Below are 242,812 nucleotides of genomic sequence, written 5' to 3' on the forward strand. Positions count from 1 at the left end.
AGTGTCCAGTCCCCTGATTTCACAAGTGAAGAAAATTAAGCTCAAAGATAGTAGGCCCCCTCAAAGAAATGGGGACTTCCATAGATACCCTTTGGGAGAAAAAAATAGGATTCCCTCCACACCCATGTATCGTTTCACACAAACCCTGGGCGGTCCCACAGGAGAGAAACAGGAGCTTGTGATAATCCTGCAGAGCAGGCTCACAGGTGATCTCAGTCAAACCTTTCCTCACCGCTCCTCCTCCGCACAGCAGTTACTCATTGCTCCACATAATAGGGTAATATTGGCATGTCTGTGTCCCCTTCAGAATGTCAGCACTGGGTACTAAGCGCTTGACGTTCACATCTCATTTTCACCCAAACACTCGCACTTCCCCTTCCTGGACAAACTTCAGGTTATGGGCGGGAAAGAACGAATTTGTCAGTCACCTTTAATTTAGCGCAATCAGAGGCAATCATGGCAAGTTTGGTAATACAGCAACAAGTAATCTCGCTTATTCCTGAGAAATGTATATAGAGAGACCATTTTAAAAAGAAGAACGAAACTCAAGAGAAGTCAGAGCTTTGCCCAAGACACAGACACCATTAGTAAAAAAGCTGAGGTTCGAGGCCACACCCGGAAGGCTCAAAAACCCCGCAGGCTCGCCTAACTCAGATTCCCACTGCCTAAGTCCCCACGGTTCTCCGTGGGCTCGAACAGTGCAAATGCAGTGACCAACGCGTTTCCTAGCCCCGCAGTCCGCGGACCCCGGCCCACAGCGCGGCTGCCACCGCCTCCCCAGGAGAGCAACCTGGCGGGGGTCGCGGGCTCTAAGCACAGACGGTCCGTTCCGCCCCGCCCCGAAGCGCGCGTGGGAACCCGGCGTTCTCCCAGGAGCTGCCCACGACGACCGCCTGCGCGCACCTGGGAGGCTTTACAGCACCCCCGGCCCGTCCTCCTCACTCTCATCGCCACCTCCCCGCCCCGTCTCCGTCTCCCCGCCACCTTGCGCTCGCAGGAACCGGCGCCCGGGGAGTGCGCCGTGATGTTTCTCTTTTTCGCCCGGCACCGCCGCAGCCACCTCACATCCGGGCTCGCGGCGGCGAAGGCGGTGCCGGGGCCGGGGTGCGTGGAGGGAGTTATTAAGGAGGAGGGGGCTGGGGAGGAGGGACGGAGGGTTGGGCCGCAGTTACGGCGGCTGAAGAGAGACAGCCCAAACGGGTGGGGGGGCGAGAGCGAAGGCCTTGTCGAGAAGCCCTTAGACCAGCGCGGGCCGCGGAGAGGGGAGCCGCGGCCGAGGTGAAGGGCCGCCGAGCGGCGGAGGCACCGAGTAAGAGTCCGGCGGCGGGGGAGCTACGGCCGCCGCGCTCCAGGGCCCGCAGAGAAGGGGCGCGGGTGCGCTGCTCCCGGGGTCGCGTGTGTTAGCGCGAACGCCGGGGCGCGCGCGAGAGGCGGGCAGGGACGCGAAGCAAGTGGGGCGGCCGGCGGGCGGGCTGGCGGGGCCCGAGCCGCCCGGCCGGAAGGCGGCGGGCCTGTGCCGGCTCCAGCTCGGAGCGCCCGGGCCGGGGGATTCGATCTCTCCGTTCCCTCCGGCCCGCCAACCCTCGTGAGTACTGTCCCGCCCTTCCTCCGAAGGAGGCCGCTGGGCCGGGGCCTGCGCGAGAGGCCGGGGGTTGGGGTCGCGGCCGAGGGAAGCCGAGTTTCGGAGCTGAAGTCAGTGCTTGCCTCTTTACCTCGGGCGCCCCTGACATGGCCACAGGTGCGGCTGGCTGGGCGAGGGGCGCTCGGGCTCCGTCTCCAGTCCCTGGTCCCCGGATAACAAGGGGCAGCTGGCGCCGTCCATTGGCAAGTGACAGGCACTTTACTACAGCCCGACTTCCCGTATCTCCGTCCCCAACCATTCTCCTACCTGCCCCCACTCCGGGAAACTAACCCACTAAGGGGAGTCCCTGACGGGTCTCCCCGGGTAGCAGCCACTTATATTGGTTTCTTTTTGTAGTAAAGATGCTTACAGGCTGTACCCTGATTTGGGCACCTTCCATTTCTACTTTCCTTACCCCGTTTGATGTTTAGAGCACTTTATTTACTAGAAGAGATAACTAAGTAGTAGTTATATTTCCAACTGGGTTCTGGTTTATAGAATAATTGTTGAGCGAAGGTTTGTGTTTTTGTTTTGTTTTTTTCAATAGTAGTCATTTTAAGAGAAAAGTATCAGTTTCTTAAACAGTCAAGACTTCTAAAGATTTATTGTTCTCGGTGACAGTTTTGTGCTGATTTATCTTCCAGGTGCAACGAATTGTAGACCACGGAGCCATGGATAGGAGAAGTGTGGGTGACATAGAAAATGGAGATGCTTTCCTTGACTTGAAGAAGCAACTGGCCTCCAAATCCCCCCATCGCTATACAAAAGTAGGCTTTGTTACTAATGAAATAGTGTTTCTTTGTAAAGGTGGGGGAGGTTGGTAACATTGTGTAGGTATTTCATTAGTATTATCTAAAGAGGTAGTCTCATTTTGATTCACTATAGGACTAAATGTAAAGCGTTGCTTTGAACCTTTTTTTCTGAAAGTGTGAATACCTAGAGTTTAAACTAGAATTTGCTTCTAAGTAGCCTTCAGGTGAAGATTAGCTCAGACCCCATATGAATTTATGGATCAGTTTATATTGGCACACATATTCTGTAACAGCTGGTACATTGTTAACTTACATGCTATAGAGTAAGAATTCCAGCTCTGAGATGCCTCACAAAATCAGCCTCCTGTGTTTTAATATTTCCTTAAGAGGTGAACACCCCAAAGGAATGCTCTTGGGTGCATTCTAGGTGCTTGGGTAGGATAACCAGATTTTAATTGTTTTTTATTTCTTGTTACAAATTGGATATGGACTCACAAAAGTAAGACTTAAATTATGTTTCCCCTGGCTGAAAATTTGTGATTTTAAACTGCTCACCTAGGTATCTGCTAGGTATCTGTTCACCACCTCAGTGTCATATTTATTGAAGCTATTGCTTCAGTCAGTGTCTTGTTGGCTACTGAATGTTTCTGAAGAGGTTGATAGGATTCAGTGAGCTATGAATTTATTTCTGGTTCCCTAAATTGTATTGGGCTGGAGTACGTAAAATATGCTTGGGACTATTGACAGGAAGGGTTATGTCCTAGTTGGGTCCATATCTATATTTTTATAATGGACCCAGTCAAGGACTCTGAGGTGGTTATTGTCCCTGGCTTCCCAGGATAATGATTGGTTAATATTTTAACATCAGGCCTTGTTTGTGTACTGGTGCCATTACTCTTACCTACTTGAGAAAGTATCTAATGCTGTCAGAGTAATACTCATTTTTAACATTAGAAACAAACCCTCTCTAGAGCAGGGAAAAAGTGTTTCCAGGTGTAAGAGAATTCTTGGTTAATTGTCTTAACAGTCTGTTTTGGCATTACAGTGTGAGTTGATAGAAAGTATTTTACTTCATTAAGGTTTGGTCTTCTCTAATGTATAGTTCCTCTCAAACCTGAGATTGTTTGAGTAGTGTTTCACAACTTAAATTCATTACCTAAAATGTTGACAGGTGAATTCTGAGTGGAGAAAGGCTTATTAAATGAGGGGAAACTGATTCAAACTACTTTTATAAGCTTATGTGATTTCAACTCTTGCCAGAACTTTTTGAATAAAGTTAAGCCATTTTTAGAAAGTTAGTAATAGTCTCTGTTAGGGTAAAACGTATGTATGTCTGCAGTAAAGATTAAGAAGCTCAATATTGCCCATTTTTAATAGTCCTACCTCAGAATTCTGTCATACTTAAATGTACCTAAAATGGTTAAGAAAAGGATTTTTAGGTTAATGACAGTGAAGCTTAGATTGGTCTTCTCTACCAAATTTAGTTGGAAATAAGTTTACTTTCCACTCCATTCGAGAGGATTTGGTTAATGGTAGTTTTGGGGTTGTGTTTAGACAAAGTTAGGATGGTGCTTTCATATATATGTGTTACTCAACACTAGTAATTTTATGAGACTTGAGGCAAACTAAACCATTCTTCTTTAGAAGAAAGCTTGAAACAATCCTGAGTAGTATAGTAGATGGTCTGTTAATTCCACAATTAGAATAATATTTGAGCTGGCCTATTCTTTATCTACATACTGAGATCAAACTATTGGAATAAGTAAAGCATTTAGTAATATTTCTGCCACTTCAAGTATATGGGCTAGAAAGTTTAGAAGCAGGAGAAGGAAACTGTCCTCAGTCATTTTCATAAGTGATATATTTTGTGAAAACTTGTAAATGTGGGAAAAAAACACACCACACATTTGGCCAAATTAGAGGCTTCTTAACCTTTGAGCCTTCTAGTTTAGCATTCACTTGTTTTTGGGGATAATATTAATAGTCTGTTCAGAATTCTAGGGTTTTTCTCCATGAAGGTGGAGGAATCCAGATGTTTGGCTAAGTGCTTTTAAGGGTAACATACCAGAGTTTCCCTGTTCATTAGGACATCTTTGAGTCCAGCTTGCTTTTCTTTTTTTTTTTTTTTTTAATAACATTTTTATTGATTTTTAGAGAGAGACAGAAACATCAATTGGCTACCTCCTGCACATCCTCTATGGGGGATGGAGGCAACCTGGGCATGTGCCCTGACAAGGAATACAACCCACAACCTCTTGGTGCATGAGAGGATACTCAACCAACTAAGCCATACCAGGCAGGCAGTCCAACTTTTCAAATATTTATGTGTCTGGGGATCACCTGTGAACCTTGGCAGAGTGTGAATTCTGATTGTTAGGTCAGGGGTGGGCTTGAAAATTCAGTTTTTTAACCAGCTCCCAGTTGATGTCCATACTGCTGGTCCACTAACCATACTTTAAGTAGCTAGGTTTTAGTATACCTTGAACAATCTGATAACATGGTGTTGATGTTGTCAGGCAACTCAGACACATAGTTACTCCTCCTGGTTCAATTGGTGTCCATTGTGTTTCCATGAATACCTCAGGAACTCAAGTTACACTCACACTGGGTACTTTCAGGCCTACCCCTAAGTCTCAGTGATGTTTAATGGGGATGGTTATAAGTGGATTTATCAAATGTACCTGTTATCCAGAGGGGTTTGAGCCCTTAATTAAAAAACCCCTGGAGGTCCATTTTGCCAATCAGATTCCTAAGATCAAAAGCTGCACTTTGGTAGTATTTAAATTGCACTTATAAAGTGATTGGATTATGTTGAGGGACTTTTGGAAATTATAGAGTGGGTCTCACCTCAAAGTCATGGACTAAAAGTGGTTTAGACAGTAGTTCTCACAGTCTGGTCTTTGAACCAGCATTTAGCATCATCTGCTAACTTGTTAGAAATACAAAATCTCAAGCCCAGAGGTATTGAATCAGACTCTAGGGATGGGGCCTAGTCATCTGCATTTAACAAATCTTCCGGGGAATTCTGACTCTGATTCAAGTTTGAGAACCATTGGTTTAGGAAATAGAGGAGGTAGTGATGCATATTAGTGAAAAACGTTGGGACTCATTCAACTTTTTTTACCTTCATTAGAGGTCCTATTTACAAGATCTTGAGGTGTAGGTAGTACTTGCCATTCTATTAGTGATACTGTCTTCTGCTTGAAATACAAAATAGAAATGCTTGGGACTGTCCCATTATTCAGATCCATGTGTTTTTTTCTTCAAATGAACAGACTGATCTTAGATCATAGACTACACATACTTTAGTGCTGCTCTTTCTTTGCTCCTGTATCGTACCACTGACTCATTAAATGTTGCCACCTGCCAGTGGAACAGGAAATAAAAACAGGACACTCAAACCATTCACCTTGATACTGACCAGTGTCAATCATGCATCTTAAATCTAAAAGTAGGTGTTGGATTATCTGAGCTTAATTTCATGTGTGATCTTCATTGTTTCGACTTGTTATGAATTGGTACTATTTTAGCCTTCAGTGTGTGTAGGGATCTTTAAATGAGGCCCTAATCCGTGGCTGATGGGCAATTGGTCACAGTGGTGCAGCCATATTTATGTCTTTGCTTTAAAACTATTAAGAAAATAGACCAACAACTGAAGTTGACTGATTTGAGTAATCCTCCTAGCTTTCTTGGAGAAAAATCAGTTGTGAGACTTGAAGTCAAACAAGGTTCTGAGAAGAAAAGAGTAACTATGATTTAAATCCTTGGCTGAAATCAGTAGTCAGATGGTCAGTTTTTCCTGTACAAAGGTCTCATTTGATAACTTTATAGGTTTCTCTCGTAAACTGAGTTCAGTAGTAACCTCTAACAGGTAGTATTTCAGTGACACACTTAGCTATAAACTTCTTAAGCTAATATAAAAATAGGTACCTGTTTATATTAGAGAAGGCAGAATTATGGTATGAAAGGCCATTACAGCCCTGGCAGGGTAGCTCAGTTGGTTAGAGTATTGTCCTGATATACCAAGGTTGTGGGTTCATTCCCCAGTCAAGACACATATAGGAATCAACCAATGAATCCATAGGTGGGTGAAACAGCAAATTGATGTTTCTTTCTTCTCCCCCTCTCCCTCTCCCCCTCCCTCCCTTCTTTCCCTCTCTAAAATAAATAAGTAAATAGTAAGAAAGAAAAATTATTAGACAATCTTAACGTTTCAACTGTCCAGAAAACCTAGCTGACTGGAAGTTCTGAGAAGGGGCTGGCTTGCAACAGTATAGATGCTGTCTTCTAACTGTTCTTTCCTCCCTGTTCCACTTCTAAGTCATCTTGAAAGTTTAAGATTCAGGGCCCTTGCCCCCATGAGTATCCTCTCCTATTCACTCATAATGGGAACTTCTCAATAGATAGATAGTCATTTCACAACTGGAACCTTTTTTTAAAAAAAACTAATTTTAGAGGAAGGGAGAGAGAAAGAAACATTCATTGGTTGCCACCTACACACTCCTCAACCAGGGATCAAACCAGAAACCAAGGTATGTGCCCTGACCGGGGAATTGAACCTGCCACCTCTAGGTGTACGGGGCTGACGCTCCAACCAACTGAGCCACACCAGCCAGGGCCACAATTGGAACCCTTAACATAGAAATTTAGGAACATAGCTTTTGATTCAGGAAAGGGTGCTAGAAGAGAAGACCCAGTTAGGGGAAGCCTGCCCATCAAGGTGGCAGTTTTACTTAGAGTTCCCAGTGGTCTCACTAGACTAGGACAAACATAACACTGAGTGACAGAGCTGTTGGGAGGGGTTGTGCGCCTTCCCTTGTCCTCTCAAGAGAGGCAGTGGAGAGGAGAGGATTAGGAGCCTTACTGCCTGGTTTAGAATCCCTCACTCTGCCACTTACTTGACCTGTGTGGCCTTCTGCTGTATACTCAGCTCCTCTGAATCTCATCCTTTTTTCTTTAAAATGCAGGTGGAATAGTAGCTAGTTCCTAGGATTTTTGTGGGGGATAAATGAGAAAATGCATGTCCAGTGCTTAGAAAAGTGTTTGGTACACAATAAGTGCTGAAAACTGCTTATGGCCTAAAAGGATGGGGGCAGGGTACTAAAAGATACCTCCTTTAGATACCAATTTTAGGTCAAGATGCTTTTTTTTTTTAATCCTCACCTGAGGACATTTTTGCATTTATCTCCAGATAGAGCAAGAGAGAAGGGGAGGAAGAGAGAGAAACCTCGACGTGAGAGAGAGACATCGAGTGGTTGCCACCCACGTGACCCCAACTGGGGCTGGGGACAAACTGCAACTGAGGTACGTCCCCTTAGTGGGAACTGAACTGGGGACTCTCTGGTCCGTGGGCCTACACTCTAACTGCTGAGCCAAACCTGCCAGGTCAAGATGCTTATTTTTTAAATGTCACAGTGACCATCTCCATTTTAATATGAAATCAGAAAGTCCTATTGAAGATATAATGCCACCACCCTAAAAATAAATTTAAGTTTCCTTCTAATATTTATCTAGCTGCTTACTTAACATTTTACATTGCTTTGGTTTGTGTTTATTGCGTTGGCCAGATCAACAGGGAAAAAAAATAGACTCCTTTCTTTTTTCCATTCCCTTCTTAGATTCAAATAACTTCTTTCAATAGAAGAAAGTCTTTGCATTAAATCAGCCACCATTAGATGCTTGGGTGAGTCCAAGAGCTAAGTCCTGCATATCAACTGCAGGATCCAGTTTGACTCCTGACTTACCTATTAAAACTGTTCTACAGGGTTCCCCTTTAGCAACAACCCTTATGAATGAGGGATGGTGGACTGTATCCCATGTACCCCCTGTGTTGATAGTTCACCATTGCCCTGGGTGTCATCTATAGATGTCATTACCCCATTGTGGTCTATTCTTAAAAACCTGCTAATTCTTTCAGTAAAGTTATGTAACTTGGTAGAATGAAACATCAGGTCAGTCAGCAGTCATCTGAGAGCCTGATGGGCCAAGCCCAATGCTGCTGGGTGTGTGGAGGATAGGGACTGGGAGAGGAGGTCAAAGGCAAGCCCAACCCAAATGCTGCTCCAGGGACATTTGCCTTCTTTAGGAAGGGCCAGCCCTACACACAGGTGAGGTACTAGGGGGTAACTTCTAGAATGTTTTGACCATTAACAAGGAAATAAAACTTATCTATGTTAATTATTAAAAATTGAGCTTTCTTCTCTTGTGAATTGAAGTCAGATCATAGAGATAAAGAATATTTCCCCTTTTATATCCTATAAGTGACTTGTGGGAAATTCTATGTTACGTCGTCAGAATGCATAGCTGCTTCTCATGGAATTTCTGCAGAAGAAAGAAACTAGATGAGGATTTTAACCACTGTTATTGGGGTTTATACTCATTCATTTGCTTTCTGCTTTAGTACTGATCACTAAAAGTGAGTGTCCATATTAGTAATTCCCAAATATGAAAATTGTTTTGGGAGGCTTGACATTTTCTTTAAGGCTGCTAAAACTAAGAAAATGTGTTTATACTTAGGTGTATGGCTCTAGGGCAATTAGCAGCTTGTTCTTGCCTGGTCAGATTTTACTAACCTGTGCAAAAAATTATGTATCAGATATTAACTCTTCTCTTGTCCGCATGATAATTTTAGTGAATTTGTTCATGATCAGTAAGTTCCTGTGGTTTCGTGGGTCTCTTCAAAAGGGTAATCTTATATTCCCTCCTGAAATACTCTTAGGGAGAGAGCACTCTGAGTTCATAGTGAGCACTTTCCAAGTATTTTTTCTTTAGCTAAAGTTTCAGGTTTTCTTTGAAAATATCCCAGAGGGGTTCCTTTCCAGGAATAATTGTTGTTCAGGGCTCTTGATGAAATGGCAAGTTCAAAAACACTTCTCTTGAGAGACTTGAGTGCCTTGGGGCCAGGGACAAGAGTCATCTGCCTATGGTAGACATTAAGCCTGACACACAGGAAATGTTCAATGGACATTTATGAAAAAAAGCAAACTTTGTATTGACTTAGCCTGTGGTTTCTCTCCTCCCCACTTAAGTGAGGGATCCTCTCAGGGTGGAATATCATCTTATGCAACTTAAGACTTTGCTAACAGATTCAGCTCTCTAAAGCCCTGTGAAGAGGATCTCTCTCATTTTTTCCCTAAATGCTCAGGTGGACCTTGGGTCACATTTTGAGAAACATGATCAGTTTCAAGTACTATTTCTTAACCTCTGTGAGATCTTTTGAAGGTATGAACATTCACTTCAGAAATGCATACTTTTGTATATGGTTTCCTTGAAGCCATGAAACTCATTTAAGAAGCCCTGCTCTCAAGAACCATAAATATAGTTTTACCTAGATGTTTAAAGTTATTCCCAGCAGCCTTTACAATCCAAGAATTGTTTTGTTTTCCCAGTTCTCAAGTCTGTTATTGAAGAAAGTGATTCTTCCTCTTTTATAGACAGCTGTGTTTTAGCCATTCCACTTAGAGGTATACCCTATCACAAAAGGTACTGCTGGCATAATTAATGCTGGTGTACAACTGGCTCACTGCTCTATCTTGTATAGTCAGTTGTTTGAGTATTTAGTCACACCTGGTATATGCCAAGTATATAAAGTCAACAGAAAACTGGAATAATACAGGAGGGGAAGTTAAAACATTTTTACCAACCTGAGTGACTCTCGTATCTGAGAATAGTTGGCATTTATCAGTCTGTGTTAGAGCAGTAAGTCTGTAAGAAAATAAATTAAACAAAACATTATCCTCTGGTAATTGAACCTCTCAGTTTTATTTACTTAAAAATGTTTTTTATTGGTGTCTGGTGTGACTCAATGGTTGAGCATCGACCCATACACCAGGAGGTTGCTGGTTCAATTCCCAGTCAGGATACATGCCTGAGTTGCAGGCTCGATTCCCAGTAGGGGGCGTGCAAGAGGTAGCTGATTGATGTTTCTCTCTCATCAATGTTTCTATCTCCTTTCCTCTCTCTGAAATCAATAAAAATATATTTTTTAATGTATTTTTTTATTGAGATATAATTCAAAAATAAAATTCACTCCTTTTAAGGTACACCATTCAGTGGTTTTTAGTGAATTCACACCTCAGAAAGTGAAAATAAATAAAGGGAGACTACCATATATGATTTGTAAATATTTTTTCACTTTGAGTTATTGTTTTAATATGTTTTTATTGATTTTAAGAGAGAGAGATAGAAACATTGATGTGAGAAAGAAACATCAATTGTCTACCTCCTGCGTACCCTCTACTGGGGTTCAAGCCCAAAATCCAGGCATATGCCCTGACTAGGAATCAAACCAGGACCTCTCAGTCCATGGGACAACGCTCAACCCCCCGAGCCAACTGGCCAGTCTTGAGTTAATTTTTGTATGTGGTGTGAAGTAGACATAAACTTCATTTTTTAGAACAGTTTTAGATTTACAGAAAACATGGGAACATAGTAAGAGTTCATAAACTCCTCACCCATTTTTTCCTATTAATACCTTACATTGGTATGATACAATTGTTATAATTAACAATGTTGATGCATTGTTATTAACTAAAGTCCATACTTTGTTCACATTTCCTTACTTTTAAACTAATGTCCCTTTTCTGTTCCAAGATTCCATCCACAATACCATACTACATTTAATTGTCATCTCTCCTCAATCTTAGTAGTAACAGAACACCTATCACCTGTGCTGCCTATTATCTTTTGGAGCTAAAAGTTTCAAACAAAGCCTCATTATTTAGATTATTTTGTATACTGAGAATACACATACTTAAGTATGAAATGTATTGCCCTTGGTTTAATATTATATTAGGGTTCTTAGTTTAATACTTGGATTTGAGGGTAGTGGAGTAAGGGAATAGATAACAATTTTGGGGTTGCTTCTAATAGAGAATTGCTTTATAATCTTTTTTCTGTAGTGTATGTATAAGTATTTCCTATATTGCAAGGTTCTTCCTGTTTCTAGTGGCAAATGTTTTAAGCCTTCCTGTCCTTAGGATTTCTGTATTGTAATATCTACTATCATCATCCATCTGCCCCACCCTTGCTTCCTCCACCACCAAATTTGTATCACCCCTGCAACTCTGACATCATGTTTGCCCTGAAGATTTCACTGGACTCCAATCTTTACTGGCAATTTGCAAGTGGTACATCAGCGCTTGAACATTTTTTTCAGAATTTTGAATAGTATTTAGATATTTTCTTATATTTGGAATTCAGTTTCTCTCAGACTTCCCAAATTTTCAAAGTATTTCCATCGAAAAAATAAGACATAATTCATAAATAAATACAAATGTCTGATATTCAGGTTTTAAAGCTAAAATGGCATCTGGTCTTAGTGCATTTTGCTATCATAGAGAAAACATTTAGATGCTTCAAGTGTCTGAAGACACTGGGTGAATTCATGGTATGCTTATGTGCGATGATTACTGTAGACAGAGAGTAAATCTATATCCCTCCATATTTACCTCAGGATATGGAAAGTGGTGTTAAAAGAAGCAGTGGGGCCTGTGATGGGGGTATGGCAGAGGGTCACAGCACAGTGGTATATGCTTTTTTGCAAGGCAGTTATAGCATTTTACTGGTAACTGAGAGTTTGGGAATTGATTTTACTTTTTTATGAAAGTGTTTAAATATATAAAAAGGCAGTGGTTTTTGTGTATATGCATGTATATGAGCAGATGTGTGTATATTAATGTATATATATTGTCCATATATAAGTGTACATATTTCTGCTGAAAAGGCCAAGAAGCAAACGAGGATACCCAGTTTCAAGACCTTGGTTTCTTACACATTCCCCACTTAAAGGAACTAGGAGTTCTTAGAAAAATGGCTGACTCTAAGGCTCAGACAGGATGGGTACAAGATAAAACAGAAAGTAGGGAAATGTGTTGGTTTTTTTTTTTTTTTAATAATGGAGCATGTCAAAAACGCACAGGAGCCAGCTTGAAGAAGCTCCCAGTTTGAGTACCAAAATAATTAAGGACATAAATTATAGACTGTTGGAAAAACTAGGAATCTGTGAGCCCATGCCAATAAATAGGTATATAAAGAAGGGAGAAGATTGGGTTTGTGTTTAGAGTGGAATGCCACACATTGGCTGGTAAATGGGGAGAGAGGCCAGGAGTTGGAAAATTAAGATTGATTTGGGCAAGGATCATCAATAGATGCTAAATTTGGAGGGAAATTTTTATGAAGACCAGGATAATGGGATGATTTTAAAGTGCCTCCCCATAGATTGCATACTAATTGCAAGGGGGAAAATAGTAATTGAACAGTAGAGAAACTGCTTGACCAAGTGGTCAAAATTAATGTCACTGGTGGGCCGGTGGACACCATGGGCATCCAGAGGTGATGTGTGTTTTTTGGTTGGTTGGTTTTGTCTTGAAATAGAGTGGGAGGGAGAGAGAGAAACATTGACGTGAGAGGGACACATCTACTTGCTGTCTCCCACACAACCCAACCAGGGCCGGGGACGAAGATACATGGCCTTGACTGGAATCGAACCTGCAACTCTGGCCCATGGGCCAACGCTCTACTGCTGAGCCAAACCGGCCGGGGCCAAAGATGATGCTTTAAGATGGACACAACATCTCTTGGGTTAATATTCTGCTCCAGGGATGCTCAGTTTCAATCTGATTGTGAGGAAACATTAGACAAACTCATAATTAATAATGTTCTCTTTAAAGAAGACAAAAAGTAGGCTTCCATAAAAGACAAAGGCATTTGCAGAACCATTCCAGAGTAGAGACCAGAGACATGACAACCAATATCTGATTCTAGGATCCTGTGTTGGAGGCTGAAAAAAGTAATATAAAGGACATTATTGGGTCAGTTGACAAAATTGGGATCCAGAAGGGGTAGATTAAATAAAAATATTATTGATCACTGGTTATATAAAACTGACAGCTCTTCTCAACCAGGTTCTGCAGAAATAAGCCCTAATGCCCTAAGGCATCCATTGTATGTAACAGATTTTTCTCTCCTATGCATCTGAAATGATACTGACCAGAGTGTTGTTATCTTTGGGAGAATGGAAAAGTAGTCACAGAGTCCAAATGCTAAAGCAAATAGGAAAAAAATGTTAACAGGCAAATCAGATAAAAATGTTATATGAGTGGGTTTTTTTTTTTGGTGTTTTTTTTCCCTTGCAACTTTAGTATACACTAAAATATCTCCTTATAAATTGACATCTAATGCATTTAAGAGTAGGCACATCAGCTTCCATGCATGCCTTGATGAGTATTGTGGAATATTGGACAGCAATTTGTAAGAGAATGTGTCTTAGCAAGAAACTGATCACTATTAAGTTATTTGCCAGTTTTGCTTGAGCTTTTTGTAAGCCCTTTCAGGAATAAGTCAGGTATAAATAAATAGGAACTGTATGAAATGCTTAAGATAGACACCCAATTTGAAAACAAAAATAAGTCAAAAGTGTGTGAAATATTATTCAAAATCACCATTTAATTTCTCTTTGTAGGAGGAGCTCTTGGATATAAAAGAATGCCCTCATTCCAAACAAAGACCTTCATGCCTCTCTGAAAAATACAACAGGTATTGCATGGGGAGGAGGGGTTGCTTCTTCTAGTCAATTCCTTGTTATATCAAACTTGGTAAATTAAGAATTACATTGTTTTGGAGCTTTTTGGAAGAATTATGAGTGGGGAGATATCAGGTTTTACCATTTGGCCTTAGCACAAATATATTACAGATAAACTATGAACATGACTAGCATTTCACTGCATTGTCTTCATCAGTTTCATTATTAATTATCTTTGAACTATTAATTCAAAGAATTGAGCTGCAAGGGACTCTAAGGACTAAACCAGTTCTGTGTGTGTTTTTAATTCTCACCCAAGGATATTTTTTCCATTGATAGAGAGAATGGAAGGGGGAGTGCTGTCTTCATGGAACATTGGTCTGTGGAATGATACAATCAAATACTCATAAGAGTTTGTCATCACCACCATTACAGGCTGTGAAGGACAAGTGCAGAGAACAGAACTAGTGTGTACTGCAACCTGGTCGGATCTGGGGTTGGGGGAGTCCTTTCTACAGAAGAGTAAAGGGCATAGCTCAGAAACTTGTCGAAGATGTCCCTGGTGATGATGGCAGAGCTAGAATTTGGTCCCAGATCACTGGGCTCCAAAGCTGCTCTGCACACTGTATCACCTGCCACCCCATCATTAGGGAGTAACAAAACCCAAACCACACATTTTAGGCCCTTAAAAGTTTGTGGGAAAAACTAAGACTTATGTATAGAAATTCTAGAAAAATACCACCAAGCATTCTAGGAGCTACTTTTAGTGAGAGAATTAAGGGGTATTTCCTCCCTTATAAACTAAGTAATCATATTTATGGAGCTATGTTCTTTGGGTAGGACAGACAGAGCTACTGTAGTCTATACACCCCAAGGTGTGTGGTCTGAATGTTTCATTTATGCACAGATCCCTGGTTTTCTTTTTTTCTCTTTATTGATTTTAGACAGAGGAAGAAAGAGGGGGGGAGGGAGAGAGAGAAACATTGATGAGAGAGAACATCGATTGGCTCCCTCCTGCATGACCCCCACTGGGGACTTGGCCCACAACTTGGGCATGTGCCATGACCAGGAATTAAATTGGTGACCTCTTGGTGAACACTTGGTCAGTGTTCAACCACTGAGTCACACCAGCTGGGCTGGAACCCTGGTTTTCAAGTGACTGCTGGTGTTGATGTGAATAACAATAAAGTATTACTGAATGTTTTTGTTTCCATCTTAAAACAGATAACCATTCTTACCATGATTTATATTGGAAAGGGATTTCCACAACTTATTACTTGAGGAAGTTCAGAAACTAGACTACATATGTAGTTCATAGGTTTAAGTGCTAATTGTTGGTATACTTTGACTTGTAGTGATGGCGTCTGGGACCCTGAGAAGTGGCATGCCTCTCTTTACCCAGCTTCAGGGAGGAACTCACCAGTGGAAAGTGTGAAAAAAGAGTTGGATACAGACCGGCCTTCCCTGGTGCGCAGGATAGTAGGTGAGCACACAGTCACTCAGAAGTGGGGTAAGCAATTTTGGAGACAGTGCTCTTTGCTACCAGCTTCATTCTTAGCTGTGATAGTTTTGTGCATTGAGGGAAAGTGTCATTATCAGGAAACTGATTTACCAATTGAAATTTTCCTGATGAACAGAGTTAAATCATACCCTTCCTGTATAGCAGTGGCAAGCAGACATATTAGGCTATGTCTGAGGAAGGGAGGGAGAGAGAAACATCAATGTGAAAGGAATACATCGAGTGGTTGCCACCCACATGACCCAACCAGGGCCGGGGACTAACTGCAACTGAGGTACGTGCCCTTAACGGGAACCAAACCCAGGTCTCCGGACTGCAGGCGATGCTCAAACCGGCCAGGGCTATGTGCTTTTGTTTTGTTTTTGGTTGTTTTTTTTTTTTATCTTCATCCAAGGATATTTTTCCGTTGATTTTCAAATAGAGTGGAAGGGAGGGAGAGAGAGAGAGACATCGATTGGCTGCCTCCTGCACAACCCCAACCAGGATCAGGGACTGAACCACAACTGATGTACCTGCCCTTGACCGCATTGAACCTGTGACTCTTTGGTCCTCAGGCTGACACTCACTAACTGCTGAGCCAAACTGGCCAGGGTGGCTATGTGCTTTTGAATAAAAGTGCTGATGTCTTTCATTGACAGGGATAACTGAGGTAGGTGTGGTAGGGAGCACAAAGCTGTGCTGGCAATCTGGTTATGCTTAGTCTCATATATGAGACTTAAGTCTTCAGATATAAATCAGTTCTGGCAATTCTTTTTTTTAAGTTTTTTTGGGGGGCGGGATTCTTTATTGATTTTAGAGAGAGAGGAAGGGAAAGGGAAAGATAGAAACATCAATGAACGAGAACATCAATTGGCCGCTTCTTGCATAACCCCATTAGGGGTTTGGCCCACAACCTGGGCATGTGCCCTGACCAGGAATCAAACCAGCGACCTCTTGGTGCATGGGTGGACATTCAACCACTGAGCCACACCAGCCGAGCAATTCTAGCAGTTCTTAATTCATAATGGATTATGATCTGAATATAAGGTTTAGATATGGTTTGAGACTAAAGTTCAGTCCGCCGTATCTTTACCCCTTTATTTTATATTTTTTGTTAATCCTCACCTGAGGATATTTTCTCATTAGTTTCTAGATGAAGTGGAAAGAGTGAGGGAGAGAGAGAGAAACATCAATGTGAGAGAGACATTGATTGGTTGCCTCTTGCACGGCCCCAACCAGAGCTTGGATTCGAACTCGCCACCCTTCCGTCCATGGGCCAACACTCTAACCACTGAGCAAAATCTGCCAGGGCCATACCTATACCTGTTTAAACTAGAAAAGATACTGAAGAGTGAAATGGAAACCTGGCACTATAAATCTAATCAAGAAACTTGTAAGAGAAACTCCTTTTGAGATGAGAAGATTCAATCATAAAACAAATTTGGAACTGAGCAAAGAGAACAGGTGACTCAACTCTAGTTTTAGCTATAAGACCCTTATACACAGAATCTTATTAGTATACATAGTGAAGTAATGTTCCTCAACCAAAGAATTTATTCTAACAGTTATTAAAGATGTGCGACAGACTTGATTAAAATGATAAAAACTTGAAGCAGCCTAAATATTTGTCCAACAGTAGAAATAGGTTGAATATGTGTGAATATTATATTGTTTAGCTGTTAAAAACATGTTGGAGATGTGTTTACCAAGCTATATAAAACTGTCCATATTATATAATTTTTTTCTTCTTGTTTTTAATATGACACGAATTTGCATGTCATCTTTGTGCAGGGGCCGTGCTAATCTCTTTATCATTCCAGTTTTAATATATATGCTGCTGAAGCAAGCACTGCCCATATTATATTTTGTGTTGGAAAAAATGGAGACACTGCAAGAAAGTTTTGGAAAAGTTCTCAAAAAAGTATGTTTCTGCCCTGGCCGTTTTGGCTCACCAGTTAGAGCTTTGACCTGCGGACCAGAGAGTCCCAGGTTCGGTTCCCGCTAAGGGCACTTACCTCCACTGTGGTTTGTTCCTGGGCCTGGTTGAGGTTGTGTGGATGGCAGTCAGTCCATGTGTCTCTTTCACGTCAGTGTTTCTCTCTCTCTTTTCCTCCCTCTCTCCCGTTCTATCTGAAGATATATGCAAAAATGTCTTCGGGTGAGGATTAAAAAAAACAAAGTACATGTTTTAGGAACTGTTTTTGGTGAGAGAATTAAAAGAAGTTTTTCTGTCGTGGCTGTTCTGGCTTAGCAGTTGGAGCATCAGTCCTTGGACCAAAGACACGGATTCAGTTCTGGTCAAGGGGCACATACCTCAGTTGCGTTTCGATCCCTGGCCCTGGTTGGGGTCATGCGGGAGGCAGCTAATCGATGTGTCTCTCTCACAGTGATATTTCTCTCTCTCCCTCCCACTCTATCTGAAGATAAATGGAAAAATTTTCTGTCTTGGACTTATCTTCAGTTTTCTAGGAAGAATTTGCGTGTGTGTTGACATGTTTATTTTTTTTACACCTTTACTGAGATAATTGACATATAATAGACTGCACATAAAGCATACCATTTGATGTTTTAACATATATACACCTATGAAACCATTACAATTAAAGTAGTAAGCATTTCCATCACCCCAAAAGTTTTCTAGTACTCCTGTCAGTCCCTTCCTTACAAGTACCCCCATTCAAGACCCATCTGCTTTCTGTCACTATATGTAGTTTACATTTCCTGTAATTTAATATAAATGGAATTATACATCATGCACTATTTGGGTAGCTTGTTTTATTCAGAATAGTTGTTTTAAGATTAATTCATGTTGTTGGGTGTATAAATAATTCCTTCCTCTTTTTGCCTACTTGTATTTCATTGTATGAATTTGCCACAGTTCATTTGTCTATTGATGGACTTTGGGGTTGTTTCCAGTGTTTGAATATTAATCAGAACTATGAGTCTTCATATACAAGTCTCTATGGAAACATAGCTTTCTTTTTTTTAAAATTATTTTTATTTATTTTTGTTACAGATGTTTCTCCTTTTTCCCCCATTGACACCTTCTTCCCTGTCCCCCTTCCCCCAACCCCGTAAAACATATGCTTTCTTATCTCTTGGGTAAATGGCTTAAAGTAGAATGGCTGGGTCCTATAATAGATGTATTTAATGTTTTGAGAAACCGCCAAGCTCTTTTTAGAAGTGGTTATACCATTTTACAGCACTGTATGAGAATTTCACTTGCTCCATCCTTGTCAGCACTTGGCATGGTCAGTCTTTTTTTTTTTCCCCCTCTTCAAATTATAAGAGAAAGTTTATTTAGAATGTTACAGAAGTAGAAGTGAGCCAGCTGGGCTGCATAGGCTCAGGAAACAAGTTACAGAGGCAGAAGAAGGGCTCTTGGAGCTTAGGAAAGAGAAAAGCAAAGGTAATGCACCTGAGGGGAAGAAGAGGGGAAAGGGAAAGGCACTGGGGTGTGTTCCCAGGAGAGAGAGTGGCCATCCTTTTTTCTTTTTCTTTTTTTCTTTTTTTTTGAGTTTAACCATTCGAATAGATGCGTAGTGGTATCACATTATGGTTTAATTTGCACTTCCCTAATGGCTAATGATGTTGAATATCTTTTCATATTCATATTTGCCATTCATGTATCTTCTTTGGTGAAGTGTTCCTTCAAACCATTTGTCCTTTTTTTTCTTTAATCCTCACCCAAGGATATTTTTCTATTTATCTTCAGCTAGAGTGGGAGGGAGAGAGAGACATCGATGTGACAGGGACACATCAATTGGTTGCCTCCTGGACGACCCCGACCAGGGCCGGGGACGAACCTCAACCGAGGTAAATGCCCTTGGCCGGAATCGAACCTGTGACTCATTTGTCCGCGGGCCGACGCTCTACTACTGAGCCAAACTGGCTAGGGCACTGTTTGTCCTTTTTTTTTTTTTTTTTTTTTTTATCCTCACCCAAGGGCATTTTTCCATTTTTTGTTCAGGTAGAGTGGGAGGGAGAGAGAAACATCGATGTGAAAGGAACACATCGAGTGGCTGCCACCCGCACAACCGACCAGGGCCGGGGACAAACTGCAACCGAGGTACGTGCCCCTAGCGGGAACCGAACCCGGGTCTCTCAGGACCGCAGGCCGACGCTCTAACCGCTGAGCCAAACCGGCCAGGGCCGTTTGTCCATTTTTAATTGGATTGTTTTTGAGTGTTTTAGGGTTTTTATATGTACTGGATACAGGTCTTTTATCCATATATATACTTTGAAATATTTTCTTCCAATCCGTGGCTTCTTTTTGCATTCTTTGACTAGTATGCCAGGTTCTCAGATAACATTATTTGTTTAGTGTCATTTCATTTTAACATTGATGAAATGCCATAGGAACTTAACTCTTGTTTATATCAATTAGCCTGTGGTAAAATTGGTTTCATTGTATGTTGTTTCACTTAAAGTTGGAGAGCCTACCATTGGACCTTAAGAGAGGAATTTACTATTATTTGTCAAAGAGTAGTTTTACATTTTGATCAAGCCCAGTTTATCATTTTTTTTAAAAGGGATTGTGCTCTTAGTGTCATGCCTAAGGAAACTGTTTAACCCAATGTCACAAAGATTTCCTCCTATATTTTCTTCTAGAAGTTTTATAATTTAAGGTTTTATATTTAGATCTATGATCTATTTTGAATAAATTTTTGTATATGAGACCAGGTATGGATTCAAGTTAATTTGTTTGTGTATGGATACCTATTTAATACCATTTGTTGAAGAGACACTTTTAACTTTTTAAGTAGTTTTTTTTTTTTTTTTTTTTTCCAAATACTGACATCTATAGTTTATTAGTTGACAAAACATTTGGTAATATATAGATAAGGACATAGTCAAAGGGATTATGGAAAGTAATTTATTATGAAGTACATTTATTGCTACAAAGATAAAAAAGCAAAAGGCTCAGTCTTATTTAAATATTTAATGTACATGTTACTCTGTAGCTGTTTTAGTGGTGACTCTTTTCCAGTAACCACACCACCACCAGTCATGGACATACCATCCAGAGAGGAAAAATGCCCTTGCTAGTTTGCTTAACTTTCTATTTTTGGCATCTTTCCAGATCCCCGAGAGCGCCTGAAAGAAGATGACTTGGATGTTATTCTCAGCCCACAGAGACGAAGCTTTGGAGGGGGCTGCCATGTGACAGCTGCTGTTAGTTCCCGGCGCTCAGGAAGTCCTTTAGAGAAAGACAATGATGGGCTTCGCCTGATTGGAGGACGAAGAATTGGCAGTGGGAGGATAATCTCTGCTAGGACCTTTGAGAAGGATCACCGTCTTAGCGATAAGGACCTTCGGGACTTGAGAGACAGAGACCGAGAGAGGGATTACAAGGACAAGCGTTTCAGGGTTTGTCTTCTAGGTTTTTTGGCACCTGGTGTACTTAGGGACTCAATAGTCACTTCATTTGTACCGGGTTACTTTAAGATCCTGGATGAACGCAGACCATTCTTAAGCCAGATAGGGAAGAATAGAGAGAGCTGGATGGGGGCGGAGAGGGGCTTCAAGTCTACAGCATAGTATCTTCATTGCACTATTGAGCATTACTTAATTCATCAAGGCCTTGAATGAGGTAGAAATGCCTTAACTAGAGTCTTATTTTTTATCTGCATTATGTACTTTTCCAGAGGGAGTTTGGGGATAGTAAGCGTGTCTTTGGTGAGCGTAGAAGAAACGATTCCTACACAGAAGAAGAACCAGAATGGTTCTCAGCTGGACCCACAAGTCAGTCTGAAACCATTGAGCTGACTGGCTTTGATGATAAGATACTGGAGGAAGATCACAAGGGGAGAAAAAGAACAAGGCGACGGACAGCCTCTGTGAAGGAAGGTCAGTAGAACTTTGGGAGGGAAGCTCACTGTTTTAAAATGAGATGTGTTATAATTGGCTTAATCATACACTTAGGAATGGGCAACATTTATTAGGAAGTAGCAAGTTCTTAAAGTTGCAGTCTGATTTTGAAAATGCTTCCTATACTATCTCCTCAATTTGCTCTGCCTGCAATGATAAACAGAAAGGTCTCACATTACCCAGTTAAGAGTACTATGTACACAAAAGGATTCCCCAGAGATAAACATGTGGTAGATATAATGAGGGGTCTCATGATTGAGCACACTTTATGTACTAGACAGAGTGGTAAGCGGCTTGTCTATATAATCCTACTTCTAACAATCCTGTGAGGTAGGTGCTTTTATGTCCATCTTATGGATGAGCAATTGAAGGCACAGGGCTTAAGTGACTTGCCTGTGGACACTAAGAAAGTAAATAGAAGTTGGGAGATAGACAAGATGTTTTTATGCTTCAGAGCCCACATTTTTCACCATGGTGTTATACCTTCCTAGGTCTGTGACTTGGCTTTTCCCAAACTGTTTTCTCAGCTGTGAGATAAGGTTAGGTGTTTCCTTTGTTAAACAGGATAGGAAAGCTAATACATGAGGAGTGCCTGCTGCAGAGTAGGGACCCCATTAATAGTTTTCAGGGCAGTAACCTGGTTCTGAGGTGGCTAGCCCTCGGCTGATGGTGTTGGGAAGAGGCAGTGAAGAGCCAGGTGTTAACCTGGGTTTTGAGTTCTGGAGTTACAACTTAGGAAAATTATACTCTTTGATAAAACTCTTAACAGGTGGGGCTGTTTCTCTGTATGGTGAAGACAGTGCCTACTTAATAAATTTAAGGGTTACTTTTAGCATTGAAGATCAAATGTACATATCAGAGCTCAGCCTCTTGGGGACACTTATTTAGTAAATTCTAGTTCCTTCCAGGTGTAGTTAGGGGAAAAACTTTTGGCAGATACTAGGCAACAAAAAGGGAAAGTTATTTTAATACATGAGTGTTTAATTGGTGCCACCTTAAAATTATGAGATTAAAACATATTTCAGCAGAAATAGGCTAATGGGATTTATTTAGGAGAAAGAAAGTAGAGAAATCATTTCTCTCCTTTTTTTGCCCAATCTTTAAAATACAATAGAAATTATCATTATCTTATGCTGTTGCACTTTCCTCCATAGGGTGATGCAGGAAATTGCTGGGTAACTTGGGAAACTTTGCTATTAAATTGCCTTTGAGATATGCCTTTCTCTTATTTTCAGTTAAACTAAAGCTGCAGCAGCAAATGTAGACTTTTCTCCTAATGATAAAGATCAGGCTTCTGGTGAGAAAAGCACATTTTTCCTCACTGAGATTAAATCTGAATTTTCAACCATTCTTGTATCAACAAGTGGAGGAGCTAGGTGGAACAAGATATATCAGTGGTATCACTTCCTTACCTTACACATGTAAAGAGAGACAGGCCTGGAAAAGGGGACAACCTAAGACCCTGTCACAGGTTTTGTAGGAGAGCCTCAAGTAGAATACAGTGGTCCTGGCTCACTAACCCCATCAGTTAATTCCAGAAGGTCCCTAGGCTATTCTAGTAGCTACTGTATTTAAAATAAACTAGCACTTTGTAGTTTCATTTTGGCTGCAAGAATGAAAGGAGGAAGAGGGATAATAAGTGCCTTTTAGTCCATTTTTCTGTTTGCATTTCAGATTTCCACTGAACTTATGTAGCACTTCTCTGCAGGCATATACTATTGTCAAGTATGTAGCAGGTAACAAGACAAACATATTACTTGCCTGCGTGATTTTATTTTATAATTTTTTTCTGTATTGGTTTTTAAGAGAGATAGAAAGATCGATAAGAGAGAACATCGATTGGCTTCCTGATGCCCCCCACTGAGGATTTGGCCCACAACCTGGGCATGTGCCCTGACTGGGAATCAAACCAGTGACCTCTTGGGTGCATGGGTCGATACTCAACCACTGAGCCACACCAGCCGGGCTGAGCACCTACTTTATACAGGGCCCACTGCTAAGTGGTATATATATATGATAATGAAACAATTTGGATATGCATGACACTTATAACCAGAAAAAAATTATGTACACGGGTGAAATTATTAAAACCCTCCATTGATAGAAAAGAAAAAAAAATTTGTGTGTGTGTATGTGAATATTTACTGAAGGATATTTTTTTCCACTGATTTTTAGAGAGGGAGAGGGGGAGAGAGAGAGAAAAAGAGAAACATCAATGTGAGACACTGATTGGTTGCCTCCCACACATGTCCCAACCAGGGCTGGGGATCCAACCTGCAACTCAGGTATATGCCCTTGACTGGGAATCAAACCTGTGACCCTTCAGGGCATGGGCCAATACTCTAACCGCTGAACCACACCAGCCAGGGCAGAAAAGAAAATTTTGTTTTATATTCTTTCTAATGAAAGTATGTGCCCATTCTGATATGTGATAAAACTTGGTCTTAGTTACTTTTCCTGGGTCTCTGGTTTTTGAGTCTATCATAATAAATGGCCAGTTGTGTTTGTCTGCTAGTGCATATTCCTACTCATACCCACTCTCAGTTGTCAGGCCCAGTCTGCTTTTTAGAGAGCTTAAAGCTGCATACAGCTCTGGCTGATGTGGCTAAGTGGCTAGAGCATCAGCCTGCACACCAAAGGATGACAGGTTTGAGTCCCGGTCAAGGGCAAATATCTGGGTTGCAGGTTCAATTCCCAGCCCTGGTCCAGGCACTTGCAGGAGGCAGCCAATCAATGTCTGTCTCTGTCTCTCTCTCTCCCTCCCACTCCCTCCCACTCTGTCTGAAGATAAATGTAAAAATATCCTCAGATGAGGATTAAAAAAGAATAATAAAAAAAAATTCAATGGAAAAATAATTCTCAGGTGAGGATGGAAAAAAAAGCTGCATACAGTTGCATATGGGGCACTCTTGCTGCTTGCAAGTCATTCATCTCATAAGATATGCCCCCATCTTAACACAGAATTAAAGTCAATAGGAAAAATATTCAGGTTTCTTTTGTAAATGCATAAGCCATGTATAGACTCTTCTGGCTCCCATCCTTAAGTTGGGAGCAGAACTGTAGCAAAATGTATGTTGCTTGTTAGTCCTGAAGTAGACAGGCAGGTTATGCTCGGCAAAATGGGCCAAGGAGAAGCACTGCTGTAGTAGAAAGGATACAAATTTGGCTTTGGTTAAGCTATTGAGTTGTTTACTCAAGGACTCTGTTTCTTTGTTTTCAAGGACTCTGTTTCTTTGTAAAGTAAGGATAATACCTCCACTCAAGCAGCCATTTTAGTTTAAATGTCAGTCTTTAAGGAATACCATTTGCCTCTTGTGGTTGGCAGTAAACATGTGCTGATCACTGGAGAGACTTTCATTGCCATGTCTATGGCTCACAAAAGACCTTCTTACTGGTTGCCTTAGGCCCTCAGAAGGCTCAGGGTTCTTAGGTGGCAGTTATCCTTGCGGTGTGGAAGAGCACTGATGAATGTCCTAGGGTTGAAGTTTTTGCCACTTGCCAATACTGTATTGAGACCTTGGTTAAGCAAGGCACTTAACTTTTCAGTTGCTACAGTCCCCTGCTTTGCTTTCTGAAGCATTGTTGGAATGATAGCACAGATGACAGCATTTATTGTCTCTTGGTCTAGAATATCCTGCCTGATTAATCTCAACACTGTGGTAATTGTTGGGGACTTCTGAAAAGGGATGGGTCCAGACTTTGGTACTTTTTTTTTTTAGGACTTCATGTTTGTTGTGATCTTGAAATTACAAGTAGCTCTTATACAGATACTTTTGCAGGGTGGGGCTTTGGGAATTCTGTTCTTCAAATGGAAAAGTTGAATGCCTAGTGTCCCTCAGTGTACTTATTTAAAAAGAAAAAATATATATATATATATATTTTTTTTATCCTAAGGATTTTGCTTTTTGCCCATGCTCTAGCTAAAACTAAGATGTTAGATTCCTTAAAAATTAGTTCTTGGTAGCTTCACTTAGACCTTACCTTGCCATCCTAACAACCAAACATTACTAAACTTTAAATGTGCCAGGCGCTACAAAGTAAGATAAAGTTGATTAGAGCAGGTTACCTGCCCCTCAGAGAGCTGTCTCACCAGACAGTTACTATAATACAGTGTGATAAGTACTTTGAGAAATAACATAATGATTATAGAGAAGGCAGTGATCGATTTTGCTGGGTAGGAATAAAAATGGGTAGGCTGAGCAGGCTTCCCAGAAGAGGTAGTAATTGAGCTTTGCCTTGAAAGATGAACTACAACCAATGTGTGGGCATGTGAAAATTGCCCTCATGCTAGGTTTCACATAATACCTTAGGTTGCTGAACCCTGACATAAACTAGTGGTGCAGAGGCGTGTGTAAATTAATTTGGTTCCATTTTTAAGCAATAAGATACTTGCAAAGACCATTGCTTTAAAAAATCCCATTATTAAAACAATCCACTATGCCCTGGCCAATTTTGGTCAGTGGTTAAAGTGTCAGCCTGTGGATCCAAGAGTCATAAGTATGATTCTGGTCAAGGGCACGTACTTAGGTTGCAGGTTCAATCCCTGACCTTGGTTGGGGTAGTGCAGGAGGCAACCAATCGATGTGTCTGTCTGACATTAATGTCTGTGTCTCCCTCCCTCTCTCCTTCTCTCCCCTCCTCTCTCCCTCCCTCCCTCTCCCCTTCCCTCCCTCCCTCCCTCCCTCTCCCCTTCCCTCCCTCCCTCCCTCCCTCTCCCCTTCCCTCCCTCCCTCTCCTCTTCCCTCCCTCCCTCTCCTCTTCCCTCCCTCCCTCTCCTCTTCCCTCCCTCCCTCCCTTTCTCTCTCTCTCCTCTCCCTCTCCCCCTTTCCCCCTCTCTCCCTCTCTCTCTCCTTCCCTCTATCTCTCAAAATCAGTGGAAAAATATCCTTGGGTGAGGATTTACAAAAAATAAAATTTAAAAATCTACACCAGTGATTTTCAACCTTTTTCATCTCATGTCACATATAAACTAATTACTAAAACACTGTGGCACACCAAAAAGTATATTTTTAACCCATCTGACAAAAAAAAAAAAAAAAAGTGAAATTTTGAATGATTTACAAATAATAATATTGATAGTAATTATGTACCCTTTTTGCTCCAAAGTGACTTTAAAAAAAAATCAAGTGCCTATACTTACAAGGATTTCTGGGACCAAGAATTAACCAAGCAGATTCAACCTTATTATGTGTCATGACCAATAAGATGCAACTCTGTTATATGACCTATATATTTATGGTTCAAGACAAGATATTCACACTGGTGGGCTATTATTGTGTTGGCTGTTGTCTTTTTTTTTTTTTTTCTGACAGTCTAAGAGAAAAGAGGTCAGTGCTCCTGACTAAGTAGTCAGGTATTGCAGGTTTTAAAAATGCTTGCAGCACACCAGTATGCTGTGGAACACTGTTTAAAATCGCTGTACTAAACTGTAGAAAACTTAAAGAATGGGTGGAGGAGAGACCACAATCCTCCTAAGCGAACTGTTTTTCTATTGAAAATGCTGTATTGGCACAAGAAGTCTGCTTTTAAAGTCATCTGTGATGGCTGAAGCCACAGAACAAGTCTGTAGCAATTAGCTTGATCAGACTGTTTTGTTCTGGTTTTGCTTTCAGGCATAGTCGAATGCAATGGAGGAGTGGCCGAAGAGGATGAGGTGGAGGTCATCCTTGCTCAGGAGCCTGCTGCTGATCAGGAAGTGCCAAGGGAGGCCGTCTTGCCTGAGCAGTCCCCAGGAGAATTTGACTTTAATGAATTCTTTAACCTTGATAAGGTGCCATGCTTGGCTTCGGTGAGTGTAGCAGCACACTTATAAAATAGATGGAGCAAATATGGTTAAATTTGACCTGAGTCTTTAACATTTGTCTTTTTGAAGTATGTTTTTGCTAGAATGCTTTGGGGATTTTGGGCCTTTATTTTTTATCCTTACCAAAAGATATCTTTATTGATTTTAGAGAGGGTGTCAGGAGGGAAGGAGAGAGAGAGAGACAAAGACATCGATGTGAGAGAGAAACATCATTTGGTTGCTTCCTGTATTCATCCCAATCAGGGATTGAACTCAAAATCTTTTGGTGTATGGGATGATGCTCCAACCAATTGAGCACCTTGCTTGCCTTTTATTAACTTTTAAGAAAAACTTTTATATGACTTTTTTTTTATTCAAAACTCCTTTGAATTTTTGTTGGCTTTGTTTTGAGAGGCTTAGTAGAAATGACTAAGTGAGAATTCTGTACTAGTTAACTTTTTCTAGGCTGGTAGCATTGGTCTAAGAATTCTTCAGATGTTTAAGAGCGTTATCTGCTTTTATATTTATTTATTTATTTATTTATTTATTTAATTTATTGATTTTTCCCCCCCTCACCCGAGGACATTTTTCCATTTTTTGTTCAGACAGAGTGGGAGGGAGAGAGAGGAAGAGAGAGAGAAACATCGATGTGAAAGGGACACATCAAGTGGCTGCCACCCACACGACCAACCAGGGCCAGGGACAAACTGCAACCAAGGTACATGCCCCTAGCGGGAACCAAACCCAGGTCTCTCTGGACCGCAGGCTGAAGCTCTAACCGCTGAGCCAAACTGGCCAGGGCACTCTTTATTGATTTTTAGAGAGAATGTAAGGAAGTGGGAGAGAGAGAGAAACATCGATGAGAGAACATCAATTGGCTGCCTCCTATATGCCCCCCACTAGGGATTGGGGCCACAACCTGGGCATGTGTCCTGACCAGGAATCGAACCAGCAACCTCTTGGTGCATGGGTCGATGCCCAACCACTGAGCCACACTGGCTGGGCCAAATCCCTTCACCTTTTTCACCCATTCCCCACTACCCCCCAACCCCTCTCACATCTGGAAACCATCAAAATGTTCTCTGGCCGGCATTGCTCAGTGGTTAGAGCGTCAGCTCATAGACTGAAAGGTCAGGGATTCAGTTCCTGGTCAAGGGCATGTACCTGGGTTGCAGGTTCGGTCCCCAGCCCCGGTCAAGGTACATGTGGGAGGCAACCAATCGATGTGTCTCTCTCACATAGATATTTCTCTCTCCCTCTCTTTCCCTCCCTCTCTTCCTCTATTCTCTCTGAAAATCAATGGAAAAAATATCCTTGGCTGAGGGGTGGGGTAGTTATCTGTACCTATGAGTCTGTTTCTATTCTGATCATTTATTTTGATTTTTAGATTCAGTTGTTGATAGATAATGTATTTATTGCCATTTTATTCATATTTTTATCTTTTTTTCTTCTTCTTTATAAAGAAGACCCTTTAACATTTTATGCAATACTGGTTTGGTAGTGAACTCCTTTAGCTTTTTCTTGTCTGGGAAGTTCTTTATCTGACCTTCAATTCTAAATGACAGCTTTGCTGGGTCGAGTAATCTTGCTGTAGGTCCTTGCTTTTTATCACTTTGAATATTTCTTGCCATTCCCTTCTGGTCTGCAAAGTTTCTGCTGAGAAATCAGCTAAATAGTCTTTTGGGAGCTCCCTTGTAGGTAACTGTTTTTCTCTTGCTGTTTTTAAGATTCTCTCTTTGTCTTTAACCATTTTAAGTAAGTATTTTGGTGTGGGTCTCTTTGGATTCATCTTGTTTGGGACTTTCTATACTTCCTGGACTTTTATGTCTATTATTTTCACCAGGTAAGGAATTTTTCTATCACTATTTTTTCAATTTCTTCCTCTTTTCTCTTTCTGCCACCCCCATAATGCAAATGTTGGAATGCTTGAAGTTATCCCAGAGGCTCCGTACACTATCTTCATATTTTTTTCTTTCTTCTTTTTGCTGTTCTGATTAGGTGTTTTATGCTTCATAATATTCCAGATCTCTGATTTGATTCTCTGCATCCTCTACTGTTGATTCCCTGTAAATTATTCTTCATTTCAGTTAGTGTATCCTTCATTTCTGACTGGTCCCTATGTCTTTTTTCATGCTGTTGAAGTTCTAAGTTCCTTGAGCATCCTTATAACCACAGTTTTGAACTCTGTATCTGGTAGTTTGCTTGCTTTCATTTCATTTAGTTCTTTTTCTGGAGATTTCTCCTGTTCTTTCATTTGCATTGTTTCTTTGTCTCCTCATTTTGTCTACTTCCCTGTTTGTTTCTATGTATTAGGTGAAGCTGCTATATCTCCAAGAATTGGTAGAGGGGCCTCATGTAGTAGGTCTCCTGTTGGGCCTAGTGGCACAGCCTCCACAATCATCTGGGCTAGGCACTGCAGGTGTGCCCGTTTGGCCTGTGTGCACTGTGCTGTTTCAGTTGAGCCTTGATTGCTGTTGGCATCACTGGGGAGGAATGATCTCCAGGACAGTCGGCTGTGAGGACCAGCTGCTACTATAGCCAAAGATCTGCTCTGTAGGAGATGATCCTAGGGAGCAGGACTTGCTTCACTGGGGCTTTGGTGTTCACCAAGTCCACCCCATTGAGTATGTCACTCATGGAGGTGTTAAGGTTATAATCCAGTGTGGTCTGAAGCTCTCCACTGGGTGTACTGGCTCTGGGGCCTCCTAGTAGGTGCAAATTCAGTGACTGCCTGGGGCCACCCAGCATGAGCTAAAGAGCAATCTACAGCTGACTACTACTTGCATTGGGCTTAGAGGTGCCCAGGAGAGGCCAAGGTGGGCTGCTGCTAGTGCCAGGCCTGGGGCCACTTAACAAGAGGTACAGGGCACACTGAGGCCAGTTGCTGCTTATTTGAGAGATTTTAGGAATGTCCGAAGCATGAGGCAAGAGAGGCCAGAGGCCACTAGAAACAGCTTGGATGAATTTGCAAGTTGGGTGGGGTAGGGTCCCAGGGAATCACCAGGTAGGGGCTAACAGCCTTACTTAGGTTGATGGAGACAGATTTGGTGCCCATCTGGGGGGGGGGGGGCTCAGCAAAAGAACAATGGCCTCTGCCAGCACTTTTTTCTGGCAGAAAGCTGCCCGCCCCCCAATTCTTGCCCTGATGCCACACAATTTAGTCCCTCCCTATACGTCCCTTATTTCTTTCAAGCTATTGCTCCAGTGCTGGAGCTCAGAGGAAGTAAGTCTGAGTAAGTCCATGCACAGGCCCTTTAAGAGGAACTGCCTGGGACTCTAGACGTCTCATCTCCCATCTCCTTCAGCCTCAATCCCCACTGGTTTTTACAACCAGAAGTTATGGGGACTTCTCTTTCCTGCACTGGAACCCTGGGCTGAGGGGTCTGATGGGGGCAGTGACCTCCAAACCGAGATACTCCTCCACCCTTCCTACCAATCTCAATGTGGCTTCTTTAATTCCCTACTTGTAGGACTTTCATTCAGCTAGATTTCAGGCCTTTTTTTTTGCATTTAAGTTCAGATAGAGCAGGCGAGAGAGAGGGAAGAAGAGAGAAATATCAATGTGAGAGAGACACATCGATTGGTTGCCACCTGCACAACCTCAACTGGGGCCGGGGACAAACTGCAATCGAGATACGTACCCCTAGTGGGAATCAAACCCGGGACTCCCCAGTCCGCGGGCCAACGCTCTAACTGCTGAGCCAAACCGGCCAGGGCAATATCAGGCAATTCTTAATGATGGTTGTTCTGAAGATTAGTTGTATTTTGAGGTGGTTGTGGGAGGATTTGAGTACCACATTTTTATTTACACTGCCATCTTGACCACAGGTCCCTACAGTAAGTCCTGTCTGCTTTTATTTTTAAATAGTTCAGTATTTGTTGTAAAGACTTATTGTGAAGGTGGATTTTTGTAAGTGGTAAGATTAATATCACACTGATCTGCATTCCTTGGGTAAGGCTGGCTATTTAATTAGTACCTTTGTGATGTGATGGTTCTGAAAAGCTTTAGTGAAAAAGAATTTGGGATGCTATCATTGTTTCTGTTAAACAGTTAAGGTCTAGTATTTCTTGACTTTTAAAGTAGAAACAGACATCCCAAATCTTCATCTTATATCTAACCTTGCTCCTATCCCTTCAGCCATTTAAGGATTAGTATAGCCTCATCAAATTTTTTAAGAAAATATATAACTATGGGCTACATACACAGAAATGAGTTTTTCTGTGGTTGCTAAAATAGCGTCTAGAACTCTGGTAAAATAGAATTTAAAAATCATTTGACCAAAAGCATCTGTGCATTCTAAATGTCCATTTGCAACACCAAATATAGCAAATACAGTCTTTTAGAATTGATGGTTCATGGAATTTAACTTAAATGACTCTATTGCTTAATTATTATAACTGCTCCTTGTTTGATTAGTGTATTAGCAGACAAAACTGGGCACAACAGAGTTGCCAACATTGGTTTTTGTCTTTGTCTGCTCCACCCAATCCCCCAAACCCCAAAAGATGGCCTTCCAGAATAGGTTAACAGACATTGCATAGCCTGTTAGGTATAGGGCTACAGATGAGTTCTAGGGCAGTACTTCTTAAATTTTCTGGTTTTATTTCCAGTCCGTTGAGAGCCAGTACTTTAATACAAAGTACAAATGTCACCGCAATGACAAACTGCTATAAAAGCTTCTAAGCATTTACTCTCATTCTCCAAACTTATCTGTATGTGGACCAGTATAGTCCAAGACCACACTTATCTATAGCACTGTTCAGGACCATGAGGAGCGTAGCTCCACATCAACTGGTAACTATGTGGTTTTATTCTTAAGTTATAGCAGCAATTTTAATGATAAGTTTCCTAGCCAGATACCTTACTAGGTAGCCAATAGTCCTTTGGCTCATTATAGCAGAAGCGTTGCATCCAGATGTGAGCTTAATGTGACTTGTTTTTTGTTTTGTTGTTTTCATTCTTTAAGATGACATGAAAATGTTATTGTAAAAAGTTTCATAGCAAAAGGTCAAGATTTAGAGGCCTGTACTTGGCTCCAAATGTGAGCATCTATAAAACTTATCTGTGTGCTAAGGCAGAAGAAGAATTCAAAACTAAACCTTTAATAATAGGTAAATAATGTACATAGTGCTGTTTCAGGCTTTACATACAGTGAGTTATTTAATCCTCACAAAACCATTATAAATTAGCTTACTACTGTTTCCATTGTATAGATGTGGAAACAGGCACAGAGAAGTTTAGATATCTTGCCCAGTCACAGAAGTGGTGTAAATGGAATTCTAAATTATGCAGTTTCAGTTATAGTCTTTGCTTTAAATTCCTCATAATTATACTGTCTCTAAAGCATGAAAGGGAGGAATAAGAACTCAGCACCATCTTATCTGTTGGCCCTCACCCTGAACCAAAACTGCTAATTCTGAACAGTAGGGTAGGTACTCCATGTTTTCCATGGAGGTACTGCTCATTAAGGTATGTAGACTATAAAAGATTCATTTAAAAGTAAAACTGGGATCAGTAAAAACTAAGGTTCTGACTGTGCTATATAACCCAGCTGGACTCTGATAGAGTGCTCAGAAAATGACTAGTCATTTGGGAAAAATAAGTAAGAAGGGTTATACAGGAATTGAATATCATTTAACAAATGTTACATAAAGTACATGAAATAGTACCTGGCACTTAGTAAGCTCCATAGATGTTGAGTATTAATAAGTATAAACAGAATTATATCTGTATTTGTAGGCTATATTTACTGGCATTGCAATACATTAGAAATTGACAGCCATAAACAAACACAAACTGAACGTTTGGATCACGTGCAAATAATTCTAGTTAAATAATTTAAAATAAGTTTATTTTAGATATGATGCAACTCTTACCACAATGCCTAACACATAATGGGTGCTTACGTATGTTAACTGAAGAAAAAAGGAAATCAAAACAATAATCCTACACTATTTAGAATGATGAACAGGAACATGACATAGAAAACTCTTGGTGGTATATTCAAAAGTATGCTGAGAAGAAAATGTATAGCTTTAAATGCATTCATTAGAAATCCCCCCAAAAATCAGACTACCGTGAAACAAATACAAAAATGTAGAAATTTCTGTACACGTGTAAAGTAAGAAAAGCATTGGTCAATAAAACCTAATAATGTCGAAGAGCAAAAATATTTCACAAAATCTGTTTGATAATCAAAATAATATGAATTTTAGGATATGACTTATCTAAGTGACATTTGTTTGAGGAACCAGAATAATAAGTTACCTTAAAGATGTTATTAAAAATCTAGTCCAGCCCAGCCAGTGTAGCTCAGTGATTGAGCGTCAATGCATGCACCAAGAGGTCGCCAGTTCAATTCCCAGTTAGGGCACGTGCCCAGGTTGTGGGCCCAATCCCCAGTGGGGAGCATGCAGGAGGCAGCCAATTGATGTTTCTTTTTCTTTCTCTCTCTCTCTCCCCGCCCCTTCCTCTTTTTCTAAAATCAATAAAGAAAAAAATTGTGATCTAGTCTAGAAAGAGCAGCTGAAACATCAAAATACAGTTCAGTCTTCTCAACCAGTTCATGGCTGACAATATAGCAGAAGATGTCTGCAACAAATTCAGAGTTATCGGTCCAGGTCTCCATTCCCTGTGCCAGGGTGCTGTGGAGGAGGCACTACTGTTAAGCATCCCATCTTGCTCTGTGATAAAAATGACTGACTAGGTAAACTCTTAAGGATTCTTCTCAGGTTTAAAATGCTTCCGTTTCGGCCCAGCTGGTGTGGCTCAGTGGTTGAGCATTGACCTATACACCAAGAGGCCCCTGGATCAATACCCAGTCAGGGCACATGCCTGGGTTGTGGGCTTAATCCCCAATATGGGGCATGCAAGAGGCAGCCAATTGATGTTTCTCTCTCTCCTTCTCCCTCTCTCAAAAAAAAAGTCAATAAAATTTAAAAGAAAAAATTGCTTTAGATTCTTGTAATTGGCATTTCCAGTAAATGTGTATGAAAGTAACTTTGTTTCTACTTATGTTTTGGATATAATAAAATTTAGCTTCTCTAAGCAAAACAAAGTTGGTAGCTGATCAAAATACGGAAATGCTCTCAACACTTAACTGTCGTATCTTTAGAAAATGTCCAGACACTTTATATTCAAGTCCTTTTCTTTTTTACGTTCCTTCTGTGTATCTTCTTTTTCCCTATACAGGGAAATACAAGGATTGAAATGCAAAGCCACTTTTGCTATTTGTAAAATGTCAAACTCTTTTCAACATTAAAATATTTTTAATAGCTGCAGCTTTTAGTTTTAAAATAATTCCTATGTTTCATTAAGGTGATTGTATCTTGGGTACAATTCCTAATTTTTTACAGTGCCACATCACTCAGAATGCTGCTTTTATACTGTAATTATTGTAAGTGCACTTAAAAATCAGCATTATTGCCCTAGCCAGTTTGTCTCAGCGGTTGGAGCGTCGGCCTATGGACCAGAGAGTCCCAGGTTCGGTTCCCACTAGGGGCATGTACCAAAAAAAAAAAAAAATCAGCATTATTTAAGGGATGAGAGTCTACAAGTGGAATGTGATTCAAACCATCTGAACAATTCCTCAGAAAATAGAAGTACCACAAATAATGATCAAATTAGTGTCTTAAAGTCCCTTTTCTTATGTGAAAGAAGTGTTTTGTGGCTTAGTTTGGGTATATGTTATGAGAAAGTGCTTCCAGATAAAAGTAAAGGAATAAATCCTACCTTCCACTGCCAAACTTTGGCAACTGTGGGCTTTAAACTTCAGATAAAATAGTCACAAACTCTGCCATCCATGTACCAGTTTTGGGGGGAAATGTGTTTTCTGTTTATTATTGGTATAGAAGTAAAGGTTTATGCCTTATTTTCAAGGATGTGCCTTATTTTTGGATTGACATTTGCTTTATCTTTTCTAAATATTGATAAGAATATTATACTGCATAAAAATCAATTTGGATATTTAACTTGATTTATGGTAGAGCAGAATTGAAAATTTTATTTTAAAAAAATGCTTAAATCTAGTTTATAAGAAGGATTAGTAGTAGAAATTACTATTATGAAATAGTGTTAAAGATATTATTTGTGATCATAGTGCATCATCATTTAGTTGGCCTCATTATTAAGCCAAAAACCATGGAAGTTGGATACCTGAAAACTCCTCATTAAGTTCAAACATATTAGATCTCAGTTAAAAGTTCATCTTTCACATTCTGATACTTTCTAAACTTTGACTTGGAATTGTGATATATGAGCTCTACTTTTTTAGCTTCTGGCTTCTGAAATTATCAGCACTGAATTTTATGATGTTCATTACAACCATGAGAATGTTTGAAGCAAGGCTTTTCTTACAAGAAGTCCATACCTTATATTTAGTTGAAAGCCACTCATCAGCTTGGCAATGGAATGCTTTACTCCTGGTGCTGATTTTGATTTTGAAACTGTGTGTCCTCCAAGAACATTCAGTAGTCTGGATTTTCTAACAAGGCAAAGGATAGAGAACCAGAACACTTTCTGTGGCACAGAAATTTTGTTTTATATGCTTAGAAAATACATGGTTGGTTATGCTCAAGTTTGGGTTACTCAGAAATGACCCAGGAGGGGAAGAAAAAAGAATGATGTTCAAAATCCTAAGTTCTGAAAGTGTTTACCTTCAGGTCAGCCGCTTCAAAGGAAGTATCAAAGTAAGTGACCCTTTCTTAAAATTGGAAACTTCTTATCCCTTTCATCTAGAAACTATTGTCTTAGTTCCTTTTACCTTTCCTTTTAGATGATAGAAGATGTTTTGGGAGAAGGGTCAGTCTCTGCCAGCAGATTCAGTAGGTGGTTCTCTAACCCAAGCCGATCAGGAAGCAGATCCAGCAGTCTTGGGTCAACACCACATGAAGAACTGGAGAGACTTGCAGGTAAAATGGTTTCCGATTCTGGCCTTGGACATAGACTTGAGCTTTCTCTGACATTGTTCATTATCTTCATTAGTCGGGTCCATTAGAGTTAAAGGGTCCCTGGATACTGAAAAAAAACCTTCAATTTGTGTCCTGTTAATACTATTAAAGATATGTTTCTGTGCTTTATTGGGACCAGTTAATCGTGACTATATTTACTTGCAATATTAGGTCTGGAGCAAGCCATCCTCTCTCCTGGACAGAATTCTGGGAATTATTTTGCTCCTATACCATTGGAAGACCATGCTGAAAATAAAGTGGATATTTTAGAAATGCTACAGAAAGCTAAAGTGGATTTAAAACCTCTTCTTTCCAGTCTTTCTGCAAATAAAGAAAAACTTAAAGAGAGCTGTAAGTGTTTTTTAGTCTGCTTTAGGTATCTGAAAAAGCTTAAATGCTCAGTCTTCAAGCAGCTAATTCTAACATACTGCTTGCTATTTCATCAAAAGTCAAATATATGGTGGGTTTTCCTTAACATTCTTCAAAAAAATTTTTATCAAATAGTACCACCTCTTTGCGAACCTGTTAGTACATGGGTCCTGGGCCCTATAATAACTCTTCCACCAAGTCTTCCTTACGTGGAGCCCATTTATAACACTCTCATAAATGTTGTCCTCCAGAGCTCAGTTTGACAGCTCCTCACATCTTTGCCCCAATCTGTCATTTCCTTGCTTAGGTTATAAGCCTTCAACATAAAACCTTAGCAATATAATAACCATAGTGCTGGTAGCAATCTTGCTAATGGGCTATCTGGGATTCCTGTCCCTAGTAACAAGTCTCCAGAAGACTCATCATAGAGGCCCTCCTACAGAATGCACAACAGGATCTTGTATAGTCTTAAAACCTAAGCACCCCATGGTTATAGTCCCCCAGTTTCTAGCACTAAAGCATTTTAGGTTTAGTTTATATTATCTCTTACTAAGTACTCAATTATAGCCTTATTTCCACTGAGCAACAATGATTTTAAGTGTCTTCAATCTGTTTTTGGTGTCAGCCTCTTTTATTTTCACCTTAACCATCATGGTAGCCAAAGAGAATTCCTACCACATATTCCTTTGCTTGGCTTAACCTGAACTTTCTCAACTTTTCAGCACATTCAGGGGTTGTGCTTTCAGTGGAAGAGGTAGAAGCAGGGCTCAAGGGCTTGAAGGTGGATCAGCAACTGAAGAATTCAACTCCCTTCATGGCAGAACACTTAGAAGAGACCCTGAGTGCTGTAACCAGCAATCGACAGCTCAAAAAAGATGGAGATATGACTGCATTCAACAAGCTAGTGAACACCATGAAGGCAAGTGGGACTTTGCCTTCTCAGCCCAAAGTCAGCGTAAGTATTTGACCCAAACCCCAGCCTTTTCTCCTTTTCCCTCTTTCTATTCCACTTCCTACAATAAATGGATTTTCAAAAAGGTATTCTGAGTAAGTTGGAAATTTTTTAGTAGTCATTTGATCCTTGATGCTTTTGTGTGTTCTTTAATTATTGCTATGCTATTTATTACTAGAAAAGGGTTTGTTATTAATCTGTAGGTATTATGGGCGACAATACAAAGATTGAAAGAGACATAACTAACTTTGTCATTGCTAAAAAAAAAAAAAAAAAAGTGGATAAGCTCCAAAGAAAGTTTTGTGTTTATTCAGCTACTTGTTAAAACAACTTACTGTGTGTGTGTGTGTGTGTGTGTGTGTGTGTATCTTTCCACACCTTCTAATTACAAATACCTGGGATTACCTGCTTTCTTGATTAGGCAGTTGGCAGTTATAAGAAACATTTGTAAAGTAGGATGGATTTTTTTTTTTTCCAAGACAATTGTATTTCGTTAATTTACTAATAGAAAAAGCTGTGACTCCAAACTTGTAAAACACGTTTAGGCATGAAGTTGAGTTACAAGGTGACTGCATATCAGTAAATGCAGGTGTGTAGCACATACTGGTCTTTGTCATAACATATTAGGAGTGGTTCTCAGCCTTGGCCTGTATGTCATTATTGCTGTCCCTTGATGATACACGGTGATAAAGGAAGCAGGGTGAATCTGAAGAATAAAAACAAACAGATATTCCATTTGCTGTGTTACAGCAAATTTATCAAATTGGGTGTTGCCTCTTATTTTCTCCTTGTACCTTCTCATTTGGGAAATACAAGTTAGCTGTGGCAGCCAGTGCTCTTTGATTCATTGTGCCTTGACCATGGGAAGGGAACTGATTTTTGGTGTTTTTCATATGACCAGCAGTTAGCGATAGAGATTCCAACAGAAGTATCATTGTTCCTGGCCTTACTGCTAGGACTGTCCACCCCTGAAAGGTAGCATCTCAGGTAGGTAGATTTATTCCTATGTATCTGACCATACCATGCCAGTTTAGGGAACTATTTCTTGTAAACTGCTTTAGAGTTGTTTCCATACAAAGAATTATTAGATACAAATTCTTTAAATGAGGACCAGATTAAAAGATTGCAAACTATTCTGTTCTCCTTTCTTATTACCTTTGTCTCTTGGTGACTAGGTCAAATCTTGTAAATAACTTTTTCAGTTTAAGTAAAGAAATGAGAGCAGGAAAATTCAATAGTTAACCTGATACTTTTGAACATTTTGTTTCAGATATGGAGATAATTGTAGGGTTTGATAACACAGTGGACCCTGATTTGTGAGAATAACTATTTCAATGTTTGTGTTTCAGTGCTCTGAAATATGTTTGATTTCAGCCAAGGGAATGAGCCCCAAACACCTACGTAAAGGGATGGATGATATAATTCAAGTTGCTAGGCAAAGAGTAACACAAACTCAACATAACCTAGAAAAGAAAGCAACAAGAAAAATAATGTAATAAGCACACCGAGCATTATCCCAAAATATTGTTTGATCTGCACGTTGTTGAGTTGCAATCTACATCTAAAATCAAGTTTTAATTACTATGGCTGTGTTTGTTATGTATACTATTTCTGATCTACCTACATGTGTTTAGGTTTAATCATATTGTTTCATCCCCCAAACATGTTGGTTCAAGCTAAACTCCATTTCAAATTGAATTATAGACTCTGTATAGTAAACCATGTGGTATGAAGTTACCTATTTGTTTTTTGTTAGAAAGAATTAAGGGACTCTTGAAGGTATCTCTTATTAAAATCATCTGTAGTCAGTCACAATTTCAAAACCAGCAGCAAAACGTGGATGTCTTTGGGCTATTTGTCATGCCTGAGGATACTGCTGTGGACCTTGGCATCTCCACCTAGTGGAAGGGAAACTATACCAGAGAAAGCGCTTAGGCATAAAGGAAGTACTGAAGTATAGGAGGTAATGCAAGTTGGATGCAAAAAGTAACTGCTGCACCTGGGCCAGTTTGGCTCAGCAGTTAGAGCATCAGCCCGCGGACCAGAGTCCGGGTTCGGTTCCCACTAAGGGCGCGTACCTCGGTTGCAGTTTGTCCCTGGCCCCGGCTGGGGTCATGTGGGTGGCAACCACTGGATGTGTCTCTCTCACGTTGATGTTTCTCTCTCTCTCCCTGCCGCTCTAACTGAAGGTAAATGCAAAAGTGTCCTCGGGTGAAGATAAAAAAAAAAGTAACTGCTGCTACATTAAAAACAAAACGTGGAGGATTTGAACTTCTCTATCTGAGACCCATTTGAAACAGCTTCCTTATACATAATAAAGTTTAAATTTCCTGAAATATCAAACTCTGAAATATACCAATTCTGGCCAAACCCTCTTGTTTACTAGATTTTTAGTATTGCCTGGTCTAGAAATCTTGTTCAAGATAAAAGATAGCAAAGGTTGCCTCAAAAACTTAAATCTATAAATTATCAAAATTTCCTGCCTGTGGCTTCTTACTAAGTAAGTACTCCCCTATTCCACCATTTTCTTTTTCCCTTCTTGTGGTCAGTGTTAGAAACAGTTAAATGGACTAGGGTTACTACAGCGAGGAAAAGACCTGGTCTGAGGATCTCTGAGTGGGCTCTACATGTACATGTGAAGATTTTTCTGGTCCCAGATCTTTGGGACCTATGTGTTAAGACAGTGGAGCAGGTTGATTTAAGTTAGTTTTCTGTGACTTTGACATTATTCTGCTGTTAAATGTTGATTCCCTGAAGAATTTTTAATGCTCTCTTGTGGTCCCCAATTAAATGTGTAAGAAGGTTAAAACCAGTTCTCCTTTTACTTTTTTAGCGAAACCTTGAAAGCCATTTGATGTCCCCTGCTGAGATTCCAGGCCAGCCTGTCCCTAAGAACATCCTGCAGGTACTGCACATTAGACCAAGGCCTAGGAGTCTTGAACAGGAGTCCTCTGAACTGGTTTTTTGTAGTGGTCCAGCTTTGGGCCTTAGAGTATGATCCATGTTGCCTGGCAGTTGAGGCTATGTCACTGCCTGACATAGTTCTGTGTCACTGTTTATTTCAGTGTAAGATTTGGGAAGGTAGCTAAAAAGAAAGATGACAAAGTAAGCCCTTGATTTCCAGTTTTCACATTTGCAATTTCTATGAAAATTGAAGTATCTAACCCATATTTATAGCGCTAACTCACAGTGTTGCTAACTGAACATTTACAGAGAAATGTGTTACATGTACATATGACAAGTCCTTTAGTAGAACATGAAGAAGATTCATCATTGGCTTCCAAAAGTTAATCCGTAATCCATACCTGACTAGGAGGAGAACTAGGTTTGTTCACAAGGATTTGACTTTTTTGCCTTCAGGAACTTTTGGGTCCGCCAGTTCAGAGACCTGCTTCTTCCAACCTTCTGAGTGGCCTTATGGGGAGCTTGGAGCCTACAACATCTTTACTGGGCCAAAGAGCACCATCTCCTCCCTTGTCACAGGTGTTTCAAACACGAGCAGCCTCAGCAGACTACCTTCGTCCTAGAATACCATCACCAATTGGTAAATATTCATGTGTAGATGTCCATCCATCTGTCCCCATTATTCCACACATATTCGCCCCCCCACCAACCCCACTCCACACTCCCATGACAAAAGTTATACTTGTCCCTAGAACTGGCAAAGTCTTTTCATGGGCATCCTTGAAGACTTTAAAAAGAAATGTGTGGATTTATTTATTCTAATTTTTACAGGGGTGGTGGGGACACAAATGTGGAACATAGTTTATTATTCAACTGTCCCTCTAGATAAACATGTACGTTTTAATTTTGTTTTTTTCTATTGAGATTGATTTAAATTGGATCCAGCTCTTTAGTCTTTTTCCTTATTTGGGGAATTCAGTACAAAAAAGTGAATTGACTTCCTAGGTTTTTCTTGATACAGAGTGTGTCAGAATAGTGGCTCTTTACTAACCTATTGAAGTCATTACACAATCAACTGTGAGGTCTTGTGGCTAATTCAGAATATAAATGGAAGCACTTCCAGAAAGCTATCTTAGCAAAGCATTGTGTAGAATTTCATAGAGTTCCTTCCACCCTGGACTATAGGTTGCTGGCCACCCTGGCTCCTGCCAATCATATCTACTGTGGAAGTTTTTTTTTGTTTATTTGTTTATTTGTTTGTTTGTTTTTATCCTCACCCGAGGATATTTTTCCATTTTTTGTACAGATAGAGTGGGAGGGAGGGAGAGAGAGAAACATCGACGTGAAGGGACACATCGAGTGGCTGCCACCCGCACGACCAACCAGGGCCGGGGACAAACTGCAACCGAAGTACGTGCCCTTAGCGGGAACTGAACCCAGGTCTCTCCGGACCGCAGGCCGACGCTCTAACCGCTGAGCCAAACTGGCCAGGGCTACTGTGGAAGTTTTGTTTTTGTTTTTCTTAAATCTTCCCTCCACAATTAAGGAGATAGACTGAAAAGCATGTGAGTCTCACAGCATGGTCTCTGCTTTGGTATCAACTGGCTTGGTGATAATGGGCCATATCACTGGCTAGAAAAGCTCTTCTCTCACAGATAGAAGAGGTCTCAGTTCTGAAAGGGACAAAGCTGACAGCTTAGTGGGAAGGATGGATACAGCAGCAATTCAGGTCATTAAGTGCAGAGATCCACATAGCCCATCGTGAGGGACATCATCAGCCCAAGAAGTCAGTACTTCTTGAAAAAGATGTTCAGGAACAGCATGTATTGGTGATAATGCCTCTCTGATAGATGTGCTATCTTGATACCGTTAACTATTTCAACAGGTTTCACACCAGGACCACAGCAGCTACTCGGAGATCCATTCCAAGGCATGCGCAAGCCCATGAGCCCTGTCACGGCCCAGGTCCAGCTGAGCTCTTTCTCAAACGCAATCTATTGCTTGCTTTTCACCTTTATTTTATTTATGGGGTGGAGAATTAGATTGCTACAATCCTTGAAAGTGGTTTTGAACTGTAATTCAGGCTCAACTATAATTCAAGTGAAGACTAGAAAATTGGTGAACAATTAAAAGTCATATTTAGCTCTGGTTGGTTTGGCTCAGAGGTTGGACCGTCAGCCTGCAGACCAGAGACCCGGGTTCGGTTCCCACTAGGGGCATGTACAAAAAATAAGTCATATTTAAGTAGTTAAAATCCTGTTCAGTGGATAGCATGATTTAGTCAGGTTGCACCATCGAATTTCTCTCGGCTGGTGTTTAAAGAGAGTGAAAAGAGACCTTTGTATCAAGTTCATTGCCTGTCCTCATTCTTCTGATCCTCTGTCCCTTCTGTTCAGCAGATGAGCCAGCTAGAATTGCAACAGGCAGCAGCTTTGGAGGGGTTGGCCCTGCCACATGACCTTGCAGTGCAAGCAGCAAACTTTTATCAGCCTGGTTTTGGCAAACCACAGGTGGACAGAACCAGAGATGGATTTAGAAACAGGTAAGTTACTAATTCTACCCTTGTGGGGATTTGCAAATTAATTTTCCTCAGATAAGCAAATTAGTTGTAAATACTGATGTTGTACAACATATGGTGAGAATTCCATCTCATTCCAGATACTCAAAGGAAATAATGATTGAACTCTATCACATGGGCTTAGGTTTTTGATCCTGTATAATTTTATTATATTCTTGATTTAAAGAATTCATTTTTACAAATGTAGCTAGCATCGCTTCTTATTTGCAGTTATGCTGTGAGATGATGAAAAGTAAAACTCTACCTAGCTTCCTCCCCCGTAGCTTCCTTGTCGAGTTATCAAACTATACCTTGATGATGTAGGTTTGTTGATCAAAGTCATTAATAAATGATTACTGACATCACTCTGCTCCTGTTCTTTCTGCTAGTTGCAACAAGTAGTAAAATGAAATAAAATGAATCATAAATTGGGGGGGGCAATATTATTTTTTATTGTAAAATAAAAAACTGCAATAAACAAATGTATAAGGCAAACTCCTTTGATAGCTACCCAGAAGTCCTCTGTGTGCCCTGTCCCAGTAACCCCTTTTATACTCCCAGAAGTGACCAGTGTGTAGCCTTGAAGGATAGTTTAGTCCTGCCCATACAGTACTTGGTAATGTTTTATTGTTGTTAATCCTCACCTGAGGGTATTTTTTCCATTGATTTTTAGAGAGAGTGGGAGGGGAGGGAGGAGGAGAGAGAGAGAAACTTCCATGTAAAAGAGACACATCTATTGGTTGCCTCCTGCAGGCACCCCAACCAGGGCCAGGGAATCAAACCTGCGCCTCTTCAGTGTGCAGGCCAGTGCTCTAACCACTGGGCTACACCGATAAGGGCAAGAAGTATTTGTTTTGCCGTGATTCTTAAAATTTGCCATATTGTCTGTGTCTTGTTTCAGCTGGTTTTATGATACCCTGCATAAATGCATTCTATGTTTACTAACCTTCAGCCTAAACAGAGAGCTCAGGACTAGTCGGCTGAGCTCCCATCACTGGATTTCTCTCTACAATATAATGTAGTTATTTAATATTCATGGACATGGTTTATTGACTTTCACACACTCTTGCCATCCAGAATTTTATTTGCTCTTGGCAACAATCCTGAGATAGTTGGGATGAATAACTGCATTTTACAGATATAGAAACTTAAGATTTTTAAAGTATAACTTACCCTTGAAACTAGTAAGTGAACCCGAGTTAGTGTCAGTGGAGCCTTTATGTTTTGGATCAAATGTCAGCCTCTCAGGTCTTTCCTGAATACTCTATATACAGTTGTGTCCCACAACAGACATGACTTTCTCCTTGCTTTATTTATTGTACTTACCACCTTCTAGCTTCTATTATTTTGTCTGTGTCCCTGCCCACCGTAACCCCTCTCTACTCTGCAACCACAAGAATATAATAAGGCTGGGGGGGGGGGGTTGGGGTTTTTGGTCTCTTTTGTTTACTTCTGTATCCCCAGCACCTAGAACAGTATCTAGCATATAGTAGGTGCTCAAGTATGTTTACCAGAAGGAATAAATTTTAAGTTATATGGAACACCTAATATGGGGTTTATGTCTTAATGACTCACAATACTATTCATCTGTCTCTCCCCTCGTTGTCATGTTCAGAGTTTCAGTATGGCAGTAGTGGGGCTTACCTGGTATAGACTGGAAAGAGGCCGTGAGTTTAGGATTCCCATTTGCTTATGATTCATAGAACTTCAGAATCATTGACTGTACTTGGGCTTTGGTTTTTGTGGTACAAGGTCTGATATGGCTGAAATGCAGGGAAGCTTATATTAGGCAATGAGCTCACATAATGCACTCTTCTCTCAGCCTATTTATATCTTTATTAACTGTTTCCTGTTTTCTTCCAAGTTGAAGTAGAATGTCTCAGGAGAGAACGAAAGTCTGTTCTTTTAAACTTTTCTTGGGAGGCCTTGGATCAGCCCTTTTTGTAGACCAGGAATGCTGGGGAATGCTGCGGAATGCTGCATGTAATTAGGTCTTAAAATAGCTGAAATTTTTGGTGCTGTATTTAATTTGAGCCAGTGTCTCACAGAGCATGTTTTATGCCAGGCACTGTACTAAGTCATTGTTGCTCCATACCCTCTGAAGCACAGCCTGGACCATAAAATGAAAGCCTTCCCTGCCCTACCTCACTGGTGGTATAGTCTTCAAATAAACTATACACAAGCCCTGGATAACTCTACATTCCCAAGGCTTCTCAAGTTCCTGTACCTGTTCCTTCTACTTAAATCATTTTTCTCCATCTTATAGCTTCTTATTGCTCACACCCAATTTAATGTAGCTCCTTACCATTGAATCTTTTCCAGAGTCCCTTCAATAGTAGTAGCTTATCATTCCTTCTACTATTCATTTTTCCATTATACCTTGTTGGTTACCTAATATCTGAATGCCTTGATATGTCCTAAGTTAGTGTCTCCCCCACTAGACAAGAATTCTTGCAAGGCCCAGGACCATGTTTCAGTAAGCTTTTGTCTTCCCTCAGAACTTAACATGTGGTTTTGCATATCTAAACACTTAGTAAATGCTTGGGAAGTTGAATTGGGTAAGTGAAACGAGATGTTAAAGTTCTAGGCTGATCTTAAGTTATTTTGTGGTTTTAGGACTTATTTGAGCAGCTTGGGGCTTACATTGATTCTTGGTTTGTTCACAGGCAACAGCGAGTGACCAAGTCACCAGCACCCGTGCACAGAGGGAATTCCTCTTCCCCTGCCCCTGCTGCCTCCATCACAAGCATGGTCAGTGACCTTTGCCTTTGTGAATGACTTCTAGGGTTCTAGGTTTTTCTTTGTTAGGTTGTGCCTATGTTGTATCATTGTGACCCAAATGTCTTTAAGTGCTTCCACAGGAATAACTGATTAATAGCCTTTCATGCCTTTCTATTAGGTTTTCCCCTTTCAGTCTGTTAGGGTTCTAGTTAAAGGCCCTACATTGGGAAAAGTGTGTTCCAGCAGATTGACAAGTATGGGCTAGAGCACTTAGGTGATAACATAATATGTTCAAACAAAGGAACAACTGGAGTGGAGAGGACAGGGCGAAAGACAGGTGAGAATGGAGTGACCCCTGACGATCATGGGGAGTCCAGGGAAACAGTGAGTTCACAAACTCAGATTTAAATGTCTGTTATGAATTAAGGCTGGGACAGAGGGGTCTGCTTATTTGTGGAAACAAGTTTAGTTTTTTACAACTGACTCATGTACCCTTTTTTTTTTTTTAAAGTTTCCTTCCCCACAGATTTTTATCACCTAAAGCTAACAGACATGTGGGAAGAAACTATTCCTCTTTGTTCAGGACCCCAAGTAGGTCTTTGCACTAAGCACCTTGAAGGCAGGGTCCAGAAGGAGCTTTTCTGTTCCCATAAGTCATGCCCTGTCTCCTGCCACCAAGGGTTTGGGTTAGTTGCATACATAATAAAATCACCAAAGTAAAAATCAGCAGTGAAGAGGTAGGAACAAATGACCCCAAATGGTGAGTCCTAATGACTGAGAATACAAAGATAATTTTGAATTTTCTCATTAGGTTATAGCAAGTCCTCAAATTACATTTTGTTTAGTGTTGTTTGGTTATAACATTGATGAGATGCTATAGATATAACTCATTTATATCAATTAACCTATGGTAAAATTGGTTTCATTGTATGTCTTTTAGCTCAAAGTCACAGAACCTGTCAATAATATTAAGAGGACTTGCTATATAGAGAAATTTAGGCCCTGAAATATCCTTTCCTAGCTAGAAGTGTTATTGCTTCAGGGTATATTTCTAGCCATGTTCTTCCCCTCTTCCCATCCTGATGCCCTCTCTGGGAAAGTGGCAGCTGCATAGGCAAGTCCCTATCACCACAGATATAGGCAGGTAGATTGAAGTTCTGTAACTTATGTTACAACTAAGTCTAGGTTTTGTTGCAAGTGAGGTATGAGCAAGGGATGATGGACTGGGACACCGTCTACTTGGCCCATCCTGTTTCTTTACCTCTAGTAGTTAGAGACCAGAACACTGGCATTGACCTCTATCACAATAGCCAATAAGGGGATCCCCCCCACTTTTTGTTTTAATTTTTTTAAATTGATTTTATAGAGGAGAGAGAGAGAGAAACATCAATGAGAGAGAACATCAGTTGGCCGCCTCCTGGATGTCCCCCACTGGGGATTGGCCCAAAACATGGGCGTGTGCCATGCCCTAATTGGGAATCAAACTGTCAACCTCTTGGTGCATGAGTCGACGCTCAATCACTGAGCCACACCGGCCAGGCAACGGGACTCTAACTTGCTGAGTAGTTTGGCCTGTTAATCATGGCTTGATTAAGGAAAGGCGTTTTGAGAATATGCTCATTATAATCATTGTTCTCTGCAGCTTTCTCCTTCCTTCACCCCTACCTCAGTGATTCGTAAGATGTATGAGAGCAAAGAGAAAAGCAAGGAGGAGCCAGCATCTGGAAAAGCAGCTCTTGGTGACAGTAAAGAGGACACTCAGAAGGCCAGTGAAGGTACTGCAGAGCTGTTAAGGATGTGCTGCCCAAGACAGTATGTGAGAGGAAGCATGGGTTTGAGTGCTGACCAGCCTGTGTTTGACAGTGAGAAGGGTTGGAAAATTCAGACCAATCTAATACTGGTATGAGTGCTAGTGTTAGACAGGAAGGAATGAGCTTTAAGTTTTAGGTTCTTATTTAGGCTTCAAAGTTGAGTTATTAGTACGTTTATTTGGCAAATAGAGTTCAACCAGTTTACTTCTAAAAAGTTCTCTCCAATCTATGGAGACTAAGTGTCCAACAAAATCTGTGCAGTCGATGAAGCATACAGGAAGTATGCAAAGCCTTTTAGAAGTACACAGAAAATGTTAAGCTTTTAGAAGTTGCACAGTTGAGACCATTAAGGACATGGTGAAACACTCTGTTAAGTTAGGTTTCTACAGGTCGAGAGTGTTGGTGTTAAGAGCTTTTTACTTGTGAGGAAGCTTGTGTATGGGTGTGTGTGTGGGGGGGGATCCTATCAGCCCTACTTAAAAAGGCAGTTAAGATTACTTCACCAGACTGTAATTGCTATTTAAACTCTGTTATGATGGATTTGCATAGTCTTACTCTTACTTGATTTTCACCTTAGGCTTTTATTTTTTTTATCCTCACTTGAGGATATGTTTGCATTTATCTTCAGATAAAGTGGGAAAGAGAGAGGGAAGAAGAGAGAGAGACACATCAATGTGAGAGAGACACATTGACCGGTTGCCACCCACATGATCCCAGCCGTGGCCAGGGACAAACTGCAACCGAGGTACATGCGGGAACCAAACCCGGGTCTCTCTGGTCTGCGGGCGGATACTCTAACCGCTGAGCCAAACCGGCCAGGGCTCACCTTAGGCATTTAAAAAGCAAGGCAATCCCAAGCAGCTATGACAGGACTAGCTCCCACACAGATCCAGACCACAGCCATATGGGCAGATCAAGGTGCCCAGCTGTTAGACTACCAGGCCTGATAATGGCAGGCTGACTTGCCCAATAGCTGAGAGGATTTTAAGAATAAAAATGGGGGCTTACAAGTTATGTCATTTTTGAACTTCAGAGGTTTGGGGTTTGTTTGGTTTTTGTTTGTTTTTCTTTATTGATTTTAGAGAGAGAGGAAGGGACAGGGAGAGATAGAAACATCGACAAGAGAGAACATCATTCGGACACCTCCTGTATGCCCCCCACTGGGGATTTGGCTCACAACCTGGGCATTTGCCCAGACCAGGAATTGAACCAGTGACCTCTTGGTGCATGGGTCGATGCTCAACCACTGAGCCATACCGGCTGAGCGGTTTGGGGTTTTTAGAGCAAAGATAAATTCTGTTCCAACAAAGTGTTGAAGACCGGAAAACTTGGGGTCTACTCCCAACTCTGTCCCTGACTACACTTATGACCTTGACTAGGCCTGTTCATAAGGCAAACTGATGTTCCCTATTGCAATTTTCTAAATTACTAAGGGGAATCAAATTGTGAGCTTTCTAAGAAATAAGATTTACTGGATCATTGGGAGGACAAAATGTTTGAAAGAAGTTTGTCAACACTGAAACTATTCTGTCTGGATCCTTACAGAGAGCCTCTTGTCATCCAACTCTGTGCCCAGTGCTGATCGAGACTATTCTCCCACAACAAATCCCAAACTGTCAACGTTGCAGCGGTCTTCATGTTCCACCCCACTGTCCCAGACCAACCGTTACACCAAAGAACAAGATTATAGACCTAAAGGAACTGGGAGAAAAACACCCACCTTGGCATCCCCAGTTGCAGGAACACCTTTTCTCCGTCCTGTCCACCAAGTTCCCCTTGTCCCCCATGTCCCAATCGTTCGGCCTGCTCACCAGCTTCACCCAGGGTTGGTCCAAAGGATGCTGGCCCAGGGAGTACATCCACAGCATCTTCCAAGTTTGCTCCAAGCTGGTGAGTTTTTGACCTGGTATGACAACAGTTGCTAGAACTGACAAAGTGCTATGCTGTGGGAGGTTTTCATTCCTTGAAAGATGTTACTAGATTTTTCCATTTAACTGGTGGACAATCTAATCCACCCCTCGGTCCATTAAAAGATTAGGAATCTAGCTTGAGTATTTTTCACTTTTAATAAACTTTCAGATCCGCAATACTGTCCAAATTTGAAAATTTCCAGGTAGATTAAGATTACTCCTCACCAGTTTCTTCTTTCTGTTCAACAGGTGTGCTTCCTCCTGGGATGGATCTGACTCATTTACAGGGAATATCTGGCCCAATCCTGGGTCAACCCTTTTATCCTTTACCTGCCGCTAGTCACCCTCTCCTAAACCCTCGTCCTGGGACACCTCTGCATCTGGCAATGATGCAACAGCAGCTACAGCGTTCAGGTAGGTTCAGGAATGGGCAGGTGAGCTGGGTGGGCTTAAAGCTTTGGACCAGTTTCCAGTGAGGAGGGTGAATTGACACTGACAATTAACTTATCCTTCAAGACTGGGATAAGGGTGTAACCAGAGACTAGGATGATGTAAATCAACCTCTACAAGAATTGGAATTCCTGTTCCCATAAAACAGTGCAAGAGCCAAGTGTGCTCTGGCGATTTTGATCCTTTGCCTCTTAGGAGAGGAGGCTGAAAATCCTTCCAACAGAGGTTCAACACAGGGACTGCCCAAAATACATGCCCTCTCACCAGCTAATGTCCCATGATGTGGCTGTTTGCTGTGGGAAATAGTGGTCATGTCATCTAGGATGGGTTCTCAATGTGAGACTTCTGAATAACGACTTTTCCAAGGACTATCTTCTGGCATTTTGCAAAGGATTTCCTAGATAAATCATCTGGTCAAGAATTCTGTTTGCAGTTTTATGGTTAGGGTTGAGTGAAGCAGGGCCTGATATACTTTCCTCGTCCTGCTCTAACCCTTCCTTCTTATCCCTACAGTTCTTCATCCTCCAGGCTCTGGGTCCCAGGCAGCAGCTGTCAGTGTTCAGACAACCCCACAGAATGTGCCCAGCCGGTCAGGCTTGCCCCACATGCACTCGCAGCTGGAGCACCGCCCCAGCCAGAGGAGCAGCTCCCCAGTGGGCCTTGCCAAATGGTTTGGCTCTGATGTGCTACAGCAGCCCCTGCCCTCCATGCCCACCAAAGTCATCAGTGTAGATGAATTAGAATATCGACAGTGAGCAAGGCAGGCAGGCTCACCTAACCCTGGAACTATGGTGGTACCTTGGTCAGCACTCTGCAAAGCTGTTTAGGAGGCCTAGGCATTCTGGTGTGGTCTGCATGACGGAAGGACCTTAACCAGTTGATGGAAACCAACACGGTCTGAATACAGGATGCACAGTGTTGTCAACCCCAGAAATAGTCTTTTTTGTAAGATATGTGAATGAAGTGTTGGTGTCTTCACCAAGAGGTGGCACCTAAGGGTTCTGAGGAAATAAATGTATAGACCCTTATGTACAGACCTGTGTATAAACAATTTTTGTATATACTTATAGGATAGCTTTTTGGAACTTATACAGCTGTATATAAAAGTAGCTGATATTAGTTAAGTCTGAGTCAACAGTTTGATTTTTTTTTCAATTGTACATTTGGGGCTTTCTCTTTTGGTTGATTAAAGTTGCATATGCTATGTGTGAATGAAGTGAATGGCATTATTGTGTTTATTTCTTCCTGAATCTCTTCCTTGTTTCCAACCAGCTGACCCATGATACTCAATAGGTTCTCTTGAGAGAAATAATCTGAAGTTTTAATTTTTCTTTAAAACTCATGGCAATGGCCTAGCTGGTATGGTTCAGTGGATTGAGTGTCGTCCCATGGCCTGAGAGGTCCCAGTTCGATTCCTGGCCAGGGCACGTGCATAGATTGCAGGTTCAATCCCCAGTAAGGAACATGCAGGAGGCATAGACTGATTCTCTCACATCAATGTTTCTCTCTCTCTTTACAAAAAAAAAAAAATCATGGCAATGAACTTTAGCTAATTTAGGAAGAAAATTTATCGTCTTCCTTCTTGAGCCTTGAGAACCCAATGGGTAAATTTGGGCTGGGCTTAAGCCTACGGGTAGCCTTGTGGCTAATACCAGATTATAGTGAGCAATTTCTAAGATTAAACCCACCTAGTAAAAACAATTTGTTTCTTGGGTAGTCACGTATATGGTATTTTCTCTGACAAATCCATGTTTACTGGCACAAAAGTAGAGTCTGTTGACATCCTGTTCAGCTCAAAGACCCCTATAGGGAAAAACAGGGCCTCAGGTCTGATTCAATCCATTCAAGTCTAATTTTTTTCCATATAAAACTTCCCTTGAGACTCTGATGCTTGTGTTAACTGATTCTTTGTTTTGCATCTCATTCCTTGGCTCATTTATTTTCATTATTCACCTTAATTATATGTACAGCATTGAAAAGGATTCTATCAGGCCCTGGTGGGCAGTTTGGCTCAGCGGTTAGAGCATCGGCCTGCGGTCCAGAGAGACCCGGGTTCGGTTCCCACTAAGGGCATGTACCTGGATTGCAGTTTATCCCCAGCCCTGGCTGGGTTGTGTGGGTGGCAACTACTCGATGTGTCTCTTTCATGTCGATGTCTCTCTCTCCCTCCCTCCCACTCTATCTGAACAAAAAATGGAAAAATGTCCTTGAGTGAGGATAAAAAAAAAAAAGGATTCTATCAAAATACTATAGCTATGGTCTGGAATCCCCTTTTCAGTCCTACTGATCTGAGGTGACAATACTTAGTTCTAAAGCTCTTCAAATGAAATTTCTTGAGTTCTCAATACTTGCCCACTCAGAGCCATCAAAGCTACCTTGACTTTATGCTAGAGGGTCAAATAATGAGGCCATTTTGTGATTTACAGGTGAAGGGCAAGGTAGTTGGATTTTGACAGCAAGACTGAAAAAACCTGAGTTTTTGTTTTGTTAATCCTCACCCGAGGACATTTTTGCATTCATCTTCAGATAGAGCGGGAGGGAGAGAGAGGGGAAGAGAGAAACACCAATATGAGAGAGATACATTGACTAGTTGCCACCCCCACAACCCCAACCGGGGCCAGGGACAAACTGCAACCGAGGCACGTGCCCTTAGCGGGAAACGAACCTGGGTCTCTCTGGTCCCCGGGATAACGCTCTAACCACTGGGAAAACCAGCCTGGGCACAACTTGAGTCTTGAGTGTGAGAGGTATTACCTATAAACCTGTAGCTGCCCACCCTGCCTACTCTTCCAGGAACATAAGAAAGCAGATTTGTACCCGGCCAGTGTGGCTCAGTGGTTGAGTGTCGACTCATCCACCAAGAGGTCGGTTCGATTCCCAGTCAGTGCACATGGCCAGGTCATGAGCCAAATCCCTGGTGAGGGCGTGCAGGAAGCAGCCAATCAGTGTTCTTTCTCATCGATGTTTCTATGTCTCTCTTCCTCTCCCTCTCTCAAATCAAAAGTTTTTTTTTTAAAAAGCACCAAGAAAGCAGGTCACCTTTTAACAAATATGAGGTGTCTCTTCCTGGTACTTCAATTTCATCATCTTCCCACCTCAGTATAATTTTCTCTCAATGTAATTCCTTAGCTTCAGAAAAAAGACCCTATGTTTAGAATTCTTGCAAATGTTTTGTTTCCACAGATAGAAGCTAGAAAGCAGTTTCACATAACAATGGCAGGACAGATGCCTGAATCCAATTCCACCTTTCCTTTTGCTTCTTCCTCCTTCATGTTGAACCAACACTTGGAGTGTAGGGTGGGAAGGATTGGGTTGGAGCTTCCAGTAAGGGTTTCCCTTTCAAGTTAGAAGCTGGCAGGACAGAAATGAATAGATGTAGGAACCAAATAAAGGGCAAAGCTATTAGCCAGTGTTGGTGAAATGGAGCCAGAAGGAAATAAGAATAGCACAGTGGATCCCACTATATGGGAGACCATAATCGCCAATGATGCATCAGATAAGGGGTTAATTTCCAAAATATACAGAGTGCTCATACAACTCAACAAAGGGAAGACAAAAAACCCAATTAAAAAATGGGCAGAGGACCTAAACAGACACCTCTCCAAAAAGGACATACAAACAGCCAAGAGACATATGAAGAAATGCTCAACATCACTAATCATCAGAGAGATGCAAATTAAAACAACTATGAGGTATTACCTCATACCTGTCAGAATGGCCGCCATCAACAAATCATCAAACAAGTGTTGGAGGGGGTGTGGAGAAAATGGGACTCTAGTACATTGCTGGTGAAAATGCAAACTGGTGCAGCCACTGTGGAAAACACTATGGTATTACCTCAAAAGTTAAAAATTGAACTGCCATTTGACCCAGTGATCCCACTTCTAGGAATATACCCTAAGAAACCTGAAACACCAATCACAAAGAATATATGTACCCCTATGTTCTTAGCAGCACTATTTACAATAGATAAGATCTGGAAACAACACAAGTGTCCATCAGTAGATTAAAAAGCTGTGGTATGCCCCAGCTGGTTTGGCTCAGCGGTTAGAGCGTCGCCCTGTGGTCCCCAGAGACCCTGATTCGGTTTCCACTAAGGGCACGTACCTCAGTTGCAGTTTGTCCCCGGCCCTGGTTGGGTTGTGCAGGTGGCAACTATTCAATGTGTCCCTTTCACGTCGATGTTTCTCTCTCTCTCTCTCTCCCTCCCACTCTATCTGAACAAAATAACAAAAAATGTCCTTGGGTGAGGATAAAATAAATAAATAAATAAATAAAAAGCTGTGGTACATGTACACAATGGAATACTATGCAGCTGTAAGAAAGATCTCTTATCCTTTGAGATGGCATGGAAGGACCTGGAGAGTATTATGCTAAGCGAAACAAGCCAAGCAGAGAAAGACAAATATCACATGATCTCACTTATTTGTGGAATATAATGAACTAAACAAACTGCTGAACAAAATTAACCCAGAGACATGGAGGTGGGGTACAGACTGGCAAGCCTCAGAGGAGGGGAAGTTCGTGGGGGAAGAGATAAACCACAGAACTTACATGCATATATGCATGACCAATGAACATAAACAACAAAGCTGGGGATGGGGTGGGGGGCGGGGAAGAGGGTGTTAATGGGGGGAAACATCTGTAACAAAAACAAATTAATAAAAAAATTTTTTTTAAATAGCACAGAAGCTAGATGTACAGATTTTAACAAAACTATTTTGGTATTTAGGAGGGAGAGGCTGGAAGAGGAAGCTAATGCAATCTTCCAGGAGCTAAGAGCCTGATACAGGGTAAGAGATGTCCTACATGGAGCAACTCTGGGAAGTTACTAGGCATAAAACAAGTTTAGAAGCAATCAGGGCTGGAAGAATGCAAAATAAAGGTTAAGAGAAGCTAAGGCTGTGGAAGGCCTCCTCAAAGTAATACAGCAGAAGGCCATAGAGAACCTCATGGAAGACCTACCTTTAAGGGATAGGAGAGGAAAGAATAGTACTCCCAGCCCTGGCCAGTTTGGCTCAGCGGTTAGAGCATCAGTCCACGGACCACAGAGTCCCGAGTTTGGTTCCCGCTAAGGGCACGTACCTTGCCCCGGCTGGGATCGTGTGGAAGGCAACTACTTGATGTGTCTCTCTCACATAGATGTTTCTCTCTCCCTCTTCCTCCCTCTCCCTTCCTGCTCTATCTGAAGATAAATGCAAAAATGTCCTCAGGTGAGGATTAAAAAAAAGAATAGTACCTCCCAAAGGAAGCAGTTGAGCAGTCGGAACTTGGGAAGTCAATGGTAATCAATGAAGGGGGGTTCGGCAGGGTGGAGATGGAGAATACAGCCAGGCCTTCAGTCAGAAGATAGCTATTCCTTTATAAGCCAGGCTCTACTAAGATGGAAAGGAAGTCAGGTCCACTGGCCCTTCTTTGTAAATGAAAGAGACAAGCACAATCCAAGAACGATAACTTATAGGACTCTTCAGTAATTCTATTCCCTTTACCCACAACTGATTCAAGAATGAGCATGTGAACAATTTAGGCCATGAGACACAAGGATAACATGGCTGGGCAGCTTCTGGGAAATGGCTTCCCAAAAAGATAAGACACAGCCCTCCTTATTATCCTCTGGCTGCTGATGTAAAGCCTGGGACTGAAGCAGACATTCTGTGACTGTGAGGGGAACCAGTTGCCCAGCAAAGCCAACAGACTATAGTGAACACAGTAGTTAGACAGAAAGAATTTGGATCCTCAATGACATAACAGCTGCCATGAGCTGATCTGAGCTCCAGACAACTTATATGAGAGATCAAATTTCCTTCCATTTCAGTTGGTTAAGTTAGTGTTTGTTGTTAAAATACAGCTAAAAACATTCTGCCCTGGCCAGTTTGGCTCAGCGGTTAGAGCGTCGGCCTGCGGTCCGGAGAGACCCGGGTTCGGTTCCCGCTAAGGGCACGTACTTCGGTTGCAGTTTGTCCCCGGCCCTGGTTGGACGTGCGGTGGCAGCCACTCGATGTGTCCCTTCACGTTGATGTTTCTCTCTCTCTCTCTCCCTCCCACTCTATCTGTACAAAAAAAAAAATGGAAAAATATCCTCGGGTGAGGATAAAAATAAATAAATAAATAAATAAAACATTCTAACTAATTAATGGCACAGGTCAGTGAGTCTGCTTAGCTGTGGTAGAAAAAGATCAGGAAAGAAACAGAATATGTAACAGCACAGGAAATTCATGTGTCACAGCCAAAGGAAAGCCTTTAACTATAGCAATGACCTCCTTGGTAGCCCTACACCAGGCAGCATCCCTGACACAAAATTGTATCACTTTCCCAAAATTCCCAAGTCTGAACCCAAAAGGTAGAGAAAGGAAGGGATGGTAATGCATTCAACCACCAGGGGGCTACTGATGGGGGAAGGGAGGGTACTGAACGATGGAAGCAAGGCCTAATCAAAACACATCCCGAGGCCTTGGATGAACTGTATTTCAACAACCTCCTCTCTCCAACATCCTGGCAGTGCTAAATTCTTGCTCAATGAAAGTGAATTTGGGCAGTAGGATTCCCCCAAAACCCAATATATGTTCTGTCTAAAGAGCAAACCCTGCTGGAAATCACATAGCTCAGAAAGCCCATGTTTCTCTGAAGAGTTAGGCTCTAGATTATGGTGTCTGTCATGAATGCACCAGTGATATCAAGGCCTATATCCTACAAAATGACTAGGATACCAGACATGAGGGGCTTTTCTTCTGGGTTGAGGACAGTGCTAAGCCCAAGCTCCAGAAAAACTATCGGAGGGAAACAACTGTCACCAAGAAAGCAAAAGAAACAAATTCTAGAAAAGGCTGAGCATGTGTATAATCCCATATCTCCACCCTTCACAACCTGCTAGCTCTAGCTCACTTCATCTATAATTAAACTCGATCTTCCTGCAAATCTGTTTCCCTTCCTAATTTTCTCAGGGGCTACCCTTCTCTATCACTGCTGCAATCCATAATGAAATCACCTTTGACTTCTCTTTCTCTGAAGAGCAAGCCAGTCACCAAGTTTAAATTTCTCCTCTGTAACTATATGACCACACCCTCTCTCTGTCCATATTCTCACTAGCCCAGTCCACCACACGAACATTTTTGCCAATTTCCCATTACCAGGGAAATCCCTTCAAAATCCCTTATTCCCAGTCTAAAACCTCTGATTATGCCCTTAGTAGCCTCTCAAGTAGTCCTGACCCCACCTCTCCTAACCTCCCACCTCCACATATAACACAGTATGTGTACACACAAACCTGCTCTGATCACACTGGTTGCCTCACTTGCAATGTTCTGCCTCCATGCCTTCACCCAGGTTATGTGGTTGAAGCCAGGACTGCCACTGGGGTTCAAGCAGAAAGGCTGGGCTACAGGAAAGGAGATACTTAAGTGGTCCACCTGGCAACATGTTCAGCTCAACATTCAGCCCCACATTGATAGACAAATGTGCTCTGACTAGGGCAGGCAAGGAGTCCAGGTAAAGGAAAGGGACCAGTGATTAAGAGTCAATATTCACCAAGTACTTATATGCCAGATACTGTACTAAGCATTTTACCATATCCCTTAATTATAACAATCTCCACTCTAGAAAGGTAAGAGCTATTACTGTCTCCATGTTACATGAGGAAACCAAGTCTTATAGAGGTTAAGTAATTTGTGCAAGGTTCCAGAGCTAATTAAAGGTAAACTTGCAATTCAAACTCCAATGTGCATGGTCAGAGTATTTTACTCAATCACCACACATCCTCCTCTCCCAAATGGGCTAGCCATGCAAGGATTAAGGAGTTAACTTACATCAAGTCCTTCTCTCTCCAGCATCATCTGACCACTTGAAAGGACTGAAGGCGACAGCCAATTAGAAGGGTTTCCCATAATTAAACATCAAATAAGATGTTGCAGTTACATTTTTATCCACTTCACACTCAAGACCAAGTTCCTAGTACCCCTTATTCAGCTGTCTTACTGTAAACACCCATCCACATTTAGTCCATCCCAAAACAAATTCTGACAATAACACGAACTGCACATAGCCAGCTGGCCTACCAGGTCCTTTATGCAGTTCAACATACAAGGTGACACCAAGACAAAGTGAAGTTCCAGTCTGGGTACCTCCATCTCCCTCCCCTGAATCCTGATCCAGTGGCTGCCAAAGCCAGAAGGGACTTGGGGTGGGTTGCCTGGTCATGGGGAAAGCTGCAGTGGTTGGCCCAGCAGATGGGGAAAGGGGAAGGTTTCACTTCTTCACAATCTGAATGACATCCTCGTCCTCCAACGTATGGTCTTTACCCACTTTTTGAGGATTGTGTTTCACAGACAGACCCCAGACCAGAGCGCTGTATGGAAGGGAAAAAAAGAACAGTCAGTATAAATAATCACCCAGCTTCTTCCCTAACTATCTGGGTGCCACCATTCTGCTCAGGTTTACCAATCTACCTCTTAAGAGCCGCAGTCCTGCAACAGCCAAGGACCCCTCTCCCCAGTCAAGAATCACACTCAAAATTCAGAGGCTTTAGCTTCCCCAGTAGTGTGGCATACTGGAGCCTTCACATTCAAAGTAGCAAAGACTTTTAGAACTTGTGTAGTTCCTCTTGTTCCAGAACCAGTTTAAGAAAATCAAAGAGAAAAAATACAAATGAGAAGTGTGATAAGACTAGCTTAAAATTAAGAAAGCATGGATTCTCCCGGCCAGTGTTTCTCAGTAGCTGAGCAGCGACCCATGCACCAGGAGGTCGCCAGCAGTCGAGGCACATGCCAGGGTTGCAGGCTGGATCCCCAGTGAGGGATGTGCAGGAGACACCCAATCAATATTTATCTCTCACCGATGTTTCTCTCTCTCCCCCTCTCCTTTCCTCTCTCTCTAAAAAAATCAATAAAAACATATTAAATAAAGAAAAGGCATGGGTTCATTACAGGGAAATACCCTGAAATAATTCAGATTGGAAATCGATTCTCACAAATACAGTGTCAGTTATAGACTATTAAAGAATACCAGTTTTGCCCAGCCGGTGTGGCTCAGTGGATTGAGTGTGGTCCCATGGACTGAGAGATCCTGGTTCAATTCCCAGTCAGAGCACACGGTGGGCATGCAGGGGGCAGCCGATCAATGTTTCTTTCTCTCTCCCCCTCCCTCTCTCTCTAAAAAAATCAATAAAAACATATTAAAAAAAAAAAAAAAAAAAGAATACCGGGGGAGGGGGAGAATCAGTGGGAGGAAAAGGAGAAACATCTGTAGCAAAAATTAATAAAAAATAAATAAATTTAAAAAAAAGATTGTGCATGCACCATGGGGTCTGTACTTTGAAAGACTGTAGTACAGATAAGCACATAATAAAAGCACATTTAAAGATTAAAAAAAAAGAAGAATACCAGTTTTTATTATTAGGTCTACTGAAACCATCATTAGGTATTGATAAGAAATGTAGGGGAGGAGGGAATCAGTGGGGGGAAAAGGAGAAACATCTGTAACAAAAATAAATAAATTAATTAAATTTAAAAAAAAAGAAAGAAAGAAAGAAATGTAGGACCGTCTGGCCGGTGTGACTCAGTGTTGAGTGTTGACCCATGCACCAAGAGGTCACTGGTTCGATTCCTGGTCAGGACACATGCCCAGGTTGTGGGCCAGGTCCCCAGTGGGGGGCATGCAAGAGGCAGCCAATCATTGTTCACTCTCATCAATTTTTCTGTCTCTTTCTCCCTCTCCCTTCCTCTCTCTCTAAAACCAATAAAGAAAAGAAAAGAAAAGAAAAAGAAAAGAAAAAAAAGAAAAGAAAGGAAGGAAGACATGTAGGACCTCCCTTCCTCAGCCAAACTAGGAAAAGTCTCCCTTCCTATCAAGAAACTAAAACTGGGCCCTGGCCCAGGTAACTCAGTTGGTTAGAGCATCATCCCAATACACCAAGGCTGTGAGTTCATTCAATTCCCAGTCAAGGAACATATATGAATCAACCAATGAATGCATAAATAAGCAGAAAAATAAATCAATGTCTCTCAAATCAATGAATTTAAATATATATATATTATACATATAAAGATAATTTTCATCCATGGGCCTCAAATACTAAAAATATGTAGTACTACTGATGGAAATTGATAAACAAGACACTGAGACCTGCCTCACAGAAGCTAAGAACTATGTACCAATGGGTAGAAAATGGTGGTCAAATCACCCATTATATTGTCTTTGCACCAAAACTTGAATATCTATATTCCAAAAAGAAATCATTAAATAAGATTTCATGTTCTAAAAACAGATAAACAATAGGAATAGACATAATAGTATTAGTAAAACAAATATATACATAAATTTTCAAATTTGCTAAAATTGAACCAAAAGAAAAAACAACCAACACCAAATTAACCAAGTGATCAAAGTAAACATCACCATGAATATGACATATCAACATCATGATTTCTGTGATATGATGCACTGAGGACACATCATTTCTGTGGTATTCTTACCAAAACTGCATCTCACTTAAATCATGAGAGAATACTGGACAAACCCAAAGTGAAGGCTATTCTACAAAATAACTGATCAATACTCTTCAAAAGTATCAAGGTCAGCTAATGTTACTGGGAGACTGAAAGACTAATTTCTGTTCTTGGTGACTGTACTATGGTTATGGGAACTGACAGTGTTAGGAGAAGTAGGGTGAGGGATATAAGGAAATTCTATACTATTTTTTTTCAACTTTTTTGTAGATCTAAAATCAGTTCAAAATAAGATGTTAAAAATAATAAATAAATAATGAGCTGCTCATTGTTAGTACGTTATCATTACTTGTAGGCTCTCTCAGCAGTAAAAAGTATGAGAAAGAGATTAGGGGGCTTTACCATTGGTTAAGGTTTAGAGGAGGACTGTACCCAGTGGAGATCAATATGATGCTTAGCAGGGAGAATTAACATTTGTGTTTGCCAAGAAGATGACCCAACAAAAAAAAGTCAGAGCCCTTTATACTGTAAGCCCTTCTAACCAGAATAGGCTTCCAGAGTTCTACCTGCTCCAATTTCACATGGTTTTAAGAAGACACTATAGAGTTCTAACTAAACAAGCATTTTAGCAGCTGCCCTAAATGACTGATTTCTGTAATGCTATTCTAAGAATTTCTAGTTAGTGGAATCAGCAGCTCACAGGGAAAAGAAGGCATCACATACATACCCGTGATACTTACTATTTAAATTCTTTAATAAGATTTTTGTGAATCTTCATGCAGAAATCCTCCACTGTGGTCCTGGAGTAAGGCAGCACCACTGGGGATGTATAATCTGGCAATTGGCCTTTAGGTTTGGTATAACTAGAACAGAGAGAAAGCAGAGGTTGCCTACTTCTTAGAATGTTTCATGTGATGAATGCAAATCAACCCTGAATCTGAGAACAAATGTACATAACCTTGCAACATGAGAAAAATAGGGCCTTCAATATATCCTAGCAGATGACAGGAATTAATTTATATCTCCAAAAAGACATTATGTTAATGAGCTCCAGAGAATATCATTACAGGACAGTCTGGTTTCATCCCCAAAGCAATATTACCCTATCCACATAGACTTACATCCTCACAAGTTTCAGGTAGTCCCAGATCTTTTCCAACAGGTCATCAAAATTCCAGCGGTGATGAGCAGAGATGGGTACACAGTGAGGTACCTTATAGATGATATCCAATTCCTCAATGGAGATCTGATCAATCTTATTTAACACATAGATACAGGGGATATAAACTCTATAGAAGAGAAATAGGACATTAGTCTGAAGCAGTTGAGAAGACTGTCAGTTTGATTATCAGTACCCAGCACCCCAAATCAGAGACTCTCAAAAGGGATCATAGCCCTGGCCAGTTTGGCTCAGCGGTTAGAGCGTCAGCCTGCGGTCCGGAGAGACCCGGGTTCGGTTCCCGCTAAGGGCACGTACTTCAGTTGCAGTTTGTCCCCGGTCCTGGTTGGTCGTGCGGGTGGCAGCCACTCGATGTGTCCCTTCACGTCGATGTTTCTCTCTCTCTCTCTCTCTCCCTTCCTCTCTCTCCCTCCCATTCTATCTGTACAAAAAATGGAAAAATATCCTCAGGTGAGGATTAAAAAAAAAAAAAAGGGACCATAAAATGCAGATCAACCCCCCCACCCCACACAAAAAAGCTTCTTAGCAAAATAAAAGTAGAACATCCAAAAAGTGAGCTATAGGTAATAAAACCAAGGCCCTAGTTCTGGCCATGCAGCTGAGAGAACATGCTACAGTAAAAACAACACAAGTTTCGAGTCACATAAACTGAACCTACTCGCAGCTCTGTCACTTTCTAGATGTACCCCTGGGCAAGTCTCAGAGTAGATTTCCTACAAAGTTGTTTTAAGAATTTCCCTGGCCTGGCTGGTGTGGCTCAGTGGCTGGGCGCCGACCCATACACCAAGAGGTCGCCGGTTCGATTCCTGGTCAGGGCACATGCCCAGGTTGTGGGCTGAATCCCTAGTGGGGGGCATGCAGGAAGCGGCCAATCAATGTTCTCTCTCATCGATGTTTCTATCTCTCTCTCGCTCTCCCTTCCTCTTGCTCTCAAATCAATAAAGGAAAAAATAAAATAAAAAAAGAAAGAATTTCCCTGGCCAGTTTGGCTCAGCAGTCAAGAGTATAGGCCCACAGACCAAAGAGTCGCAGGTTCGATTCAGGTCAAGGGCACGTAACTCGGATGCGGTTGGTTGGGAACATGCAGGAGGCAACCAATTGATGTTTCTCTCTCAAATCAGTATTTCCCTCTATCTTCTTCCCTTCCTTCCTCCCACTCTATCTGAAGATAAGTGGAAAAATATCCTTGGGTGAGGATTTTTTTCAAAAAATATTTGTAACAATGTAAGTATATTTCTAATAATATATTTCATGATAATTTTTAAATAATAAAAAAATCTTAAACACGACATATGGCAATGTCACAATCCCAATGTCCAATCAATGTAGCAGTTAAGGTTAGTAATAATTAGGCAGGCTACAAATTCTCAGGCTTCAATTGCATCACTTATAAAATGCCTAAAACACTGGCTTTGTTTTCAAAGGAGGAACAAATAAATTCATCCAACAAATAGGAACAAATGAACAGGAAAGCAAATGCCAGGAATAGCCCTGGCCGGTTTGGCTCAGCGGTTAGAGCATCAGCCTGCGGTCCCGAGAGACCCGGGTTCGGTTCCTGCTAAGGGCATGTACCTCGGTTGCAGTTTGTCCCCGGCCCTGGCTGGTTGTGTGGGTGGCAGCCACTCGATGTGTCCTTTTCACGTCGATATTTCTCTCTCTCTCTCTCTCTTCCTCTCTCTCCCTCCCACTCTACCTGAACAAAAAAATGGGTGAGGATAAAATAAATAAATAAATAAACAAATGCCAGGAATAATTTTAACAGTGGTTTCAACTATTACTAAATTTCAAATATTAATAATAGTAATGCTTCATGGTTTCAGCTACATACCCTTAGGCAGAATATAACAGATACAGCCCAGCCTGCTCTGAGTTCTGTAGGATAGCCTATAGGATTTCCCACATAAATTAATTCTTGGAGTGAAGACTGAGAACCTACTCTCTTCAACCATCATATGACACAGAACTTAGGGGACAGCCTAGTTCATAGCAAGTAACTGAAACGGGGAATCTAACAATCATAATCAAATTTCAAAGCAAAGAAAAGATGTTAGAAATCAAGACCAACACTTCATTTTACAGCTAAAGAAACCAAGGTCCATTAATATTTGAGATAGCAGCACAACTAGAGTTAGAATCATATCTGCCATATTCATGATCCAATGCTGTTACCATTAAGAGGCTTCAAATTCAAACTCAGGCACCAGACTGCACAGTTGATCCATACCTGTTTCCTTCCACCACATCAATGAGGTCGTCTGCTGTGGCATCGCTACGCAGAGTCACATCGGCATTATGAATTTTGTATTCAGCCAGAATGCTCTTCACAGTTTCGGCATCCAACTCACTCTGAGGGCACTGAATAGGCACAGAAGATAATGACTGGTCAAAGAGCAAAAAAATCTCCCAAGAGTATCCACTGATGAATCTGGATAACCCTAGCTAAAGTGCAAACTCATTTCTAAAGACTGATAACCTGGATGAAGGTAACTGATTTTTTAATAGGAAATACTTAAAAACTGAAAATCTTTCCAAATTCTAAGAAAGGTGTTATGGGCTAAATTATGTCCCCACAGCCCCCACCCAACTTCTTATGTTGAAGTCCTAGTATCTCAGAATATAACTTTTTGGAGATAGGGTCTTTTTTTTTTTTTTTAATCCTCACCCGAGGACATTTTTCCATTTTTTGTTCAGATAGAGCGGGAGGGAGAGAGGTAGAGAGAGAGAGAGAAACATCGATGTGAAGGGACACATCGAGTGGCTGCCACCCGCACGACCAACCAGGGCCTGGGACAAACTGCATCCGAGGTACGTGCCCTTAGCAGAAACCGAACCCAGGTCTCTCTGTACCGCAGGCCGACGCTCCAACCGCTGAGCCAAACCGGCCAGGGCGGAGATAGGGTCTTAAAGCAGTAATTAAGTTAAATGAAGTCATATGAGTAGGCTCTAATCCAATATGTCTGATGTCCCTACAAGAAAAGATTAGGACACAGACACACATAGAGAAGACTAAGTGAAGACACAGAGAAGACAGCCACCTAGAAGCCAAGGAGGGCTCAGAATAAACCAAGCTTCCTCATACCTTGATCTCAGATATTTAGCCTCCACAATGAACAGAAATAAATTTCTGTTGTTTAAGGCACCTAGTTTATGGTACTTTATTATGGCAGCCTTAGCAAATGAATACAAAAATAATACTGAATACTCAAACTCAAACCTAATGACAGGATAACAGGAAGAATCTTTTGGGCAGGACAGCCTAAACCTATGCCAGTTAAATTGTCTGGACCTCTAGAATGCTAAATGTTGTAGGAAACTCTCAGTCCTCAATTACATGACTTAGAAGCAGCATTTGATAGTATCTGATCACTCCTCCTATCTGAAATACTTTCTTTATTTGGCTTCCAAAATTCCAAACTCTTCTGGTTTTTCTTCTCCTCCTTTGAGAAGTCCTCCTTTGTTGATTCTTCCCATCTCCCAAACTTTAATCATTGTGTGTGGAGGGGGACCCACAGGCTTAATTCTTAAACCTCTTTCCATTTATACTGACTTCCTAGTGATCTCAGATAAACATACGGCTTTAAAGTGGATAACCACCAACTTCATACCTCCAGCCCAGATCATTCCTCAAATGACAGTCTGACAGCAACACTCGGATGTCTAATTGGCATCTCAAAATAAACATATTGATGTTCCCCTTCCCTCTAAACCTATTCTACCCAAAGTCCTACCATTTTAGTAATAAGAGAGAATTTTTTCTAGCTTAGGACAAACACACATACACACACACACAAAACCACAGTCTTCTCTTTCTCTCACACATACAATCCAGGTATAATTCTTATCAGCTACTTTCAAAACCTTTCCACAATCAACTACTTTTCATCTCCTCCCCTTTTACAACCCCGATGTAAGAAGCTTTCACTTCTTTTTTTAAAATTTTTTTAAACTGATTTTTAGGGAGAGAAAGGGAAAGAGAGGAGAGAAACATTGATGTGAGAGAGAAACATTGATCAGTTACCTCCAGCACATGACCCTACTAGGGAATCAAATTTGCAACCAGGGTATGTGCCCTGACCTGGAATCGAACCTGTAACCCTTTGGTGTACGAGACAACGCTCCAACAAATGAGCTACATCGGTCAGGGCTGTAAACTTTCACTTCTTGACTGACTTACTGCAATAACCTTTTAAATGGTTTCTCAGCTTCAGCTCATAATCCATTTCGGTTGGACCTCAACAAACAGCCAGACTGATTCCATTAAAACCTAAATCAAACCACATTCACTTCATAGACTGGAACCCAATCAGCAGTTACCCAACTCCTGCAAAGTGAAGGCATATATGGTCCTATTCTATGACTTCATCTCTTACTATTCTCCTGCTTGCTCACTCTGCTGTTTCTCAAACATGCAAAAGCATGCTCTACCTCAGAGCCATGAATGCTCCCTCTACAAAAAAATGCTCTTCACTAAGATATCCATTTGGTTCACTCCTTCATGTCACCTTAGTGAAGACTTCTCTGATCAACCTACTTAAAACTGCAACCCTCCCACCATAACTCTTCATCCCCTTTCTCTAGTTTACTCTTGTCCTCAGATTCATCATCACCTAATATACTATATTTATTTAATTTTGTCTGCTATTTTCCCCCATTAGGATATAAGGGCAAGGATTTTTGTCTCTTTTGCTTCCTCCTCCACCCACTCCCCAAAGCCTAAAACAATGCTTGGCCCATGGTAGCACTCTATTAATCAGTGTTGAATGAATAAAAACCCGACAATGGTGGCCATCTACTTCATGCAAGCATAAGATTGGTTTATACTCCCATACCAATGCAAAGAGATAACCCAAAAGAGAAAATGAAATGAAGTTGCAAAGGTAAGCCTGAGACTGTTATTCTACTCTTGATTCTTGTCAGTCATTACAAGGTCATTGTGTTACTTCAATTAGCGCTAGAAGTCATCAGGTAATTTCCAAATGCCAAAGTCCTTTAGTTCAATTCATTACACCCCAGTGTCTTTAGCAGCCTGCCCCATAAAAACTTCTCCACTTACAGTGGCTGTAAGATTAATGCCTCCTTTATCCTTCTTCTTAAAGCCAATGTTGGGAGGTTTGCTGTTCAAACGAAGGCCAAAGCCTTCCAATTCATTTTCAATTATCTTCTTATGTCCCAAAGGTTTCAAGACATCCAGAACAATCAGGATCAAGTTACACGTTCGGGCAACTAAAGAATTAAAAAATAAAAATTATACTCAAGCAAAGTTCATTAAAGAATTAACTATAGCCTTGACAGTTTGGCTCAGAAGTTAGAGAATTGGCCCGCAAACCAAAGAGTCGCGGGTTCGATTCCAGTCAAGGCCACATATCTCAGTTGCAGTCCTGTCCCAGGTCCTGGTCGAGGTCATGAGGGAGGCAACAAGCTGACCTGTCTCTCTCACATCAGTTTCTCTCTCTCCCTCTCTCCCTCTATCTTTCTCTCCTTCTCTCCCTCCCTTCCTCCCTCTCTCCCTCCCTCCCTTCCACTCTACCTGAGATAAATGAAAAAATATCCTTGGGTGAGGATTAAAAAAAAAAAGAATTAACTAATACAGCCCAGCCTGTGTGGCTCAGTAGATAAAGTATTGTCCCATAGACTGAGAGGTCCCAGTTCAATTCCTGGTCAGGATACATGCCTGGGTTGCGAGCTCTATCCCCAGTACAGGGCGTGCAAGAGGCAGCTGATCAATATATCTCTTTCACATTGATGTTTCTATCTCTCCTTCCCTTCCTCTTTCTCTAAAAAATCAATAAAAAATTTTTTTTTTTATCCTCACCTGAGGACATTTTTCCATTTTTTGTTCAGACAGAGTGGGAGGGAGAGAGAGGAAGACAGAGAGAGAGAGAAACATCAACGTGATAGGGATGACACATCGAGTGGCTGCCTCCCACACAACCCAACCAGGGCTGGGGACAAACTACAACCGAGGTACATGCCCTTAGTGGGAACTGAACCCGGGTCTCGCTGGACCGCAAGCCAATGCTCTAACCACCGAGCTAAACCAGCCAGGGCAAAAATTATATATTTTTAAAAAGTGTGAAGGTAAGCATCAGAGCAACAGCTGAAGAGTTGACAGTATAGGTGCCAATGGGTAGTGACAGTTAAGGTGAAGAGAGGTAGGGTAGGAGATTGTTGCAATTTATGATTAGCCTTTTATAAGATTTTACTTTTTTTTTTAATGTTTTTTTCTCCCTTTATTGATTTTAGAGAGAGAGAAAGTGAGAGGGAGAGACAGAAACATCGATGAGAGAGAACATCGACTGGCTGTCTCCTGCATGCCCCCCACTAGGGATCAGGCCCACAACCTGGGCATGTGTCCTGACTGGGAATCGAACCAACGACCTCTTGGTGCATGGGTCAACGGTCAACCACTGAGCTACACTGGCCGAACAGATTTTACTTTAAATAAAAAGAAAAAAAAGAAAAGCATGGGTGGTAGTCAGGAAACCTCAGTTCTAGTTCTAAATCTGCCATGAAATGAACACTATGACACTGGACCAAAGCACTTCACTTCTCCTGTCCTTAGTGTTTCTCCTCAAATGAGGATCTGAGGTTCCTTCAAGTTCTGACATTCTATTCTGGTAAGAATTAGATAAAACTATGCCCTTCATTATGTCATTATCTCCAAGCCCACAGTCCCCATCTAAAGGAATAGTACCTGGTAAAGGAATGATATTCCAGGATGATGGCCCTGGACCACTTACCTGCAATGACTTGACGGCCTCTACCTTTCCCATCCTTTGCACCCTCAATGATACCTGGGAGATCCAGGAGCTGCATGATTAAGGATGAGAAGAGGAAATGGAAAAACTGATTATAAATCTGAGCAGATCAAATAGAATGATTTATTTCTGAAGTATCCAAAATTTAGGAGATCCAAATCCAATCTTCCTTATGAGTATGTGAATATTATTTTAACTAAGTATCTTCTAAATGTCAGATTTTTCATATACTTCTTCTAGTTCAAAATGCCTAACAACCCTATGAGATAAGGATATTAGCTGAGGTTCATAAAAGTTAAGTGTTTTACCCAAAGTCATAGTCCTAATAAATCAAGTAAGATTATAACCCACATTTTGGGGGCCAAATCGATTATTCTCCATTAATATCTTTCACTATCACCCCACTTTTCAGAAGCATGTGCCTCCACACAAATTCTTTACTTTAGATAATAGCTAGCTAGATCTTAATATTCACATTTGATACATACTGAGACTTGCAAACCCCCCAAATTCCTCAATGGACAAAATTTCTGTACACATTCTTTTTTTTTTTTTTTTTAATCCTCACCCGAGGACATTTTTCCATTTTTTTGTTCAGATAGAGTGATAGGAAGAGAGAGAGAAACATCGATGCAAAAGGGACACATCGCGTGGCTGCCACCCGCACAACCAACCAGGACCGGGGACAAACTGCAACCAAGGTACGTGCCCTTAGCGGGAACCGAACCTGGGTCTCTCTGGACCGCAGGCCGACGCTCTAACCGCTGAGCCAAACCGGCCAGGCTTTTGTACCCATTCTTAACCAAGCAAGCACATAAGAATCATCTATTCAACCATTAAATCAACCATTAAAAATGCAGATATCTGAGCTCCATCCCTGCAGATTCTGATTTGGAAGGGCCAGAGCAGGGTTCCGATACTGATCTGTAATTCAAAAGGCTCCATGGATGTCTCTAATGTGGGTCCCCAATTGAAAATGACTGCTCAACTGCCTAGAAAATGGAGTAAAGTAAAACTTCATAGAAGTCACTTTGTTATGTACCTAATGATGAGAACATCAAAACCAACTCCGTAACACACGTAATTCAAAATCACATCTCAGCAAAATTATAAACTATCAGTTTTAAGAGTCTGTCAAAACAGTCAAGACAGCGTATGTAAGATCTGATAATACCAGGGTCTACTTTATAGCTAATACGTAATTATCCATATCAATGAACTGGGAACAGAGTTGCACTTACCAAAATACTGTTTAAAACTAACTCTTGCTATAAATATATTTAATCCACAACCTGGGTATGAACCCTGACCAGGAATAGAACCAGCAACCTCTTGGTACATGGGTCGACACTCAACCAGTGAGCCACACTGGCCGGGCCAACCAATGTTTCTTTCATATCTATGCTTCTCTCTCACTCTCAAAATCAATAAACAACCCTGGCCGGTTTGGCTCAGCAGTTAGAGCGTCAGCCTGAAGACCAAAGGGTCCCGGGTTCGGTTCCTACTAAGGTACCTCAGTTGCAGTTTGTCCCCAGACCTGGTTGGAGTTGTGTGGGTGGCAGCCATTCAATGTCTCTCTCTCACGTCGATGTTTCTCGCTCTCTCTTCCCCCATCTCCCTCTCACTCTATCTGAAGATAAATGCAAAAATGTCCTCGGGTGAAGATTAAAAAACAAACAAATAAAAAAATCAATAAACATAAGCCCTGGCCAGTTTCGTTCAGTGGTTAGAGTGTCAGCCTGTGGACCAGAGAGACCCAGGTTCAGTTCCCGCTAAGGGCACGTACCTCGGTTGCAGTTTTTCCCAGGCCCTGGTTGGGGTTGTGGGTGGCAACCAGTCGGTGTGTCTCTCTCACACCAATGTTTCTCTCTCTCTTCCTCCCACCCTCCCCTCCCCGCTCTATCTGCAGATAAATGCAAAAATATCCTCAGGTGAGGATTAAAAAAAAAATCAATAAAGATATCTTTTTAAAAAATAGCCCATGTTTGTCCGGCCGGTGTGGCTCAGTGGTTGAGCCTCGACCCATGCATCAAGAGGTCACCAGTTCGATTTCCAGCCAGGACACATGCCCAGATTGTGGGCCTTACCCCCAGTGGGGGGCATGTGGGAGGCGGCCAATGGATGTTCTTTCTCATCAATGTTTCTCTCTCCCGTTCACTTCCTCTCTCTCTAAAAATCAATAAAGGAAAAACAAATTTTTTTTCAATAGCCCATGTTTTACATATTTGAATTTCATATGGTGACCAACTAAGAGATAGAAAAAAATTTTCTTTAAAACATTAATTTGGGGGGATGGGAAAGAGGGTATCAATGGGAGAAAAGGAGAAACATCTGTAACAAAAACAAATTAATAAAACACTAAATAAATAAATAAACATGAATTTGTAGGATTTCAAGAACTGGATAGCAATCTACTTTATTTTTTTTAATTAATTTCATTTTGTTACAGATGTGTCTCCTTTTTCCCCCACTGATTTCCCCCTCTCCCTCCCTCCCCACCCTGTCCCCAACTTTGTTGTCCATGTCCATTGTTCATGCACACATGCATAGAAGTTCTGTGGTTTATCTCTCTCACCCGATAGTAATCTACTTTAAATTCAAATGCCTTTAGAGGTTAAAGCAGATAACTTAAATTGCAAGTCAATTATATATACAGGACTACAGGAGTCCTAGGAACCCTGGCAAGGTAAAATATAAGCCTCATAATTTTTAAAACACTGTACATTCACTCTTCAGGCCAATCTTAGCCAATGTGATAATTAGTTTTCTTTATAACATCCCTGGTAGCTGGTGGTTTGGTCACTACTTGAACACTTCCAGAAACAGAAATTCATTACCTCAAGAGGTATCTATTCCATTTTCAGATATCTTTACTATTAAAAAGATCTTCCTAACAAAAAATAGAAACTTCCCCCCCTTATAATTCTTAAGTGGTTCTAATTTTGTACTCCTCCTCCACCAAGTCACATATAATGAGTCCTCTAACCCAAAACACCCATTCAAAAAACATTTCAGGCCCTGGCCGGTTTGGCTCAGCAGTTGGAGCGTCTGCCAGCGGACCAGAGAGTCCCACGTTCGGTTCCAGCTAAGGGCACGTATCTCAGTTGCAGTTTGTCCCCGGCCCCGGTTGGGTCATGCGGGTGGCAACTACTCGATGTGTCACTTTCACGTCGATGTTTCTCTCTCTCTTCCTCCCTCCCTCCCTCCCACAGTCTGAAAATAAATGCAAAAATGTCCTTGGGTGAGAATTTTAAAAAAAGAAAAAAATTTCAGGCTCTGGCTGAGTAGCTCAGTTGGTTAGAGCGTCATCCCAATATGCCAAGGTTGTGGGTTCAATCTCCAGTCAGGGCACATACAAGCAACCAATGAATGTATGTGTAAGTGGGACAACAGATCAATGTTTCTCTCTCTCTCAAGTCAGTCAACAATTAATCTTAAAAAAATTTGAGGGCAGTCATCTTAATCAAGTTAAACACACCTACTAGCATTCTTACTTAACTTGGTTTCTGAAGAAAGTCAGAATGGTAGGAAAAACAGAAGTAAAGGACACTAGTGGAAAAGAAAGCACCATGTGCCCTGGCCGGTTTGGCTCAGCGGTTGGAGCGTTGGTCTGCGGTCCGGAGAGACCTGGGTTCGGTTCCCGCTGAGGGCATGTACCTCGGTTGCAGTTTGTCCCCGGCCCTGGTTGGTTGTGTGGGTGGCAACCACTCAATGTGTCCCTTTCACGTCGATGTTTCTCTCTCTCTCTTCCTCTCTCTCCCTCCCATTCTATCTGAACAAGAAATGGAAAAGTGTCCTCGGGTGAGGATATTAAAAAAAAAAAAGAAAGCACCATGCAAAAAAAAAAAAAAAAAATACTAAAAGGTCAGAGACTGAAATGTGGGAAAGAAAAGAGAGAGACTAAGTAGCTCCTCATTCTGATATACTTAGAAGTACTGAGAAAGTGTCACGAGCATCCCATCAGCAAAGAGGTTATTCTCTGAGCTGCCCAAGTTATAACTAGTCAACTAGACACTGAAACCAGACAGAATCAAGCAGTGGTCCAGATATGCCTAAGCATCAGCATTTTAATTATATATATATTTGGACATGGAGTCCCAGAAATACAGTCTCTGCACAGGTACCTAACCATCAGGGAAGAAAAGCCATCGAAAACTATACCAGAGCACTGGTGCCTTCCTACTTCAGATTCTATAATAAAGAAGCACGAGCCCGGCTGGTGTGGCTCAGTGGTTGAGGGTCGACCTATGCACCAAGAGGTCGGTCGCTAGTTCAATTCCCGGTCAGGGCACATGCCCAGGTTGTGGACCAAATCCCCAGTGGGGCGGCATGCAGAAAAATTGATGTTTTTTTCTCATCAATCTTTCTCTCTCTTTAAAAGAAAGAAAAAAAAAGTTTTAAAAAGAAGAAGCATGAATAATACACCTCACAACTCACTGTGTAGCTCAGCAAGAGGAAAAACAAATGCCTACACTAGTAATTCCCAAATGATGCGCTCAGGCACCCTGGGGCTCCACAGAAGACTTAGAGGTGCCATGGGATATTGCACACTTTCAAGAGCAACAGCAATTCTTGATATCTGTCAGGCACTAAGGGAAATGTTAACTCTAGGTAGCTCACGATTTCAACATGAAATCTTAATACATTGCTTTCAATTATGTCAGAACCAAATTTTTAAGAAGCTGGATTTTTCAGTGGTTGCTATGGTAACAAGCACCACACAAAAAAATCAATGTGGAAAGGAAACAAATGTGTCAGTATCCAATATGATTCCAAGGTGTTTTGTTTTTTTATCTTCACCCGAGGATATTTTTCTATTTATCTTCAGATAGAGTGTGTGTGTGTAGGGGGAAACATCAATGTGAAAGAGACACATCAATTGATTGCCTCCCGCACAACCCCAACCAGTGCTGGGGATGAACCGCAACCAAGGTATGTGCCCTGGACGGGAATCAAACCCGAGATTCTTTGGTCCGCAGGTCGACACTCTAACCACTGAGAAAACCAGCCAGGGCCCAATATGATTCCAAAGTTTAGAAGTTAAGTGGAACACAACAGTGTACATATCCCATTAGTAAATAACTGCCTGTAAGGACATAAGTATTTAAGGTTTTTGGCCTGGGGCACCATTAAAAATTACTGGACAAGCCCTGGCCAGTTTGGCTCAGCGGTTAGAGCGTTGGCCTGCGGTCCGGAGAGACCTGGGTTCGGTTCCCGCTAAGGGCACGTACTTCGGTTTCAGTTTGTCCCCGGCCCTGGTTGGTCATGCGGGTGGCAACCACTCGATGTGTCCCTTCACATCGATGTTTCTCTCTCTCTCTCCCTCCCACTCTATCTGTACAAAAAATGGAAAAATATCCTCGGGTGAGGATAAAAAAAAATTACTGGACAAGGTGTCATGAAATAACTGCTGATTCACAAGAGTGCTGTTTAATAAGAACATTTGGGAACCTTTAGCCTAGATTCAGATATCATGGAATTCAGAACATTACCTTGTTAGTGCAGCCAACAAGAATATGTCCCATTATATTTAACATACACCTTCTTTCATACCCAAAAGGACGCCTTATTTGGGAGCCTTAAAGCTATCATCTAAGAACTTCTCAGGACATCAACCAACCTCATTAGGCCTTATAGGCAAGAGTTATCTTCTTTTTTTTCATCCTCACCCGAGGACATCTTTCCATTTTTTGTTCAGATAGAGTGGGAGGGAGAGAAAGGAAGAGAGAGAGAGAGAAACATCGACCTGAAAGGGACACATCGAGTGGCTGCCACCCGCACGACCAACCAGGGCCGGGGACAAACTGCAAACGAGGTATGCGCCCTTAGCGGGAACCGAACCCGGGTCTCTCTGTACCGCAGGCCGACGCTCTAACCGCTGAGCCAAACCGGCCAGGGCAAGAGTTATCTTCTAAAAGGGCCTGATCATATTATTTATTCAAAGTTTCTAATGGGCCCTGGCCAGTTTGGCTCAGCAGTTAGAGCGTCGGCCCGCGGACCAGAGAGGCCTGGGTTTGGTTCCCACTAAGGGCACGTACCTAAGTTGCAGTTTGTTCCCGGCCCTGGTTGGGGTCGTGTGGGTGGTGACCACTCAATGTGTCTCTCTCGCATCTATGTTTCTCTCTCTCTCTCTCTTCCTCCCTCTCTCCCTCCTGCTCTATCGGAAGATAAATGCAAAAATGTCCTCGGGTGAGAATTAAAGGGAAAAAAAGTTTCTAATGGCCTGGGCAGTGTGGCTCAGTGGCTGAGTATCAACTCATGCAACAAAAGGTCGCCAGTTCGATTTCCGGTCAGGGTATATGCCCAGGTTGTGGGCCAGATCCCCAGTGGGGGGCATGTAGGAATCGGCCAATTGATGTTCTCTCTCATTTCTCCCTACCTCTCCCTTTATCTCTCTCTAAAAATCAATAAAGAAAACATTTTTTTAAAGTTTCTAACGGCTCCTACTTATGTACAAGATAAAATTCAACTTCTTTAGTAGGCACACAAGGCCCTTCACAATTCAGCTCTAATCTACCTTTCCAGATTCAGTTACTAACACTCCCTGTCCCACACCTAAGCTTGCACCACAGTAGTCTGTTCACCATTACGGCTCTCTGAAACAGCCCTTTACCTTTTCTGGTTGGTACAATGCTATTTGAACTTCAAGACCCACATCCAATGTCACTTTCCACATGAGACTTTTTTTTTTTTGTCTAACCAGACCTTTCCCCACCTCCAATCCTTAGATGAGAAAGTAGTCCCTTCTTTTTCTGTGTTTTCACAGACACTATCCCACTATAGTACTGTCTCCCCTGCTAGACAATGAAGGCCTGGTAGAGCTAAGATCAAGTCTGGCCTATGGAGAGCTCCCAAAAACTGCTTTTTATTTATTTATTTTTTAATTATTTTTTGTTATTGTTGTTAATCCTCACCTGAGGATATTTTTTCCATTGATTTTTAGAGTGGAAGGGGGAGCAGAGAGAGAGAGAGACACACACACACATCTATGTGAGAGAGACACATCGATTGGCTGCCTCCTGCATTCATCCCGACTGGGGCCACAGATCGAACTGGCAACCCAGATACGTGCCCTAGACCTATAATCAAACCTTTGACCCTTCAGTGCACGAGTCAACGCTCTAACCATTAAGTCACACAGGCCATGTCCCAATAAGTGCTTTTTAAATAAATGAAAGAATGGATTTCTTCCCTTCCTTGGCCTGCAGAACCAACTCACCTGGATCTTGGCACCTTTGTATCTGATGACACCAGGCACAGTGGTCAGAGTGGTGAACTCATAGGCAGCCACCTCAGAATATACCCCTGCCAGGTTACTGAGCAGTGTTGACTTCCCCACAGATGGAAAACCCACAAACCCAATTCGAGCATCACCTGTCTTGGCCACGTCAAAACCTAAAACATCAATAAATATCAAAAAGAGGAAGAAAGTTATTCCTGAGTGTTGAGACTCATATGATTCCTTTCACATTCTGGCTACTTATCTCTCTAGGACCTATTTCTGCAATTTTTTAGCTTACCTCTACAGAACTTAAGCATGCAAAATCCCCCTATAGCAATTCACAATGTTTAATGGACTGTCTGGGTTTTCTTCTTTTTACAATGGCTGCAAACAGGTTCAAAGACAAACCTTTGGTCCTAACCTTATCTCTCTTAGCTTCAACTTATTCTTCCTACCTTTGTCTCCCTTTGCACCCATTTCCTTATTTTTTTATCTTGTTGACTGTGTATGTATTTACATATTTCTGTAAGTTGAAACAAATCTATCAATACAACATGTACATAAATAAAACCCTAGTTCACTTAAACAATATTCATTTGCCTTTGAAACCAGCAAAATAAACACAACTCAAGAATTTAGGCTTAGAGCCCTGGCCGGTTTGGTTCAGCGGTTAGAGCGTCGGCCTGCAGACCAGAGTCGTGTGTTCGATTCCAGTCAAGGGCACGTACCTTGGTTCTGGTTCAGTCCCCTACTCTGGTCAGGGTCATGCAGGAGGCAACCAACTGATGTGTCTCTCTCACATCAATGTTTCTCTCTCTCTCTCCCTCTCTCAGGGTCATGCAGGAAGCCACCAACTGATGTGTCTCTCTCACATCAATGTTTCTCTCTCTCTCTCTCCCCCTCTTTCCCTACCTCCATCTCTCCCTCCCACTCTATGTGAAGATAAATGAAAAAACAATGTCCTCGGGTGAGGATTAAAAAAAAAACCCAAAGAATTCAGGCTTAGAAAATATAAATCTACTTTGATAGAAATTTTAAAATTATTTTAAAACCACATGCCTGTATTATTTTGATTAAAATTACACTAGAGAAAAGCAATGTTTAAAAAAAAACACAAACTGCCTGGCTAGTGTGGCTCTGTGGTTGAGCATCCACTCATGCACCAAAAAGTCAGTTCGATTACCAGTCAGGGCACATGCCCAGGTTTGTGGGCCAAATCCCCAGTAGGGGGCATGCAGGAGGTAGCCAATCAATGTTCTCTCTCATCGATGTTTCTATCTCTCTAAAATCACTAAAGAAAAAAAAAGAAAAACACAAACCTTCTCCTGGCCCACCACCACCACCACCTTTTGGAGTAATGAGTTCTCTGCGAAGCTTAGCAAGGCGAGCCTTAAGCAGCCCTAGGTGGTGAGCAGTGGCCTTGTTCTTTTGAGTCCGAGCCATCTATAAAGGGAAGATTCATAGTCATAAATTAGAAGCAGTTCCTACAGGGTAAAATATCCAGAATGAATGTTCCCCCAGCTCTGACAGAATGTTGTTATTTTTTCCCCCAAGGCCCCTCTAACATCAGTATACCCATACCCATTTTAGTCAGACTTTGAAAAGGGTAAAATCCATTCTGTCCATCACCCAGCCCATTCCCCTCATTGCTGAGCAACAACTGAGGTCCATAGGGAAGAGACAAGACCAAGGTCATTACGACAATTAGCGTCCACAGATTAGACTAAAACTCATCTGCTGATTCCTCTTCTACAGCTTGTACCTGGTATGCCCCATATGACAAACACAAAGGCACCTCTTTGCCAAACTGAAAAAGCTCTGAGCGCTTCAAGCAGTAGCCAATTCCAGTAGAATCAACAGCTACCACAGATGTCAATCTACTTCCAGATCCTATTCCCGGGAAAAGCAGTCATCAAAGTAGAGACTGGGGTGGGGTTTGGAGGATGATAAGGAAAGATACTGAAGTACTCGAGCAGTCAGGGGTGGAGTAAGGAAACGGGATTCGATGTTGCTCACCAAAATAAAAGGAAGAAAAAACTGAGAGAGAGAATGTTCGGCCAGAAGCTGAACAAGGAGATACCAACCAAGGTGCGGGGGTGTGGAACCGCGGGCCCCGGAGGAAGGGTTTGGGGTACGCGGGCCCTGTCTGAGGGGAGTCGGAGAACCCAGACCTGGGCATAGGGGCGTCGGGGGACGAGGATCCGGGCTGAGGGGAATCGAGAGACGCGGGCCCGGGCTGAGGGGAGTCAAATGCCGGCCGGGTCCTGACGCGGCTGAAGAGAGTTAGGCAGTAGCGACATCGCCGAAAAAAGAACACTCGAACGGAGAGTGAAGCGCCAGTTGCGCCCATTACCTCGGCTTCGATCTCCGCAATCTTGGCTAAGGTGCTGCTCATGGTGGCGAGTCGCGGGGGGCGCAGCGACCTCCACTCTTTACTACCTCAGCTCACACACCCGCCACAGACCTGCCACAGCCACCAGGCACTACACTGCGCAAGCGCGGTACTTCCTAGTTCTCGCGAGAGAGCTCCGCTCGAGGTTCACCGCGAGATCTATTGCGTTGAGTAGTCACCTCTCCCTCAGCCAACCCCGCCCCGTCCCGCGAGCCAGCACGGTGTCATAGAGCCCGCGGGAGCTGGGGCCAGAGAGGCCGCCCCAGCCCGTATCTCCCAGAGCGCGCTGAGGGTCGCGCGCCCCTCCGCCCCGCCCCGCCCCGCCCGACCTGCGCCCAGGGCCCGGCCCTCGGTGTATGTGGTCTGCCCTTCAGTACAGCGGTCTGGACATGCATCCCTCAGACCCTTGGCGTCCGTGAAAAGTGCACTCAAGCCCTCCTCCCCTGTTCCTCGCCAGCACATTACGGGTCCTGGAGCCCATTTTATGCTGGGGAGATACGCCGGCCAACTCCTCGGGCCCCCGGGTTGATGATGTACAGACCAATCTTCAACCTGTCTCGCCCTCTTGGAAAAAAGAAAAGGCTCCTCTTTCATCACTCACTACTATATTTAGGTATCTGTTTTGTTTATCCCAACCCCGAGTAGAATGCATGGCACATGGTAAACCCACAATAAATGCATAATTAAATGGATAATTCCCAGAAACCTGTACTTGCAACATAGTTTGTAATACTGAGAATTTTAAACTATGTTTACACCCATCAGTAGGGAAACAGATAAGTAATGGTCCCTCTATGCTGTGATATACTATTTCAGCCATTAAAATGTACATTTGTGTGGTCTGACTGAATGGATGTCCTGGTTATATTATTAAAAAAAAAAAAAACTGCACCCATATTGTGATCCCATTTATGTTATTTTTTAAATTAGATATTTATATAGGTGTACATGTATGAAAGCGCATGTTTAAAGGTCTGAATAAAAGCATACACTCTCAACTTCTTACAGTGGCATGGGATGTAAGGAAAGGGAAAAAGCCTTTCACTTGTTAATCCACATATTTGTGTTGTTGGAATTTTTTAAAAGCTGAACGTGTCCATGTAATATTTGTGTAATAATAAAATTAAAAATTTCAAAACACTCCTCTTCCTCAAGTGTCTTGTGAAGAGGAAGTCAGGCTGTCCAGGAGCTGTGTGCTGGTTTTGAAATCTGCTTCCTGTGGGATCAATGAATTCTTGTTGATAGATTGATTGATCCATTGGGAGTGGCAGGCCCAGCTTAACCCACATGGCTGGCCTCCATTCAGCCCCGGGAGGGAAGTTTATTTGTTTAAATTTGTAAGTAAGAACAATTTCAACTTGCCAGAGAAAGAAAGGAGGTTTTATTGGGCATAAAGGAAGGAATGGAGAAAGGAAAGCTTTTACACAAGATCCCCAAAGGGTCCAGAGTTTTGTTCTTCTTTTCTTTAACCTCAGCCCTTTCATAAATAAATTAAGGGGTGATGAGGTAATTAGATCCCGCACCATCAGTAATGAAGAAGGGAAGAAGAGGAGAGGAAGTCCAGCTGGAATGGGATATGATCAAAGATCAGTCTTAAAAGACGGATAAAATCAAATCAGCAGGCCGTCCCTATCTTGGAGTACTTAAGGAATTAATTGGCTGACAAGATCAAGGGCATCACTGCTCTGTAAGTAGGTTCTCCTTAGCAAATCTGTCATAGGAGACCTGCAGCTAATTTAACTACTTCATTGCTCAAATACATCCCATAAGCCACTTTAGGAGCCCCAAGCTGTGGAGAGTGTACCAGAGGGTGATCCCCTTCCCCCCCCTCCCCCCAGGGTCTTGGTTGGCTATCTTATTCATCCAACGAATATTTACAGAGCTTCAGCTGCTGCCTGGCACTGTACCAGGGCTGGGGACAGAGCAGAGTGAATCAGACACTGTCCTTGAACTTAAGTTTCTGGGTTGGGAGGTTAATGCCAGGCCTTCAAACTTTAGGCTCCTAAGAGCCATAGCTAGGCCAGGTCTGCTTGGTACTAACCACAACAGAGGGCCTGTTTTGCATGATGGCCAAACCACTAGTGCCTTGGCACTGTGTTTCTAAAAAGAAATTTAATGAAATGGAGGAAAGAAAAGCTTCATGTCTTGCCGACACTCCAACCACTTGAAGTAATTATACTTCTTCAGATGTGCGCGTGTTCTCTGGCACTTGTTTTTTCTGCTCAGTATACTATTCTCCCACCCTTTCTCTCTACCACCCGTATCTGGCTAAGTCCCCTTCATCTTCATAGTTTTTTGATCTGTATAGTTTCTGCTTGTTGACTTGTCTGACTCACCACTAACCCCTGAGCCCATGAGGGAGGAGCAGGATATATATTTCCATCGCCAGTATAAGGGCAACTACAGCAAGCTCTTGAAACATATTTATTAAACAAATGGAAATAAAAGCAAGGAGACAGGAAAAAATGTAAAGACACAGAAAAGGTATTTTTTCCTCCTAAATGAGCATTTATACTTTGTTATGGACATCATAGAAATGGAGAGCTAACATACCTGGATCTGGTTGATAGCATGAGAAGTAAAAGGATAATGATACACGAAAAATCCATGTTACCACTTTTTTTTTTTTTTTTTTTTTTTTTATCCTCACCCGAGGATATTTTTCCATTTTTTTGTACAGATAGCGTGGGAGGGAGAGAGAGGAAGGAAGAGAGAGAGAGAGAGAAACATCGACGTGAAAGGGACACATCGAGTGGCTGCCACCCGCACGACCAACCAGGGCCGGGGACAAACTGCAACCGAAGTATGTGCCCTTAGCGGGAACTGAACCCGGGTCTCTCCGGACCGCAGGCCGACGCTCTAACCGCTGAGCCAAACTGGCCAGGGCTACCACTTTTTTAACTTTAGCTTCTAAACAGATTAAACTTCTCAGGATACTGTAGCAGTAAAAAGTAGGAAGTCCTAGATGAAGGATAGTTATTAATACCATCAGTGAGTGATAAATGTTTTGCTTTTAGAAAGGAAATTCTCAAGAATGTGCATATCTGAAGTATGATGAAGGCAGTTCTTCTCTATAAATAAATACTTTGTCTCCTAGAAGCAAAAAATAAAAGTGCACAAAAGTCTTCACTAAATCAAAGTCTGCTTCATTTTTCATTCAAATGGGTAATTCCTGGACCCATATGGTACTTCTGGTTCTTTCATCTCAGTATGTATTTTGTGTCAGTAACTACGCTAGGCATTGGAAATACAAAGACAAGATACCTCCCCTAACCCCAAGAGAAGAGGAGAAGAGTGAAGATATGCAAATACCCAAACCTCAGTAATACAAAGCCCAGTGAGGTGTCAGAAGAGATATAAACAAGGCAGCTTGTGGGATTCAAAGGAAGAAGCTCTCACATCTGGTTTGGGTCAGAAAAGGCCTCTGGAAGAGATGGGCCTGAGAAGATGGAGATAGAAGACAGAAACCAGTTCAGGCAGGTAAGCAAAAGCAGAGCAGAGGGAAACACAGCACACATCAGTGGTCTCCACAAGTGCCAGTGGGATGAAGTGAGAGTGTATATGTTAAGGATATCCCAAAACAGAAAACTATTCTTCATTATCAACACACGTCCTGCTCACCTGAGATTGTGAATATGGTCAACATGGCCAGTCATTTTTTGGTTAAAAAGCGAAACAGTGCTTTGCTAAAAGATAGTTCACTTTCCTTCCTTAGCCTTCTGAGAAAGTTGTAAAAATGTCCAAAAACTTGTTTGTTCTAAGTATGCTCAAAACAAGAAATTAACCAAAAAGAAGTCTAATTAAAACCCTGGACTCGCCCTGGCCAGTTTGGCTCAGCGGTTAGAGCGTCGGCCTGCGGTCTGGAGAGACCCGGGTTCGGTTCCCGCTAGGGGCACGTACTTCGGTTGCAGTTTGTCCCCGGCCCTGGTTGGTCGTGCGGGTGGCAGCCACTCGATGTGTCCCTTCACGTCGATGTTTCTGTCTGTCTCTCCCTTCCTCTCCCTCCCTCCCACTCTATCTGTACAAAAAATGGAAAAATATCCTCGGGTGAGGATTAAAAAAAAAAAAAAAAAAAAAAAAAAAAAAACCCTGGACTAGAAATGTCAATCTAGTTCAGTAAAATAGAGACATTGAGAGTTGGGGAGAATAGAGAAATAAATGTGCTCTAAAGGCTTAGTCATTATTTCATTGTGGTATGTTAATAAAAATATATATATTTGATTATCTTTTTTTTTTTTATCCTCACCCGAGGACATTTTTCCATTTTTTGTTCATATGGAGTGGGAGGGAGAGAGAGGAAGAGAGAGAGAGAAACATCTACGTGAAAGGGACACATCGAGTGGCCGCCACCCGCAGGACCAACCAGGGCCAGGGACAAACTGCAACTGAGGTACGTGCCCTTAGCGGGAACTGAACCCGGGTCTCTGTGGACTGCAGGCTGACGCTCTAACCGCTGAGCCAAACCGGCCAGAGCTATATTTGATTATGATGTTAGCAATGGGAGAAAAAATAACTGGTAGAACTGAAAAGCACAGTAGAGCTTCTAAAATAGCAGGGGTATAAGAAATGTGATTAAGGCAGCAAAAGTAGGAAAAGGAGAAAGAGGAAAAATAAAGTAAAATAAATAATAAATATAAAATAGGATAAAAGGAATAACATCCAATATATCTGTTATTATACAATAAATGTTAAATTTCACTCTCAAAACCAGAGATTGTCAAATTGGATTAAAAAAAATCTAGGTGGATCTTAAATATGAAAAAAACAAAAACAAAAAAACCTCACCTAAATAATGTGACAAAGAAAGGTTAAAAATAAAAGAATGAAAGTAGATTGATAAATGGTCAAAGATATGCCAGATTAATTAAAACAAAAGGAAAACAGCATTATTCATAATAGGTTAAAAGTAGAAATAACCTAAATGTCTACCAACTAATGAATGGATAAGTAAAATGTGCTTTATCCATTAAATGGAATATTATTATTATTATTATTTTTTATCCTCACCCGAGGACATTTTTCCATTTATTGTTCAGACAGAGTGGAAGGGAGAGAGAGGAAGAAAGAGAGAAACATCGACGTGAAAGGGACACATCGAGTGGCTGCCACCTGCACGACCCAACCAGAGCCGGGGACAAACTACAACCAAGGTACATTCCCTTAGCGGGAACTGAACCCGGGTCTCTCCAGACCACAGGCCATCGCTCTAACTGCTGAGCCAAACCGGCCAGGGCTAAATGGAATATTATTGACAGTCTTCGTGGAGAGTCGCTGTGGTTTCCTGCTTCAACAGTGCTTGGAGCTCGACCCATCCCTCCCAGCCACCTGATCCAGCCTTCGGCCACTTCATCACAGCACCTCAGATGTCCCCAAGGCCCCTGCTCCAGCACCGCGCAGCGGCCTCTCCTTCGCCCACCATGACATCCACCGCGTCTACCTCGTCCACCTCGCAGGCGCCAGAACTACCATCAGGACTCAGAGGCCGCCATCAACCGCCAGATCAACCTGGAGCTCTACACTTCCTATGTCTACCTGTCCATGTCTTACTACTTTGACCACGATGATGTGGCTTTGAAGAACTTTGCCAAATATTTTCTTCACCAATCTCATGAAGAGAGGGACCATGCTGAGAAACTGATGAAGCTGCAGAACCAACAAGGAGGCCGAATCTTCCTCCAGGATATCAAGAAACCAGACCGTGAGGACTGGGAGAATGGGCTGAATGCAATGGAATGTGCATTACACTTGGAAAAAAGTGTGAATCAGTCACTACTGGATTTGCACAAACTGGACAAAAATGACCCTCACTTGTGTGACTTCCTTGAAACTCACTACCTGAATGAGCAGGTAAAATCCATCAAAGAATTGGGTGACCACATAACCAACTTGTGCAGATTGGGGGCCCCTGAAACTGGCATGGCAGAGTATCTCTTTGACAAGCACACTCTAGGAGACAGTGACGAGAGCTAAGCCTTAGGCTGGCTTCCCATAGCCACGGGGGTGACTTCCCTGGTCACCAAAGCAGTACGTGCATGTTGGAGTTACCATTACCTTTTCTATAACTTGTACCAAATCATCCACTTACATCTTTTCATTTGTACCATTCCTTCAAATAGAGTAAGTTGGTACCCCCCCAAAATAAAATAAAGTGGAATATTACTTAGCAGTAAAAAGAAATGTGCTGACACATGCTGCAATATGCATGACTCCTAAAAACACTAAGTGAAAGAAGCCAGTCACAAAACACCATATATTACATTATTGCATGTATATGGAATGTCTAGAATAGGCAAATTTATAGAGATAGAAAGGAGATTAGTAACTGCCTAGGATTTGAGGGGGGAATGACTGCCCAAAGGTATAGGTTTCTTTTTGAGGTAATAAAAATGTTATAAAAATGATTGTGGTGGTAGCTGCACAACCTTGTGACTATACTGAAAAACATTGACTGGTAGTCAAAAAAAGTGCAAGAATATTAAAAGAAACTTTTTTTCTTTATTGATTTTAGAGAAAGTGGAAGGTAGAGGGAGAGAGAGAAACATCGATGAGCAAGGACATAGATCAGCCACCTCCTGCATGCCCCCCACTGGGGTTCGGACCCATAACCTGGGCATGTGCCCTGACCGGAAATCGAACCAGCAACCTCCTGGTGCATGGGTCGACGCTCAACCCCTGAGCTACACCGGCTGGGCTATATGTGTAACTCTTTAGAAAATCTAGGGGAAATAATGACTTCCTGGCAAAGACAAAAAACTTTAATTCCCTCAAGAGAAAGAGGCCTAAATAGACTAATAACTATAAAAGAGATTGGAGGTATCAATCATTTTATTTTATCTTTATTTATTTATTTTAATCCTCACTTGAGGATATTTTTCCATTTATCTTCAGATAGAGTTGGGAGGGAGGGAGACAAAGAGAGAAACATCAGTGTGAGAGAGATACATTCACTGGTTGCCTCCCGCATGACCCTGACCAGGGCCGGGCATGAGCCGCAACCAAGGTATGTGCCCTTGGCTGGAATCAAACCCACAACTCTTTGGTCTGTAGGCCGACACTGACACTCTAACCACTGAGCTAAACCGGCTAGGGAGAAAGTATTAATCATTTTAGAAGGCACAAGGTTCAGATGATTTACAGCTGAGATGTCTTCAATTTTATTTATTTATCTGTTTATTTTAATCCTCATCTGAGGATATTTTGCCATTGATTTTTAGATAGAGTGGGAGGAGGGAAAAGAGAGGGGAGAGAGAGAGAGAAAGAGAGAGAGAGAGAGAGAGAGAGAGAGAGAGAGAGAGAGAAGAGAAACACATCGATTGGTTGCTTCCTGCACAACCCCGAACAGAGTCAGGGATGAAACCTGCAAACCAGGTACGACCTGCCCTTTAACAAGAATGGAACCTGTGACTCTTCGGTCCACAGGCCAACACTCTAACTGCTGAGCCAAGCCAGCCAGGGCAAGATGTCTTCAATTTTAAAGAATAAGAACTTTCTTTGGGGGTGATAGATGTGTTTATTATCTTCATTTATTCGATGTTGTGATGGTTTCATGGGTATATATGTAAATCAAAAGTCATCAATTGTACACTTTAAATATGTGCAATACAGTGTATGTCAATTATACCTTTAAAAACATGTTTACAAAATGACAGAGAAAGTAAGACTTTAAATGATGATGAACTAGTCCTGGCCAGTTTGGCTTAGGGGTTAGAGCATTGGCCTGCAGTCCAGAGAGACCCCAGTTCGGTTCCCACTAAGGGCATGTACCTCGGTTGCAGTTTGTCACCAGCCCTGGTTGGATTATGTGGGTGGCTGCCACTCAATGTGTCCCTTTCACATCAATGTTTCTCTCTCTCTCTTCCTCTCTCTCCCTCCTACTCTATCTGAACAAAAAAAATAGAAAAATGTCCTTGGGTGAGGATTAAAAAAAACAAAACTGAATGAAATCAGAGGTGATGGTTTTCAAGCACTGGAAAACAGGCAACATAGACTCTGATTCTTGAGAAAAGGGAAGAGGACAAGATGAGCCCCATGTTTGTTCTGGCTTTCTGCCTGGGGACAATTTCCCAGCTACAGTGGAAAGAGAGATGGATCCTAAGCAAAGAAATAGTCTTCCTGAGCTAGAGGCAGAAATCACTATTTGGGGCTGCTAAAGCAGCAGGAATTTGCAGGTCAGGGTTCAGAAGAGGAGGGAGTAGCACAATAGGGGTTGGAAGGAGGCAGAAGTCTCTACAAAGGAATTTCTCTGAGTCTTTGGTCAAAGAAGGCTGGGCTGTGGGCTGTGTATGTACAGAGTGAGACTCTGTGAGGCTTAGCATGAAACAACTGCTCAAGGCTGAGAGCTGAATAGAAATACCAGAGTTTCCTCAGTGTTGGAACATGGAACATGTTGACGTTCAAGCAGAGTTAGAGTGGACATGCTAAACATTTTGGGCATTCAGTTGAGACCCCCAAAAGGCCATGCTTTAGGATTAAGGACTAAGTTTTAGAGTAAGGGCCAAGCCCTAGAACTAAAGACAAAACCAGAAGAGAGTCTCCTAAACAAAACTTAAAACTAAACCTGATAGGAATAGAATTTACCAGTATTTTAACCAACTTCCAGGGAAAAACAAACAAACAAACAAGACCCCTCAAAACTCTTGAAAAGAATGCTACGAAATCTAGAGTCCTCATCATGTATTATTCATGTCCACCATACCATAAGAAATTATTACATGTGCAAAGATGAAGGAAAATGAGATACATAGCCTGGAGTAAAAGTCAACTGGAAAAGACCCCAAGAGGACCTAGATGTTGGTACTAACAGAAAAAGATTTAACTCAACCACTATAAACTTGTTCAAAGGTTTAAAGAAAGAAATGGACACAATGATAAATCTAAGCAGACAAATGGAAATATTAAAAAATGGAATTTATAGCCCTGGCTGGTTTGGCTCAGCTGTTAGAGTGTCGGCCTGCAGTCCAGAGAGACCCGGGTTCAGTTCCCTCTAGGGGTGCGTATATCAGTTGCAGTTTGTCCCAGGCCCTGGTTGGTCGTGCAGGTGGCGGCCACTTGATGTGTCCCTTTCACGTCGATGTTTCTCTCTCTCTCTTCCTCTCTCTCCCTCCCACTCTATCTGAACAAAAGTGGAAAAATGTCTTCGGGTGAGGATTAAAAAAAAAAAAAATGGAATTCATAGAACAGATAAGCACAGTATCTAAAATGAAAAACTCATCGTATAAAGTTAACAAAAGATTTCAAAATGTACCATAAAGTTTAAATAAACTCAAAGAATCAATACAAATTATCTAAATTGAAAAACAAAGAGGAAAAAAATGTGAAAAAATTATCAGAGTCTTCATGTCCTGTGGGACAGTACCAAACTGTAACATACATGTAACAGGAGCCCAGAAGGAGAGAAGAGAGAGCGAATGGGGAAGAAAAACTACGTGAAGAAAGAGGGCCCAAAATTTCCCAAATTTGGCAAAAAGCATCATTCTACAGATCCAAGAAGATGAGCAAATCTCTAGTAGGGTAAATACAATCAAACAATTGGCCTGGACTGCGTTGTTCAGTGGTTAGAGTGTTGGCCAGTGGACCAAAGGGGCTCAGGTTCAGTTCCCAGTCAAGCGCACATACCTGGTTGCAGGTTCAATTCCTGGCCCTGGTTGGGGCACGCACCAGGTCGATGTTTCTCTTTCTTTCTCTCTTTTCCCCTCCTTCCCTTCTACTCTCTCTAAAAATCAATGAGAAAAAATATCCTCTGGTGAGGGTTAAAACACACACACACACTTAGGGACATAATATTCAAAGTGCTAAAAACTATGAATAAAGAGACAATATAAACAGCAGCCAGAGAAAAATAAGACATTTACATGTAGAGAGGGAAAAAATACAATGACAGCTCACTTCTCATTAGAAACAGATGCCAGAAGACACTGGAGCAAGATCTTGAAAGTTCTGGGGAAAAAGAAGAAAGTGCTGAAATAGAGAAAGTGTCAATCCAGAATTCTATCCAGTAAAAATATCCTTAGAAAATGAGAGTGAAATAAAGACATGTTCAGAAAAACGAAAGTTAAAGAGAATTCATTGCCAGCCACAAGAAATGCTAAACGGAAATTCTCCAGGCTGAAGGGAAATGATACCAGATGGAACTCAGATCTGCAGTAAGGAATGAAGAGTACTGGAAATGATAAATATGCAGATAAATATTTTAAATGATCTTTTAAATACAATATTGTCAATTATAACTTAATAAAACTGGAAAAATCGTCTTTTATATTTTCTTATTTTCTTTAAAAGACAACTGACTGTTTAAAGCAAAAACAGTAATATTGTATTATGAGGTTTGCATGTACACATGAAATATAAGACCATAATAGCACAAGGGGAATATTGGAGGTGTAAATGGAATTACATTGTTTTAAGAGTCTTACATTTTCCATGAAATGGTACAATGATTAATCATTTTTAAATGGCCACAATTAAAAGTATTAGAAGAAATTTTAGAAAAATATCTATAAAACCTTGGATGAGAGAAGACTTCCAAAATAAGGCAAACCCAGGCCTTAAAGGAAATGACTGGCAATTTTAACTTAAAAAAAAAAAAAAAACACACATATTTTTGGACTAAAGAAGACACCAAAAACATAGTGAGAAATAAATGATCAATAGGTAAAAATATTTATAGTACATATGAAAGACAAAGGTTTACAATCCCTACTATACAAAAAAGCCTATACAAATTGTCATAACAGAAAGATAAACAATTCAACAGAGAAGGGAGCAAAGGATATAAACAGGCAATTCCAAGAATAGGAAACCCAGAAGGTCGATAAATATATGAAAAACTGCTTACCAAGTCTACTGACCAGGGAAATTACGAGAGACACAATGAGTTAACATTTTGTCCCTATCATATTGATAAAAATAGAGAAGCGACATCAAGTGCTAATAAGGATGTAGAAAGGGGGCACTCTCATTCCTTTCTACTAGAAAGGTAAATTGTGACAATCCTTTTGGGAAATAAGGTGGTAATATTCACTAAAATTTAGAACATACATGCCCTTGGGCGGGCGGGGGGGCAGGATCGGGAGGAGGGTGTCAATGGGGAAAAAAGGAGAAACATCTGTAACAAAAATAAATTGCCCGGCCCATGTGGCTCAGTGGTTGAGCATCAACCCATGCACCAAGAGGTCACCAGTTTGATTCCTGGTCAAGGCACATGCCCAGGTTGTGGGCCCGATCCCCAGTGGGGGGCATGCAGGAGGCAGCCAATCAATGTTTTCTCTCATCGATGTTTCCATCTCTCTCTCTCCCTCTCCTTTCCTCTCTCTCTAAAAATCAATAAAAATAAAAAAAATTTTGCCCTGGCCGGTTTGGCTCAGCAGTTAGAGTGCCGGCCTGCAGTCCAGAGAGACCTGGGTTCGGTCCCCACTGAGGGCATGTACCTTGGTTGCAGTTTGTCCATGGCCCTGGTTGGGGTCACGCGCTTGGCAGCCACTCGATGTGTCCCTTTCACGTCGATATTTCTCTCTCTCTCTCTCTCTCTCTCTCTCTCTCTTTCTTCCTCTCTCTCCCTCCAGCTCTATCTGAACAAAAAGTGGAAAAATGTCCTCGGGTGAGGATAAAAAAATAAAAAAATAAATAAAAATAAAATTTTTTAAAATTTAATTAATTAATTAAAAACACCATGACTAGTCGAGAAAAAGACCATGAAAAAAATAAAATAAAATAAATAAATAAAACATATATGCCCTTTGACCCTGCATTCCCATTTTTGGGGAATCTATTCTATAATTCCTATATAAGTACAAGAATGTTTATGGCTGTATTGTTTATAGTTAAAAAATAAAAAAAGCCTGAGACAACCGAATGTCCATCAGTAGGGAAACAATAGATTTCATTATGGATATGGAGTAATATTAATGGAACAACATGGAATATTACATAGCTATTAAAAACAATGCATAGCCCTGGCTGGTTTGGCTCAGCGGTTAGAGCGTCGACCTGTGGTCCAGAGAGACCCGGGTTTGATTCCCGCTAAGGGCACGTACCTCTGTTGTAGTTTGTCCCCGGCCCTTGTTGGTCGTGAGGGAGGCAGCCACTCGATGTGTCCCTTTCACGTCGATGTTTCTCTCTCTCTTCCTCTCTCTCCCTCCCACTCTACCTGAACAAAAAATGGAAAAATGTCCTCGGGTGAGGATAAAAAACAAAACAAAAAAAAAAATGCATAAAATTTTTATTTTTTTCTAGGAAGGATATTCACAATACTTTGGTTTTGGTGCAAAATCAATTTATAGATTAATATGTACAGTTTACCTAATTTCTGTAAAAATACAAACAAACAAAAAAACCTTCAAATAAAATCCTATAGATACAAGCTCCCATTGGCCAAAGCTGGAACAATTTGAGCAACAAGATGAATAAAAAATATTGAATTATAACCCAAAGTATAAATGATAAATATCCATGAATCCAAACTGATATAAATGATTGAATAAATAAATAAATAAATAGGGCAACCCTAGCTGGGGGGCTCAGTTGGTTGGAGCGTCATCCTATGCACCAAAAGGTTTCGGGTTCCATTCCTGGTCAGGGCACATACCTAGGTTTTGTCTTCAGTCCCTGATTAATGTTTCTCTCTTACATCAATGTTTCTCTTTCTCTAAAAAAAAAAAAATCAATAAATATATCCTCGGTGGGGATTAAAAAGAAAAAACTGGCATTGCACAATATAAACACATATGGTAAAATTTATGCTAATAATTAAACATTTTCTTTTTCTTTTCTTAGAACAATATTAAATAGCAAGTAAAAAAAACACCATGACAAGTTGAGAGAGAGAGACCACAGAAGAAAGGGGAAAGCTTTATGTGTTGTTATTGTTATTATTATTATTTTTTGGTACGTGCCCCTAGCGGAAACCGAACCCGGGACTCTCTGGTCTGCAGGCCAACACTCCAACCGCTGAGCCAAACCGGCCAGGGGTCCTCTGAGTTTTTAAAGTTTGTTTTAAATATCAAGAGAAACACAAGCTCTTGGTAGTTAATTCAGAATATCTAATGAAGTAATGTGTGAAAATTTTCTTTTGCTGCACACTGAAATCCCCCACTCCTCCCAGAAGTAAGAACAGCTAGTCTAAGGTTTTGTGTCCTTTTCTATAACTGAGGCTCAGAGAGGGGAGGTGCACCATCCACAGTGACCCAGGTAGTAAATGGATGAATCGGAACTTAGCTCCACATTGAATGTGTTCCCTTCATGTTTTCAGCAGAACCATTAACTTGACAAGCCAAGGCAGACGCTGGAGAGCATCACAAGTGTGTCTGGCCTAGATTCTACCCCATATCGACAGGCCTCGGAGGCTGCCTAAGAAATCCCAACCAGATATCAATTTCACCACTGTCAATGGCCTTCATAATATGTTTGTTTCAAAAAAAATGATGACTCAGAGTAAGGAGATCAAGTACGTTATTAGTTCCTGTGATCTCATCTCTCAGATGAATTCCTGCAATTCAGTGTCTCCTAATGCAGTCAGATGGCTGTGTTGGAAATACAGATTCCTAAATGAACTTGATTGATAGAAACACAGTATTGGGGGCAGGGGTGGGTGGGATCTACTGATCAGAGAAGATATCTGATCATCTCTGGATGGTCAGGGCCTGGCACAGCTGAAGGTAATTGCTCAATATGCTGACCAAATTGAATTAGTCAGTGTACACAAAGGTTTCTAATCCTGATGTCCTTACAAGAAAAAGACACTTCAGTTTTTCTGGGGCCTTAGTGGAAGATAGTGAAGCTAGCCCCTCATTTATGAAGATGCTTTCAAGCTGAGCAGTCATGGTATGTAATTGCATCAGGAAGAGCCCTTATCTTGTGAGATATCTGCCCAGTTCATAACAATTAACATTTTCTGAGAACTGCACTCTGCCCACTGTGTGGGCCAGGGCAGCCATTTGGTAGGACAGGACCCCTCCCTTTCTCCTGGACACAGGGAATGGTACCAGGGTTTATAAGGGATCTGACTGGGGTTCATTCAGTTTTCTCTCCAAAAGATTTGGCACTGGGGCTCAGCAGTTCCAGTGTGGCTGAAATGAGGAACATGACAAAATTGAGCATCCGTGGTGTAGCCATCTTCTGCCATGTGCCTGGGTAGATAGAGAAGGTCAATCTGTAGAGTGTAAGATTGCTCAGGGGAAAGAAACGAGGGCTGGCTCCTGGCAGCTGTGTTCATACCATGAGATCCTGTCTTTGACCAGAACTGACTGGAACCTGTATGGCAGCAAATCCAAGTCTGGCCAGTTCCAGTCCTTCCCCAGGAACTTGGTGAGTTCCAGTCTTTCTGTATGACTGGAACTATACGTGTGACACTGGAGAGCTGGGCAACAGAATGTCTTCTCTTCATCCAGACCAGAGAAGCAAAGAAGCTGGTCTGCAGCCTGAGAAAAACACATCAGAGACAAATTATAGAAAGAAAAGATTACCATGCTCCCCAAAGTGCTCTTCTCCCTTCTTCTGGGCCTGTTGACATTCCTGCTTATGGGTTCCAGAGGACACTTTTGTGTGTTTCAATATAAAGTTCTTTTTTATTTACAGAGCTTGAGCTGACTTGGTGATTTGCAACCAAAAGAGCTCTGATTCTCAGGACTCCTGACTCTTTCCCACGCCTCCTGAGGTCCCATTACTTTTAGGTTCAGTGAGATGCGACAGTGCTTTTCGGGAAATTTATATTCTTTTTACTTAAGCTAGTTTAAATAGATCTTTGCAAAGAGCTTTGATTAAAACAACATATGCCAGTATGTATGTGGAAGTGAACACTAGACAAAGTTCACCCAGCCCTATTTAAGACGTCGCTTCATGTCTGTTTTTACTGGCCTCTATGCACCTTGCCCAACCTTTAGATGCCACATGTGCATGGTTAGGAGAATGCAGGAAGTGACAGGGGATTTCCTCCTAAGGAAGCAAAGAATAAGGCTTGGGAGGATCTGGGTTTCAGATTTGGCTCCATGCTTTAGCTTTAGACTTTAAGCAAGTCCTAGACCTTCCTCTGACCTCAGTCTGTGCATCTCTAAAATAGAAGTAATAGTGCTCACTTTCCTGATCACCCAGACTTGTTCGGTGGTCAAGAGTATGAGAGATTCGCCCTGGCCGGTTTGGCTCAGCGGTTAGAGCATCGGTTTGCGGTCCAGAGAGACCCGGGTTCGGTTCCCGCTAAGGGCACGTACCTCGGTTGCAGTTTGTCCCCGGCCCTGGTCGGTCGTGCGGGTGGCAGCCACTCGATGTGTCCCTTTCACGGCGATGTTTCTCTCTCTCTCTCTGTTCCTCTCTCTCCCTCTCACTCTACCTGAACAAAAAAACAAAAAATGTCCTCGGGTGAGGATAAAAAAAAAAAAGAGTATAAGAGATTCAACAGTATAAAGAATTTATTTTATAATGATTGCAACGTGAATAGGTGGTTATGTAGAAAATTAAACAAATGAAGAATAACACAAAAAAGGAAGTAGAAAAAATTCACTTAATTTTGCCTTCCACTAAATGCTTCTTGTAAGATTTTACTGCACTTCTTCAAACCTTTTTTCTATACGTACTTTCTTTTTACAGACAAAATTGGCATCCTACTGTTTTGTATGAAGTAGGATCTCTACTCTTAACAACAATTTGTGAATATTTTTCAAAATTATTCCACTTCATTTTGAATGGCTGCATAGTGTTTCATCCCAGAGATGTATGTTTTTTTATTTCTTGATTTTAGAGAGAGGAAAGGGGAGAGAGAGAAAGAGAGAGAGAAACATCGATTTCTTGTTCCACTTATTTATGCATTCATTTGTTGATTCTTGTATGTGCCCTGACCAGGGATTGAACCCACAACCTTGGCATATGGGGACGACACTCTAACCAAGTGAGCTACCTGGCCAGGGCCCAGAAGTTAATATTCCCCAGTCATTCCAAGACCCCATGCTGGACACTGTGGCAGGTTAAGAGAGAGAGAGGTCAAAGATACTGGGTGGGATAAAGGCTAGAGATCAAGAAAGACTTCATTCCACTTGAATTTCTAATGTGTTTGTGAATGTATTATCTATTCAAATAGATGGATGAAAGTCTTTGGAGAAATTGAAATCTGAGCTGACTATTGAAAACAAGCATGGAAAGGGAAATTCTTGATGAAGTGAAGCAAAGGTGTAGAGGCATGAAACAAAAGTAAATTATGGAACAGATTTATTTATCTCGAAAAAGGTCTAACATCAAGAGCTGGCAAGTGCAAAGTCAGGATTTGAACCCGGGCCTACCTGGTTCCTAAATGCTTACAAGTAACCACTATCCCTTTAGCAGGGATATGGGAATGATACCGTTGTAATTAGCTAATTATTAATAATAGGAAAGGAGCCAAGGGAAGGCATCTTCCTTGCAAAACAACTGGACAAAGGGAAGATAGATGCTCAGTAGAGTTCGGATGACATAGAGAAGGTACCTGTTTGTTAATCACACCTGGAGACAGAGATGGTTGGCCAGAATGGGCATGGCCACTGCAAGCATGCAAAGATTTGGGATATTTAATGCCCTGAATAAAGTAGCTCACTCTCATGTGCTCTTGGGTATTCTTGGTTCTTCTGGCATACCTGGCTCATGGCACACGCTTGGCTTCCTGGCATTCTCCCATGTGGCCCATTGCCATGCGGACCCCTCACACAATGAACTAATGGACTGCAAATAGCCTGACTCCAACATACAAAGGAAACTCTGGACACTGGCTTTGCTTCTAGCTTTACTGAAACCTCAGCCATACTTCTATGACTGGACTAAGGGAAATGGGATTTTGGAAACTCAGGGACTTAATTCAACGTGAATAAAAATCACTCTTTCTCGCCCTGGCCAGTTTGGCTCAGCAGTTAGAGCGTCGGCCTGCGGTCCTGAGAGACCCGGGTTCGGTTCCCGCTAAGGGCGTGTACCTCGGTTGCAGTTTGTCCCTGGCCCTGGTCGGTCGTGTGGGTGGCAGCCACTCGATGTGTCCCTTTCACGTCGATGTTTCTCTCTCTCTCTCTGTTCCTCTCTCTCCCTCCCGCTCTACCTGAACAAAAAATGGAAAAATGTCCTCGGGTGAGGATAAAAAAAAAAAAAAAATCACTCGTCTCCTGTGTGAGTCTCAGAAAATTCTTTTTCTTGGGATATCGTAAGAAGTCCACCTCCAGCCCTGGCCGGTTTGGCTCAGTGGTTAGAGCACTGGCCTGCGGTCTGGAGAGACCCTGGTTCAGTTCCCACTAAGGGCATGTACCTCGGTTGCAGTTTGTCCCCGGCCCTGGTTGGGTCGTGTGGGTGGCGACCACTCGATGTGTCCCTTTCACGTCGATGTTTCTTTCTCTCTCTCTCCCTCCCACTCTATCTGAACAAAATAAAAATAAAAAATGTCCTCGAGATGCCCAGCCGGTGTGGCTCAGTGGTTGAGCATAGACCCATGCATCAAAAGGTCGCCGGTTCGATTCCCAGTCAGGGCACATGCCTGGGTTGTGGGCCAGATCCCCAGTGGGGGGCATGCAGGAGACAGCCAGTCAATGTTCTCTCTCATCAATGTTTCTATCTCTCTCTCTCCCTCTCCTTTCCTTTCTCTCTAAAACCAATAATATATACGTATATATATATTTTTTTCTTAAAATGTCCTTGGGTGCCCTGGCCGGTTTGGCTCAGCGGTTAGAGCATCGGCCTGCGGTCCAGAGAGACCTGGGTTCGGTCCCCGATAAGGGCATGTACCTCGGTTGCAGTTTGTCCCCGGCCCTGGTTGGTTGTGTGGGTGGCAGCCACTCGATGTGTCCCTTTCACGTCGATGTTTCTCTCTCTCTCTCTTCCTCTCTCTCCCTCCCACTCTATCTGTGCAAAAAATGGAAAAAAATGTCCTCGGGTGAGGATAAAAAAATAATAAAATAAAATAAAATGTCCTTGGGTGAGGATGGAAAAAAAAAGTCTACCCCCAGCAGCACCCAGTGGGGAAGAGGACCATCCCCACTTCATCCCTTCATCTGAAAACAGGTCCCCCTGGATTTGGGGGAGATTGCTTCCCAGTCTGGGTCTGTGAAATGGAGGAATTGAACTAGATGATACCCAAGTCTCCGTCCAGGCTTACTTCCTGTGAATCCAAGTTCTAATTTACCACATTATGTTTGTAAGCCACCAGGAGTCTAGTGGGTCTGATGAGCCTGCCAACGGGGGGAGGTTCTGCAGGGGTTTTTAGGAATTTCTAAGAAAGCTCTGAGTTTCCGGGAGGCTAACAGGAACTGGTTTTGAGGCCCAGGCCCCATCTCAGAGCTCTTTTGTGGTGGGGGTACAGCCTGCAGGCTCAACGCATTTGACCTCTAGCTGCCCAAGGTCATATATTACATCCCATTGGCAGAGAAAGGCCCACCCGGGATCTTGGGAGCAATTTCCAGGCGCATGAAAGGGCAAATGTGAGTCAGAGCACTCCTCTGAGAGGAGTCATTCCAGGGATGATAAACTGGGCCCACTAGCTTGTTCCATGTGACCAGTACGTTTATTGAAAAGTTTGGGCCCAGCCAGTGTGGCTCACTGGTTGTGCGTCAACCCACGCACCAAGAGGTCACCAGTTCAGTTCCCAGTCAGGGTACATGCCCAGGTTGTGAGCCTGATCCCCAGTGGGGGGCATGCAGAACGTGGCCAATCCATGTTCTCTCTCATCCATGTTTCTATCTCTCTCTCCCTCTCCTTTCCGCTCTTTCTCAAAATCAATAAAGAAAAAAGATATTTTAAAAAAGAAAGAAAGAGCCCTGGCCGGTTTGGCTCAGCGGTTAGAGCATCGGCCTGTGGTCCGGAGAGACCCGGGTTCGGTTCCCGCTAAGGGCACGTGCCTCGGTTGCAGTTTGTCCCCGGCCCTGGTTGGTTGTGCGGGTGGCGACCACTCAATGTGTCCCTTTCACATCGATGTTTCTCTCTCTCTCTTCCTCTCTCTCCCTCCCACTCTATCTGAACAAAAAATGGAAAAATGTCCTCGGGTGAGGATGATAAAAAAAAAAAAAGAAAGAAAGAAAAAAAGTTTGGACTAGTTACAGAACATTTAAATATGAGAGATTTTCCAGATTTCTAGATGCTCATGAAAAATGGGAAGAATTGTCTTGGCTGGTTTGGCTCAGCTGTTAGAGTGTCAGCCCTCAGACTGAAGGGTCGAGGGTTTGGTTCCAGTTAAGGGCAGTACCTGGGTTGCAGGTTCGATTCCAGCCCTAGCTGGGGTTGTGCAGGAGGCAACCAACTCATGTGTCTCTCTTGCATTGATGTTTCTCTCTCTCTCTCTCTCTCCCTCCCTCCCTCCCTCCCTCCCTCCCTCCCTTCTTTCCACTCTTTCTAAAAAAAAAAAAAAAACAATGGAAAAATATCCTTGGGTGAGGAGGAAGGAAGGAAGGAAGGAAGGAAGGAAGGAAGGAAGGGAGGAAGGGAGGGAGGGAGGGAGGGAAAGAGAAAAGAAGAGAAGAGAAGAAAAGAGAAGAGAGAAAAGAGAAGTAAGGAGGAGAGGGGAGGGGAGGGGAGGGGAGGGGAGGGGAGGGGAGGGGAGGGGAGAGGAGAGGAGAGGAGAGGAGAGGAGAGGAGAGGAGAGGAGAGGAGAGGAGAGGAGAGGAGAGGAGAGGAGAGGAGAGGAGAGGAGAGGAGAGGAAAAAAGGAAGACCTGACCTGACACTGCTGGGCCCGCATTCCCACGACAGGCTGGACTCTGGCTGCCCCTTGGCTGTGGTGACTTCCTCAGCTCCGGACTTCCCACTTGGCCCACACAACTCACCAAGTTACCCTGGGCCCTGGAGGCACTTGAGTTTGAGACCTTGATCTAGGTCAACTCTCTCATTTTACAGGTGAGGAAACTGAATCCTAGAGAGAGGAAGGGACTTAAGGAGGGTCACAAAGACTAGAGATTCCAACTAGTTTCCAAGGTTCAACTCCCAGTACGTGTTTCTTTTGGAGCACAAGCCCTGGACAGAAAACAGGACTCCTGTGCCTGAGGTGAAGGTTGAGAGTCTCCAGAATCTCATGTAATCTTCCCTCCTGCTCCTCCTCCCCACTTCTTCCCTCTCCCTCCCACTCTCTAGCCCACTCCCACCACCAAAGGTTTGGGAATCACCTGGCACTGCAATATGTTACATGCTTACTCAGAAAAGTCCAGCTGCCAAAAAAGAAATACCCTGGGGCCTTTCCTCTTTACCATTCTGAATTTGGCTGTGGCTTCATGCAGGAAGCCTGCCCTGTTCCCCCACCATCCCTGATATGATCTAATTCTGATGCTTCCCTCATCACAGCATTTAACACTGAATTGCAAACAACAACAAAATAGCTACCATTTGCTTAAGCATTTACAATATGCATAATAATATTCTCACTAATCTCTATAAGGACCCCTTAGGCCTTGAGAAGTAAATTTCTCCCAAATCTCAGCTTGGAAGTGGGGTCAGACCTCCTTGTCTGACAAAAAGCTGATGCTCTTCCTATTTTCTGTACCTCAGTTGCTAGAAATGGATTTTCAGAATCAAGTGAGACCCGAAGTCCTAAAAATGTGGGTTTACTCCATCACCTTGACTTTCCAGGTTCTCCAAGTGAATCATGCAATGTCAGGTCTATACAGATAGGAGCTGGGGAGTCACCCTAGGAAGGAACCTCTAGGGGCTTGGCAGTGTTTTTGTGAATGTGGACCTTGAATTGAAAGCTTCTGCTTGTATCCTTACCTATGCCTCATCATAAATGGTCTTGGAATGACACCCCAACTTCTGAGCCAGAGTGGAACTCAGGCTCATTTAGCTAAACTCCGGTAACTTATATAGTAATTCTTATTTTAAAATCTAAAATTTGGACTTCTGAATAAATTTCTGTTGTTTTAAGCCCACTGTCTAAAGTCTATTTATCTCCCACACCCAGGAGAAAACTTGTGAAAACACCATTGGCTCCACAAACTGTCTCCCTCTATTTCTAGCCCAATGTATAAAATCAGATATCATTTTAAAATTTCTGCTACATTTGATGTGCAAAGATATCCATCTAAGTGGCTGACTATAGTAACATAAAAAAGTAAAAGAGCACAACCTAAATGTCCAACATAGAAAACCCATTAAAGAATCAGCCCAGCCGGTGTGGCTCAGTGGTTGAGCGTTGACCCCTGCACCAAGAGGTTGCCAGTTCAATTCCTGGTCAGGACACATGCTCAGGTTGTGGGCCAGATTCCCACTGGGGGGCATGCAGGAGGCGGCTCTCATTGATATTTCTACCCCTCCCTTCCTCTCTCTATAAAAATCAATAAAGACAAAAAAAAAAAAAAAAAGAGAGTCAAGGTACAACCATCAACCTGGTAGGAAAGCTTTACAGCCGTGAAATAATATTTACTTACTTTATTTGTTATTATTATTTTTATTGATTTTTAGGGACAGAGAGGAAGGGGGAGGGGGGGGAGAGAGAGAGAGAGAGAGAGTGAGAGAGAGAGAAACATCAATGTGAGAGCTAAACATCGATCGGCTGCCTCCTGCATGCTCCCTACCAGGGATAAAGCCCGAAACCTGGGCATATGTCCTGAATGGAATCCAATCAACAACCTTTCAGTGCACAGGATGACACCCAATCAACTGAGCCACACCAGCCAGGGCTACTTATTTTATTTTTAATATTTATGTAATGCCTTGGAAAGTAGTTATGATATTATGGATTCTTTATTGTTTTTCAAATTACAAAAGTAATTCTTTTTCATTATAAAAATAAAATACTAATGAAGTGTTTATGTTAAAAAGTGAAGCTGCCACGAACATACCTACCTCCAGTTGCAGTGTTCACATGCAATGTATTCATGATATACTGATACATTAAAGAAGCAGGGTAATATTGTATACATTCATTAGTATTATTTTTTTAAATTATGCATTGAAATAGAAAAAAGGGCCCTGGCTGGTTGCTCAGTAGTTAGAGCATCGGCCCATGGACCAAAGAGTCATGGATTGGATTGTGGTCCAGGGCATGTACCTTGGTTGTGGTTTGGACCCTGGCTCTGGTCAAGGTCATGTGGGAGGCAACCAATCGATGTGTCTCTCTCACATCAATGTTTCTCTCTGTCTCTCCCTCCCACTCCGTCTGAAAATAAATGGAAAAAACATATACATAAAAAAGAACATATGTAACAAAAATAAATAAATAAATAAAAGAAAAACGGGCCCTGGCCAGTTTGGCTCAGCGGTTAGAGCGTCGGCCTGCAGTCCAGAGAGACCCGGGTTCAGTTCCCGCTCGGGGCGCATGCCTTGGTTGCAGTTTGTCCCGGCCCTGGTTGGTTGTGCGGGTGGCGGCCACTCAATGTGTCCCTTTCACGTCGATGTTTCTCTCTCTCTCTCTTCCTCTCTCTCCCTCCCGCTCTATCTGAACAAAAAATGGAAAAAATGTCCTTGAGTGAGGAAAAAAAAAGGAGGAAATTCTGACATATGCTACAACATGGATGAACCCTGAGGACATTAGGCCAGTTGTAAAACACACACACACACACACACACACACAAGTACTGCATGATTCCACTTATATAAGGTACTTAGAGTAGTCATATTCATAGAGACAGAAAGTAGAATGGTAATTTCCAGGGTTTGGGGAGAGAGGGAATGGGGTGTTACTATTTAATGGGTATATAGAGTTTCAGTTTTACAAGATGGAAAGAGCTATAGAGATGAATAGTGGTGATGGTGGCACAACATTATGAACGCATTTAAAACCACTGAACTGTACACTTAAAAGTGGTTAGGATGATAAATTTCATGTTATGTGTATTTTATTATAATAAAAAAATGAGGGTGGGGGAAAGCTAGACAGAAAGACACCAACATTTTAGTACTTCTGTTTGGGTGGTTGAGACTGTGGATAATTTTTTTTTCTTTTTCCTTCTGTTTTCCTTCATTTTCCAAATAATTCTTATGGAAGAAATAAACATTAAAAATAAAAATGATAGACCCTTTTCTCTTTCTTCATCTTATTTAACCTAACGACCAGGGCTAGTTCAAAATTCAGTTAGTGTGCAATTTGACTGTATCCAAGCCGGGCCAGCCATCCCTGTGGTTAGCCAATATAATGAGAGCTACCAATTTTTTGGGTTTTTTTTTTTTTTTTTTTTTTTTTGAGCCAAGTCAAAAATAAGAAAATGGAGCCTCAGAGGGGCAGTGCTCTGGAAAAGGCCTAAGCTAGAGACCCAGCATGAACATTTATAAGAGGTCATTTTTGCCCACATCTTGTGGTCTCTCCATTGAGGTTAGTTCAGTTCAACAAACATGAAATGTGTTGAGTACTGAGTATATATGCCAGGTTCTGTGTCCTGTGCCAAGGGCTGGGGGACAGGAGTGACTCAGGGACCATTCTGCCTTCTCACAGCCTGGTCGTGCTAACACAAAGTGCCAGTGGTTGGATCCAGAATCTTCAACTAAAAGCTTAACTCAAGCACCATCACCTTTGTTCCTGCAACCAACCCCAGCAACTGGACATTTAGATGGTTTCCAGTTTTCATGATTAGAAACAGCGCTCGAGTGAATATTCTGGAACCTATATCATGGAGCACAGCTGTGCTTATTTCATCAGATTCCTACAAATGAAATTGCTGGGTCAAAGGGTAAGTGTATTTCCTAGGCTTTTAAAACATCTTGCCAGACCATTTTCCAGAAAGCTGCACCAAGGTACCCTCTCAGCAGCAGGATATGAGAACACTGGGTCCTTCCCCACCCTAGCCAGCCATAATGGTAGTTTGCAAAATATTTGATAATTTTTTTTATCCTCACCTGAGGACATTTTTCAATATTTTTGTTCAGATAGAGTGGGAGGAAGAGAGAGAGAGAGAAACATCGACGTGAAAGGGACACATCGAGTGGTTGCTACCCACACGACCCAACCAGGGCCAGGGACAAACCGCAACCAAGGTACATGCCCTTAGCAGGAACCAAACCCGGGTCTCTCCAGACCGCAGGCCAATGCTCAAATTGCTGAGCCAAACCGGCCAGGGCAAAATATTTGATAATTTGATAGCCAAAAGTGATTTTTAAAAAAATCCATTGTTCAAGTATTTTCACGTGCCATGCTGGGCAATGGAGACACTGTGGGGGCAAGATAGTCCTCTCTGTCTAGTGAGAAAGAAGACAATTTATGAGGCAATTACCTTGAAGAGTAGTGGTGTCAGAGTTGTGAAAGAGGAAAGGGGACGCATAGGGCACTATTGGAAACATAACAGAAGGACCTAACTACTTAGGGTCTCTAGGGCAGCCTCTTTGAGGAAGCTGAATTAATTTTTTTTTTCTTTATTGAGTTTTAGAGAGAGAGGAAGCGAGAGGGAGAGGCAGAAACATTGATGAGAGAGAACATCGATTGGCCGCCTCCTGCATGACCGTTGTGGGGTTGGGCCCACAACCTGGGCATGTGTCCTGACCGGCAATTCTTTTGGTGCATGGGTTGACGCTCAACCACTGAGCCACACCAGCCGGGTGAGAAAGCCACATTTAAACAGAGGCCAATTAGTACTTTGGAAATAGAATCTGGCTTTTATAGGCTCTTTGCATATCCTCTTTTGTGAGCCGCTAGCCTATGTCCTTTGCATATTTTTTTCCTTTAGGGTATTCCTTAAAAAAATTTTCTTTTTTTAAATTTTATTTGTTATTTTGGTACGTGCCCCTAGCTGGGACCGAACCTGGGACTCTCTAGTCTGCAGGCCGATGCTCCAACCGCTGAGCCAAACCGACCAGGGCAAAAATTTTTTTTTTAATTGAGGTAAAATTCACATAATTTAAAATGCACCACGTTAACCATTTTTAAGTGTAAAATGCAATGGCATTTTAGTACATTCACAGTGTTGTGCAGTAGTGAATTCTCTTTTTAAAATTAATTTATTTTGAAAATTTCAAATTCACAAAATGTTTTAAAACCAGTAAAACAAATACACTTATTTAAGGGGTATTTATTTTTTAATCAACCTTTAAGAATTCTTTTTATTGAACAAAAAAAATGGGAAAATGTCCTCTAGTGAGGATAAAAAAAAAAAAAAAAGAATTCTTTTTATGGTTGACTTTTTCTCTGTCAAATGTAGCCATTTTTCTTCAGATGTCCATTTGCCTGTCGTGTGTCTGTTTGTGAGCGCCATGGTTTGTCAACTGCAGTTTCCTGTCCCTGTGCCGCCAGTGGCACCTTAACTCTCCTTTCAGTTAATCAAGAACAGAAAAGAAAACTCTCATAAATTTGCATGTAGAAAATATAAAACAATTGCATATGAGAATTTTTTTCTTTTTTGTTGCTGATTAACTGAAAGAGAGTTAAGTTTCTGCTGATGACACAGAAGCAGGAAACATGGCCAATGATAAACCAAGGCCCACAGCGTCCCTGTCAGCTCTCCAAGACCACACCACAGACTGGAGGAGATAACCCAGGTTGGGGTTGGGAGGCAGGAACTCTGAGCCTCTGCCTATTGCAGGATCCTTGATGAAACTCAAAGAGCTGGGCCTCCAGAACAGGCAGATGATTTGCACACTCTTCTTAGTCACAAACAAATTTCAAGAAACAAAAGAGGCAAAGAACCTGGCTATTGGAGTCAGGGAGGACTGTGTCTCCACAACCAACTGTGCAGGTTTGGACGAACCACCTAACTTCCCAGTTACCTGACCTATAAAAAGGGGGCAATGATCCTACTCTCAGAGGAAGGTTAGGGGCACTATGTAAACTTCTGGCACAGTTCACCCAGAGCTCCACTGTCAGCAAGGGGCAGTGCTGGAACCTGAACTCATGTCTGTCTGTCTCCAAACCCCGATCTCTGCTTCTGCACGAGATGAAAGTATTGCTAAATGAACGATCTTGTCACTATTGTTATAAGGAAGCCAAACACAGCCTAACATTGAAGAGAGTCAGAAGGGAGGTGTGTTGGCTTCACATGCTTTCTAAGCAAGCCTGATAAAGGCAAGTGGGGTGTTTCTGGTTGTCTGGTAGAAAGGAAGTTGTCCCTTTCCCATGCTTCCCTTCATTACCGTCTCCAGCTGGGTCCCTGGCTCATGACCAATCACATAACAAAGCCTGCTAGCCCCAGTTTGTGGGAAGACCTGAAGGTCCAGGTGCTATTCTTCCACAGGCTTTGGGTCCTTCCTTTCTTTACCTTTCTCATCTGGTTATGCCTCAGCTTCCCCATCTGTAAAATGAGAATCCCAGAGTAGGTATTTCTAGGATTACAGAGGATAAACCAAGGACGCTTTTAGTACCATGGCTGGCCCAGTTAGTGTTCAGAAAATGTTCGCTTATTATCAGTGCCCTGTTCTTGGGGAACTTGAATCATGTTGGAAGGAAAATACATTGTTATGAGACAAGATTGTAAAGTAGTATAGAAAACAGGACCCAATTATGTTAAAAATAAAAACATTATACATATGTAGACAGGGGGCCCGGCTGGTGTGGTTCAGTGACTGAGCATCAACCCACGCACTAAGAGGTCGCCGGTTTGATTCTTGGTCAGGGCACATGCCCAGGTTGTGGGCCCAATCCTCAGTGAGGGGCATGTAGGAGGTGGCTAATCAATGTTCTCACTCATTGAGGTTTCTCTCTCTCTCTCTCTCCCTTCCTCTCTCTCTAAAAATCAATAAAGAAAAAAAAATTTTAAAAAAAAGAAAGGGGGCCCTGGCCAGTTTGGCTCAGCGGTTAGAGCGTCGGCCTGTGGTCCGGAGAGACCCGGGTTCAGTTCCCGCTAAGGGCATGTACTTCGGTTGCAGTTTGTCCCCGGCCCTGGTTGGTCGTGCGGGTGGCAGCCACTCGATGTGTCCTTTCACGTCGATGTTTCTGTCTCTCTCTCCCTTCCTCTCTTTCCCTCCCACTCTATCTGTACAAAAAATGGAAAAATATCCTCGGATGAGGATAAAAAAAAAAAAAAGAAAAAAAAAAAAAAAAAAAAGAAAGGGGAAAGGACCAGAAGGAAATGTTGGGGGTGTTTAACAGTTGGTAATTAACTTATAGAGGAATCTTTATTTTTCTTTGTGTTTTCATATATCTCCTACTTTTTTTGCAATGCACATAGCACTTTTACCATCAAGAAAAGTTAATAAATATTGAATTATGGTGTATACCTGAAACTAATATAATGTCATATTTCAATTATAATGTTATATGTCAAGCATACCTCGATAAAAAGAGAGCAAGAAAAGGAAATAACTGAGAGGAGCTATCTTTTAGATCTGGGCTCCTGGACAGGATGCCCCAAGGGAAGTGGGATTTGATGGGAGAATTTTAAGAAATGGGGAGGGGAACCAGGAGAAGCCTTGTTTTTTTGGTCTGTCTCCTCCTCAAAGCTGTGGGCTCCTTGAGGGCATGGTCCATAGTCTAGCTTGTTCATTGCTATTTTCCTAACACCTAAAACAAAAATAACCTTTAAAAACCTGTTGCCTAGTATGTGCTCAATAAATACAGATCTAGTGACTGAATAATCTTGACAGTTCCACTTAGCCTGGGAGACAAGGATGCTCTCAGTTCCTTGTCCAGCTGGTGCAATGCCAATACAGAGGTGTGTAGTTTCCATGACAACAGAAGAGGGCCAGTCAGGGCAGCATCAGGAGATAGACACAGAGATTGTGAGCTCTGCATCTTTTCAAGGCGCAGCCTGAAAATTGGGAACATGGCGGTCAGTTTTTGCAACAGATGTTGAGGGGGAAAAATTCATAAATATGGCTAACTCAGTTGCTCACTGGACAGGTTTGTCAAATAAATCAATAAATGCCCAGGCAGGTAGTTGGATTTTTGATGGAGGGTGAAAAGCTCTCAGTAGATGGAAGGCCAGACACTCAGGAAAGTTTGGTTCTAGTCTGGGCCCTGCTGTGTGACCTCAGACAAGTTACTTAACCTCTCTGGGCCTCAGCATGTTCATTCATAAAATGAGAGGTTTAACTAGCTCTAAAATTACTTATAAAAACACCTGAGTGGTAAGAATGTAAAACGATACAGCTGATGTTTTCAACAGTTTGGCAGCTCCTCAAAAGGTTAAACATAGCATTATCATTTGCTCCAGCAACTCCACTTGTAGGTATATACCCAAGAGAATTGAAAACTGGTACTTTAAACAAATACTTGTACTTGAATATTCATAGCAGCATTATTCACAATAGTCAAAAGGCCATGAATAGATGAATAAAGAAAGGTGGTATACTCATGAAATAGGATTAGCCATATAAAGGAATGAAGTACTGATACCTTGAAAAAATTATGGGAAGTGCCCTGGCCGGTTTGGCTCAGCGGTTAGAGCACTGGCCTGTGGTCCAGAGAGACCCGGGGTTCGGTTCCTGCTAAGGGCACGTACCTCAGTTGCAATTTGTCCCAGGCCCTGGTTGGGTCGTGTGGGTGGCAGCCACTCAATATGTCCCTTTCACGTCGATGTTTCTCTCTCTCTCTCCTCCCTCCCACTCTATCCGAACAAAATATTGAAAAAATGTCCTCGGGTGAGAATAAAAAAAAAGAAAAAGAAAAAATTATGGGAAGTAAAATAAGTCTGACTCAAAAGTTCAAATATTACATGACTTAATTTGTATTAAATATCTAGAGCAGGTAAACCCATAAAGACATAATGTAGACTGGTGGTTGCCAGGGGCCAGAGGAAGGGGGGACTGGGGAATGACTGCCTAGTGAGTACACAGTTTTCTTTGGAGGTAAAAAAAAATGTTTTGAGCCCTGGCCAGTTTGGCTCAGCGGTTAGAGCGTCGGCCTGTGGTCAGGAGAGACCCGGGTTCGGTTCCCGCTAAGGGCATGTACCTCGTTTGCAGTTTGTCCCCGGTCCTGGTTGGTCGTGCGGGTGGCAGCCACTCGATGTGTCCCTTTCACGTGGATGTTTCTCTCTCTCCCTCCTACTCTATCTGTACAAAAAATGGAAAAATGTCCTCAGGTGAGGATTAAAAAAAAAAAAAGTTTTGAAACCTGCAAGAGGTATTGCTTGTATCATATTGTGAATATAATACGGGCTACTGAATTACACACTAAAATGGTTAAATTTCATGTGAATTTCACCTCAACTATCCCCCCCCCCCCAAAAAAAAGTGTGTCCCTAAGCATGCTTTGTAGCCTGAACTTACAGAATAGAATCCTGGAAGCCCAAGAGTTGGACAAGACTGAAGGTGGAGTTATGGATGAACTTGAGAGATCATTACAGGTCTCCCATACAATTATACTGGCAAGGTGACATGCAGCTAGAATCAGAACTGGAATCTGGATTTGTCTCTGGGTGTATAGCCATGGTGGCATCCTAGGCCACTCACTCAAGTTTCCTCAACCTCAGGGTTCCAATCTGCAAAACGGGGCTCATGTATATCCCATTTTCCTCAGCACTGTGGATGAAGGTTTTGAGAGCACTGTGCACTTTCTTCATAGGGTGAACCGGGTCACAGCATCTTTTTCTAAGCACACCAGATTAAAGCCGGTTCTTTGCTTCATGAGGAGCCAAAAAGGGGGTTCAGAAGCCACGGGTAAGGAAGGGGCTTACTCAGGTTAACCGGCTGGATTCTTTTCTCTCCCACTATCTGTGTACTTGGGCAAGTCACCCATTTCTGTTTCTTAAGTGATAAAATGGAAATAGCTGTCTGCCTTGGAGAGAGTATGTGAATATAGCTTAGGCACTCAATAATCAGATCCTTTTCATCTTTTTGTTTGTGGCTGCTCCCTGGAACACAAAAAATTACCGGTTTCGGAATCCACCCAAGAATTGCTGAGCTCTGGCTCAGGGAGGTTAAGGCACTAGCCCAAGGGGACAGCTAGTTTTACCTTAGAACAAACACAAATATCCTGGTTCCCCGTCCAGGAACTTTCAAGTCTCTAAGCTTCATTTTTTTTCCCTCTCTCCAACAGACATTTGGCACCTACTACACCCTAGAAAGGGCTGAGGTGTGTAAGAAGAGAGACCCAGCCCCAAATTAGGTGTTCATCACTTCCTGAGACAGGTGCTGCCGTCCCCGGTGTACATATTAGGAAAACTGTTTAACCGAGAGGCTCTGAGAAGCCAACTGCCTGGTACCAGAACACATAACCAGAGAGCGGAGTTCTGGAATTCGAACTCGGGTCCTCCCGCGGTGCCACGAGCCGAAGCCCCCAAGGCACGCATGGCTTGGCGCTGGGAAGGCACGCGGCGGTGGGAATCCCATGTGGAGCTGGAAGCCAGGCCCGTACATTTGCAGGCTAATACCCAGAATGCTTCCCCTCTACCCCCACCCCCTTCTCTTAATGGAAGCGCTCAGTTTAGAGTTTGGAACCGTGGAAAGTTTGGAACACATACTTCGCTCCTTCTTTGCAACTGTGGGAACTTCCCGCCCGCACACGCGGTGCCTGCAGCCCAGAGTTCCAAGTCAGGCTGCCGGGTGGCGGTCGCGTTTCCCCGGCAGGCGAACCTCGGTGTCTAACCTGCGCGCGGCATCATCCTCGGGCCAACCGGGGACAAAGCGCCCAGGCGTGCCGGCGGGGCCTATGGCCCGAGCGCTGGGGATGCTCCCGGCCTCAAGAGGCTGAAAGGCGCTCCCCAGACCCTCCACTACCTTCACTTCTCTAGGGGCTGCTGGGGAGCGCGCGGATCCCTGCTCCTGTCCATCGCCCTTGCCTCTCTATGTTGTTGCCTCCCTGAGCTGTTAACTATCCGCTCCCCGGGGCACAAGGCTGGGCGTGTGATTTAGGGCAGAGGCTGGACGATGGCCTCTTCTCCCCAGCTCTCGAGTACGCAGCCCCTTTGCATTGGTCGGTGCGCTAGGGTGCAGAGGCAGCTCCGGAGTTTCGGCCTGCCCCCAACAAGGACCCCGGGCTCTCTAGGGTTGGGAGCGGAAAGGTGGTCGGCAGGCGACTTCTGGATTATTTCGCGCATCAAAGGTGGGCTTTGAACGGTAGCCGAAGCCCGCCTCACTTACTGGTGCACGTAGAAAGCTGAGGCTGGGGGACCAGATCTGCACCCCTTCGTCCACCTACCCCCGCCCCGTCTGCACGCCGCCACTCTCGGCGGGGAGGGAGGGGCAGTGGGACCTGGTTTGCTGGCTTGGCGCTTCGTTTGCATTGGTCCGGGGGGGCTGAGACTGCAGCCCCTGGCCCCGCGGGTGGGGTGGGGAGGCGGGGGCCCGACGGGGGCTCAGCTGCGCTAGCATTGGCGGAGCTGGAGAATGGGGAGGGGGGGCAGGAAGCGGGGGGAGCGGAGCCGCGGGGGGGTTGTATAAATAGGGAAGGGGGGACGTGCATCCTCGGCTCGGTGAGGGGGGGGCGCTCGGCACAAAGAAAGTGGAAAGTTTGCAGCGCCGGGCGGCCGGTGCCAGGGATCTGGGTGCGCACGTGCAGGGCCGGGGGCGCCGGGGGGCCCCCCACACTAAGCTCGCCGTTTCTTTTTTTTTTCCTGCAAGCGAGAGGGGGGGGTGTTGTTGGTATCGCCCCCTCCTTCTCCTCCCCCCAGGGGTGAAAGTGCAAGAGGAAGTGCAGCCGCTGCCATCTTTCCTCCGCTCCGAACACACGGAGCCCGGGGCCGCAGCTCGCCGCCGCCTTCGGCCGGCCCGGGGAAGGGCCCACCCTGCCGCCGCCGCCGCCGCTGCCGCCGCCTGCCCGCTCCAGCCTTCGCCGCCTCCTCCGCCCTCCAGGCTTCGGAACCCAGCCCGTGCTGCCGCTCCAGTGCGCGCCCTGCCACCGCCGCCGCCTTCGCCTTTTGTTTCCTCTGCTCCGGCGCCCCCGCCCCGGCTCGCGCTTTGCAGGGGACGCAGCGCGCGCCCCCAGCGGGCCCGGGAAAAGCCGCGGCGCGCGCGCGCGCCTGCGCGGCAGACCCCTCCTCCTCCCCGCGCGCGCGCCCCTGTTGGCTGCACGCCGGCGCCGCCTGGCGGGCGGGAGGGGAGGTAGCAGGCGCGTTTGCAGGAGGGGCGCACCTCTTTGCTCTGTTACCCCCGGAGGTAGATCGAGAAGGGGAGGCAGGCGGGCGGAGAGGAGAGAGGAGTGCGTAATCCAGCAGTGGTAGGGGCCGCTATGTGGGGGGTGGTGCGCCCTGCAGTCTAGATAGTACGATCCGGGCAGGGGGCGTGTGCGCTCGGCGCACCTGCGAGACTATAGAGCCCGGGGCCGGCACGTGTGGGGAGTGTAGACACGTCCGCTGTGCCCCTCTTGTCGCTGCCTAGGGGAAGGGAGGGGGGCGGGCAAGAGCCGCGGCCCGTTTTGTGGGGAGGGGGCGGCGGCCATGGAGCGGGTGAACGACGCTTCCTGCGGCCCGTCGGGCTGCTACACCTACCAGGTGAGCAGGCACAGCACCGAGATGCTGCACAACCTGAACCAGCAGCGCAAAAACGGCGGGCGCTTCTGCGACGTGCTCCTGCGGGTGGGAGACGAGAGCTTTCCAGCGCACCGCGCCGTGCTGGCCGCCTGCAGCGAGTACTTTGAGTCAGTGTTCAGCGCCCAGTTGGGTGATGGCGGAGCTGCGGACGGGGGTCCCGCTGATGTGGGGGGTGCAGCGGCGGCCCCGGGCAGTGGGGCTGGGGGCAGCCGGGAGCTGGAGATGCACACCATCAGCTCAAAGGTGTTCGGGGACATCCTGGACTTCGCCTACACTTCTCGCATCGTGGTTCGCCTGGAGAGCTTCCCCGAGCTCATGACGGCTGCCAAGTTCCTGCTGATGAGGTCGGTCATTGAGATCTGCCAGGAAGTCATCAAACAGTCCAATGTGCAGATCCTGGTGCCCCCTGCCCGGGCTGACATCATGCTCTTTCGTCCTCCTGGGACCTCGGACTTGGGCTTCCCTTTGGACATGACCAACGGGGCAGCCTTGGCAGCCAACAGCAATGGCATCGCAGGCAGCATGCAGCCCGAGGAGGAGGCAGCTCGGGCAGCTGGTGCAGCCATTGCCAGTCAAGCCTCCCTGCCTGTGTTACCTGGGGTGGACCGCTTGCCCATGGTGGCTGGACCCCTGTCCCCTCAACTGCTGACTTCCCCATTCCCCAATGTGGCATCCAGTGCCCCTCCCCTGACTGGGAAACGAGGCCGGGGCCGCCCAAGGAAGGCCAACCTGCTGGACTCAATGTTTGGGTCCCCAGGGGGCCTGAGGGAGGCAGGCATCCTTCCATGTGGCCTGTGTGGAAAGGTGTTCACTGATGCCAACCGGCTCCGGCAGCATGAGGCCCAGCATGGTGTCACCAGCCTCCAACTGGGCTACATCGACCTTCCTCCTCCGAGGCTGGGTGAGAATGGGCTACCCATCTCTGAGGACCCCGATGGGCCCAGAAAGAGGAGCCGGACCAGGAAGCAGGTGGCATGTGAGATCTGCGGCAAGATCTTCCGTGATGTGTACCATCTCAATCGGCACAAGCTTTCTCACTCGGGGGAGAAGCCCTATTCCTGCCCTGTGTGTGGGCTGAGGTTCAAGAGAAAAGATCGCATGTCCTACCATGTGCGGTCCCACGATGGGTCTGTGGGCAAGCCCTACATCTGCCAGAGCTGTGGGAAAGGCTTCTCCAGGTGAGAAATGGTGCTCCCCACCATGACCTGTCCTATTCCTCACTCATGGGACAGCTCCTTGCCAAGATCTGGGAGTGTGTGGGTCACTTGACCTTGTAGAGGCATGTCTAGTTTGGGGACTGTTTTAAAGGCTCAGCTTTTGAGATGGTGTGGCCAAGAAGCTGCTTTCTCTTCCCGTAGGGAAGTTCTCTGGCACTAGGTGTGCTCTACTGCCTCTCTTCCTTGGGGCCTGGTGGGAAGGGGCCTGGATTCTTCAGGCCACAGCCACTGGGCCTCACCATTCTTCTCCCTGGGCTCCCTTTGTGTTTCCGGCACCAGGCGTGGGGCCCCCTCTGGGGGCGGGAGGCTGGGCTCCTCCAGCGACTTTCCCCGCTTGAATGGCTGCCGAGGGAGACACTGAAACAGAAACAAGTGCACCTCGGACTCCTTACACTCCTGTGCCTCCAAATCCCCCAGCACACAGCACTGGCAATGGTAGCTCAATCAACTCCAGCTTTGCTCCTCACAGCCCCCTGGGATCATGGGGCACAGAACTTGGCACTCAGAGTCTCTTCCTAACACCAAAATTTTTGATCAGCTCTGACCTGGTGGCTCCAGAGCCTAAATGAACTCACAGGTACCCTTTATGTTCTCAGGACATAGAGGAAGGGGGGTTGGGGGGGGCAGGATGTCTTTTTATATTCACTTTTTAGTGATCCTGATAGGGAACTGAGTACTTGTCTGGGAGCGGAGGGTTGTTTTGTTTCTCTCTTAAGAGAATATCCAGAATAAAAGCTGGTTTTAACTTGCCTGGATACTGAGGACCTTGTGTGTGGAACCTAGGGATGGAGAATTCCCTCAAAGGGGCCCCAATCAGGAACCAGTCTTACCGGTCAGGCAACCCCTGCCCACCTGCTCTGGCGGGCATCTGGCTTACCAGCCCAGCTGGGGACTTAAGGCTCCATCCCTTGGCCTCTGGGGACTGAATTCCATCTGGGTGGCATTCATTGGCTGCCACGGCTGGAGAGGCTGGGGGAGGGGAATACACAGTTTCTAAGGGGCTTTAGTCTGGATAATAAATCACACATACCCCCTCCCGGAAAAGCTGCAGCAAGGCAGTCCTGTCTTATTCTAAAACCACCTCCTCGGGTCCTAGAAATCATTGAGTTTCTGATGGGGGGAAGTGGGTAGGCAAGGTCAGAGACAAACACTCACTTCCCTTATCTCTAGAGAGGCCTGGGCCTGTGGAACCAGAGCTGGATGGTGACTGTCTTTGTCATGCTGGGGTGGGGGAGAGGGAGTACTCTCCAGCAGTGCGGGTGTGTGTGTGGGGTCTGGACAAGAGTGTGGCCCCATTTTGTGAGGTCTTATTTTAAAGTCTGTCTTGGTTCTCTCTTTTCCAGGCCTGATCACTTGAACGGACATATCAAGCAGGTGCACACTTCTGAGCGGCCTCACAAGTGTCAGGTAGGGGTCGGGCCAGGGCAGAACTGGGCTCAAAGAGAATGCTGCTTGTTCTCACAGCCCAGCCGTGAGCCAGCTGATGTGTGTGCTGGGTGGGCTGACTGACCACCGCTTTGCACACCTCCTCCTCTGTCCCTCCACCCTCCGTCTGCTCTTCTTTGTTCTTCCCCCTGGCCCCCTCCCCCCCACTGCTGATGTCCCCTCCTTCCTGGTTGTTGGGTCCTGGTTCCCACCCTGTCTCCATCTTTCCTATGTTGCTTAGCTTTCCTTTCCCGTTGTTAGCCAGCTCTGTGGATGGTGGGTCACATTGCATAAGTGCTGTCCTGGGGGCACTGGCACCCCACTGTGCCTGGCTTCTGGTTCTCAGCAGTTGGCAGGGGCCACCATGGGGAGGGAAGGGTTTGTAAAGGGCTCCTGGTGGTCCAGCCAACAACTTTTCCCCTTGTCTGCCAGGTAGCCTGACCAAGTTGGAGCTCCTTCTGGGTCCCCTCAGGTTAGGGCACAAGGCAGCAGGGAGTGGCGAGGGTGGAGAGGGTGGGTGGTCTTATCTCCAAGCATTGGCACCTGTTTAAACCTTCTGAGGACTGGAGAGCAAGGTGGTTTACTCTCCTGTGAGCTCTTTGTGTAGCAGTAGGTAGGGAAGGCTGGGCAGGATTCTCACCTTTGGTTTGTCTACTTGAACAATATCTGGGGCTCTGTGGCACCCAGAAGCTTGAGTTTCCTCTCGGTCACTGAGCATTCCTGTGTAGATGGAAAACACACCTCTCTCTTCTCCCTGGTTACCTCCCCTCTCCTGTGCCAAGTTCCTAAAATTGGAGGGGGAGCCAGAGTTGTGAAGTGCTTACTGCAGCCTCTGGTAGGGTAACCTGCTTCTCTTCCTGTTGGTGGCAAGGAGGGAGGGTTCAGGGAGACCTGTAGAGAGGGATGGAAGTGTTGTAGGTAGGCCAAAGAGCCCCCAGGGGCCAGGTGTGAATGGTGTTCACATAAGCCAGGCTAGGTGGTCTCTCCTGAGGACAATAACCAGGGGTGGGGCTGCTGGGATACATCTGTGCCTCATTGCCTTCTCTCTGTCTCTGATTTTCTCATCACAGAGCACATTCTGACTCTCCCAGGTAGTTTTCTGAGCAGCCTGGTAGAGTAGGAGGAGCCCAGAGGGCAGTGGGGCCGAGCCCGGTGGCCTGGGGGGGTAACCTGCACTCTCTGCCCTTTTTCCAGGTGTGGGTTGGGAGCAGCAGCGGCCTGCCGCCCCTGGAATCTCTTCCTAGCGACCTGCCATCATGGGACTTTGCCCAGCCTGCTTTGTGGAGGTCGTCCCATTCGGTTCCTGACACCGCCTTTTCCCTTTCTCTAAAAAAATCATTCCCCGCCCTTGAAAACCTGGGCCCAGCACACTCCAGCAACGCTCTCTTCTGCCCAGCCCCTCCGGGATATCTGAGGCAGGGCTGGACCGCCCCAGAGGGCAGCCGGGCCTTTCCCCAGTGGCCTGTAGGCTAGCCTGGCCTCCCTGAGAGGGTTTTCTGTGGAGGGAATGGGAGTGGCGGTTGCTCTGAGACCCTTGCTTTTGGGAGAGGCCAGCAGAGTGGTTCCCATCCACCATGCCTTGCTTCTGCCAGGGTGACGTGGAGTCTTTCCCAGCTCAGGGACCCCAAATGGGGATAGCAAGAAGCTCCTTGGTACCCCCACCAGGCTCTAGGTACCCCTGGGTGTCTATCCTTGCCTGGATGATTTTAGAGGTTGGTACATTCCTGGGAACTAAGCCACTGGCTTCTATGCTTCCCCTCTCTTGGCATCACCTTCCCTAAGGCAGGGGTTTTCTAGAATGGGGCCTGGCCACCCCTCCCCCCACCCTGGGAGTGAATGCCCCTCCAGAGGAGACTCTGGTACAACTTCAACTAGGTCAACCCGCACTGCCCTCCTCTTCCCTTACCACTCAGACAGGTCCTGCTTTCTTTTCTGGCTAATGAATTAGACTTTTGTGTTTTTGAGGTTTATTAGCAGGTCTGCTCAGGAACTAGACTAACCAATAGCTTTATATCGGGTCACCCCAATATATGGCTTTGGGGGCTGATAAAGCAGATGTATGTAGACTCTCCCTCTTGGATCCCGGTGGTATGCCCTTTAGCCCCCGCAGGCTTTGCGGGGATAATAGGAGTGACGATAAAAGTTTTAATTCTAACATTTGAGGCTTTGTGTGTTTTGTCCTTGGTTTGTGTCATAACACTGACATCATTGTCCCTGGGTGTACAAGCCCACTCCAACAAGCACTCACAGACCTGCTGGCCCGGCCTCCAACCCATAGCCAGAACTCCTCTAATGATGACCCAGCAGGTAAAGACATGCTGGCTCTCATGTGCTGGGCTGGCCAGTCAGGTGTGCCTGGGCTTGGTTAACCAGCAGGGGAATCTGTTTTGCGTGGTGTGTATTCTGAAAGTCTCAGAGGTGAAGAGATGGGAGTTGGTTCCTTGGGGCCCTGGCAAAGCTGGGCATGTACCTCTCAGCCCCTCCTGATGTCACAGAGGACAGAAGGGGCCAGTTACTGAGGCTGGTGCCACAGCTTGAGTGAAAAGGCCAACCGAATGTCAGAGCATGAACCCTCAGGCTTGGCAGTGTTACACAAGTCTCCTCAGGCCTGGGCCTGAGTGTCCTTAACTGGCCCAGTTGGCCCAGGTACTGCTGCATCTATGAGTGCAGTGGGCTAGGATATTTCCCACATTGGAACTTAGCCTGAAGCTGAGAAGCTAGAGCAGCTGAGACTGCACTCCCCATTACTTCCAGTGGCCCCACTTCTCAGGGGCTACTGGGGTGGCTTGGGCTGGAGGGGTGGTTCATTAGAGAAGGAATGAATAGAGGTGGGAATAAAGGAGCTGACACCCTCAAGAAGAAGAAGGGGACCAGCAAGGCCTGTGGTGCTGGGTCTCCACACATTGCCCTTAGACTTTTTCCAGGGCTGTGGTTAGACTGCTTATGACATCCTGAGGCTGGCAGACTTCAAAGGTCAGGGGTGCATTAGTGTCCCTGGTATCATTTGGGCTCCATTTCTGAGCTGCTCAACCCTTAGGAAGAAAAGATTTAAGAAGTCTGGGTGGGGAGAAATTGGCAGGGGAGAGAAGGGAGCATGAAGGGGCTTAGTGTGGAGAGGTGATGAGCAGAGGTGACCCAAGCTCATGTTAGCTGGGTTGGGACCTGGCGTATGTGCTTAACAGTAGCAGGCTGCTGAAGCACAGGGCTGTGGGCAGGGTGGCTATGCTGAGCACCACCAGCAATCAGATAATGCTTCTGCAGGCTCACTCTTGTCCCTTCGCGGTCCCTCTGCCTTCTCCCTGTCTCCTGGAAGGGGAGTGCCTTTCCCCTGAGTGGCCCCAGCATGGAGGTTCTAGGAGGTTTGCTATGTCTCCCTCTTTTGGCTGATATATCTCAGCCACTCTTCTATGTCCCTTCTCTCCTGGGTTGTGTGACCAGCCTCTTTATGTCCTGTGTTCTCAGAACTTCTGGCAGGTCTAGACTCAGACTCATACATTTTCAAGATTTTCCCCAGAAAACTCTGGGGACTCAACTATGAAGGGTCAATTTTGGCACAGAAAAGCCGACAATCACTTCAGTTTGGTTTTGTAACACAGTGAAAGTTTCTGTTGTGTTTGTGGTTTTCTTCTCAGCAGCAGATTTACATTCCTACTTATGTTTGCTCAGGTTAAAGTTAGTTTTCATTCCTTGAGAGATAGTGGAGGATGAGGTGGGGAAGTCAGCCTGGTCTGGGATTTTAATTTTGTTTGGCTAATCCTCCAGATGGATAATCCATTTGTGGATAATCGAGGTTGGGCTGTCCATTATTTTTAGGTAGCAAAGTATGACAGGCAGTACTTTAAAGGACAGATCCCTAAAGAAGGCAGGCAAGAGAAACAAGGCATCTCTTTCATATCTCTCTAGTGGCACCCTCTCCAAGGGAACGTGGGAGACAGAATTCTCAATGTGTGCTTTCAGCTGCATTTTCTCACACCTGGTCCATGTTGGTTCCTTTGAGTTCTGAAGCATAGGCCACACTGCTTCTCATCATTGGAGGGGTGGTAGTTAGGTGACCAGCTGGCAAAGCTGGCTCTTGACTGTGGATAAATGGATAGGTGCACTCTCCTGAGGGTGTTTATGGCAGCCCTTGTTCTGATTCATAGGCTGGTGGGCTAGGTAGAAATTCAGTTACACACCTTCACCACCGACACCATACACATACTGTGATAATTGGGTCATGAGGTTCCAGACTGAGGTGGGGGCCCACCGTGGCCATGAGACCAAGTACCGGTGATGCTTTCTGAGGCACCTAAGTGTTTGAGTTTCCCTGCACAGTCCTGTCATCTCTCCCTGTCAGAGGAGTCCTGGCTACCAAGTACACTGTTAAAAAGTATCAGCACTGCCCTGGCCGGTTTTGCTTAGTGGTTAGCACGTCAGCCTGCGGACCAATGAGTCGTGGATTAGATTCCGGTCAAGGGCTTGTACTTCAGTTGTGGTTTGGTCCCTGGCCCTGGTCGGAGTCGTGTGGGAGGCAACCAGTCAATGTGTGTGTGTGTCTCTCTCTCCTTTCCTCCCTCCCTCCCTCCCTACCTCCCTCTCTGTCTGAAGATAAATAGAAAAGAAAAAAAATGTCCTTGGGTGAGGATTGAAGAAAAAAAGTATTAGCACCTTCCAAGGACCAGAAACGACCTCTACTGAGCCTAGAAATGGCAAGAGCACAGGCTCAGGGGCTGCTCACAGCCAGCTGTCCCATATCCTCTCAGGGCCTCCATCTGCCCAGCAGTAAATCAGGGAGGACCAGAAGCCCAGGGTAGCTGGATGGATTGGTAGGACACTGGTCTGGCATGGCAGGGCATTTAGACTGCTGCTTTCTCTAGCAGCTGAATTATGTGCTTTGGGCAAATCACTTTCTAAATTCAGCTTCCTCATTTATCAAATGAATAAACTCAATATGTAAAACAAATAAAAGCAGTATTTTATTAGTATAAATTGTTCTGTTCAAATGTGTAACAACAGAACAGCAAGGCCTGTCCTGATGCACACGAACATTTGGGATTGAGGTAGCAACAGTGGCCTCTTCTACCTCCAGTGTTGCATGGGTTTGTTCTTGCTTTTGATTGTACAGTAAGGAGATAGATAACTATGTGGTGACTGTTCTGACACTTCCCTTGAGGTCTTGGGATCTCAGGATATGCGTCTGTTAAACAGACACGGTAGGAGTATCTCCATTCTAGCAAGTTAACAGGGTGGCAGGCCTGCAAGTAGGTTAACATTATATCTGTGATGCACTTAAAGGTAAATGTTGCTTTCTCTTGCAGTTCTAAAACAGTAAACATGCACAAAGTGAAATGAGTCAAACTTGACTAGAACCCCTGAAACACCTTCATAGAACCAAAATAGCTTGAAAGTCACCATAATGTACTCTCCTGAGGGCTTTCCTGACATTCCGTGACCTCCAAGGCTGGGTGCCTGTACAAGCCCCAGCTGAGGAAAGGGTGTTGGGAGATCAGGGACTGAGACTGAGTCAGGTCCTAGGCACAGGAAATGCCTGGGTCTTGGACCTTCCCTTCCCAAGGGTATGGCTGCTGACCTTCATTGCCTTAGTGATCCGCCCCTGGGACCTGGCTGTGAGTTGGTGGTCACAGCACAACTTTCTATGATCACATTCTTGGAAGGTGATAACACAGCCTGCCCAGAGGGCTGCTATAAGGATGGACTGCATGAGTAAGTGCCTCGAAAAGGCTAAGCATGGTGCCTGCCTGGCACAGAATGAATGCTCAATCGATGCAGGGTAGTATCACCTTCCTTGTTATTACCAGCACTTCTGCAACTTAACATTTCTCAAATGCTCCCAAAGCCTCTGGCCTGCTTTCTGTCTGCTCATTCTCACGTTGGCAGAATTGACACTATCATTTTATGAGCTGCTTTTTCAATACAAATTCATGAGAATATGAAGAGTAATCTCTGCTTTGTCCTGCCTTTCCTTTACATTTCCCTGTGACCAAGACTAATGTCACTTTTGAATAAAGTAAATAAATGAATTCTTTGTATAAAGCAACTAGGGAAACCTAGGATGGATAACAGGAAAACTGGTCTGTTTATATGCCAATAACTCTTCCGTAAATTCCCTTATAGTCAATGCAACTGATGTCAATTCTTTTTTTGGTACATGCCCCTAGTGGGAACCAAACCCAGGACTCTCTGGTCCGCAGGCCAATGCTCCAACCACTGAGCCAAACCGGCCAGGGCCTGATGTCAATTCTTAATGTTTACAAATGAACAAATACCTAATCTTCATTTTGTAGGGGAGCATAGAACTTGGTGTGACATGTTGTGGTAGTCATTGGAACCAAGAATTCCAGCCCAGGTGTCCCATGTGGGAAATTAGAGCAGCTAGTTGGCATATTGGGGAGAAAGTCTGGCCCCCATTCTAAAGCATTCTGTACAGGGAGTCAAACGTGTTGGCCAGAAATGGTTCTGCTTCACTATGTGCTTGATGAGGAGTCAGGTGTGGAATGCCAGGTTTCACCTCCTCCTGTTTTCCTTTCTGCCCTCAGACCTGCAATGCTTCTTTTGCCACCCGAGATCGCCTGCGCTCCCACCTGGCCTGTCATGAAGACAAAGTGCCCTGCCAGGTGTGTGGGAAGTACTTGCGGGCAGCGTACATGGCAGACCACCTGAAGAAGCACAGTGAGGGGCCCAGCAACTTCTGCAGTATCTGTAACCGAGGTAATCTCCCTGCTGTTTCCTCACTTCTAGAGGATGGGCCTGAGCTTGTGTGGGAGGCCGGGGGCTCTTGACCACCCTGCCTCAGACTCCATTCTTTGCACGGCCGGCCTTCCCTTCCCACTGAATGATAAACACTTTCATCGCCCAGCTAGCTGCTTGCCACCCCTTCCTTCCCAAGGAACTTTGGATACGTGGAATGGGAGTTCAGCAAGTGGGAACAGGAGGAGTATTGGTCCCAAGCTTGGGCCCATAATATCTACTGCTCAGGTGGCAGAATGATGCATTTGTAGATACCACTGAATGATTGATGTTGGTGGGAGAGTCAATAGGCCCCAAGAGGTGGGAGAAAAAAAGGTTCCTGCTTGAGAGCTGGCTGATTCACTGGCATGTGAAATACAGAGCCAGGGAAGAAGATTGAGTCTAGAGATGGATAAGGGTCAGAAACTTTCTAGCACAAATGATCAGAAAGAGCCCAAACCCAGGTAGATTGTTGCCTTGATGAGAAAGGAGAGTGGAAGGTGTTCTGAGCAGGGTAGCGTGCTTGCTGCTGAGGTTGGCCTAGGTGGCGTCTGGCTCTGTGGTCCCGGTGTTATGTTGGATGAAATCAGGCATGTCCTGAACCTTAGCTTCTGCCAGGGCTTGTTGGTTGGCTGTTGGAAGGGCCGAGGTTTGTGTTTTGCAAGCACAGTGTCAGTGGAGGAGGCTTGCGCCGTATCTCTGCTGAAGGAGGTTGGGCAGCTGTCTGTAATGGGTGTGAGGATGCTTCTGCATGGTGTGCTTGCTTTGGCCAGGTGTGGACATTGCTGGGAAGTCCTATCTTCTGGGACACCCTAGTCCCAATGCTTCTGGAAGTCTTGGGTGTGGCTTAGTGGATTGAGTACTGAACCAGGAATCAGGGGGCCTAGGGTTTAATCCCAGCCCCTCCCACCTCACCCTACTATGTGACCTTGAGCTTTCCCTTCTCCTCTTTAAACATCATTTTCTTCATCTCTTAAATGGGGTTAAGAACAACCCCCCTTGCCCATCTCACAGGGTTGTTGTGGGGATCCCAGCACACAAGGTAGATGGAAGTTAACTGAACCCCACAAGATGCTTCACACTTGGGGAAATACTTCACATAGTGTTAGAAAAGACACTCTGGTTTGGGCCAAGCAAACCAGGCCTTGGCTGGAATCTTTGGGTGCCTGTGCTATCTCCATGTGCCCTGAGGTTGCTGGTGGAGGGAGACTGCTGAATAGCTGGGTGCCTCTACCTGGGACTGCATACCTGGGGTTTGCCTTAAAGGCCACTGGATGTCACCGTTTGCACCACCAAGAAACCTGCTGCTTAAGCATCTGTCCTATTTTCTGACATGTCAATAGAGCCCTTTCTGGCAGGAACTTCCCCCAGGTAGCAAGCTGCGGGGTTATGGTTACAGGGAGTTATCAAGCTGTGACTGACCATCTTGACCACCATGGTCCCAACTCTAGAAAAAGTTCTTTACTTCATTCTAACCTGGCTTACTGACAGCACCCCCAAATAACTCTAAACCTGCTACAACATGCCATCCTTAGGCTTTCTGTCAAGTTTTCAAGGTTGAAGTTTTCAGCCTGAGAACTGGTGTCAGAGCCCAGAAGCAGGAACCAGTGAGAGTGGAAAGAGATGCTAATGAGGAAACTCAGAAAGCCCAGCCCAGATTGCAGAGGGGGTAGGAATTGGTGGGAGACCCAGGGCTACAGCCTCTGGGGCTCAGCTCTAGAGGAAAGAAGAGCTGAGAACAGCAGAGAACAGCAGGGCACGTTGGCCCAGTTACGAGACAGCTGATGTGGCAAAGCCAACAACTGTTATAATGTCAGGATTTTTCTTGAGGCTGGTAAAGAGGACTTGGGCAACGGCACAGGCTACATGACTGGGATGGAGACGCTAGAAGATTAAAAGCAGAGGCCACCTTATCTCAGAAAAGACAAGACTACATCTGGATCATAGGCTAAACATCTTTGGTTCTGAATCAGGGCAGGAAGTCCCATTCTTTCAAGAAGATAAAAGTAGGCTCTGGTCCAACCCACCCTGGTTACTCAGAAGGAAGAGAAAACAATTTCATTTTTTATCAGAAGAGAAGGAACAGGATTCTTCCCTCTGGACTCATTTCTTGGGCAGAAATAGGAAGAGACTTCTGGGGGTGTGGGGTGGGGGTGGGGATGGGGACAAAAGAGGAAGGCACTTTTTTCCAGGAAGAATATAAGGACACCAAAGACATCAAAACACTGGAATGAGAATGCAGAGAGCTCTGGGCCATCCTTTGCCCTGAATTCTGGGAGGAGCTGTACGAATAAATGAATGTTCTTATCTCTACAAGGGTTTAAGCAATGGCTAATGTCAGCCAGCTGGTCAGATGGTTGAGGTGTGAATTTCCAAGTGCCCTCGGAGATCCTTCAATCCCAACAAGTCTTTTTTCCCTTTAATTCCAGAGAGAGAAAGGGGTGGGGGAGAGAAACATCAATGTGAGAGAGAAACATCAGTTGGCTGCCTCCCACACACACCCGACTAGGGATTGAACCTGAAATCTGGGTATGTGCCCTGACTGGGAATCGAGCCCACCACCTATTGGTGCATGGGACGATGCTCCAACTAACTGTGCCACATCTGCCAGGGCCCAACAAGTCTTAAGCAATCAACTTAACTACTTATAGATCTGCCATTTTCAGTCTTTATCACACAAACACTCTTGCCCGTGAAGAATGGGAAATATTAGAGGCAGTCTGGCTGCTCTAGCCCCACAATTGAGACAGATGACCTTATCTTTGTCCTAGAGACATATCAGGATGTGGGTCATACATTCAGTAAAGTGGAAAGAGTATGATGGTGAGAAAAGCTTGTTCCCTCATTTTCAAATTGAGGACATCAGTTAAGTTGATCAGTGGGAAAGAGAGAAGGATCTGGAAGATCACAATAATTTTCTTCCTTTCTTTTTAAATTTCTATAGCAGGATCTTTTTATATATGCATATGTAATGGTATGAGGAAGAGGGATTGCTTATTGGGAATGTGCCTTTGACAGAGACATTTGGTCTCCAACATCATTGCTTAAAAGGTAGAGGAAGTCCTCTTCCCAGTTAGAGGTGGGCGTACAAGTTGTCACCAATGCCAGTCATGGGCACAGACAGCCAGGGCACATTCCCCTGGACTGGCTGACACAACCTGACCTAGTGTGCCCATCTGGCACCACTTAGCTGGGCATGGCCTTACCAAGGTTTGGACAAGGAGAAATCAGTCCTCAACCCCTGCATGGATGTGGAACTTGCAGAAGGAGGACTTGCTTCTGGAATGTGAAATGCAGCGTAACAGACAAGAAAATGCAATGGAGGAGCAGTAGCCTTTTATTAATAAATTCTTCATCTATAGATTGTGAGGGAGGGTGGCTTGTTGGTTCTAGCGGAGTCACATATGTGCTGTCTCTACCATTCAAGCCTCATTCAAGCCTCCTCTTGGGTTCTTGGTTAATCAGTGGGGAATGGGCAGGTGAGTTCAGAATTCTGACTAAATATTTCTGACTTAAAAGATGTTTTCTTCGCCCTGGCTGGTTTGGCTCAGCGGTTAGAGCATCGGCCTGCGGTCCTGAGAGACCCGGGTTTGGTTCCCGCTAAGGGCATGTACCTCGGTTGCAGTTTGTCCCCGGCCCTGGTCGGTCGTGCGGGTGGCAGCCACTCGATGTGTCCCTTTCACATCGATGTTTCTCTCTCTCTGCCCCCCCCTACTCTACCTGAACAAAAAATGGAAAAATGTCCTCGGGTGAGGATAAAAAAAAAAAAAAAGATGTTTTCTTCTTAGAAACTCAGCTTCTGTTTTAGCCCAACAGTTGGCTGCTGAGTTGCTCTGTGTTTAAATTCTGGGCTTTATGTGGCAGCTGTGGATCCACTCCTACCACCCTGCCATGTGGTTTTGCTATAGATAGTACAGTCTGCAGCTGGGTAAAGTCAAGAGGACCCAGCCATGTGTTTCTCAGACTGTTTTTCAGGAAAAAGAAGCAAGGTTTCATTGAGCATCTGCTATCTTCTGGCATAGCTCTTCCCACAAGGAGTAAATATAATAATTCTTGGTGCTCCTTCCTTCTTTTCCCATCCCCTTTGATTTGCAGTGGACCTGCCTGGGTACACCTTACCACTTCAGAGCCTCACAAGGGATTAAAAAACAAAGAAAAAAATTCTCTTGTAAAGTGACTCATCATATCGTCAGAAAACCCCCATATCTATGCTGGTTGTTGGGGCCACAGCAGGGTTACTTAGCAGGGTGCTAATATCCTCTTTCCCATTAGCCTCATCCACTCATTCCTGACTATACCCTCCCTCTTAAGAAGGTTTATAAGATAAGCCAGACTGTCCCCTGTAATTGGCTCCAGGCAGACCACTCATCACAGCACAGGACCACTTGCTCTGCCAGACAGGGCAGGACACCAGGCCAACTGGGTCTGTGAAGTAGCTGTATCAGGAAAGGAGGGAAAATACACTTAGTCCCCTATTTCCTCCGGAACCACCAAGCACTATTGTCAAGGGAGTGTTTATTAAAAGCTTCCCAGCCCTGGCCAGTTTGACTCAGTGGTTAGAGCGTCAGCCCACAGACCAGAGTCCCTGGTTTGATTTCAGCCAAGGGCACGTACCTCGTTTGTGGTTTGTTCCCAGCCCTGGTTGGGGTCATGCGGGTGGCAACCAGTTGATGTGTCTCTATCACATCGATGTCTGTCTCTCTCTCTCTCTCTCTCTCTCTCTCTCTCTCTCTCTCTCCCCCCCCCTCCCACTCTGTCTGTAAATGTAAAAATATCCTCAGGTGAGGATTTAAAATAATAAATAAACAAACAAACAAGCACGCAAGCTTCCCACAGGTCAGCTCCTGTCTATTGACAGCTTCCATTCTAGTGGAAGAGAAATACATGAATGTAAATGGTGATAACGAAACCTCTTGCAAAAGTCCAAGGGATGTTTCTAGGGCTAGGGCCAAGACATAGGAACCATTAAAAATAGTCTGCCCAGTGGTTAAGGACCACATGTGGCACATGGTCCTGGGGTTGGAGTCCAGGCTTTGCCATTTAGTAGCTGTACAGGTGATTGCAAGTTACTTAACCTCACCAAGCCTCTTATTTTTTTTACCTATAAAATAGGTGTAATAATTTCCAGCTCATAGGGTGGTTGGGGAATACTACAGAATAATGCTTGCAGTGTGCTGGGACCTGGCACACCATCACCACTTGCTGAAGGTGAACTTTTATGATAGTTTTCGCAGTGTTCCAAAAGCCATGCTAATTCAGACTTTTAAAGACGAGTCTTGTGCAGACATTACACAGTACTCTCCAGCCTCTGACCTGTTAGTAATGGATCCCATTGTTATCCCGTAACTGTAATTTTAAAAAGGAATGAAAGTACCTGAGAATGTGTCATCCAGATCTGGGGTGGATTAAAGGAACATCATCAAGGCTTGGCACTCCAAGTGGGCCTTATACTAAAAAGCTTCACACTAAAAAGCTTCACTTCATGCTGAAGGCACTTTCTGATCCTTGACCATGAACGGGGTTCGATGACATAGCTCCTTCCTGTGAAACCCAAGTCGAAATCCTTTGACTGGCCCACCTGGTTCCATATCCTCAGATTTGTGGGTGATGTGGAAGTTGGCCCAAGATCTACTCTTCCCAGCCTGAGATATTACAAGGCTCAAACTGACCAGAGCATCTGGGTTGGGCTGGAGTAGCCTCAAGATAACTGTCCTGCCCCTTCCCCAAAATAAAGACAAAGATTATCCCTGTGTCTTCCTTAAGTGAAGCTGATGGCTGCTCCAAAACTGAACCAAAAACCCACCATGAATAAGAGATGTCTACATTCCTTTAACATAACTTCCTATTTTTCTTGTTCTTCAAAAGGTCTAAACAGTTACTAAATCCAGTTATTCTGAAGGTGGATAAGTTAGCAAAATAGAACAAGTTCTAATAAATAGAAGAAGGAGTACTCTTAGAGGCATTCCTTTGGGATTACAGCTTGCCTCCATCTTTTTTGTTGTACCATTTACCTGCACAAGTGTTAGCAAGCCTTCTGGTTGGCGGCCCATGGCTGCCCTGGAACCCTGTATACTTTTCTTACTACATTTCTAGCCACGGTCCCTGCAGCTGACCACTCAAACCACTCCTTACTGAGGTGCCAAGCAAACCTAGAAGCATTTGGCCTCTGGCCCAGGCATGAGCAGGATCTGACCATCATCTGTCCAGGCAGCTGGCCTGGGCCCTCCACCGTAGCCTTGCTGAGTGGGCTCTGCAGAGAAACTGATTCAAGGGCAGTGCCGCCCTTCATCCTGAGCCAGGTGGCTCCCGTGGTTGCAGCTGTTTTTGAGCCAAGGAGGGGCCCCTTCTAGGTGCAGCTGACCTGGGAACACTAGCCAGAGCGGCCAGAGGAGAGGCTTGGGGGAAGCAGAGAGGTATCTCTGTGCTGGCCGCGGGATCTCATCTCCTTTTGTCTTGTTTAGGTTTCTCCTCTGCCTCCTACTTAAAGGTCCATGTTAAAACCCACCACGGTGTTCCCCTTCCCCAGGTCTCCAGGCACCAGGAGCCCATACCGAATGGGGGAGCAGCGTTCCACTGCGCCAGGACCTATGGCAACAAAGGCAAGCGACCCCTTGCTCTGCACTTTGCTTCTCTGCGCAGACTGTGTTGTGGGGGCGCTGGGCCGGGTGTGGGGAGGCGGGAAGGCTGCCGGCTTGCTGGCCGCCTCAAGGAGGCTCAGAGATCTGAGTGGCAGTGGCTTCCAGGACAAAAATCACAGTGGGTATCTCACTCCAGGGCAGTGAGTGAGGCTTTAGGGCACTGCCATGATCCAGCCCCCGCCTCCTCTTCCCTAGCCCTCCTCCCTTACTCCTGGCCAGCCCCCGCTGTCTGGAGCCCTGCAAGGATGTCTCAGGCCTAGGGCAGGAAGAGGAGCCCTGCATGATGAGTTATTTTGGGCTTGTCTGTTGCCTGTGGCCCTTGAAGGGTGGTGTGAAGCTGTGGCTAAATGCTTTCTCCTTTGACCTTGCAGGGCAGGGGGAGCCAGGGATGGCTTGCCCCTTGGTAGGTGTGACTGGTTTCTGTGAGCACCCTTTCCAGAGGGCCTCTGGCTGCGTTTGTGAGATGCATGGGGATAAATGAGCTACGGCCTCTGATCCATTTGGTTTGCAGAGAGCTCCCTAAGCTCCACCTTCACTTGTTGATTCAGGTTGTTCTGTGGTATTTCAAGTTGTTGTTGCCTTGGGGATAATGCCAGGGGCTTGGTGGATGGCAGAGATGGCATGCTCCACGCTCCCATCATAGACCTCCCTTCCCGGCATGGCTCTCTGAACCCAGGCAGGAAGCTCTTGATTGGTGGAGGACTCCATTGTGGGCCAGGAAAGGCAGAGTAGTGAGGATTGTCTTGAGTTCCAGCGTGTCCTGGGCTCTGTGAGGGGACAACCAGCCGAGTTGTGCAAAGTTGCTTTTTAATCTCTGTGCTTTGGCCACTTGGCCCAGGAAAGGCTTTGGCAGAAGGAAGGCGGTAAGGGTAGAGCTTGTGTTTTCAGCATTGGGAAAAGGATTGGCTTCTGTCTCAGCCATCAATGGTGTCTGCTGACTTAAGGATCCTGCGGCTCTGGTTCTGCCTTGCGAGGGTACAGCTAGTCTGGTGCAGAGGCAAGGCCATTGACATACCTGTTTGGCATCATCAGAATAGCCGTTTTACCTTCAGAGGCACTCAAGAAAGCTCCTAGGAGTTGGGGTCTTTGAGGTGTTCTGGGAAGAAGCAGTGGAGGTCCCCTCTCCATACCCCCTTCTTTGAAGCAGGTTGAGATGATGGTGAGCGATACGTGTGCACCTGCATGAAGAGTCCTCAGCAAGGGAGGCTGGCAGCCCCAGGGCCCTGCTGTCTCACCCCAATAGGTATGCAGACTCCCAGACTGACCAGCCGAACCTCGGTGGGTTCTGCCAGGACAGTGGATGGCTATCGGCTGCCCTCCACAGGCCTGTGACCTGGCCCCTCACAACCCCTCCAGGAGGGGGGCATTTCCAAAGCCTGGCCTCATCTCTCCTCTGTGTTTTGTTTTCTCCTAGAAGGCCAGAAATGCTCACATCAGGATCCGATTGAGAGCTCTGACTCCTATGGTGACCTCTCTGATGCCAGCGACCTGAAGACGCCAGAGAAGCAGAGCACCAATGGCTCCTTCTCCTGCGACATGGCAGTCCCCAAAAACAAAATGGAGTCTGACGGGGAGAAGAAGTACCCCTGCCCTGAATGCGGGAGCTTCTTCCGCTCCAAGTCCTACTTGAACAAACACATCCAGAAGGTGCATGTCCGGGCTCTCGGGGGCCCCCTGGGGGACCTGGGCCCTGCCCTCGGCTCACCTTTCTCTCCCCAGCAGAACATGTCTCTCCTTGAGTCCTTTGGGTTCCAGATTGTTCAGTCGGCATTTGCATCATCTTTAGTAGATCCTGAGGTTGACCAGCAGCCCATGGGGCCTGAGGGGAAGTGAGGCAGATGCTGTGTCCCCGTGGAAATGGTCATCCAGGGGCTGCTGAGAAATGCTGTGAATGCGGAGGAAAGTGATGTCTTTGGGTTCTGTAGCTGAGAGATTTTTATTCGTTTTTAAACACCCCCCCTCCCCATCATCCCATCCCTTTCCACCACCCATTCCCCCAGTGGTCTTTAGAGATAGATCCTCATCTGATACTCTGCAGAAATATCTGTGAGACCCAGTATGGGGCAAGAGCAGGAAACACTACATAGGCCTCCAAGGCAACACCAGTCCCAGTTTCTCTAATGGGTAGAAGCTGGAATTCCTGGTGCTCAATTCTTAGTGGCCCCCATCCCAAACCCACACCTGATGGCATTCTGGGACCTCAGTGATTCTGGTCCCCTCCTACTTCTCTAATCCCTCATTCCCCCATCTCACATCCCTCAAAAGAAACAACAGTAGGTTCTCCTCCCACTTAAACAACTCTGATGCCCACCTGTCTTTAAGGAAGCTGGAAGCCTCTAGCATCCCATGGACCATGGGGTGAGTGTCCTCCAAGAGCTCCCTGAGCTTGACCCTTGACCTGGAGGGCCCCAGACCTTTCTGAGCTCTGCTTGGAGGCTAGCATTTTGCTACTAGGACAAGCTTAGCTATTGAGGACACTCCCATCCCAAATTCCAGTTCGTATGTGATTTTAACCATTCAATTTGCTGTTGGGTTTAATTCTCTAATTATTATTATTGTTATTATTTTTTTAGGACCAGTTGTAGTGAATTGCTACTGAAAGCTATCCCAGGTGATACAGAGCTCTTTGTAAACCGCAGTCACAAGTTAGGGTTAGTATTAAACTTTGTTTAGATGTACCATAATTAACTTGGCTAGTTGATTGTTTGAAGTCTATGGAAGAAATAGTTTTATGCAAAATTTTAAAAATACCAGTCTGGTCAGGGAGGTAGGGGGTTTAGTGCTATTGGGAGCCAGGAAGGCAGGAGAACTGGCAGGTGGAGACATTGTGTACCTCGATTGTGTCACATGTGAACAAGCCCAGGTTGACCCTGTGATGTGAATTGATCTGATCAGACTGTATTAAAAACGTTAGTACGTTAGTTTACCTGCTCCCCTGAGTCTGGTTTTTCAGCTGTGGGAGTCTGGGACCCAGAGGGTGGGCAGTCTACACCCCTGCACCTAGGGTGGGGATAGGATCCCAGGAGACCTATCTTCCTTTCAGTGCACCGGTTGCACTGGGACTGACAGGTGAATGTTCCCACTAAGGACTCAGCTGCCAGCATTCACCCATTTGTTCAACAAATATTCACTCCTGTTGTCTTCACTGCTGTGTGCCATGCCCAGTCTCAGACCCTGGGGATACAGTGGTGAAAGGATTCCCTTGTGGAGCTTAACAGGAGAGAGACAGTTAACAAGTAAGCAGATTTAACCTGAGTTCAGATAATGAGAAGTCCAAGGAGAAAAACTGGGCAAGCAAGGTAGGATGGTGACAGCGGGAGGGAAGATGAGGTGGTATAGGAAGGTGAGAGGCGGAAGATGGGACTCTGGGAGAGAAGACCTGGAGTTAGTGGGGACTGGCTAGGACCTAAGGAGGGACATGGGCAGGCTGAAAATCCTCATGGCCAAGGGGCTCTAAGAAGCTTAGCGAGTTGAATCCCTCCTGAACCCTGTGTTACCTATGGGGTAGGTGAAAGGTTGTTGCACCTTTAGTGGTGAATGCATGAAGGGAAAGAGAACAGCAAACAAGAGGCAAGAAGTGAGCACAGTGAAGAATTAGTGGGAGCAAGAATTAGAGAAGGAACAGGCAGACTTACAGCAGTCAGGCATCTTGAGAAACCTCAGGCAAGAGGGAAACCCCCTTAACTAATAGAAACGGCATTTAACCTCCAAACAAGTTTTAAAAAAGTGATAAAGGAGAAAAATAAACAGACCACGAGGAACAAACAAAGTATAAAACGACTTAGATTCACATGCATATCAGTAATTACATTGTTCTGGTTTAAAGGCAGACTCAGAACTGTATTTAAAAAAAACAAACAAACAACCTTTAAACCACCTACTCAAAATCTTAGGTAAGTTGCTGGACTCTGGAATGTGGGATGGAAGCCTGGGCTGTTTGGTGTGAGTATCAGAGAAAAGCACTCTAGAAGGCTGAGACGCTGTGGACATGTAACTTTGTGACCACTACACAATCTGCCAGCTGGTCGTATTGCTGGGCATTAAATCCCAGCCTTGAACCAGGCTTGAGACACGCTAGATCCTGCTTCCCACCTGAAACCCCTGGTTGTGTCCATGGACAGGTAACGACCCCAGTTAGGAAGCAATATCAGTCACGTGGCAGGAGGGGAACAACAAAACAGGCCACTTATCTGGAGGCCTGAGCAGCAAGTAGAGGTGTCCCTGCTTGCCCCCAGCACCCCCAACTTCCTCATTTCTTCCGTACACTGCACCCTTCAAGCTATAGGGAAAAAAGCTGCTTAGGACATGGTACACAAAGGTGGAATGACTGTCTTGCTATGGTCAAGGGCAAAGAACCTGTCCAGCTCCACCATCTGCACTGCCAACCCTGGACAAATTTATGAGCCTCAGTTACCTCATCAGTGAAATGGGCTGTGAAAACTAAGGGAGCCCATCATCATGAGCTAACATTCTCTGTACCTAATTCTCAGCATGACCTGTGAGGTTTGTTCTGTTACTATCCCCCTCCTGCAGATGGACAAACAAACAAACAACAGGTTCAAAGAGGTGGAGGCACCCTACTCCCACCCCAGGTTACATAGTAAGTGACAGAGCCAAAATTCAATCTCAGGTTTTCCTTTGACTTCAGGACCTTTACTCCCAAGCTTTTGGCGACAGATAGTGTCTTTACACACATGTAAATGCCCAATACCATGCTTGGCACAGAGGAGGCTCTGGTTGCCCTACCAGGCCCCCAAGATGAAAGCCTGACGGTGTAGCAGAACATGACCACTGAGGGAGTCAGACTCAGTGCCAGAGGGAGTGCCCAGAGACCAAGTGTGAGTAAACATACTCTTCATACTTAGACTGACCTGGGGTGATCTGCACCCACCCCAAGTCTCACGACCTTACTGAATGTAGGTGTTCCAGGCACCAGCAGCAGCCTATTTTCCAGGCTCAGCTCCTCCTACTCTCAGTACATACCAACTATTCCCAGTGCCCTCCCTTTCCTCATGGAACACCTTCCACCTAGAGGTTCTTCCTCAACAGCTCTGTGCACTGAATCTTACCCTTTTCCAGCCTTCTTTGCCTGCCTCAGCACTGCTTTTGCCCCTTCCCTGGGTCATCGTCACTGTTCCCTGGTTTATGGTGGTCTTCAGAGACAGGGCTGGGTGTCAGATCCCAGCACCACCACTTTCTAATTGGGTGACCTGCAAGTGCTTCTCTGTTTGCTCGTGTAGAAAACAAGGATAATAGTTCTTAATCTCATAGCTGCTGTGAGGATTACATGGGCTGATACCTGTAAAGCACATTTGGAAACAGTCAAAATGCTCCCTTTTAGTTTACCGTCCTCTACCAGACTACACTCTCATAAACTTGAACTAGAGCAGGGATAAGCGAACTTTTTCTGTAAGAGCCAGAAGGTAGACATTTCCAGCTTTGTGAGCCATATGGTCGCTGTCACAACTACTCAGCTCTGCCATCATGCAGCCAGACAAAGACAATGCATAAGTGGATGGGCAGGGCTGTGTTCCCATAAAACTTCATTGATAGACACTGAAATTTGAATTTCATATAATTTTTACATGTTATAAAATTATTTTGATCTTTCCAGTCATTAAAAAATGTAAAAACCATTCTTAGCTCATAGGCTATGCAAAAACAGGTGGCAGGCGCTGGGTTTGGTGCCTGGGCCACAGTTTGCTGACCACTGCATAAGACCAGCTTCTCTTCCTGCTTCTCCAGGCCCTCCCCTGTTTTCAGATCTTGGATATTACCCAGATTTGAGTCCAAGCCAACCGTAGGCTCCCAGTTCATGTGAGTGAAATTGATCTGACACCCAGACCTTGTGATTTCTTGGTCTACTGATCAATCCCTTGATCCATGCAGAGTGCAATGCCATGTCCCTCAACCAAGACTGTTCTAAGGAGCTCCAGAGTCCACACAAAGATGGGCCTAATGTGCTCTGAACAAGAACTGCTTACCCAGTTCATCCTCCTTTTGAAGGTAGGTACAGGACAGAGGGCAGGACAGAATACAGAGGGTTGGTAGGGAGCTGGCAGAAAACAGGCCTGGAGGAAATGGTGAATGAGGTCAGTGACCAAATCCTGTTATTGTCTGCCCTATTCTTTCTGGCTGCTTATCTACCTCTGCTTTCTGGCTTTCCTGAAAGGCTTGTACTTGAAGGCTCCAGGGATAAAGAGAGGGTGACAGTTTGGGCACTAAATTCAGAATTTCACAGTTCTCTTGAGTGCCTTTTGCAGGAAGGAGTAAATCTCAGTCATGTCCTCTCTTACACTGAGTGACAATGTCCAGCGTGCACCCTAAAGTTATCACAAGTCTTGCAAATCCCTCCTGGCCCTTGACGGAAGCAGGATGGTGGTTCCCCATTTTACATAACCATGCCTGGCCACTAAGAGCCTGGCAGTAGGGCCTCCAGAATTCTAGGCCTTACATACCCCACGTCTCCCCCTCATCTCCCACAGCCACCTGTCCATCCCTCCTCTGGACCTCTCCAAGAGTGGAGGGTGCCTCTTACACCACACTGAAAAGTTCTCATGTGGGGGGGGGGGGGCAGAATAATTAATGTCTGGATCTGCATCTCTTAATAAACTGCTGTGAAAGGAAATACCAAATATTTATCTAAGAGACTAATCCACCCTAACAAAACAAGTTTCTTTTGAGGACAAGGCAGTGTGGAGGTAGGCGCCTCTGAATAAAGCTTCTTTGTATCATTGTGGATGGGCACCACAGGAAAACAACCTATTTTTGCTTCAGGGAAAGTCTGCTGCCTTCCCTAACTCTGCAGCCCTAGCCTGCTGCCAGTCCATACCAGGCTGAGGCAGCACTGAAAAGAAAACTGCCTGATAACTGACACCCTCCTCTCTCCTTCAAAGGCATTCCTCTTCTGATTTTCTCCTCTTTCAAGTCAAAATCTGTGCCCCGTGCCTGCTGAAAGCTTTGGTGTCCATGTTAAGGAGCACAAACTCCATGAATGGTGGGGCCTATGTTAACATTTTTATTTTTAATTAATTTATTTTTGTTCCAGATGTTTTTCCTTTCCCCCCCACTGATTTCCCCCTCCTTCCCCCTCCTCGCCCTGTCCCCAGCTTTGTTGTCCATTGTTCATGCATACATGCATATAAGTTCTGTGGTTTATCTCTCCCCCACCACCCCGCTTCTGGGGATTATCAGTCTGTACCCCACCTCCACGTCTCTGGAACTACCCCATTCCTCAGACTGTTATGTTCATTATATTCCACAAATAAGTGAGATTGTATGATACTTGTCTTTCTCTGTTTGGCTTGTTTCACTTAGGATAATACTTTCCAGGTCCCTCCATGTCATCTCAAAGGATAAGAGATCTTTTTTTCTTACAGCTGCATAGTACTCCATTGTGTATAAAAATATGGAACGCTTCACGAATTTGCATGTCATCCTTGCGCAGGGGCCATGCTAATCCTCTGAATCGTTCCAATTTTAGTATATGTGCTGCCAAAGCAAGCACTGTGTTAACATTTTTAAAGCTTTTCTTTGGATGATGATAAACTGTTTGCTTATTCATGTAGTTTCCTCTGCCTGCAAAGTACGTACCTTTTGTTTATCTGAGGAATTCTTCAAAGCTCAGTCCAGATGGCCCCTCATCTGCACAGCTTTCCTTGCCCCCCAGAAGGGAGACAGCTTTCATTCATCATATCACTACTAGATGTCACACATGTGAGGAACCTTATGTACATCAACAACCCTATGAGATAGGTAATGTGTTATTTTCACTGAGGCTCACAGAGGTCAAGTCACTGCCAATGCCACATAGCTGTGAAGTGGCAGAGCCAAGATTCAAATCCTGAACTGTCTGACCATAGAGCCCAGGGCTCTATCACTGTGTCTTCCTCTGTGCCAGCTCCCTGTTCTGCACAAGTCTACTTTTGCATCATCTGTTCTATGGCTCTATCTCCCCATAGGAGACCAGGTTTCTTTACAAATAGGGTTCATGCAAAGGTAATTAATCTCTGTATTCCCAATATCTAGAATGGTGTTTGACACTTAGCAGCCACTAATTCATTCAGCAGGTGTTCTGAATGGCTACTGTGTGCTAAGAAGGACGTAATTCCTGTTCTCAAAGAGCTTAAGCATATAGAGTAGTACAAATACACATAAACAAATATCTACACCACAAGAGAAAACATGACATGACAGGTGAAGAGAAATAAATGTTCTGATGAGTTGGAGAAGGATGAGATGCTGGCCAGGTCTGAGAAGGTGGTGGCAATAGAGAAGGACCCTAGAGTATGCTCAGAACTTGGACATATAGGGCTGGGTGTGGGGGAAGCTTAATACACAAAGATAATTGTAAAATGTGGTTAATTAGCCAGCCATTCTATTTTATTTTGTTATTATTATTATTATTTTTTAATCCTTACCCAAGGATATTTTTTCCATTGATTCCCAGATAGATTGGGAAAGAAGGGAAAGAAAGGAAAAGAAACATCGATGAGAGATTGCCTCCCACACCACCCCAACTGGGGTCGGCAATTGAACCTGCAACTGAGGTACATGCCCTTGACCAGGAATCGAACCCATCTCTTTAGTCCATGGGCCAGCACTCTAACCACTGAGCTAAACCAGCCAGGGTATTTATTTATTTATTTATTTATTTTTCTTTATTGATTTTAAGAGAGAGGAAGGGAGAGGGAGATAGAAACACTGATGAGAGAGAATATCGACTGGCCGCCTCCTGCATGCCCCACACTGGGGATTGGACCCACAACCTAGGCATGTGCCCTGAACGGGAATCAAACCAGCAACCTCTTGGTGCATGGGTTGATGCTCAACCATTGAGCCACACCAGCTGGGCTAGCCATCCATTTTAAAATGATTACAGAAAATGTTTAATCATCGTTGGAAAATGTTTATATTTTAAGTGGTTATGAGAAAATAATAGGTTATAAAAAACAAATTGCCTAGGTAGTAAGAGTTGAACAATGTTAAAAAGATGCATGGAGCCCTGGCCAGTTTGGCTCAGCGGTTGAGCATCGGCCTGCGGACCAGAGAGTCCCAGGTTCGGTTCTGCTAGGGACACATACCACCAAAGGAAAAAAAAAAAAAGATGCATGGAAAACATACTGGAAGGAAATGCAATCGCAACTGTTTTAATGGGGCATCTCATCCCCTATATGCATGGAGCTTTTTTCTTTAATCCTCACCCAAGGATATGTTTTTACTTTTATTTATTTATTTTTTTTAGAGAGAGAAAAACCCTTCTGTTGCAGGACCAGTATTCCAACCAACTGAGCAATACCTTTTTTATTTTTATTTTTTAATAGTTGTTTTTTGAAAACAAAAAAATGTATGTGTATATATATGTAAATATATATATACATATATTTTTTTTATCTTCAGCCAAGGATATTTTTACATTTATCTTCAGACAGAGTGGGAGGGAGAGAGAGAGAAAGAGAGGAACATTTATGTGAGAGAGAGATCGATTGGTTGCCCCCTGCCCAACCCCAACCAGTGCCGGGGATGAACCACAACTGATGTACGTGTCCTTGGCTGGAATTAAAACAGGGACTCTGTGGTCTACAGCCCGACACTCTAACCACTGAGCCAAACTGGCCAGGGCATTTTTTGAATATTTTTATTGATATTTTGATAGAGAGGAAGGGAGAGGGAGAGAAAGAAACATAATGAGAGAGAAGCATTGATTGGCTGCCTCCTGAGGATCTCTCCAGGGGATCTAGCCTACAACCTGGGCATGTGCCCTTACTGGGAATCAAACTCATGACCCTTTGGTGCATGGGACAATGCTCAATCAACTGAGCCACACACCAGACTAAACATGGAGCTTTTTTTTTTTATCTTTCTCATAGCTGCCCTCAGTGACACCATGTCAAATCCCTTTTTCTTACTGCATAGCTTAATGATGGATGCCATAGATTCTCAGCTACTTTCAGGAATTAGAATAGTCTCCTTCTGGTATTTAAGAGTAATTTTAGTACTTGGCCAGGTAACTCAGTTGGTTAGTGAGTCGTCCTGATACACCGAGGTTGTGGATTCGATCCCCAGTCAGGGCATATACAAGAATCAACCAATGAGTGCATAAATAAATAGAACAACAAAAATTGATGCTTCTCTCTCTCCCTCTTTCTCCCTCTCTCTAAAAGAAGAGGGGAAAAAAGATTTGTTTTAAATGTTTACACAGATAAAAACATTCATTTTTAAAATGTTCACCTCAAGCTTCCTTTCAAAGCTCTTGCCTTGTCCGCTCCCAGGCAAGCTAGACCTGGCTGTGGCCGTAGAGGTTTGAGTGGAGAGTGGGAGAACATGATCTGTCCTCCACCACTTCCTCACCTGTTCCTCTCTGTGGCTGGGCTGGGGACAGGGCTGGGAGGTGCAATTCTTCCTACCTGACAGCCTTGGGGAAGATGCTGTTTCTCTGTTGATTAGCTGCTCCTCTTCATGATCAACTGGCTGTTGTCTTCTTCTGTGTGGCAGCATCTAAAAACTGGTTCTTGTACAAACCTTTCTGAATTTCACCTTTCTTATCTGTAAAATGGAAAGAAAGCAAACTTCCTTATGTGGGTGGTGTGAAAACAGAGTAAGGTAATATATGCGGAAACACTGTCAACTGTAAAGCACTATGGAAATGTTGTTGGCTATTATTATATTCTTTTGAGGAGCCTATTATTTGAAATGTCTACTATTATTTGAGGTGGATATCTCCACTTAGAGATCAAATAGGTATTTCACTTAATAAATAGAAACCGAACTGATGAATTTTCCTTCAGACCTACTCTCTCCCAGTCTTCCCCATCTTGTAAAAGGCACCTCCATTCTTCCAATGACACAGGCCAAGGCCTTTGGAGGTAGTCTTGGCTCTCTCCTTCTCTCAAACTCAACTTTCAATTCTTCAGGAGTTGGCTGTACTTTTAAACTGTATCTACCTCATCCAAACCACATCACCTCTGTCTAGAAACCATCCTCCAACTGGTCTTTCTTCTCCATCCTTGCCTCCCTGTGATCACTGCAGCCAGAGTGAGACTTTTCAAATGTAAGTTGGTAAATTTTACTTTAGCTCCAAACCTTCCAGTGGCTTTCCATCTGACTCAAAGTGAATTGAAAGCCCTTGCCCAGGTGGACAAGGTCCCATATGATCTGGGTTCCCTCTCTGACCTTGCTCTTACCATTCTCTCCCTCATGCACCCAGCTCCAGCCACATTGGTCTCCTCCCTGTTACTCTTACAAGCCAAGCATGCTCTTACCTCAGGGCCTGTGCACTTGGCCAGGGGTGGAGAATGTCTGGCCCACAGGCTTTTTAAGGCTCACAAAATCAATACCAGCTAACATCACACACCTTACCAAATTAGCCTGACCAAATATAGCAGGCTAATTTTTACTTTGATAATTTTGTATGGCCTGTGAATGATGTTATATCTAAATGGCCCTTGGCAGAAAAAAGGTTCCCCACCCCTCCTGTCTGGAATACCCTTTCTTTTTTCTTAAATCTTCACCTGAGGATATTTTTCCATTTATTTTCAGATAGAGTAGGGGGGGGGGGGGAGAGAGAGAGAGAGAGAGAGAGATCAATGCGAGAGACACATCGATTAGTTGCCTCCCACACAACATTGACTGGGGCCAGGGACCAAACCATAACCAAGGTACGTGCCCTTGACGGGAATCAAACCCATGACTCTTTGGTCTGAGGCCGATGCTCTAACTGCTGAGCCAAATCAGCCAGGGCTGGAATACCTTTCTGCAGATAGTCACAGGGCTTGCTCCTTCACCTTGACAGAGCTGTCTTCCATGGCCACCAAATCTAAAACAATGCTCAGTGCCTTTTCCTTGGTTTTCTTCCTTCTTAGTACTTAGCACCCCTAACAGATTATATATTTGTTTATGGTCTTCCTTCCCCCATTAGAATGCAGGACTTTGACTATTTCCACATCCCCAATACCCAGTACAGAAATGAATTCCTGGCCGGCTGGTGTAGCTCAGTGGTTGAGTGTTGACTCATTCACCAAGAGGTCACCAGTTAGATTTCCAGCCAGGGCACATGCCTAGATTGTGGGCCCAATCCCAAGTGTGGGGCATGCAGGAGGCGGCCAATCGATGCTCTCTTTCATTGATGTTTCTATCTTTCTCTCCCTCTCACTTCCTCTCTCTAAAATCAGTAAAAGAAAAAAAAAACTTTTTAAAAAAGAAGTGAATTCCTTCCAAACATTCCTTTCGAATGCTTGGGGTTCTGGAGTGGGCTCCCTCCCTTGTGTACTGGGAAAAGTCATATACTTACCTCTAAGTCCTGAAGGGGAGCACAGGCCTCATTTCCTTATTCAACTTTAAGTGGAAATACACTAGCACATGGGGTATGGGATTTGAAAGAAGGTGAAGGAATCTTCCCTTAATGTTTTACCCTCTTTAACCAGATGTCTGCAGCTGGCTGGAGTCTGGCAAGATTCATTATGCCATAGCCCATTTTCTGGAAAGTTGTGTTGTGGAAAAGACAAATATGCATAAACAACTAGAAATGTGATCTAGGGGGTGGGTAGGTATAGGTAATTTATTGCATTTACAGAGGGTGGAGGGAGAAGGTCCCAACTCTACAGAGTTGTTACTGGTTTTAAGAGTTGGGAGGTGGACCCTGACCAATGTGGCTTAGTTGGTTGAGCATCGTCCCCTGCACTGAAAGGTCACTGGTTCAATTTCTGGTCAAGGCACATACCAACATTGTGGGTTCAATCCCTGGTTGGGGTGCATACAGGAAACAACTAATCGATGTTTCTCTCTCATATTGATGTTCCCCCCCCCCAAAATCAATAAAAATGTATTTTAAAAAAAGAATTGGAAAGTGGGATCATGTACATTACATAGGACCATGACCTCTGGGGACATTCCCATCTAACTTCACCACCCTCCTTGCCTCAACTTTTACAGGAGGCCAAAATAAAACTGTGTAGCTAGCCACTGTTTGCATGTCTGTATGGGGACTGTTTGACCCCAGGCTGCTTTGTCTTAAGAGAAGACGATGCCCATCTCTATTCTCAAAATAGGGTCTGATCCCCACATAATGACTAGCTCATTATGGGCCCATGTGGTCATGATACTCATGGTCTTCCAGTGATGCAAGCCCCAACCCTGCCCTTCTGACTTGAGTTGGCAGTGAGCCATCTTATACCCTGCCCCTTACACAGAAAGCTGCACTTCCCAGAACTGTTCTCAACAAGCTGCTCTCTTCTTCTTTAGACCTGCCTGAACTGGCTAGGGTACTCCACAACAATGTTCTATTTTCCCTTGGCAGAACTTGGCTCTGGCTCCAGTCCTTTGCCACCCGATGCACCTATAGGTAACTTCCCAGAAGGGACCAGCAGGGGGAGCCAGAAAAATTCAGATTCTTCGGCTAGGGTCAAGGATTCTTCGGCTACTACTTCTTTAAAGGCTCTGGTAATTTTCTCCTCATTTAAGATACACAGAACCGAGTGCACAGCTGATGTGAGGTTCAGGTGAGTGGAAAGCCAAATGGAATTCCTCCATTCAGTCACCAACAACATTTATTAAGCATCAAAATACATGCCAGGCTAGACACTGCATATAAAGAAGACTATTAAAATCCCTACCTGCCCGGCCGGTGTGGCTCAGCAGTTGAGTGTCGACCCATGCACCACGAGGTCACTGGTTCAATTCCCGGTCAGGACACATGCCCAAGTTGTGGGCCAAATCCCCAGTAGGGGGCATGCAGAAGGTGGCCTATTGATGTTCTCTCTCATTGATGTTTCTCTCTCTCTCTCCCTCTCCCTTCTTCTCTCTCTAAAAATCAATAAAGAAAAAAAAAAGTAAAGTCCCTAATTCATACATTAGAGCTAATGAACTGGGAGAATTGGTGAGAGTTTCAAATAGGAATTTGAAACAAAGTGAAGGTGTATGACAAGTTCATGGGACTCTGGAAGTGGGAGAGACAAGAGAATAGAGTTTGAGGCCAGAAAATACCTGTGATTCTACCACTACAAAACACTACCAGAGAATGAACATTGGGCTCAATAAAACTGCTAAAAGCAATCTAAATGAGGGCATACACCCCAGTATCTAAGGGAAATAGCTTCTAGAACAAGTGAAACTGAAAACTTGGTCAATATACTGACTTTTTTTGTTTTGTTTTGTTAATCCTCACCCGAGAATATTTTTTCCCATTGATTTTTTTTTTTTTTTTTTTTTTTTTTTTAGAGAGAGTTGAAGGGAGGGAAGGAGTGGGGAGAGATAGAGAAACATCAATGTGAGAGAGACACATAGACTGGCTGCCTCCCTCATGCACCCCAACCAGGGCCGGGAACCGAACCCACAACCCAGGTACGTGCCCTTGACCAGGAATCAAACCCACAACCCCTTGGTCCATGGACTGATGCTCTAACCACTGAGCAAAACCTGCCAAAGCTTAATATACTGACTTTGGTTCAAAATAATCCAATGGGGAGAGGAATTGAATGGGGATATAGATGAAACAAGAATGGCCATAGGTTGATTATTCCAAAAGCTGGGTGACAGGTACCTGGTAATTCATTATGTCATTCTCTATATTTCTGCATATGTTTGAAAATTCCCATAGGAAAAACATATATATATATATACAGTCGTCTCTAGCCACTTTGCTCTTCGACTTTTGTGGCTTCACTCTATCACGGTTTTTTCAAATACCATACTACACTTTTTTGTTTGTTTGTTTCCAGAGTTTGGCTTTATTTTGCAGTACAGAAATCACCTGGAGCCATTTTGAGGCAGACATCATTGATGGAGAGGCTCTGTCAAATCAATACTGCATTGCAACTTGGTCCATTGGAAAAAGCCATGCCTGGGATACAATAAAAGCATCTACATTTACCTGCTTTATGATAGGTTTCTTTCCCCTTTGCTGTCATCAGTTAGGTTAAAATACCACACACAGACTTCCTCCAAAATGACTCTTGAAGTCTTGAATTTAGTTAGAATTTTAGGCCCACATAAACCAAATGTGTGGCGAGGATATATGGGCACTATAATACTTGACAGGACCAAAATACAAAGCTATAGGAAAAACTTCAGTATGCTGTCCCAAATTATGGAATATTTGATTTCAAATCTTAATATCAAGAGGACAGATGACACACAAATTGTACTGATCCAGCTCTTGAGCAGCAGTAGCACATAACTGCAAAGGCTACACTAATTAAAAGATACAAATACTCGCCCTGGCCGGTTTGGCTCAGCGGTTAGAACGTCGGCCTGCGGTCCGGAGAGACCTGGGTTCGGTTCCCGCTAAGGGCATGTACCTCAGTTGCAGTTTGTCCCCGGCCCTGGTTGGTCGTGCGGGTGGCAGCCACTCGATGTGTCCCTTTCACATCGATGTTTCCCTCTCTCTCTCTTCCTCTCTCTCCCTCCCACTCTGTCTGTGCAAAAAATGGAAAAATGTCCTCGAATGAGGATAAAAAAAAAATACAAATACTGTATCAGGATCTCTGTATCAGTATCAAAATGTTTTTTTTTAAAACTTACTCTTCACTAGAAAAAAGCCAGCATTGGTTAAACAGTACAGAATGTGGTCACCTGCCAATTCTGAATAGCCACTCTATGAAAACAAGTTAATACATGATGTTAGAAAGGGGAAGAATATTTACTGGTGCAGTGCTCTGCAATCTCTTAGTAAAAATACTATACTATACTATACTATACTATACTATACTATACTATACTTGCCCTGGCCGGTTTGGCTCAGCGGTTGGAGCATCGGCCTGCGGACCAGAGTCCAGGGTTTGGTTCCCGCTAGGGGCAAGTATCAAAGAAAAAAAAAGGTTTCACAGAAGAGATCCTATTTGTTATGGGAGAAAACTGAGCATCTCTGTTCATCCAAAGTTCCTAGAGTTCAGAACACACTGAAACTGTGGACACTTTCTCTCCTGTCCCCTTCTCTAAAAGATCTGTTGCCAGAGCCTATGATCTTGATCCTTTATTTTTTTTAAATTTGCTAACTTATATTTATTTTATTAATTTTAGAGAAGGGAAGGGAGACACAGAGAAAGAGAGACATCGATGTGAAAGAGAAACATCATCGATTAGTTGCCTCCCACCTGGAGATCAAACCCTGCAACCTAGGTATGTGCCCTAACCTGGAATCGAACCTGACACCTCCTGGTATACAAACAACGCTCCAACCAACTGAGCCATACTAGCCAGGGCAGTCCTTTGTTTTATTTATTTGTCTATTACATTTTTATTTTTATTGATTTTAGAGAGAGAGAAACATTAGTTGGTCCACTCATCCATGTACCCACTGGTTGATTCTCGCATGTGCCCTGACTGAGGATCGAACCCTGCAACCTTGGTATATCAGGATGATGCTCTGAGCTACCTAGCCAAGGTGATCTTGGTCTTTTAAAGAGTGGCGCAATGTATGAGAGTTATTTTGCTGGGGCGCCTTACCTGTGTGTTTTACAAGAGCAGGTAAGAAGAAACTCAAAACCTCCACTGGGGAAAATATTGAGATTTAAGTTCTATCATCTGTTGCCCGATAGGGAAGGAGTGTTTGGTAATAATGAGTAAAATAAGAGCTTGACAAAACCAAGCATAGCACAGTAAGGCAATAAAATGAACACTTCGTAATTATTTTAAATGATAAGGGTATTGATAATATAAATGATCCACACAGAAGTACATGCTCAAAAAAAAAAAAGTGAACAAAATACTGATAATAATGCACAAATATACTACAAATCAGAAGCATATCTGGAGTAATAAACGTAGAGCAGTCACAAAGCTACAGTGATCAAAACAGTGTAGTACTAGTATTAGAATAAATATAGATATCAATGGAATAGAGTTAACAGTCGAGAATTAAATTCATACATCTATGGTCAACTAATTTTTCACAAGGGAACCAAGACCACTGAGTGGGGAAAGGATGGTTTTTCAACAAATGCTGCTGGGAACAGCTGGATATACACATGCAAAATATGACACCAAAAGCACAAAGGACCAAAGGGGGAAAAAAAACAAAAAACAGATAAATGAAACTTCATCAAAATTAAAAACTTTTGTGCCTGGCCAGTGTGGTTCAGTGGTTGAGCATCGACCCATGCACCAAGAGGTTACTGGTTCGGTTCCCGGTCAGGGAACATGCCCAGGTTGTAGGCCCAATCCCCCGTTGGGGACATGTGGGAGGCAGTGAATCAATGTTCTCTTTCATCGATGTTTCTCTCTCTCTCTCCTTCTCCTTTCCTCTCTCTCTAAAATCAATAAAGGAAAAAATTAAAAAAAAACAACAAAACTTGTGCATCAAAGGACTATCAAAACAGTGAAAATACAATCCACAGATTAAGAGAAAATAGCTCATATGTCTGATAAAAATATAGTATACAGAATATACGAAGAACACTTACAACTCAATAATAAAGACAAACAACCTAATTAAAAAAATAAGAGAGGCCCGGGCCAGTTTGGCTCAGCGGTTAGAGCGACGGCCTGCGGTCCGGAGAGACCCGGGTTCGGTTCCCGCTAAGGGCACGTACTTCGGTTGCAGTTTGTCCCCGGCCCTGGGTGGTCATGCGGGTGGCAGCCACTCGATGTGTCCCTTCATGTCGATGTTTCTCTCTCTCTCTCCCTTCCTCTCTCTCTCTCCCACTCTATCTGTACAAAAAATGGAAAAATATCCTCGGGTGAGGATAAAAAAAAAAATAAGAGAGGATTGCCAACCGGTGTGGCTCGGTGGTTGCGCGTCGACCCATGCACCAAGAGGTCGCCAGTTGGATTCCCGGTCAGGGCACATGCCCAGGTTGTGGGCCAAATCCCCAGGAGGGGGCATGCAGGAGGCAGCCAATCGTTCTCTCATCAATGTTTCTGTCTCTCTCTCCCTCTCTTTTCCTCTCTCTAAAATAAATAAAGAAAAAAATTTTTTTAAACCCCCAAAAGTAAGAGAGGACTGCAATAAACATTTCTTCAAAGAAAATAAACAAATGGCCAATAAACACATGAAAAGATGTTCAACATCTTTTCATTAGTTATTAGAAAAATTCAAATCAAAACCATAAGATACCATTTTACCCCACAGAGATGGCAATAATAAAAAAGGGGGCTTGGAGGTGGGAAATAACAAGTGTTAGCAGGATATGAAGAAATTAGAACACTCATACATCCCTGGTGGAAATGTAAAGGTACAGCCACTGTGGAATATAGTTTGACAGTTCCTCAGAAAGTTAAACATAGAATTACCCAGCAATTCTACTCCTAGGTAAAAGAACTTAAAACAGGTAAACAAAAACCTATATATGAATGTTCATAGCAACATTATTCATAACAGCCATTATTCATTCAAACAACATAAATGTCCACCATCTGATGACTGGATAACCATATAAGGGGATATCATTCAATTATAAAAAGGAATGAAATACTGACACATGCTACAACATAGATGGATCTTTTATTTATTTTTTTTCCTCAACCGAGGATACTTTTCCATTTATCATCAGATAGAGTGGGAGGGAAGGAGGGAGAGAGAGACAGAGCCACACTGACTGGTTGCCTCCCGCACGACCTGACCAGGGCAGGGGATGAACTGCAACTGAGGCACACGCCCTTGGCCAGAATTGAACCCACGATTCATTGGTCTGTGGGCCGATGCTCTAACCACTGAGCAAAACCGGACAGGGCAGACGAATCTTGAAACATTATGCCTAGTAAAAGAAGCCAGACACAAAAGGTCAAATGTAGTATGACCCTCGATATGAAAATGTCCAGAAGAGGCAAATCCATAAAAACAGAAAGTAAGTTTATCAAGGGTTGTCAGAGGATGGGGAGTGACTGCTAATAAGTGGTAGGTTTCTTTTTATTTTATTATTATAATTATTAATCCTCACCCGAGGATAATTTTTTCTATTTATCTTCAGATAGAGTGGGAGGGAGGGCGGGGGAGAGAGAAACATCCATGTGAGAGAGACACATCAACCGGTTGCCTCCGGCACAACCCTGACCAGGGCTGGGGACCAAACTGCAACCAAGGTATGAGGTATGTGGTATGTGCCCTTGACCAGAATCAAACCTGCGACTCTGGTCCGCAGGCCAACACTCTAACCACTGAACCAAACCAGCCAGGGTGGTAGGTTTCCTTTTGAGGTGATGAAAATGTTCTAGAATTAAATAGTGGTGATGGTTGCATAAACTTGTAAATATACTAAAAACTCTGAACTGTACACTGTAAAAGGGTGAATTTTATGGTATGTGAATTATAGCTCAATAAAAAGAGCCTACATTTTTTGTTGTTAAATTTACTAAAGTTCAGACATGGCCAGTTTTGCTCAGTGATTAGAGCATCATCCCACAAACCAAAGAATCCCGGGTTTGATTCTGGTCAAGGGCATGTACCTCGGTGGTGGTTCGGTCCCCAGCTCTGGTTGAGGTTGTGTCTCTCTCTCACACCAATGTTCATCTCTCTCTCTATCTCTTCCTCCTGCTGTCTGAAAATAAATGGAAAAATATCCTCAGGCGGGGATTTAAAAAAAAAGTTGACTGAAGTTCATTAAATTTTGTTTTTAAATGTGTCTATGGTGCAGGCATACTGACATTTAAAGGCTTGTGTGCCTCTCTCCTTGCTACTGATTTGTCACCATGGGTCCCCATCTCATCCTCAATCCCCAACTGCACACTGAAGCTCCAGTCATTACCTGAACACAGACTACCAAGCTCTTCAATACTTAAGCACCTGTGCTCATGCTGTTCCTTCTTGTGCCCTCCATCCACTTCATCCAGTCCTATCTTGTCTTTCAGTACCCAATCCAAACATCACTGGTATCTTGGAGCTTTTCCAATTTTGCTCTGCCCCAACTCAATGTCATTTTCTCTGTACCTCTCCTTTACGTTCTTCTACAGTGGCATTTCTTATATTATATTTAATGGTTTGGTACCATCTTTATCCTCTTCTTCCCTCTTCCCTCTGCACCCCACACTAGGACCCCAATGAGGTACAACTTTTCTACTCCAACTTGGGCACCAGTGTAGCACTTAGGTTAAAGTAGGAAGAGAAGAAACTAACATTTACTGCATACCTAGTAAGTACAGGGCAACTAATCTTCATATCCTGTGAAGTATATGTTAGTTACCATGCCCATGTTATAGATGAGTAGACAAATAGAAAAATAGAATAACTTTCTCAAGATCATTCAATTTGTTAAGTGATAGAGTGGAGGAGCTGAGATCAGAATTGGACTTCTGCCTCTCAAATCCAGGGTTCTCCTGGTTAGTACAGCAAGGTGGTTATTTGCACTGGCTATGGGATCAGACTGCCTGGGTACATATCCTGGCTCTTCCGCTTATTATCTTTGTGGCTTTAGACAAGTTACTTAACCTCTTTATAATTGTTTCTTCATTTGTAAAATGAGAATAACAGTGCCTACACATAGGGTTTTTATGAAAAACAAACAAGATACTGTATATAAAAGCACTTAGAACCGTATCTGGCACATACTAACTACTCATTAAGTTTGCTATGATGTTCATTACTGTCCCATTTGAACTGTTTGGTAAACACTGGAGGCTGGACAAAATGTACATTATTCTATGACATTGTTGGATTATTCATCCCACTGTTAAGTCAGGACTAGAGGCTCTTCGGAATCCAGAGAAGGGATGTTAAAGGTCTAAAATGTAAAAATACTAAAGAAACAACACTTTGACCTTTTTAAGATTCTTTGAGCTGACAATAGTAAAAAATTGAGAGGAAACCAAATATTATCAACCCTATTTCCAGATAATTTGGTTTTGCTTAACCAGCACAACAAGAGCAAAATTAGAGGTTTAGCTAGGCTCTAGCTTCTGATCCTAAATGGTGGCTGGAACAATATTGATAATAATAGCATAAGTTCTTAACATATGTGAGGCACTGTTATAAATGCTTTACATATGTTAACAATTTCATGTTTACTGGAGCAGATTTTCCTACTATATCCAAGACATAAAAAACTCAGAGCAAAAGCATGTTACCGTCTGATGGCAGAGCCACTCTAGGAATGGAAGGCTTTCTCAGAAATCTGATGACTGGTGAAGGTGACAAAAGGTTAGGCCACTCAGTGTGGGAGAGGACAAAATCTTGGAAAGTGGAAATATTCCACCATTGCCTGGGCAGCAACAGCCTGGCTGCAACAAGGTAGGATTTCTTATTTCTAATGTCAGAATAATGAGGAAGCTGCTGTCAATACTGCATAAAACTCAAGAACACTTAGCAGTGATGGCTGACTTCCAACTGAGCCATTAAAGTAAATGTAGAAAAAAAGCTCCAGGTAGAAAATATCATTGGGAACTCAAAGAACACACTGAGTATTTGAAGCTGGTACTTAATCTTCTATTATTGAACTGACGATCTGGCCATGCTGGGGCCAATCTGAGTCCATTTATGACACCACTCATACCACTGCTCAATTCTGTTATCTGGGCTTCACAGAGGGTGAGAAGGGCAGCAATCAAACCTTAGCCCTGGGACTCATAGTTGATTTCTCTTGTCCTTACATTTCACTCAAGCCACAATCCCTCTATGATCTCGTTTAGAATTCTTTTTTCCCCCCTTCTCTATTTGACTATAAGTGACTGAAGTATATTATAAAATTTATTAGTATTTCCTGACACACAGGTTTTTGGGGTTTTTTTGTATCCTCACCCGCGGACATTTTTTGCATTATCTTCAGAGAGAGCAGGAGGGAGAGAGGGAGGGAGGGAGGGAGAGAGAGAGAGAGAGAGAAACATCAATGTGAGAGAGACACATCGAGTGGTTGCCACCCACACGACCCCGATTAGAGTGGGGACAAAGTGCAACTGAGGTACATGCCCTTAGTGGGAACCGAACTCAGGTCTCTCTGCAGGACAACACTCTAACCACTGAGCAAAACCGGCCAGGGCCACACAGGTTCTTTTTTTGTTGTTGTTGTTTTTGTTTTTCTTGTACGTGCCCCTAGCAGGAACCGAACCCGGGACTCTCTGGTCACAGGACGACGCTCCAACTGCTGAGCCAAACCAGCCAGGGCTACACAGGTTCTTTATTTGTTATTTATTTTTTATCCTTACCCGAGGACTTTTTCCCATATTTTGTTCAGATAGAGTGGGAGGGAGGGAGGGAGGGAGGGAGGGAGGGAGGGAGAGAGAAAGAGAGAGAGAGCAAGAGAGAGAGAGCAAGAGAGAGAGAGCAAGAGAGAGAGAGAGAGAGAAACATCGACGTGAAAGGGACACATTGAGTGGTTGCCACCCGCACAACCCAACCAGGGCCGGGGACAAACTGCAACCGAGATACATTCCCTTAGTGGGAACCGAACCTGGATCTCTCCAGACCGCAGGTCGATACTCTAACTGCTGAGCAAAACTGGCGAGGGCTACACAGGTTCTTTAAAGTATATCTCTTATGAGGAAATGGGATGCCCAGCTGGTGTTGCTCAATGGTTGAGCACAGACCCATGCACCAAGAGGTTGCCAGTTCGATTCCCGGTCAGGATACACGCACAGGTGTGGGCCAAATCCCCAATGGGGGGCATGCAGGAGGTGGCCAATTGATGTTCTCTTTCTCATCGATGTTTCTATCTCTCTCTCCCTGTCCCTTCTTCTTCTCTCTAAAAACAATTAAAAAAAAAGAGGAGATGGGATGAAACAAACCACGGGAAAAGATGGGTGAAGAAAGTTTTGAAGAGGTTAATCCACACATCAGTGCAGAATGGGAGAAATGGTCAGTAGGAAACTGAGATGATGATAAAAGGAAAAACAGCCCCTGACACAGAAGGTAGAAGGTTCAGAAAGGCTGAGTAACTAACTGTTTGCTGGCTGAAAGTAATAGTAGAATGAAATACCATGATTCTAAAGGTGGAACAGAGGGATTTTCCCAGCTACCTTGTTTTTCCTCCACCAGGATATATTTAATAGATAAACATCTGATCTACATATTGCTTACATAAACACAAATGTTAACTACAATTGTGTATGGTAAATTAAAAGTAATTCATGACAAACACCACAATCAGGACTTGGCATACCTAAAAAACACAGATGAGTGTTTTTACATTTTGGAGACATAGCAAAGATTAGGGCAAAAGCATTGCACTCCTAAAGTTAACTCACAAAGACCATCATGCCATGTGACTGCCTAGAATAGGCCTAGCCTCTGGCCAAGATCAATTGCCCCAACTCCAAATCCAGGACTTTCCTTTTCTGTTCCCTTTCCCTGACAGTTTAGAACTCTTAGGCTCCATCTGTGAACTCCTGTTTATTGCAAATGCTCTTGTTAAGCTATTAAGTCTGGACTTGAGGCCTGGTTTCTCACCCCCTCTTTGAGACCCATTTTCTCCCTACCAGCATCTGGCTTCAGGGAGTTCATACACTCTCATTATGCTCATGAATGCTAAGGCTAGACCCAAAGCTCCTTTGTGCCTTCTTGCCAGTCTGCCCTTATTTTAGTACCTCCTTAACTCATCTGCACTCACCTGAGTCTTAGTTTGATTTTCTGTCCAGTTGGCCCACTATTAATCCCATATTAAACTGTTTGCTGGGCATTTCTACATGCATACCCTGCCTTTATGCCAAATTCAAAACCAGTGAGGCCAGCCCTGGCCAGTTTGACTCAGAAGTTAGAGTGTCAGCCTGAGGCCCAAATTCTTGGGTTTGAGTCCTGGTCAGGGGCATGTACCTGTTCCTGGTCAGAGCACATGCCCTGGTTGTGGGCTCGATCCCCAATAGGGGCCGTGCAGGAGGTAGTAGATCTATGTTATCTCTCTCACATTGATTTTTTTCTCTCTCTCTCCTACCCTCTCTCTCTAAAAAAAAAAAAAAATCAATATATTAAAGAAACTTTTTTAAAAAGAAAGAAAAGAAAAACACCCTTGGATGAGGATTAACAACAAGAAAACCCAAACCAGTAAGGACAAATCCATTACTTGCCCCCATATCAGCTCCACTTCTTAACCTCCCTGGCTACAGAGCACCCCACCAGCAGGCCAAATCAATTTATTGGGTCCCATGTCAGTCTTGCCCATAATCCCTCCAGCGACTTCCAGTCCTTCTCAGCTTAACTTCTTGAAGATGTCTGTTCTCACCGTCTCCCTTTATCATCTTCTTTTCTTTCCATAATCCATACATATATTTAGCTCCCCAGGTCACTACCACCAAAATTCTTTCTGACAGTCATCAATGGCCTTCTTGTTGCTAAAACCAATGGATTCTTTTTAGCTCTGATCTTACTGGACTTTCCTGGTGGCATTTAACAATGCTGACGACTCCCTCCTTTCTGAAACATTCTCCCACCTTAGCTTCTCAAACACCATACTCTGCTGGTTGCAATCCACCCACCTTTGGCTACATTTTCTCAGCCTTCCCCAAACGTGCTTTCATCTTGTTCCTTATCTCAGTGAATGGCACCACATCTTCTAAATTCCCAAACCAGAAACCAACTTCCTTACCTCCTCCTACTTGCTCCTCACATCCCCTCACTTACAGAATCCTGCTTATTATTCTTCCCAGATTGCCTCTCTTCAGCTTCATTGCCTAAATTTATGGAGCACTTACTGTGTGCCAGGCAGGTGTGTGCTAAGTGCTTTAATCCTCACAACAAACCTCTAAGGTAAAGTTTATTATCATCTCCATTTAAACAGAGACATAGGGTGGTTAAGTAATTTGCATAGAGTCACATAGCTATTAAATGGCAGAACAGGATTCAAACCCAGGTGGCCTGGGTCCCGGTTCACTCTTCACTTTTACGTAGACCATGCATAAACCTCCTTACTGGTTTTCTGGCTTTCTGTCTTGGCTTCCTCTAATCTTCCACACTGTGGCCTGAGTGATGTTGCTACAACGTAAGTTTGATTCGTCATTCTCTTGATTAAAACTCTTTCCTGGCTGTCTTCAGGTTAAAGTCCACACTGAGGAACCTCCATAACCTGTCAGCAAGTGCTCACCTCTTTGGCTTCATGTTTTTTTTTTGGTCTCATTTTAATCACCACTCTGAATGCTCCACTAGCCCCTGTTATAGCCTACACTTCCAAACTTCTGCACATTATCTGATCTGCCAGGAACACTAACTCCTTGCCCCCTTCATATTTTACGTTTTCTGACAAGCCTTTTCTGACCTCGAAAACTAGGCCATATGCCCCCAGTACTAACTCTACTGTAGCATTTCTTTCACTCTGTTGTTTGGTCTTTCTACTAGTATCTGCTCTATCACAAGATTGTGAGCTTCTCAAGAACAAGGACCTTACCCTGGCCAGTTTGGCTCAGCGGTTAAAGCATCAGCCCGTAGACCAGAGAGACCCAGGTTCGGTTCCCACTAAGGGCACGTACCTCGGTTGCAGTTTGTCACCGGCCTCAGTTGGAGTCTTGTGGGTGGCAACCAGTCAATGTGTCTCTCTCACATCCATGTTTCTCTCTCTCTCTTCCTCTCTCTCTCCCTCCTGCTCTATCTGAAGATAAATGCAAAAATGTCCTCGGGTGAGGATTAAAAAAAAAAAAGAACAAGGACCTTGTGGAGCTCACTGTTGTATCCTCAGTACTTGGCTTAGTGCTTTCCCAGTGAACAGGAGACATGTAATAGATAATAATTGAATCAATAAACCTTTGTATCACACTCTTTCACACTTATTTATAAAAATCCTATATTGCTTTTATTTTCATATGTGTTATCCTGAGCTTTATAAACAGATTTTAAGTTTTTGGAGGATAGCAAATATACCCAGTTGTTCTAAGTTAGAGGTTACTGATGCAAAAACGAACACAACTGCCCTGGCTGGTTTGGCTCAGCGGCTGGAGCATCAGCCGGTGGTCCAGAGAGACCCGGGTTCGGTTCCCACTAAGGGCATATACCGCGGTTGCAGTTTGTCCCCGGCCCTGGATGGGTCGTACAGGAGGCAGCCACTCGATGTGTTCCTTTCACATCGATGTTCTCTCTCTCTCTCTCTTCCTTTCTCTCCCTCCCATTCTATCTGGACAAAAAATGGAAAAATTTCCTCGGGTGAGGATAAAAAAAACAAAAATGGACACAGCTAACATTTATTCAGGGCTCAATGAATGTTGACAACCCAATGATGAAGGTACTATTTTTATCTCTCCCTTCATATGAGGAAACTGAGTTACAGAGAGTTTAATAGCTTCCCTAAAATGACATCTATAGTGACAGAGTTGGGATTTGAATCCTGACATTGGTTCCTGTACCCTTAACCATTGTAATAATGGGCTAAGGAAACTTAGAATTACAGATGCTAAGTAATTTACATAAGATCATACTGAATTGCTGAAACTGGAATCTTGGTCTTTCTAAAGCCTGCACTCTTATTTATTTGATGTACTGCTTCTCTTGCTTTAATTATCAGCGCTATAGCTTATACTGGGTATAAATAAATTTTAAAAGCTGTAGATCTCGTTTACTAAGATCGGAGAATATTAGATTCCCTTCCAAAAGAGACATAGTTGTAGCTTACTGGGTTAATTAACCTTAAATACTGACAGCCTAGATTTACAAACCAATTAAGTTTACAGTCTCTGGTATTTTCCCTGTGACACTGAAGACTGTATTTCCCTCAATGTGAAAGCTACGTATTCTAAGGCTGGCCACAGTCAAAATTCACTCTCATTTAGGAATTTATACTTCCCTTTACTTCTCAAAACCAGTGATATGATGTACTTAAGTTCTCTGCTTTTGTGGCTCCTCAGTTCCCCAGTGTAGAATGTCTTGTTTCTGAAAGTAACCTGTGATCCACAAGCCTTCTTGGCTGTTTTATTGTTTACCCTTAAAAAATTACTACTCTCTGGAGGCTTACTAGACTCTTTTTCCTTACATAGCACTCTGCTTTCCCCCTTTATTTCAAACATTTATTAAACACTTAACTATGTACCAGATGGAAATAACTTAATCACCGAAGGCCATGCTTTCAAAGAAATGACCTTAGGTTTAGATGTCTGACTGAAATATTATTTCCTTTAAAAACTTCATAAAATTATCTCCTGTTCAGTTTGCAATCATGCACCGAAATATCTTTCAGCAAAATCTCAGTGGCTACTTGTACAGCATATGATATGAAGAGAATAGCGGAAGCCAACCCCTTGGCCCTCTTTTGCTGACAAAAAGGATTCTTTTTTTTGTTTTTTAATCCTCACCTGAGGACATTTTTGCACCTATCCTCAGAAAGAGCAGGAGGGAGAGAGGGGGAAAAGAGAGCAAGGAAGAAAGAGACAGAAACATCGACATGAGAGAGACACATTGACTGGTCGCCACCCACATGACCCCAACCTGGGCTGGGGACAAATTGCAACTGAGGTACGTGCCCTTAGCGGGAATGGAACCCAGGACTCTCTGGTCACTCAGGGAAATTTTTCTACCGATTTTTAGAGAGAGTGGAAGGGAGGGAGGGAGGGAAACATCAATGTGAAAGGCACACATCAATTGGTTGCCTCTAGCATGTGCCCTAATCAGGGCCAGAGAAGGAACCTGAAACCCAGGCACATGGCTTTGACCAGGAAATATGCTACCCTTCAGTGCACAGGCTGATGCTCTAACCACTGAGCACACCAGCCAGGGCAACACCAGCCAGGCAAGCAAGCCTTTTAACAGCTTTATAGCTTCCTTGTTAGAGCTCTTCTACTGAGATTCGTTATCAAAATGAACTGCCATCCTTCTTGGGAAATGCTCTGGAGGCTATTTCCTGAGTTAACACTATGGTTTTCTCTCTGGATTAGTACTGATTTAATATGAAACCGATAGTCAAACATCCCTGAAATATTTAGAAAATGAGTATTATATTTCACAGCATTGTCTTTAGGCATAGAAACAATCCAAAATCAGTATTTGAGCAATGCTGTATCATATTATTGTTGTAGTAATATTTCCATAAAAAAATATGAAGTTTGGGGTAACTATAGGTCATAAAACTCAGCCATACTGTATGAATACATGAAGCAAAGTTCTAATCTGGATCATGAGAAAAAGACGAAAACATCATCAACGATGACGACAGCAACATCTCTGAAATAAATTTTATTTCCCTGAGGAAGGAAGGTACTGAACCTGTTATAACAGAATATGCCTATGAAGGACTAACAAGCCCATCATTCCACCCCAAAATCAAATCACACTGATAAATGTATTATTTACAGGAAAGAAAAAGAGAGATGACCAAACTGAAAAAAAATATCTCCTTTGGCCTCTCATATCTTTTCCAGGCAATGCTGTTCCTGATAAGACACATGGCACAAAATATAATTTTGCTATATATCAAAGTTTGTAAGTTAGGGAAGATAGCAGTTTCTTAAATAGAAAAATTACATGATAATGGCAACAAAGAAGCTTTGGGCTTCTTATGAAGAAATGTTGGTACATAGAAAATAGCATAGAAAACAAAGGATTTAAAAAAAGCAATATAAGGCCCTGGCCAGTTTGGCTCAGTGGCTGGAGCGTTGGCCTGCGGATCAGAGAGTTCTGGGTTGGTTCCCGCTAGGGGCACGTACCAAAAAAATTAATAAATAAAATAAATAAAAAAGCAATATAAGAAATCAAGATATAATAAATAGTACTTCATGGTAGAACTTGATTTAAAGACTAAAACTCTAGCCCTGGCCGTTTTGGCTCAACAGTTAGAGTGTTGGCCTGCAGACCAGAGTCGTGGGTTCGATTCCAGCCAAGGGCATGTACCTCGGTTGTGGTTCATGTATGCGGGAGGCAACCAATTGAACTCATATGATGTTTCTTTCTCTTTCTCTCTTTCCCCCTCCCATTCTATCTGAAGATAAATGGAAAAATATCCTTGGGTGAGAATTAAAAAAAAAAAAAAAGATTAAAACTCTTTAGAAAGTTAAAAAAAAGAAAATTAAAGAAAAAGAAATACTGGCATCCCTACATGGGCACAGTAGATAATCTGAAAATGGTACAAGTGCTGGCCTGTGTATAGCCAGCAGAAACAGCCCTTCAGAGTTTAAGGTGGAACATTTTGTCAGACAATAATGGAGCACCGACTGCATACAGAGGCAATGCATTAGATGCAGAGGTGTCCATTCAAAAGAACACCTTGCTACTCTGAAATTAAAAACTGCCTTCATTTTCTCAAGCCTACATATTTTCAGTAATGAAACAAAATACACATCATATATTTCTTGCAGTGGTGTAGGAGTATTTAGGACCTGTAAGGAAAATTGTGCAAAGAAACTCCTTCCCCTCAGACTTCGTCTGTAGAAATGTCCTACTGGTTTCCTGAAAATAGTGTAAGATTTCTTTAGCAAATAAAATATCACCCTGTTACTATTATCCTTACCATGTTTCACTTTTTTTCATAATACTTAAGACTACCTAACATTTAAGTATTTATTATTTGTCTCCCTCAACTAGAATGCCAGTTCTATGACAGCAGAGAGTTCAAATATTTTGTTCACAGATATATTCTCAGTATCTAGAACTATATCTAGCATGTAATAGACTTTCAAAAAAATTTGTGAACTTAATAAAAGTGTTTTTAAAAAGACTCCTGAATATTGTTAGAATTGTTAAATTCTAAAATTTTGGCCTGTCCTGGTATACATGTGTGAGAAAGAGTAAACTGACCGACTCTGTGGTGTGATTCCCAGTATGGACCAACTCAGGAGTCAGAGGACCAGAAACTGGAGGAGATAAGAGAGTGATTGCAAAAAGAAAGCAACATATCTTATTAAAAGGACTGAAGGAATCAAACACTGAGAGCAAACTTATCTTAAGAGTAAACTAAATTTATCTCTGTTCTTTCCATGTCTGATATCTGACTGAATTCAAATTCACTTCAGATTAGTTGTACTGACATTAGCTTTCTTCCTTGATAAAACTTTCAAAACTTATTTAGTAAAATTTTTTTTTCTCCTCCCTAAATTACTGCCTGCAAGATGTAAGCCCTCAGATGGAAACAGTCAGTCTCCCATTTCTATTTTCAGAGATGTCTGAGTCACAAGGTAGTCTTGGCAAATCACTCTGCTCTATCTTTCAATTTACTGAGGCTGCCTGGGAACGTGAACTGTCAGCCAAACAGGAAGAGGGCCCTTCTGCCTAACTCCAAAAGACCTAAGTCATATGGATGTGGTGAGTTTAATGATGGATATAAATAACTGCAAATGGATTTCCCACAGGGTGGGGGGTGGGAGTGGGAGAAGCAAACATTTAACTTAACTTCCTCTATATGAATTCAGGGCTGGTAGAAAGGACAGACTATTAAGTATAGATGCATAAATGCCCCAATCTTTGCATAACATGTGTTTTCAACTAAAGAGATCCCTTCTGTATTCCTACTATACAAACTCCAAATATAAGCACAGGAATGTGACTGATCTGAGCCTGGCAAAGTTACACTGTTAAAGAAAAAGTCAGTGTTCATAAACATGTGTAACTCTGTCACAATGGCCCTTTTTATTTTTTAGGAAGGGGTATAAAGAGTTACTTCTACCTAGCTACTGTAATTTGTGCCCCCTCTGTGGTCTTGAGGTCCTCTTGGTTGTTGTAGCTAGTGTTCTCCCTAAATTGTTCTGCTTTAGTGACTATAATTCCAGACCTCCCTCCCCCCAATGATGTCTCTTGACAGAATTACTCTTTCTGTACTCACACAAATGGAAACTGAAGAGACGAAAAGCCCTGGGGATGTAGCCATTGCAGCTCTCAAACTGATCCACTGCTATACCACAAGCTGAATGTCTGCGTCTCTTCACTTGGCAAAGTTCCTCTCTTGGCTCAGGGTTAGTGATCTTGTTTGGCATAGGAGGCTTAGGACCCAGGGGGCGCCTTTCAGCTGAAAAACACCGTGCTGCAGCAAGCTAGCTGGGAAGCTCCCAGTTCTAAAGAGAGGCTGTTTACCAGAAGAGCATAACAAGGGCAGGTCTGACTGCAAGGCTGAGACGTGGAGGCAGAGCTGCCGCCAAGGGGACCCCAGTTGGTCAATCTGCAAGATGAAGGTGGTGAGGATGCTGTTGGCCTGGGTGCAAACATTCCTTATCAGCAACATGCTCCTAGCAGAAGCCTATGAATCTGGAGGTAAGATTACAATCTTTCCTTTCTGCAGCAACTTAATGAAGCAGAGAGGGTAAAGCTCCCTACTTCCCAAGCATGGAGAAGCTACACAGGAAGATGACAAGAAAGGAAGCTTTTAGCCAGTTTCTGTTGTCCCAAGAAAGCTTTCTTCCATTTTTTTTTTCTTTCTCCTTTTCCTTGCCAGGGGTTTGCAGCTCCATCTTTGCCATTAAGAACAAAGGCAAGTAGCCACTTTCTCTTTCCTTTTCCTTGCCTGTGGCTCATGAGTGGATGGAACTTGGGGATTCATTCCCCCTACTCCCTAAGTCTTGTCCTTTTCAGAGACTTTGCATGGATGGTGTGGCCAGAGCACAGCCCTCCTTCCCCAGCCTCTTCTTATGGTTCTGCTGCTGAGGGGAGAAGGAGTTTGGAGTTGCATCCAGGCAGAGTGTGAGGAAGGTTCCCTCCGTTTGAGACTCTTTTGCCTGACTGAATCAAGGCTTTTGCAAATTCTCCCAGGAGGGAGTGTTCCCTATGGAAGTGTGGCCATGCGGGAAAGGGAACACCAGAGTTTATATAACATGGAACTGAAACACAGGGATGAATTTCAGGCCTGGCTGCCCACCGAACCAGGACCTTCCCTGCACCCTCCTCCACGGGGGCCACAAGTTACAGTATAGCAACCCTTGGCACTTGTGCAGTGCTTGCCGGCTTTAAAAAAAAAAAGGGCTTAGGTCCAGGCATTGGCGGAGTTTTCCACTGGAGTCAGGAAGCCCAGCAGGGTACAGGGTCTCCGAGGCCCGGTGACCCGGGCTCCCCAGCTGGCCAATCAGTGTCTGGGGGGGCTCCTCTTCCTCACAGGCTGCTTCTGGGACAACGGCCACCTGTACCAGGCGGACAGACCCTCCCCCGCGCCAGGCCTCCGCTGTCTCAACTGGCTGGATGTGCAGAGCCGCCTGGCCTCTGCCCCCAAGTCGGGTGAGTGTCCGCCCCGGGCGGCGGGCGGCGGGCGGGCGGCGGCCGCAGTCGGGGCCCCGGCCCATGACGCCTTTCTCCCCTCCTAGGCGCCGGCAACCACAGCTACTGCCGCAACCCGGACCTGGACCCGCGTGGGCCCTGGTGCTACGTCAGCGGCGAGGCCGGCGCTCCGGAGAAGCGGTCTTGCGAGGACCTGCGCTGCCCAGGTATCCACCCGGGACCCCCGTGCCCTGGGCTGTCTGCGAGCAGCCGTAACCGCCGCCGCGCACGTGCGGCCGCATGACGCCGGCCGGCCCTGCCCGTCCCCACGCCATCCGATTGGCCAGGACTGTCTCCAGGCCGCGGGGCCCAAAGCTTATTGGTCGCCGCTGCCGCTCTGAGTGAGCTCATCCTCCGCGAGCGCCTTGTAAACAACCCAAGGAGGCGAGGCCCAACCCCTCGGCTGGGAGCTCACCACCGGAGCACTACCTCCGGGAGCCTCAGGGACCCGCGACCAGTGTCCGACGCCCTTAGCGATCCCTTCCGCGTTTACTGAACATTTATGGAGTATCTGCTGAGTGTTATCCTCTGCTCACAGCCCTCATGGGAAGAAGCTGATAGGGGGATCTGAGCCTCAGAGAAATTAAGTGACTTACTGAGGCCATGGCAGAGTCCGGATATGAATCCAAGTTTCTTAGATTCCAGAGTGCAGACTTGTTGCTTCCGAGGCAGCAAGACAGTTTTCTAAGATTAAATGGAATATGTAAACATATAACTTAGGGATTGGCACAAAGCGTGAGCTCAACAAATGTGAGCTACCCACAGGAGTCATAGTTGGCGCCTGGAGAAGAAGGCAACTGAGCTGGCTGTTGGAGGATAGCAAGGATTTGAACAGATGAAGACATGGGGAGGCAGGAGAGGCCCTTTCTTCTGGCCTTCCCTCCACATTTGCCTCTTCCCTGCTGTGGTACGGCCCTCACAGGCCTGGTCTTGCCCCTAGGGGAGAATGTGATTTCAGTGTGTGTGGGTCATTATAAGGTGGATCCTCCTCATCTCCCCTAATGCTAAGGACAGGTTCAGCTGTGGAATTCACTCAGACCACTCTCTGATGAGAGCTGTTTTTTCACTTCACCTCCAGAGTCTATTTCCCAGGACCTGCCAACCTCCAGGACAGAAACTGAGGAGGCGTCTGAAGTGCCAAGTGGAGATGAGGTGCGGTTGTTTGCTCCTGCCAATGCCCTGCCCGCCCGTAGCGAGGCAGCAGCTGTGCAGCCAGTGATTGGAATCAGCCAGCGGGTTCGGGTGAACTCCCAGGAGAAAAAGGACCTGGGAACCCTGGGTATGACTACTCTACTCCTGTCCTTATGGGATTCATGAAGAAATATTTGCTGATGGTCTGGGGTATGGCTAATGGGGCCTTGTGTCCTGTCCTTGGCAGGCTATGTGCTGGGCATTAGCATGATGGTGATCATCATTGCCATCGGAGCTGGCATCATCTTGGGATATACCTACAAGAGGTCAGTAGTTTCTCTTCTGGGCTTCCTCAGAGAAAGGTACACAAAGTCAAATCAGATGCCTTTGTGGCATTCTTACCCAAGAAGAAAGTGAGGTGTTGAAAAAGGGAAACCAGTTCAAGATGTAGAGATTTGGTTCTAGTCTTTACTAGATGACCTTGGATAAACCCCTTCCTTTTTAACATTTTTATTATGATTATGATTATTTTTAATCCTTATTGTTGAAAGTATTACAGATGTTCCCCCTTTTTCTCCCCCATTGACTCCCTCCCCACTCAAACTCCTTTCTTTGATGCCTTTACTCCTCACTCCAAAGCCTTGTGAATAGGGGTTCATTTTACAGATGAGGAAACCTTTGTCAGAGGTAAAGTGACTCATTCAAGGTCACACTACCTGGGAATGGCAGAACATGGATTCAAACCCAGCTTTTTTGACACCAAATTTCCTGATTTCTAATCTAGTGTGTCTGGTGTGGAAGTGAGTGGCACTGCAGAAATAAGGCTGGACACTTACTGAACTTTTTCTGGGAGTTATAAAATTCTGCTACTAGAAGAGATCCCCAGCCACCACTTTTGTCATTGGGGCTTGAATTTCCTGAGCCATAAGGATTTCCTCTAGGATAGGACAAAAAAAGTGAGTTAGAGGACAGAGAGCCTGTTTGCTACTTCTCACCGCACATCATAAAGCCAAAAAAGCTACCTGGGAAACTCAGGGACATGACCTATAGCTGGGACAGCAGGAAGAGGAATTCTTATTTTGAGAGGGCCTCTGAGATACCATGTGGAAAGGCTATCAAAGTCAGTGCATGATGATAAGCCAGAATTGCATTCATTTTTTTTTTTTTATCCTCGCCCGAGGACTTTTTTCCATTTATCTTTAGACAGATTAGGAAGGAGGGAGAAAGAGAAAAACATCGATGTGAGAGAGACACATTGACTGGTTCCCTCCCGTGTGACCCTGACCAGGGCCAGGGACCGACGGCAACCGAGGTACGTTCCCTTGGCCGGTATCAAACCCGGGTCTCATTGGTCCGTGGGCTGACGCTCTAACCGCTGAGCCAAACCAGCCAGGGCCAGAATTGCATTTGTTTTTATAGGCCTGTCCAACTTTGGGAAAATTATTTGCCATTCTTGGGCAAAATTGGGGATTTGACTTCTAGCTCCGAGTGTAATATGTCTCTCCAAGGTCTGAGAAGGCTTTCTGTAAGGGAAGTGATATGGTGGGCTGAATTTTCCAGGGCAAGGGCTATGTTTGGCCCCATAGCCCCAATGGATCACCCAACATTAAATCTAAGATGTCCTTAGAGGTAATATTAGTCATGCTCCTCATTTTACAGATGAAAAAGGGAAGTGTTTGGTAATAACAACAATAGTAGCAGTAGGGAACAGTTACCATATGCCAGACATTACTTCAGGCAGTTTGCATGCTTTAAGTCAGTTCTCACAATCACCTTGATGAGGCAAATGCTGCCGTTATCCCCAGTTTACAGATTAGGAAACTGAGTCAAGAGAGGATATGTAGCTTGCCTGAGGTCACACACCTGGCATTTGGTGAGGCCAAGTCTTAGCCTTGCCACTAATCTGTGTGACTTTGGGCAAGTTGCGTCTGTTTCCTGCTCAAAGTGTTGCTCTTGCTGAGGCATGTGACTGCTTAGCTCATTGGTCATAAACAATAGCTGTTTTTCTTTTCTGTAAAATGTGGGTACTATGTTAGTGTCCTCCAAGCCAAGCCCGCTTCCTTCTCTGGTTTTCTATGATTCAGGAAGCAGAGGTACAGAGAGGGGAAGTATTGACCTGAGTGAGAGGGTCTCCAGAATTCTAGTCCATGGTTGTTACCGCAAGTGAAATGGTTGATGTGGAAGGTCCAGGGACACCTGCTTGTTCATTTCAGAGTTAGATGAAATGATCTGGTGGCTCTGGCCTACAATGCATAGTCAGAACCAAACCATGTAGGCTGAGTTTAGCCCTCCTTCCTCAGTCACTGAATATCAGTTGACTCTCCTCTAATCTCTTACAGTTTCTAGGCCTCCAGGTGCTTGAACTGGCTAAACATTCTTAATTTCGAGCTCAGTTCTCATGCCAGCAAGGAAGCCAGGCCTTTCTTCTAGATTTGCTCCTCTAGCTGTCACAAGACTGCCCTGAGACCTAGAATTTACCTTCCTGTAGACTCAGGGCAAGGCACCAAGTCACCAGACTCCCCGTCACTAACTAGAAGACCACCCCTTTCCTCAGCGAAAGTACTCTGAGTATAGTTCAGACTATATGACAGGAAACCACAAGTGGGCTAAAGGCAAGCTCTCCCCAGAGACAGAATAAACTGTCCTAGAAAGAGCTGTTGAGTGTAGATTCTGCTACCCTGCACCTCAGTTTCTTGACTGTGAAATGGGGATATATTCCTCCTCCACACACACCATACCTACCCCATCCCGCCCCCCAAGATTATCATAAGTATTAAATGTAAACAGAACAGCATTCAGGTTAAATGATTATAGTAGCAGCCAACATTTATTGCATGCTTTCTTAATAAGTAAGGCTGTACTGAATGCTCTTCCCTGATGATCTTGCCCAAGCCTCATGGCCACACTAGAAGGATCACTTTTATACTGTTTTACAGTGAGGAGCTGAGACCTAGAAGAGTTAAGTGCAATGTCTAAGCTACACAGCTAATAAAGTGTGTCTAAGGATTTTCAGTATCTCCCAAAAGTCCAGAGAGGCCCAGTAGCTTCATGCAAATTTGCTCTGAATGACTGTAGGAAAAATAAGAAACTTTCAAAATAAAATAGCTGGGTTTAGAAGTCAAAAGAACCAGGCCCTAGTTCTGGAACTGCTACCAATTCTGGGTGTGACACAGGACAAGTCATTTACCTTCTCTGGTTTTATCAGAGTTTCTGCATCTTTAAAACAGTGTAGAGTCAGGAGGTTAGCTATGATGATCCTTCCAGCTCCAATATTTCCAATACTATATGCTGGTGGCTGCAGGCACTACTAGTTCAAATCCCAGCTCTGCCATTTGCTTGAATAAATGATTTAACCTCTCTGTATCTGCCTTCTAATCTCTGAAACAGAAATCCTAATAGATAGCACATAGGTTTGTTGTGAGGATGAAATGACACAATTTGGGCATACAGTTGGTGTTAATAACCTTAGCTGCCTTGAGGAATCTTTTCTGAGAAGCAGTGTGGCACAGCACTGCTTCTGACTGGGAAAATAGTGGTGGCTCAGAGTTACAGAATAATTTGAAGAAACCTGTGCTGCCGGAAGGAGGTCGGCGATGCCTTCATCCTGCCCCCCTTTCCCAAAGAGGGTGTCACCAGTAGGCAGGAGCTTCATCCACACTTACTATCTCTGGGCAGCCTAGCTCCTGAACTTGGCCCTGGAGCAGCCAGGGATAGAATTACTGCAAGCCTTGAACTCTGCCTAGGAGTTCAGTGATGCTAATGGGATGGAGCTTTCCCCTGGCTGGGAAGGGCAGGGCAGGCAGGCACCAGGCTTCTTCTCAGGGGAAGAAGGGTGCAGGTGGGGGTGAATGAGGGCTTAGCCTGGTGGGTCTTTTTCCTGGTTGTCCGGGCCACAAGGTTCAGACTGCCCGTCTGCAGCTGTCTATTCCTGCCTCAAGTGCAGTGTCGGTGCTAGCTCTGCAGGGAGAGCTTATTTTCTGGGGGGGGAGGCAAGGAAAAAAATGTAAGTCAACACCACTCTACCTACCCCCTTAGGAGAGAAGCTGAGTCCGTGAATAAGCCTTTTGTTCTTTCTTGGCAGCCAGACAACAGCCTGGCTGTCCCCCTTCCTCCCCAACAAAGTGGTGAGAATGGACTGAGCTGCTTGATGGTCATTGCAGCAGGCCTGGTGGCCTCTCTCCCATCTTGAAGGGAGCTGGGGGCAGCCACTGCATCTCCAGGACTCACAGGCAATGTTAACAGGAGGTACTTGGGGTTGAGTGTGTTTTGAGGCTTCTAAATGGATGAGACTATAATCCAGATGAGTCCCAGCACCTGTTTCGTTTACCCTTCCTTGGCTGCTCTTCCAGCCCTGCTCTGCTCCATTAATACAAAGTAGATTTTTTTTTTACCCCCTAAAGACTTGTGTATGATGTAGCCTGACCATTATCAACAGTTCAGCTGGCCACAGCCAGGTTTTTGGTAAAGGAGGTAGCTGAGGAAAGCAAAGTCTCAGTTTCTTCATTTATAAAATGTGGATGATGATATCTTACAAAGTTGGTGTGGAAATTAAAGATGGTACATATATAAAGTGTGTGGCATCCAGTAGGTATATAGGTAGCTCTTCTCATTCTGGATGATGGGAAGGCTATTTTCTGGCACTTTAGTAAGTACTCAGGAAGTACACTCTTCCTCCAGACATATTTTGAAATTCAGGCCTGCACAAAAGATACTTGCATACTACGCTTTTGTAAATTGCTTTTTGGTCTTCTGATGGCTTGGGGACTCCCTTAAAAAATCTAACCCAGACCACCCTGGCTGGTTTGGCTCAGCAGTTGGAGCGTCAGCCCGTGGACCAATGAGTCTCGTGTTTAATTCTGGTCAAAGGCATGTACCTTGGTTGCGGTTCAGCCCTAGCCCTGGTTGGGGTTGTGCAGGAGGCAGCCATTCGATGTGTCCCTCTCACACTGATGTTTCTCTCTCTCTCACTCTCTCCTCCTCTCCCCCTCCCTCCCTCCCTCCCACTCTATCTGAAGAGAAATGGAAAAATATCCTTGGGTGAGGATTAAAAAAAAATCTAACCCAGGCTTTTCAAGCTTCTCCTTACATAGGTGATGTTGGCCTTTGTTTTATTGTGGAGGTAGGTGTTTCCTTCTATGTGGCAGCAGCTGTAACCAATGAGCAGTGCTCAAGGGCAAAGTGAATCTTAGGCTTTGAGTGGGGATGCACTTGGTCCAGACAACCCTCTCCCCATGTCCCTCCATTTCTCTTCTGGGTGCTCTGGGAGTTAATCTGCTTCTGGAGTTGGTGGTGTTCTGTACAGAGGCTAATGAGAAGGATGGGGCAAGAGCCTCAGGCTTCCACATTCAGAAACTCAGTGACTCAGGGAGATGAGCTCACAGATTTGCCTTCTGTGACCTTACAGTGAGAACTAGGGAATCAGAGCATATATCATGTGAGGGAATCTTACAGAATGTTGGGGGCCTTGGGGCAGCCCAAGTCCATCTCCTTGTTTTACAGATGATGAAATTAAATGCCCAGAAAGGAGAGAAGTTGCTGAGGTCACATAAACAGTACTTGCTTGGCTGGTCAGTTTCCTTGGAAAGCCAGATAAAGTAACATTGCTTGGTGAGTCAAGTCATACTCAGGACAAATCATAATAACCTTCTATGACTTTTGTAGCTGTTCCAGTGTTTTCAAATTGCTTTCACTTTCATTGTCTTATTTTGAAGCAGATATTATCCCCATTTCACAGATGAGGGAACCAAGGCTCAGTGAGTCTGTTTTGCCAAGTGTCACATAGCTAAGGCTGAGCTGGTACGAGAACATGAGCAAAGAGAACTGGTTGATTGAAAGACAGTTCTGAGGCACCTGTACAAATTCCTCTCCTTCCAGCCTGTTATTTTCTCAGTATTCTTCTCCAGTCTCTGGAAACTTTTGTCATTGCACCTCGTGTCATGAAGGATTCGTAATCTGTCAGAATTTAGCCATCTTCTCCAGGAAGTCTGAAGTAGGCCTGTGTTGTTTCACCAAGTCATCCATCAGCTGCCTGCTGCAAGGCCTCTTTGGAGGGAAGTGGGGCTCCTTCCAGAACAATTTTCTCTGACAGCTGAGCCGATGTGTCTAGTTGCTGGCTTTGGAGTATGCGGACCTGGGTCCTGGGTATTGGTTCTGTTGTGCAGTGTGCTAAGCACTCACCAAACTCTTTGGCTTGCACCAGTGGGAAGGGCCCTACACATGCAGGCAGAACATTGGGTTTGAGTCCCTGCCCCACCATTTCTTTGGGGTGACCTTGATCAGGTCTTAACTTCTCTGAGTAGTACAGTCCAACAGACTTTGGTTTGAGTCCACCATGTGGTTGGAGAGTTCCTTAACTTCTTTGGGCTATTTTCTCATCTATAAAATGAATGCTGAGACCTAATTCTTAGGGTTCAGCTGAGAATGAAGTGAGAGAATGTATATAAAGTCCTTAGCATGGAGTGCCCCACGCGAGTAAATGCAGCAACACCGTGGCTTGATTGGGTCACTAAGCACTATGAGAATTTGAAGGCGTGTGAAAACTAAGGGGTCTGATGGTCATTGTATCATTGTTTCCCACTGACCTAAGGAGCCCACAGAGTCCCTTTTGGCTTCTGCATGGGTTGGGGGCAGTCCTTGTTTCCAGCTGGGGTTCACATCTTCTAGGACTTGAGGATAAGACGACTGTCTCAGGACAGGACGGTCAGGTTAGCTTTCTGGACTTTATGGTTTAGAGCTGAGATAGTTCTCTGGGTCTCTTGGAGTCCTGGGCTGAAAGAACAAAACTATATCTTGCTTTAAGAGTCTCTTTCCCGTTGGCCTGCGGTCCAGAGAGACCCGGGTTCGGTTCCCGCTAAGGGCACGTACTTCGGTTGCAGTTTGTCCCCGGCCCTGGTTGGTCGTGCGGGTGGCAGCCACTCGATGTGTCCCTTCACGTCGATGTTTCTCTCTCTCTCTCTCCCTTCCTCTCTCTTCCTCCCACTCTAACTGTACAAAAAATGGAAAAATATCCTCGGGTGAGGATTAAAAAAAAAAAAAAAAAAAAAAAAAAAAAAAAAAAAAAGAGTCTCTTTCCTCTGTGTTCTCTTCCTTGAGTCCCACTGCAGCTCTTTGAGGTTCATATTACTATTACCTCCCAGTTTTACAGACGAGGAAAGACCAGAAGTATAGGAGCTCCTTGTTAGGGCAGTCTGGCAGAACAGGAACCTAGTACATCAACCACTAATTCACTGTGACTGCAGCTAGCTCCTGCCCTGCCCGGATAGTACTTCAGAGGTACTTTCTAATGAGCAAAGCCATACAGGAGGTACAGCTTGAACACTTCGCTCTTTTCTTGCCAGGGGGAAGGACCTGAAAGAGCAGCATGACCAGAAAATGTGTGAGAGGGAGATGCAGCGAATCACCCTGCCCTTGTCTGCCTTCACCAACCCCACTTGTGAGATCGTGGATGAGAAGACAGTTGTGGTTCACACCAATCAGACTCCAGTCGACCTTCAGGAGGGCAGTGCCCCCCTTATGGGCCAGGCAGGCACTCCTGGGGCCTGAGCCCCCCACAGTGGGCAGGAGCCCATGCAGAAACTGGTGTAGGTTGGCCTACCCTCCTACAGCTGGGAGGAGCTACACTTTTTGTTGTGGTTAAAACCCTCCCTTCACTTTTTTTTTTCCTTTTTGTTTTTGGTGAATCCTAAGACAGAAGCAGATGGCGCTGTCGGCTGAGGGCAAAACTGGGTAGGGTCCTACCAATGCTCCTTCTCCAACCCTTGGAGCAGAGTTTTGGATGGAGACGGTGGCAGCCCTGACAGCAGTGCTGCTGACAAGGGCTTCCAGCATTGCCTGTGCCCTGGAACTGAATCAGGGATGGACAGGGAGCTCCCCTAGGCTCCTCTGTGCTTTATTATCTAAGGTGGCCTCAGTATCCACCTTTCTGTTTGTTCTCTGTGGGCTTGAGTGGCATACAGTTATTCATAGTTCAGGTCAAGCAGGTCGAGAGGCAGCATTTAAAAAATATATTTAGTTTAAAAAACATTTGGGATGGAACTCCCTACTGACCTCTGAGAACCGGAAATTAGTTTGTACAAAAACCAAAACTGGAGGTTGAGAATGGGATCTAGGCTGGGGGTTGCTGGGTGTGCTCCAGCTTGCTGGCAGTGATGTGCCTTGACAATAGTGGGCCAGGCCTGGGCCCAGTGACTCTTCCTGTTTCGAAAGGAAAGGAAGGGAAGAATCGCACTGAACATTCCACTTAGGAAGAGGGTAGAGAAGGATCCACAACTGCCTTCGGCCATAGGACCTGAGGTGGGCCTGGGGTGCCCTAGACAGTCTCTCCAAGGTAGACAGTAACCCCTTCATTTTGTGGGGGTTAAGACAACAGTTAGCTAACCTATGGGAATTATACTGTGGGGCTTTGTGAGCTGTTTCTGAGAGGTTAACCTAGAAACTAAGCTCAGTGGCAAGTGCTTCAGGGCTTGCCCCTGCAGTGGCCTGAGTTTGCAGGTAGCTCATTGGCCTCAGGCCAGCTCCTTCCAGTGGGGGCAGTGGAGCTAGGGTCACAACCCCTTACTTGTAAAACAGTCATAGAACCATTGGAAGGGACTTTAGAGTTCCTCAAGCATTTTGGACACAGGGACCCAGAGGGGGAAAGTGATACCCAAGGTCATAGAGAGGTACCTGCATGGCCAAGAGGAGAGTACATTTCCCCACAGCACTGTGCTTCACTGTCAGTGGCTCAGCAGGGCCTCCAAGTCCTGATGTCACACTTGGAGGCCTTAGAAATGCTCCCTGTCCACAGAGCTTCCTTCCCCAAGGCCCTTCTACTGCCTCACATGGAGAGGGGGTTAGTGGGGTTCCATTTTCTTTATCAGGCTGTTCCTGAGGGTGGTTTACTGAGGGGACTTAGGCCTCAGGGGAAGTCCCTTGGTGTTAGTGATGCTGAAAGAACATTACTGGTTTCTACTTTTCTATAAAAGCATTTCTCTGTGTACATGTTTTATATACCTCATTCTGACACCTGCGTATAAAGTGCAGGAAATTGCTCTGCATTTGACTTATATAAATTATTTTTTAAAAAAGAAAGTTTCACATTACCAAGTTTTTGTGGGGTGTCGGGAATACTTCTCCCTAAGTTGGGAAGCTTTTGGTTACCTTGTCAACACTGTTGTGGCCCTGACCCTGTCACTGGGAGGTGTAACAGTTAAATGGTTGGTAACGGCAGTCATCACCAGGAATCTTTCAGGCTGAAGCTACAGGAAAGATGGGTGTGCGGGCATCTCAATGGTCTGTTGATTACTGCGAATCCTCTTCCCCTCAGCATTCTTTCAGAGTTGGAGGTAGTTAAAATGAACATCCAGGCAGCCCTTGGTTGGGGCTGGAAATGGGTAGTGGGTGGTTGTGCAGTAGTAGCCAAGGAGGGATTAGTGTACAGAGGGGGATGAGCCCTTGGGCTGCCAGGAACAGCTTTATGCTGAGGAAGGTCCCTGCAGGAGTGATTCCTAGGGCTCCAGAAGCAACAACCAATGGGAGTGTTTGTTGGACTTTCAGCAACAGGTTCTCAGCCTCTAGGAACACCCAGGGCAATCTTTGCCCATGTCCAGACACTTCTCTATAGTCCTATCAGCAAGGGGCACCCTAGAGCATCAGTTTTTCCAGGATCTAGATTCTGCCCTTAAGTTGGGACTCTTAAAGCTTTGGGAGATAATCACCTTTGGATATATAGATTTATATTGTGCCCAGGATACCACTCACTAGATAGCATCTTCCTGCCCATTGCTCATCCCTCTACAACATTCTCTATGTGCAGAAGCAAGAACTGGGTCTTCTCAAGCACTTGTAAGGAAACAAAGGGTAGGGGTGACTTGCAATCATTTTTTCCCATTATGAAGGTGACACGCAGCCCTGTGGAGAGGACTCTAGGATATCCAGGCCTTAGGAATGTACATATATTAGAACGTGAGAGTGTAGGGCCCCAAAGGAATAACTCAGCTGGTAGGTGGGAGTCAGATCTACTTTAAGGACTGGGCTGCCTCAGGTGGGATGTGTATGTTCTCTGGAGCAGGTTGGTGTCTACATAAGGGGAGGGGATTAGAATTAGGGAGCATGAGACCTCCCTGCTGTGGGGAGTCATGTGACCTGGACCTGGAAATGGCCAGTAACATTCCTCTAGAAGGGAGCAGGGGAAGCCTTGCACTCCTTGGCAGACAGGCCAGCAAACTCTCCATGTGCATCTCCCTGAGCCAGACCCCAAGTCACCTTTTACTCTCAGTATGTCAGTTATGTTAACTGCTTAATTTATTTTGGTTTGCTCAATGGCCCAACTTGGACCCACCACTCCCATGCTTGCTGGGGACAACTGAGGCACAATCAGCCACACAGTGCTGACCCTGCTACTACTAGAGGCCCAGGGCGCAACCCCACAAGCTTCACACTCCACTCTTAAGTATGGTCTATGTAACATAGCCAGAGATGACATCTAATCCCACAACTCATCAGGTCTAGGAACAGTATTTCACATATCACCCAATAGATAGAACAAGATAGTATTAACAGCAAGCACTCTCCTGAATCACTCCCACCCTCTTCTCCCTCCCACCCTCAATACAATCACCATACATTGCAGTAATATCCCAAACCCATTCCCAGTTTGTTAAATATGGTGCAAGTTCACAGACACTTAGGAGGCAAATCTATTTGTGTTGAGTCGTTGGATCTCTGGGAGCCAAGGTAGAGGCTACAGCTAGGAGCTAGTGAGGTGGGCAAGACAGCAGGGCAAGTTGAAGCCAGATGGCTCAGCTCAGGAAGTTGTCTCCCCAGCATCTAAACTCTGAGACTCTGCTACCACCTCTTCCTGCCCAAGTTGGTGCCTGGACCTGGCATAGTGAAGGGTGAGCAATGGCTGCCACAAGGCCGAGATTGCTGAGGTTCCCACTCCCCCAGCCTCATACACAGGGCCTGTGACAAGCCATACTATCCTCCAGAACCCATCCAGCTCTAGGCAAAAGGTCACAGGCTTCTGGCTGAGGTGCCCATCAGGGTATGAGTGACAGCAGCCAGGATATGGGCTTTCTAGGGGGCAGGGCCTCTTTCTTTCCAGCCCCCAAGTCTCTTCCTGCACTGTGGGTGACTTCTTGTTGCAGGCAGAAAGGGTGCCAACCAGAAGTTCTCAGCTAGTCTCCAGCAGTAGAGTTTGAGAACATGAAGCAGAAGCTCCCCCTCACATTGATGTAGCCTGGGAGGTGAACAGAAACCAGCCCTTCCCTGACTCCTGGCCAGTTCCACCACAAACTAAGGGACTCTTCAAAACCTATTTCCTCAACCCCTGCCCAGGGGAGGGTGGGACATGGGAGTGAAAAGAGGGTAGCACCACTGTCATTTCACATCCTTGGATTGCAGCCTGGCTGCCAGTCTTTCTCTCATCCACACTATGGCTTGAAGTCCTCCTGTCTCTAGCAGGACCAGAGAGACTTCAGAGCCCAGGGGCAGGTTCACCCTGGAATCCCGCCAGCAGGTCCAGATCATGCAGATTAGTGTAAGCAAGAGCCCGGAATCCCAGGGAATTTCCGAGTGGTCATGAGTAACAGATTCCTCCTGGCCCAGGGGCCAGGCTTTTTTTTGGTTCCTTCTTCACAGCTTTCAGGCGAGTGTTGGATTTATAAACAGTAACCAGGCCCCAAAACTTGTGGAGATGGATTTCCCTGGTGCTGTGCCGGCTCGCCTCCTGGGGAGGTAGTAGGGATGGCTTGTTCTGCTTCTAAACAAGCTGCCAATCCACAGGAAGCTGGGATGGCCCTGCCCACCGCAGGGGGCTGGGCCAGGGCTAGGGGGGCGAGTCCCGGGTCAGGCCGTACTGCATGCTCACAGTGTGGTCCAGCTCCTCCAGCTCTGCAGGCAGTGGGATGCCCAGCTCCCCCAGGTACAGGGAGAGGGCCTCAAAGGAGTCCTCCAGTTTTGAGAATGCCGGTCTAGAAAGAAAAGTGGTGAGTTGGAGGTAGGTGAAACATGGGTAGGGCCACAGGGTGTATGAAAGGCACCTAGGCTTGTGGCTTAACCACTTCCTAGTTGTATGACGTTGGGCAAGCCCCTAAACCTTGTGCTTCTGGGGGAAATAGGGTTGTTGCAAAGATTAGAGACAACATTGTAAGAAGGCTGGTGTTGCCCCAGGAGATAGCTTAAAAACAGAAAGTCCAGGGGGAAAAAAGCCCCTCCCATGTCTTAGAGAAAATGCAATCATCAAAGGTGGGATTGGACTAAGTGCACTCTTTTTTTTTTTTAATCCTCACCCGAGGACATTTTTCCATTTTTTGTACAGATAGAGTGGAGGGGAAAGAGAAAGAGAGAGAGAAACATCGACGTGAAAGGGACATATCGAGTGGCTGCCACTTGCACGACCAACCAGGGCCGGGGACAAACTGCAACCTAGGTATGCACCCTTAGCAGGGACCAAACCCAGGTCTTTCTGGACTGCAGGCCGACGCTCTAACCGCTGAGCCAAACCGGCCAGGGCCTAAGTGCCCTTTTTATTTTATTATTATTTAAAAAAAACTTTTTTTCTTTATTGATTTGAGAGAGAGAGAGACAGGAAGCTCCAGAGGGAGAGAGAGAGAAACATCAATGAGAGAGAACATGGACTGGCCGCCTTCTGCATGCCCTCCACTGGGGATTTGGCCCACAACCTGGGCACGTGCTCTGACCAGGAATCGAACCCACGACCTCCTGGTGCATGGGTCAACGCTCAACCACTGACCTAACCAGCCATAAGTGCCCTTTTTAAAAACAATTTATTGATTGATTTTAGAGAGAGCAAGGGAGAGGGGGAGAAGAGGAGAAAGCGAGAGACACAGAAAGAAAGAGAGAAACATTGATTTATTGTTCCACTTATTTATGCATTACCTTTGCATATCGGGATGATGCTTTAACCAACTGAGGTAGCCAGCCAGGGCCTGAGTGCCTTTTAAGATCCTCTCCAGCCCAGCTAGTGTGGCTCAGTGGTTGAGTGATGACCCATGCACCAGTAGGTCGCTGGTTCAATTCCCAGTCAGGGCACATGCCCAGGTTGTGGTCCCAATCCCCAGTGGGGGGCATGGAGGAGGTGGCCAATCGATGTTCTCTCTCATTGATGTTTCTGTCTCTCTCTCCCTCTCCCTTCCTCTCTCTATAAAATCAATACAAAAAATAAAATAAAATTAAAAATAAATAAATAAAGATCCTTTCCAGTCCTCAGACTATTTTCACATTAGTGGATCTGCATGGGAAGGGGCATTTCATACTCAGCAGCTCTTCCCAGGGAGAAGGCAAATACTGGGCTGTTAGTGCTGTGGAAATAGCTTAGATGCCCTGGAATCCTAAGACACCTCAGGCTTACTCCTCCTCCTCCTCCATGTTTTTACTTAAACATCTTGTCACTTTCTCAGCCTACTCTGATCACCATATTTAAAATTACAACGTGTATCCCAAGCAATCATCTTTCATCAGCTTGACATTTTGTTAAAAGAATTTGTCACTTTTTCATATTCAATATAGTCGATCTCTTCTTGCTAGAATGTGAGTTCCAGGAGGGGAGGCACTTTTGTTTTGTTCACTGCTGCATCCCAAGTGCTTAGGACAGTATCTAGCACATGGTAGGCACTACTCAGTACATATTTGTGAATGAACTAAAGATAGACATTTAGAATGACTGAGTATCATGCTCTGATACTCTGGTGTTACTAAAGGATTTCGGTCCTTTGGCCCATGAAGGAACAAGATATAGAGCCTCCCACCAACTAGTTCTGACTGTACAGTGTACCTTTGGAAATTATTTAAAAATGAAGATTATGTGACCTGGCTGGTTTGGCTCAGCGGTTAGAGTGTCGGCCTGCGGTCCAGAGAGACCGGGGTTCGGTTCCCGCTAAGGGCATTGCAGTTTGTCCCTGGCCCTGGTTGGGTCGTGCGGGTGGCAACCACTTGATGTGTTCCTTTCACGTCGATGTTTCTTTCTCTCTCTCTCTTCCTCTCCCTCCCACTCTATCTGAACAAAAAAATGGAAAAATGTCCTCAGGTGAGGATAAAAAAAAATAATAATAAATAATAAAAAATGAAGATCATGTGCCAACTGGTTTCTTCGATGAGATGGAGTTGGGGAATGAGGAGAGTGTTGAGGAATACATTAATTAGCAGATTATAGAAGATGTATAATTTCTGTGCTAGGTGTTTTGGTAGTGTTTGCATTTGTTTTTTATTAAAAAAATTTTTGTTTCCTTTATTGATTTTAGAGAGAGAGGAAGGGAGAGGGAAAGGAGACAGAAACATCAATGAGAGAGAACATAGATTGGCCGCCTCCTGCATGCCCCTGACATGTGTCTTGATCAGGAATCGAACCGGTGATGTCTTGGTGCATGGGTCGATGCTGAACCACTGAGCCACACTGGCCAGACTGCATTTGTTTTTAAAAGAAACATGATTTAGCCCTGGCTGGTTTGGCTCAGCGGTTAGAGTGTTGACCCCTGGACCAAAGTTGTGGGTTTGATTCCAGTCAAGGGCACATACCTCAGTTGCAGTTTGGTCCTTGGCCTGGTCAGGGTTGTGCGGGAAGCAACCAGCCAATGTGTCTCTCTCATGTCAATGTTTCTGTTTCTCTCTCCTTCCCTCCTTCCCTTCTATTCTTATCTAAAAATCAATGGAAAAATATCCTCAGGTGAGGATTAACAAAAAAATAAAAATAAAAGAAACATTTTTTGCCTGGTTGGTGTGGCTCAGTGGACTGAACATTGTCCCACGGACTGAGAGGTAGAGTTCAATTCCCAGTCAGGGCACATGCCCATCGATTCCCAGTACAGGGCGAGCAGGAGGCAGCCGATTGATGTCTCTCTCTCACATAGATGTTTCTATCTATCTCTCCCTTCCTTTTCCTCTTAAAAATCAATAAAAATATATTTAAAGGAAAGAGAGATAGCCCCGGCTCAGCGGTTAGAGCGGTGGCCCACGGACCAGAGAGTCCAGGGTTCGGTTTCCACTAAGGGCACGCACCTTGGTTGCAGTTTGTCCCTGGCCCCGGTTGGGGTTGTGTGGGTGGCAGCCACTTGATGTGTCTCTCTCGCATCGATGTTTCTCTCTCTCTCTCTTCCTCCCTCTCTCCCTCCCGCTCTATCTGAAGATAAATGAAAAAAAAAAGTCCTCGGGTGAGGATAAAAAAAAGAGAGAGATAAACAGGAAGACTGCGTAATAACAAGAAAAATGCAGGGCAAAATATAAAACTTTTCTCTATTTGAGATCATTAATCTATAAAAAATGTGTGTGTGTGGACATGGACGGGAATATGGAGACACAAAGACACTTATTCTGTTAGAATGGTATGTTTGGGTGAGTTCTGTTAAAATTTATTTTAATGACTGTCTCTGTGTTATACCCAGGCCACTAGCTACTAGGCCCTCACCCCTCCCCACCAACCCCCCACTTAGCATGTCAGAGTTGTCGGGTGCCTTCAGTGGTTGACAAGCACATCCTTGAGCTCAAGGCTTCTGCCAACTCTGTGCCTGGGAAGGGTTTGGGGATAGCCAAAGGCAGGGGCAAGCATCCCAGGACCTTGTGAGCTGGGGAAAAGGGGTGAGATACCAACCTGCTCTCAGGCTCCAGTTTGCAGCAGATGGTAGCCAGGGGGAAGAAGGCTGGGGGGCAGTCTGTAGGGACAAACTTCTCCCAGAAAAGCTTCACGTTGAGGCCAAAGTCCAGTGTTCGGGGCAGGCAATCAGGATCTGCATATACCTGCCCAATGATCTGCAGGTGAGAAGATGGCTGGTCACAAATGGACGATGGATGGTGCAGCCATACAGCAGGGGAGAGGTATGCTGGTACACAGATGAAAACCGAGGTTCAAGAGCTGCACCCCCCCACACCTTGCCTCTCAAAATCTTGTTAATGCAGACTTGTCTTTTGACTGAGAGTCTGATTACTGAGGAGGGTTTAGAGGAGGTCTTACTGCAGCAGAAGCACAATGTTCCAAATCTGGAGGGGCAGCTTCCACACATCCCACCCTGTCTCAGTGTCCTCGTGTCCCCTGCCAGAGTTCAGGCTCTGTGAAGTGAGGTGCTGGATCTGATTCATGTCTGAAACCCTTTGGTGCCAGCCTAGTGCTTTATACAAGAAGATGCTCACTTGATCTCTATTAAAGAAAACAATTTTTAAAAGAACCTTTCTTCATTATGTCAACTATCCCTTGTCTCTCCTCTGCTACTCACCACTTTGTAGGAATTTCAGAAACCTTTGAATGTATGTGTGACTGACTGCTTTAAGATAGACTGAGCTAAGCACCTCGGGGCAGGAATGCTTCCAGGACTCACTCTGTGCCTCCCAGTACCTAGCACTGTGCTAGATGGGCTAGCACTTCCTGGAGTGGCTACTTCCACTTCCAGGCTCAGGGCAGGTACAACTCTAGGGCCTGGGGAAGGGGGAAAGGTTGCCTCTGGCTAAATACAGGCACAGGAATAATCTCCTGCCTCTCCAGACCAAGTGACTAAGAGGAAGCCACTTTCCCTTTCTGAAATTGTGTTCTCCCTGAAAAAAATCCTACTTCGTCCTTCTCCTGGGACCAATGAGACTCAACTGTGTCAGCAGATGTGTGATAAACTGTACAATTCTACCCTCGTGTAGATTTTATGATGAGTCACTCATCTTTAGGAGGAGGAGCCCCAGTTCTGAGGTAGGACAGAGCTGCTAGGCCTGCTGCCTCAGGCCTTGCCTACGTGCAGGAGCTCACCTCACAGAGAACGATCCCAAAAGAGAAGACATCCACCGTCTCATCGTAGCTCTTTCCTTGGGGAACACAGGAGGAAGAGCAGGCTGTTAGGTTTGATCCCTTACCTGATCTGCACTGGGTCTAGGGCCAAGTCAGGCCACAGCCAAGAACCAGGACTAGAATAGAATCCATGGGGATGCCCCAAAGGCTTCCCAGGACAGGTATCATCTAAAAACAACCTTTTCTTAGTCTTAGGTGAACTGGTTTGGAAAGATCTTGTAAAACAACACTGCCCATGATGAAACTGCATGGGAGAGGGAAAGAGAACTGGACCAGGGTTCATCTAGACTTTACCATTAGCCAGCTATGTGCTCCTGGGCAAAACACTGAACTTCTCTGGGCCTCAGATTCCAAAAAGGGTTGTATCAGACCTTTTCCGAGGCCTCACAACCCTGTGCATTTCAAGAATTCCAGCCAGTATCTCTGGATAGTTTGAGCATTATCCACAAGAGGGCACCCCACTTCAGCTCTCAGCACAGAGAGAGAGAAGGAAAGGTTGAAGCTCAGGCAATAAGCAGGAGCTCTCACCTACCTTTGGGGCACAAAAGCCACAATCAGACATTATCAGAAGCCTCAAATGGAACATTGATTAGATAGTAGACATAAGCTCAGGGAGAAAGGAGTTTCCCAGTCTGGCAAGGGATAAAATCATGCAGCCTTCAGTTCTGGGTACTTGGCCTTATATTTCACAGGCCACCCCTGGAGCTCCCAGGGCTCTTCTCTGCTATGAGATGGGCCCCCGACTCCCCTCTGGAGGCATGTCCCCTCAGAGCACCAGGTACTCACCATTCAGCATCTCAGGGGCCATCCAGTAGGGGTTTCCCACCACTGTGTAGCGCTTCTTGCGGTCATTTTTGCGCAGGGTACGTTTCTTGGTGGTGGCCTTCTCCACAGGGGGCTTTTTCCTCTCCTCTACTATGAGTCGTGACAGCCCAAAGTCTGCCACCACCACGGTCTTGTCCTGGTAGGACAAGGGCCAGGTCAGGACTTGGTGGGGACCATTTCTATGGATAGTCATTGAAAAGCGGAGAAAAGATGTGTAGCAAAGGAGAGTGAGTCACAACTGAAGTTCTCTCTGACAGACAAGGCTCAGCATTTGTTTTCTAAAAGTTTGGTATATCTGCACAAGATTCCCTGGACCTGGGGGTGTTCACAGCAGAGCTCCTGGAGCCTGGAGACATAAGGCCCCGAGAACTAGAGAGTAGAACTCAGAAGCAGGACAGGGGATTTTTTTGTTTGTCCCCCATCCTGCCTTGCTGCCCAAAAGATTTTTTTTTTTATCCTCACCTGAGGACATTTTTCCATTTTTTATTCAGATAGAGTGGGAGGGAGAGAGAGGGAAAGAAACATGGACATGAACGGGACACATCAAGTGGCTGCCACCCGCACGACCCAACCAGAGCCGGGGACAAACTGCAACCAAGGCACATGTCCTAGTGGGAACTGAACCCGGGTCTCTTGGGACCGCAGGCCAACGTTCTAACCGCTGAGCCAAACCAGACATGCCCAAAAGATTTTTAAAAAATATGTTTTTATTGCCCTGGCTGGTATGGCTCAGCAGTTAGAGCATTGGCCTGTGGACCAATGAGTCTTGGGTTCGATTCCGGTCAAGGGCACATACCTTGGTTACAGTCTGTCCCCGGCCCTGGTCAGGTTGTGCGGGAGGCAACCAGTGAATATGGCTCTATCACATCGATGTTTCTCTCTGTCTTTCTCTCCCCCTCCTTCCTACTCTATCTGATGATAAACTGAAAAATATCCTCGGGTGAGGAATAAAAAAATAAAATAAAATATGCTTTTATTGACTTAGAGAGGGGAAGGGAGAGAAAGACAGAGAGGGAAAGAGAAACACTGATCGGCTGCCTCCTGTACCCACCCCCACTGGGGATTGAGCCCGAAACCTGGGCATGTGCCCTGACCAGGAACCTAACTGATGACCTTTTGGTGCATGGGACAGTACTCAACCAACAGCCACAACAGCCAGGGCTTCCCCAATAGATTTAAAATGGCTAGAATTAGGGTAAGACACAAAAAGACAAAGTGGAGGCAGTCAGTCGGGTACTTGGAGGATAAGCTCTTCAAACAGCTATGGGGGCCCTGGACAGTTGGTTAGAGCGTCACCCCATGTACTGAAGGGTAGAAGGGTCATGGATTTGATTCCTAGTTAGGGCACATATCAGGTTGTGGGTTTAATCCCCGGTGGGGGCTTGTATAGGAGGCAGTTGATCAATGTTTCTCTCTCACATCAATGTTTTCTTTGTCTCCCTCTCCCTTCCTCTCTTTCTAGAATCAATGAAAAACATGTCCTTGGGTGAAGATTAAAAACAAAACAAAACAAAAAAATAGCTATGGGGCAGTCATGTGGAAAAGGGATTAAGACTTTGAGCCCTGGCCAGTTTGGCTCAGCGGTTGGAGCGTCAGCCTACGGACCAGAGAGTCCCGAGTTTGGTTCCTGCTAGGGGCATGTATAAAAAAAAGACTGTTTGGTATGGGTCTAGAAGGTGAAGCCAGGGCAAGTTAGTGGACACCCAGGAAGCCAGATTGCAAGTCAACAGGAGGAATAACATTGTAACAAACAGCTGACCCGTCAGTGGAAGAAATGCAGGCCCCAACCCAGTGATTGTAAATATACTAGCCCCATGGCCTCTGGCACCAGAGCTGTAAAATGGAATCCACTGTGAGCCGCTTTACAGGACCATCGTGGAGCAAAACCAGGAAAATGACAGGGCTCTATATACAGAAACTCTTCTAACCAAAGGATTTCAAAGGTTGCTACTGGGAGGAGGTGGAATTGTATCTGCAAGTGTCTGAGAGCTCAGAAGACAGAGGAGGACATTGGAGGCAGCAGGAAGGGCAAGATAGGAGCCCCAGGTGATATCTCTGGTCTAAAGCAAGAAGGGATAGTCAGCATCTTTTGTACAAGGAAGTCTGCAGGGCTGGCTCTGGGGAGGTCCAGAGTGGTGGGACATACCAGCTTGATGAGGCAGTTGTGTGAATTCAGATCCCGATGGATGATGCACATGGAATGCAAATAGGCCTGGAACAGAAGTACAAGCTGAGGTTCAATGGCCAGTAAATCAACCACACAGACTCCAGATTTGGGCCATAGAACTGGCTCTTCTTCCAAGCCCTTACCACCTAGCTCCAAAATCCAATCTGGACTCCAGAGCCCAGGCCCTCCTGCTGTCACCCCCTTGTCCCAACACCAACAGCAAGCCAAAGGCTGCTTGGGCTTCCTCTCTCCCTGTTGCCATCTCCTGCACATCCTTTGTTCACTGACCCCAACCCAGTGGCTACTCTAAGCCCTCACTGCTGTCTCTTAAAGTCTCCAAATTTACTGGGCCCTGGTTCTTACATGTCCCCATCCCCTCCACCCATTTACTTAGATCCAGGACATCTCAAGTGAGCACCCTCAAATGCACTGCTCCTGGCGCCCTCATCCCAATCTCTGGCTTGAGCTACCATGGATCCTTCCTGCCTCTGATAGGGGAATAAGTGACCTCCTCCTGGACCAGCTGGCTCTGTATTCCTGACATTCCCCTTCCCTGTCACCTTCCTTGCTCTCTGTTTACACTTTAACCTCTCTTTCTTCCTAATCAAATGTTTCCAAACAGGTCTGTGTGGTATTTCCCCTCATAGGTCTCCATTTCTGGCTCTTATTACTCTCTGAAACTACTTCCTTTTCCTTCCCTTCTCTTCCCTAGCAAATGTGGAAGGAGCCACTTCCACCCTCCCCAGCCTCCTGCAATACAGCTTCCATCCCCTGGACTCCTGGAGCTGCTCATACTCAGGGAGTTCTTCCTAAATTGTTGCAGCTCCTGACCTGCCCATTCCCTCCTCAAAGGTTGCCCACACCTCTCCCATGCTACCCGCCCCTGAGACACCTGTGTGCCTGCATTTTCCTTCCAGCCTCCCAAAGGGGGCTGTCAGCTATTCTCAAAGACACCGTCTCTTCATGTACTGACCTACACGAACTGCATCAGCCTCAGCAGGCACCTATCCTAGCTTTTCCCAAACCTGTCTCCCAATCATTACTGCCACCCCCGAAACATCTGGTAAATGACACCAACGTTCTTCTAGATACCTCAAGCCACCCCAACTCCTTCTCCCTCCACCTGTTCCCTCACTGCCAACCCATCTCTCCATTCTGACTCCACTCTGCCTCCCAATCTCCTATCCCCCCAGCCATACCCTAATTCAGAAACCTGGAATGTTTCATTAGCCCCTACCAGGTTTCCTTGCCCCAAGTTCTCCCAATTCTACCCCAGCCTATTGACCATACCAGACTCCTGTGCAAAAAAGCACAGCTCTGGCTACAAAACTTACTTGCTTAAAAATATTTTTTACATCTGTAATTTTGGCTTCCTAAATAAAGTCCAACTTTTCTACTTAAGATACGGGGACCTTAATATATCTCAGACTAATATTGTCATCATGGATGCCACATGATTAAAATCTCAGGACTGACTAGCCCAAGCTCCTACTTCTGTCCCTTTCTCATCTGGAAACCAAGGTTGTCATGAGGAATAAACACACACATGCATGACAGTCCTTCAGCTCATGTCTGGCAGATAGCACTCAGCAATCATCGACTATTGCTATCATCAGTAACATTCTTTCCCAGGTAAAACAGACTGTTTCCTCCTCTCTCCTCTCAGGTCTTTGCTGCTGTCATCTTAACTTTGGAGCTTCTCTGCCAAGAGGAACTTTTATCTAGTTCTGACCCATCCTTCAGGGCTCAACTAGAATGCATTTCCCCATTCTCAGATTTCCTAGGCAGCAACGTTCTCTGTTTGCTTCAAAGGTTCTAAGCACCTGGACACCTTTGTACCAGCAAGGCCAGGCCACCTTGTGTTAGTTTGCTTCTATAGTTTGCCTTGCCGGTGTCCTATATGCCCTTGAAGATTTAGATTCTTTGAGAATAGGGTTGTGATTTGAAAACAGCCATCTGGGGTCAATTTCACTGGCACAGAGAGAAGCTCAGTACATAGCTGCCCAGCCCACACCAAGCTGCCTTCCAATGCCTGCCCACAATCCTTGCATCTCTCCCAACTGCTGCCTTCCCCCACCCCCGTCTTCTTCCACCAACCCACTGGCAATGTTATTGTCAAGACTCACCATTCCAGAGGCGATGCCTTTGGCAAACCTGACCTTCTGCTGCCAGGGCAACGGGTCCTACAGGATGAGGGAATGTCTATCAGAGGCTATTGGGCCCTGTTCCACTCGTGGTCCAGGCCCCGTGGGTCAACATGATATGCCAGTGAACCCTCTCTGCCTGTGCCTAGCCCCACCCATCATGGACCTTTGTAGGCAAAGCAGTGAGTCTCTCTAGCTATCATGGTTCCAGGGTAGTAGTGACACTCACCACACTGCGCACAAAGTCCTTCAGTGTGCCCCCCTCAATGTACTCTGTCAGCAGGTTCAGCTTCTTGTCCTTGTATAGCACCCCGATGAACTTGAGCACGTTGGGGTGGTCCAAGCTGCGCATCACCTTCACCTGGGGGTGGGGGAGGCCAAGGAGGGTGGGCAGTTACTTCCCACTGTGTCTTCCTCACTCTTTCCCTCCAAGTGGTCAGCATGACCATTGTTACTTGCATCTCCTACCTCCTATGTTACGTGATGGGGAAGAATACCTCCACACGGATGGGCAGGGCCCCATGGGCCTTACCCTCAGAATCCTGCATTTCTAGGAATCACATTGGGGTAGGAGGGTGTTGAAGTGGGAGGTTCCAAGAGTGAAACAAAGGCCTGAAGGACAGCACCTGGGTCACAGGTGTACCCAGTTGAATTAATGGAGCAACCTGGAAGAGGTGATGAAAACTGTGGAAATACTAAAGGGGTGTCAATTCTCTGGGATGCCCCACTCTAGGCTCCCTTAGCAGGGTGTTCAGGTGGTAATTATAGCATCTAGTTGTACTAAATTGGTTTGTTCTCATGTCCTTCATCCCATTATCTGTGAGCGCCTCTGAACCACAACCTCATTGGTTACTTCATCCCTTGTACTCAGCTCATGCTGTTTTCAGTACGTGTTCACTGAACAAATAATGCTATAATTCAGAGGGGAAGGGATGTTCCTCGAGTGCTCTTTTAAAAAAAAATTTTTCCCTTTATTGATTTTAGAGAGAGAGATAGAAACATCGATGATGATAGAACATCGATTGGCTGCCTCCTGCATGCCCCCCACTGGGGATCAGGCCCACAACCTGGGTATTTGTCCTGACTAGGAATGGAACTCGCGACCTCTTGGTGCATGGGTTGATGTTCAACCACTGAGCTACACTGGCCGAACTCTAGTGTTCTTTTCTGCTCAGCCTTTAAGATGATTCCAGCCCTGGCCGGTTTGGCTCAGCGTTTAGAATGTCGGCCTGTGGTCCCGAGAGACCTGGGTTCGGTTCCTGCTAAGGGCATGTACCTCAGTTGCAGTTTGACCCCGGCCCTGGTTAGGTTGTACAGGTGGCAACCACTCGATGTGTTCCCTTCACATTGATGTTTCTCTCTCTCTCTTTCTTCCTTGCTCTCCCTCCCACTCTATCTGAACAAAAAATGGAAAAAATGTCCTTGGGTGAGGATAAAAAAAAAAAGATGATTCCAGACCTGGTCAGTTTGCCTCAGTGGTTAGAGCGTCAGCCCGCGGACCAGAGTCGTGGGTTTGATTCCGGTTAAGGGCATATATCTCAGGTGCGGTTTGGGTCCAGCCCTGGTTGGGGTCGTGCAGGAAGCAACCAATCGATGTGTCTCTCTCACATCGATGTTTCTCTCTTTCCATTTGTCTCTCCCACTCTATCTGAAGATAAATGGAAAAATATCCTTGGGTGAGGATTAAAAAAAAAAATAGATTCCAAAAATAAGTTTCCTCTTGAAATCATTACTTAGTAAGATCTTCCCTCTTCCAACAGTGACACCAAACTCCTAACTCCACCCACTTTCTTACCTCAGTCAGAAAAGTCTTCTGTGTTTCCTCATCACACCGAATTAACTCCTTCATGACCATCACTTTGCCTGTGGCTTTGTGTGTCACCTACAAGGAGGGTGACGATTACAGGTGCAGAGACAAGAGGCAGTTCTGGGGAACTGTGAAAATCTGCACAACTGGCCATCCCATCCCCTGGAGGATGCACTGAGCCAGATCAGATGGACAGTTCATGTGTAGAAGACACAGCACAGAGCAACAGGGGATTCAGAGAGGAGCACACCCCCTTCCCTGGAGAGCTGGGCATGCAAAGAGGAAAGGCAAGAATCCAGAAAAGGGAAGTGTGGAATGAGGTAGGAAGGGATTATCAAGCCAAGCAGGGGCTCGGGTCATCTGACAGGGGAGTGAGTCCCTTGGGTAAACAGAAGTCTAGGGGCAGGACAGTCAATGCCACAGACATGCGCTAGGAGGGCTGGGTGGGTTGGGGGTGAGCTCTTCAGCCTCAATGCTCCAAAAGCTGAGACACATGGCTTACCTGACCCCCCCTCCTAGCTCTCAGTGGAGGAGGAGGAGGAGGAAAAAAAGAGAGAGAGGTTAGTCCCCAAGGCTGTTCATCAGGGAGGCAGGAGCCACTCCCCTGTGTGCTCCTTGTAACAGGCCTCACACTGAGGCCGGTGGGCACCTAAAAACACCCACTGACTGGAGACAGGAGGGCGATGGGCACAGCTCATCCAAATCTGGGTCTCCAGGTTCACCAAGCTCACTGCAACCGCAATGCTGATCTTAGGTGGCCTGGGAGGACTGGGGTGGCAGGGGTGCAGCTCTTATACCATAACCTGCAGCCAGGGAGGAGGCCTGGTGTCCTGCAGGGTGTAGGGTCAGACCATGTGATAAGAACTCCCCAAAAGAAGGTGAGAGGGGGTGAGACACAGAAGAGCAGAGCAGCTGCTGCCTGTGCTTACCTTGATGGCCTGCCCAAAGAAGCCCTTTCCCAGGATCTCCCCGTGGATCAGGTCACACGGCCGGAAGATCTGCTGGGAGTAGCTGCTAGAACAGCGAAGGGATTCGGAACGGCTGATGTCACGGCTAAATAGCAGGGGTTCCTTTGGGGAACTGGGGCCAGGGGACTTGGAAATGCTGTTACTGCGCCTGAGGATGAGGAAACATGGTGGCAGGGATAGGGCAGCCCTCAGAGACCTGCTAGGAAATCCTGGGCGCAGGAACCTCAGGTCTACCCTGACTATTCCAATGTATGCGGTTTAGGAGCTAAGACTGGGGAAGGGAGACTCTTATATCAGACAGATGTGCCATTTGGGGGCTGCAGATATCATAGTTTATTTAAGCACAGTAAAAACACATTCAAAGTGGGAACCCTGAGAACTTCTCAATTGGGACGATTGACTACATGCTACTGGCTGATAGTGTTCAATACAAAACAGCACTGTAGATGATGATCCACCTTCCATGACTGCTTGATTCAAGGCACTAACTGGGTCACAGTGATAGCTTCCTCCATCCCCAAAATGACCAATGGGACTTTGGATATTTTGCACATCTTTGTATCTGTCTACATTTCCTAAATTTAAAAATAATAAGCATGTTTGATTTCTATAGCAGTAAAACAAGTATGTTTACATTCTTAAAAGCAGCCAGCAGTAACAGTAATGGTTGATGACTGTTACTTTAACTTCCTGAAGAAGGGACAAGATGGCTGAATATGGAGCACTGAAGGTGGACTGTAACCCTGCAACCTTCTCTCTGGGCACACTCCTTTTTCACTTGGGCGACCCAGAAAGGACAGCTTCCCAGGCCTCGTTCTTCTGCCCTGCCCCTGCCAAGTGTGCCCACGGAGCACACAAGGTGAACTGCATGACAGCCCTCCAGATATCTAAGTAGCTCTCTGGCCACCCTCACCCATATCTTCCCTCTTCCAGGCCATGTGTTCCCAGGCATTCTCAGCCCTCTGGCACTGTGCCTCCACCAGCTTGCTCATGCTAACTGAGGCCAAGAGGGCAGCCATTAGTGACAGGAGCCACCTGCTGGGAGGACCCTATTTCCAACAGATGCCAGCGATGAGGGCCCTGAGTGATTTAGTCTGTTTGGTCAGGAGGGTGGATAAAGAACCTGATTCTTAGTAACATTAACAACACCTCGCATTTACTGAGTGCTGACTCTATGCTGGCACTGTGCTACTTTGCATCCTTTCCCACACTGAATCCTTATATAACTGGTGAGACAGTCACCTTTATCTAGCAACTCCACTTCACAGATGCAGAAAGAGGCTAGGGGAGACAAAGTGATTTGTAAAGGGAGGGAGCTCAGCTAGGTGTTATCTGGGTGTGCCTGCCTACAGAGCCAGTGCTCTAGACTCCTATTCTTTCAGTCTCCTCACAGATCTGGTTTTGGTTGTTGGTCCCTCAAATCTAAAACAACTTGCCTTCAACTCTTGTTTTATAGTTTTCAACATCCTTATTTATACTTATTAATTCTATCTGTGCCCCTAACTCCAACCTCTGAGCCCCGTGCTTTCCCCGTAGCCCATGCTGCCCTTCGGGGTCCAGCATCACTGCCTCCTGTCCAGCTCAGGAGTTCAGTGGACAGTCTGTCTCTCTGGTTTCTGAGGAAACCTGGCAGACAGCTGGGTCAGATCACACACAGGGCCTGGTTATGAAATGTGATATCCATGGGGGGAGCTGGGTCAGCACAATCTTCATAGCCCATCCCTTGCCAGCTGGTTCCCTTCCTAACTCTGCTGGTCTCTGAATGCCAGCTCCACCTCATCTGAGGGATAGCCATGGGACAACACAGAACCAGGGTAAAAGGCGGCACCTTAGGGAACGTCTCCTCAGTGTCCCTTCCAGATTCTCCTTGGTGTCCATGGTGCTGAGGGTATGAGAGTGTCCAGCATTCTGCATGTGGGGAGAGAGCCGTGCATCCAGCCGCAGCTGGTCCAGGCGCTGGGAGACGGGGTCGTGTTCAATCAAGAGCTGAAGTGTCTGGCTTGTCTGGCTAATTGCATCCTCTACCTGTGGCCAAGAGCAGTGTAAGGCTGGTTCCCACAGGCCATCCACCATCAGCCCAGATGATCCAAGCGCAGTGTGGCCAATGCTCAACTTGGCTAATAGTGGCCTCCAGATGCCAGTAGCCCCGCAGTGCCCTCTGCCTGGCATCCTGTCAACTTCCCCATCTGTTAGGCCATCCCTGCAACCCTGGGAACATGCCAGGCTGACACAGGAGGTCACCAGTGGTCACAGGCTCAGTGGCAAGACAAAGAGATAGTCTAGGGGTAGAGAAAGGGAAAGGCCATAGTTTGATCTCCCAGAGGGTCTGTTCCATGTCCCAATCCCATAAGACAGACTGGACACACACTCTACCTCCTCCACTCGGAGTGTGCGGACAGGGGTCCCATTGATCTCCAGGATGCGGTCCCCAGGGTGGATGGCATTGCGGTTGTTGGGACTGATGTGCATCCGGTTGACCCTGGGCCAGACAAGAGTTGGGGCAGGGTGAAGGGATCCTAAAAACACGCCTGACCAATTTCACTTGTTCAGGAAAGGCTCACCAGGACCCAGGCCTCTATAGGCCCCAAGGCCCAGGACACTCAGAGAAAGGGCACTTACCCGATGGCCTAAGCCACAAACTTGGACGTCATCCTCCCCATCAAAGTTCTCTCCCTGCCCCCAACCCTCACCATCTTGGAGGATCCTGCCTTCTCTCCATCACCATTTACTGACATCTCTCACCTGGATCATGCAACAGCCTCCTAACCAGTCTCTACATCTCTAGGCTTGCTCCCCTCCCACCCAACTTCCACACCAGCGATCCTTCTAAAATGCTAACCTGATTGCATCACTTTGTTGCTTTAATCCCTTAATAGACCTGCTGAGTCTTCATAACCTAGCCCTTCATGATTTAAAACCCCCGCTCTGGCTACTCCCAACCACCTAATCTACACCAGACACAACCACAGACTCCTACCTCTGCCCTGAACACAATTCCCTCCCCTCTTCACCTAATGAGGCTTTCGAGCAGACCCCACCTCTTCCTGACTTCCCTAATCCTAGTGACTCTCACCTATACTGCCAGCACCCAGTGCCCAGCACATAGTAAGTGCACAACCACGATTTATAGGGTTGGCAGCCACAGATGCCTCATTACTGGTATTGAGATGGACAGACTCTGGCCTGGACCTAGGATGGAGTCTTAACCTCTTTCTTCTCCCTCCATTCAGTCACTCGACCAACAAAACAATAATCGATGACCACCTACTATATGCCAGGCACGGCTCTAGACCCTGGGCATGCAGTACTGAACAAGACTAACTGGAACTCATGAAGAGGACAAATGATAATACACATCATCAAGCCAAATAATTTCAAAGAGCAAACATGATCTGAAACATGACACGTGAGAGGTGAGTGGTTCTAGCATTAAGTATCTAGTGGAAAGCGGCCTAGGCAGATAGAACAGTAAGTGCCAAGGCCCAGGTGTGGTTACAGCAATAGTGAGTGCCAGGAGAAAGATATAAGATGAGGATGAAGAAAACTCCGCATAAGACTTGGGAGTTCTGATCTACTTGAGGCCCATCTATGGACTCGGCTCAAGAACCCCCGCTCCATGGTTCTCAAAATACTCACTCTTTTACTTGCACAGTGGTGGCGTAGTTGGAGCAGACACTCTCCACAGACACAGAGAAGCCCCGCCTGCCCTCGGTGGTGGCTGGCATGGAGATATGTGTGACGGAGTAGGGCAGCTGGTCCTGAACAGACTCCGTGGATAGCCTCTCAAACATGGGTGCCAGCACCACCTCATTGTGGCACTTTCCACTGGGGAGAGGAGCATAAAGGGGGCTAAGATCCAGGAGCCCCACCTGGAGGCCCCCAGCAACCACTGCACCATATGGCTTCAAGCAATAGTGCCCACAGTTCCACTATGACCGTCCTTGCCATGATCCAGCTGGCTGCCCAGAATGAGAAGCCTGGGTTCTCTGGGATGGGCTGGGCCTGGCAGTGAGATGGCCTGGATTTTCTTTGTTCTGCCTTTGATTCAGTGAGGATCCAGCCCCCTTCCCCTCTCTGGGATTCAGCCTGACTTCTTTTGTCAACCAAGACAGTTGGACTGAGTGATCTCTAAGGTGCTTTGCCTTTAATATTCTGGGATCCTTCTCTGAGAGCACCTTTCCAGTCATTCTCTGTTCCTGGGACGACTGCAGGGCAGAATGTTGTTATTTTCACAGTAGGTAAGGACAGAGGTCAGAGAGATGTTAATTGTCTTGGTTACAGAGCTGGTTAAGAACACTGCTGTGACAGGAATCCAGTGCTCTGATACCCCGGTAGTCTTTCTGCCCAAATCATGTTGCACCGTCACTCTCTTAGCTACTCTTGTAGGGGAAGATAGACACAGGGCCACCATCTTACCAGTAGAGGGTGGTGTGCTGCACCAGGGCATATGCATCCCCATCCTCAATGATCACCTTGCAGCTCATACAGGCAAAGCACTCTGGGTGGTACTTGAACTCCCCGGCCACCTGTGAGCAGGTGGGGAGAAAGATGGACAGATGGAGAAAGTGGGTCTTCACTATTGCTGGAGTGAGGGTAGGAGTGGGTAAGCAACCTCTGATCAAGAATTTACGCATCCTGGCAATAATGTATCATTGCATTTCCTGCCCTAGAGCTTCTAGAGGAAGTGTCAAGTTGGTGCCTCCCTATGATTTTTGAGATTGGCTAAGACTTTAGCCATGAAAACAAGTCCCCAGGAGTAATCATCCCCAGTCCAAAGGTTCACGGTTCCTCCAACACAGAGCTGGCAAGTCTGTGACTAGCCTTAAAACCCTTTGTCTAGAGCAGGTAGGGGAAGCAGAACCTCTCTCTGCTAGTTCATTCCAGAGTCTCCCTTTCTGATTTCCTGAACACAGCTTAGGTGCATGTATCCTCCTCTCAACTTGTAACACTTTCCTTTAAGGCCTTCTCCCCATTGTACTGTATCTTCTTCTCCCTGCCTGCCTACCCAGCCATGCCCAACATTGGACTATTAAAACTTGGAGGGAAGGATCTTACCTGGCACTTAATAGGTGCTCAGCAAACATCAGTTAAGTGATTAAATAAAGGGACAGGCCTTGGCCGATGGAAAGACCAGAAGATGAACAACCATAGGGAACTGGAGATGCTGTCGATGGACTCTGATGACCAAGAGGGGTAGAGATGGAGGGACTCACTCACCATGACAGGCCCTGTCATCAGCAGGGAGCACCCATGGCAGAATTCCCCAAATTTCCTCCAGTAGTCCTTGTGGCAGTAGAGCTTCCCATCCTTTTCATAGTACCAATTGGTGAGGGACTCCTGGCACTCTGAGCACCTGAAAAATAAGATAAGAAGAGAAACTCTCCTGGATTCTTGGAATCCAAATGTTTCTTGGATCCAATGTTTCTTTTTTTAAATCCTCACCTGAGGATATTTTTCTATTTATCTTCAGATAGAGAGGGAGGGAAAGAAAGGGAGAGAGAAAGATCGAGGTGAGAGGGACACATCAACTGGATGCCTCCTGCACAACCCCGACCAGGGCTGGGGATGAACCGCAAACGAGGTACGTGTCCTTGGCCAGAATCGAACCTGCAACTCACTGGTCACGGGCCAATACTCTACCACTAAGCCAAACCGGCCAGGGCAGATTCAGTGTTTCTTAATCTGCTTGGGTCTTGAAACTCTGAGAATCTGATAACAGCCAAGAAGCCTCTCCCAGAAAAATGCACATACAAGGAAAATGTGCATTTAATTTATGTATGGGGTAGTATGTGTGTGTCAAGGATTGAAGCCTAATCATAGCCCCAGTTAAGAACCTCTGGTCTAGACAGGTATCTCGAGGAACCAAAGAAGTCCAGTCACCTCCATTTTCCAAAATGTACCTTTCACCAACAGCATTACTGATCTGGCTTTCTTTCCCCAAAAGTATTAAGCATAAAGAAACAATCAGGTGCCCTGGCCAGCGTGGTTCAGTAGTTAGACTTTTGGCCCATGAACCAAAGGGTCTGATTCCCAGTCAAGGGCACGTACCTGGGTTGCAGGTTTGATCACTGGCCCTGGATGGGGTCACGTGGGAGGCAACCAATATGTCACTCTCATGTTGATGTTCCTCTCTCCCCCACCCCCGCACCCTTCGCTCCCTCCCTTCCACTCTCTCAAAAAAAATCAATGGAGTCCAGCCAGTGTGGCTCAGTGGTTGAGCATCGACCCATGCACCAAAAGGTCACCAATTTGATTCCCAGTCAGGGCACATGCTCAGGTTATGGGCCAATCCATGTTCTTGCTCATCAATGTTTCTCTCTCTCTCTCCCACTCTCTAAAATCAATAAAGAAAAAAAAATTTTTTTAATCAATGGAAAATATTCTTGGGTGAGGATTAACAACAACAACAAAAGAAACAATCAGGCAAATCCAGAAGATGGATCATAACTGGTCTTGACTCTTCCAAAAAGTTAATGCCATGGGGGAGGGAAGACACAGAGATTAAAAATGCCTAGAAACACAGCAATTAAATACAATACCTAAACCTTGGTTCTGGATTTAAAAGAAAACAGCTCCGAGTGACATTTTTGGAACAACAGGAAATTTGAATTTGGACTATACATTAGATTGTATTATGAAATTACTGTCAATTTTCTTAGATGTAATAACAATATTTTGGTTATATAGAATTCTTAGAAGAAACATATTAAAGTAATTAAGGGTGAAAGTCAAGATACCTTCAACTTACTTTTAAACAGTTCAGCAAAAATAAATATTGTGTGTATACGTGTATAGACAGATAAAGTAGGTTATAGTTAACAAATGATGAATCTAGGTGAAGGATACACGGGTATTCCTTGAACTATTCTTTCAACTTTTCTATATATTTGAAAAATTCCAAAATAAAATATTGGGGGGGGAACCCTAAAACTCCATTAGCACTGTATACGATGTATTAGACCCATAGCTCCTTTCTCCTCCAGTCACGTGATTGTGAGCTCCACCTCAGGCCAGGTATGTGTTCTCAGGCCATGTCTGCACAAAGTCCTCCTCATTTCTGAGCTTCCTAGCTAAGAGCTCCCTGGCCTGCTGAGCCCATACCATCTTTTTCTTCTAGTTAACAGACTCTATTCTTGTCAAGGCCTCACACCACCCACTTTGTCCACACCCTTGCTGTCACTTTCTAGTTATGTCATCTTGGGCAAGTTATTTCACTTCTCTGACCCAGTTTCCTCATCTGTAAAACGGACTACTGTGAAAGTGAAATCATATGTTTAAAGTATACATAGTTCATATCAAAGATGTAATATAGTAAAAACGCAGTAAGTGTTAACTATGAAAAATGATAATAATGGTAGCTCACATTACTGGCCACTAGCTAGATAACTTTGGACAACTCTCAGTAGCATTTTTTTTTTTTTTGGTATGTGCCCCTAGCGGGAACTGAACCCAGGACTCTCTGGTCCATATGCTTGACGCTCTAACCTCTGAGCCAAACCGGCCAGGGCTCTCAGTAGCTTTTTTTATTGACAAAATGAGACTGATAGCATCAAACTACAAAGAGCCACTGTGAAAACTAAATAAGTTAATGTTTAAGGAAAGCCTTTGCAAACTGTGAAAGGTAAGGCAAGTGTATTATTATAGTAATTTGTAGGCACTGCAGATATAAAAGATAAATATACAAGGCCCCTTACTCCACCTTCCAAGAACTTATGAGTTGGAAAAAACAATGTCTAAACAAAACTTAATTTTAGTAAGAGCGCACAATGAGTGCTACTACTTTTAAGCATGGCAGGAGGTAGAGGAGGGAGACAAGAATGACCTGCAGCAGCTGTAGAAAGGAAGGAAAGGGAGAAAGCTGTGGAGCTAGGGAGGGCTAGAGAAGGAGGATCCCGAGAATTCCTCTTTATGGAGGGTCCAGTTCCCCTAGGTACTCAACAAACACTAATGGCTTCTGCCATCAGCCACCCCAATCCTGTAGCATTTCCTACTTGTCCTATGCAGGCTGAATTTTAGGGTCTTGAGAGCTTAGTAAGGTGTCAAGATATGGACATGAAGTGCCTAGAATGGTACACTAAAAACCATGCATTTATAATTTTTTTTTTTTTTACTTTTTTTTTTTTTTTTTTTTAATCCTCACCCGAGGATATTTTTCCATTTTTTGTACAGATAGAATGGGAGGGAGAGAGAGGGAGAAACATCGACGTGAAGGGACACATCGAGTGGCTGCCACCCGCACAACCAACCAGGGCCGGGGACAAACTGCAACCAAAGTACGTGCCCTCAGCGGGAACCGAACCCTGGTCTCTCCGGACCGCAGGCCGACGCTCTAACCGCTGAGCCAAACTGGCCAGGGCAAAAAAACCATGCATTTATAGGAGGTTGAGGGGAAGACCTTCAACACAGCTCAAACTCCTCTCTGTAAAAGGCACACTGGATGAGCTCTGAATTGGGAGACCTGGGTTCAAATTCTTAGGAGCTACATTTTTTTGGACAAACCCCTTTCTCTCTCTAGGTTCAGTTTCCCCACCTGTAAAATAAGAGGATTAGACTACTACAGATCCCCTCAATTCTGTGCATATCTTGACCCAAGATTTGTATCTCAGCACCAGCACTTACCACCAAACTGATCTTGGGCCAGCTGCTTCACTTCTCATTTGTGAAATGGCAACATTACCACCTCCTTTCAGGGTAAAACTAAATGAGGTTCTGAATGACCATGAGGTGCCTAGCAGAGGGCCAGAAGGGACTTCCTTCCTGCCTCCTACCTTCTGAATTAAAGCTCCTGGGTACCTATCTTTCTTCTTTACTAGACTGTGAGCTCCCTGAAGATGGGAACAGTGTCTCCTTTTATCTTGGTAGACTCAGCACCTAGCAAAGGGCCTGGGAGAGTAAGCCCTTAGCAAATGTATTTAAACTAGAGATGGTGGGAGTGGCAAGAACCATTGGTCCAAGTGGGGGCACGATGGTTCTGTGGGTCCTGCCCTTCTCTTGGCTTCAGTGGAGAAAAGTCGGTGTAGACATATTGTACCCAACTGCACGCCTGGGCCCTGTTACGTCCTTGCAATGGTATGTGCGCTGCAGGGCATGGGAGCACCAAAACATGTCCTCCTTCCCATTGCCAATATCCTGCTTTTGTTTGTGGCAAGTGCTCTGGCCAGGCCCAGGAGAGGGAGCAGGGAGAGAAACAAGTGCAGGCATGCAAGAGAGAGACATGCCAGGAAGAACACCTGGCTGGAGAACGACATTACCAATGACCACATCTGTGTCAAGGAATGCCTTTGAAAGGCACAGCCAGCAACACGGTCAGAGTGGGTCACCACAGGTGTCTCTGAAGAATAGGAAGGTGAACAGCTGATAGGACTATGGGTCCCCAGGCTGTTTTGCTACAGAACACAACTGCTTCTTAGGCCACTGGAGATGTTGCCATTGTAGACTCACAGTCCTGGCTAGATTATTAACAATGGCTACTGTTCTCTGTTACTTGAATGCATATTTCAGACATTCTGAGGTGCCTTATTTATATTCTTTTATTATTTCTAATCTAACCACACCCTGCAAAGTGATAGGATCATCCCTGTTTTATAGACTAGAAGACTGAAAAGCAGGGTCAAGTCACCTCTGCAGGTCACCTAATACTTATTCAATGGTGCTGAACCTGTGATGGCTATGAAGCCATTTCCACTGTACTATATCACCCCAATTAAGGCAGCACATCTACTAGGCTGGGCCTCAGGATTCGCATCTGTGAAAATAATAGGCTGGAGCCCTGAGAGCTCAAGTCCCTTTAGTATTAACACTTCATAAGACTGTTCCTTAAGCCCAAGTACTCAATGTTAAATGATAAGATTCTCCTCCTTCACTCACTCTACAGCATTTCTGTTCCCCAGCACTCTCTGCCTTTTTAAGAAAAGAATCCAAAACACATTCTGGAAATGTAAGGTGCTACTCAAAAAAAAATCCCACCTCATATTCTCAGAGGCCCTGGCCACAATGTGTTCTTCACAAAGCCAAGGTTGTTGTTTTATTCTTCTTTTTTTTCCCCCCTAGCTTTCAATTTTTGAAACTTTCAAAAAAAAGTCAAAATCTGCCCTAGCTGCAGGCCCCAGGGCATCCAGCTTGGATGTGGTGGTACCCTGAACCCTGGGCCAAGGCATCAGTCACCGCACTCTTCTGAATAGCCAGAGTGAACAGAACTGAAACCCTCCAGCCAGGGAAGAGCACTGAGAAGCCCAGAAGCATTGAGGACAATCTCCGAAACTCCTCTTCCAAAACAGTATAGAGGGCCTGGGGTAGCCACCAAGTGAGCCAAACCCTGGCAGGTAGTTCAGTGGGCAGCTCAGATCCAAACTGAGGTCTTTTGAGTTAGCAGGGAACACAGAGGTTTAAAAAAAAAGATAATTAGTTGAGATTCTCATAAATAACTTTTAAGACCCGGGTCCATGTTCCTTCCTTGCCATTTACTCTGTCACTCAAAGCCAGTTACTTCATGATTGAGCCTCGATTTCCTCATTTGTACACTGGTGATGATAAAATCTCATGAGGTTATAAGAATTAAATTATGTATAAATGCCTAACATGATGCCTGACTCATATCAGGTGCCCATTAAGTGTTCATTTCCCTCTCCCCTCCTTTTTTTTTTTTAAAAATATGGACCAATTCATAAAGCACTGTTTAATCATCAGGTAGCAGGCCTCTCTGGGAAACCAGGACATTTTATTTATTTATTTTTAATCCTTACCCGAGGACTTTTTTCCATTTTTTGTTCAGATAGAGTGGGAAGGAGAAAGAGAGAGAGAGAGAGAGAGAGAGAGAGAGAGAAACATCGAAACATTGATGTGAAAAGGACACATGGAGTGGCTGCCACCTGCACGACCAATCAGGGCCGGGGACAAACTGCAACCAAGGTACGTGCGTGCCCTTAGCGGGAACCGAACCCTGGTCTCTCTGGACCGCAGGCCGACGCTCTAACCGCTGAGCCAAACCAACTAGGGCCCTTTTTTTTTTTTTTAACTATGTTTTTGTTGATTTTAGAGAGACAAGAAGGGAGATAAACATCAATCAGCTGCCTCCTGCTGGGGATCAAGCATGCAACCCAGGCATGTGCCCTAACCACGAATAGAACCTGTGACCTTTTGGTGCATGGGATGCCCCTCAACCAGCTGGGCCATACCGGCCAGGGCCCCTCCCTCCCCTCTTTAATTTGAGAATACCAAGGGCGAAAGGAAACAGACCCTTTTTCCTCCCATGCCCAAGCAATATAGACCTGCTTCTTGGCCCAGAACCAGATGTCTGTGAGCAGAGAAGATCCTAGAATGAATTATTTATCTAATCAATTAGAAATCCAATAGATTCTAATCAGTTTCTATCAATTAGGAAATAGTTACTGTGCATCTTGGATGTGCGAGACCAAACAGGCAAGGTACTATGCTGAGAGATGCCAAGTGAAATAAGATAGACCCAGTCCTCACTCATATGCAAATTATTCAGGCCAAATGTTTACAGGTAAATTTTCAATCTTATGTGGTAATGCAAACAGTCATTATTACACAGGTTAAAGAACAAGCTCTCCCATGTCCTGGTAAAGACCTGGCTGATGCTCAGCCTGACAGTGTCACGACTGGGGATGGGATGCCAAGTTGACTGCAGGGCCCAGAGGGGCAGATATAATAGGGGCCTAAAGACTCTGGTCTATCAGAGCCCTGTCTTCTATCACCATAGATCCCATTATTACTTCTCCTTCCTGCAGACCCTGTAGATTGAGACAGGCTGTCAATCTTCAATAATTATGGCATATGTTGTTATCCTGTTTTTTAAAAATTAACCAAACATATAACAAGCTTCTGGTCAGCAAGAAATAAGTGTTACCATAGTACATTGATTCAGTTCCAACCAAAAACCAGGAAGCCTGTAGTTTCAAGTAATTTGTGAAGTTGTACTCCAGTTAAGGACAGAGCCTATGTTCTTTGGAAAAAAATGGGAGAAAGCTTGTGTGTCTCCACGGAGCCACATGAGTTGCAGAGTTGGGAACCATTTACCTGATCTAAGACCTTCATTTCTCAGGTGAGAGAAAAAGAATCCCAGAGGACCTAAGGCAACTGCCAATGTTACTGTTAAGCTGGGTAGGGTTAAGAATAATTTTCCCTTTCAACATGGGTTGCTTTAGAATACAAAGATGCACTTGTTTTCTTTAAGAGACAATGTGTAAACCAAACCCATTAAATCATTGTTGGACATTAAAGGGAAGTTCTATTTAAAAAACATACTCTAAAGATGTTAGGCAAAGTCACTCCTCAATTTACCTCCTTTGTAAATTCCAATTTGAGGTGTTTTCTTATTGGAAGCACACCTGTACTGTAATTGCATCTCACCCCTGACATGAGTGGCATTGGCAGAGGAAGACAGTGCACTCTGCTGAGCACCACCTGTCAGGGCACAGAAATTACATTCTTCATTCCTGCTCCCTCTTCCCTACCTTGAGGCTGTCACGCCTCATCATGTCCCTGTGGAATCTGGTTTAGTCATTTTCCCTGCAACCACAGCCTTAGAAGTCCTGTAGAATTTGAACTCCCCAGAGGCCTGGGGTCAAGGACAAAATTTGTTCCACAGAATCTGGGGTCATGATCAGGAGCCTAGGAAATCCAGCCACTATGCTTTGCAGAGCAGAAAACAAAAGGCCCAGGGAAGGGACATGGTCAGAGATCAGCCTTTGAGGACACCCTGTAATGAAGGGAGGTGGTTGATGGTGGGATAGGCTTTCTGACCAGGCAGTGACAGTGGTGACTGATTAGACTGATACCTGGGAGAGCAGAGGGTCTGGGTGGTCCCTCCTGTGGGGCACAGGGCCAACGTGATGGCTATCAATTCAGGAGTGGCTTCAGGAATGTGGCCTTCCATTTGGGGGAGGGGAGAGGGTCTACAGTGAGTTAGTCAACAGCCCCAACCCCCAGCTGGGCAAACAGAGTTTGGGGAGGTGGGGACTGTAAGGTTCCCCAGAGGGGCTGGAGCAGAACAAGACAAAGGACAGGAAGACCAAGGCAGCATTGGCAGTCCGTTCCTCAAAGGTCCAGGTTGAGAGTTCATGATCTGCTCTAGCTCCTGAGAAATTTGGTCCTGCCCCCAGAGACTGAAAAGGACCCAGCATTCCTAGCTCCTAAAGGAACAACCCCTCCCCCAAAGTGTCTTTCCAGGATTAAGAGTAAAAGGGATTAATGAAGTCCTGGTTTAAACTAGTGGCTACTTCAAACACTTGGCATCTGATTCCACATGGTAAAACCTGCCTCTTAAATTCAAGATCAATTCCCATCCGCTCTTAAGAAAAGAATCTCTGCCCTGCCGGTGTGGCTCAGTGGTTGAGCATCGACCCGTGCACCAAGAGGTTGCCGGTTCGATTCCTGGTCAAGGCACATGCCCAGGTTGTGGGCCAAATCCTCAGTGGGGGGCATGCAGCAGGTGGCCAATCAACGTTCTCTCTCATTGATGTTTCTTCCTCTCTCTCTAAAATCAATAAAGAAAGAAATATTAAAAAAAGAAAAGAAAAGAATCTCTGCCATCCCTTTGATATGCCAGGCAAACTCTGGGGGCTCTTTTTCTGCCCTCTCAGCTAGGGAGAGGAACGCAAACCTAGAGTACCACTGGGGTAGGTACAGCCTTCAGAAGGGTATGAAAAACTCAGGGTGACAGAAAGGCTGGCCAGAAACACACCACATGTTAACTCTGTTGAAACCAATGGCCTCATCTGAAAAATGGGGATACATAATGGCTTTAGGCTGTTGAGAGATCAAAAGATAAAATGTCCAGCAGGATGCCTGGTAGAGTCAGCACTGAGGACTAGTTCCCTGCTCCCTCCCTCAAATCCAGAGGCTTCCCACCACTTTACCAGGGTTCAGTAATTCTGTGAAACCACATGATATTTTGCTTTTCTGCCCAGGGCCTGGCTACCTGACTAGTATCCCAGCATCCAGTCTGGGCATGGGGCTGGGCTGGGGAAGCCAGAAGAGAGAAGTTGACCAGGACCACTGGTGAGGGGGAGGCAGCCCTTGGAACAGGCTGCTCCCAAAGAATGAAAACAAGCCCCACCCCAGCAAGGAATGACTCCATTCAGGAGGGACCCTGAGGGCCACTAACCCCCCGGGGAGTTTCTGTTGGAGGTGGGGTGGGGCAGAGAGCAAAGAAAGGTAGGTCTGATGTAGTGAGAAAGTTTCTACACCTCCCTCTGAGAAGCTCCACAGAAAGAGGGACCCAGCGGTACTCAGGCCTGAGTACCTGGCATGCATGGGGGCTGCCCTTGCAGCTCGGTAACATTCCAAAGCCAATTGTCCCAGTCTGGGAAGAACTTGCCCAGGCCTTTCCCTAGCAACTGTACTCACCTGGGAGCTCAGAAGCCCTTAAAGGCCAGAGGCCAATGTGCTTGCCATTAAGAATGCCTACTATATACCAGGCTGCCCACACCCAGATCCTGTCAGCTTCCATGCTGTTTGGCAAAACCTGTCCATCCTGCTTGTTGGGACAAATTCCTGGGCAGGCAGCACAGCCTGCAGGAAAGATATGTGAGAGTTGGAGGAACAGCACCCTATTTGTGCTCCCCCCACCCCCCCCCCGGAAGCAGTAACACCAAGAGCAGGCTGGTCAACAGCATCTTTTGGAGGCTCTTCCAGGTGTATCTGGGAAAGAAGGAGAGCCCAAGTTCCCCAGGAGCTTCTTCTGGGCAGATCGCTCACCTCACCATTCCCAGAACATGGTGGGGAGCCTTCACCAGACCGGTTCTGCTTGGGAACAGATTCTACTGGTTTCTGCCTGACAGAACCGCTGGTCAGAGGACAAGGGAAATCTGAGAAGCAGATTCAGGGAGGACTCTGCCCTCCCTTCAGGACCAGGGGCCAGAAAAGGAGATGGGGATGGGGACCCAGAGCCCAACTCACCGAAAGGGGTCTCTGGAGGTGAAGTAAGCCGGGATGGACAAGTAACTCCCCATCTTCTTCCCACACCAGATAAACAAGCTCAGCTGCAAACCCGTCAGGGAGTGCCTCAGGCTGGTTGCAGACGGCCACCATGTCAGGCCCGGGGCTCCCGGCACCTCTGGCTGCAGGCGGGCTGGCTGCCCAGCGCTCACCTCTCCCTCTGGAGCAGCTGAAGAGGCATAAGGACTTCGGGCCACTTGCCTCCTGACAGATTCCCGAAGGGGCTCATGGCTGGAATGGCTCCTCCCCAGTTCTCAGAAGCTCAGGCGGCCCCTCGGGACTCCGCCACCTCTCTCTACGGAGGCTACACACACACAGGCATTCTTGGGCAGGGGCCGGTGACTAGCTAAGAAAGAAGTGCTGCTGTCAAGTTAGCCTTCCCCTTCAGTCCCACCCCTGATGAGGGGGGAGGGAGGAAGAGGAGGGGCTCCTCTCGGAACCGAGGTGTGTGGTTGGAGCAGCTATTAGGAAATAGACCTTGCAGGCAAGGGGTGGAGCTGGGCTGAAGAGAGGCTGTAAGCAGGCGCGGCAGCAGACAATAACCAGGGCTGGCTGAGCCTCCATCCCTGAGCTCAGGGAAGGGCAGGGCAAGAGAGAGGGTGAGCATATTAGCCCCCGAGTTTCCCCAGCCTGAGAAGCTGCCCAAATGATGGCAATTCTGCTCGGAGGTGAAGAAAAAGCCCAGGATACAAGTTCCAGGCCAAGCCACGCCTCCAAAGGGGGAGGCTCTCTGGCAGGAGAGACAGGTCCAGAAAGCTGCCCTCTGGATTCTGGCATGGACCTAGTCCTGGCGCTAGGTTCCCCATTCATCCTTTCCCACTGCCTGGCCTGGGGACAACTCCAAGAACTGACCAATGGGGGCTGCCACTCCTCTTCTGGGAAGATCTACACTGAGGATGAGGAAACAAGGCCCAGAGAATTAACTGACACGTTTCTCCATGTGGCAGGCCCTGTATGAGCAATCCCTTATTTCTCTGAGATGGCAATTATCTCCACTTTATAAATAGGAAAAGTGAGGCACAGAGAGATTAGGTAACTTACCTAAGGCCAAAAAACTAGTCAGTGGCAGGGCAGGGCTGGGATTTAAATGTAGGCCCAAATGACTCCACTGCCAGAGCCCTATGTCCCTGAGCTTCATTCTGCCTCCTCAAAGGAAAACATATCCCTCAAAGCCCTTCTGCAAGTAGGAGAGAACACAGGGAGTACAGCCCAAATCATCTGTCCCCTCTCTTCCATTCATTTGTTCATTCCCAGACTGTCATCCATTGGCCTTAGTGGGCAGGGGTGCTTCTTTTATTGTGTACATTGTAACCAGGTTTTTCAAAGTGAAAAAATGGGGCATGATGGAGGATAAGGTCCAGGTGTCTGTGGGCCTAAGTATCTGGAGTAGAGGCCTGCCTGAAGAGGCCCAGCTACAGGGATGCCCAAATCAGAGCCCACCACTGGAAAAGCCCTTTATCCCCCTGCCTATAGGACTACTGAGGGGAAAAGCAAGGCTGCTGAAGAAGACTGAAGCACATCCAGACCTCACGGTTGAACTTGAGGGAGTGACACCAGCTCTCTTCCACCAGGTACAGATTCCTCTCCACCGAAATCACCCTGTCACTGTGATAGGGAAGTCTGCAGCAAAGGTGGTAACTGGATTACAAAGGAGCCTTTTTCCATTCCTGTACCAGTTGGGCACAGGAATAACAATAAATGTGATAGGATAGTGTTTGCACCCTGTTATAAGCTACCATTTATTGAGTACTTAATATATTCTAGGCCCTGGGTTATGGTCTCTGCATCTATTTTTTTTTTTTTTCTTTATTGATTTTTTAGAAAGAGAGGAAGTGAGAGGGAGGGAGAGATAGAAACATTGATGAGGGAGAACACTGACTGGCTGCCTCCTGCATGGTCCCTACTGGGGATTTGGCCTATAACCTGGGCATGTGTCCTGACCGGGAATCGAACTGGTGACCTCTTGGAGCATGGGTCGATGCTCAACCACTGAGCCACACCGACTGGACTCTGTACCTATTTTTTAAAATATTTCACTGTCGTAAATACACACACACACACACACACACACACACACACACACACAATGTTAAATTTGCCATTATAATCATTTTATTTTATTTTACTTTATTTTATTTATTTTTTTTATCTTTACCTGAGGACATTTTTCCATTTTTTGTTCAGATAGAGTGGGAGGGAGAGAGAGGAAGAGAGAGAGAGAGAAACATCGACGTGAAAGGGACACATCAAGTGGTTGCCACCCGCACGACCCAACCAGGGTGGGGGACAAACTGCAACCGAGGGACGTGCCCTTAGCAGGAACCGAATCCGGGTCTCTCTGGACCGCAGGCCGACGCTCTAACCTCTGAACCAAACTGGCCAGGACTATTTTATTATTTTTTTAAAGATTTTTTTCCTTTAATGATTTTAGAGAGAAAGGAAGTGAGAGGAAGAGAGAGAGAGAAACATCGATGAGAGAGAACATCGACTGGCCGCCTCCTGCATGCCCCCCACTGGGGACTGGGTCCATAACCTGGGCATGTGTCCTGACCAGGAGCTGAACCGGTGACCTCCTAGTGCATGGGTCGACGTCCAACCATGGAGCTACACTGGCTGGACTATTTTATTTTATTTTAATCCTCACCGGAGGATATTTTTCCATTGATTTTCAAATAAAGAGGGAGGGAGGGAGAGAGAGAGAGAATAGAGAGAGAAACATCAATGTAAGAGAGTCACATTGACTGGTTGCCTCCTGTATGACAGGGCCGGGGATCGAACATGCAACTCAGGTACATGACCTTGACTGGAACCAAACCCTCGACTCTTTGGTCTGCAGGCCGATGCTCTAACCGCTCAGCCAAACTGGCCAGGGCTAATCATTTTTAAATGTACAATTTAGTGGCATCAGTTACATTCGCAATATTGTACAACCATCACCACTATTTCCAACCATTTTCATCGCAATATCTATTATATTTTAAAAGCACCTGTCTTGCCCGACCAGTGTGGCTCAATGGATGGAATGTCAGTCTCATGGACTGAGAAGTCCAGTAGGGGGCGGGCAGGAGGCAGCTGATTGATGTTTCTCTCTCTCTCTCTCCCTTCCTTTCTCTCTAAAAAAAATCAATAAAAACATATTTAAAAATAAAATTTTAAAATGCACCTTTGATCCTTCTGGGGCAATTCCTCTACACTACCCCAGTCCAACCCCTTGTCTGTTCTCTTGTCCAGCACAGTTTCTTTTGTCTGGACTCTAATTCATGTAGCCAATCCCCAGTGGGTTCCTAGGACTCAGGGCCAGTGGCTTCAGGGTCTACAATCTTCCTGGAGACTGACTCATAATGGTCCTGCAGTGCCCTTGGGGTCACCCTGGGTGCAATTTTGGCCCTGGGTCTCATGGTTGAGCTCCATGGTTGCAGCCACAGGGCTATGTCTGAGGGGTGGGAAGGTGGGTGACTGGCACAACCAGAGGGTTACAGGCCTGAGTAAAGCATAGTCCCAAGAGAGGGAAAATTTTAAGCGGAGGGAGAAAAACATGCCTAGCAGCAACTGTGAAGGGACTTGAACCCTCAATCTTCTGATTCGGAATCAGACAACTTATTTATTAGGTCCTGCAGCCCTTCTACAGACAATTACACAAGCTTGTCCAAGACTGCATCTACTATCCATCATACTTAAATTGCCAATATATGGGGTAGATGTTATCATCCCCATTTAACAGATGAGGAAACTGAGGTTCTGAAGGGTTATGTCACTTGCCTGAAGACAAACTGCTGATAAGTGGTGAAGTTGGGCTTCACACCCAGTCAGTGTGATTCTAGAGCAGTGGTCAGGATACTTTTTCTGTAATGGGCCAGAGAACAGATATTTTAGGCTTTTCAAGCCTATACAAATACAGATGCTGTCACAGCTACTCAACTCTGTCACTGCAGCACTCTGTCACTGGCCATATATAAAATATAAACAAATGGATGTGGCTGTATTCCAATAAAACTTTATTTATGGACACTGAAATCTGAATTTCATGTGCTACAAAATATTCTTTTGCTTCTCCCAACCATTTAAAAATGTGAAAATCGCCCTGGCCGGTTTGGCTCAGCGGTTAGACCATCGGCCTGGACCAAAGAGTCTCGGGTTCGATTCTTAGTCAAGGGCACGTACCTGTGTTGCAGGTTTGATCCTGGCCCCAGTCTGTGTCGTGCAGGAGGCAACTAATGGAGGTATCTCTCTCACATTGATGTTTCTCTCTCTCTCCACCCCCCCTCCTTCCCTTCCACTGTATCTGAAAATCTATGGAAAAATATTCTCGGGTGAGGACTAAAAAAAATTTTTTAATGTGAAAATCACAGGACAACGTACAAAAACAGGCAGTGGGGCTAAAATGTGCTGATCTCTGGCCTATAGCCAATGAACTGAAACCACTCTGTTTACTGTCTCTAATAGTGAAGAGCAGCTTTTGGTATTTGTGGTGAACTCAGCCACATCTATCTACTGTCACATAGACATCACACTCCAGCCCTAGAGGCAGCGGGAAGTGAGAGCACTGAATAGGTGCTTACCCTGTACCAAGTATGCTTGCAGCACTTACACATATGAATTTTAACTCACACTAGTCAAGAGTGCTGGGCCTTTCCCCTTTTTATTTATTTTTATTTTTTATTGATTTTTTTAGAGATAAAAGAAAGGAGAGAGAGAAACATCGATGTGAGAGAGAAACATTGACTGGCTGTCTCCTACATGCCCCTCACTGAGGATTGAGCCCCAAACCCGGGCACGTACCCTGACTGGGAATCAAACCGGGACCTCTCAATCCATGGGATGACGCTCAATCCACAGCCACACCGGTCAGATATTTTGTTTGTTTGTTTGTTAATTCTCACCAGAGGATATTTTTCCATTGAATTTTAGATAGAGTGGTGGGAGGGAGGGAGGGAGGGAGGGAGGGAGGGAGAGAGAGAGAGAGAGAGAGAGAGAGAGAGAGAGAAACAATGCCGTGAGAAAGACACATCGACTGGTTGCCTCCCACAGGACCCCAACTGGGGCCGGGGATCAAACCTGCAACACAGGTAAGTGCTCTGTGACCCTTCGGTCTGCGGGGAGAGGCTCTAACTGCTGAGCCAAACCAGCCAGGTCCTCCTTTTAGAGGAAGAAATGGAGGCACAGAGAGTTTAAATTGCTTGCCTGAGATCACTGAACTGTGGAAGGGAGAAGTGAAGTCAGAATTCGAACCCAGGCTGTCTATATTGAACTCAACCACTGCTATGCTGGAGCCCAGCCTGGGCCCAGAGCCAGACTGTCTGGGTTTGAATACGACAATGCACTGCATGTAAGCCCTTGGCACAGTCTGGAACACATTAAGGGTTGATAAATGCTAGCTGCTAATATCATTAAGACTATTGTTACTACCACTATGGGCTAGCTATGTGGCCTTCAGCAAGTCGTTGCCTCTCTCTGGGTCTTGGCTAGGTCTCTAAATAGCTTCCAGCTTCAACATTTTTCAGCTCTCTGAGGTTACTTACAGAGGGCTCCCTGTTTCCCTTGTGTCTGGAGTTGAGTTTAAACTTCTTAAGCCAGCCCAGAGGGGTTCAAGATCCTGGCCTGGGGGCCACACAAGAGAAGATGTGGGGCAGCATGGGGAAGGGGGAGGACAAAATACAGGACACTGAAAGGGCTGCCCAGCTGGAGAGCTGGAAGCTCTCTTTCTCCCAGCCACAGAGCTAACTATTTCTCACCAAAAATCTATTATGTTCCCCTGTAATTCTATCAGGCAAGAAGGGGAGCCCAAATTAAGTCTGGAACTAGCAAATTATCTTCTAATTGCACCCTCTGAATTCCATCTGATGAACAGAATGCAGATGGAAGAAAATGCAAGCCACAAAGAGATGGGGGCTGGGGAGCCCATGAGCATAACTCCTCTTGACATTTCACACAGCTCTGCTGTTCCAGTGGTGGCGGGGCGCAGTGAGTCGGTGTCTAGGAATGCGAGCAGGAGGCTGTAGGCGTTCTCTATTTCCCCACTCCCCTTACAAAGGACTCAGTGGGTGGGTGGGTGTGTGGGTAACTATTGAGAGGACTTCTCAATGCCACAAAAACTGCCTCCACTTAAAGAGGGGCAGCCATCTCTCCATGTTCCGAGCTGAAGCGGAAGCCCTTCCTATGTGGAATCCATTTGACTCCCATAAATCCAGACTTCAGGAGGAACTTCTGAAGGACTGATCACCAGATGTGATAAGCCACTGGCCACTCAGACCCAAGTGTGTTGTGTGTGGTACCTCAGGGCCAACTTCAAAGGGCCCAAGCCACCCTAAACTGGGAAGTGAAGGGTCACACTGGAGGACATATTTCCCCTTCTTGCCATTAGACACTGGTCCTGAGTGGAAAGCTGCTCTTCTAGGTCCCCAGAGCAGCTAACAGAGGATTCAGCAGTTACAGCTACCAGAGGCATCCGCAGGGATTCCTGGACTGGCAGTTAAGGACAGGATAAGATGGCAGGAAAGGTGTTAATCTCCTGTACATTTCACAAGTTGGAGACCTGCAGGGAGCCAAACAAACTGGCTCCTGGGAACCAGCTAAGACTCAGGGCTTGAAGGCATCTATGAGAGGCTGGAGACAACAGGCTTCGAGGCCAACAACCCAGAGAGAGTGCTCAGCGTAACAGTGGTGAATGAATAAATAACCCCAATCTCTCCTCCTCCGAAGGCTGTGGTCAGATAAGGTGAAACCCAAGGAACTATGTTCATGTGGGTCCCTCTATTGGCCAGGAGGACCCCAACCAGGTAAGGGAGCTCCTAGGGACACTGTAGCTTCTGAACCTTAAGAGGTGAACATTGCCAGCCCCATTTACTGACCATTTTTCCTGCCTCTGCTCCTCCTCTCTTCCAACTCACTCTCCACACTATAGCAGCAGTTGTCTTTCTAAAATGAGAGTCCCAGTAATTCCACTGCTAAAAATGTTGCCTAGAGAAATATTCCTGGAAGATGTGCCAAGACATGTGTCCAGCACAATTTAACACGAAAGATTAGGAACAATCCATGTGCCCATCAACAGGGGTAGGCTAAATACAGTAACACATCCATACAACAGCATACTATGCAGCTGTGAAAAATAATGGGGTAGAGATCATAGGTAGTGAAACAGAAACTGTCCCAGGTAAAGTGTTTTAAGAAAAATCCAAGTGTCAGAAAAAGTCTACAGTATAGTCCCATTGTTTAAAAAGTCTAGATACACAGTCCTTAGAGGCTCCCTGGAAAATTCTGCCACATGGTTATCAGTTTCTCTTTAGAATAGTGAGACAAGAAGCAGGGATGAAATAGTATTCATTTTCTACGAATTTTATATTGTTTACATTTTTTCTTACATTTAAGCGCTGCTTTAAAAAAATGATAAATGTCAAACAAGAAGTGTTGGCGAAGGTGTAGAGAAAAGGGGACTCTAATACACTGCTGGTGGGAATGCAGACTGGTGCAGTCACTATGGAAAACAATATGGTGTTACCTCAAAAAATTAAAAATTGAACTTCCATTTGATCCAATGATCCCGCTTCTAGGAATATACCCTAAGAAGCCTGAAACACCAATCAGGAAGAATATATGTACCTCCATGTTCATAGCAGCACTATTTACAATAGCTAAGATCTGGAAACAGCCCAAGTGTCCATCAGTAGACGAATGGATAAAAAAGCAGTGGTACATATACACAATGGAGTACTATCCAGCTGTAAGAAAGAAAGATCTCTTATCCTTTGAGACGACATGGAGGGACCTGAAAAGTATTATCCTAAGTGAAATAAGCCAAGCAGAAAAAGACAAATACCACATGATCTCACTTATATACGGAATATAATGAACATAACAGTCTGAGAAATACGGTAGACCCAGAAACATGGAAGTAGGGCACAGACTGACATCCCTCAGAAGAGGGGGTGGGAGGGTGGGAAGAGATAAACCACAGAACTTATATGCATGTATACATAACCAATAGACATGGACGACAAAGCCGGGGACGGGGCAGGGGTGGGGTGGGGAGGGGGGTGCCAATGGGGTAAAAAAGGAGAAACATCTGTAACAAAATAAATAAATAAATAAATAAATGATAAATGGACAAAAACAAAAAGAAGTCCCACAATTTAGAACAAATACCTCCTCACACTTTTTTCCTAGAGCTCTTGTCCAAAGGCAAAGCCTGACTGGGTGCACTACACTCAGGACCCCGAGGCTCTCTCTTCAGCTTCCCCACCAGCACCACCACTGTCCTATCTCCTGTCCTACTCCACTTGCTGACCCGTGCACATAAGGCTTCTCTCCCCAGCAGCATCCTAAGCCTTTACTCTCTAAGGTCCTTCTGCAGCTTCTTGTGTCTCCAGCTGATGGCTGTCTCCTCCTTTTTCCAGGCCCAACTCCAACAGAACACAAAATTTCCTCTGGGAAGGGTTCCCTTGACATGTCCCCAAGTACATTACACACAGGAATGGCTCTGAGACTATATCTGTCTACCAGTAGATCAAACTACGTGAGGCCCACACCTGGAGTCCACAGATGCCTAGTAAATAAACATATGATTCAGGACCCCCATCATGAGCAACTACAGTACTAGAATGGTGAGGGTGACTAATGTTTATAAAGCATTTTCAGTTTCCAAAGGACTTTTACACTTATCATCTAGTTTAGTCCCTGCGACAACCTATAAAGGAATACTATAGCACAGGAAGGGCAAGGAAAGCCCAGAGGTATTAGGTAATTCATCCAAGGTTACTCCTGGGAAATACAGAACTGCAGTTAAAAAGCTGGGTTTGGCCCTGGCCGGTTTGGCTCAGCGGTTAGAGCGTCGGCCTGCGGTCCTGAGAGACCCGGGTTCGGTTCCCGCTAAGGGCACGTACCTCAGTTGCAGTTTGTCCCCGGCCCTGGTTGGGTTGTGCGGGTGGCAACTACTCGACGTGTCCCTTTCATGTCGATGTTTCTCTCTCTCTCTCTTTCCCTCCCACTCTATCTGAACAAAATATCCAAAAAAAAAAAAAAAAAATGTCCTTGGTGAGGATAAAAAAAAAAAAAAAAGCTGGGTTTGGTCCTGGCCGGTTTGGCTCCGTGGTTAGAGCACTGGCCTGTGGTCCAGAGAGACCTGGGTTCGGTTGCCGCTAAGGGCATGTACCTCGGTTGCAGTTTGTCCCTGGCCCTGGTTGGTCATGCGGGTGGCAGCCACTCAATGTGTCCCTTTTACGTCGATGTTTCTCTCTCTCTCTTCCTCTCTCTCCCTCCCATTCTATCCGAACAAAAAATGAAAAAATGTTGTCGGGTGAGGATAAAAAAAAAAAACGAGGAAAAAAAAAGCTGGGTTTGCTGCCCTGGTTGGTTTTGCTCAGTGGTTACAGCATCAGCCTGTACACCAAAGGATCTCGGACTTGATTCCTGGTCAAGGGTATATACCTGGCTGCAGGTTCAATCCCCGGCCCCTGGTCAGGCATGAGCAGGAGGCAAACAATCGATGTTTCTCTCTCTCTCTCTTTCTCCCTCCTTCCCTTCCACTCTCTCTAAAAATCAATGGAAAAAATATCCTCAGGTAAGGATTAACAAACAAACCAATAAAAGCTGGGTTCGCTGACCTCAAATCCCATGCGCTTCCCTCAACAGGAGCCCTAGCAAAGCATTCAGGAATCCCGTCTTTCCAATATAGGGTCTCAAGCTGCTGGGTATGTTGAATCCTGCATCTGATTTTTCTGCCCACATTCTTACTGTCAGGATATCCTGAAAGATTTTATCAAATGCCTTGTGGAACTCAAGAGAGGGTCTCATGGCTAACAACCCAGTAAAATCAGTAAGTCAAATCTAATTAGTCATGACTAATTCACTGCCAATGTATCCTAATGATCAGCTCCTTTTCTAAGTACTCACTGTCCACCTATTCCATTAACTGCAAAATGCAACAGAATTCCATCAGAATTTTGTGAAGGAGACAAGTCAAAGTATTATGATTTTACTTTTTTCAGGATCTCTTTTTCCTCCTTGCTGAAAATTAGTACAGTTAGCCATATCCATTTTTATCTCACTAATCAATTGCCAGCACCTGGTATAATAGTAAGTATAGAACAAATACTCATAATTGGGGTATTGTCTCCACTTTCCATGGTTTCTCAAAAGTTACTAACAGTGGTTCTGTTACTGGGATAACAAGTTTTATTTTTTTTAAATATTTTTTGTTGTCCTGGCCTTTCTGGCTCAGCGGTTAGAGTGTCGGCCCGCAGACCAGAGAGATCCGGGTTCGGTTCCTGCTAAAGGCATGTACCTCAGTTGCAGTCTGTCCCCAGCCCCGGTTGGGGTCGTGTGGGTGGCAACCACTTGATGTGTCTCTTTCGCATTGATGTTTCTCTTTCTCTCTTCCCCCTTCTCTCCCTCCTGCTCTATCTAAATATAAAAATGCAAAAATAAATAAATAATTTTTTGTTGTTGTTAATCCTCATCCGAGGATATTTTTCCATTGATTTTTTTTTTTTTTTTAGAAGACTGGAAGGGAGGGAGGGGGAGAGAGAAAGAGAGAAACATCAATGTGAGAGAGAGACATCAATTGGTTGCCTCCTCCATGACCCCAACTGGGGCTGGGGCTTGAACCTGAAACCCAGGAATGTGCCCTTGTCTAGGAATCGAACCTGCAACCCCTTGGTCCACAGGCCGATGCTCTAACCACTGAGAAAAACTGGCAGGGCTAAATATGTTTTGTTATTGATCTTAGAGAGAGAGGAAGGGAGAAGGAGAGATAGAAACAATGATGAGAGAAAGATCAGTTGGCTTCCTCCTGCATGCTTCCCACTGGGGATCAAACTAACAACCTGGGCATGTGCCCTGACAGGTAATCGAACCTGTGACCTCTTGGTGCATGGGACGATGCTCAATCCACTGAGCCACATGGGCCAAACAAGTATTTTCTTTCTTTCTTTCTTTTTTTTCAGTATATTGGGAAACAATTTTTCTAGTCCAAAAATCTAAACTCATTTCATATGACTGGATACCCTCATACATCCTGGGCTTCCAATCCCCCCTTCTTAGTTTCAGTTTCATGAGCTGTAAAACAAGAGATTAGACTAAATCTCTAAGGTTCTATCCAGATTTCCATGATACTTGACTAAGATGAGTGCCAAGGATTGTCCTTTGCCTGGTGTTTGTTAAAACGACAGCACGTTCCAACAGTCATGGACCCTCAGCTCCCACTCTGGTAAACACTGACACTTCTATAGTAAAGCACTGAGGCGGTCTTGCTCACATATGCTTCATTTAATTCTCATAACTCTCGAGGTTGGGGTTGTTATCACTTTTTTACATATGAGGAATTGAGGTTCACAGAGAAGGCTGTTGTCCAATCTCAGGTCTAAATGTTGGTAGAGCTGAGATTGAACCCAAGTCTGGATTCCAGGTCCAAGACACTAAACTTGTCTCAAATAACTATTTTACACTTGCTAGCTCATTTACATTGGTATTTCTGAAAGTGTGGATGAAAGAATAGCAGCATTGGACTCCCCTGGGCAGCTTGCTAAAAATAAAGATTTCTAGCCCTACTAGCTGCATTTTCAACAAGCCCCAATGTCTTTGATGCATACAGAAGACAGAAACCACTACTTTACTCCTTCTTATGTGCTCTCCACTTGATTGCATTCTACTCTGACCTAATCCTGAAAGGCAGGTAGGATAGATCACTATCATCCCCTTGTTACAAACGAGGAAATAATTGCAAGATAAGTTGTTCACCTTCTTATTCTGTATACAGCTTAACATGTTTGGGGTGGGGGGCTCTCACCTTCCTGGTGCTGTTCTTATTCATCTGTAATCCCCATAGTAGCTGCCTCTCTCTCCTCTTCAGTGACACTATAGTGGTGCTAAGGGTGTAGTGGGAAAAGGTAACTCCAGAATATAGTGACCCTGTATTCATTTCATGAAAAGGCCAACTCTGGAACTGAAACAAGTTTAAAAAACAAAACACAAAGGCTGATATTATCCCACTTCAGAAATGGCTAGTACTGCTATAAGAGTCAGTGAGTGCGCCCGGCTGGTATGGGCTGTGCAGGAGGCAGCCGATCTTTATTTCTCTCTCTCTCTCCCTCCCTCTCCCGTCCTCTCTCTGAAATCAATAACATATTTAAAAAAAAAATTCAGTGAGTGCTACTGATGAGAGCCGAATGGAACGTCTTCTGATCTAACCAGGATCACTAAAGGGCAGCCTGAGAAAGGCATGGCCTAAAGACAACTGACACAGAGAAGAAAACTACCTTAATTTAAATCTGCCTTGAGGTACTAGGAAGTTCTCGATAATGGTGCGGAGGGTGGAGAAAGAGAATTTATTAGTACCCCTTCAACACTGCAGAGGGGAGGAGGGATTCTAGCCCTTGGGGGAAATATACAAGGCAAATTAGCAGCCCACTGAGGCAGAAGACCCTAGCTTGGATTATTTTAGACTTTAGAATAACATTTACAGACAGAGGTGTTATTCCATGCCCCCACTTCAAAAGAAAACCTCTTACTTGGGAGAAAACTTCAGAGCAAAGAGATGGCGATGATGCACACCAGAAGGGCTTGATCCAAGTGTCCAAAGAGAAATGTGGTCTTTTGACAAAAACATCCTTTGCCCAACAAAATACCCATTGTGTTCTGCTAAGGTATGGGATATAAAGATGAACTAGACATGGTTCCAGACTTAAAGAAGTTCATACTCTAAGAGAGACAGGGCTATAACTGAGGTATGAGGAAAATAACAAAAGACAAAGAAAATGTCTCCTCTGATTGGTTGAGAAAGGGTGAGGGTAGATTTGGGGAGGCTCCTCCACAGAGAAGAAGATGTACTAGTTGAATCCAACAGGTTGATCCCCAGGCAGACAAGAGCATTTCAATCTGAAGGTCCAACACGTGCAAATGCAATGAGGCATAACAGCGTACAGCCTGTAAGCTTCGGTGAAGGGCACATGTGAGGAATAATCAGAGAGGAGGCTGGGATGGTGGAAGAGAGCAGGAAGAGCACCAAGGGCAAGGTCTGACAGATGAAAGAGTTGTCCATTGGCAGTGAAAAGGTATTTACATGAGGTATTTACACGAGCAGAGGTTCCCAATGAATAGGATGTAAAGCCTGAAATACCAAAGACTGCGCTGGTCTTTAGTTGCTAGTTTGACTCTCCCAAATCTACAGCTGGCTGTGTACATGTCCACATGACATCTGCTGGCCAGCGAATGTTCACTAACAGCAGACTATGGCTTCATCCTCAGGCCACATCTCTACTAAGTTAGTAATTTTAACAGCTGAGATTTTTTTGTATGGGCTGTAGGTTCATAAGAACAGGATCATAATTCCTTGTAGATAATGATCCACTATTGCTCTATGATACTAATATTAGAAAGTCAAATGTCCAACATTCAGTGTCAAATGCAGTGTTTACATAGATGTTCTTCTCTTGGCTGTAACGGGGGAAAATGCTTTGGATACCTTAACAAATCTCCAGGGAATGCCAGGAGAAGAGCCCGGGCCTGGCAGAGAAGACCTGAGAATGCAACCCAGCTAACAACAGAAGCAAGCCATAAACCTTGTCTGGGCTTCAATTTCTTCCTTTGCAAAAGGAAGGAGTCAGGTGAGCAAAAAATTCCATAGGTCAATGCTGAATGGAGTCACTAGGAATGGGTTATGGTCAGAGAAAAGGTTGACTGGCTGACCACCCAGAGGCTAGTGTAGTCTTGGAGAATGACCTTAACCCAGGCCTCATTTTTGGCCTTTTAGGTCCAGAAACAGGACTTCATATTACCCAGACTGGTGCAGACATTCTAGGATGGTTCTAAATGACCATTTATCAACCCCACTGTCCACTATGAACTGACACTTGAAATCAGAACACTTTCATATCCTATCTATACAGGTACTACCTCCAGACCCTTTCTGTTGTCAAGAGTCCCAGGAAGCTGAATTGGGCATGAGAAGGTCATTCTATGAGCATGGACATAAAGGGAAATGAGACACCACAGAGAGAAATTTCATTCTGGCAGGAGTGAGCCGGCCAAACCAGCCCTGCCTACAACAAAGAACCCCCTTCTGGTGATCAAATCCAGATTCAGTATCTGAACACACTATTCGTTTTGCCTCATCGACTTTTCATTTTCTGTTTCGCTGCTGTCCACTCATTATTCTACAGTTTTTTAAAACTAATTTTTAATTGAAAAAAAATTACTTCTTTAGATGTACATAACAATCATCAATTCACATATTATTCAGCCCAGGGAGCCATCTGGCTCTGCTAACAAATGGCTAACACTCATGAGTGCTCTATATGAGGCCCTGTTCCCACCCAGTGCTATGTGTGACTTCACTCATTGACCCCTCACAATAACACTAGGAGCTAGGTAGTTGGTCAGCATCTCCATTTCAGAGATGAGAAAATGAAGCACAGAAAGGGTAACTTGCGCAAGTACACAGCTAATAAATGGCAGAGCCAGGATTTGATCCAAAGTAGTTTGTGCTCTTTACTACACATTACTGCTCTCCTCATATATATATCTAACTAGTTTAGTCCCAGAGGACAAACTTCTACTTCCAAATTCTTGAGGAATCACCAACCTATCCAACCCCTCCCCACCATAAATCATCCTTAGTTAAAAATTACTATGTAAGTATTTCATTTCTTCCACTTTATACTTAATGGGCGTCTTTAGCTAATGCCATCCTTCAAAGACTTCTAAAATTTAAAAAATCAAATAAAAACACGATTAGTATTGAGATTTGTCATATTTCAGGGCAATTCATAATAAGTTTGGGCTACAGTAGCTAAACCCATTCTTCTTTCTACTGCGTCTCTCCAGGGTTTGTTCTTATCTGGATTGTACCTATAGAGAAGTGCAGCTTAAGACCTGCTGCTGGACAGGAGGACTCCTGGGTCAGCCTTTTTGACTCCTTTACAGGCAGAAGACAAAGCTTTAACTTCTGACCTCAACGCTTGTAGATAATTTTCTAAAACAACCCAATGTCCGGAACTGATTCTGCCTTGCCATTTACAGTAATTGAACCATGATGGCTGCTAAGGAAAGGATGTGGGGAAGGGGAAGGGGAAGGGGAAGGGCAGGGAAAGGCCTCACTTACATCATATCTCTTGGCTATCCCAGCAATTCATTCAACAAATATCTCTCCCATGCCAACAATATGCTCAGTGGTGACACAATGAGAGGCAAAAAGCTCATAGTTCCTGACCAAGGTATTCTTACAGAATATTATAAGTCTCAGGATGTCATTAAGAATATGATCAAATAAATAAACAAATGTGAAATTAAAACAACAAAAAGAAGCTTCAAAGGGAAGGTCTATGAAAGCATAAGATAAGGACCATGATTTATTCTGTAACTATTTCCGTGAGATATTCAGGTAAAGATCTGAAGAAAGAGCAGGAGTTAATTAGGCCAAAGAGGGGAGGGAACATTCAAAGGAGAGGAACAGCAGGAACAAAAGTCTTGTCAGAAGGAAGAAGGGTGCACTCTGGACCCTGTGAAGAAGAGCAGTGAGGCTGAAGTAGAGAGAGCAGGAGGTGGTGGGGAGAGGCCAGACCATGGGGAGCTCTATAGGCCACATTAAGGACTCTGGTCTTTACCCAAGAATGTGGAAAAGTTGTGAAAGTGGCCCAGTTGGTGTGGCTCAGTGGACTGAGTGTAGTCCCATGGACTGAGAAGTCCCAGTTCGATTCCCAGTCAGGGCACATGTCCAGGGTGTGCGCTTGATCCCCAGTAGGGGGTGTGCAGGAGGCAGCCAACTGATGTTTCTCTTCTCTCTCTCCCTTCTTCTCTAAAAACATAAATAAAAACATATTTTTTTTTAAAAAAAGGAAGAGCCCTGGCTGGTTTGGTTCAGCGGTTAGAGCGTTGGCCTGCAGAGAGACCCGGATTCGGTTCCCGCTAGGGGCGCGTACCTCGGTTGCAGTTTGTCCCCGGCCCTGGTTGGCCGTGCGGGTGGCAACCACTCAATGGGTCCCTTTCACGTTGATGTTTCTCTCTCTCTCTCTCTCTCCCTCCCACTCTGTCTGAATAAAAAATGGAAAAAAATGTCCTCGGGTGAGGCTAAAAAAAGAGAAAAGTTGTGAAAGTGTATAAGGACAGAGAGACCACAGAGTGTGATATGGTCAGGTATTTTCTTTAAAGATCACTCACTCAGGCCCTGGCCGGTTTGGCTCAGTGGCTAAAGCGTTGGCCTGCGGTCCAGAGAGACTAGGGTTCGGTTCCCACTAAGGGCATATACCTTGGTTGCAGTTTGTCCCCAGCCCTGGTTGAGTCATGTGGGTGACAACCACTCAATGTGTCCCTTTCATGTTGATGTTTCTCTCTCTCTCTCTCTCCCTCCCACTCTATCTAAACAAAATATGGAAAATGAGGATAAAAAATAAATAAATAATAAATAAATAAATAAATAAATAAATATCACTCACTCTGGCTGCTTCTCTGTGGAGAATGGGTTGAGGTGCAGAGTGACTGTTACAAGGCTATTTTGGTAACCTGCGTATGACAATGGTAGCCTGGAACAGGGTAGAAGGAGAAATGGAAAGAAGTGGACACAATCAAAGTATAATCTGGAGATAAAACTGACAGGCTTGGATATGGAGGATGACAGAGAAGAGGTATCAAGAAGAACCCTCATGCCCTGGCCCGTTTGGCTCAGCAGTTAGAGCGTCAACCTGCGGTCCGGAGAGACCCGGGTTCGGTTCCCGCTAAGGGCACGTACCTCGGTTGCAGTTTGTCCCCGGCCCTGGTTGGGTCGTGTGGGTGGCAGCCACTCGATGTGTCCCTTTCACGTCGATGTTTCTCTCTCTCTCTCTTCCTCCCACTCTATCTGAACAAAATATCGAAAAAAATGTCCTCGGGTGAGGATTAAAAAAAAAGAAGAACCCTCAGGCTCTGGTCAACATGGCTCAGTGGCTGAAACGCTGCACCAAAGGGTTGCGGGTTTGATTCCCAGTCAAAGACTTGTACCTGGGTTGCAGGTTCGATCCCCGGCCCCAGTTGGGGTGCTTATAGAAAGCAACCAATCAATGTGTCTCTTTCACATTGATGTTTCTCTCTCTCTCTCTCTCTCTCCCTCCCTCCCTCCCTCCCTCCTTCCCTTCCTCTTTCCCTTCCACTCTTTAAAAAGCAATAGGGAAAATATCCTCAGGTGAGGGTTAAAAGAAAAAAAAGAGAAGTACTCCCAGGTTCTGGCTTGGGTAGTGAGTGGATGGTGGTATCAATTCAACAGGACAGGTTACAGTGGAAGAGGAGCCATTTGAGGTGTAAGACTGAAAGTCCAGCTGGGTCTGAGATGCCTGGAAGACATTCATATGGGTATGTGAAATTGACAGGATAGACAGGTGTACAGATCAGTGGAAAGGTGTGGACTAAAGATACTGATTTTTGTCCAGCCAGTGTGGCTCAGCAGTTGAGCATCAACTCATGCACCAAGAGATCGCCAGTTCGATTCCCAGTCAGGGCACATGCCCAGGTTGTGGGCCCGATCCCCAGTGAAAGGCATGCAGGAGGCGGCCATTCGATGTTCTCTTCCATCGATGTTTCTATCTCTCTCTCCCTCTCATTTCCTCTCTCTAAAATCAATACAGGGAAAAAAATTTTTAAAAAAGAAGATAGTGATTATGGGGTTATCAGTGTGAGGAGGACAACAGAAGCCTGGAAGAATGTCAACATTTCAGAGCTAGATAGAGGAGGATAAGCAAACTGGAATGACCAGAGAAGTGGGGGGAAACCAGGAGAGTGTGGAATGTCATGAAAGCCAAGAAAAGAGACCATTCCAAGAGTGACAAAGACACTAGTAACAAATGCTAACATCAATTAAATCTTAACTATGGCCAGGTACTGGCTAAGCATTTTGAATACATGATCAAATTCAATCTGCACAATCTCCTTTTAGGATGAGAACCATTTCCCCTTTTGTAGATGAGGAAACTGGCAAAGAAAGATTAAACAGCTGACTCAAGGTCAGGTGGCTGATAAGAGAAGCTGGGATGAAAATTTAAGCAGCCTGACTCCAAACTCTGATTCACTTTTCTCTATCACCTTCAGTGCAGTTTGGGAGGTCTTATAAGATGAAGACTGAAAAGTGGCCAGTGGACAGACTGATGAGTCTGTCTCTGGAACAGCACTAAGAGAATACTGCTTCAGGGAGAGACAGAGGGAAGCCAGACTAGAGTCCACTATTAGGAAAGCTCCACGTCATTACCTGATTTTCAGGTATCTGAGGGAGCCAGTTAGGATACCAGGCCAGTATGTCAAATCTGCATCTCTAACAGCACATATTTTATTTTTTAATCCTCCACCCAAGGATATTTTTTCCATTTATCTTCAGACAGAGTGGGAGGGAGGGAGGGAGGGAGAGAGAGAGAGAAGCATCGATGTGAGAGACAGACATCGATTGGTTGCCTCCCATATGACACCGAACAGGGCTGAGGACCGAACCGCAACCAAGGTACATGCCCTTGACTGGAATCAAACCTGCGACTCTGATCTGCGGGCCGATGCTCTAACCGCTGAGCCAAACCAGTCAGGGTTCCAACAGCATTTAATTTGGTGCCCTTAATTAGCAGATGGTGCTCAAAATTATATGGGAATGGTTAGTTTAAGAAGCAGGCTGCCCTGGCCAGTTTGGCTCAGCGGTTAGAGCGTCGGCCTGTGGTCCGGAGAGACCTGGGTTCGGTTCCCGCTAGGGGCGCGTACTTCGGTTGCAGTTTGTCCCCGGCCCTGGTTGGTCGTGCGGGTGGCAGCCACTCGATGTGTCCCTTCACGTCGATGTTTCTCTCTCTCTCTCCCTTCCTTTCTCTCCCTCCTACTCTATCTGTACAAAAAATGGAAGGATATCCTCGGGTGAGGATAAAAAAAAAAAAAAAAAAAAAGAAGCAGGCTGTTGCCATGTGCTGCTGCTAAACCTTCACATTATGCCATTCTAGTATTTTCAGAGTGCTTTCTTCTCCGTTACCTCCTTAACCCTCACAACTACTCCATGAGTTGGATTTACTTTCACAACAGTGGCAAAGGAACTTGCCCACAGTTACACAACTAGCTTGGCTCAGCTAAGACTAAGATCCATGTCTTCTGAGTCCAAGTCTACTGTTGTTTCTTGGGAGTCCCAGTGCAAAGAGGACCCTCATCGGAGCTAGGGTGACCTGAATTCAAATGTTAGCTCTGTGTGACCCTGGGCAAGTTACTCCACCTTTCTGGGCCTTCCTGTTTTATTATAAAATGGGGTTGCAGGGTTATTGTGAGGGCTGAATCAGATAATCTATGTGAAACTCTCAATACAATGCTTAATAAATATCCATCATCAATCCCTGGCCCTACCCTCAACCCCCTCCATCTCTGCCCTGAAGAGCAGCTATGGGACTTCTACAGTCTTAGTTCTCTCTTCCCAAAGAACAGAGCAGGATTAAGGCACATTGAAGGTTTGCTACTACTACACACTAGGGGTCCCACTGTATGTTAAGGCTGGAGTCCCTTGTGGGGGCAGAGAAAGGCCCAGGTGTCTGTACTTTCCTTCCTCTGTCAGGATGGCTCCTGTTTGATGGCTTGCTTTAATGACCTGCTGGCTGGCTGTTTCCTTAAAGATAAACTAGACAAACGAGCAAACCAGAATCAGAGGCATGAGTCAGTAAACGCAGCAGCAACATCAACAGTACAACAGCAGATGGCAGGGTTGCTCCACTGACTCCCAATCCAGGATCTGGAGACCCAGGAGAAATTTAACAGCACTTTTATTGACACTTGTGAATTCATGAACCAATACCCTTCATTGTTATCTGATACCCAGTGTGTGGCAGGTAGGGTGTTTTTATCCTGAAGTTACAGAAGAGGAAACGGAGCCTCAAAACAGTTAAATAACAAGAATGCAAAGAGACTCTTCTAAGAGCCAGAATACCAGAGTTCAAATCCCAGCTATACTATTTACTAGCTCTGTGAGCAAGTAACCTCTATTTCCCTATTTGTAAAGTAGTTTAAGATCAGTTCTACAGTTATTATGTTGTTATAAGAATTAAATGAGATAATTCTTAGGACAGTGTCCACCGCAGAGTAACCACTCAATAAATGAAACCTATTACTGTAAGTATAATTCTATCAAGCTTGTTTAGATGGGGGTATGGATGAGAAAACAAGCATGATTTTCAGCATCACAAAAAACACTCTGTCATCAGCCAGCCTATTACACTACAGTCTCTGGTTGCTACACATTTAATTTCTTCACTGGACTTCCCTGGATTCACAAATTAAGCAGAAATAGTTTGTTTTCTGATGAAGTGATAACAGCTTTCTATCTGCATTATTCCTTTTCTAGAGCACAAGCATGAGAAATCAGTTCTCAAAAGAGAAAGCTCAAATAGTCTGTGTTCGTGATCCTGAGAAAGGAGGCCCCAGGCAGTTCCCAGGAGCCTTAAGAATGGTGGCTTTTTTTGATCTGATAATGTTGTTAGGAACCAGGTCAAGCAAGACTCCCAGGTAGGGGCCATACAGACTAATAGAGGCAGCTTTTCCTTCCTCCCACGACCCCTCCTCCTGGGCCAAACCCCTCTGATGAGGGTGAAAGAACAATAGTCAGAAAACTTGTCAAGGTTCTTTGGTTTGCAAACATGCCAAAAGGCCAGGTCACCATTCATAGCTCCACACTTTAACTTCAGCTACAAAACAACATTCAGTCCCATGAGGGAGCCAGTTCCAGAGAGCTTCAGAGAGAATGGCCCCAGCTGTAGAAGCAATGACACTGCTCAAAGAAAGGGAAGGCCAGAGGTATTAGAATCCAAACAGGCCTGTTGTGAAGGTTGACAAGAGGAAGCAAGAGGGCTAGTCAGCTAGGCGTCCAGAGACCAGAAGCATCCTGGCCAGGTGCCCAACTGCACCAGCACATTTATAGACTGGGCTACTTCCAGGAGGTTTGTCAGTTGGCCTACACTGTACAGTCCTGGGATCCAGCCTTAAATGGCTTCCTATTGTCCCAGGGACCTGACAAACTGGCGGAAGGCTGTGAGAGGCAGGATTAAGGACGTGGCTGCAGACAGGGGATAGAGAAGTATAAAGAGCAGGTGAGGGGAGGAGTTTGGGCTAAACCCCAGCAGTTTCTCCATTCAATATCCAGCCCCACCCTGTGATTAGGAAAACAAAGGTGTGGGGGAAGGGGAGAAGAAAAGTCATATCCGTTATTGTAACCATAGTCCAGCTGGGAAAAAGCAAGGCTGAAAGGGAGTCATGAAGAATGAATTTCTTTGGGAGAATGAAGGGAGAGTCCTACTTCTAACAGGCATGCACCCAGATACTCTGAATTCATCAGAGTATCACAGGTGAGCTGGGGTGGAAGAGATCTTAACAGACTGTTCAGGCTGATGCCTCATAACCAGATTACTTCTGAGTCAGACTGTACAGTCCTTCCTCCCATTTGGGCAAAAGTCAAATGGGCTCCAAAGCAGCCATTCTCCCCAGCACAAATGACCAGGTTCCAAGTCATCCAGTTTGTGGGGGAAGGCGCAGAAGTCAGGAGATCTACTCCTTTAATGTGCAGAATTAGAGAGACTCCGTCCTTGAGGCAAAGCTGTAAATAGCAGACAACCTGGATGCTCTACTTCCCCCACAGGCATGATTTCTGCTTTACTTATGTAGGGTAGTTCAAAGTCAACCTTAATCCCGAAGGCTCCACATCAGATGACCAATGAGTGGGTATGTAAAAAGAAAAATAAATGTATGTGTGTTAAGTATATAGACACACACTCACAATATAACATAACAGCTACTGATTAAGAGTTTTATTTTTAAATTTTTTTTCCCTTTATTGATTTTAGAGAGAGAGGAAGTGAGAGGGAGAGAGATAGAAACATCGATGGAAGAGAACATCGAATGGCCAGCTCCTGCATGCCCCTTACTGGGGATCAGGCCCACAACCCGGGCATGTGTCCTGACCGGGAATCAAACTGGCAAGCTCTTGGTGCATGGGTTGATGCTCAACTGCTGAGCCACACCGGCTGGACTGATTAAGAGTTTTCTATGTATCAGGTGTTATGCTAGGCACTTTATACAAATAGGTTACCACATCTAATCTTCCCAAGAACCTTGTGGGATGAGTACTATTATTAGTCCCATTTTATAGATGAGGTGCCGAACCTCCGAGAAGTCACCTAAGGCCAGTTAATTGCAAAGCCAGGACTTGAAACCAGACAGTCTCATTCTAAGACAGGCCAATAAGTCAGGATAAGTGGAATAGGGAAACTGAGACAGATTGCTGAACAAAATGACAGCAATTTACAGCAGATATAGATGGTCACATCCCTAGAAATAACACTTAGGCCTCAGATGTATTTCAGCTCCAGACCCAGAAAAACAGCAAAATAAGGTAGAAAACATGAGTACAGCTGCAATGACTAATGACCTCCTGCCCAGACACTGACCAATCAATGAAGACCATGACCCTAAAGGAGCACACTTAGAAAACACGAATATTCTATTGAAACCCTCCCCTGGGACCTCCCCTAAGATTCCTGCCAGCAAAAATAAAAGCCTCAAGACAAAGGAGCCAGCATGTGCCCCTTCTTTTGTTCCCCCACAGGCATGCATCTCCTAGACTCTGGGGGACCCCCAGAAGCTTGCACCCAGGGCAGCAATGGTCAGTGGCAGTTCATTCCAGGCAACCCCCCTGAACCTGTCCTTTTCTCTGACTTCTTAGTGAGCCAAACCAGACCAGACTAGATTCATTTCCCCAGTCTTTTCTTGTTTCACTGTCCCCAGTTTTTATTTTATTTTATTTTTTTGTTAATCCTCACCTGAGGATATTTTTCCATTGATTTTTTTAGATACAGTGGAAGGGAGGGAGGGAGAGAGGGAGAGGGGGAGAGAGAAGAAGAGGGAGAGGGAGGGGGAAAGAGAGGGAGAAGGAGAGGAAGAGGGAGAGAGGGAGAAGGAGAGAGAGAGAGAGAAACATCATATATGAGAGATACATAGACTGCCTCCTGCAAGACCCCAACCAGGGAATTGACCTGCAACCCAAGTACATGGCCTTGACCAGGAATCAAACCCATGACCCTTTAGTCCATGGGCTGACGCTCTAACTGCTGAAGCAAAATGGCCAGGGCTCACTGTTCCCAGTTTTAATAAATGTCCTCTAAAATTCACCTGGACTTATGTTGTGACACTTTTCCTGCACAAAGTTAAGAACCCATACACTACCGACTGACTGGCATTAGACTGGCCAAGAGCCAGGTCCCCTTTCCGGTAACAATTCCATAGCTTACACTCTTATCTACCATGATAATGTGTCTTAACTCTTTATGAGTATGTACTTGTGTGTCTCTCTGTCTCTCTCACACACATACACAGTACTATCTAACAAGCTAGCATCTAATCAGACCTACAAATAACCCAAGACTTCAGTTCTAAGGCCAGCTCCTGTCGTCCATGGCCTGTGTGTATAACTTTTTTTGTCTTTTTGGTTTGAAGCCTCTCATCTCTGATATGAGAGGGTTATATCACACAGTAGGTGGTCTTTTCTAGTTCTTAAGTTCTTTAGTTTTAGGAGAATTCAAAAATTCCAAAGATTATCTTTGTCCTACCTTATCACTGCCCTGCTTATTTTGGATAGGAAATATTCATACAAATAGGAAAATAGCAAGGACAAATATGACCATATGGATTAGAATCCAAGGCAAGTCCTGGCCTGGGAACTCAGGTTCCGATGCTGTTCTTTAGCCTCAGCTTTAAAATAAAAGGGCTAGCCCAAGGCTTTATCTGTAAGATCCTTTAAAGCTCTGACACTCTGCTCCTATCTTACTAAAAGGCAGAATAAAGTAAAGACAGAATCAACCTCCCTGAGAATAAGAGGAGGAGGAAACCAAGGCAATTAGATCAGAGCAGCTTGGAGAGCTGTGAGTTAGAGCTGAAAGGGCAGAAAAATGCTAGTTCCTCTCCAACTCTTCCAGAGGCCAGAGCTCTCCAGGCCAACCCCCCACGTAGTTCCGGGTGGAGGCATGTGCTTAAAGGTCAATTAAATTATTTGATATAAGCATGGGGGATGCTTTGCAGCAAGAGCTGTATGTGGGTGCTGGAATTTAGAGCATGCAGTGCCTGTCTAGTCTGTTTCATTCTCAGGATGAGAGCACTGCCCCACCACCACTTCAGACCACGGAGACCTCACATGCCCACTCAACCTCCAGTGAGGAATGACGGCAGGCCAGTCATTTATGTTCGGGAGAATGCAAAGACAAGCTCCCACTCTTGCGGATTCTAATCTCACTGGGGAAAGGAACAACCATTTAGTGGGTGCCCACTACATACTGCGTCCTTGCCATATAATATTTCATTCCATCTTAATAAATCTGAGATGGATTCTTAACTTCTGTATTTTCCTGATGAGAAAACGGAGCCTTAGCAGGAACAAATCTGACTTTAAAGTTTGTGTTATTTTCAAGAAACTGAGCTGCCTTTGAACAACAAGAACCATAATAAAGTTAATAACAAAAAGCAGGAGAGGATAATCAGCAACCCTCGAAGGAGCAGAAGACTAATAAGCCCAGTAGCCGGATCTGACTAATGGTCACAAGGTCAGACCTCTGGTAGGCTAAAGATAACATCTTGACCTAAATTATATTATAGCTCCTGAGCCCTAAGTTGGAACCAACCCTGGGCTACTTTTCCATAAGACCAGAGAGAGGGACCTAGAAAAGATCTCAGAACTGTCCGTAAGATCTGAAGAAATGATTTATTACCCTAACCTCACCTCTGACCAATCCAATGTCCTGTGATTTTGCCCTACATAATCTGTAACCTACATGCTATAGGGGTGTTGGATCTTTAGAGCACAAGCTCCCCATCTTTGTATTGGCCCATTCAATATTAAAACTATTTTTTTCTTTTTATACTGCAAGTTCCTGCTCATTTCTTTGGGACAGTGCTCACAGACAGGCAGACTCACAAAGAACAAAAAACAAAAAGCAGGAAACTAGGGAGGCAGCCTGCTGTGAAGAAGAGCTAGCTTTGCCAACTGCACTAAAAGCAATCCTTGAGCCCTGGCCAGTTTGGCTCAGCGGTTGGAGCATAGGCCTGCGGTCCAGAGAGACCCGGGTTCAGTTCCCACTAAGGGCGTGTACCTCGGTTGTGGTTTGTCCCCGGCCCTGGTTGGTCATGTGGGTGGCAGCCACTCGATGTGTCCCTTTCACATCGATGTTTCTTTCTCTCTTCTTCTTTCTCCCTCCCACTCTATCTGAACAAAAAATGGGAAAAAGTGTCTCGGGTGAGGATAAAAAAGAAAGTGATCCTTGAGGCATCTGCATAATCAGTAGTGTAGGCATGGAAAAATCACTCTTTCTGAACCTCAGTTTCCTCACCTAAAAAGTGAGGGTGGCTCTGGCTGGGTAGCTCAATTGGTTAGAGTGTCAACCCGATATGCCAAGATTTTGGGTTCAATCTCTGGTCAGGGCACATATAAGAATCAACCAATGAATACATAAGTGAGTAGAACAAATCTATCTCTCTCTCTTCCCCTCCTTTTTCCTCTCTCTCAAATCAATAAAAAAATAGTAACTTAAAAAGTGAATATGCTGGGACTCCCTAGAAAGACCTCCTCTCAAACCCCACCACACCTCTAGCTGCTCCTGGTCCATTTGTGGCTCTTCCACTTTCACCTTGGCACATCCCTCCCTGCCCCACACCCACTGAAATGGAAACTCTCAAATCAAAAGCTTGTTTTTGTATATTCCAGAAAATGAAATAGCTCTAGCCTGTAATGTACTGGCAAAACAAGAGGATAGACCCACTTACCGGAAGCAAGAGCTGTGCCAGGCTTCATTGACAGTCCTGTACAACCTCTGGCTCGGAGCAACGAGGTCCCCACAGCCCCAACACTTCCAGTCATCTTCACCTGCACACAAAAGCAAGGGGGGGTTCAGAGGCCCGAATTACTGAGGGCAAAGGGATGGGATTCCACTGTGTGGAATAAGACTGAATTAACAGCCTCTCATACTGAAAGGTTTCGTCCAATACTCGGCCATATGCACAAGTCCCTTCTCCACAAGATCTCTGGAAGCATGGTCTACTTATCTCCCCAGAGAGAGGGAATTCATTTTTTAAATGGTTCTGACTGTTCTTTTTTCTACTGAGACAAAACTTGCCTTTTCTAGAAGTGTCAGTCCTTGTTTATAGTTCTGAGTAGATGAAATGAACAAGTATCTTTCTTTTTGGATCAGCCTTTCCTACAAATATTCTCAACCAGCACCCAGAAACTTCTCCTCTCTAGGTTAATCATGTTATTACCTTTTCCTATTTCTCAAAAGCCCTGGTTGTGCAGATTTTCCATCACCTAGTCCAGGATCTCATTCATGCAACCAATACCATGGGTCCTCTTGGACCCATGAGTCTTCTCCAAGCTCTATGTTGGAGACTGTTGAATAACATCATCCCTACTCCTTAGACAGCAAATCCACTGGAAAAGAAATATTCTTCTATATTGTTATTTTTCATTTAGATGTTCTTTCAGAAGTAGAAGCAAAGAGCTATTTTAGTTCAGAGAAAGAAGTTATAGGTATAGAAGAGAAAGAATGAACATTTAATGAATGCCTCCTATACACCAAGAACATTTAATCCTCAAAACAATCCTGTGAGGCAGGTATTATTAGTAGTAGTATTGTTTTTTAAATATGGAACGCTTCACAAATTTGCATGTCATCCTTGCACAGGGACCATGCTAATCTTCTCTGTATCATTCCAATTTTAGTGTATGTGCTGCCGAAGCGAGCACGAGACAGTTTATTATTATACTCATTTAATGGATGGGAGAAATGAAACTTGAGACCAGGGGTGACAGGCCAAGTGGCAGATCTAGTATCCTAACTCAGGTCTGGCTCACTCTAAAGTCCACACTCTTTCCACTCCACCATGTTAATTCCTACTCATTCCTCTTAAAGAGCTAGGAAAGTCTTTGTAGGGGAAGTTGACACTTGAGCTGAGCCTTGAAAGATGGGAACGATTTACCAAAGGCTGAGATAGGATGGGGAAAGGCTGTGTAGGCCGAGATATTAGCATGAACAATAACAAAGTCAGTCCATGTCCCTCCAAAAGGGACAAAACACAATACACCTGGTGTGGCTCAGATGCCAACTTCTTGAAATAGAGAGGGCAGCTGAGATCAAGCTGTGGTACCTGACTCAGCCCTAGAAAGCAGGACAAGGTTGTTACAAGACTCCCTTGTGCTCTCTGTGTATGCAGCTTTGTTCTCTCTGGGTAACTCCAGACTGCCACAGGCACAGTGACAGTCACCGAACCCTGTTACACAGGCATAGGGGCCATAAATAGACAATGCATGGCTCCAGGCATTTCAAGATTGCTAGGCAGCATTTGGAGCAGCCAGAGCATAGACAGCTGTCCTCATACCAGAGAAGAATTAAACAAGCTGGTAGGAGTCTTTAAAACCTCTACCTACCTACACCTTTCTTCTAGTTCCACAGTGATACAAGTCCATCACTCCTCGATCTCAACTTCCTAGACTCTCATGAGGGGCCTTTATGGTCTTTGGGTGGTAAAGGCCAGAGAGTGCATCGTCATCCTCACAAACTCTAAAGCAGAAAGTCTGAGAGACTCATTCAAATGGGTTATGGATAGGGGGCAAGAAAGTGAATTAGTGAGAAAGGTTTTTTGGGTTTTTTTATTGATTTCTTTTGAGAGAGAGAGAGAGAAAGATTGATTTGTTGTTTCACTTATTTATGCATTCGGTGGTTGTTTCTTGTATATGCCCTGACCTGGGATTGAACCCACAACCTTGGTGTATCAGAATGATGCTCTAACCAGTTGAGCCCCCTAGCCAGTGTTGTGAGAGGGTTTTTGATGAACACAGACATCCAAATGAATCTCCCAAGTTCTGGAGGTACCAGTTTGAAACATTTTTGGAACTCTTACATGCAAGAGCTTTCAGAGCCAGTTTGTAAACTGCTGCCCCACCCCAGCAAATCTCACTATGTTAAGCCACACCTTGTTTCTTGTTTTTAATTTTTAACCCAAAAGTAATAGTCTCTAACCTGACCACCCACTTACTCCACAATTCAATATCTTGGCTCTGAATGACTTTTGGCTGTTCCCAAAATGCAAAAAGGATCAGGACTTTCCGTTATGAAGATATTTGAGAGAACCTTATTGCTACACCCTCCAGAGCCTACCCTGTTTTCTCCAGTCTTGAGGATTTCAAAGTCATTTAACACTTAGGTATCATTTACTCTGTGCTAGGCACTACGGGCACAAAAATCCCTACTCCCTTCTCTCATATCCAGTTGGTTCCACCTCCCAAATGCCTCTCCAATCCTTCCCTGCCCTTCACCATAGCCTGAGTTCAGGTCTTTGACTTCTCTTCCTTGTGTACTCTATAACATTAGCCAGTTTATCCAGACTCCTCAGTGTCTACAGAACAAAGGCTCAACTGGAACTGCTGTTCTGGATTCCAGCTTATTCCACCTTTCAGGAGGTATGCACTTTCAGGTATCTCCACCACCATTCCCTTCCAATTATCTCTTAAGTTCAAGTCTTTCCCATTAAAAAAAAAATTGGGACCCTATTTTCTTCTCTATCTCCCACACTTGCTTCCCTCTTCACAGCCACACATCACTAAAAAGTTGTCTACACATCACTGCCCTCATTTCCTCACTTCCCACTTACCGCATAATCCACTGCAATCTGACTTCCACCTCCACCATTTCTCAGAAACTCTCACCAATGTCAACAGTGACTGCTTATTGCTACATTCAATGGACACACTTCAGTCTTTCAGCAGTCTTTTTTATTTTTTTTTATTTTTTATTCAGATAGAGCGGGAGGGAGAGAGAGGAAGAGAGAGAGAAACATCGACGTGAAAGGGACACATCAAGTAGCTGCCACCCGCACAACCCAACCAGGGCCGGGGACAAACTGCAACCGAAATACATGCCCTTAGTGGGAACCGAACCTGGGTCTCTCTGGACCGCAGGCTGACACTCTAACCGCTGAGCCAAACCTGCCAGGGCAGCAAAGTCTTTTAGTAAATCTTTTAGCAAATATTTACCGCATGCCAAATATGTGTCTAACACTATGCAGCAAACAAAAATAAAATTAAACAACAGATATTGAACAATAACATAATTATTTTAATTATAATTGGGGCAAATTGTGTGAAGATGATATCAAGTTCTTAACTAGGAAAATGGGGTTAGGGTAAGTCAAATATTCCTTAAGGGAGCAATTTCCAAGCTGAGCTCTGAAGGATGAATATAAATTATCTAGGCAAAAAGGAGGACAGAAGGATTACACTGGAGACTGGGATGGAGGGAGATGTGTTAAAGGTCCTGAGGCAGGCATGCAAACTCCTCACACATCATTAAAGTTAGATTGTTAGCTCCGAAGGACTAAGGGAACCAAGACCTGTCCCTGGCCTACTACTGTCCCTCATTAACATTTATTGGGGAATGAACAGCCCTCCACAAAGTGGCCCCTAAGAACCTTTATCTCTCATCATCCCTTACAAAGGGATGATCTAGTCACATCTTGATCTATTTTCTACTCCTGTTACTTATATTCATGTCTTTACATCCTAACATTCACACCTCAAGCTATTCTCTGTTTAGAATACTTTAGCAACCTTTTCCCTTAATCAGCCATCTATCCTTCCTTGATAGTCCCCCAAAGGCAGGTAGTGTTTGTTTTTTTTCACTTTGTCTATACCTATTTTATATAATTTGTTCTGTAATTACAGTTCATTATGTTTCTGTCTCCCTCAGTCTCTCTCTCTGTCCCCTCCCCTCCAGCTCTAAGGGGCAAAGATTGCATCTTAAAGATCCTGAAATCTCTAGGGCCTAGCATAAAGCCTGGTAGAGTACAGACAACCCTCTGTGTTGTGAATCCAACTGAAAAGTTGTACCCAACTGTCAACTATACATGTAATTTCCAAATATAAGCTCCAACAATCAACAGGGATGATTTCACTGGAATAAGTTCTCTGACTCCCAGGGCGATTACCTACAGGTAAAGTTACATGTAGATATACAGGCCTCAGTCTATCAGGTTGTACTTGAGCAAAGATATTTACCCAGAGCCTTCAGACTCCCAAGCCCAGACACTCTTCAAGAGAATATTCTTGGAATCTTCAGCTCTCTTATAGCCCTGAAAGTCAATAATCCCAATTCATTTACAACCTTCATTCTAGGAAATGTAAGATAAATATAATAATACAAAGTTTATGGAGGTTTCTGTGAGACCTAATGGAAGACCAATCCAGAGTCCTGTCCAGTTGGCCTAGGACATTCTTTCTCTAGGAAAATACCTCATAGTACCCGGCTGTTCACCCTCTCCCTCTAATGTGTTTACCGCTCATATTTGCAGACTTATCACCATTGGCTACTGATTATCAGAATCCAGAAAGGAAGCTTGATTAAGTAAATGTCCCCAGGAGCCTCAAACAATAAGGGGCCCTTATTGGGTGTTTAATAAATCAGAAAACTGTGCCTTCATTATGGGAATTTGTTGCTTTTAGGAAGTGGTAAATGTGCAATGCTAATTAGGTAAAAACTAACAAATGGCTCATTACAGAGGTTCTCACTTTCAGGACCTTTTGAATACTGTTATAATATATATTCAGTTTATATACACTTCTCTCTCCCAACTTAATAATTGGTGATCCTCGAACAATCTGGGAATCCACTGTGCAGGTACTAGGATGGCAGGCTGGTAAAGTTGGAAGGGCTTTTAAAAATCTACTCTAATCCAACCCTTTCATTTTTCTGAAAGAAAAATGGGCTTGCAGTAGAATTGAGTTTCCTAACCATCAGAAAGCTGGTCTGGGAGGGGCTCAAAGGGGTTCTGAAACTAACAGATCAGTTGCATTTTATTACCCTATGCTGCCTCAGACAAGGTAAGACTAGTTCAAAACTAGTTATTCAGTGGAAGGGCTCAGCCTGGTACCCCAGCTCAGTGCCAGTGCATTTCCCACAAGACACTAACATTCACCTTAATCTTGGTCTGAGAGCTGGGTTTCTGCAAACGAGTTCTTTTCAGAATTCAAAAGGGTGAGAAATCCCCAAGGGTTGAGAGCTCGACCATAAAGCCTAGCTTGAACCAACATGCACAGATACTATCCTTTCATTTGAGAAAAATCTTTGGTGCTTCTCATATTCCACTAGACAATGAGAACCAGGAACAACACCCAGGCAATTCAGGGCAGCACAAAACAACAAGTACGGTAACCACTGTGCCCCCTGGGAACTGGCAGGTCAGGTGTATAAATTCCACTTGTTCCGGGATAAAGCAGGAAGCAGAGGGGCAGGGGCAGTAACCGGTAGGGTACAGCCAAGAGAGAAAAGACCACATTTTAATGAAGTGACTACCAACAATAACAACAGTAATGAAAAATGTTTCTCTAGATATTCTCCCCTGTAACCCAAAGGGTTTTCCTCCTCATTACCTTACCAAATATTACCAAAGGGAGTGTCTAAGGAAAAAAAGATTAGATGATTTTTAAAAGAGCTTGTGAACTTCTCTGGACCTTAGATTCTTCCTTCATAAAAGGAGGGATCAAATTATTCCTCTGGCTCTGAGAATCTGCGACACCAAACCAGGGGCCTCTCATTTTTCAAGTTAAGGCATAGACAGAGGCATCTCAGAGAGTTTCATTCTTGCTGTTATTCTCTTCTGCCCTTTAATTTATTAGGGAAAATTTGTAAGGGTCAAAGCAGAACTGGAGTTAGACCTAGGTCTGAAACTTGGCTGTGTCCTTAGGCAAATTATTTAACCTCTCTGAGCTTATCTCTTACTCTTTTTTTTTTATCCTCACCCGAGGATATTTTTTCTATTTTTTGTACAGATAGAGTGGCAGGGAGAGAGAGGAAGGGAGAGAGAGTGAGAAACATCGACGTGAAGGGACACATCGAGTGGCTGCCACCCGCACGACCAACCAGGGCCGGGGACAAACTGCAACCGAAGTACGTGCCCTTAGCGGGAACCGAACCCGGGTCTCTCCGGACCGCAGGCTGACGCTCTAACCGCTGAGCCAAACTGGCCAGGGCTATCTCTTACTCTTAAAAAGAGGGTAACACCACTTCCTTACAGGATTAAGAAGAAGATTAAGAGAAATAATGTAATATATGTAAAAATACTTCTCACAGTGCCTGGCAATTAGATGGCAACTGAATTGTGAGTAGCTTTTCTTCTATCTTTCATGTATATTTAGGAGGTTGGCTGGGGAAAAGGATGAGCTGACTACACTAACCTCCAAAATCTGATGGAAATGTTTTCAAAACAAATTCAGAAAATGTTTTCTATGTGCTCATGTACAAGACACAGACTAGGCCACAAACAGCTGGGGGCCCTTGGTGAGTACTCCTACAGTGTGAGAGACAGGAGAGACAGCCCTGGCTGGTTTTGCTCAGTGGTTAGAGCGTCGGCCTGCAGTCCAGAGAGACCCGGGCTCGGTTCCCGCTAAGGGCACGTACCTCAGTTGCAGTTTGTCCCTGGCCCTGGTTGGTCGTGCGGGTGGCAGCCACTCGATATGTCCCTTTCACGTCGATGTTTCTCCCTCTCTCTCTTCCTCTCTCTCCCTCCCACTCTACCTGAACAAAAAATGGAAAAATGTCCTCGGGTGAGGATAAAAAAAAAAAAAGAGTGTGAGAGACAAAGGTATACAGAAATAACACATGTAAAAAAAAAAAAAAAAAGAAAGAAAGAAAAGAAATAACACCTCAGAGAGGGACAAACCAAGTGCTGGGGGCAGGGTAAGTTTGGTAGAATAATTAAGACACTGGGTAGAGCAACAAACAAGACAGATGGTTCCTGTGGTTTTTGGGCACTCAGGTTCTCACTTCCAAACCGTAAGTTTACTTAGCTGTGAATGAGTTGGCAATTTCTTATCTGGAGGAAGGCCTACAAAGAATTTCTTAGAGAACTGGTTAACCAATTCATATAGCCCCAGACAACAGGTCTCTACCCTTTATCAATGAAGGGGGAAAAAATCCCAACTATTGAGTCTTTATTATGTGCCAGGCAGTGTCCTAAGCACTGTGCAAGCATGAATTAATCGAATATAAAGATCCCATGAGGTAAGGACTATTACTGAAGAACTACTACTGTTCCCATTTTACTAAAGAGGAAACTGAAATGCTCAATTAACAAGTGTTAGAGCTGAGCCCTGGTCGTCAGTTTGGCTCAGCAGCTAGAGTGTCGGCCTGGGGACCAAACAATCGTGGGTTCGATTCTGTTCAAGGTTATGTGCCTTGGTTGTAGTTCGGTACCTGGCCCTGGTTAGGGTTGTACGGGAGGTAACCAATCGAGGTCTCTCCCACATCAATGTTTCTCTCTTCTGCTCTCTTTCTCTCTCTCTCGCTCTCTCTCCCACTCGGCGTGAAAATTAATAGAAAAATATCCTCAGGTGAGGATTTAAAAAACCAACCAACCAACCAACCAACCAGCCAACCAAACAAAAACACAAGTGTTAGAGCTGGGATTTGGCCACAGGTCTGCTAACTCCAAAGTCTATGTATTTGACTACATTTTACTTTCTTTTCTGAAAAATAAATTATAAGCAGGAACTGACAAAATAGAATCCCAGGATGGATGCCCAAGGTATATTTTCACAGAACCAAGCAATGGTTTCGTGTTCTAGCTACTGTTGGATATAAATTAATAGGTAAAATAATCAATTCTTGCTACTGTATAAAGAAAGGTCAAGAGTAAGATAAAAGAGCCCAGCTGGTGTGGCTCAGTGGTTGAGTATTGACCCATGCACCAAGAGGTTGCCGGTTTGATTCCTGATCAGGGCACATGCCCAGGTTGTGGGCTAAATCCCCAGTGGGGGGCATGCAGGAGGCGGCCAATCAATGTTCTCTCTCATCAATATTTCTATCTCTCTCTCCCTCTCCCTTTCTCTCTCTCTAAAATCAGTGAAGAAAAAACATGTTTTTTAAAGAGTAAGAAAAAAGATAGACTTGTAAGAGACTGCTAGAGCTGCAGGTCTTCTCACTGAAATGCTAAAATGATGCCCCATCCCTCCCTAATTTGTCCCTGAAATTTAGTCCCCTTCAGGCTGCACTGATCAGAAAGAAGCTAGCCCTGCACAGGGAATCAACTCAGCCTCTAAAAGATGTAGAAACATGGAAAGCTTAATGCAGCCCCTTGAACATGATGGGTTTCTATTCAGCTTTAAAACCTGTAGCCTTCTTGAACCTTACCTTGATCCTTCCATCCCATTCCCAGAACTATCCAAGTCACCCTGCCCTGCCCATAGCATGAGGCATATCCTACTGGTCAGGGCTTTCTTCTCCATTCCCTTGACTAACCCCTCAGCTCAGGGTCCACTGTATTTACCTCCAGATTGGTGCCCTTCTTTACCTTTGTCCAATTCATTCTGCCCACCAATGCCAGATTGATGGTCTAAAAACAAATGCCCTGCCCTGGCCAGTTTGGCTCAGCAGTTAGAGCATTTGCTCAGGTTCAATTCCCACTCAAGGGCACGTGCCCGGATTGCAAGTTCGATCCTCTGCCCGGGTCAGGGTCATGTGAGAGGCAACCGATCGATGATGTGTCTCTCACATCAATGTTTCTCTCTCTTTTAAGAGAGAGAAACAAAAAAAAAGTGAAAACAAATGCTTTCATCATGACTCTTCCTACATTAAAACTATGGTCTCTATTGCAGACTGGAAAATTCCATAAGCTTAGCATTAAGCCACACCCGTCTGGCTTTAGCCACCCTCTCAGCCTTACCTTCCACTTCCTACGACTCCCCCACCTCCCAATCCTTGCCTCTACCACATATATCAATTCACCATTCTTTGTGAAGACCTTGAAACTTGCCCAGCTTTGACTTCTCCCAGTTTCTTCCATACCAGGGTATCATTCCCCACAACACCCTTTTTAAGACTTTTCCATCATACCTTCTTTTTTTAATTGATTTTTTTTATCCTCACCCAAGGACATTTTTCCATTTTTTGTTCAGATAGAGTGGGAGGGAGGGAGGGAGAGAGAGAGAGACATCAACATGAAAGGGACACATCGATAGGTTGCCACCTGCATGACTCAACTGGGGCCGGGGACAAACCGCAACCGAGGTACGCGCCCCTAGCGAAAACCAAACCCGGGTCTCTCTGGACTGCAGACCAACGCTCTAACTGCTGAGCCAAACCGGCCAGGGCTCCATCTTACCTTCTTTAAGAAGCATTCCCACCCTGGCCGGTTTGGCTCAGCGGTTAGAGTGTCACCCGAGGACCAAAGAGTCACATGTTTGATTCTGGTCAGGGGCAAATTCGGTTCAGACCTTGTCTCCAGTTGGGATTGTGCGGGAGGCAGCCAATCCATGCGTCTCTCTTACATCAATGTTTCTCTCTCTCTTCCCCTCCCACTCTATCTGAAGATAAATGGAGAAATATCCTTGAGTGAGGATTTTAAAAAAAGAAGCACTCTCTGACCAAATCTGGTAGCCATACTGGACATCCTGCTGGTCTTCAAATATGCCAAGCACATTCCTGGCTCAGGGCCTTTGCTCATTCTCTTTTATTCTGTCTAAAATGTTCTTCCTCAGCCCAGCTAGTGTGGCTCAGTGGTTGAGAATCGACCCATGCACCAAGAGGTCGCTGGTTCGACTCCCAGTTAGGGCACATGCCCAGGTTGTAGGCCTTACCCCCAGTGGGGCGCATGCAGAAGGCAGCCAATTGATGTTCTCTCTCATCAATGTTTCTCTCTCTCTCTCTCTCCCCCTTTCCTTTCCTCTCTCTATAATCAATAAAGAAAAAAATTTTTTAAAAAATAAAATGTTCTTCCTCCAGATAGTCAAATGGCTCTATCTCTTGTTTCATTTCTCTGCTTAGAAGTCATTAACCAGAGACTTCCCTGACCTCCCATTGCTCTTATGGCCTTATATTACTTTATTTCTCTTCAGAGCATTTATCCCCGATGTATGATATTCATATATTTAATTATTGTCCATCTGTCCCGACCAGAACATGAGGGAAAGGATTTGGTCTGTTTTGTTCTCTGAGTATCCCCAGGGCCTAGAAGTACTTGGCAGATAGTAGGAACTCAATATATATTTGTAGAATGAATGTATGAATAGAGTTCTCCCTCACATTTGAAATTCCATAATGTTATCACATACAGGCTTTATATAGCTTGTGTTTTGTTTGTTTTTTTCCCAGAGAAAAGCTGCCCTTGGGGACAAGTTCAGGGGGTGTGCAGGGACAAACTGCCACTGCCCATTGCTGCCCTGGTTGTAAGCCTCATGGGGTCCCTTAGAGTTTAGGAGATGCATGCCTGTAGGGAAAGAAAAGGGGGAGAGGAAGGGGAAAGGCATGCTTACGGGAGGGAAAGTATGCTATATAACTTGTCTTGATTTATCTTTTTTTCCTTAATTACTCTAAGCAGGCAGGGAATTTCTCAAAGGCACAAATCACATATTTATTTCCACATTCATTAAGGGCTTACTGTATGCCAGACTCCGCATGCTTCAAGCAGCCTGGAATACTATAAAGAGAACTGGAGGAGAAGTCCTAGGTTAGTCCTGGCTCACTAGTTAAGTGACCTTGGACAAATCCATTTTCACCCCTGTGCCTTAGTTTCTTCATACGTAAAATGAAGAGAGTTACATTATGTTGAGTCTCTCCTGGCTCTAGCATTTGTTAAAATTTGTAAGAGGTAAAACTTGTTCCAGCCCAGTGCCTTAGACATCACAGGCACTCAGTAAATATTTGATTTCTTTGTTGATTCTCCTGTTACACAGGAATCGCAGTTGTCTTGAAATGGGTTGGCCAGAACAAGTAAAAGTTTAAGTCCCACTTCCTTCTCTGACTCTCCGTGCAACCTCATTCTGGTGTTAGTGATACATAAGGGGTGAAGTACTAAATTTGAAGTTGGAAAAGATAAACTCTGACCACCGCCATTTATTTGGCTATGGAAGCTTGAAGTCATTTCTGAGCCTTAGTCTCCCCACCCATGAAAAAGCCATACTGGCCCTGGCCGGTTTGGTTCAGCAGTTAGAGTTGGCCTGTGGATTAAAGGGTTGAAGGTTCGATTCCTGGTCAAGGGCATGTACCTCAGTTGCAGGTATGATCCCCTGCCCTAGCCAGGAACAAGAGGGAGGCAACCAATCAATGTGTCTCACATTTAATGTTTCTCTCCCCCACCCCCACCCTGTGACTCTATGTAGAATCAATGGAAAAATATCCTCAGGTGAGGATTAACACCTCCCCTACACACCCACACCAAAAGCCATACTGGCTTTCATTCAGCTCTTCAAAGGTACTACATGCGAACCTCAGGGTCTTTTTATGCTGTCTCTTCTGCCTGGAATGATCTTTGTTCTTTCTTTGCTGGACTAATTTCTACTTAGTCTCAGGGGTAAGCATAAACTTGCTTTTTAAAGAAAAGTATTCCCTTATCCACTCTCCTCACTCCTGATGCATTCTTATCACCTCATTGTTTAATTTCAATTATTAGAGCATTTATCTCCATTGTCACCACAATTATTTACTGTCCATCTTTAGGACTGTAAGCACCACAAAGGCAAGGATTGTGTCTGTTTTGTACATCACTATATTCCTCAGTGCTTGCTAAATGCACAGGACAATAGTATCCAACAAATTTGCTTATGGAAGAACATATAAACCAATACACCTACAGGCTTTAATGCCTCTAGACAGCTTTTTGATTCCCTCAGAAAAAGATCTTTCACAAATTTCTGAGAATCAAGATTCAAGACAGGGAACCTACGTTACACAGAGGTTAGAAAAAAATCATAAGTAATTTGAGTTGAAGAACTCTGAAAGAAAAAAGAAAGGGACAGGGTGTATTTCTTCCCCCGCTCCTCTTTCTCTAGAAGCCTATTATGAAGAATGAGGAGAAAATCCCATGCTCCCATGGTGAGGAAGTGACCCACTGGTGGCCTGGGCCTTGTATTCAGGATAGAGGAAGTGACTGTCCACAGGCTGAAAGCCAGGAAGTGGGGGCAGCTATCCAGGACAAGCTCCCTCCTCCACCATTCCCTCCTGCTACCTCTAGAAAGCTTCTGGACGCTGACCCTGGTCTACCTAGAGGCTGGGCCACCCACACAGGTGGTTGGGAAACATAGGCAACAGAAAGTCCCTGGTGCTGGGGGACAGGCGAGGATGGCAGAAAGTGCAGGGTGGTGTAAGAGGTGACTGGGAGGGGACTGCAGGCCCAGCTAACCTAACCCTGAAGCCACCCTTGACCCTTGGACGACTCTTCCTTCCAGAAGGTGTTTGGCCACACTTCTCGTCTTAGGCAGGCCAAGGGAGAACGCAAAACCCCAGGGGACCTACATTCCCCAGGAAGGATGCTCCAGTCTCTCCTTACGACAATCCGTGTCTTAAACCCCAAGAGAACCCACACTCCCCTATTTCCTGCAAAGAGCCCCAGACACCGGCGAGAAACCTTGGAACCCGTCGGAAATCAGCCTCTCCTCCATTTCCCACAGAAAACCCAGAACCCGCGGTAACTTTCCATCCCCTCATAACTGCCCCGAACCCTAAGATTCCCGTGCTCCCCATACTCCACGAGAACCCCCACTCCACGAGAACCCCGGCCCCTCGGCTCCCTTAGAAAAGTTTTAATTTGAGGACCTGCGGGCGCTAAGCCCAGCTATAAAGCTAGCCCCCTGGCAGAGCCAGCATCCCTTCCTCCCGAGGACCTCAACTCGCGGGAAGCCGCCCCACCCGCCTGCCCCTCGGAGCCCCGTCTCCAGCCTCCCAATTACGGAGTCCACAACCTCGGAGTCTTCGGGGAGCCCTGTGTTCACTCCTAAATTCTCCTTTTAAGGAGCCTGGATGCATGGGGGTCCACTCAGCCCCAATCCCCAGGAGGCCGCCGCTACCCTGAGGCGCCCTGGGGCCCGGCTTCCGAGATAGCGACGGGACAGGATGGCGCGGCCCTTCCTTACCCGCCGGCGCGGCCATGGTCCCGGGGAGGCGGAAATGAGGAGGAAGAAGCGGGGGTCGCAGCAGCTCCTCTCAGGTCCCGCTATCGCCTCAGGCACCGGAGGACCTCAGCGCTGGGCGCGAGCGGGATGCACCGCCTACGGCGCCCCGGGAGGACCAAACCGCACCTGGCACCGGGGCCCGCCCGCCGATGCCCCGCCCCACGACGCCCCGCCCCGCCCCGCCCCGCCCCCTGGGCCCCCGTCCCGCCCCTGGCTCGGGCTCTAAGGAGGCACTAGCGCCCCCTAGTGCGAGAAGCGCCCTCCGTGGGTGCTGGAGCTGGTAAAGATGATGCTGCGCAGGCGGGAGGCCTCAACAGAGAGGACCCTCAGCCTCTTATAGATGCCGACAGCTGAGGACCAGACAGGACAAGCACGACTATCTTGAAATGGCACGGTTCATTAGGAGCTGAGCTAGGTTAGGAACCCAGGTCTCCTGACTCTCAAAAACTCTTTCTAGTAGAGTGTTTGGAATCAAGAATATGAATATAGAGAAAACAGGTCTACCCCACAAAATAGCTTTGTGGGAGGGAGGTTAAGGGTGGACTTTATTTTAGAAAGAGTGGGAGGGAGGGAGTGGGAGAGAGAGAAGGAGATAAATATCGATTGGTTGCCTCCTGCTCAAGCCCTGATCAGGTACATGCCATAGACCACCCATGACCCTTTGGTCTGCAGCTGACGCTCTAACCACAGAGCCTTACTGGCCAGGGCAAAGGTAGACTTCTTAGAAGCTTCCAGCTCAGAGAAGCCACTTCTCTGTGCCACTATGGATATGCAGACACTAAGTAGATAATCGCTAGGTAAAAGATGGTATGGGGGTGATGCAAACACCACTGTAGGGTCAGATCCTTAGCCAGACCAAATAGGTATATAAATGAATCCAGCACACCGGATCTTCCAATTTTTCAAGACAAGCTAAAAATCCAGATTATTTAGGTGAAATTTCCCACTTTTTAAAATGTTGGGAACATTAAAAAATTCTAAAAATGTCATATAGGCCAAAAAAACACAACTACTAGATTTGTCCTGCAGGCTCTTTTGGAGGAGAGAGCAGTGGACAAGGAGTTAGGGACAGCAAACTGGTTTCTGGCAGCTGCTAGCTGGCTGAAGGGCCTTGAGAACTTCTGCTCACTGGGCTTGAGAGGGGATTGGCGTCCTCCATCTGACGAAGGCTTGCCACATCATCTAGTCCCCAAAGTTCCTCCCATCTGATTCGCTTATGCTGGGTCTTTGGCAATTGAAATTTCCTTAGGTCAGATTCGGGTCATGGGAAAAGTGTCCAAATGACTAGGATGGACAGAGATGGGGCCCAAGGAAATGGATCCATCAGGGACAAAGTTCAACCCAATTGCCTCTGGTCCTAATACTTGAGTAAGCAAAAGTAAGAGTGATTCTTTCGTCCTGTCCTGATCATGTAGTCCAAATTGGATGGCTACAAAATAAAGGCCAAACCAGGCCGTCATGAGCTAACTACATCTCACTCTGTGGCTTCTCTCCCTACTTCCTTCAGTCCAGGACAGCTTTTTTTCTGAACACATCCTGCCCTATTACTACTCTGTCATTCCTACAACTACCACCAGTATCCCCCATGTTCTCTGTAATTTTGTTGCCCCTTTCTGCCCAAAAGTGCAGTCTTGTTTCTAAACTCAACACATTGTTATTTGTAATTATATCATTTTGCAACCCTGATGAATTAATCTAAATCTGCAGAGTCCAATACGACAGCAATTAGTCACATGTGACTATATTAAAATAAAACTGCCCTGGCCGATTTGGCTCAGTGGTTAGAGCATCAGCCTGCGGTCCCAAGAGACCCGGGTTCGGTTCCCGCTAGGGGCATGTACCTTGGTTGCAGTTTGTCCCCGGCCCTGGTTGGTCGTGCGGGTGGCAGCCACTCGATGTGTCCCTTTCACATCGATGTTTCTCTCTCTTTCTCTCCCTCCTACTCTATCTGAACAAAAAGTGTCCTCGGGTGAGGATAAAAATAAATAAATAAATAAATAAATAAAACTAAATATTCAGTTCTTCGGTCCACTAGACATTTCATGTGCTTGATAGCCACATGTAGCTAGTGGTTACTGTGTTGGACAGTGCAGAAACAGAACATCTCCATCATGGCAGAAAATTCTATTGGATAGTAGTACATTCTATTTTAGTCAATGATCAGTAAGGGGGACTATCAGACATCACAAAGAGGGACTAAAAGACATTATGTGCATCCTGATATGATGCGACAAGAAGTATACACTACCGCCTGGCTGGTGTGGCTCAGTGAATTGAGCATCCTTCCATGGATTGAGAGGTCCTGGTTTGATTCCCAGTCAGGGCACATGCTCAGGTTGTGGGCTTGATCCCTAGTGAGGGGTATGCAAGAGGCAGCCAATCAATGTTTCTATCTCTCTCTCCCTTTCTCTCCTTCTTTCTCTAAAATCAATAAAGAAAAAATAATAAAAGTATACACTACCACTTATGATATATAGTCTTACCAAAGGAAAAAAAAAATCCAGACTGAATCTGGTCAAGCCTCTAGATCTAACAACCAGTTTACAAGAAATACAAGAATAAAAGGAGCTTGTTAACACCACAGTGATGCAAATAGCAAAACTGAAGCTGTGGGAAATTCAACAGGACAAAGGAACTGGTATTTTTTGTTTTTTAATATGTTTTTATTGATTTTTTTTTTTTATTCTCACCCGAGGACATTTTTTTATATTTTGTTCAGATAGAGTGGGAGGGAGAGAGAGAGAGGGAGAAACATTGATGTGAAAGGGACACATCGAGTGGCTGCCACCCGCACGACCCAACCAGGGCTGGGGACAAACTGCAACCGAGGTACATGCCCTTAGCGGAACTGAACCCGGGTCTCTCTGGACCACAGGCCAACGCTGTAACCGCTGAGCCAAACTGGCCAGGGCTTTTTATTGATTTTTTAAATGAGATTTTTTTTATTAATTTTTTTTTAATTCCTTACCCGAGGATACTTTTCTATTTATCATCAGATAGAGTGGGAGGGAAGGAGGGAGAGAGACAGAGAGAAACATCAATGTGATAGAGCCACATCGACTGGTTGCCTCCTGCACAACCCGACCAGGGCCGGGGATGAACTGCAACCGAGGTACATGCTCTTGACAGGAATCGAACCCATGACTCATTGGTCCGTGGGCTGATACTCTAACTGCTGAGCCAAACTGGCCAGGGCAATTTTTTCTTCTTTATTGCTTTTAGAGAAGTAGGGAGAGGGAGAAAGAGAAACATTGAGAGAGAACATTGATTGGCTACCTCCTGCACGACCCCACCGGGGATTGGGCTCACAACCTGGGCATGTGTGACCTCTTGGTGCATGGGTCATTGCTCAACCACTGAGCCACACCAGCCAGCTTTATTGATTTTTTTGAGAAAGGGAAAGAAACATTGATCGACACGCCCCCTACTGGGGATCTAGCCTGAAACCCATGTATGTGCCTTGGCCAGAAATCGAACTGGGACTTCTCAGTCCATGGGACTATGCTTAATCCACTGAGTTAGTTCAGGCCAGGCTGAACTGGTGTATTTTAACAGATAAACTACAAGGGAAAGAAGAGATGGAAGAGGAATCTATGGATGTAATAGACTTGAGACATCTAACAGCAATATATGGATCTGATTTGGATCTCAATTAAAATAAACTATATAAAGTTATGAAACTAGGAAAATTTGAACAATGATTGGATGAAATTAAGGATTGTCTTTTTTAAAAGGTACATAAAATGGCATTTTGTTTTTTTTTTAAAAAAATCCTTGAGATACATATTGAAATAATAGATAACACATGACTAAAATTTGCCTCAAAATAGTCCAGGTGTGGGAGAGGAAGTAGTGTGAGGGTGGGTAAAAAACAGGACTGGTTATGGGGGTTGAATAATTGGTCTCTGGAGACTTTACTGTCCTATTCTACTTCTGTATATATTTTGTTTTCCATTGGAAACAAAATCCTGTTCTTTTCTTATTGGGTTTATGAGTTCCTGGAATTCCCTTACCTTTGCATTTCCAACTGTTCTTGGCACTAATCAACTTGATAACTATAGGTCAAAGTATAAGAGGGAAAAAAGAGCTCCATTCAGAGGGATATGTAGCTCTGTTGTGCTGGGAAGCCTGAGGCTGGGCCAGGTTTGTAACCTCACCTTCTTCCATCTCACATTCTGCTACTGAGGAACTTCTGTTAGGGGTCACACTCCCTGCCAGGGCAGGGCACCGGCCCTGTCACGAAACACGCAGAGATACTGACAGTTAATAACCTGGGATTGTACTCAAGGCTCTGACGGGCCACAAGCTTAGCTCCACTGTGGCAGCCTGCAAGCTTAAGATTCCGCATACTTGTCAGAACCAGTGTTGCCTGTCAGACAGGTCATACCTTGTGCAGGGCTATGTATGAGGCTATGGCTGTTTGAAGACTTTTACCTTCAGTGTGACATTCCCAAGGACACACAGGTACTTCCCAGAGGCCAGACCAGTGTGACTACTCCCTAACCTATCCCCCTGACCCATGACATAGACAAGAAGTCCACAGTTCACAATAATGTAAAACCATTTAATTCAAAATCAAATCACTTTCACAACAGTGAAAATTAGTGACTGGTCAAGGTGTGCCACTGTACATGGTATCATTTTCTGTCTGTGGCTGGGACCTGGTCCTGATCCACAAAGGTGACAGGAGTGGGGGAAGAGGCTAAGACAATAGAAAACATACACAAAAGAAAGGAAAACTGCCTTGGCGGGGGGCAAGGTAGTGAGCCTGCAGATGGGTGGAGGGGGCTGGGCCAGCAGTCCCAAGTCATCTCTCCTGCCCCAGCTCTTGACAGAGGATGAGTAGGGACCTATACGGTTCAAAATCAAAGGGCATGTGGCCAACCTGGTTTGCTATCAGGCTCCTGGGATACCTTTGCTGGTAAAGCTTTTCTGGGCTCACCTCCTGTAAGACTCCAAGTGATTATACTTTTGCTGATAGAGCTCTCCTGGGCTCACTTATTTCATTCAAAAGTCCAAGTGATTCATCTTCTTATCCACATCCCTTCTTTAACCTTTCTTGTGGAAACCCTGTATCTGTTGGGTCCATCTGACTAGAGTCGTCTCTGGTGGACTGAAGGAGCCCACCAGTCCTTTCCAGCTGAGAAACTCTAGGGACACCTCCCACTTTGAGGCTTTCTAGATGATAAAAAGATCCTTCTTGGGTGGATGCCCTGAAGATGTTTAAAAT

General features: G+C 44.7%; 5 protein-coding genes, 2 long non-coding RNA genes, 3 other non-coding genes and 1 pseudogene across 21 annotated transcripts; 4 read left to right on the forward strand and 7 right to left on the reverse strand.

The window, feature by feature from the left end:
- Positions 1-1,260: 1,260 nt before the first annotated feature.
- On the forward strand, positions 1,261-50,849 carry EIF4ENIF1 (eukaryotic translation initiation factor 4E nuclear import factor 1). Its single transcript, XM_036276766.1, has 19 exons — positions 1,261-1,309; positions 2,266-2,388; positions 13,835-13,908; positions 15,250-15,377; positions 20,476-20,762; positions 21,041-21,242; positions 26,876-27,051; positions 35,820-35,955; positions 36,166-36,345; positions 37,086-37,318; positions 40,149-40,220; positions 40,676-40,859; positions 42,105-42,184; positions 42,616-42,761; positions 45,443-45,527; positions 47,140-47,272; positions 48,854-49,198; positions 49,468-49,632; positions 50,182-50,849. Exons 2-19 carry the CDS (start codon positions 2,293-2,295, stop codon positions 50,421-50,423), a joined length of 2,964 nt encoding a protein of 987 aa, XP_036132659.1. The 5' UTR covers positions 1,261-1,309; positions 2,266-2,292; the 3' UTR covers positions 50,424-50,849.
- LOC118640010 lies at positions 10,015-40,725 on the reverse strand. The gene is made up of 4 exons (XR_004961320.1): positions 40,621-40,725; positions 35,808-36,061; positions 35,415-35,528; positions 10,015-10,077 (listed from the first exon to the last, which is right to left on the reverse strand). It is a non-coding gene; the product is annotated as an uncharacterized LOC118640010 (long non-coding RNA).
- LOC118640459 lies at positions 17,139-17,242 on the reverse strand. The gene has a single exon (XR_004961379.1). It is a non-coding gene; the product is annotated as a U6 spliceosomal RNA (small nuclear RNA).
- Positions 44,421-77,851, reverse strand: DRG1 (developmentally regulated GTP binding protein 1). Of its 5 annotated transcripts, none has more exons than XM_036276763.1 (11): positions 77,621-77,851; positions 76,587-76,710; positions 75,265-75,440; positions 68,028-68,097; positions 66,341-66,510; positions 63,512-63,642; positions 61,229-61,396; positions 60,848-60,970; positions 57,471-58,009; positions 56,933-57,043; positions 44,421-44,539 (listed from the first exon to the last, which is right to left on the reverse strand). In XM_036276763.1, the coding sequence occupies exons 1-9, from the start codon at positions 77,660-77,662 to the stop codon at positions 57,910-57,912; spliced, it is 1,104 nt and encodes a 367-aa protein (XP_036132656.1). In that variant the 5' UTR covers positions 77,663-77,851; the 3' UTR covers positions 44,421-44,539; positions 56,933-57,043; positions 57,471-57,909. The 5 variants fall into 5 exon arrangements, with proteins under 5 accessions (XP_036132656.1, XP_036132655.1, XP_036132654.1 ...); XM_036276762.1 differs by lacking the exon at positions 44,421-44,539 and adding an exon at positions 49,104-49,211 and having other exon boundaries at positions 57,786-58,009; XM_036276761.1 differs by lacking the exon at positions 44,421-44,539 and adding an exon at positions 49,104-49,211 and having other exon boundaries at positions 57,720-58,009.
- A 5,225-nt stretch (positions 77,852-83,076) lies between these two features.
- On the forward strand, positions 83,077-97,090 carry LOC118640372 (annotated as a pseudogene).
- An 11,978-nt stretch (positions 97,091-109,068) lies between these two features.
- PATZ1 (POZ/BTB and AT hook containing zinc finger 1) lies at positions 109,069-129,965 on the forward strand. Of its 6 annotated transcripts, none has more exons than XM_036276751.1 (5): positions 109,069-111,073; positions 112,456-112,519; positions 119,074-119,245; positions 125,725-125,862; positions 127,316-128,822. In XM_036276751.1, exons 1-5 carry the CDS (start codon positions 109,803-109,805, stop codon positions 127,732-127,734), a joined length of 2,064 nt encoding a protein of 687 aa, XP_036132644.1. In that variant the 5' UTR covers positions 109,069-109,802; the 3' UTR covers positions 127,735-128,822. The 6 variants fall into 6 exon arrangements, with proteins under 6 accessions (XP_036132644.1, XP_036132648.1, XP_036132646.1 ...); XM_036276755.1 differs by having other exon boundaries at positions 125,790-125,862; XM_036276752.1 differs by having other exon boundaries at positions 109,792-111,073; positions 127,319-129,965.
- Positions 127,685-156,581, reverse strand: LOC118640011. The gene is made up of 3 exons (XR_004961321.1): positions 156,480-156,581; positions 136,308-136,446; positions 127,685-127,786 (listed from the first exon to the last, which is right to left on the reverse strand). It is a non-coding gene; the product is annotated as an uncharacterized LOC118640011 (long non-coding RNA).
- On the reverse strand, positions 133,304-133,408 carry LOC118640447. The gene has a single exon (XR_004961370.1). It is a non-coding gene; the product is annotated as a U6 spliceosomal RNA (small nuclear RNA).
- Positions 156,582-156,699: 118 nt separating the features above from the next.
- Positions 156,700-166,764, forward strand: PIK3IP1 (phosphoinositide-3-kinase interacting protein 1). The gene is made up of 6 exons (XM_036276765.1): positions 156,700-156,904; positions 157,742-157,858; positions 157,945-158,064; positions 158,976-159,176; positions 159,276-159,354; positions 166,366-166,764. Exons 1-6 carry the CDS (start codon positions 156,820-156,822, stop codon positions 166,568-166,570), a joined length of 807 nt encoding a protein of 268 aa, XP_036132658.1. The 5' UTR covers positions 156,700-156,819; the 3' UTR covers positions 166,571-166,764.
- A 2,838-nt stretch (positions 166,765-169,602) lies between these two features.
- Positions 169,603-237,684, reverse strand: LIMK2 (LIM domain kinase 2). 3 transcript variants are annotated; one of them, XM_036276757.1, is made up of 16 exons: positions 237,544-237,684; positions 224,418-224,517; positions 188,916-189,051; positions 188,115-188,224; positions 187,335-187,523; positions 186,072-186,177; positions 185,527-185,723; positions 183,660-183,846; positions 182,719-182,805; positions 181,153-181,284; positions 180,906-180,962; positions 178,759-178,824; positions 176,574-176,748; positions 175,749-175,804; positions 174,612-174,769; positions 169,603-170,979 (listed from the first exon to the last, which is right to left on the reverse strand). In XM_036276757.1, the coding sequence occupies exons 1-16, from the start codon at positions 237,557-237,559 to the stop codon at positions 170,835-170,837; spliced, it is 1,917 nt and encodes a 638-aa protein (XP_036132650.1). In that variant the 5' UTR covers positions 237,560-237,684; the 3' UTR covers positions 169,603-170,834. The 3 variants fall into 3 exon arrangements, with proteins under 3 accessions (XP_036132650.1, XP_036132651.1, XP_036132652.1); XM_036276758.1 differs by lacking the exon at positions 180,906-180,962; XM_036276759.1 differs by lacking the exons at positions 224,418-224,517; positions 237,544-237,684 and adding an exon at positions 198,621-199,096.
- Positions 225,287-225,393, reverse strand: LOC118640444. Its single transcript, XR_004961367.1, has one exon. It is a non-coding gene; the product is annotated as a U6 spliceosomal RNA (small nuclear RNA).
- Positions 237,685-242,812: the final 5,128 nt, after the last annotated feature.

This window comes from Molossus molossus, unplaced genomic scaffold (genome assembly GCF_014108415.1).
Source record: "Molossus molossus isolate mMolMol1 unplaced genomic scaffold, mMolMol1.p scaffold_m16_p_22, whole genome shotgun sequence".
Classification (NCBI taxonomy): Eukaryota; Metazoa; Chordata; class Mammalia; order Chiroptera; family Molossidae; genus Molossus; species Molossus molossus.

What these genes read in the sequence shown, in the direction of transcription:
- PATZ1 (XM_036276751.1), top strand. Translation starts at nt 109,803, where the DNA reads ATGGAGCGGGTGAACGACGCTTCCTGCGGCCCGTCGGGCTGCTACACC. An exon ending in AGCGGCCTCACAAGTGTCAG is followed by an intron (nt 112,520 to 119,073) that starts GTAGGGGTCGGG and finishes TTCTGCCCTCAG; the next exon opens with ACCTGCAATGCTTCTTTTGC. An exon ending in CTGCAGTATCTGTAACCGAG is followed by an intron (nt 119,246 to 125,724) that starts GTAATCTCCCTG and finishes TGTCTTGTTTAG; the next exon opens with GTTTCTCCTCTGCCTCCTAC.
- EIF4ENIF1 (XM_036276766.1), top strand. Translation starts at nt 2,293, where the DNA reads ATGGATAGGAGAAGTGTGGGTGACATAGAAAATGGAGATGCTTTCCTT. An exon ending in ACAAGGACAAGCGTTTCAGG is followed by an intron (nt 20,763 to 21,040) that starts GTTTGTCTTCTA and finishes GTACTTTTCCAG; the next exon opens with AGGGAGTTTGGGGATAGTAA. An exon ending in ACAGCAGCTACAGCGTTCAG is followed by an intron (nt 49,633 to 50,181) that starts GTAGGTTCAGGA and finishes TTATCCCTACAG; the next exon opens with TTCTTCATCCTCCAGGCTCT.
- LIMK2 (XM_036276757.1), bottom strand. An exon ending in AGGACTTTGTGCGCAGTGTG is followed by an intron (nt 180,963 to 181,152) that starts GTGAGTGTCACT and finishes CTCATCCTGTAG; the next exon opens with GACCCGTTGCCCTGGCAGCA. An exon ending in AAGGCATCGCCTCTGGAATG is followed by an intron (nt 178,825 to 180,905) that starts GTGAGTCTTGAC and finishes CTTCTGTTCCAG; the next exon opens with GCCTATTTGCATTCCATGTG.
- DRG1 (XM_036276763.1), bottom strand. Translation starts at nt 77,662, where the DNA reads ATGAGCAGCACCTTAGCCAAGATTGCGGAGATCGAAGCCGAG. An exon ending in ACAAAGGTGCCAAGATCCAG is followed by an intron (nt 68,098 to 75,264) that starts GTGAGTTGGTTC and finishes TTAATCATGCAG; the next exon opens with CTCCTGGATCTCCCAGGTAT. An exon ending in CTTATTAAAGAATTTAAATA is followed by an intron (nt 58,010 to 60,847) that starts GTAAGTATCACG and finishes CCTTCCATACAG; the next exon opens with CGCTCTGGTCTGGGGTCTGT.
- PIK3IP1 (XM_036276765.1), top strand. Translation starts at nt 156,820, where the DNA reads ATGAAGGTGGTGAGGATGCTGTTGGCCTGGGTGCAAACATTCCTTATC. An exon ending in CGAGGACCTGCGCTGCCCAG is followed by an intron (nt 158,065 to 158,975) that starts GTATCCACCCGG and finishes CTTCACCTCCAG; the next exon opens with AGTCTATTTCCCAGGACCTG. An exon ending in TTGGGATATACCTACAAGAG is followed by an intron (nt 159,355 to 166,365) that starts GTCAGTAGTTTC and finishes TTTTCTTGCCAG; the next exon opens with GGGGAAGGACCTGAAAGAGC.